The sequence below is a fragment of the Echeneis naucrates genome, chromosome 7 (genome assembly GCF_900963305.1).
Source record: "Echeneis naucrates chromosome 7, fEcheNa1.1, whole genome shotgun sequence".
Lineage (NCBI taxonomy): Eukaryota > Metazoa > Chordata > Actinopteri > Carangiformes > Echeneidae > Echeneis > Echeneis naucrates.
In genome coordinates this window covers 19,510,579-19,728,007 of record NC_042517.1, presented here as the reverse complement: position 1 = coordinate 19,728,007, position 217,429 = coordinate 19,510,579, and the positions used below count along the sequence as shown (strand labels likewise).

At 40.7% G+C, this 217,429-nt stretch overlaps 11 protein-coding genes across 22 annotated transcripts; 4 read left to right on the top strand and 7 right to left on the bottom strand.

Annotated features, from left to right (window-relative positions):
- Positions 1–16,160: 16,160 nt before the first annotated feature.
- c7h5orf22 (chromosome 7 C5orf22 homolog) lies at positions 16,161–24,714 on the bottom strand. Of its 2 annotated transcripts, none has more exons than XM_029506521.1 (10): positions 24,485–24,714; positions 23,663–23,832; positions 22,231–22,380; positions 21,954–22,087; positions 20,966–21,267; positions 20,591–20,653; positions 19,914–20,035; positions 17,077–17,143; positions 16,803–16,942; positions 16,161–16,680 (listed from the first exon to the last, which is right to left on the bottom strand). In XM_029506521.1, the coding sequence occupies exons 2-10, from the start codon at positions 23,746–23,748 to the stop codon at positions 16,524–16,526; spliced, it is 1,221 nt and encodes a 406-aa protein (XP_029362381.1). In that variant the 5' UTR covers positions 23,749–23,832; positions 24,485–24,714; the 3' UTR covers positions 16,161–16,523. The 2 variants fall into 2 exon arrangements, with proteins under 2 accessions (XP_029362381.1, XP_029362380.1); XM_029506520.1 differs by having other exon boundaries at positions 23,663–23,808.
- Positions 24,715–27,001: 2,287 nt separating this feature from the next.
- On the bottom strand, positions 27,002–83,962 carry vps13d (vacuolar protein sorting 13 homolog D). Of its 4 annotated transcripts, none has more exons than XM_029505520.1 (70): positions 83,411–83,962; positions 80,747–80,913; positions 78,697–78,774; positions 78,164–78,354; positions 77,764–77,844; positions 77,245–77,361; positions 76,871–76,975; positions 75,817–75,987; positions 75,435–75,535; positions 74,392–74,560; positions 73,710–73,811; positions 73,273–73,462; positions 72,832–73,014; positions 71,049–71,179; positions 70,870–70,933; positions 70,342–70,521; positions 70,126–70,256; positions 69,907–70,039; positions 67,537–69,807; positions 67,265–67,419; positions 65,688–66,731; positions 65,036–65,126; positions 64,799–64,925; positions 64,531–64,711; positions 64,194–64,418; positions 61,217–61,358; positions 60,679–60,892; positions 59,986–60,157; positions 59,035–59,150; positions 58,476–58,700; positions 58,082–58,371; positions 57,377–57,510; positions 56,898–57,053; positions 56,404–56,584; positions 56,139–56,213; positions 55,326–55,526; positions 54,774–54,863; positions 53,111–53,251; positions 52,809–52,934; positions 49,821–49,895; positions 48,656–48,758; positions 47,618–47,770; positions 47,009–47,144; positions 46,843–46,890; positions 45,988–46,138; positions 45,357–45,573; positions 45,022–45,269; positions 44,744–44,935; positions 44,278–44,404; positions 43,985–44,127; positions 42,913–43,043; positions 41,312–41,487; positions 40,644–40,767; positions 39,153–39,388; positions 38,943–39,045; positions 38,106–38,263; positions 37,875–37,983; positions 37,451–37,621; positions 34,339–34,443; positions 34,103–34,252; positions 33,372–33,521; positions 33,157–33,253; positions 32,905–33,053; positions 31,791–31,925; positions 31,092–31,259; positions 29,608–29,740; positions 29,019–29,214; positions 28,465–28,596; positions 28,131–28,371; positions 27,002–27,841 (listed from the first exon to the last, which is right to left on the bottom strand). In XM_029505520.1, exons 2-70 carry the CDS (start codon positions 80,841–80,843, stop codon positions 27,710–27,712), a joined length of 13,170 nt encoding a protein of 4,389 aa, XP_029361380.1. In that variant the 5' UTR covers positions 80,844–80,913; positions 83,411–83,962; the 3' UTR covers positions 27,002–27,709. The 4 variants fall into 4 exon arrangements, with proteins under 4 accessions (XP_029361380.1, XP_029361381.1, XP_029361382.1 ...); XM_029505521.1 differs by having other exon boundaries at positions 64,236–64,418; XM_029505522.1 differs by lacking the exon at positions 49,821–49,895.
- Positions 83,963–89,238: 5,276 nt separating this feature from the next.
- On the top strand, positions 89,239–94,554 carry LOC115045694 (putative beta-lactamase-like 1). The gene is made up of 6 exons (XM_029505485.1): positions 89,239–89,344; positions 91,052–91,155; positions 91,248–91,405; positions 91,815–92,035; positions 93,325–93,430; positions 93,576–94,554. Exons 1-6 carry the CDS (start codon positions 89,239–89,241, stop codon positions 94,552–94,554), a joined length of 1,674 nt encoding a protein of 557 aa, XP_029361345.1.
- Positions 94,555–101,674: 7,120 nt separating this feature from the next.
- Positions 101,675–107,248, bottom strand: trappc6b (trafficking protein particle complex subunit 6B). 2 transcript variants are annotated; one of them, XM_029506453.1, is made up of 6 exons: positions 107,074–107,248; positions 106,902–106,969; positions 105,349–105,466; positions 105,135–105,218; positions 103,837–103,930; positions 101,682–102,735 (listed from the first exon to the last, which is right to left on the bottom strand). In XM_029506453.1, the coding sequence occupies exons 1-6, from the start codon at positions 107,152–107,154 to the stop codon at positions 102,704–102,706; spliced, it is 477 nt and encodes a 158-aa protein (XP_029362313.1). In that variant the 5' UTR covers positions 107,155–107,248; the 3' UTR covers positions 101,682–102,703. The 2 variants fall into 2 exon arrangements, with proteins under 2 accessions (XP_029362314.1, XP_029362313.1); XM_029506454.1 differs by lacking the exon at positions 105,135–105,218 and having other exon boundaries at positions 101,675–102,735.
- Positions 107,249–108,598: 1,350 nt separating this feature from the next.
- Positions 108,599–131,128, bottom strand: foxp3b (forkhead box P3b). Of its 4 annotated transcripts, none has more exons than XM_029506131.1 (12): positions 131,071–131,128; positions 130,723–130,793; positions 118,915–119,002; positions 118,452–118,626; positions 114,920–115,012; positions 113,419–113,506; positions 112,669–112,743; positions 112,323–112,467; positions 110,962–111,038; positions 110,729–110,830; positions 110,320–110,441; positions 108,599–109,991 (listed from the first exon to the last, which is right to left on the bottom strand). In XM_029506131.1, the coding sequence occupies exons 3-12, from the start codon at positions 118,988–118,990 to the stop codon at positions 109,934–109,936; spliced, it is 1,011 nt and encodes a 336-aa protein (XP_029361991.1). In that variant the 5' UTR covers positions 118,991–119,002; positions 130,723–130,793; positions 131,071–131,128; the 3' UTR covers positions 108,599–109,933. The 4 variants fall into 4 exon arrangements, with proteins under 4 accessions (XP_029361991.1, XP_029361993.1, XP_029361994.1 ...); XM_029506133.1 differs by having other exon boundaries at positions 112,323–112,464; XM_029506134.1 differs by having other exon boundaries at positions 112,323–112,419.
- An 18,292-nt stretch (positions 131,129–149,420) lies between these two features.
- On the top strand, positions 149,421–150,655 carry gpr173 (G protein-coupled receptor 173). Its single transcript, XM_029507088.1, has one exon. The coding sequence runs from the start codon at positions 149,421–149,423 to the stop codon at positions 150,603–150,605; it is 1,185 nt and encodes a 394-aa protein (XP_029362948.1). The 3' UTR covers positions 150,606–150,655.
- Positions 150,656–158,138: 7,483 nt separating this feature from the next.
- Positions 158,139–167,125, bottom strand: LOC115046247 (histone-lysine N-methyltransferase SUV39H1). 3 transcript variants are annotated; one of them, XM_029506494.1, is made up of 6 exons: positions 167,085–167,125; positions 164,805–164,950; positions 163,283–163,942; positions 162,614–162,760; positions 159,989–160,118; positions 158,139–159,219 (listed from the first exon to the last, which is right to left on the bottom strand). In XM_029506494.1, exons 1-6 carry the CDS (start codon positions 167,101–167,103, stop codon positions 159,086–159,088), a joined length of 1,236 nt encoding a protein of 411 aa, XP_029362354.1. In that variant the 5' UTR covers positions 167,104–167,125; the 3' UTR covers positions 158,139–159,085. The 3 variants fall into 3 exon arrangements, with proteins under 3 accessions (XP_029362354.1, XP_029362353.1, XP_029362355.1); XM_029506493.1 differs by lacking the exon at positions 167,085–167,125 and having other exon boundaries at positions 164,805–165,114; XM_029506495.1 differs by lacking the exons at positions 158,139–159,219; positions 159,989–160,118; positions 167,085–167,125 and adding an exon at positions 162,341–162,420 and having other exon boundaries at positions 164,805–165,114.
- A 1,635-nt stretch (positions 167,126–168,760) lies between these two features.
- LOC115045693 (organic solute transporter subunit alpha) lies at positions 168,761–174,895 on the bottom strand. The gene is made up of 8 exons (XM_029505483.1): positions 174,878–174,895; positions 173,682–173,781; positions 172,750–172,901; positions 172,575–172,648; positions 172,317–172,472; positions 171,352–171,463; positions 169,862–170,114; positions 168,761–169,200 (listed from the first exon to the last, which is right to left on the bottom strand). Exons 1-8 carry the CDS (start codon positions 174,893–174,895, stop codon positions 168,761–168,763), a joined length of 1,305 nt encoding a protein of 434 aa, XP_029361343.1.
- Positions 174,896–175,716: 821 nt separating this feature from the next.
- Positions 175,717–189,378, bottom strand: LOC115046182 (protein-serine O-palmitoleoyltransferase porcupine-like). The gene is made up of 13 exons (XM_029506384.1): positions 189,157–189,378; positions 187,578–187,775; positions 187,041–187,233; positions 184,636–184,679; positions 182,982–183,163; positions 182,774–182,904; positions 181,666–181,791; positions 180,803–180,903; positions 180,513–180,589; positions 179,836–179,899; positions 179,617–179,702; positions 178,871–178,981; positions 175,717–176,483 (listed from the first exon to the last, which is right to left on the bottom strand). Exons 2-13 carry the CDS (start codon positions 187,711–187,713, stop codon positions 176,382–176,384), a joined length of 1,353 nt encoding a protein of 450 aa, XP_029362244.1. The 5' UTR covers positions 187,714–187,775; positions 189,157–189,378; the 3' UTR covers positions 175,717–176,381.
- A 1,489-nt stretch (positions 189,379–190,867) lies between these two features.
- ndufb11 (NADH:ubiquinone oxidoreductase subunit B11) lies at positions 190,868–193,918 on the top strand. The gene is made up of 3 exons (XM_029506778.1): positions 190,868–191,088; positions 192,976–193,106; positions 193,693–193,918. Exons 1-3 carry the CDS (start codon positions 190,915–190,917, stop codon positions 193,820–193,822), a joined length of 435 nt encoding a protein of 144 aa, XP_029362638.1. The 5' UTR covers positions 190,868–190,914; the 3' UTR covers positions 193,823–193,918.
- Positions 193,919–195,115: 1,197 nt separating this feature from the next.
- Positions 195,116–217,133, top strand: rtel1 (regulator of telomere elongation helicase 1). Of its 2 annotated transcripts, none has more exons than XM_029507052.1 (34): positions 195,116–195,333; positions 195,776–195,965; positions 199,498–199,591; positions 200,928–201,009; positions 201,175–201,235; positions 201,427–201,502; positions 202,250–202,334; positions 203,556–203,621; positions 204,653–204,803; positions 204,912–204,950; positions 205,033–205,108; positions 206,035–206,132; positions 206,346–206,401; positions 206,759–206,830; positions 206,927–207,008; positions 207,250–207,382; positions 209,129–209,242; positions 209,332–209,372; positions 209,488–209,573; positions 209,654–209,731; positions 210,273–210,350; positions 210,469–210,615; positions 210,697–210,812; positions 211,259–211,382; positions 213,317–213,482; positions 213,567–213,724; positions 213,897–213,992; positions 214,062–214,281; positions 214,785–214,922; positions 215,014–215,124; positions 215,504–215,629; positions 216,084–216,272; positions 216,360–216,485; positions 216,758–217,133. In XM_029507052.1, exons 1-34 carry the CDS (start codon positions 195,232–195,234, stop codon positions 216,823–216,825), a joined length of 3,645 nt encoding a protein of 1,214 aa, XP_029362912.1. In that variant the 5' UTR covers positions 195,116–195,231; the 3' UTR covers positions 216,826–217,133. The 2 variants fall into 2 exon arrangements, with proteins under 2 accessions (XP_029362912.1, XP_029362911.1); XM_029507051.1 differs by having other exon boundaries at positions 206,927–207,017.
- The last annotated feature ends 296 nt before the right edge of the window (positions 217,134–217,429 follow it).

The following is a 217,429-nucleotide window of genomic DNA, read 5'->3' as shown; positions in this document are numbered from 1 at the left end:
TACAAGTTTTGCCTTTTAGACTATACAACCTAACTGTACATTCAGAAATAATAGTTAATGGTGCCACAAGGAGCCTATCATGGACATTGTTCAGAGTAGTGTGAAAATGAAAAATATATAAATATATTATTCATTTTTGTAACAGAACCGAAAAAAATAATATGTGACATAAGACATACCTCCACCCTTAAATATATCTCTGTATGAAAATAGCTTGTATTTATTGCAAATACTCCCAATCCAAACTAAATACACAAACATGCTATTTTTCAGTCTTGCCTGTGTTTTCTTAAAGTTCTGTGTTTACATGTGCGCGCACATGTAAATAATGCAATAAAATAAAATAATGTACAAAACTTCAGTTTTGTACATTATTTGCCAGCCTACTCACCTTGGACACCTATCCCAGCAAGTTGACCATTGTGTACCCCTAAACTAATTAAACGATGTAATTGCATTATAATAATAACCCAATCTCAATTTTGGCATCTGAAAAACACAGCTAGAGACATTGTGTGTTATGAAGACTTGAAAATGTATTCATGTCTGAATATAATCCTGAACCAATTATAACAATCTCCTCACTGGTCACCAACAGACAGCATATTTAGCTGTGGCTGCTTGGGCTCAGGCTACAACTCAGAAAATAGAAATGTGTTACTCCAATTCTTAAGTCTGTACACTGGCTTTGAACAATATATTAAAATGCATCTTTTTTTCTTGATTCAAAATATGATCTGGGCTATGCAGAAGCCAATAATTTAAAACTAAATGAGGTGAATTATCTAGCCACCATGCTGCACCCTGCTAGAAACAACTATGCATTATCTACCAATTATCCTGAGCCAACTCCAGCTGACAGTGGGCAAGTGTACCACAGTGTCAACATATTGACCAGTCCTCACATAGTCCTGACCAAATTAAAACCAGTCTCAATAATGTAATTGTTAAATTACAGTTAAATAAATTTAGCTGTTGTACCAATAATATTCAGCTGCATGTGTCTGTAAAAGCTAATGATCATTCCTAAATCATTTGTCTCCTGTAAAAAGCTCACTGAAGATCTTTGGATCTGGTTCCTCATCTAGTGCTATTTTACACCTTGCTATCATATGTGATTTGTATCCACATACATTAGCCAAACAATAAATTATCTGACTTTTACTATGTCTAATATTTGTGTTAGCCTTTTTCCAGATCACATCTCCACCACCACAAATCATTTGAGGTGGTGGCAAATCAGTTGTAAATTTAATCCACCTGAGGTCCGAACACAATATGCGTCAGTCTGCCACCAGAAGTTGCCACAACAACACATTTACATTAGCATGCAGTTTTTCTAATTCAGACAAGATGTCATACAGATTGTGTTTCTCTCTTCTCTTAGTTCCCGTTTGAGGGTCTGAAGAAATAGCGGTTGCATGACATATGATAGATGGCAATTACATTCAATATTGGTTGCTCTATGACACAATAGTAAAATGTCTATTGTTTTTTGTTTGTTTTCTATTTTGTTTTCTAGTTTGATCAGTGGATGTTGAATGGGATACCCTTATTATTATGAGCATCCTAAAGTCAAATTTAAAATACATTTTATTATAAAAAAAGAAATGCATCTCAGTCAATGTCTAGTTAGTAGGGCTCTACAAGACCCATGAGCCCTATGTGCTCTCTGTGTCTGCTGATTGAAAGGGTGACCATATTGATGATTTTGACATTATTCCTGCTGTTCAACTGGTTTCCGATTACCTGCCTTACCTTGTGGAGGTACTGGATTGTATCTGATCTTGTTGCTTTTTCATGATGACTCCTACCGGCCTGTGGGACACCATGTTTTTTGCAGCTGTCCTGTGCGTTTATTATTTTTTCCCCTTATAACTCCACCTACCATACAACAACAATTGATACAGTTGATACTGTTTACGTGTAGTAGGTGGATTACTTGTAATAGTGTGTGTAAGGGGGGGTGAGTTTGAACAGCATGTTCATTGAAGTACAGCATACCAAGGTCAGTAAAAGAACAGTTCAATTAAACCATTGAACCATTGCAAAGCATATGGCAAGACGACTGACAACAAGGGAGGTGAGTAGTCAGACGAGTCAGGGACAAGCAGCTGATCAGGTTATCTGGGCAGAGACAAGAAAGACGGGTCAGAGACAGGCAGGTTCAAACCAAGAAAGCAGTCCAGACTTGAATGCAAGGGAGCTTTCTGTGACACTAAAGACATCTGGGAGAGAATGAGTGGGACGAGAGGCTAAATGTAGGGCAGGTTGGTGGTGATCAGGTTAAGCTAGTTGAACTGATGAGGTGGGGGTGTAAGGCAAGCAGATCTGGGCATTAGAAATTCAAAGCATTTACTGTATTATTATCACTCCTTTATCTATACTTAACTGATGCTCAGCTAAACATGTTTGTTAACCGTTTATATTCGTTAATGTGACTTAACGTAAGTTACCGTTCCGGGTGAGTTTTCAGGTGCCTGATAAAATTTGAAGTAGTTGATCCAGTGGTCTTAAAATGGCACCAATAGCTGCAGCCATCTTTTATGAAAGTTTTATAACCAAACGTAATTTAAAAGAATAATGTTACAGAAGAAGCTGCAGGTGTGCCGGTCGCCATAGTTACCGTCATCTGAGGTGTGAGCGCTTGATGCGCGCATCCGATGCCTAATGTGGTTATTACCGTGACAAAAAATGTTTCAACGTTTCCTTAATGGTAATACGACAGAAAAAGGAAACATAATGATTGTCCGAGTCGAGTCTGAAGTCTTGTCAGTACGAGTCCGAGTCAAGTCTGAAGTCTCTGAAGTGTGTGACGTAAGTGCACCTCGAGTCCGCATCTATATGTCTAGTTGTTTTGTTCAAAATGTCTGGGCAAGCTGAAACATCAAGATTTCCCTTCACTGGAACTAAGGGGCCTAGGCCAAGCCCAGTAAAACAACCAATTTCCATAATCCCTCCTTAACCATACTATTTGGTACAATGCAGCAAAGTAAGTGGCTCACCCATTGCCACAAGTGTGATTTGTCAATCCCCAGACCAAGTTTCCACTCCATCCAACTTAATGGCACAGGAGGTTTGGACCACTTTGCACCTTAGCACTGGGCAAACCAGCTGTGTAACTTAAGGTAGTCTGACAGTTTGTGGCTGATGTGTTGTGGTTTCCACTTTGTGATGTGATTAACAGTTTAACTGGGAATATCCAGGAGAGAAATAACTTTAACTGAATTATTGCCACAGTGCCACACTCAAATTCACGAGCTATTTAAAATGACCCATTCTTTCGCAAATGTTTGTACAGGCAGACTGCATGACTAAGTGATATATGGTATATCACCTGTTGCAATGGAACTGAATTAAACACCTGAATTTAGTTGGCTTTTGTCCATATCGTGTACCAATACCTTGAAATTGTACAATTTCTACTCACGTCTGTTACTGCCAGCAGCCAGTATGTCCTCATCCTATTGTGTCCAGCAGGAAGAACTTAACAACCACAAATCTTGGCTCTTTTAATTTAGTGCAATTTAAAATAAATAAGATTTTGGCCTTAGAGTGTAAAAACAACACAGTTTAATTTGAATGTTCGAAGCCAGAAAGGATGACAGTAATTCAATCACAGTTTTCCCAGGAACCACAATGCCTGAGTTAAATCACAGCATTTCCCGTTAGTGTGTTATGATGTTATCCACTGCAGCTAAGAAATTCTTATTGGCGGTCACTGTGTTAACACGACAGCTCGTTTGTTACAGCTCCTGGAAGTCCACCAGAATCGTCACCATTGTCGCCATAACAAATGAGCTGCTTCCATCCAAAGATGAGGACCATGTAAATGGGCTTAGCCCCTGAAAGGGCTCATCAGAGAACTGTTTAAGAATTTGAATTGCTCCAAAACTTCACAAAATCACTGTAACAGATGTATCTGGTAAGATGGCAAATAATATGGGTTATTCCCGAAATGTTAACAGGTTCCAGCTTATAAAATGAGTACCGATGAGTAATGTTGTCAACATATCTCCTCTCACAGTAAGTCTGTCTGCTGTGAACTCAGAACTGACCAATGTTCAGGTTTTGTCTTTATTTCCAGCTAAATGCAGTGAGATCAAAGAGGAGACACCAGCAATAATTTTTCAATAATAATAGTAATGAACTCAAAGAGAAAAAGCAAAAGTGTTGACACAAGGGCGTGACACTGAAACTTAAGTTTGGAAAAATTGTGTTAACAACATCCTTATACTCTAATCAAGGGAGGAAACATAATATTGCTGTCCACGGACATTAGAGCAACATATCAGAAGCTTTCTTTTCAGTGAGTGTTTCAACAAGTCAATGCAGAATGATGCAGAATGATAACGTACAGTGTTCCTATAAACAGCTTTGTTCTAGAAACACTATAACTGTATATTAAAATATTTATGCGTTCTCCCTTTGTTTGAAACATCAGGACACATCAGATTTAATCTACAGTTTACCATTGTTCATTCAGAAAGAGTTTGGTCATCCCTTGTCAATACAATTTATCTGTCGCAGGCAGGCTGCAGCTAATCCCAGCTGACGATGGGGTGAGAGTGAATTGCATCATGGACAGGTTGGCAGTTCATCAAAGGGCCCGACATATAAAGCAACAAACATACACTCATGGCTGCGGGCAGTTTAGAGTCACCAGCTAACCTAAACATGCATATGATCGGATTGTGGGAAAACACTGACGAAGACCAAATCCTCCTGAACATGAATAGAGAGAGTTGAAAGTTGGTTGTGTGACTCTTTGCACATGATGATGTTCTAGTATCTAAACAACTCCAGCCAATTGCTGTGGGCATTCACGAGAAAAAGGAATAACAAAATATGTAACTAATTGAAGCCAAACATTAATTTAACTCATCTCACCTCCTTATATAGTAATGTTGACCTGCTGCTTTCCCTGCCCTTCATTATTGATAAGCTAGCATTTTCACCTGTAAGAGTACGATGGCTAGGGTTAGGCTATGGCTTATATATATATATATATATATATAATACCACAACAGTGTTCTGTATTATTGATGTTACACTCGTTTGCTGTATAACCATGAAGACACCTTTACTGTGGAAATCACTGACATCATGCTCTTTTCCTCCACTTAGTAACAAGTCAGCTAACCCTAAGCCATAGCCTAACCCTAGCCATCGTACTCTTACAGGTGAAAATGCTAGTTTATCTATAATGAAGGGCAGGACAAGCAGCAGGTCAACAGCATGAACCTGTAAAGTGCTAAACATAACAGATATTAAACCTTTGACTTATGTGCTGCGTCAGGAGAGCAGAGGGCCATTAACAAGCATGCCTTCGTCATGATGTTGGCTTATTGGAATAATAACCACATGGCAAATAACCAAACTACCTACAGCAGCCAATACGAATTATCAACGCAGCATAATCACATTTAAGACCACCATATGACAGATATTACAGCGAGTTAACCCAACTCTTTTCATTTACACGGAGCCGATGTAATGACACTGCACACTGACAGCTCACGACTCTAAGGACAACTTCAACCACACTGCTTATTATTGCATGATGTCACACTGCAGGCACCTCTCACTGTGGACCGAACAGCTCGAATGAAGGCAATGGATTCACAAGTATGATTTTGTAAACCATCGATATTAACAGTCACTTTGCAGTCTTTTCTTGTGCTAAACATGTTGCAATTTAGTTTTGGTTCAGTCAATCCTCTGTACACCCCGAAGACAATATTTTGGGCATCTTTTCAGCAGTATAAAAACGTTGGAACTGAAATATCACATTGACAGACATATTTAGACACTTATTTACAGCTGTTGAAGGTTCCTCTCTAATTCCATCGCAGAGTGGACACAAACCTGTGTATACACAGTCTCACAGCTAACAATGCATATCAGCAGAAACCATGAGGAAGGAACTGTCTGAAAACCTCAGAGACATGACTGTGTCGAGTCTTGTTGAGAGTTCGACAGGCAGATGTTGAAAGCAACCTGGATTCTTCTCAAGCTCTACCACGACCAATTGAGATCAGGGAGAGATGATATTCAGCTATGACTCTGAGAGGGTCCAGCTTCAGGACAGAACAACTTCTTATTCAGGTTGCTCATTGTTTTACTATCCAGATAATTAGGTAGGATTGGGCTAAAGGAACTCGGTCCAGACATCGGCCAGTGCTGGACGATGAAAACCCTCTGTGCACACTGCCATCACCCAGCACAAGAGCACTTTCAGGGGCAGACTGCTGTTGCTGAGCAGATCAGTAGACAGGTTCAGAAAACATTTTGTCCCCCAAGTCATCAGCCTCTTTAGCTCTTCTGGCAAGGGGAGAGGCCTTAACAATGGGATGGACATGTTAGGGAGGTGAGAGCCTAATTCCATTAGCACGTTAAATTACTATTTGACATATTATCTTCCTCATTCATTTAAATTTTTTGTCTCATATCTATCTCGGTATCTACCTGTCTAAAGACACCAATTTAGCACCAGCAACAGTAGAACTGCACCTAGATGAAATCCTGAAGCAGGGTGTTGTTAGTGGCAGTGGTAAGAGGAAAGCTCATTACAATGTGACTTAAAGATAAGACTCCATGTATTCAACATGTCCTCACTGCCATATAATGTCCTGCAGTCTGGCCATCATGTGATAGGCTTGCTGTTTTTTTTGTGTTTGAATCAGTGAGATCAGCCTCATCTTTATAAATACCAGAAAGAAAAGGGTCTGTGTGAGCAACTTAAAAGTAGCACTCCCCATTTAGTGGGTTCAGTCTATCAATTGGTTTCACTTAATCAATCTTGGTGACTGAGCCATGAAAAGCAATGTCTCTGATGTTCCACAATGCCCTAGTTCACCAACAGCAAAAGTCCCAGAAGTGCAAACAACATGATTTCTACCTCCTCTGGAAACATTTCCATAACAACAGGCCATTACTTACAGCAGAAAACACGTCTGTATTTTTCTATTTATAAAGGATCATAGCTTTTCAATCATTGGAAAAACCCCAACAGAGGTTGTCATCAGAGCCCCCTGTCCCTCTGCTGCTCCTTAGGCAGTGTACCCACGGCCCAAAAATGGATGAGGCCCGGATCTGTGGGACAAGTGTATCAACCTCTGCACTTCTTCCCTCTTCTCCTCCCATTGCCTTTCAATTAGCTGCTGTTGAGCCTCTATATCAAAAAGCATGGAGGTCTCACTTAAACAAGTGAAACACAAATGTTAGCACAAACACTAATCTAATTTCAAATGGAGGGAATTATTTCCATACAATTTCAACATCCATTTTTGAGGTGTGAGGGGCCACTGAATCTTCTGGCCACCATAGCCAAATCTCAGTAATTAAGATTATTACTAGACATTTGATACAGACATAGTGTGTGAGCTGCTAGTTCGCAGTGGCTTTGGGTTTCCACACTGAACCCAAACAAAGTGGCAACAAATAACATCAAAGTCTAGTCTGCTTGTGGCTCAGTTACTAACCTGCACAGCTAAAATGTTACTTTGTTCTGAAAGCCTGAGCAACATGGGTACACAGCTGGGTCATGCTCCTGGGTTATGAGCACCAAAGGAGCCTGAGGTAAACAGTCAACAAACAGTTAAAGTGGGCACCCCTTATTTCACTGTCCCTTAGTGATCAAACTGTATTTAACATTAATGAAAGGAAGAAATCCATCATACTAAGACCAGTAACAAAAAGAAAAATATAAAATTTCATCATTGAAAACCACCTCTGGAGACATAGCCAATTTCTTATGGTTGGGGATTTTTTATTTTTTTATTGTTGGCTGACATGGTACTGCTCCATCGAAAGCATTGCTAAATTGTTTTTCACAGGCAATTACAGCAAGAACAAGCTGGGCTATCAGACAAGCAAAGCATGGGACCTTCATGAGGCTCAGAGCCACCTCCAAGATCAATGTTGCCATTTTGTGGATCAGGGAACTCAGATCTACCATGCAAGATGCATTTCGTTTGCTAAAGAGCTGTGTGAAGTGCCTATTCATGAAGCAATTTTTCACATGAGTAAAAGTGGACTGCATGACGACGGTGGTGATGGTGATGCTCACTTGAATAGCTTGAGCCTGCACGATATCCACGTGGTACATTTGACATAGTGTTTGTATCATATTAATAACAGCAGAATGTGGCTTATACCTCCTTTAATATTATTAATGAAAATAATAGAAATCTGTCATGTTTCATGTGGGACACACAGTGCTGTATAAAAAGGGTTTGTACTTGACGCACAAAGATAACAAAGCAATCCCCACTATCAGAAAGGACTTAGCTCTCTGAGCCCCTGGCACCTCGAAAAAAGGGACTGAACAACATAACTTTGCAAACTGATTAAAATAATGAAATAACACTGATCATGTCAAATATGAATGAATATGATTAATGATTCAAGTGATTGTAAAACTTGTTTTTTGTTTAAACTTTATTTTGCAATAAGAGAGCTAGTAACCAATGAAAGAATAACACGTAATATAGAGCTGGTTGTTTTGTTTTTGGTTTTATCTTTGTCTGCATTTGTTGTGATACTTTAATGCCAAAAAGTGTCTCAACTTTTTTATGTGATAGATGTACTAAATATTGTATTATGTCAGTGCATGTGTGTGACCATCACCAGCCATCCCTGGAAGCTAGTTCGTTGATCTTTATTGGGTGAAATGACCCTTGACTGGCAGGGAATGTATATAGGAACAGAAATGTACCAAGGCACTAAATGCATGTCTTAAGAATAAAGCCGGCCTTTCAGGGGAAAGGACGAGTGCAGAATGATATCTACTTCCTACTTTCTAGAACATGAGCTTCACCAAGAAGCAGCAAAGTCTGGTAGCTCTCAATCGATGGATATTTCTGTGCGGAGAAGAGTTTACTCAAGAGAAGAGCTTCTTTCATTGAAACTGGGCGAATGAAATAAGATATTCCTTTATTTGTCCCACAGTGGGGAAATTTACAGTATTACAAAAGCAAAAGAGGGCATCAGTGAAAAAGAAATAGAATTAGACAATAAATACAATGTATAGTATAGAAATCTGGAGGATACCACCCGATTCCAGCAGAGACAAAGAGGTTTTTTCGTGGTTGCCATGCTGGTGCCAAGGTGAAGGCCAGAAAATGGAGATATAAGCCCTTTCTGCCATCAATCGTCATGGGAAATGTCAACTCTCTGCCCAACAAACATGATGAGATGGAGATATTAGTGAAGACTACCGTGAGTGCAGCCGCATGTGTTTTACTGAAACCTGGTTGAATCAAAACATCTCTGATTCCTGTGTAGAACAACCTGGCTTCACTCTCGTACAGATGGACGGAGACACTAAAGCTAGTCGAAAGAAGAAAGGAGGAAGACTGGCTTTATTACTGTCAAGGAGAAGATGTGCTGTCCAGATATTGAATTATTGGCAGTTGGTATGAGACCATACTATGTACAAGAGAATTCAGTCATATCAAAACAATAGTTGTGCACATTCCACCCATTTTGATGAGCTCCTGACTAGGTGAATTTCCCCTTGGAGATCAATAAAGTTTTATCTATCTATCTATCTATCTATCTACTTACCAAAGTAGCTTTTACAGCCTGGAAAAACAAAAAAGGTCACTCAAGAAGATAAGTAAGGTTGGAGCCACAAAAAATCAAGATAGTGAAGATGCAGGAGTGAAGGTGAGCAATAATTAAGGAGGCATGGTGACCTTGTTATATTCTCTTTGGTAGAAAAGGATCTATCAAAAGAAAAGGACTTGGCTTTGTTGGCCAAGTACTAGAGTGCAATGAAAGATCAAACACAAGAACAGGGTATCAAAGTCAAAGCCAGAAAAGACCACTGAAGAACCATTAGAGTGGACACTGGGGGTTCATCCTGAAGCAAAGTGAGAAACAAGCTGATGAAGTGACAGCAGACCTGGAGAAACTGTTGGAACCAGAGAAGCTTAACCATTTCAGCCTCAGCCACCCTCAAGTAGGCCAAAGTCATAAGAGACAATTATTACTGCGCACGAGCTCTCAAAGAGGACCTTCTCATTTCGAAAGAAGATAAGTTTGAAGGGGGTCAAATGAAAGATGGCTGTACACCAGCATTAATGGCAGAAAATAGCTGAATTAAGGCCATACATGGATCTGATGTTGATGCACCAGAAGGCCCATTCTAAGGAAGTTTAGCCCCAGAAGAACCTGTGGTGAAAGTGGTACAGGCCGTACATGAAGCACTAGGCCATGTGAGTACACTATCCAAATGGAAGGAATTGGAAAAGCAGCATCTTTCGATTCCATAATCTCAAGGCACCCACTGACTGTGTCGTATGTGGCCAGGGCTGAGAGGACAGTGAATGCACGGATGCACCATCAAAAGTACTGTACCCTGGTGGTCAGTATGGACAACAGTGACAGTGAAAAAGAGTGAGAAGCACCTCTTGGTACTCCATGTCAGGGTACGTTTTGATAAAGCCAGGTAAGAAAGCCAATGGCAGTGTGGTCAATATGCTCGAGTTTGTCTGCTGTCTGTTAAGGGATGCCTTAACACTTCAGGACAGACAACTGAATTAATTTCCACAACACCCAAGTGGACCAGTGGTGTCAAAGGCACCGGGGGTTTGTGATCTACTTACCACCATACATACAGATCAATGGTACAGTGGAGTGAATGCCTGGATTGGTAAACATTTGGAGAGGAAAAAATTCTTACCCTAAAGAAAGAATCACTGTCCTGGAAAGTCAGAAGAATTTGAATGGCAGATATTGTGCCAGCAGACCATTATCCACAGAGGAACTGAATCAATGCTCTTTAATGTCTTTAATGTGAAGTGGGGTAGGGAAAAAAAGAGAAGCTCCTGGATGAAAGTGCCATTATATATTGGACACCAGGTCTGCATCAAAGCCAGAAATTATCCAAGCAAACACTGCAATGAAAGCTAAACCAAAAGTTTTAGTCAGGAGTTAGAGCCCATCACAACACAGAAACAGTGCTGGTTAAAGTCTCCAAAGATATTCTAATGGATTCAGAAAATGGATCAACCTCCACACTTCTCCTCTTAGATCTCAGTGCTGCGTTTGACACCATTGATCATAATATTTTATTACAGAGACTGGAACATGAAATTGATATGAAAGGAATTGCACTAAGATGGTTCAAATCCTATTTATTAGATAGACATCAGTTTGTTCATGTTAACAATAACTCCTCCTCACAAACTATAGCCAATGACGGACTCCCACAGGGCTCGGTACTTGGACCAATCATCTTCACTCTTTGTCTGCTTCTATTAGGCAACATTATCAGAAACTCAGCATCAACTTTCACTGCTATGCAGACGACACTCAGCTATATTTATCAATGAAGCCAAATGAAGTTAGTCAGAAAGTCGAACTGCAGAAATGTTTTGAAGACATAAAACTCTGGATGATGTGTAATGTTTTACTTCTAAATTCAGACAAAACTAAAGTTATTGTACTTGGCCCTAAGCACCTCAGAGAAACCTTATCTGATCATCATCAGTTGAATGGCATTATATTGGCTTCCGGGTCCACTGTTAGAAACCTTGGAGTAACTTTTGACCGGGACACGTCCTTTGTCCCTCACATAAAACAAGTCAGTAGGGCAGCTTTCTTCCACCTGAGAAACATTAGGAAAATCAGAAACATCTTCTCTCAGAATGATGCAGAAAAACTAGTCCATGTGTAGTGAGAAATGGGTATGTGCATTGAACGCAGCCCTCAACAGCACATTTCCTGGGTTCCTCCCCCCTCTCATAGCTCCTCCCCTTTAAGTAGAGCCAAGTATAAAAGGCCACAAAATGGATGATTCAGCCTCTTGCTGGTTCCTGCTCCCCTAGTGGTAAGTTGCTCCCTGGGCTCTCCCAGAAGTTTGTCTTACAAGTTTTAAAACTAACTGGTCTCCTTTATGTGTTTTAGGCATCCTGCTGCTATTTGTTTTTCTTTCTGTTTACTCTGTGGACTGGTGTTTTTGGTTGAGTTTTGTGTTCAGTTGACATTTTGTTATTATTTCCTGGTCCATGGTCTGAGTGAATTTTACTTATTTTGTATATTAAGTTTCAGTTGTGGTTTTGTTAACATTTGTTTGCTTTGCTTCTAGGTTTCTTTTGTTTGACAGTGTGGTTCGAGGGTCCAAGTGGGAGGCTAGGCACTGTGGTGGAAACCTCACTCCTATTGCATGCAAGTAGTCACCTGGTCACCGTAGTGCATGCTGTTTGTTTGCTGTGTGGTGTTTCTTTCCAGGTGAGGAGTAGGGGTATTTTTCTACGTAGTCTTCCTCCCCTCGAGGCTCTGGCCACACTGTGGTTTTAGTTATTTTGTTAATTATAGTTTGTTTTGATTAAGTATCTTTTTAAATTGAGTTTAATAAATAACTTTTACTTATGCTTGTGTTTAACTCCTTTTCTTTCTTTGTTATTTCAGCCCCAGTTATAGTGTAATTATAACCTCATTTGATATTTTAAATAAAAATGTTCTTTCTCTATCTACAGTCTCTGCCTCCTCAGTTGCCGAACCTGCGTCCTTGGTTGTGATTCATTTGGTCCTACTTCCTGGGGTGAAATTCCCCAGGGGGCGTTGTTGGTTCTTTGATTTCTTTAATCTCTCCTGTGTTAGCTTCTCTTCATTGGCTGTATAAAATACAGAGTAGAATTTAAAATTCTTCTGTTAACATATAAAGCTCTTAATGGCCAAGCTCCATCATATCTCAGAGTTCATAGTTCCTTACTGTCCTAGTAGACAACTCTGCTCTCTAGGAGAGGCTTACATGTGGTTCCTAGAGTCTCCAAGAGTAGAACTGGAGGCAGATCTTTTGGTTATCAGGCTCCTTCTGTGGAGCCAACTTCCAGTATCAGTCTGGGGGTGGACTCATTAGCAATTTCCAAGACCAGGCTTAAAACTTTTCTGTATGACAGAGTTTATAGTTAGTCAAAGTTCTCTCCATCTCTCTCGCTCTCGCTCTCTCTCTGCATGTGCTGACAATAACCATGCTTCTCCAAAATCCCTGATTCTCCCAGTTCCTCTCCTCTCTCTCCCTGCTTGTTCCTACAATGGCTGCTGCTCCCATATTTCTATGAACTCGTAAAGGAGGTGCATCCCAAAGGATGGCAGGTAAGAAGATGGGGTTTGAGCAATTACTGGAGGAAGAAGCTGCGGCAAGAACAGTTATTGAGTGAGGAGGGATGACGAATTTTGGGGCCATTCACTCCACTGATGTTCGTTATTCTGGAAAAGGTCTTTTGAAAGCCTTTTTCTCAGTCTTTCACAAACTGGAAAAAATCAGCTTTTTCCAGTATATGGACCTTACTCAGAGTTTTCATCAGACTTCTCTCTTGCTTCTGTTTGCATTTCGAAGCTCTACTTGCAAGCTGGGCACGATCCACCAGCATGAAATGCCAATACAGAGAGAGATGAACAAACACTCACACTCAAGAACAATTTAGCGTCTCCAGTTCACCTAAACATGATTTCTTTGGACGGTGGGAGGAAACCCATGCTGGCCCAGGGAGAGCATGCAAGCTCCACACAGAAAGGCCCCAGGCCGGGAACTGAACCTGCAACCTTCTTACAGTGGGGCAACTGTGCTAACTACTATTGTGCCATGCTGCCCCAAACAGATATAATGAATGAAAAAATATTTTAAAAACATTTTCTCTTCAAAGTCTTGTAATTAGCCTGTGTGCATGTGAAGTCATTTGGCTGTAAACTGCAGGAGGAGTTTTAGGAGGAGGACTTTTATTTATGCGATGTGCGTGTGTCTAGTAGGTGGCGCTCTATGTCTGACTCAATATTAATACATGGATGTGTTCAGGGTGTGACTTTCATCATTTGTGATCAATTTACACCGGACTGAACAATGTGTAGTGGGTTTGTGAGGACTTCCTTTTTATGGCAAAACCTGGAGTGGCCTCAAAATCCGCTGCCAAGGCAAGCAGGAAAAGAAAAAGATTTTGATCGTTTTACATCTTCATGGCCTTGAGAAGATACTGAGAGAGTATGAAGTAATTTGGATGAAAATTGTAGGAGGTGTTAAAGTGTTAAAATCAGTGAAATCAGTCTGAAATTGAAATTTCAAATGAAAATGATTGTGTACCAGTTATCATTTATGCACATCAATCCTGAGTGAGGGGCTCAAATTTTTTTTTTTTTTCATTTTGCGATAACTTAGTCCCTGAAAAGACAGTCGAAACAGTGGGAGGATATTGATAACACCAAGGGATACAATAGGGCCAAAAAATGTTGTTTACAGTTATTTACTGTGTATAAGTTGTTGATGGTGCTGCTGGGCTGATTATATACCACACAGACCCTGGTGTTGTCTATCTGTCAATGTGTTTGTGGTGTATGTTTCCACTGCCCATCTCATTGTCCTGACTGCCCTGACTCAAATGATGACGGCTTGACTGTAATTAACTAAAAGTATTGTAGGTTATGCTAATTACATCTAACTCCTAACTAGCTAACAATAACATTACTGTGGTTCAAAATAACAGGTTTACCTCGCCATGGTTGCCTCTCAGCCAAAAATAATCCAGCCACCGCAGGTTCCTCTCCTATTTCTCTAACATGATGTAAATAAAGAAAAATAATACAATTAAAAGCTCTGGTTCCATAACTTTTATCAATCATCAGCTGCAGTATTAATTGCGTGCCTGGTGGGCGGAAGTGATGTGACATAGAGCAAAGGTCAACAGTGGTAGTTGAGGAATCTGTGTAAAATGCACAACATGATGAGCATTGGTAGTGAAAAACCTCAAATTTATGGATACATTGAATTTAAGTAATTTTGAATTCAAGTAAATGTGGATTTGAAATATATAATTTATGTTAGCAGGTAAATAACTATAATATCAAATAAGTAGCAGTATAATAAGCAGTTTTTAATTTTGAAATTAAATTGCACTTAAATGTGTTGGAATGTAATTGTTATGCCTGAAATAGTAATAATTGGGGGGCCGGAATGGAAGCATTACGTGCATATTTAGTTGCTTTATTTTGAAGCAACTCAGAAAATAGTTACTATTAGCCTAAGATTAGCAGAGGCCGTTACACCAGTCACAAAAAAAAAAAAAAAAAAAAAAAAAAAGTTAAACAAAACTCCATAATACAATTTCGGCAGCTTATGTGACTATAAAGTGCGGAAGTGCATAACTGATCAAAGCCTCTATAACAAAATTTAAAAGTTGCGCTCTTAGCAAAGGTAAAAACTAAAGACTTACAGAGACCAAGTTTTACCAAGTAAAACCTTCTGGCAAACCCTGGATTTCTTCCTAAGGGCCACTGTGGGCCTCTGGATCCCCTACTAAACAAATCAAGTAGGATGTATACATTGGTTATCTTGGGTCCATTTGGAACAACTGAAGCCTCTAGAAACCAACCTGAATTGTCTTTTAATTGGCTGTACATTTCTGACCTCTCCGAGCAATCTGGGGCCCACAGAAGTCACTTTCACCCCTGGGTGACAACATATCTAGGAGTTGTGCCCTTAAGGGCCCTTGGTTAGTGTACAATAGTGATAGTTTATTTGTCGAGTGAGAATATGGATTTCTAGGACTACATTAGTGAACCTCTCAGTGAATGGCACAGCACAGAAAGCTTTCTATGTTTTGATTCCAGCAAAGCACTATACAAAAGTTATCATACAAGCCCTCCTCACACCAAATCCTTCTATAGGTTCTGATTTTCAAGTGGCGCGCAGCCGTTTAGTCCATTTAGTCGGAGGGTCTTATATGTGGTCCTTTATCCTAAAGATTCCCAAACCCTGGGACCGTGTCAGGGTCCAAAGCCTTGGCTAGCAATGACCTTGTGAGGCCTTCGTATGTGTTCTTGTCTCTGAATCATAGCCTGGTTCTGGGACCAGATGCAAGTCACTCAAGCTGTCAGAACTGGTGGAGAGCTGATTTATTAGGACTGTTGGTTGTTTTGATGGGTTATTATACTGAATGCATGGGACGGGAATAATTTAGTCATTAAATTTGGCACTTCCCTGTTAGGCTTCATAGAAAAACAGTTCAATAGAAAAAAGAATTTTCCCTGGGGATTAATGAAGTATTTCTGATTCTGAAAGCCTGAGGCAGTTACTGTGAGTGTGCATTAAAAATAAACTGCTAGAGACATAGAGCTGTTAGAAATGAAAAAGACAATAATTCTATTTTTTCTTTATTTAATTTACAAGCAGAGCCCCTTAAGATGGTCCATCTCATTTTCAAGGGTGTCCTTACAAATAATTCAAGGAGAACCAAAACTACTGTATTGAATATCTGAATATCTTTGATACATTGTTGAATTGGCTTGGTTTTAGTCTGTCCATGAGACTGGTTGATTATCAGGAAAAATTAAATCTTATCCTTTTACCTGCTTTTTGAAGTAATCTGATCTCTTCTGTGTACAAATGCAGTGTTTGTGTCTCTTAGAAAGTTCATATGCCAAGAGGTGTGACCTGTTGGACGGACGAAATGCATTTACTGAAAGCATCTGATGTCTTTATTACAGTTAACTGACACATTCAGACCAACAGTACTGATTTCTCAAGAGGACTGTGGCTGGCAGTCCACAGTCTCAGTGCTGTTATTTTCATAGTCTTTGTGTATGTCCAGTGGTCCGTACAGTGCCTCCAGTACAACCAATATTTTGTTCTGGACTGAGTCCACCTGTTCTACGGGGCAGTATTCATCCAGACTGGACCTGTAAGCACACACATTTACACATCACTTTTATTTCTGTACTACTACACTTTTCATGCCAAAGTAAATAAGGCCCAGGTTATACTGCTGTGGATCTTTAAAACATGGGGCCATCTCACTTACCTTGACATAGTAACCAGTGTAGGTTTGGGCAGAGGTGTCAGAAACAGTTGGACAGCTAAAATGAGTCTGTCAATCTCCTCATCAGTGCTGATGTGGTGGGGCAGCTCAGAAGAGTCACAGGTTAAGCCTGCCTGATGGACCTGTGAGAAGCAGAAGGAAGAGTTGAAGGACAGGAGGAGGACACTGCCATGTCTAGAATCACACTACTGGCATGTTGATAAATTCACATTAAGATGTTGCAAATGTCACAGTAGTGCATTAACATTCCTCTTACCATCTCATAGTCAGGGCTTGGGTTTCTTGACTTCAAACTGAAAACGAGTCCTGTTAATGAGGCCATACTGAAAACAAGGGCAGAAAAAAAGTGAGGTACTGTAACACATGTATGTCCAAAGCCACCACCAGTTTACTAAATTCAGAGCTGTTAAAACCACTGTAATTGTTTATTGCACCCTGTAGATAAAGCTAATGCATGTCTTACATCAGAGGTAAGGTCCAAACATAACCTTCCCACTATACACACAATCCAGCCAGAGAGGTGACAGGATAAGGGTTAGGGTTCTACCTGCTCTCAGGATTGCCTGAGTACTGTGAGTACACACTTTGCCTAAATTACCTCTCTAGAATCCTGATGGTCGATATGTTGCAACTATTTTGAGCTAGATATCATTCCCCCTTGTCATGATAATCCAATTAAGCTATTTTCAAAGAACTGGAGCCTGAAATCAATGTCCCCTTTTCTAATTTACTATTTATTTATCTAATTTACATTTTATATGTAACACTAGTAGTTTCTTTTTTACAGAACAGGAAGTGATTTCTCCTGAGTTATTGTCTCACAGAACGGAACAAAATCCTTCTAAGTATTTGTTCTATCCTGCTTTGACACCTGGTAAAAATGTTCTTCTGCACATCCGGGTCACATCAGGTTGTCTACGATTGAGCTTTTCACTTTATACACGCCTTTGTTTCATTGTATTTCTCTCCACTGAAAGCCTCCACTGGACACGTTAAGCTTCCACCTGGGATGCTTGAAGTAGAATGCCTGTTCATCTTCATGTTCTTCAGTGCTATGACATGATTTGATTCCATCAGCCCCTCAATCAAATTTCAAGTGAGCTGACAGTTGACATAACTAATAATTCACAGCACATTTTCCTGTACCAATCCAAGAGAAAATTATGCTTGTTCATTTATTTCAGCTTTTACTGCAACAAAGATAATGAGTGATATATATGTTCACTTCAGGTCCTGCAGTCTTGTGCTTCTCTTTGTGTTGTGTTTTTCTTTAGTTTTTACATCTTCCATGTTTTATTTCCCCAGCTTTGTTCTCAGTCTGCTCATATTTCGTGTTTTTTGTGTCACTCTCCGAGACTGCCTTTACTGTTGCTGGTTTATCATCTGGCTGTTGTGCAAGGGTTCCCCCTGCTGACTGATCAGCTCCACATCTTCTGCTTGTCTGACAATTTGTGTGGCTACATCTGAGATCTTTTATGAGCTGCAATCTCTCTGATAGCTCTTAATCTCTTACCCCCAAAACTATTCTGTCTCTGATGTTTTCATTCGTTTTCAATTCATCACCAATCAAACAATGTCAAAGCCACTCTCACTCTCTCTTCTAATGAATGTCACAGATTTTATTAAATTCTCAGTCTATGGAACTGCAGGAAATGTCTCCAAATCAACCTGACTTTTTAAGATGAAGCTCTCCAGAGGCTTTAAGTTTGGCATTTTCACAACTTTTTTCTCTCTATGGACTGCTTCAAATGACAAAGGTTTGTATCTTTCTTTTGTGGGTTTATTAACACTTTAAACACAAGCAAGCCTGGACACCATGTGCCTACTCGTGTGGTATCCCTGCCAATGAGGAAACTCACCTGATACACTTTTGGACTGAGGACTGAGGACTGAGGACACTTAACATAGCTGCTCTACACAGGCAGATGCACACTGCTACCTACATCATCCTCCCCTGATTACTGTCCCCGCCCTAATGTCATTTACCTTTGTCTCGTTTCCCTTGTGTGTGTGTGTGTGTGTATATACCCAGTGTCTTCCCCCACGTCCTTGTCAGATTGCTTGCATCACTTGTGAGTAGCTTTCTGGCATTCTTTCCTCATGTTTGAAATCCAGTGTTTGACCTTTTTTTTTTTTTTTTTTTGGCCCCTCTCGTGCCTCTGCCTGTGTTTTTTTTTTTATTCCCTGCTTTGGACCATCACCTGCCTTTTGGACTTCTGATCCTGTCTGGTGTTTTTGTACTGCTGCTTATTCTGACTGCCTGCCTATGTACCAAACCTGGACTGATTAATAAACCACTTTCTGCTACTCGCTGTCTCTGGTCTGCTCTGTGGGTCCCAGTTTATCAGTCCGAGCCGGACACCTGACTACCTATGTGCATTGTTGCAGATAACAGAGGGGGGTGTGCCTGATTGGCAAGCTGCTAACCCCCGGCCCAGTGTGCCAGTAATCATGTTCTTCCCTCAGATCCTTAGTGTCCCCCCTGAGCCACCCAATTGGTTTTGTTTGGTCTTTTCTTTCAACTCTGCACCATACAAGACGACGCCTACCCCACTGATGACTCATATTGTGGTTAGCTTAAGTCCTTTTTAGTTGCTTATGTTTAAATACTGTAAACTGTTGCCAAGTTTGCTCAAACTCTTTCATTCTGTGTGCATTCTGCCTGTTTTATGTAATGGCCATGCTGCCCAGTTTGTGAAATTAAGAGTTAGTATAATGTTATGGAATGTTTATTGCAGAATTGACATGATTTCATGTGGAAAATGAGAAACTCAATAATGCATCAGTTTTCAACATGGTTATGGCAGACTAATGGAAAAACCAAGGTGAAGTCTTTATCTTCAGATGAGTGTCAGTGAGGAGTGATGCCTCTCAATTCAGTCCAAAAGCTCCCTTAAGTCTTGTACTGGACTAAGATCTGATGGCTGTAAAGACCAGACCATATGTCAGTTTTATACACATTAAGCCATTCATTGTCCATTATGTCTGACTGTTTTGTCATCCTGTTTCTCCCTTAATTATTCAGGTTTTCCTTTTAATTTTTCACCATCTGTCTGTTATACTGTCAAAATAAAATTAACCTAGGAGCTTTACCCAGGATTGTTGGCCCAGCGTGCAACTGTGTCTTCACTATCGTCCTCGAGAAGATCAGCAAATGCTGCCTCCAGATCCTCTAACTGATGTATACGACGATCAACACATTCATCAAGTTCCTCCTAGACATGCACAAACACATTTAATATTCGTTGTAAAAGCTGAACAAACATCCACCAACTCATCTCTATTATCATTATATGCCTCTAAAAATAGAGCAATCCAACTACAAAACAAAGTTTGTGCTTCTATAGTTTGTGAGTGAGTGTGCAGTGTCCAGGATTGTGTGCCACAGTTGACAGTTCAACCATTGGTCTCATGATTGAGTTTGCCCCTTTCTTTTGAACTTTCAAAGTCTCCCATTTGGATACAGTTTCAGTTTTTTGCAGATAATTGGACCATGAACACTCAATCACTGTTTGGCTGCCAAAGTATAGGTGTTGACCATGTTCAACCCTTCAAATTCAGTTTGGATAAGAATTCCAGAAGGATAAGGCTGCATGTCTTCAACTGCTGTTGTGAAGGTCTGTGAGACATTGCTTTGATATGTCCTACCTAGACACTGTTCATACACACACACTATACTGTATATATCTATGTAGATGGTCTGTAAAGTTACATCCTTATTTTTTTCATATGTTCAACAACAAATCATCTTGTTTTGGAAAAAGTCTGACCTTATCAGCATCAGGACCGGCTCCTCTGAAGGCGTAGAGCTCCTTCAAGATAGCATACTCTTCCTACACAAAGAAAATAAACTATTATATGTCTGCTTCAGTTGCATTAAGTTGTTCAAGTTCGGGATGCAATTTGTCTGTGGAGTGCTGAGTAAAAAAATATGAGTTTAGGCAGAATATGGATGAAATCAAATGAAAAGAGAAATAGACTTTAACAACATATTTAACAATAATTACAAATCAGTGAAGTGGCAGCATTTTGAGACATTTCAGTCCATCCATTATTTACAAGCATTAAAGCAAATCTGCACAAGAAACTGTTACAGAAGTAAAAACTCAGATGTATAGTGTGCAACACAATGCATAGGGCTGTACCTGTGTGTATAATTCCTTGAAGGGGTTCTTACAAGAGAAGAAATCCAAGTCAATGTCCAGGATGTAGGACTCTGTTGCAATTAGAAATTCAGATATTGTCTTAACAATATAATTGGTTGAACCTTCCTCTTCAGCATCAACATCATGGCGCCACTGTTCTTTATTGCCGTCCCTGCCTTCTCCTGGCTGAAGTGAGTCAGTGGTTGTTGAGAGGGCCTGAGAGCAGTTGGCTTTTCCATCTGGGTTAGTCTCTGTTCGACGCCTCTTGGAAAACCAATGCTGTATGTCCTCTGTCTTCTTCTCTGAAATGAAAGAAAGATACAGAAGAAGGAGGAAGGAAAAATGTGAACCAAATGAAAACGCAAAAAGGAAGAAGTGGATCATAATCAAAAGTAGAAAGACTAATTGGAGGAGTTAATATAGTTAGGCGTCACCCTTCCTGATGTTTTTGATGTATAGAAGATGACTGACTGCAAATACAATGCTGGCTGTTAGAAAGTAGATTCCTGCTTTTTTGTGAACAACAAAAAACAATGCCTTATTAGACAAGCCAGAAGTACTTAGCAGCTTGCATGGAGGACTAAAATATTTTATACTTCATTTAAGGAAGCTATATTTCTGAAGTAGACATTATCTGTATGTGTACACACACGTGTACACACACGTGTACAGACACACACACACACCCTCTTTCTATTCCAACAATAATCATATTAATTGATCATATTTAGCAATGGTCATGAATAGTCATGATTAATGCATAGCTACCCTGCGATTAATCAGATTAAAAATCTGGATTGTTTGACAGCCCCACTTGTTATATTTTTATATATTTAATTTCTTCCCTGGTGGATACACTAACACATTGAAACAAAGTGTTAAGGTTGCAGACAAAGTAGCCAACACTATCTCACTGAACACTGGGGAAAAAAAATATGTGAAACCAAATTCAATTGAAATTATATATGTTGGAGAAATATAAAAATACCAGGAGATGATGTATATGTGGGTTTGACAGGATTCACTTTGACAACATTGAGTCGGAGAGGTTTGGAGTTCTCCAGCTGCTCCTCACACACATAAAGACCATCGCTGAGGAAATAGTTGTCTGTACTAGTCACCCTGCCAAAGAAAAGGAAAGAAAAGAAAAGAAACAGAAAAAAGAGAAGTGCAGTATTAAGCACAATTATGACAATTGGGCTTCATATTTCATCATCAACATTAAATGCCTAAATTCTGAATGTTTCTCTTGTAGTTTACTCTACCTGATGGTGGTGGTGGAGGAGTCTCTGCCCACAACCATTCTGTGCTCTCCCTCTCTGATCTGCTGGGACCAGTATGGATGCAGCCATGCCACAGAGGACATGTGGCCAGCATACACCATGGGCATTATCCAGTTTTCTATACTCAGCTCACTGCAGAAAGGAAATACATATACATATACAACATATAGTGATTTGACTTTTCCAACTCCATGCCATCTGTTTATCTGCTATGCATTCCAGAGTTAGGATCTAAAGATGTAGTCAGCTCACAGCCCTGAGAGTTGCTTAAAAAAAAAAAAAAAATGACCCTCCCTTCCCCTCCGTCTCTGTAAATGGTTTCATTGAGCTGCTCTAGACCTTCTTCTTCTTCTTTATTTGTAAAGTGCCTCCAGGAAACTGTTGTTAACTAGGATACAGTCAAGTGCCTAGATATTTGGACAATGACACAGTTTTCAGCATTTCAGCTCTGTGCACCATGATAACAGATTTAAAATGAAACAATCAAGATTTGCTTTAAGTGCTGACTTTCAGCTTTAATTTGAGGCGCTTCACATCAATATCAGGTGAACGGTGTAGCAATTAAAACCCATTTTATATGTGGCCTCCAACTTTTTATGGGACCAAAAGTAATTGGACAATTGGATGCTCAGCTATTCCACAGCCAGGCATGTGCTATTTTTTTCATCTACAAGGAGCATATAAGAGTCTAGAATTCCTTTGCAAATGTTGTTTTTGTGTTTGGAATCTGGTGAGGTCAACTCTCAATATGAAGTACAAAGAGCTGTCAGTATCAGTGAAGCAAGTCATCATTACGCTGAAAAATCTAAACAAATCCATGAGAAAGTAAAACGTCAGGTCTCAAAAAGAAAAACAGCGGTGAGCTGAGCAATGCCAAAAGACAAGAAAAATAAATTTTACAATAAGGTGGGAAACTGGTTATGTTCTACTCCTTTAATTATTATTATTATTATTATTATTATTATTATTTATTTTTTTTTTTTTAATCAGGTCTTCCATTACTGTATTATGGCTTATCCAGTTGTATGGTGCATCTGTGTGAGAGATACGTATAAAACATCTTGCACTTTGTGAAGGGAACAGGTGCAGGCCAGGGTTCTAGAAATGAATGGAAGTTAGTTTGTGTTTCCTTGGATGTGAACCATTTGTCAACAGAGACAGGAGACAGCACAACACAGCTGGTGGAAGTAATTATTCAAATTGATGCAATTCCAGCCAATATCATAGTCCTAGAAGCTCCGAAGAATCACAGAAAGCACTTCTGAAATCACCATATTTTTATGTTTACATCAGTGTCACAATGATCAATCCATCCTGCACACATAGGAGCATTGGGGCAGCGACTCGGGTTTAGCCCACTGCTGTCTAAACTGACTAACTTCCCAAAACAAAGACAAAGAGGGGGAGGACTTACCTGAAAAGTTTCTCCTTATCAAAGACAGTGTCTGCAGACATATTAACAGGGATAAGTAGATCAGGATGAGAGTCCAGATGAACCATCTTAATGTTCTTTGCAGGGAGGTGTCGTGATGCAATGGCACGGTAGATGTGGCACACCACCTGGTTGCGATACAGTTAGACAAGCTAAACAAAGTTATTACACCTGTAATTTCTTCAAGAAACTAAAACAGTGCACAAGCATTTCAATGGTCAAACATACAAATGAAAAATCAACAAACATAAAGGAACAGATCAAGAACCTTCAGCTTTGTATGCTCAAGTGAATTTATAGAATCTGTTTTCTACAGCCCTTATTTTCCTTCAGATATGCATAAAATTAACCTGTTTAAGATATAAAGTATTGTACTGCTGTTGCTTTTTTTTTTTTCATCACAACTGACAGTCAAGGGACATCAGTACAGCTTCAGTGCGGTATAAGGCTTTTGTTTAAGTATGAAGTACAAAAAAGTATATAAACACATTTTCCAGAGAGCGTCGGGAGGAACCAGGAGCCTTTTTCACCATCAGGAAAAAACATCCACTTGGCGTCCCAATTTAACTATACAACTTTGTCAAAAGAACAGCTTTGTTTAACCTTAATTTAGTCTGTCTATCTGGAAGGGTAAAAACATATTTTTATTAGTATTATTAATAATTAATATTATTAGTATTTTTGTCATTATAGGCAACCCGGCTCTATTAACAGCAATTACATGAACGTCCCCCAAAGTGCCTATTACATTTTAGTAGACTATTCTGACAGGCTGACTGATATTTCTGCAGACAGCGGCCTTACGTCATGGTGATCCTCCACTATCCGGACCGGCAGCTCCTCGTACAGCCTCTTCGTCGGGACGCTCATTTCTGCCGCCGGAACTGACGGAGCTCCGCCCGGGAGAAAAACGCTAATGTCGGACTCGACTTCCGCTAGTTCGTGTCGCGTTTTCGCGTCTCCATCTCCAGTAATACAATGCTGAGCGGCTCCGACATACTTTAAGTTTATAGCGAGACAAATCTGATCGGTGCCGGAAGTGAGGCTGACCTTTATTTATGTCCGGGTAGAAACAACGGTCACCTTAACGACCCAGCTGTGCAGCACGATAATGTGGAGGACAAACTATGTTTGTGTGGAGTTAGACAGACAAACAACATAAGTTGTCATTGTAGAAAGGAAAATAATGTGATCATGTCAACACGTAATACAGGGAAGAATGGACAAAGTACCCAGTGGTTCTTCATGAGAGAAAAAACAAAAAAGGAGGCAACTGTGGATAAATGTGTTGTACAACAGTTTCCCCAAAACAAAATCACTGTCGTACCCTGTCCGTCCGCCAATGAAGTGGGAGCCAGTTGTGATAAGCCCAGTTAAGATACCTGTTGCTACCAAGAGGAAAATTGGCACAAACAAATAAGACAACATTTTCAAACCAGTAGAAAATACAAAAAGAGCAAGAATTGCAAGAGCTCTACATAAAGGAGTAAGCTCAGAATAACAGCTTTTGCTGAACTGAACTGATCACATAAAAAGATAATGGAAAGTGACTTTAAATTCCACAAGATGCCTGGGTACATACAATACTTTCAAATTCACCCATTCAATCTACACTGAAACTGGAGTAAGCATAGTTGTGAAACGCCTGAGAAAGAACACCTGACTGACTTTATGCCTAGATGCTACAAATAATGTTGAATCCAAAGTTCTGTCTGGCCTAAAGAGTCGGACTTGGTCAGGAGGCCCCTCCAATCCCAATGTGTGAAATACTGACCAACGAACACTGCAGCTGATCACATTCTTGCTGATGTAGTTCCTATGAAATGGTCACAAGACACAAAACTGAGTATATCAGACTGAAATAGATTACAGGTGGGCTCTACTCAAAAATGATCTTCCATCATTCAACAAGGAGAGCATTGGCAGCTACTTGGACAGATCTCTTGCTATTTGTTCAAAACTGAAGACTTGGGAGGACATCCAAATTCTTACAGTGCTACACATATGCATATGGGAGAAAAACACAAGACAAAGGTTTGAAGGAGTTTGCAACATTTGCATTTGCCTGGTTGCAAACTACTTCAGTGAACACCAGTTACTGTCCTGAGAATCTTGTCATGCAGGACTTATTAAAACAGAGCAAGATTCTGAACATGACAGGAACAATTGAAAAATTAGAAGATAGAAAATTAGAAAATTAGAAGATAGCCCCTTACCTCAGGAGGAGGAGGGTGAAGAAACAAGAAATACCAACGCAGATGTGAGGTTAAGAAGATGTTGGAGGAGTTACACGGTTAGGGTTAGGGTTAGCTGAAAAAAGAGGTTGTTGAGGCCTCCCCTAATAAAGAAAATCCACACTTTTGCACAGGCATTTTTTGAAGCCCTTTTTAAAAACTACTTAGGCACTTATCCCCTTTGGAATGGCCTGCTGTTGTTGAATTTGAAAAGATATGCTATTGAATCTAACAAAGAAAATTACATCTCTGACCATGTAAAACTCCCACATGGAGAGAAGATTTGGAACTGCAAAAAGCAGAGCAAACTTAGGCAAGGGACATTTGTCAGGTTGTATATCAACAGTATGTATAGTGTACATGATGGGTCCTTAAATAATTGTGTCCCAAAATATAAGTATATTTAAGTACATCTTAAATTATTATATTTAATTAACATATTAAATTATATTTAAGTGTGTTTACTTTCCTAGAAAATTATATAATGTGTACTTAAGAATCAACCACTTTAATCAAATTAAATTTTGCACAAGTTAGCAACAGGGTCAGCACCTTGGAGAGCACCCCATCCTGACAATCTTAGTGAAATTATTTAACACTATTTACAACTTTTCAAAGTATTTTATTGAACATGTCCAAATTTTTCAAAACCTTAATGGATTCCTTAATGGATGAGGTGTAGCTCATGTTACACCTTTCCACAAAATTCAAGAAAACTGGCCCAGCAGTTTCTCCGTGATCTTACTAACAGACAGACAGAAAAGTCAAAGGCCAACAAAAACATAGCCTGACTGGCAGAAGTACTTTGGTGATTACTTAAGAAAACAAGCAAACAAACAAAAAAAACGCGTCTAATTTCTTACCAGTCATCTTCTGGCTTGGCTGGGCAGATCAGTGTCCGATGCTGGAGACTGAGTGATCCACTGGGGGAGACTCTGCAGGTGTACTTTTCAACACCTGTTCATTCTCATGCTGAGATTTGTGAGGTAAGATTGTTCGATAAAAATAACCAAAGTCCCATCCCAAGATCCTTTTCTGTCAGATCTGCATGGTTTCATTTGATAAATGAGGGCCATGAGTGCTAAAGTTGAGGTGCTTTGTGCTTTATTAAAGCAGTGTCAGTGTGAATAGTATTTTACAGGCCTCTCCTGAACACCTCTCCACTCCAACACAAATTCAAAAATCTCATCTGACATCAAACCAAAACCTGAAGCTCTCACCACAGCGTTAGGAGAGACTTTAAAGAGAATTCTGGATGAGTAAACATTATCTTTTAGAGAAGTCTGTTAAGAAAAAAACAGCAGCTCATTCAAAATGGCTGCTGAATAATAATAATAATAATAATAATAATAATAAACTCAAACCTGGAGATCTTTGAACATCATACTGTTAATGAAAGACAGTTCCAGTGTGAGTGAGTCAACACACTTCAACAAACACACTTAATAATCTCTTATACATAGAATACAATATAAAGGCAGTCTGTTACATTTGACCATCTGTTGTTACTTTCCTTAGTTCCATATTGCTGACTGCACACAACATCAGTGCTGGTGTGCAGATCTATTTACAAACACATCCAATGCAGGTGTAACACACGTACACATGCTGCCATCAAGAGTCATCAACAGTTTTTACATACATGTATGTACACTGTCAAGCATCCGGCTATGTCATTAAACCACATGCACAGTTGCTTGCAATATTTCTGTTATTGCATCTTGCAAACCCTTAAAAATACTGAAGTCTATGAAAACCGATAAAAGCTTTGAACTGCTCAGGATCTAGACAATGATCAGGACTCCAGCAGTAAATAGTCCTCATTCTCACTGGCAGGCAGCATGAGCTGCTGTTCATAGTACAGGCTCTTAGCATAGTTGATTTCTTGAGAAATTTTGATGGCAAGACTCTCACTCTTCACGTGGACCTGTGGAACAAACAGAAAAACAAAAAGGAGTATTAGTGTTCTTACATTCTTATTTATATTTATTAATTACTGTTGTATTGATTATAAGCTGAAGAAGCTGCAATATCTGCGTTTGATCAATCAGTGACATCGATCAGTCAGTCATGAAAACTCCACTAGCTGGAAAATTTTAGGCTGAAATTCAAAAAACCTGGACAAATAACACCAAAACTCTTTTCAAGGACAGATTCCAGCAGAGAGTAGTAAGGCGATGATGAGCCCGTGTTTCAAAAGTCATTTAGTGTCTCACCATTGGTTTCTGGTGAGAGGGACCAGGAATGGCCACACCACTACCGGTGGTCTCCGCCTTCTTGGTGAGCTGCACATAAACCTTTCCATGATCCTTTGAAACAAGGCAGTGGTAGAGATCGTCATATTTGACCTCCAGGAAGATGGCCTCGCGGTCCACATTGTCTCCTGGTTTCAGGAAGTAGACCACTTTGGAGGAAATGAGGACGCAATAGCTGTCAATGGGCTCTACAGCGATGAAGCTGGTGTGGGAAACAGAGAGTTAACATCTGATGAAAGGGCAGGTGGGAAGGTTGTTAACTATTAACTGGCCCAGTGAAATGAATGGAACTCACAACTCAGAGTGGATGTTGTCAGTGAGGCGGAAGAGCTGCTCTTGACCGTCAGCTTGTGTGGCAGAATACCGAGGCAGCAGGCCCTGGGGTCCTTTACAACAGCGAGGCTTCCTGACCCGCTGCACACTGAGTCTAAACAACACAAAATGAACATAATACACAACCCTTCATACCGTTACCATTACAACAGGAATTTCACAAAATTGCCTCTATGTGTTTAACATCCTTACAGGACGAGTTTCCCATGGAGTCCAGGACTGCCCTGAAATGTATTCAGTGTTACTGCAAAATGATTTCTGATTGTTTAATTCCATCTATACTACCACATGTACCCCACTTTGCTTCTCCATCAGGCTTGCCCGAAGCCTTAACCAAAGTCATGACTCACATGACATTGTAGTGATACAGAATATGACCCAAAACAGTCCATGCCTTAATGATCTCAATAAGATCAATGTATTTTGCAGAAATGTATTTATGTTCTTGTAATATCAAAATGTATCTATGGTCTGGAGGCCAGGCACTCAGAGATTGTGATAATAGACTAAACCTACCTGTGGTTACTGAGACTAGCCATGTCCCGGACTGTCTGTGCTGTCTCTGAGGCAAAGTCCAGAGCTCCAGCCACTGGTTTGGTCACAGTTCCAACCAGACCTTTACCGAGGCCGGAGAAAAAGCCGCTGACACCGCCCTCTGTCTTCACTCCTTCCACTGTAGAGGTGATGATGCTCGTCATGCCCCCAATGATACCTGGGAGAGTGGAAGTTTATTTAATGTGACCCACAGTTATTTAACAGGACATGAAAACTTTTTGATGTGATGACGTCAAAGGCCCATGATGACAAAATAGAATCAAACTTTAATTTTTTTTTTTTTTTTTAAATGAACTTCATAAAAACTGAAATGGGGTGCTGAATATAGACTGATGAGCTACATGACAGGTTCATTTTGATTGTGGCACAAAGCTGAGAGAACTGTATGGAACTAAAACTGGATTTAATAAACATTTAGATCAATTGAAAATGACACTGTACAAGACACAAGACACTGTACATGTTACAAGGTTAGTATTTGGAGACATTCTCTCTATCAGCTAATTTAGAAACTCTCCAATTGCTAAATCAGGCAAAGAAATAGCTGTACCATGAGCCAGTCCATGGATTCCTGCCACCAGGTGCTCTCCACTGGTGGCTCCGTGGTATCTGATGTACTCTCGCTCACTCTGGTGTCGGTTATCCATGGTCTTTCCGAGCCCATCAGACAAAGTTCCTGCAAACTGAAACATTAAGAACAGGAGGATGTTCATACTGCATGACTTCTAATTTTCACATGCTACTTTTACTTTGACAGAAAATGACGGAGCTGTGTTAAAGTTACAATATTGGTCGTCTTAATGTTGCACTTTTCCGACTGGGTGCTGCTCGTTCAAAAATATTTGGTGCAAACATGTTTTTTCATTATTTATTTTAACGTGGGGAGTTTACAAGGGATCGTTTCTTGTTTTTTAAATGTATATTCAAAAAGCACAAAGCAACAAATCTGGCAGCATTTTGGTCAAACCTACTTTCCAAAGAGGAGTGCAAGTTATAGTAGTTATCCTGACAAAGGCAGTCATTGTGTGGCAGAAAAAATGACAAAGATATCCTCTCACTTTGTTTGGCATGACTAAAACCAATGGCCTGGACCACAAAGCAGGAATAAGAAGCCCAGAAACTCTTCCAGTGATCTAGTTTCACTTAACATCTCAACTCACTTGCAATTTTCGTTCTCAAACTGTCCTGTCTGGTTGTCAGCAAGTGCACTTAAAAGTAATGGACTTGTCAGAATGCGACCAATAGAAAACATGGACCAGTATTTGGCAGAGCAGCTTACTTCAGCAATAAATATATTATCATCAACAAGTTTGAAGAATTTAACAACATAATAAAAGCTGAGAGTAAAACAGATTTTACAATTTTTTAGTCTGCAATGTCCAAATGATGGAAGGACTGCTATGCAACTGTGTGTTATAATAGCTAACATACAAGGCTGAAGTTTCTAATATCCAGTTTCAGCTTTCTTTTCTAGTACATGAAAATTTTGAAGTTCAATATCCTCAGCTGAGACTTTAAAGTCTATTTTTGCTTTAAAAAAAAAAAAAATAGAATAAAAAGAAAAAATTGGGGTTAATCTGCTAGTCAAATAATTTTTACATTTTTGGGTAATCTTAAATGAATATAAATGTTTGTGTTAAATCAGCACAAGACATTGTCTCATATTTTCTGGTATTTCTTTTATTGAATACTATTGATAAACATCTAACTTTGTTCACTGAATGGATGTAGTGTTGTATCATGATGAAACTTGCAAATAAAGAACTCTTAAATGAACATAATGTTTTAATTCTCATCTAGATGGTGGAGTATGTTACCAAAGCTACTGCAAGGCTGATAGATACTGCTGCTAAAAAAAACACCTTATTTGATTCAAGTGTTGCTGATCCAAATGATATTGCACTTTTGTGTGTGTGAGATTTTTGTGGTGCACCGGGGTGAATTAGAAAAGCAGGCTGTAAACTGAGCATGCAGTGAAGAAATAAAAAAAATAATAAAAGCAACCACACAATAGGTCAGTTACAGCAGACATACCTTGGCAGCAGAGTTGGACACTCCGTGGGTCACATTACGTATAAGACCACCCACATTGCCGTACTTGATGAGTTCAGACACACCCTCAGTGACATCATTGAGGAGGCCCATTGGATTTCCCAGGAAGTCCACAGAGCCCAAGATCTGAGCTGCCTGACTAATCAGCTCCTTCAGACAAGAAATAGCACACAGATATGTATGTGATACATGTCGATGTAATAGCTCATGGGAAACTTGCATTAGCTTTCCTTTTCAAAAATATGAAGTTGAAACATTAGGACATTTTACTGCTACAATTTAAGATAATGCATTATATCAATACACCTATGGCTTAATTTGTTTTCCCAGGATTCACAAACGAGAAGGTCATTTATTTACCAATAGATAAGTTTCTTCTATTTATATAGTCATGAGCACACAAAAAAGCAAAGACAAAGAAAATTGTAGATACTAGATTTTGTATTCTTCAGAGTAGCAATTTTTTTGCTTTGGTGACAGCTTTGCAAACTCTTGCTCTTCTCTCAATTAACACCACCGTAGCGAAAGCCTTTTCAGGTTTTGAGGGAACTCAGATGTGCACTTGTTTGCTGCTTTTCTTGCAGTATGCAGCTTGACTCATCAATTATCAATCAATTATCTAATTTAAGTTCAAATAATGTAATTGTGGTGGCCAGGTGATGAGGCGCAGCACTCCCTCACCTCTCTGAAGTGCTTCAGGATGTCATTGATGATGATCTCCTGGGTCTCGTAAGGATGCACTCTAGTGAATGGGTACATGTTGATGACAGCATCTTCAAAGCGAACCAGGGGAAAGCCCAGGGTACCTTTCAGAGCCTATAGCAAGCAAAAAATATCAGATTTGCAGATTTTTCTTGTTTTTCTGGGAGCTTGGTATGGGCCAGCAATGCCCCTCTTATACAACAGCCATTATATAGTGTTTCTAGCTGATGAAACTAATGATTTGATACTGCTATTGGAATAACAGATGACAAATAGTCCTTAAGATTTATGAGGCCTTTAGCCTTCTCTCTCCTTCAGTGGTCAGACTACAGAACAAACAATGCACCCAGTAGTTCACAAACCACAGACTTCCTCCACAACTGCCAATTTCCTGTAAATAGCTGTTGGTTGGTTTTATGTACTTCATCTGGCCATTCTAGTTATTCCTATTTCTTTTTGAATACCACCTTCTCCTGCTCTCATCCCCCCCCCCCCCCCCCCCCCCCCCCCCCGAACCTGTTTCTGCCCGAGGTTTCCGCCTCTTAAAAGAAGTTTTTCCTTTCCACTGTTGCCAAGTGCTTGCTCATGGGGGGAACTGTTGGGTCTCTTTAAACATTTTATAAAGTGTTACATATAGAGTCGAGGCCTGCTCTATATGTAAAGTGCCTTGATGTAACTCTGTTATGATTTGGCGCTGTACAAATAAATCTGATTTGATTTGATTTGATCTATGTGATTCTATCTCATATATATCTGCTGTGATGTGCAAATTTCGGATTATCTCATGTTGTCTTTTCTCCTTCTCATCTCATTTTACTTTTTGGTCCATCTCCCTCCACCCACAAGTTGAAGGGACTGGTTTCTAAGCTTTGCGATGTATGAATTCCCAGCTGTCTGAATCTGTTTTTATGGGGTTGTCATCACTTCACTACAGTTCAAGATGGAAACATCTATACTGTTGACTGATCTCACTTATCACATGACTGCATTACTTAAAAACATCATACATTGATTTTCACGAGAATTTATTGCGTTAAACTGAAGCAATAAGAGTGGTTACAAAAGTGAAAAAGAAAAATGGATATGGTGTTACCTTGAGATCAGGAGGCAGCTTGTGAGAGGTTAAGACACTCAGTTTGACCTGAGGGAGGCTGATCTTTAGGTTTTCAAAGTAGTACCGTTTGGAAGATCCTGCATCCTCATTGGGTTTTTCATGGAGGTTTTCATCCAGCTTCTCCAGCTCTGCATTTAAATAATATTTATATTTTTTACCAGGAAGCAAATTTTACCTGCTAACTCACAGTATCACGCATATATGAGCAATGATATTCAACTAATGACATACCAGCTTCTGTCTGACCATATCCAAAGAAGCTCAGCAGCTTGAGCAGCAGTTTCTCCTCAATGATCACTGTGAAGCGTTGGGCTGTCACCATGAGGTGCTGTGAAAATGTAGTTGATATCATAAATTACATCATTTTAGTATAATTCTTCTATATCATTCAGTGACTGCAATACACAGTGATTGAATGCAATGGCAAGGGACACGCACTCACTTACCTTGAAAAGATCAGTGAAGACAAGATTGCTGGGAACCTTGACAGAGTTGACCTGCAGTGCCGGGGAATTATCGCTGGCACTGCTGTCACTGGAACTCGGAGTGACGCATAGCATAACAGGCTGGGTGGTACCCAGCAGTTGGTTGTCCACCTAATGAGAGGAACATGATGGAGTCTGAGTAATTTCACAACATTCCTCAAACTGGATTTATATTACAGTCTTGATTGGATGTACATAAGTTATTTGTATTATTTGCAGTATTGATCTAACTGTATGTTAACAAACATTGACCCACCCTTGTGTGTGTGTGTCTCTCTCTCTCTCTCTCTCTCTCTCTCTCTCTCTCTCTCTCTCTCTCTCTCTCTCTCTCTCTCTCTCTCTCTCTCTCTCTCTCTCTCTCTCTCTCTCTCTCTCTCTCTCTCTCTCTCTCTCTCTCTCTCTCTCCCTCTCTCCCTCCCTCCCTCCCTCCCTCCCTCCCTCTCTCCCTCTCCCTCTCCCTCTCCCTCTCCCTCTCCCTCGCAACAACAAATGTTTTGTGCTGAATGGGATCATGGTGGACCTGCAGAGCTACGAGCGGTCTGAATCTGCATAATCATATTTGTAATCACAGTCCAAACTCAACAAACAAGAAAAAGTATAAGTATGAGGTCCCGCATGGGCCCATTTCCTTTACCCTTTGATACATTCAAAAATTAAGCTATTCCATTTTCTCTTGGCTGTTTTGCACTCACTTGGATATTCTGAATGCTGAGCTCCAACACCTCATTTGCAGTGGTGCGGGTGAAGTGGACACTTATACCAGACAATGTGGTGAACACAAGCTCCTCGGGAACCTTGTTAATGAGAGACACACCCAGGCCTTCATCCAAATTCACAAGTATCTGTGGTGGAATACAAAGAAGAATGGGTTTCACATAAAGCAAATAATGGCACTATGGTTTCATGAAATCATATTAGTCATCTGTACCTCCAGCTCCTGCTCAGGCTCTTTCTTCTTTATGTGCTCTTTGCTCTTATCGTGCTCTGTGCTGGGTGAGCTGCGGTTCATTCTCCTCTGGTTGAAATCACTAATCTTAAACAGGGGCAAATCCAAAAAGAAAAAGTTTCTTTCATCTATGTCAAGGAAGTACACGATATACAAAAAACTGATTCTATTTCACTTTACTAGAATTCTTTTTTTAAAAGACAAACATGATTAAAAAATAATTACTGGCATAGAAGGGATGCAATCATGAATTTTGCACTAAATGGGTGCTGGTGCAGTGGCCAGCTTTTGCAAAGGACACAGCTGGAGTGTGCGCCCCACGAAAACGAGGCAACAGGTAAAGGTCCTCATCAGCAATGCTGTTTCAGTTGAGGGAGGAGTCATTTGGTGCATGTCATGCGCCACACTCTTCCCCATTTCCTTTCACTCTTCAAGCTTCCTAACTTATAAAGCTAGAAAATGTAAAATTTTTAAGAGTGATCTCAATTCAAAGGCACTTAATTTTGTATCACTCAGTGTTGATATTTCACTTATTATTAAGATAAGGGAGAAAACAGTCTTCCTAAACTGAAAATGTTTGTATTACAAACAGAAAATGCATTGATAAAATAAAGCTAAAAAAGTTCAATTGACAAGACCTGTGTATTCTCTGTTAAACTAAAAATACATTTTACATACATTTTTTTTGCATTTGTCCTTATACTTTAAAACAACAAGTGTGTGTCAACTTTTTAAGAGATAGATGCACTTTTTGTCTTGTAGCTAAATATTTTATTATTTAAGAGTATGTGTGTGACGATCACCAACCCTCCCTGGAAGCTAGTTTGGTGATCTTTATTGAGTGAGATGACCTTTGTGAGGAAGGGAGGTCAATACTACACCACAGTGAATCGAAATAGGAGAAACTGTCCCAACAGAAGAACCAAGCCAAAGAAGTACAGACATGCATGTGGGCATTCACTAAATATGTGTGTAACAGAGGGCAGTCATTTATGTTCCAGGAAACCACTGCATGCCAACCCACGCCTGATCCACAGCGGCCACCAAAGCATGGTGCCACAATGGGCCCATTGCCACCAAACACCAGGAGACAAAGCCCTGGCACGGAGCCCCCCAAAAAACCCCAGGAACCTACTCAAACCATCCACTGCAGGGCACCAGGACAGCCACCCCAGGCACCAACCAGCCCAACCAGAGGTTCACTATTGTTGGTTTCCACCAGTCAGAGAAGAGGTCATCAAAGGCATGTCGACCAGACTTTTAAATGTGCTGATTTGGATACATGGAACTTTATGTATATATTCATGAATATACCGTATTTTCCGCACTATAAGGCGCACCTAAGAGCCTTAAATTTTTTCAAAAGCTGACCATGCGCCTTATAATCCGGTGCGCCTTATATATGGATCAATATTGATATTGATCCATATATATATCTGCCAGTGGATCGTAAATGCCTGGGCTGATATATCAGTCTCAACTGTGGTCCGAGCTTTCAGGAAGGCAGGAATTGTCACTGAACTGCCAGACAACAACAGCGACACTGACTCGATTAATGACGACTTTGATGAGACGGAGCCGGGCGTGATGGATGCCGCATTCGCCCAGCTGTTCAATTCGGACACTGAAGAAGAAGAATTCGAGGGATTGGTAGATGAGGAATGAACTGATAAAGTGAGCTTTACGTGTTTCTTTTGTGTGTTTACAGTTGAACAAGGTTGGTCATATTGTGAATATGGACATTAACGCATAACGTAACGTAACGTAGCGTAATCCCAGCCTCTACTGTTGCGCCTTATAATGTGGTGCGCCTTATATATGGAAAAAGTTTTAAAATATGTCATTCATTGAAGGTGCGCCTTATAATGCGGTGTGCCTTATAGTGCTGAAAATACAGTACATGCACTAAATCTGTGATTCTTAACCATGCAGTGCCAACTAATGGGCTGCAAAAAAAACAAAAACAAAAACAAAAAACATTCAGTTCTGCACCCATGGGCCGCTAGGGCCGCAGAACTGCAATGCAGCTTCCCACCACTTGGTGACAGCGAGGCATCAGCCAGTTGTTTAACACACTCCAATTAGCAGTAGCAGCAGAAGCTAGCTGCAAACTTTTGGCTGAAGTTATGGAGAAGTTTTTAAAATAATTAAAATGAGGATGAAAGTGACACCAACCCCTCCAAAGGTTAAATTTAGTACAACCCTTTATTAAGTTCGGCTATATCGTGTATGTCATACACAACATAAATAAATGTCTTTGATTACAGTCCATCATATATCATTTATTTCACAAGGTTTTAGCTTGATAAACTGTAAGTGGATTTGATTTAGTTATTGAATAAAAATCAAAACACCAATTAAAATGAAAATGTTAATATTTGAACAGGCCCTGGTCCACTTTGTACTCGGAAAATTGGGCCAAGAGGTCAAAAAGGTTAGGAACTCCTGCACTACAGTGTCAGTTCACATTCATCTGCATCTTTGTTAATTGGTTATAGTGGTTTAGTGTTTTATACATAATTAGATTCTGTTTCTGGTCTTTACACACACAACAGGTGTGTGTGTCATGACAGGCCAATAAGAGCTGAGCAAATCAATGTAATGGACTTTAGATATCTGTTTAAAAAAAAAAAAAATACAAGAGCAGATTGATCTTTGGTTCACAGTAAAACTGTAGTGGATAAATTAAGGCTTGTTGATGATTGGGAAACAGTTCTTAGTTCAGGTCATTTTACCTTTACCTGACTGTTAATATTGCTAAAACAGCCTACAGAATAGAGCTCTGTGATTTCTACCATTTGCCATCTTTTATTGGGATGAAATTAAATTCCAAAGGCTTTTTTGGCATTTATGAGCAAACAAGTCTGAGTTCCTTTTCCAACGATGTAAGGCTGAAATGGTTTTTCATATTCCTTATGTGTATGAAAATTAAACACTGGTAACATAAAATGATGTTATGATATACTCCTTACATTAATGATGAGCCTGAAGAGGCATTACATGTTTAATCTGTCAAGTGAAGGGTAGAGGAAACAAAGCTGGAAGAAATATTTTCTCTAAAATAGATGATTTATTTTAATACTTGGTTTCTCACCTGCAGGACACGAGTAGGACCTTCCGGCAAAACCTGGACTGACAGCACCCCAGAACCAGGTCTCATCTTTTGGTTGATGAACTGTTGCTCAGGGCCAGGTGCCATCAGTCCTGAATCTGGTCCTAGTACCACCTCGACTCCATCATACAGTCCGGTGACACCACCTTTCACCTTGAAGATATGTCATGGATAGAAAATAGAGCATTTCTCCAATTCATCATTAAAAGACATACATTTACCACAGATCAGTCCTTTTCACTTATCTCACATTTTATTGTTGATGAAAATACCATTTTGGTAAGTAACTGCAGAATAATTGTCAATTAAACTTTAAGCAAAAATTTGTTTTACATTTAAAATGTCAAAGGTCAAGGGACTTGACAAAAAGTCAAGGGACTGTGTCAACATAGCTTGGGGTGCTCACCTGTACCACCAGTCGTGGTAGCCCGCAAGTAAGCATGCCTGAACTGAAGTACCAAGTCTGAGTGGTGCTGCGGCGAGAGTCTGGCCTCCTCAGCATTAAAGGCTCAAAACTGGGCGAGAATAACAGTTAAAGGGATACACTTCTTATGTGCAACAATAGGTTTTCTTTCAGTCCTCGACAAGTATCTGTTAGTTAACCTTATGGCACACAGAAGCTGTACACAGTACAGACCTGTTGTCACTAACAGCTGCAAGGCCTGCAATGTCCATCACCAAGGAGCTGTCCAAAGGACATGGCTGGGCTGGCTTGCTCTGCGGTGGAGACGAGCCCTCATGACACAGCATTCCAGTCCCAGTCATCCTCCAAAGCTGGGAGCGCTTTCCTGGCTCCTGCAGCAAAATAAACATTAACATTTGTACAAATTTATTGATGGCCTTTTATTCTTTGCTAATTAACATTTTTATTTAGCAATTTTAATGTAACAGTGGTGTACACCCCATTTTCTGCATATGCCACGTTTATAAATGAGGCCCCAGAACTGTCATGATTGACATACTCTTTTGTGCAGGGATGGTGACAACAGAGCACCTTCATTAGAGGAACACAGTGGCTGAGAAGGAGCATTATGCATGAGGGAGGCCTGTCAGAACACCAAAAGCTAGGTGGCATGAGTGACGTTATGCCTGAGTTTTCTCATGTAAAAGCAACGTGGCAAAATCAAGAGACAGATATAACAGATAAGGAGACCTGGTCATCAAACATGAAATCAAGGTTTCTCTCTAAGACCTGCTTTAGGTGTATATGTAGTAGGACAGTTACCGTTGAGTCTTGACACTGTTCTCATTGAGAGTGACAAGTGAGAAAATGGACATGTCCTTGGCCCAAGAAGACAGGGCTGGACACGTGGTAAGACTACTACAGCTTGCTTTTTTTTTTAGTTTTTGACAAAATTTGGTTAATTTTCTACATATCGACAATAATTATACAAATTATCAAAATTTTGTGCTACTCTCTCCATTCTTCTCTAAATTTGCATGAACATAATGCTAAAAAGCAAAAAAATTTTACCTTCTTTTTCAAGATGACCCTTTGAGTCTTGGTGTCCACATCAAGAACTAGTTCAGCACAGCTCAGCAGATGCTTCTTTCCAACAGGTCTCTTCTCAGCATTCCTGCATCAACAGAATGATGCTGCTTACATCCACAATTAATAATTTTCTATTTGAGAAACTGTAATGATATAAAATTATTGGTTGTTAATAATGATATGGGCTCATACTGTGAGAATGTGTGTGTGGCTGCGATGTAGATGAAATTCTCATAGTAGAGCTTGTTGTATTCCCTGAAGAAGTTCATATCAGCAGTGACCTCTGAGGATCCAGCTCCCTTTACAGTCAGCGTGAGGTAAGGAGATAATGTGGGCTCATCACAGGCATAATCCAGTACTGAGCCTGCTTTTACCTCAGTGTGCAATCGCATGTCAGCCACACCATGCTGCCAGAACTGGATTGGCACCTGTTGAAGACAATGGTATCTATTATATGCTTTAGGGATCAGTCATTTTTCAAAATTTCAAAGCCCTCAATTATCAAAAGCTGAATGTCAGCTGCCATGAACAACAAACATAGAAAAACACATATCTAGCAGGTATGATATTTATTTTATTTTATTATTTTATTACCATCACTTAGGGCAGTGGTTCTCAAACTTTTTTGGTTATTCCCCACTTTGAAGAAGTTGGGGGGTTTTCAAGCCCCACTTGACCCTGTCACCCCAACAAAAATCTTGAAAATTTTAATTTAATTTTATAAAGCATCAACACCAATTTAAAAAAGAAAATAAGAATGCAGTTGTGTCATCATAACTGATATCTTGAATCAAAAACAAAAAGTACAGTAGTCAAATAATGAAATTGTGTTTCATTTGCAATCTGTGCAAAAAACAAAAACAAGATAACTTACCCTGTATTAGTGGCTGCAATGTGCCTGTTTTACACTGCACATCCTGTCAAGACAGGGTTGCAGGCATGAAACTGCCACTCTCAAGTCATGCTCAATGTTGAGCTGAGGTCTGTTTTTCATTTTCAGAGAAGCAACAGTCTGTCTTGTGTGTGTGTGTGTGTGTGTGTGAAGGTGCTGGCTCTTTTGTGGTCTGCGTCACAGATTTATCCATGTAGCTCATGGTTACCGGTTACCTTGTTGTCCCGCTGCAAATATTGGCCCGCATCAATTATCATCCTGACGTCAATCATTGTTTTTCCACTTTAGTCCCAGGTTAGATTTTTCTCCAGGTCTCCTAATGCTCATTTATCATTTTAGCCATTAATTATTACTTTGTTTGCATGCAAGTGTTTTGTTTAGAGTGAATTATCTTTATTGTCAATAAAGAAAAAAAAATTCAGTAAGATAGGCATGAAATTGAAAACTTCCTCCCGTTTGTCGCGCCCCACCTGTCATGTCTCCGTTCCCCACCAATGGGTTGCAGGGAAGCACTGTCTTAGGGCATGTTCACAATTTATACATGTTTAAAACCGTCAGTATTATTAGTTAGACGGGCATTTATCAACCAATGCAATATCGAAATGTCACACTGTCCAAATTTGCTGAAATCCTAAAAAGCTTGAAAGCTTGTTGAAGTGGCAGAAGGATGGCAGGGCTCAAGCACTTTCGAGTTCAACTCATTCAGTCACAGGTCTCCTTTTTCATGTAATGATGTTGACCCCTTATGATGAGTTCATGTTCATGAAACTGTAACTGTCACAATGACTTACCTCAGACATGTTGTCAATGCGGAAGGGTGGGGGCAGTTGATCAGCGTCAGTGAAGGAGATCTGGTAGGTAGCTCCCTTCAGGGTGATCTCTGTCCGAAGGAAGAAACAGTTCCCAAGTGTGTCCCTGTATTAGACAAAGATCAATTTAAACCCCGTCAAATTCTTAACTTGTATCTCAGTAAAATACAGTCAGTCATTACAAAATGGCATACTTAAACTATTACACAATAAATAACTCCATTCTTAGGTGAACAGGTGTCATAATAAAGCGACCAGGTTATCTAACGATTTATTATTCAAGGAGCGGGTTTGGGGATTGTATTTTTATCAACCACCATCTTCAACAAAAGAAAAGTGAATTGTATAATGACCAATTTGTGATTCTGGAACATAAAATGGATTCTGTAATGTAAATTGTTAAACTTTTGAAATGATGAATATGCTGTATATACAAGAGGCTAAAATTGGGAAAAAGATAAAATATCTGGCACTGCGGGTGCTTAAGTGATTGGTGTGCATGTATATATTTATTTTATTTATTTATTTATTTTTTTTTTTTACATCCATTCTAAGCATACAACTGAAAGGCATCGCAATTTGAAAAGGAAACCAAACATGAACTGAAGGCACGATGTTTAAGCAAATAACAATTGCTGTATGTAGCTCACCTCATGTTCACATGAAAAGACTTTGGTTTGTTGACTTCGAAACCTCCAGACCATGTACAGTTGGGAGTGTCCATGAGGCGTACGCACAGAAGCTGATCATAGTCATTGCGGGGCCAGTGGAAAACAACGCTGGAGCCTGGCAGGGTAGAGATGTAAGCCTCTGGGTTGGCTGTGCCCTTAAGACAAATAACTGAATTAATGACCACTGACATATTGTATTTATTGCTGTCAATTGTAGTCATTCAAGAGATACATTACTCATTTAACCAATAACATGGAAGAAAGGTTTCCAAATGGAGGGTATCAAGTAAGGAGAACTTTTTGCTATGCATATCTTGCCAACTTTTAGTTCGCTTAACTATCCAGAGATTTATATTTTTGTAACCAGGCATGAGCATGAACCTGATTTGATTCAAGTGTTTTTCCTTGCCCACTACAGCTTGGTTACCACCAAAGTTTGATATGAGGTGCAGATATTACCCCACAGTAAGAGACTTTGGGTCTGCTGTACATACTACTGATGGGCCTGCTGATTGCACAAATAAGCATATAAGAAAGCAGCAATTTCAGCCAGAGCATGCAGTATAGCCACAGACAAACAGCTGGGAGCCAGGATGTTACAGGAAGAAGCATGGTGACTCACATCACCAGCTTGTCTCATTGGCATGTCAAAAAATATTCTGAACATGGCTGTTATTCCAGAGATTGTTGTCAACTCTGCTTTGGTGTCCATGCAGCAATGGGGAAAGCCAAGAAAGATGACGACCAAGTGCTCCAGTTATGAATCAGTCAAGAACTTTAAAAGTTCTTTAAAAGGCTGCATGCACACTCCATTCATCGCTTGGCCACATCCTCGGCCCTACTCATCACAGTAGCAGGGAGTTGTTCGGGTTGGCTTGATGAAATTTGTGTGGCTTTCTCCACATGTAGATATAGATAGATAGACATCTAATTCATAATACTAAAAGAACTAGGGTTATGTACATAACCTTAAAATAATTAGATTATTTGTAATTGCATAATCTGTTGACAAGCTCCCCTTGCTCTACCTCTCCCCTGCTTGTCCATCAGGTAGGGTGAGAGATAGGGGTTGAGGTAGAGGTAGGGGGAAGAAAGCAACCAAGAAATAAGTAATAAATATGTGACAGGGCTTCATTGCAAAACAGCTCACACAGTGTTTCACACAGAGAAATACCAATACACAAACACATAATAAACCCTGTAACGATATGGTACGTTATTTCACTGAATGGACCGAGAAGTTCCTAGTAGCAGTTTTACAAATCCTCTCTGTGTGCCTACGTAATACGAGAGTGTGCTGTGTGAGCATTTGCTGGGTTAATGATAACTAATAATGATTATTGCATTTATATTTTCTACCACACAATGTGTATTCCAATAAATTTCAGACCAATGCAATGAAAAACAAAAAATTGCGGTATTAAGTGTAACCAGCATGACATCATCACAGTGCTATGTGAACAATCTACTTTCTTTTTGCCTTTATTAGAAAAGAATAAAAATGCAGATGGGAAACACTTCAAGAACAACAAATTGGTCTGATTTGTGCATGTTGTGATAATATTAAGTTAATTCCTTACCTTTCCCCTGGCAAATTCTCTCTGAGCAAAGGCCAGTTTATGTGTAGAGCGGTTGTCCAGCAGGTAGCGAGGAGCAAAGGTCACAATGTGGGTGTCCCTGTAGCGTCCTTTCCCTTTTCGCACACTGATGCCTGTGTTGATCAGACAAGGAAGAATAAATGTCTGACAAACATCTTCATTAGTTCTTTAAATTTGAAAAAATTAAGAATTTGTGAAAAACAAGATACTATGCATGCTCATGGTACATTGCAGCTCTATAACAACTTAAAGTCTAGTACAATCCATTTTCAAGCTACTTAAGTACTACTAAGCCATCAAACAGTTGTAGACAAGAGTCTGAACAACCACAGGCTGTCTTCTTTGCTTATTCCACTGACATTTGCATCAAGTATTTGCTGATATTTAGTGGAAGCCATTCCTCCCTCTCCATACACATGCTTTCTGTGCCCCTATTCTCAGGTTCTAACTATGCAGATTTATTGACTTTTGTGATGAGGTGGAAGTTGAGATTTCTCTCTGATGACTAATGACAATCTAGTCCCAGTTGTGCATCTACAGTGGAACAGTGCACTAACACTTGTACGTCTGCTAAACCTTCCAGCAGCTCTCTAGCAGCCACATGGATGTTTTTACCTTCTGCCGAGCAGATATTCAGTTTATCTGAACAATTTCTTGGGTTTCAAGATTTTGCCTTCACTTCTTTTACTGTCTTTTTGAAGACAATCTAAAATGTCATTTCCCTCAGAGGGAATACATATATAATTAATACAAATGACCTATATATAATATACATACACAGAGAAGCAAACTGTTGTTGAGAAGCTGGAAAATCTTGACATTTCCATTTTGTAAGGTCATTAAATAAAAAATGAAATAAGAGTACTTTTTGAAAAAGATCACCACAGACTGTTTTACAAAGTCCGTCTCTGTAGAATTCCTTCCTAGAATTCCTAACACCATTACATTAAAATCGTCTTCTCTTTTGCCAACCTGCGGGATCATGGCCAACCCAGAGTCCCAGCGATAAACAAGATTATATCCACTTGCATAGACTCTGAATGTACAAACTTGCCTATGTTATAGATGAGGCCAGGCCTGTTCCCGTGTTGTATAACCTTCACTGCCCTGACTCCACTCCCTCCATCCAGGGAGAACCCCTGGCACCAGCCTGGAACTCCGTCAGGATGGATTCCTTTCCCAATCCGCATAGTACACCTGGAATCAAAGTGGATGGGAAAAATGTGATGCAACAACAAAGGTGATTTAATGACAAACACAAGGAGGAAGTCTGTTGGGGAGAACTGTGCTTATTTTGTGTAATTCAGATCACAAAGTGTAATGGGCTAGTCACTGATGAACACTTACATAGCAGGCTGTTCCTTGTCGGTGTAGCAGAATAGTAATGGACTGAGACTTCGGGCCAACTCGTGCTCCTCAAACTGACCTGCTGCATCAGCTTTGACATTGTCCTGACGGAAAATTAATGGCAGACCTGTTGGAAGAAAGCCGCTTTAGAAAATGATAGCTGTAAAACCTGTAACTATAGAATCCTTCTACTTTAATGTGGTTATTTGGACGTAGCTTGTACATTTTCAGTCAGAGATGCAAATTAGTGTGTATATAAGCCTGAATCTGTGATTTGACTATTGTTTCCCTTTTTAGGGAGGTACCCTGAAGTTAACATTAACATTATTCAATGTAATTTCTTTTATTAATATTAATAATTTGTCAATTTCTTATAGTAATAACATAACCATGTGAAGCTGTGACTGAGTTGGATATTTAAAATGTTTTTAAATATCTTTTTCTTTTTAAACACAAAGAAACATACCAGTCTTGTTGATTAGCTGGTAAGGGGCAGAAATTAGGATTTTCAGTGCCCCTTGTGCTCTTAGGATGATACGGATGGTGAGGCAAAGCAGACGTTTGTTGGTATCATACAGTCGCATTCGTACCACATAATTCTGTGTCCCATGGGGAATCAGCAGCTCTTTGCACACAGGGAAATTCTCAAGCAGGACTCCTAAAGGGCATTGATCATTAGCATGAGTAGTAAAAACAGAAATACGGAAACAGATTCAAGTGATGAATATTTAGCAAAGTCCTGACCAAGTTCCATATTCTGTGAGGTGTCGGCTGCATGAAGTATGGCCTCTTTTCCTGGCTTTAGAGAACCTTTGATGGGCGTTCCTTTGATGTAGTAATTGAGGTCACATGGCAGCAGGTTGGCCAGCACCATCGTGGGTAGGAGGTAAATGGTGTGGCCTGGCTGTCGATAAATCTGCTTCATACTGCCACTAACTCTCTTGGCAGGCTGCTGTTCTGGGTAGTTCTCCTTTTTGATGACAACACAAAATCTGAAAGATGCAGAGAAATGAGATGAATGAGGCCACATGTGAGGAAGACATCATCTAAGAACAAAAAGTCTGAGTGATTGTTTTTACCTGAAGTTATGCTTGTGAGTATCATCAAAATCTGCTGACTGACACTCCCTCTTACTGCTGCTGATCTCGCCCTGCCGCTCTACACTGGTCCAGTGGATAGGAACTTTACAGAAGAACACACCAAGGCCTTTGGGACGAGCTTGCAGCCGCCAGGATGTCAGGTGAAGGGGGACTGCCAATGCTTGGCCAGGCAGGATGGCAGGTAATACCACTGGCTCTGTTAACACAGGTACACAACTGAGTTTGTTGAAATGAAAATAAATAATAATATGATAAAAATGTTTTGAAGATATCAACTGAAAAACCAAATTAGATTTTTTATTTTTAAAATATAACAATTCAATAGGTGTAATAGGGTTAGTATTAGTAGTAGCAGTAATGTAATAGAATCAACTAAATAGAAAAGAAATTTGACAAAATGGAATGTGTAAGTGAAAATGCACAAAATAAATTAATTTCAAGGTAATGCCATTGAAACAATAATTTCAAATTCATACAAATGTTTTAATGATACATATAAGACTAACAATAAAAATAAAAGTATCTAAATATTTAATTAAAATGATTTAATATGTATATAAACTTATAATTAAACAATATCTATGTTAAACAAATAGCATTATTATCTTACTGTCAGGAGCTGAGGGACTGTCTAGTCTGACTTCCATAGGAACATCCAACTGGTTTTTCACCATGAAGGCAGAGCGTACAGTGATGACCTTCCTGGCACTACCCTCCATTTTGATGGAAAACACCACTCTGACTGGAGGTAGGGCAGAGAACTGAAGGGCCAAAGAAATAAATCACAAGCAAAACATGTCACTATTGCATTTAAAGTTTCTTCGTCTAAACCATAAAAGGATACTTTTTATTCCATCCACTCTTCTGTATTAGATCTGATCGATCTCTATTGAGAGGCTATATAGACTTTTAACATTGCCTTTATTTGAAAGGCCATATCAATTGCAGACAATACCCAATGATGCCTTTATTTTCAAAATCGTTCAAAAAGGATTGGCCAATCGACTATCCACATAGGATGGGTTAATTTGAATATTTTCAGTCATGATTTATGGTCCATAAATTTTTAAGGTCTTTTTGTTATCTTCATGCATTCATGCATTGTGTGGGATTGTTGTTGATGCCACAGCTACTGCACTAAATCTTACAGGCCCTCAGGCAGTCAGGCTCCTCCAGACACAGCTGTAGCTTTCTGCTGATACCACCTGAGACAGGGCTGATAAAAGCAGATCTGGCATGGCCAACAACAAGTGGCTCAGTGAGGGGTGGCTATAATCATGTTTCCTGGTTTATGGTTGAGGAAACAGTTTATATTTTCATATGTTTTGCCCCCAAGGATTTTGCAAAAATAGCAAATTTCCCCAATAATGAATACAGCAACTGCTACTGTGGCTACAGACTCTGTTGCAAAAGTTAGCTTTTACTGACAATGGACTAATGTAGAAATATCACTTCACATACTTACATAAACGTGTGGATGGATGATGTTGGTCCTACTAATAGGACTGCCTACCTGTGGGAGGGTCAAGGGGAGGGTACAGTCAAAAAGTTTTGTTTCGTTGCGGTTTTTGTTAGAAACCTTTCAGTTTACTTACATGCATTTTTCTTTTGACTTTTTAACCTCTACTTACGGTGTTGGAAGAGTTGTTTCTATCTGGGGCTGCATAACGAAAGAAAATGCCAACTTTGTCCACAGACACCGGCTTGACTTGCTCCCATCCACACACACGAATCAGCAGCTGGTGCAACTTCAGCTCATGAGTGTGGCTGCAGAGGACAAAGCAGAAAGAAATTGGGAAAACATAATGAGAACTTAAGAATTCACCCCCATTATGTGTACCAGACTGATTTCCTTGTTGCACATATTCAGCTAGTCTAGTTATTGCATTATATTTACTATTTCTATTTAGTACAAATGTATTTAATGAAAATAAATAAGCATAGTGACTAAAAATTACAGAAGTGGTGTGTATACAAATTCTTAACCTTCCAATAAAATTGATATTGGAAGATTAAGATTGACTATATAAAGTATAACAGGAATGGGAGAAATACAGACAATAGAAAAATCTAATGTGATAGAGAAACCTTACACCATTAACCTACAGTGCACCAATTCCTGATGCATATCAAAACAGAGAGCAGGTTAAGAAAGACCACAGGTTCTTAAATTGAATGTTATCAAATATGTCAGAATGATGGTTAAACCAGTCAAAATGATCAGAAACAAAAACAGTTACCGGTGGCGGAGTTTCTCTCGGGCTTCAAACTCAAAGGGAATCTCCTCCCCAGGCAGCACCTCTCTCCACTGGCTAACATTGTGAGTGTCATCAGTTCCTGGACCATGGAAGTCTGAGATGGAGTCTGCACTGCTGCTGTGCGACAGTGCCACCCTATGGAACACATGGAAGCAGCTTTAGCTGAGGTTATTAATTTGAGAAACATCCTCTTGCATGGTCAGCACTGCCTGAGATCACCTGCAGGAATAGTGAAATTTTTCTCATAGATTTGGTTGTAGGAAGACCAATACCACCAAAAGGCAATTGGAATGTTCGGAGATTATGCATAATACTAGATCAAGCAATGCAGCACCATTCAAACCTTTGTGCACAGCTTTCCATTTATAGGTTTTTCTTTAGTATACAATTTTATTTGTATTGTTGATTATTATTATAATTATTTCCATTAATTTTTTTTTCACAATATTTGCATTATTCACTAGCTTCATTAATCTTCAACATCTGGCATGATTCTAAATCAAAAGCTGGGCCCTGTCAAAAGCTCATTGATGGAATTTCTTGTTTCCTTGATGTGTTTGAGACCCTTAGTTGTGTTGTGGTGTGTAGCTCTATTGGATCACTTTACTAATCAATACACTATCAACAACTTCTCAATTAAGTAAAAAGAAATGTGCATCTTTATCAATAATTATTTTAAGAAATTAAGCTCTGTTAATCCAGAAAACTGCAACTTTGACAGAAAGAATTTCTTGGGCCAGGAAACACGAGATAATCAGTGCAATCTGAGTATTTTGGTTCTGTGTCTTTGCGAGATACAGATGCAGGGAATGGAAGGTGTCTACCTGTTTGGTTCAAATGCAGCCTATCTATCTGTCAAACTTGTTATAACTCAAGTTTCAGTGCCACACACTCCCATTCCCTTAGACTATTATTGGCTTAGCTTGGCATTAGGAACAGTTTACTCTGAGGTTCAAACCTACTCCTCAGAAATCTGTGGGTGATGTCCATTTTCATTTGCAGTCTAGGGTTTACACCTACCTTGTTGGCGTTGTAGTCAGAGTGGCAAACCACATGGTACATCCTGTGTGATTGCACAGAGCATATGGCACAAATGGCTGCCTCCGCTTGGACATCTTAGCATCTGGAGAGAGAAAGATTGAAGGCCATCAGAGAGATTATGAGTGTTTCACCATGGGCTGGTAAATGTAGCCAAAACACACGTGCTTTGATGCACATGTAACTAATTACAGTTGGTTTGGTCTTCTTGTACATGTATAATTTTTAACAGATAAATATATATTTACTGAGCACTTTCTTGCATTATGCAATTTCTGCAGATTTCATCACTCATGCTCCCAATCTCCTGTTCTACCACATCCAAAAGGTGTTCTGTTGGATCCAGGTTCGGAGACTGGACAGAAATTACTGTCATGCTGATCAAACTGGTTTGAGGCTATTTGTAACAACTACATCCTTGTAACATGGAGCATTATTACACAGGAAGAAGCTGTTAGAAGATCATGAACTACGGCCCTCAATAGATGAACATGGTACAGTGCTGTTCAGACTGTGGCATTAATGTTGATGCAAAAATTTTACCCCTCTACTGTGTCTGTTCCCTCTGCAGAAATCCAGATCAACCACACCAGGTTTTCAACATTTAAGTGTTTGCAAGATGTAACCACTGTATCCTCAGGTTTCTGTCTTTGGTGACAGAAGACTACAACCAGTTTGTCCATTCTCCCCTGACCTCTTTTATCACCACAGAGCTATTGCTCCCTGGACAATTTTTCTTTCATGGCTCCATTCTCTATCTCTAGAGACGCTTATGTGAGAATATACAGGAGTTCAGCAGTTGCAGAAATAATGCGATGCTGTGAGCACTAACTGAAGCTCCTGACCTGGATCTGCAGAGATATATCCACTGCTGGCACGTGACTGGATGAGAAAGTAGGGATAAGAGGGAACATTGCAAAAATGGCAACAAGGATGGACTGAGTTGTTGTGACTTGTTGTTGTCTTGACTTCTAAACCCACGGGTTTCCCTATACAATACTACTAATATTGATATTTGTTGTGATATACTAATATATGTATTACAAAATGTTTTTTGCCAACAAAGTTTTGATCAACCATTCTATGACTGAATCAGGGTTGATACTGAGTATACTGACTGACTAGATGACTAAACTCTGAACTGTACCTCTGGAGTGAATCTGCTGCTCGAGGCATGCCAAGCTGGCTGCGCTCCTAGTTCTAAGAGGAGCAAGAGGAGAACCTGACAGCAGAGAGAGACAGTTATATCACAGAGACACATGCAGAGGAAACATACAAGAGGGTTAGAGATTCAGCATCCTCACTCAGTACTCTGCATTAGCAATCAGCACACATTAGCAGATCAATACCTGTGTGTAGTGTAATTGATGCTTCATTTCACATCAATTCCCTTCAGTTTACTTGTGTTCAACATTGCAACCAATGTATAACAAAGCCAAGGAGCAGAAGAATTTGGTTAATAAGTAAAAGCTTTTGTGGTTAATTAGATTTTTCTTTCGCACATCTTACTTAATAGGGACAATAAACTTTATAAATGATTGGGACAAATCTGCTCCAACTTCAACAACCAACGGATCAGGTTTTTCTACAGATAGCTTAAGTACAACAGTAATGCCTTAACAATCTCAACAAAACCAACTGCTTTTCTTCTTGTTATTAAATGATTCCATTTAAATATAAAAAACAAACAAATATAATGTGTTAATTGGGCTGAGAAAGTTAACACATATTATCGCATTGACACAGTTATTTGTTTCCTTGAAAACACATACAGACCCAAGCGATAGAACACAGCAATTAGGGGGTTGGGTGTTGTGCACTACTGGCTTGGGATTGATTAAACACAGGTCTAACCAATAAGAACATTTGGGGTGGGCCTAAAACTGCTGTAGCACTCACACAAGCCATAACATGAAAGAACCAGTCAGGTGATGACTAGGAGCAAGAAGCCAAGAACTTACACCAAGCAGGCATAACATTATGACCACTGACAGGTGAAGTGAATAACAAAGATTATTTCTTCATCATGGCACCTGTTAGTGGGTGTGAGGTATTAAGCAGTGTGTGAACATTTTGTCCTCAAAGTTGATGTGTTTGAAGCTGGAAAAATTGGCAAGTGCATGCAGGGAATAAAGGCTGACCCGTGTGGTCCGATCCAAGTGACAGGCTACTGTTGCTAAAATTGCTGAAGAAGTTAATGCTAGTTCTGATAAGAAAAGTGTCAGAATACACAACCCAGTTTGTTGCATATGGGGCTGCATAGCTTCAGACCACTGCACTGCTAAAACAGCCAGCATTGGGCACATGAACTGGACCACAGAGCAATGGAAGAAGGTGGCCTGAATAAATCACTTTTTTACATCACGTGGATGGTGCCATTTCATGATGACTGATATGTCGCCATAGGGACGTTTTTGGTGTAGGGTCATGAGCTTCATCAGGTAGCTACAATGATGTAGCTGCCCAACCTTGTATGAGTACAAACTAAAAGAATGAGCCTTAATACTTCCTGTTGCCAGTAGGTGGCCCTATAACTCCTGTTTAGGGCAGGAGTCTGTTCAAAAGCTGCAAATTTGGGGCATATTGGATAATGTATGCTTGAGTTATACAGATTTCCTGTTTTATGGCAAACCATGGCAAAAATCTCAAAGTCCAATTCACCCCCTAACCAAGGAGGAACAAATAAGTTAACAGATTTTGATAGCTGCTCATTTTCAAGGACTTCAGTTGATACTTATCTACTCAGCTACTGCCTAACCCTAACCCTCTGGATTCACCCCCCCCGCATCCAATTGCAATAACAATGAAAATGTTTAGCCTTGAGAAGTGCAAGTTGAACGGAGACGTAGCTCAGTGGTAGAGTGCATGCTTTGCATGCAGAGGCCCTGGGTTCAAACACCACAAAGCAAACCAGTGATTGGCTTTTGCCAGTCACTAGCCCCAAGAAATGATGTGGCAACCCCAAAGAGTGAAATGCGAAAAAAAAAAAACCAAAGTATGAGTGAAACTTGAGTGAGTGAGTGTCCACCATGTAGCACCAGAGAGCAACCGCATACACATATATAATGGTATATACATTATTATTATTATGTAGTAAAAGATGTGGAGAAAATACCTGAAATTATCATGTAAATTAGAAAATGTTTGCGTTATGAAGATGACTTCATAGGTGGCGCTGCTGAAACTGACATGTTCAGGGCGAGAGTCTGATAATATGTGTAATATTTGGGGCAGATTGGACATGAATGTCCACTATTCAGCTCTGAGTCTAGCCATCAGTCATATGTCATGTCATACCGAATGATGTGGATAACACTCCCTGTAAATATCATGCAAATCGGACGATGTTTGAAAGCTAGCCTCCAGCATCTAGTACTGAATACTAATACAGTTTCCTACCAGGGCAGGAGTCAGATCATGCATGGTGAATTTGGGCCAGAGTGGACAATGTATATTGGAGTAAAATACTTCCTGTTTTAACCTCAAAAACTCACCACATTGCCCCAGTCAGAGGGCATAATGGACAAAGAATTTTTTGATCATTTTTCATCTCTCAGGTCTTGAGATGATACTGAGTGAATGTGACGCCATGCGGATTTAAACCGTAGGAGGAGATTGTTAAAGTACATTATGTGGGAATCACAAAAATCGCAACTTCAAATCAAAATGAATGGAGCAAATGGAGCAAGGGGTGCCTGTAGCGAGGATGGAATTTTCTTGACTTTCAAGGTGGAGCCATTTTGTGACGTGCATTTCTGTGACTAATAAAATAAAATAATACACCAGTGCTGATTTGCTGACTGAATTTGAACAGTTTTGGGTTATGTTAAGGTTCCCCAACAGGTGAAAAGACAGAAAAGTAATAATTAAGAACAACAACGCTGGCAGATGGAATAGGGCTCTTGCACTGTTGAGTACATGTGCCCTAAAAAAGAAATACACCAACAGAAGGTCTAAATATAACTGATCTAAATGTACATACAGCGGCCTGATTCTGTTCTATTTTCATTCATTTTGCTTTTCTGAAATAAATATTCTATCGCTACGATCCACATCTGGTCTCAGTATATATGTAAATTAATTTATTATTTCCCTTCAGTGTAGTTACTTGGCAGTTTATGTAGCTGACACTCACTCAGTCCAAGATTTGGTGGGTCAACTGAGGAGCCCATCCAGGGTATGGAGGGTGAAGACAGGGTGCTCTGTTCCTCTTCATTACAGTAGTCAGCCATCCAAGAGCTCTTAGTTGTCTTGTATTGTTCTGCCAGAACCAGATGATAAAGTTAATTAAACTTAACAAGGACAAGGATTGAAGAGTTAAAACCTCAAATATAGTATAAACACTGTTGACCTCTTAAGACAGACAAAACACTGTTCGATCATCTGTTTAACTCAATTTACTTCAGAGCAGAGTGCCATGTTCAAGCTTGCACTCACCCAACAGGACAGAGGTAATGTTGACATCCAATCTCTGTTTGGCTCGAATCCCCATCTTGAGCCGTGGAGGGTGGAGCCGCCCAGCGGCCTGCTGCTGCCAGGACAGAAAGCAGGGCCAAGGCTCAATGAAGGGCTCCCAGCCTGCAGACAGACAGACAGACAGACAGACAGACACACACACACACACACACACACACACACACACACAAACACAAACACAAACAAATACAGTAAGTTAAGGAAACCTTTGGGGACACTGCACTGACTTCCATTTCTAAACATATTCTAATCAGTATTGGTGAACATCGGAAGAAACCAGCTACTACTTCCCTTATGATCATTGTCAAATGGATGGATGGTTGGGCATCATCATCATTGTCGACAATGACTTTATGTAATGTCCTCTTTGTCTGAAAAGTCACTTACACACTAATTTGCACAACATAATGCTCGCACGGTCGAGACAGCTTAGACTGTGTAGTCTGTCTAACATATTTGTTGATAACACACTGATGGATTAACTGCTAGGCCCTTTCCGTGTTAATGTGGTGGGGGAGTTTGTGTGTCCCAATGACTGTGGGAACTGTGTTATGCAGGCAACAGCTGTTACAACCACAAAGCAAATTGATTCCTGGGGAAGAGCCAGACTAAGGACATTTCATAAAAACCAGAGGAATAGGCAACAGAAAAAGTGGAGCACTTCACCTGAAAAATGAAAACTGGGGCCCTCTACTGGAGCCAGAATTTAGAGGGGAGCTCAGCATTGAGCATCTGGTGCCCAGGCCTTGACCCACTGTACCTGGGTGGGTACAGCCAAATTAAAAGCTTAATGGAGTCTCCACCTCATGCACTCACCACCTGTGGTTGCAGAAGCAAATGCTTGAATGTGGGAGGTACTTCCTGAGATTATGGAGGAGGACTTCTGATAGGCCTCAAAGAAAATCTGGTACAACTTCCAATTTGTGTTGGAAGTACTGGAAATGCTCAAAAGTCCTGAACGCAAATAATAGATTGCCTATGAAAGAGACAGAGTCAGAAAACTTGGAGGAATCCTAATCCATGGTCCTGGCAGTCATTCATTTATCTTCAACTGCTTATCCTTTTCTGGGTCACAGGGGGTGCTGGAGCCAATCCCAGCTTACATTGGGTGAGGGCAGGGTGCACCCCGGACAGGTTACCAGTCCATCTCATTGCCAACGCACAGAGACAGACAGAGATCAACAACCACTCACAGTCACACTCAGAACTACGGACAATTTAGAGCCACCAGTTAACACAAACATGATGTCTTTGGACAGTGAAAGGAAACTTGAAAAACCCAGAGTACCTGGAGGAAACCCATATAGGCACAGAGAGAACATGGAAACTCTGCACAGAAAGGTCCCAGGTCAGGAACCGAACCCACAACCTTCTTATCGTGGGGCAACAGCACTAACCACTATGTCCTGGCAGTCATTACGGAGATAATCAAAGAGGTCCTCGTTGGCAGGTACACCAGCTTGGACACTGTTGGGCCATTATGGCTGACAAGCCTCTTCAATATTGTATGGAGTTTGGAGAGTGTGCCAGTGGAGTAGCAGACACTCAAATATAAAGAAATTTCATCCACCTTTTAATTTATTTTGATCTTAAAACACAATGAAAATGTTCTAAATCTTATTACCTGATAACTCTCTGTTGTAGTAGTCTCCAGACAAAGTGAAGCTGGCATTTCCTTCCTGGGTGGAACCAATGCGTTGTAGCACATAAAGCCCTGTAATAACAAAAAGTCTGCAGGTCACAAACAGGCTGAAATGTTCATTGATTCTAGACTAGAAATATTGGTTAATTTATTTATCTAGACTCCTTAATATCTTATTTTGAAGGACTTGCATAAAAAGCACTGGCATAAAACAGTGATACTGCTTGCTTGTGTTCTTGCTTCGTTTTGTTGGGTTGTTTTTTTTTTTTTTTTTCAGCAAGCAGAATACAACAGCTGTGTTGGAAAAAAAAATCAGGCTGGGACACAGGAGTTATGCTAAGCCTTCCCCAGGTTTAAATAACCAGAGGATCCCAGAATTAGCCAATTTAAAAATTGCCATTATTAAGACAATGACTTCTCATTTCATTTCAAAAGTATTAGTTGCTGAGATCATTAAATATTTGTGTCAGCTTGTGACAACTGAGCTGGCAAATGCTTGATGATGGAGTTACGCCTTAAGTAAAAGGGACTTACTAGAGAAGGTTAACTCAGCCAGTGGTATGTCACAGTCCAGGCAGTCATCGATGAAACAGATGCAAACGCTTTCAGCCCTCACCTCCACCCCAGACAAAGAAGCTGAATGACCACTAGAGCCAGAGCCAACCCTGGTTCTGGAAAGGTCTGCCATGTTCTCAGCATTCTCCAGTAGCCATGTTGCTGCCTGATCCAGGTGACCTGAAAGACATATTTAATTTTTACATAGATTAGGGGTGTTAAACTCAATGACACAAGGGGCCAAAAATAATAGCACTCATTAGGTCACGGGCCAAACAGGGGGAAAAAAAAAGCATTAAGCAGACTAAAACTAACCCTGCTTTGAATAAAAATATGAATTGAAACAGAATACTATATTTTGCCCCATAAAATAAACAGACATAAATATTTTGTTCTCCATGAAAATGTCTAGGGAAAACTTGAAAGCATAAATAAAAATGTTTTAATTCTTACATTAAAGCCACATTAGCTCCACAAACAAGACATATTTTTGGACACAACTGAAAACATCCACAGATGCCTAATCAGTGTGTCATCAGGGAAACTGTAAGGTTCTTGCAGGTAGCCTATTGCTTGGCATGGCAGCTGTTGCACTGCATTATGGGATTTGTCGTGTTTGAGTGTTACAGGTGCCTCATACAGCTGGGCCATTAAAAATTCAACAACTAAAACAATCTTGCAGGCTGGATATGGATGTGGCCCGCAGGCCTTGACATTGAGACGTGACATAGACCTTCAAGATTGAGTTGGCATTACAGCCTTTTTCAGAGGTCTGTCACAGGTCTCACTTGCCTTTGCAGTGGATCAAGGCTCTTTTGCAGTCCTCCTTCCTGAAGCCAAGGCCTTGTAAATGAGTCAACTGGCCCTCTGTGAAGAAAAGAAAAAAAAACAACAACCACATCAATAATTAATATCACAACTGTAATAAAGAAATAGCTATTGTGATTTGGATAGAGAGTCCCTCTCATGGGAAAGAGTATGCGTGATTAGATGAAATTTGAATAATTAAAAAATTAAAACATTGGAATGAATCATGTGCCAAAACAGTTACACCTACCGCTGACACCCCCTGTCTTTTGCCTGACGTAATCTTTGTGTGTAGTGGTGGGCTCAGAGTTTGGTGTAGTGGAGGTGTCAGGTGGTACTGGATCGCTGGAAGTTGGGATAGATTTTGCAATGGCCAGGAAGAGCTGAATGTCATTGTATGACAGACGGATGTCCAGAGCAGGAAATTGAACCTTCCAGAGAATCACATGGACAACAGTCAGATCATTAAAAATGGGGAGCACGTAATTCTTTCTGTAGTTTTGGTATTTTGCTAGAGAGAATCAAACTGTTGATTGAAACACCTGGATGTTAAGAAACTAAATATGGAATCTCCATGCGGGCATAATATTGTCCAGTCAAATTATGAGACATTTAAGATAAATTAAGATAAATTCATCTTCATTATCTTCACAACTTCATGCTGTGAGATGACAGTGTAAACACTGCATGAAATAAGACAGGCATATGTTGTATATCTTATTTGATTGATTGCCAACTCCCTACCTCAAGCAGAGGTGGGATGTCCTCCACATTGAAAGCATCCAGTAGACCTGAGCTACTTTGGTAAGTGGGGCTCCCACATAGCTCCACCTGGACATTCACAGGGTCAATGATGGAAAGCGCTGTCTCTTGCTCACTGCCAAGCCGACACGAGAACACCTGGAGGTGGTATGATACTTCTCACTCAAAGCTAATGAAATTATTATCGTTATTGTTAGGAGTTAGTTGGAATTGCATTTTACACAATTGTGAGCCTACAAGTTAGTGTCACTGTGCATTGAGTTTCACTGGATATTGTTTTGACCATTAAAATTGTGTGGATGGCTTGGGGGTAAAGGTGTTGCAAGTTGTAGCAACTGAGACAAAGATTAGATTGAGACGACATTAAAAAAATTCTGGTGAATGTTGGCAGTGGTACAAGTGGTGGGTTCTGTGGCAATATTTACAAACTAGTGCTAAGACAGTAGAGGAAGTCATTTCACCTCTATTCCTGAGAGGCTGCCCGAAAAGGGTCTATCTAGCAGACGGGGTTTGTAGGTGAGGACAGTGGTGCCTTTAAGAATGACAGCATTTGTATCCAGACAGGATGAGTCCTCCACAACCACAAACTCTGTGCCTGAAGAGCAGATGACAAAGGCAAAGTCAGTAAAGTACAAAGAACAGGTTATTTGAGATTCACCATTTGAGAGCTGATATAAGGCAATTATGCGATTCTGCAATTAAGTATATGTAATTAGTCTCTAATAATATAGTCTAATAGTTATATAGACACAGAAAACTCTCTCTACTTTCAAGATTAGGCTTAAAACCTTCCTCTCTGACAAAGCCGGTAGTAAAAATGACTGCTTAATTGCTGTTAAAATATGTTATGAAGCTCCCCCCAATGTATGTATTCCATATCCTTACATTTCATGACTTTGAAGTTTGTGTTTTTCCCTCTTGTCCTTTCTCTCCCTGCCTTCATCTTACAAGCACTGAATTTTCACCAGTTATTAACCCTCTGTTTTTCCTTGCATTTTTATTGTGCATGCCCCACCCCGACTGATCGAGGCAGAGGGCTGCCCTGAGTCCCTGATCCTGGTTCTACCCAAGGTTTCTGCCTGCCTCCTAAAGTGAGTTTGGTCTAGTGCCTTGACATATAATCTGGACTCATGCAAATAAATTTGATTTGAAAAAGATCCAAGCACCTGTGATATTGATCTTGATCTCCAGACAACGGTCCTGGGTGACCGGGACTGTGGATCTCTTTGTGACCACACCACTTTTAACTGTCTTTGGCATGATGGCCCCACTGGTGGTGAAGCTGATCGTGGCTGAATCAGTACTGTTATTAGTAGGCCAATCACCCTCAGCACTGCTTGTCGCCTTTTCCCCAGGTGTATGTAGGAAGTCTCTCACCAGCTGGAGCCAGTCGAAGATGAGAAAGACCCTAAGGTTGTTGAGGACCACCGTGAAGGACGAGGAATCACGTGTGGACCTGCAGGGAAGTCGACCACAGTTAATGTGCTCAAACACTGCAAGACCTATACATGTATCAACATTGGGAAAAATTCCACGGGATCGAAAATTCTCCAGTGATACCTATAATGCAGTTCCAGTTGCAGTGATGCCCGATTAGTGCCTGTTTTGGAGGGTTGAAGGATGCAGTCAAAGACATTGTGCTTTGCCCCATCAGTTCTACCAGTTTGTTTATTCCGCCCGTTGCATCGAGTGTCATATGCCAGCAGGGAGTGAGAAACCAAGTTTACAGACTTGGAGCCATTAGAAAAACTTTCAAAGAGAAGCTTGGACTTCATAAAGTCAAACCTTTGCAAGAGAAACAAAAACATTATATTAACTTGCCATCTTTTTTAACATCACTGCAGAGACGGTAGAAAAAATGCAACAAGACACATGCGGATTAAACAGCACAGAAAAGTTATTTAATCAACTTGGTCAGAGTTGATGTATGTTAATCTAACCAAATCAGCTGGGCACTTTGAAACTGCAAATAGTTTTAATTTATTTGTTAGTGTAACTGTAAGAAATGCACAGAATGCACTGTCCAGTGACTGATTTTGTTCTTTACAAAAATACAAGAATTACCAGCTCATGCTAGTATGCTTTCACCAACAGATATGTGCATATACTAGAGGCTCACCTTGCTAATGAGTATTTGTCTTCATTTGGTTTTGGGCTGTCCAGGAGCTCCAGGCTGACATTCATCATGTCCACCAGGAATGACAAGTTAGAGTAGACGTCTCCACTTAGAACCGTCTGAAGAGAAATGCAACATCAGTATCAAAAACTAAAACTAGTATTAGTACTATTTCGTTCTTTCTGAATGTGAGAGAAAGGATGGAATGCATAACAGTTATATATACATTCAAGGCATGCATGAACGGTTGAGATTAATACCAACAAAGTCAAGTGTGATATGGGTGACACCATAGGGTTTCGTCACCAAGTAGTCATTTTCTTGCTGAAATCCACAGGTTGAATAAACTGTTGGGGTCAGCTTAGGTCAGTGCTTTTCACCTATACCAGTAGCCTCATGGTGTTCTCCAGAGACTGCAACTAAGACCACATGATATTACCTTTTCAGAGAAGTAGCTATCTCTAAGTTCCCAGCAGAACTACTGTGCTACGGCCAAACATCTTCAAACACTGATGTGTGCTGTATTGTGACCTTCTATCTCTAATCGTATCTCCAGATGAGGCCCTTGAGCAGATGACCATTGCTCATGCATGAAGTCCCCATCAAGCTTTGGGAGTAGTGAATGAGAAAAAAAAGTAATTTGACAGTTTGATGGCCTTAGCCAGGTTTAGATCTCTTTGTTTAATCCTGGGGACACCACCGTTCCGCATCCTACAGCTGGTAGTCATAGTCCCTTGAGAGGAGGACAGTCTTTTCAGAAGTGGTATTCTGACCACAAGTTTCAAATCTAAACTTGTCACAAGCTAACCAATAAGCAATTTAAGTTTAAGTCATATTCATAGGACATTATAAGGTGGGGAAGTCAAGTTGATTTTATGACAGAAATAGCATTTATTACAAATATGTCGACTGACATAGGGTGTTCGGTGTATGTGTGGTTGCATGCGTTCTTACATAGGAGCTGGGGTCCTGCAGGTTGTATGGCCGCAAGAATTCTTCAACAGGCTCTCCCAGGTTGTTCTCCAGCAGTGCTCTGATCAAATGGTAGTGCTCCAGATTCAGACAGCAGTGTACTGATGACAGGGTGCCATGAATGGACATGTCAGGTACTGCATGGCTTAGCTCCCTAATAAGACAGTGAAACAAAACACGAGTTGTTACTGTGAGAATGAGAACATAATCAATGGCTGAGTGAAGTAAATTGTGCCAAAAACAAGAAACATGCCAAAGAGCAATATAATGGATCCCATTTGCCACTCTGTGTTATTGTAACAGATAGGTAGCGAATTAAAGGGAAAACAAGCACATAGAGCCCTAGCTTACACCCAGCACAAACTGTAAGAAAATGATTTTGCCATTTTCATGTTTGATCAAACCTTTCAGTAACTCATCAAGTCTTTCATACTTAATCCACATATAACAAAATGTGACTGGACTGTTTTATGCTTGGGTAAAAGTATTATTGCCATCTGAGAACTAGGTATGACCCATAACTAACTTACATAACCTTACTGAAAACTGATATAGGATGTAAACAGAACTTAAAATATTTCTGTGTAATAAAATGTGTCCAAAAAGGAAAGCCTAAACCGGCTGTATTAGTGTACGATGATCATAACTTTTAATTATTTTAAAAGCAGGACATACTTATCCAGGTTGCGCTCCACTTTAAGCTTCAGGCGGCAGCATTCTTTCAAAAGGTTGTTTCCAGTACGACGCAAAGAAAAGGAAGGAAAGATGAGGTCTGACTCAGGAGGTTTACCACTACTTTCCCAGGGCTGAAAGGGCAGACGCTCAGCAGCGAATATATCCATCTCTTGTAGGTCCAATTCAATGCAGTCCAACAGGCAAATATGGTCCTCTGATGGGGAAACACAACAGTTTGCAGCTACATTTAAGATGACTTTTTCCATGAAGTGTCCAAGTGATAGGTGGACAATAATCAACAGAAATTGGGCTTTTTATGGAGCTTATCAGCTGAAACCACATTTGGTCTTGGGTTTATTTTGTTTAGTGCATTTCTCATGGGGATAGTCAAAATGAAAACCATTTAACAAAGTAATTTCAAAAGAAACTTCAAAGCTTGTTATAATTACTCATTATCATTATCTTGGCTCTACCTCCAAGATACAGTATTGGAAGATACTCTCTCTTTCTTTCTTTCAAACTTTGCATCAATACTAACCTATGCTGTGAAATTCATCTTCCTCAGTGTCTTGGGCCTGGGGTCCAACAAAGGTCAAACCCGTGGAAGAGCCGAAGCTGGATGGGGGAGTTCTTGGCTTCTCCTGCTCACTATGGCTTCTTGCTGCACTTTGAACTTGTTCCTTTAAAATAAAAAAAGAAGAAGAGGAAAAAAAAAAAGGAACTGAAAAAGAATTCAGTTAACTATCAATTCTAATGTGGCCAATACATTTACACAATAGCAAACATTTTCTTTTTAAAGAGGCCAAAGCACAAAATAATCTGTGAGATTTTGATAAATATTAATGATGAGTTTCAATGATTTAATTTTCTGTCTGTTGTGTACAATAATGCACATTTATGTTCCCACTGTTTTACAAAGAGTGATAAAGGCTCCCTTATATTCCCATAAAAACTCAGTAATCCTGTGCCATCATCTCCTTAGCACGCCAAAAAAAAAAAAAAAAAAAAAAAAAACCCACACAGTGACTTTTTAAAAATAATTATATTCTGCCATTGTATCACACTTCTGAAGACTTTGATCCCACTAGATCAATCAGAGTAAAACACAGACTCTCTCAATGACAGCAAAGTAAATTTAGCAAACATTAGTGTGTATTAACACAGTAAACCAACATTTGCCTATAAATGCTCTGATCAGTGTAAAGACAAAATGACCAAAGTCAGGAAAACTTGCTGAGATTCTTAAGCCAATAATAATTCCAGTTTGGTGTGTCATGACTGAGTCATCCAAGATGAAGTGCAGGTCAGTACTGATCCAATTGGTACTATTTGTTTCATTAAGAATGTTTAAAACACGATCGACTTGAAATGGAATCAACATGCATCAGCAGTATTGTGGGAATAAAATAACTTGTGGACCTGTATTTAAAAAAAAAAAAAATAAAAATAAAATAAACTTATCAAATGCATGGAAATACAAAGAAAGAAGAAATATTAAGCAAATATACTAAAGTCAAATAAATGATTAAATATCAAAAAGAAGATATTTTATTTGTAGTTTTTTGGACAGCCGCTGAAAATAGGGATGGTTTTATCCCTGATTTAATAAACAATGTGAATGCTTATACTTGATTGGTTCTGACTCAGAGCCGAGTAAACCTGTCCAAAAAGACCTGAGACATAGATGCTTCCCGTCATACCAATGAATCTGAGATACAGTTAGGCTCTATACTTATAAGGTGTAACGTATTAAAATCCAGTCCAATGATTAAATGACTAATGAGATGACTCTGTAGTGGTTGGATGTATCCGCGGGGGTGATTAGGCTGAGTACAGGGCTGCTGTGGCCAACTTTGTCACATGGTGTGAGCTGAAGCACCTGCAGCTCAATGTGACAAAGACCAAGGAACTGGTTGTGGACCTCAGAAGGACTAAGGTGCCGGTGACCTCTGTTTCCATCCAGGGGGTCAGTGCGGACATTGTTGAGGAGTACAAATATCTTGGAGTACATTTTGACAATAAACTGGACTGTGTTAAAAACACTGATGCCCTCAACAGGAAGGGCCAGAGTCGCCTCTATTTTCTGAGGCGGCTGAGGTCCTTCAACATCTGCAGGACTATGCTCAAGGTAATCTACAAGTCTGTGGTAGTCAGTGCTATCCTGTATGCTGCGGTATGCTGGAGCAGCAGGCTGAGGGCAGCTGACACCAACAGACTGATCCGTAGATCCAGTGACGCTGTGGGAGTGAAGTTGGACCATCTGACGGAGGTGTCCAAGAGGAAGATGCTGTCCAAGCTGCGAGCCATCTTGGACAATGCGTCCCACCCACTGCACGACATGCTGGTCAGTTACAGGAGTACATTCAGTACTAGGCTGATTACACCTTAATGCACCACGGAGCATCACAGGAAATAATTTTTGCCTGTGGCCATCAGACTGCACAACTCCTCACTCTGACTGTCAGACACTGAGTCAGAGTCGGTTAGTTTACTCTGGACTATTAATAATGTGCAGTAACTACTTAATGTGCAATAATCCATCACAATGATCAGCGTACAATAAAGACAGCCAACAATTCCCAATAGCATGCAAACAATACAAACAAACAAAAGAATAATACAATTCTTGGTGTTAGTGAAGACCTAGCGAGGGAATTTCTGGATGTCTGGCTGAAGACTTGTAAGAGACAAGTCCAGCATGTCAAAATAAGTACATGAACAAGTCTTTTCTGCATCCTGTTTAGACTGAAGTCTTTCCTGGGGAATTTTAAGGTTGAACTCCATAACTACAGGAGGGAAGGGCTGTAAATTTTGTAATGAGCCCTCTGTGTTCTGGGTTTTCACTGTCTTTCTGTTTCTCCTTTGTAATCCCTTCCTGCATGTGAGTTGGGGTGCAGCAATTCAACTCACCTGGTTTCTTAGCACACCTGCATCTAACAGCTCACCTTCCTCTTGTCGCCCAGATAGTTCCACCTGTTTTGTGGAATTTAGTCTTGGCTGCTAGGTAGCTTCCTGAATTCTAAGGAAATTCCTAGTAATTTAGACTTCCACTCACCTGCCTGTCAATGTCTCTTTACATCCCCCTCCTTTCTTTACCTAAAATTAACCTTTGAACCTCTTCCCCTGAGTTTGTGTCTGCATTTGGGTCGAGTAAAAACACTGCTGTCACAGATTTGAATGTCATGTATTCAAAGTGAGTACCCTGTTTTTTGTCTTTTCTCTTTCGGGACAACAACTGATACTAGACTTTCTTATATGTTGTAAATATATGTTAAAATGTGGCCAGGTTTTACATAGTTTTGCAATCTCCAGTAAATAATCGGACAATGCTTTATTTCATATTAGATTTGGATAGAAAGAATAATAATAGTAAACGAAACTAGTGTATTAGTAGTAAAAACCAAGCAATGCAAGATTATTCAGAATTTTTTAAATGTTGGTATTTAACTGAATAGTTTCATAAGAGAAGAGTAAAAGAAAGGATGGCAGGTGGATGAATGAGCAACATGACTCACCAGAGAAGGAAAAAAGGCATGTGCCATGGTGAGTTTCTCTACCTTGTCTCTGAGGGAAATGGTTCCATGTGTCCCAACGGGACAAAAGCGATTCTGCACCCTCAGCTGACCAAGGTTAGCGACAATGACCTTTGGTGACCGCGAACTTTCTGGGATGAGAATAACCGGAGCCCCGGCCTCAATATCCAGCAACACCCTGGATGCTCGCTGAGGACGATACCGCACCTGCAGAGAGACAGAAGTCAAAAGAATATACATCAAACATTTTCTACATTTTATTTTAAGTTAGATTGCTTATATGATTACCACGTTAAGAATCTTTGGAGCCAATACTCACAGTCTGGCCCTCCATTGCAGCTCTCTGCCTACCCAGGACATCCTGTAGCTGTGTGAAATGTTGGACAAAAGCCACCACCTCAGCCTGGAAGCGCTGTGTGTGGACATATTGGACTGAGGCCATCTGCAGAAAAACCTTGATGTCACATTCCCGCTCCAGGTTGGGATCAGGCTGGCCAAACCTGAACAGATTCAAAGGTATTGTAAAAGACCAATTCTTCAGTGTTGTTTAGTATTGTGAACAGTAATTGACTATCAAGTGTATATACTTATGTATGTTGAAATTCAAGGCCTCTCCTCCTCGTGTGGTGAAACGCTCTCGATAGAGATCACCATGGGGTGTTAGGTCACTCAGTGACAAACTTCCTAAAGTGCCTTGTAATTCCAGGTTGCCATCTGAAATTTTAGGAATAATGTGAAAGTGATCAAATTGTGCATAAAAAAGAAGCTTAATAAAAACGATTTGTTTTTTCGTAAGGTGAATTTATGCAGTTTTTCATACACACCTAACATTTTGAGATGAGCAGATAATTTGGACACATTAGCCCTAGCAAGCTCATTGAGTTTCTTGTTAAGTACAAGAGACAAAGAATGAACCTATAAATGAAAACAAACAAGTTTAGACAAGGATTCACTTAAAAACAGATTCTTACAGCTACAACTAGACTAACAGTAAAGATTAAAATTTAGAACAATATACTTTGACAGCACTGTTTAGTATTACACCTTAGATTGGACCAAAGTACAAGTCCAAGCTACCTTTTAAATATTGCTCTTAGTTGTGCTATTTTAAGTTTTAAAATAATTGTATGGTTTGAGTATACTGTATATATACACATGTATATATACACACTACAACAATGGTTCACAGATGTGTTGTTGAACAATATGTTTAAGGTGTTGCAAGGCCTCAAGATTCCCCAGCAATTCCTCAGAATTTAAGGATTTAAGGAGAATTTAATGACAGCGCACCTACAGAGTACTGAAGTCCATGCCGTGATAGTCAGGGCTATTTTGCTGCCAAAAGGGGACCTACACAATATTTGGCAAGTAGCCATAATGTCCTGACTAATATAATGTGCAAGAAAATTTAACTATAGCCAGCACCTGTATAATTTAGATAGCCAAGCCTAACTACATGCGGGTCCATTGACCTACCTTTAGGTCCATTTTAGTGTTAACAGAATCTTTTACATCTTCCTCATTAATGTCTCGCTCATACAGTGGCTGTCCTGGCACGGACTGATGTGTGGGGGCCTTCACAGCATGATTATTGGCCGTGGAGCCAATACCAAAGAAGTCCAGAATAACCACCCATGTCTGCAGTGTAATCAAAACATCCAGGCAGTTGAAATCAATATCCACACTTCGCCCCACACTGCCATAGCGCGTTTTGAACTCTGGGTGGTTCTGGTCCACCAGCAGCACATTGACATGAACTAATGAGTCGTCAAAGTTTGGGGGCGGCTGAGATGTAGGTGTGTGATAAGTAGGAGATGGAGGTGGAGTGCTGGGACAGTCCGGATCCCTCTTGGATTTGCGACTGCTAGCCGAAGGGGTGCCGGGATGTCTCTGGTAGAATTGAAAGACGTTCTGGGCCTCTTCCATGTGAGCAGGCAGTGAACGAGGCATTTCTGGGTACAGAACATTAGATGCTGATGGACAGCTCTGAGAAAGGTATTCCTTTGGACTACAGGGCTTGGGAGCTCCATGAGAAACCATTAAATGTTTGTATTTAGACTCGGGGTTCTGCTCCAGGAGGTCTTCCATTAGAAGTGAGCGCAGTACCAGTTGGACTGCCAATAAGTAAGGGTGGTCTCTGGTAAACTCTCCCTCCAGATCTTGGAAGCGCAGACTCACTAAGCCCTGGGAGCCCTGGGTCAGATCAGCACTGAGCTGGACTTGCAATTCTTCCACAAGTAATGTCATCTTTAGCTGAGTGAATGTGGGACTGTGAAGAGCAGGTTTGTGGGACTGTAGAGGCAAAGGAGAGGAAAATGTAGAGTGGGAGAAGCTGATATGGGGTGGGTCCCTTGCAAATAACCCTCCCTGGGGATCTGGAAAACGGTGAGTTCTGGTAGAGGAAGGTGTTGGTGGTGGGGGTGTAGGTGGTCTGCTAGGTGTGATGCGTTGCTCCTCAATGAAGGACAGATTGTCCAGTGTCTGAAGAACTTGCTCATACACAGACTTGCACAGGAACACCTACCACCAGGTTCAAAAATTAGTGAAATTAACAAACACTTTCACTTGCATTTTGATCAACAGTACAGACTGCTTATTTTCAGTCTCTTGGGTCTTTATTTCTACCACACTGAGAACCCAAGTTTGAATGACAGATAAAGCATACTCAACATTTGTGTCATGTGTAGCTCTGAAATATTATTATTATTATAATTTTTTTTTTTATGTATTTATTTTTTACAGAAATCGTGTTCTCACTCACTCAGTTTTATTTTTCCAATTTACGTTCACGTAAATTAATTTCATCACTTCACCATAGGTTAACTGTGATGGAGTTAACAGCAACATGGGAGGTTGGAATGAATGAGGACAGTATTTCTGAAAAAGTGCCTATTGTGATGACACAAACAATAGGTCCATATTTATCACAAAATGTTTATTTGGGACTGAGCTGTCTCTTGGCTTGGTCACAATATTACTGCTAGAGATGCCATTTGGACTGCCAGTTCAGGTGATTTATATTGAAGAATTTTCAGTAATGATATAGTCTCTACCTGTACAGGATTGACGAATTTGCCCTCTATTCTTAGTAACCCTGTGCTCCTGCAAGGCTCATCTGTTGTGAGGAAGGTAAACCGAGTGGTGTCTGCATCGACAGGAACTTTCTCCAAGGTGAACTTCATGGTGGTGTCTTTCAATATGTGGAAAGCTGATAGACAAATTATATGAACTTTTGTTACAATCGGCACAAGTTGTATTTTCATACCCAAATATAACGTACCATTCAGAATACAATTAACCTTAACATTACCAACTTAATTCGTACCTTTTCCCTGGCTGAGGGATTCAAAAAAGTCGTGACGTGTGAACTGTGGTTCATCCCAAATGATACTCCAATTGTGTGACGGTGTCAAAGGAACAGCGGTATCTTCTTTAGCTTGTCTCTTCAAAAGTAGATGACTCATGTTGAGTGAATACAGACGAATATCCTTGACAGATACTTGCAGTCTCTCTCTATCAGAGTCTTGTCCAGCCACAAAATTCTGAATAGTTATGCTTCCCAAATGGCCAACCAATAACTCAGGATGTCCAGGCTTGCGGGGAATGGACACAACTGGCGAATCTATGCTGATATTAAGGGTGAGCTTCACCAAGAATGTGTCTAAGGTAGATTCAGGTTCCTCCATGAGAACATCCTCCTCATCTTCAAATGGGTAAGCCCAGCTATGGCTCTGAGTTCGAGTTCTCCGTGAGGGAGTCTCAAAGAGCGACACCATACCGCTGTACTCTGCTGTCTTCGTGGCCAGAACTGTTGACACTTTGGTAGCAGCACTTTTCAGCATGGAGCGGAAGTTGTCTTCTACTTCATTTGCAGACAGACTCAGCTCCTTCAAGAATTTAGCTGAGTGATTATAGTGCAGGGATGCCATCTGAAGCTGCAAAGAACAGTCTCCTTCGGTTTTCTCCAAAAGACGAAAATTTAAAGCTTCTAAGGGAGAACCCTCTGTGTCAGGATTGAATGTTAGTACACCAAGGGACTTGTCCTCAACACTACCAATACTGACCACAAACTGACTTCGTCCTCCTTCCTGGGTCAGATCCACCAACTGCATGGACCCAAGTGAGCCAGTGATATCCAACCGGCTGCCCATTGACACATTGACCTTAGTGCCAGTGATGCTGGCAGTGGCAATCTTCAGTCCTTTCTTCTCAGCAACAAGGACAGAGCCAACAGACACAGTCCGAAGGAGAAGCAGGTTAAGGCGGTGGATCTCTACAGTCAACTCTTTGTTCTGATCATAAGTGGCTTGATATGTCCCCCCTTCTGGCTCAGGGTGAGGCTGTGCAGTATATTGTGCTGATGATGTCAAAGTGGTATCCTCTTTGGGGAAAGACTTCTGGAGGAACTTGAGTAACTCCACCATGGTCTCAGGGTTGAGAATGATGTCCAGATTGTTGACTTGCATGCTTGTGACCTGAAGGGAACTATCAAGGTTCATGGAAGGGCAGTCTGAGCTCACAAACTGGTACTCTAGCTTAATGAGAGCCTCTTGGTCCTTGAAAAGGTGGGTCAAGGGGGAGATTCGATCCACAGGCATACAAGAGGCTGACTCGCTATGGTGGTCCTGATGTTTAGGAGACCTGCCATCGGGGGACGATACAGGGGATGAAGGTTGGCTCTCTCGGAGGCTGCCCGTGGGTATGTCAAAACTGAGATGCTTATGAGAAGCCAATAGGAGGTCAAAATCTGAACCATAGGTCTGTAAGGTGTCCACTAGCAAAAGTCCATGAACAGTCAGGGAGACTTCAGCATCATAAGGCCGCTTCACAAAATGAGCATTTGTGCCAAATACCTTGAGAACAGATATGTAGCGGCCATCACTCTCTACGCCAAGCTGCATGTAGTTAATGTTGAACTCAGCTAACAGTAGTCTAGATTCCACCAGGACTTCCCGCGTGTGCTGTTCTAAGGTCATCACACTCTGTGTGAGGTTCTTGGCTGAACCCTGCAGTTTCCAGGAGCTGTCTTCCCTCCGAAATATCTTGTCATGGCGAAGGGTAAGAGGGTCAGGAGATCTTATATTGGGGCCTCTTTCTTGACTTTGGTCCCCTTTACTAACAGCTGGACTAGTTAACCTAGCCAAGCAACTCCTAAGGGCAGTCATCTTTTCAAGGTTGATATGGACTTTGAGGTCTGGTAGAGCTCCTGACAGCACTGCCCCAGGGAGCTGGGGGTCTGATGTATAGCGCAGTCTCTGCTCAAGCTGCAGCAGTACATTAAATTTCTCCACTACATGGGTGGGTCCTACCTCACTCTCTTGAAGGTGTTTCCAGCTGTCCTTATAGTGACCAACCATTATCTGCAGGTCCTTGAAGGACAACGAGTATTTTTCGTAAAGCTTTCTACTGTAGGTGTGTGTGATTTCATGAGATATGAGGTTGGGAAGTTCAGGGCTTTTCAGTTGTTCTTTCACAGGGAAGTCATTTAATTCAGGTGGTGGAGACTCTGGCGGAGTGGCAAGAGGTGTTTGATACTCCTCATCACTCATGTCTTCCTTGTTAAGCTGTGTAGTTTTCAAGCTGGCCTTGTTGTCATCTTTTGAGAAAATAAACAGCAATGTTAGAAACATGATTTGCTTAAGGAATGATGATAATTGATGATATCTTTTATTTTATAAATGGTTGATTGTTTTACCTTGAGAGTTTGTTAAGAGAATCCTGCCTAGATCAACAACAACTAGCATTGGATCCCCTGACTGGAAATCATCAGGAAAGATCACCTGAGGTGCACAGATGTCCAGCTTCATGGTCCAACGTTTACTGTTCTCCTACGTAGTAAAAGCATGTAATTCTGCATTAAGAAATTATTTTGCTGGATATTATTACATGTCACAATCCAGTGAATCTGTCTTACAATAAACTCTCCCACGAGTAGCTGATCAATTGTTTGTCGAATCTCAGCCTTGGTCTGAATTTTCAGTTTATTGTACTGCCTTCTGGCAGCCTCTGCAACTCTCAGCTCCAACTCTGACTGATAGCCAAAACCTGTGCTCAAAGGGAGAGGGATTTAAAATACAACTAATTGCACACCCAGAACACTCTTTTTTTATTGATATATATCAGCACTCACCTGAGGTGTGAACTCTGCCTTTATAGAAGAATTCTGCAACTTTTTTAATTGCTTCTGGGTTGTAGATGATGTTTAATGGACTAGTGCTCACTTCCAGTCGTCTCTCAAACTTGCACCTTGGGGGGTTACGCTCATAAATCATCTCAAACACTGGTGAGGATAAGCATTCTGCACTACTTCCTGAGAAGAGAAAAACAAATCACGAGTGGTATTTATTGAAACAAACCTTTTCATCAATGGTGGTGAGAATTTTGCTTCTCTTCTACAAGTGCAGAAAAGAGGCAGGAATTGTTTTTGCACCATAACATATTAAAATGTTAATGATTAGGATTGTCTCCATCCATCCTGAGTTCAGTCAAATCATGAGCCTTTTTTACTTTGTTATTCGCGTTATTATACACAAAGCTACACAGGACAACAGCAAGGAGAGCTCAAAACCATTCCTTAATGGAGTATTTAATCAGTATTTAATTTGTAAAAGTGATGAGATATGAAATCAATTCTTAAAAACAAAAACAGTTGTCTTACCAGTCTTACCAAAAGTAGAACTGCTGGACTGGCCGGGTGGCTGATTAGTATTAACAACATTGTCCTAGAAGTGACAATCAATATATTAGGGGACAAAGCAAAATGAGGTGCTTCAATTTCCTTCCCTAAACCCTTTGTCACCGATTGAAATTTCTGCACATCTATCCATCACTGCTTACCGTTTTGGGAGATACCAAAACAGGGAAGATTGTGTCCTGAGTGGTTAAGTCTCTCAGGAACAAACGACCCAATTTAACGGACAGCAGGGAGGACTCTGAGCGAGGGAGAGAATCCACCATCACTTTCACACCTGTGGACACATGGTCACAGTATATTGAGTCACAAAACGGTGGGGCATGGAAATGAAACTGTAAGGAAAGATGTGGAGTTTACGTGTACACTTAGAAGAGACTACATATATGGACATACATGGAGATACTTATACTATACATGTAAACCTTTGACAACTTTAACTTTAGCTCAAAGAACCAACCCTGATTCTCTGGAACATGAGTGAGGTATTGTATTGTGAGATCACTTTCTTTGCAAATCTGCCTGGAAGCTCTATTACACAATGCCAGTCTCAACTGGCACACAGATATCACTTTGCTGGGGCTTCCCCAGTTTTAGTGTAACCTATGGAACAAACAGCTCCTCTGGATTTTATAATGCTGCGACAGTAAGTGCATTGTGCAAGTGCAACTGTAACTTTAAATCAAAATGGCTGATTTCCTGTTGGACTTGGGTTATAGGTCCAGGAGAGCTTGTGTGTCGATGGGCAAGGGCGGACACTGGACAGGTCGCCAGTCCAGCACAGGGCCAACATACATAGACACAGATAAACAACCAGTCACATTCAGACCTACGGACAATTTAGAGTCACCAATTAACCCAAACATGATGTTTTTGGATCGTGGGAGGAAACCTGAGCACCCAGAAGAGACCAGCACAAGCATGATGAGAACATTCAAACTCAGCACAGAAAGGCCCCAGTCCTGGGAACCAAACCCACAACTTTCTTGTGGCAGCAGTGCTGACCACTATGCAGCTGTGCTGTCGAAATGAAGGGCTTGATATTCTTAATTTTCAATATGGCACTTTTGAGCCACTTTGCATTGTGCATTTACACCAATCTGGCATAATGTTATGGGAAAAATGGTGGCATGGTGGTTAGCGATGTTGCCTAACAGCAAAAAGGTTGTGGTTTTGGTTCCCGGGCCACCTTTCTGTGGGGAGTTCTCCTTGTACCCACATGGATTTTCTCTGGTACTCTGGTTTCTTCCCACCATCCAAAGGCATGCATGAGCAGGTTAATTGGTGACTTTAAATTGCCTGAGTGGGTAGTAGGTCTGGGCGTGAGTTTGAGTGGCTGTTCATCCCTGTCTCTGTGTATTGGCCCTGCGATGGACTGGTGACCTGTTCCAGGGTGTACCCCCACTCTTACACAGAGTGTTGGGTGGGATTGGCTCCAGAACCCTTGTGACCCAGAAATGGATACATGGTAGAAACGAGTGAGTGAGAGGTGTGACATTGTGACCACTTACAGGTGAAGTGAATAACACTGTTATCTCTTCATAATAGCACCTGTTAATGGGTGTGATATACTCACCAGCAAGTGAACATTTTGTGTTAACCACATAAATGTGTTCAGGGTTGGTGTGCCATCATGCATGGTGAATTTGGGCCAGCTTGGACAATGTATATCGAAGTTGGCCACAGCCAACAGGTGTACAAGGACGAAAAATCTATTGATAACTTTTTATCTTCCAGGTCTTGAAATGATCCTCATGTGTTCAGGTGGATTAAAACTTTCAAAAGAGTTTATTTAACTGACATCAGGAAATTAAACCATATACATTGATAGTGTATGCTGGAGTCTTAAGGCGACATATTTTGAGTGCTCGAGCCCTTAGAGTAACGCCAGTAAATGCAACAGGGCTCTGTATCACACCTTCTTTGTACCTGAGAATTCTAACTGGATGACTCCACTCTCATGTAGCACGTCCCCCCTCTTGTCTTGATGATAGAGTGTGACTCCACCCTTCTCTAATAAGAACTCTAGCCGGGCAAACAGGTGATCTCGTCTGGTGAAGGTGTTCAATGTGTGGGAGTCCTCCAATGGGTCAAATAAGTCTTCTGTCTCTGCTGGAAAAGGAAATAATCTTGGTCAGCATTATAGTCATTTCACAAAACTTAATTGGGAATTTAGCTTTTCTTCTTTAGGGTGTTGCCCCGAGGTCAACTTTGACATCAATTAAAGTTATGATTGAAGACAAATCATTGGTTGATTTCTGATTCCCAATCACTAATGAACTAACTATGCCCAAAATCGTGAGGTTGTGATGTCAACTCTCAGTTATAAAGGCACTAAAGATGCATGCCTAGATCCAGACAGTTTCTCACCAAGAATATCCCAGGAAGATGGACTTGGCAGGAGCTCTTCAGGCCTGCTAGGATCTTCGGAATCGCCATACCAGCCTCCCCAGCCTGGGAACCAAGACTGCAGGTACTGTATCATCCCTGAGCTCCGACTCTTAGGGATGGATGTAGTGGGTGATAAGGGCTGCAGACCACTGCTAGGCTCTCTCACAATCTACAATAGAAGGCAACAAAAAGCGCATGCTGATACTACAACAACACTGCATCAGTGTAATGACTTAAGAGAAAGCATTTTTGTGCCATTTGTGAGCATCCAAACAGTTTAAAAATAAGTTGACAGGACTTTAATCTTATCTAGACAGGCATTCTTCTTTCCACTAGGTTCAAACAAACAATTGATACATTGAAATTAAAATTTCCTACATTTATGTACACCTGAATAAGGTGTTGAATCAGGTTACCTCTGCAATCTCTTCCTGTTTTTGAACCCAGTCGAACACAATTTCTCTGAGACTCTGCAGCTCTTCTAATGTCTGCTCCTCCTCCACTCGCTCAAGTTCACTCTAGTTGGCAAAAAAAAGACAAGACAAGTATCAGTTCCCAGGTGATGATGGCAGCGGAAGAAACCAGTCAATTTCAGTTAAGCCTTTCACAGCCAATACCCGTATTGATAATTACTAATATACACCAGGTGTGCAGATTTTAGGAACATCTGTTTAAAAATTGTTGCCTGACTCCAAATTTCTCCAGTAAATCATCCTGCATGAGGATATACTATAATATTTGGTCATGCTATTCAACTGGCACACCACAAGCAACAGCTATGCACTGTACATGGGCATAAAAAAATTCAAACACAACAGGTACTCGTTCATCTAATCAGCAAGGTATCTAAGTGTCCACTAGACGTCTTCTCAGGTCTGATTGAACAATGAATTCTCAAATAAATAAAATTATTACATACTAAGTAAATATTACTATGACTGCAATAAGGTGCCTTCAGTCTCTTCATTGATAATGAAAACTCAAAATTACAGTTTCAAAAATGAAACCCACAGGACAAACAAATTTATTTAAAGATATTCATAATACTGCCATCTAAATATGTAAATACATCTGTTCATCTTTTCTGTTTTACAATACCTCTTCCTGAGCACTCAGAGGGACTGCTCTGAGCCTTCTGAAGTACAGGCTTGTGTAGCTCTGGGCATCTCGGGCTCGCTGCAGGGCAAAATCCCAGTTGCTTCGCTGCCGTTGCTCCCTGATCTCACTTAGATTGGCCTGAATGGCAAACATCCACCACTGCTGGCAGCTGGACAGAAAAGCAATATTGTACACGGACTCAAATGTGTACTAAATAAACAGTATCCGTAATGAGGTGCAATGTGGCAGGTTGCATATAGAAAGTTTAAACAACGATGTCAATGGAATTTATGTATAAAGTGTAGACATGATGTTCAAAGCAGAGAACAAAGCCTTTGTAGGTGCTCTACAGGAGGGACTAACATGCAATACATGTGGATCAGTGTCTTCACGGTGGGATTGGCTCCAGCAACCCCGACAACCCAGAAACAATAGAAGATAGATAAAGGAATGAATGTCTGCTGCCCAGGCAGACCTCTCACAAAGGACATCTTATATGTTATTGACTCTTAACCTCGTTCAGTTAGTGAGCAAAGTTAAAAGATCACGCTCATATTCTGGATTCTTTTGTTTCCGTGAAAGACAAATGTCCTAAACGTAAAACTGAGGCTAAATGACACCACGCAAGCACTCAGCCAAGTTTGTAGAAGAGTTGAACACAAGTGGAAAGAGGACGGACTTCTTAACCAGCTCGATCAGTCACGGTCTGTCTGTCTATGATGGAAAACACAATGAGCTGATAAAAGGTTGCAGCTGGCCTCAGAACTAGCTTGCTTCTCTTCCATGTACCAAGGTACAAGGTACAACTTTGTAACAACATTATAAATATGTTCAGCATATGTTGCCAGCACTACCTTGCCATGGTTGTGGTTGTTTGACTCTGAAGTATAATAGTTACTTCTTGCCTTATCAGTTTTCCTGAGCATCATATATAGAACTACCACTGCAGTTGTACAAGAGACAAAGAACAAATATTTTGATTACACGTCTGAGAAAGTCAGCTGCTTCCCATTATGAAAAGAAGTATGGAAGTGTGAACTTACTTTCCAGAAATTGGAACTTTAGGTCTCCATTTTCGATAAAGCATCTCTCTTTCCCGGCGGTCTAGCTCTTTCAGGAAAGCCATGATCTGCTGGTACTGTACCTAATGGACACCACACACACACACGGTAACTGCTCAGTCTGAATGTTTCTGTTACAGGGTGGGCTAATGATCTGATATTTGCCTGAGAAAACACAGGATTTGGTGTTCAAGCAAGTGAAATGATTTTGTGTTGGTTGATTGTGTTGTAATACCATCTTAACTCTCTGCAAAACTCTATCCCTTTGCAATACCAATACTGCTATGATATAGTATTATATATATGTGGCTGTGTCAGTGTGTAAAAGTGACCAAAATAAAGCGTGTTGGTTGTTAACACAGACCTGTGACAAGCGTAAGGACATGGGTTCTAGCTGAACTTGACCCTCAATCCGTGGGGTGCTTCGAGACCTCAGAGGCTCCTTGGAGGCATTTCTTCTGAGTAGCACTGAGGCACACACTGGTTCAAAGATATATTGATGCTCACGGCTCTGCATACACCCAGTCATTGCATCCTGTACAATTAGAAAACTAATCAGACAAGTAATAGTGAACTTGTACTGGGGAGAATTGAAACCTGGACTATACAGCTTAAGTGTTTCACCAAGCAGCTCATATTTTCTGCCTCATATATCAAATATAATCAGACTAAGTATTAACCTACAGTATGACTTTAAGAATGATTTTATTGAAGTTATGTGGGAAAGTCCATTTTCTTTGGATAAATGGATATCTATTGCTTTAATGTCACGATACCCTTAGCACAAACAACAGATCAAAAAAATTGGATGTCTTGTGAAACTTAAATAATGGTAGTACACCTAAATACTCTATAGCCATCTTCCCACAGAGTGATACAGTTCAGTTCGGAACAGTACGGGAAACAAAGCGTGATTATATGGTACAGTACAATATGTAAATAGTAGTAGTAGAATTTCAATTGTCAGTAGTTAAAAACATTACCAAAACAATCACCACCCATCATAATGGTAGGGTACGGTAAAGGTGGAGCTAGACCCCTTACAGTCCCCTGATTGGCTGACCGTGCTATATGCCAAAATACAGCATTTGTTATTATCCTGTGTTGGGGTGGGAAAAGGGAGCGGGCCGTTTTTTGACCCAGGGAAAAAAAGGAGACTCGTGTCAGCAAACAACAGTCTACCAGGGTCGACCAAGGAGGTCAACCCTGGTATCTCCAGACACAACTATCACCATCCGACACGCCCCCAACCTACCAAGTAAGGGTACTGTTAGCAGTCAAAATGTAAGTCAGTTCAGCGTGTACCATTCCAAATTTCACCATATTGTATGAAACTGTACCACACGACTCAGTGGAAACACTGCTCATATGACCATGTAGCGCTCTCTAAATAGTTGAGGGTTTCTCAGAAGTCAGACCTGGATCTGATTTGTTGGCAGCTGTCCCAGCATTTCACACTCAGTGTCCCAGTAGACACAGAAGTCTTTAATCTCAAGTTGCTTTTGTCGAAGGGACTTCATGACCTGTACGTACAAAGAAACCTCCTGATAAACTTAAAAGCAAAGACCAATGGTTCTCCACAATAGTTTTACAATATCAAGAGCTAACAAACACAATATAAATTCCAGTTTTTAAGGCATCAAAACAGGTATAAAAGAAGTATAAGCCAAACTGAAAGTCATGCTATATGTACTATCATTTCAATTGTCTCAACTCCACTGAAAACTGTAAACCAAAGGAATGAAGTTTAATTTTACCACTTACTTTAAAATTACTTTGATTGTACACTTACAGACTCTTTGGAGGGGTTCTGAGCAGAAATGTTGTTGATGCACACCCCAAAGGAAAAGGGTTTCTCTGGGTTGGAGAAGTCATCCTCAAATCTTAAATGTACATCTTGAATTTTCAGCTACAGATGAGACAGAAAACAGGTCAATCATGTGGACAATTAATAACAACCTGATTACTTTACATAGACCAGGCAAAGTGTCTAGACAGCAATGTGATTCTGATATTGAGAGGTTGTTTACATGTAAAGGTATCTTTCTTTTCTTTTCAATCTTTTTTTGGGGGGCAGGGGCTTTCTTGCTTTATGAGATAGGAAAGTTTTTGTGTGTTTTGTGTCTATGCGTTTTCAGCTGTTCAGCACTTTGTTCAACTTTTGTTTTGTTTTTTGAGTCGACTCATTTAGTTGTCACATTTTGATGAATAACTGTGGCAATTACTGATTTACTATACATACAGCAAGCGGTTGTCTAAACTGATGTGTGAGGTGTACGATATTGTATCCTGGCTATAGTAGATAACTTACCTCAATGTTTTCCACAATCCTGGTGACTACAGAGGCTGTCACAGAGTACCAGTAAGACTCTCCTCTCTGTTCACACTCACTCTGAACAAGCCAAAAACAATCACATACACTGTCAACAACAGCACAGATATAAAGTCACAAAGGTGCAAGTGTGTCTGGCTTTTAAATGGAGTAGATTTATTAAATAGGAAATTACACTCTTGAGTAATTATGTTCAATACAATCTCATGAATAATTAAGAGACTACTATTTAGAGCCATGTCAGGAGTAGTGACAGCTCTTTCCACTGTTAAAAAAGCTAAGGTTATCTGACATGTCCTATATCCATTAGTACCACACACTTGAGACTATGTACATTGCACCAAATAGAGCCTGACATCTCTAGCATTGATCTACCTACTTTGAATTTGTCTTCAAGAGCCTTAAGGAGACGTTTTTTCCGCTGTCTCTCCTCTTCTCTTTCTGTCTCTCCATCATAATCCTGCAGTTGTGTGGGGCCAATGATCAGGTTGAGCTGGGACATGGAGATGACCCATGGATCACTGTGTGGTCGGTAGAAGGGGATCTGAAGAGTAATCTTTCCAATGAAGCCTGGTGAAAACCAAGATGATGCATGGATAATTAAAAAGGAAACACAGATTGAAGCTGAAAAAAATAAATTATTAAACCATTCTACTCATCAAGCAATGATTGCAATAATGCTTAAATAGTAGCAAGGTGCATTTGAGGACATTCTTAAATTTCCCATTCAAATTTCAGTTGCCATTACAAGCAATACTTGGTCGGTTATTATATTATTTAACGCTTAAGCAGACAGCATAATTGTGAGCATCTCCTGAACAAGTAATCAGAGGGAATCATGTGGCCTACTCAGGGAAGATTCCCTTTACGTGTGTGGTACGTTCATGAGATCAGTCAGTCTATGTGCCTCACCTGCTTTGACTTCAAAGGGCAGATCAAACTCTCGCAGGGCATCTTTCCTCAGAGGGAGGTTCTCCAGCTCCACTGCACCTGAAAAATTAGAGGATAAAAAAAAATATTTTGTTGTAGAAGTTTGTCTACCTGTGACTGATTTGTAATTTATATTAATATAACAAACCATAGGACGAGTTTTAAATGTCTTAATATGGTTCCAATAAAACAACACCTATGCTGTAGGTGATGTTTTATAGGAACTTAAAAAAAAAAAAACAGGCCTTTATCCCTCCCTCTGCTTGAATTTCAGGCCTATCTCCAATCTTCCATTTATTTCCAAACTGTTGGAGAAAATTGTTCACATCCAGTTCATACAATTCATAAAATACATAAAATACATACATAATAGTATTAATGAGCTGCTCCAGTCTGGTTTCAAGGCTCTACACAGTGCCGTTTTGTATGTCTCAAAAAACATTCTTTTGATAATATGGCTCTGGGAAGTTTGTTGTCCTGGTGCTTTGAGATTTATCTGCTGCACTGACACTGTTGACCACAGCATTTTAATTTCTTGCCTTGGACACTATCTCGGTATTAAGGGTGTTACCTTTGACTGGTTTCACTCTTGCTTAACTGATGGCAGTTTCTGTATTAAAACTGACAACTTTGTGTCTTCAACAGCTCCTATCCCCCTCAGTGTTCAGTCCTCAGCCATCTTTTATTTGCCCTTTATTTACTCCCCCTTGGTTCTGTTTTTAGGAAACCTATTATCTCATTCCACATTTACACTGATGATTGCCAGATCTATGTTCCTTTGGTCCAAAACGACTTCTATTATTCCAACCACTCACCAATCATCTTAATGACATTAAAACTTGGCTCTCATTAAACTTTCTGAACCTCAAAGAGAACAAGAACGAAGTCATGTTGTTTGGACTGAGTAGTAGTTCTCCCCTCAGTATTGACCATGGTTCTCTGCCACTGTATTTCAAGCATTCTGTCAGTAATTTGGGGGTAAAGTTCAACTTCAACTAGAAGAAAAATAACAAAGGTGAAACCCATTTTATCTAGACCAAATTTCAAGAAATTAATCCATGCTTTTATCACAAATCGCCTTGACTATTGCAATTCTCTTTATGAGGGAATCAGCCAAGCTTCCCTTGCCAGTCTGCAGCTTGTGCAAAACTCTGCTACCTGCATTTTGATACAGAATTGGAGGCGCCAGCACATCTCACAACCATCCTGACTTCCTTTCAATAGCTCCCTGTGCAGTTGATTTTTACATTTTCTTTATTGGTTTTCAAATGTCTAAATGGGCTCTTGCTCCATACCGCTCTGACCTGCTGCAGCCTTACTGCCCTCTTTGATTCGTAAGATCGGGCAATCAGCTGCTGCTGACAGTCCCTGAAACAAGACTGAAATTCAGGGGGAATCGAACGTTTTCTACTGCTGCTCCCAAGCTCTGGAACGAGTAGCCTTTGCACACGAGACAGGTCTCCGCACAGCCTGTCTTTAAATCTCTTTTAAAGAAATACACTTGTACTCCTTGGCTTTTCATTCACTGTGATTTACTGTTCACCTTGCCTGGCTTCCATGTAGTCCACTTGCTGTGAGTTGTCTTGCCCCTGTGCTTTATGTTTTTATGCTTTTGGTGTTATTCTTACCCCTTGTGTTTATGTCTTTACACAGCATCATCTGTTGTAGTTATGTTTTATTGTTAATGTACAGCACCTTTGCTACCTTTGTGGTTTTAAAGAGTGCTTTATAAATAAAAGTTACTTACATACCTACTGAAACTAAAGCCTTACAGATTTAGACACTTATTATAGATAACATTTAAATCAATTTGAAATTCTGACTTTCATTCATTTGAAAGTCAAGGAAGAGCTTACTCCTTTACGCATATGTAATTACCTCATATACAACAGTAAAGCAGAGACTGTATTCCCTTAAATAAATTTTTATCCAGGGAAAAAAGAAGCATGTACACATCCAGAAGACTGCATTCTGCTTTGTAAAATAATAGCAATAATTCTTAGCAATCAGAAAAATGGAGAGGTGCAATTACCTTTCAGAAGGGCAATGGAGAGCTGATCCGTGTTTAGGTTGCTGACATATTTACCAAGATATGTGTTTAGCACCCAGGCAGCAAGGCCTTCCAACATTCTGATAGCTCACGGACAATGAGAGCTACACCACGCTGGAATGCTTTCAAAAACCTTCCTGGTAATAATCCTGAAAGTGGAGATGTACAATGTCAAATAAACACATGAAGCTATTTTTTTTTTTAAACGTTGAAATAGTGCTAATTACATTGATCACACTCTTCATTACGCCAAATGCAGTCTGTGCTCATGCAGAGGAGCTATGTCCTTTTCCAAATTCCATTCTGACTTGTAAAAAGTTCATTTCTTCATAGCCACAAATCAGTAGAAGCCTCAGTGAAACTTTAAAGGCTTTTATGGATTGTTATTCTGTCAATAAATTTAGAACATGGTGGCGAACTAGAAAATTTCCTGAAGAACTGAAATAATGCTAAATAAGCTAAAATAATAGAAAATAATAAAAGAAGAAGTGATGTAAACAATGAAGAAATGCTATAAAAGGTGAAGCGATTTGAAAAATTTTAAGTGACTAAAATAATCTGAAGCTGGGAGTTGAAAGGTGTAAGACGGTAGAAAAACATATAAAGTATATAAACAACGTGGGAAAATCAGCACAGAATTGTTCTACGGCTGCAACGATTAGTTGACATAATCGATTAAGACGACTAAAACAATTTGTTAACTTGAAATTTTTGCGTCGACTTATCATAACACCTTGATGTATGATAATAAGATATTCACATATCGGCTCATTTATAAATGCGATGCGCTGGCAGTTAGTGGGGGCAGTGTAGCGTCCACTGCCTGTACTCTGTATGGCACCACAGAAGAAGAACGCATGAATTACGGCGGAACAGAGAAGGAGAGGCTGGAAAAGCGACACCCAATGTTTCTGAAGTATGGGAGCACTTCTCGGAAAACAGCAACGAAACGGGTTACATGCAAACTGTGCAAAGCCGAGCTGCCACATCATGGCGGAACTACAGCGATGGATGAGCAATTGAAACAACAGCGGCCAGGAGCCGAGGTGTCTAACATGACATCCAGATGGTTCAGACGGGCAAGATTTCTATTAGGATGGAAATGACTGTCATCTAAAAGAAAGCCATTCTTCATTTGTTTTAACTTTATATGCAGTTCCTTCGGGAAATCACCATTTTGAGCTCACAATAAATGACCCAAATTCAAGTAGACTCAGCCTGCATTTTTTCTTAATTTCCTCAATCAAGCATTTTGGACCGCAACAATCACAAAAAACGAAACAAAATTAAACAAATAAACAAACAAACAAACAAAAAAAATAGAGAAACGGGAGCGACTGCTTATAACATCCACAATATGTAATGTTGGTTACCTGTTGCTATTTTGAGCCACTTATTTGTACATATTTTATTTTTGTTTGACTATTTGCACTTTAATGTTGTATTATGTCATGTATTTACTTATATTCATTGTGATCACAATAGTTTTATATTAAGAATAAATTTACTGTCTTACAAATACAAGTTTAAGGGTTTGGCTCATCATTATTTTGAAAATAATTGTGACTAATCCAAAAATATATATCACTGGTTTAATTGACAACTAAAATAATAATTAGTTACAGCCTTAAAGCAACATTTGTAAATTGAAGAATAGTCTTTAAGACTGTGAATAAACTATTTTATAAATCAATACATCTGTGAGGTTTCTTTGTCTCTATGGCAAAACGTGGATTCAGAAGTCAGGTAGAGAAATGGGAGTTTTATGCTTTTCTCCAAAAACATACCTCCTCAAACAGAGGATGCTTGTTTACGTTCTGCAAGTCACTTGAAGAAAACAGAATTTCCTACAGCAAAATTATGTATGTAGAGAAAAACCTGTGGCCACTGGAACGAGTGAGCAAGATTATTTGGATACATTTTAGACCCTTCTTCCACTCCAGCTGTAATGCCACCTACACTAGCCCTGAATGTTCTGTTCATCCGACACACATCTTTAAAATTGAAAACAGTATAAAAGAGAAACAATGAGTCATAAATAGCAATTTGCTAAAGGTGAAATACAAGTTTAATAGATGTCAAAACATTAAACTTTCAAAAAAATCTCGGGCTAAACGTATGCTGAGGTTTTTGGAGAAAAAGGGGTAGACACACACCAATGCCCTGAAAGAGCTGCATGTTTGAGTATTTTTGAACGGGTTTTTCAGCACAGAGTTAGACTGGTGCCCCACCCTCGCCAAACGCAGTTGCAGTTACGCAAGTTATGTACCTGTGATAACATCAATTATGACCAGGTTGAAGTTTTTGAGCGAATGTACATTAGATAAAGTGCAATTACTGTGAAACTGAATTGTTAGTTAGCATTATTTTTAAGTAGACGCGTTTTCTTTCACTGAGATCAAAGTGAAAGTGTTTCAGGCCGTGTCTTCAGTTACACCTAACTATAAAGTCAGTAACAGGTTTAGTTAAAGCAGTGCCAGGTCTAATCAAAGTCTGTGGCATACCAAAGGCTGCCTTCTTATCCGGCCCTGGCAGCGTGTCAGTGACCTGAACACTCAACTAAAGTTAGATGTTAACGAAGCAGTTCGATAACTTCGCGTACCTACAAGTCCTGTTATTACACCAAAAACAGTGCAGTTGACTCACCGATTCAGACGGCAGGTCTGCTTATCGATCCAATTTTGCTGAGTCCATGTCACTACCCGTCTGTGGACACGGTCAGAAGGCGGACATGTCCTGTAGACACACACTCAGGAGAGGACTCACGCCAAAGGCACGATTAGCCTTATACGATCCGCATACTGAAACACCGTGCCGGGCAGTTAATTACAGGCTTATATACACTTTAGGAAATTGGGTAAAAGAAAAAAATAATGATGAACCCGCTGAATATTTGTCACCCTTTGTAAACCGCAAACCTGCCGTGGTTACCGTGACGGACGGGGCAAGGTTGTGATCAAAGTGGGCTAGCCACTTAGCTCAGACGAAGGGTGAAGGCTCACAGCCGTAAAGGAGCAGCTGACGCTATCACACTCAAAAGCAGTACTAAGCGGGTTTTTTTGTTTTTGTTTTTTTTGTTGTTTTTTTTTTTTACAAAAAATAAATGTAATCCTCCCAGAGCAAACGGGTGACTCCTGTGTTTTCAGACAACAGAGCTGTGTGTAGCCGCATTGTAACTAAACACGTCGTAGAGTTGAACTTCTGTACTTCTGGTCACGTGACAAAAACAAATCGTTTCTTCTTCTTCGTTTCTTTTCTCTTTCTTTCGTTTGTTGGCGGCTGATAATCAGCGTTTAACGCGCGTTACCGCCGACCACTAGGTTGGAGTGTAGACTGCACACAGAAGTTGCCCATTAAACAAGGCATTCAAACTAATATAACATAATCGCCCGAGAGGCTTTATTATGTGGTGTAAAAATGCATGCAATTAATATGGCAATAAGTACAAGTTGGAAAACTGCGAGATAAAGATAACTTCTTTGAGGATGCGGTAACTTTAATGCTGTTTATCCTGAGGAGAAAACATAAAAACAATAAAACTTGGTTTGGGATGTAGAAGATTTTGGAAGAAGTCAACTCTGGTGTAATTACTGCAAATAGCTCTTGCTACTGAGGCACAACTATGTCAATCTGAATCAAAGGCATGTTCAAAATTAATATTTTAATTGTCATGTCTACATAATGCCATTATTGAAAACAAACTTTAAATGCTGATTAGTTTTTTGTTGGTGTTGGACAAAATAAACATCCTTACATCTGGAGAATATGATTTCCAGGATGGAGCATTTCATGTGGCCAAATTTCAATTTAATTTACATTTTGATAAATTTTGCAGCCCTAGGTGACATTATGATGGTCTTTCTTGAAGTTTACAAATAAGTTTACAGGTTAAGGGGAAAAAAATGCCCCCAAAACATTACGTCATTCGAGGACCCCAAACCTCAGTCCACATTTTTTACACTATCCATTTTCAAGAAAAGGCCAATCTAAAATATCAAATCTATTACAAAGAAAATGGGTGTTCTGGAAAATCTTGTGCATGGGAACCAATATGGGTGACAGACAAAAGACATGCCCTATAGTTTAGAGCAGGGGTTCCCAAACGTTTCCATGCCATGGCCCCCCAAACAGCATTAGCTTCTGGCCACTGACCCCCTTTGCAAACCCACTGAAACATCAAAGAAACATCAACTTTTAGAATGATTTCCTTAATTTTATTCAATATTCAATAATAATTTCATTTGCTTAGCATAATAATATAATAACATATTCACAACACTGTATTACAGTTCCATTGAATAATAACATTTTCAACAAACTGCTGATAAACAAGAACACAACAAAATAAATCAGACCTCTCTCAACATGTGTGTTTGTGTGAGTGAGTGAGACATACAGAAATTACACTACTGGGAGGGATGGGCTTGGTGGCTCCCGAGTATGTCATCTCCATCAGCTCCTCCTGTGACTTTATTTCCAGACTAGAACCGACACCGGGGGCAAAAGGGTTCCTAACCCAGTTTAAATGTGTGTTTTCAAGATCAGGGAAATAGTAATGAATGAAGTTTTGACTGGCAGGCAATCAGAAAGATGAGCATGGCAAATAACATGTAATTTATATTTTATAATGATGATTTAAAAAGTAATTATTCTTTTTTTTTTATTCTTCCTTTATTATTCTGTAACTCCTTCCAGATGGCAGCAGGGTAAAGAGGTTGTGGCCTGGGTGCGAGTAGTCCTTGATTGTATTTTTAGCACGTTAAAGACATCTGTGCAGCACAGCTGCACAGATGCCAGATTTAGATGCCTAAATTGTAATTTATCAAGGAATAAATTCAGCTATAGAAGAGCTTTATCTGAAGATGCTGTGGCTAAATTTAAAGAGAACATTCGGTCATCATTCCCAACAATACCATATCTAAATTCAAATGAGGACCAAATGACCCTGTGATTAGCATGATGGTCCATCCTGTGTTCAAATCTTGACGATGCTGCCCCTGTCAAAAAGAAAGTAATCAAACAGAGGAAGCTGGCTCCCGGGTGGGAGCCAAGCAGATGTCAAGGAAATTAGAAAGACATTCGCGTTCCAGTAAGTTGGAAGAGTTCTGTACTTGGACCAATCAAGAACATTATCAAGAAACACAGCATCAACTTTCACTGCTATGCAGATGACATTCAGCTGTACTTATCAATGAAACCAAATGAAGTCAGCCAGATAGTCAAACTGCAGACATGTCTTGAAGACATAAAAGTCTGGATGACACAAAATTTTTTACTGCTCAACTCTGACAAAACTGAAGTTATTGTACTCGGTCCTGAGTACCTCAGAGAAATGCTATCTAATCATCTCGTCAGTCTGGACGGCATTACTTTGGCTTCCAGCTCCACTGTAAGAAACCTTGGAGTAATCATTGACCAGGACATGTTCTTTGTCCCTCACATAAAACAAGTCAGTAGGGCAGCTTTCTTCCACCTGAGAAACATTAGGAAAATCAGAAACATCCTCTCACAGGATGATGCAGAAAAACTAGTCAATGCATTTGTAACTTCTAGGCTGGACTACTGTAACTCATTACTATCTGGGTGTCCAAACAAATCTCTGAACGGCCTTTGGTTGATTCAGAATGCTGCTGCACAAATATTAACAGAAACTAGAAAAAGAGATCACATCTCTACTGTGTTTGCTGCTCTTCATTGGCTGCCAGTAAAATACAGAGTAGAATTTAAAATCCTTCTGTTAACATACTGTATAAAGCTCTTAACGGCCAAGCTCCATCTTATCTCAGAGAGCTCATAGTTCCTTACTGTCCTAGCAGGCCACTCCGCTCTCTAGATGGAGGTTTACTTGTGGTTCCTAGAGTCTCCAAGGGTAAATCTGGAGGCAGATCTTTCAGTTATCTCAGCGGGGTCAGCCATCTGACTGGACCGGTTGGGTTGGGAGGGAGAGAGAGAGAGAGTAGGAGGATAGAGAACACAATAAAAGCAAAATGTTCACATTTGAAAAAGTATTATTGACTGATACTACAAAAAGTTCATTGTCAAATATCAGCATTAAGGTAAAATAACAGAAGAATGGTAATAGCAGTGTTAAAATGACAGTAAAAACAGTGATAATAATCAGAACAAGAAAATTCCAGGGAAATTTTGAAGTGCCACGGGGCCCGTCGCTCGTCGCCTGTCGCCCGGACGAGCAACCCACGTACCGTCTTGCTTTCAAAAGCCTTACGGATCGAATTTCGATTCTGAGAACCGATTGCGCTCGATTCAATAGTTGATGTGACTTTGACCTAGATGAATGAGAATATGTGTGTGTGCGTCTGTATATTTGTCCCTGTTTGTGTTTGTGTATATGTGTGAGTGCGTCTGGATATTTGTCTCTGTGTGTGTCTGTGTATATGTGTGAGTGCGTCTGGATTTTTGTCTCTGTGTGTGTCTGTGTATGTGTGAGTGCGTCTGTAAGTTTGTCTTTGTGTGTGTTTGTGTATATGTGTAAGTGCGTCAGAATATTTGTCTCTGTTTGTGTCTGTGTATATATATATATACAGAGTGAGGTGAGACGAGCATGACACTCGATCTGTGAACTCCTTAAAATGAGCGTGTACGGACAGTGCGAAGACAGAGTGAAATTGTTTTGAGGAAAACCTTCATTTACATTACGTTAAATTGGGGCAGAAACAGGTGTTGCTGCCGCTCTGAGCCCCCCGTTTAAATTTGGTGAGGAGCTGACCTCTCAAAACATTTGACATTTTTTGAATCCCAAGACCTGTGTCTACATTTTGCCAAAAAAATAACTTGTCTCCTTTGTACGGGTTGGCCGTGAGCTCGAGTTAAAAATGAAAATGACGGTTACTTTGTGTTACATCTATCTCTCGTGTCATACACGCCTCAAAAGCTGCCTCCATTTGACCTGAGTCACTGCTTGAGTGCGTCCATCTTTCTCTCTCCATCTTGGATTGGAGACTGATCAGAACCTCACCAGCAGCAGCCCATTCCATAATGAGGCTTACCTGTTATAAAAGCCCTGCGTTGCCACTCCAACACTGCCAGATCATACCCTCTGATCAGCTGGTGCACTGCAGCTAGACTTTTGGTATTGCTCCCCATATTTTGAACCTGCTTGTTTGGCCTGTTTTCTCCTTCTCACTGCAATCATGAGAGAGAGCATCACAGTTGAAGAGTGAGAGTGAGTAAGCTAGACAAGACGAGAATAATGATCCGATAATAAGTGCAAAGAAGAAAAAGAAGAAGTTAAGAATAATCTCACATGGTGTGCATAAAAAAGCAATTTATGCTCTTGTGCTCAGAAACTGCGGTGCTTATTAAAGGCGGAAACATGAAGCAACACTTAAAAACAAAGTACAAGGCTCTTGAACAAAAACACCCACACACATCAAAACTCAAGGCACAAAAAACAGTTACATATAGAGTCCAGTATCGAAACACAAACCCAATCATTCACTGCCTAAGGCTGTGCTAACATCCAGAGAGTTGTTGTTTTTTTTTTTTGTTTTTTTGGTGGGTGGGGTGGCATGTGCTGTCCCTGGCAGCTAAGTGTGGAAGTGTAACCACTTAAATCACTTCTGCTGCTATTGCACCTCAAGAAAATGCTTCTGCTGGTTAAAGTGGTGTTTTGTTTCTAAAATCTTAAAACAAAAAACACCACTGATCAACTATTAATTTTTTTATATTAACACTTCACTGAAGGTACTAACTGTACTTTGCAGAAACATTAATAATAAAGCCTCTTATTACTCTGTTACTTAACGAAAGTAAGGCATTACTATATTGTGTTACTCTTGTAATGCATTACAGGCAAAACTGGCTACCATTGTCTGGTAGAACATTTCCAGACTCCTACACACTTTAAAGGATCTGAGCTTCTGGTAGGAAGTCTGCCTCTCCCTCTGCCCTAAAAACCTCATATGATACTTGCAATCCTGGTGATATCCTGACAAAAAGCAGTTAGTAGCAAGAAGTGATGTAAAGTGTGAGATGGTTTGATTGCTGAGGATGAGTGCTTTGGTTTCCATTCAGCAGTCCCTACATTTGGCCCTGTGAATCTCCCAGCAGATTATGATGTCATGGCAGTGTACTGGGAATAGATTCAGCCTTTCTTCTGTAGCCAGGGATCACATCTAGGATTAGTTGCATGTAAGTGGTGGTCTGTGGCCAGTGACTGCTCAGGAGCAGTGTAGATGAGTGCACAGAGCCATGCTGGCTTTTACTTTGTGGACCTTTGTAGGAACTGTAACTGCATGGTCTGGATTTTGCTGGCGGAAGATGAAGACTGACACAGAGACTATGGGAGAACGTTATGATTTGTTTTGCCTTCTTTGGTAAGGCAATCACCTTGTATGTACCTATTGAACCTGAACCTTCTTTTTAATCATCATTTAAGTTGATTTATCATGGTATCAAGGTAAGTTTCTTCATTTTATTTTATTGACATTTTTAGACCTCATCCGTCAAGCAAGATGAAAGTGAAATGGACCACAGTGGGCATGGTTTTCTTCTTTGTCCTCTCCATGGTCATGACCGGCTGTTTTATTTGGCAATATAAGATGACAACACTAAAGACAGGTAAAATTTCTTAGCCTCTTTGCTTTCAGTGTGCATTTCCAGAAACTGCAGCAGGATTGCGCCAAGATGGAAACAGTGATCACAAACGGGGGCTGTATTAAAGCAGACTTCAGCCTGCTGACAGACAAGAAGAGCAGGCAGGGAGGAGCAGAGTAATTATACTTTTGTGATTACCAACAAGAAAAAATCATAAAATCATAATCATAAAAGCAAATTAGAGTGTCAGCTGTTGGATTTTTTGGATTATGTTAGCTGCTATCACATTGTAAATTCACAAGGATGTAGATAAAGAAATATCTGAAATTCCAGAAAGCCCTAGTATTAAAACAGCTTAAATAATGTATTGAATTAATCATGTCATAATGATATATTATTTACTCCCTCCAAGATTTGGCACGTTTTCTGTGTGTGTGTGTGTGTGTGATTGCGGTGGCCTAAAATAACTGATTTTGTGGCAGCTTTCTCCAAACTTGCAATGTTTTGAGGCTTCTTTTTTTTTTTCAATAAAATTGCATCAGCTAGTGACTTCACGAATGTTGCAGATTTTTAACTGTTAATTGTAAAATTTCAACAAATTGACAAAATATGCTTTATTTGTGTATTACAATCAAGTGTTGAGAACATTTTTGAACACTGACAGCAATTCACTTTTATCTGCTGCAGATCAAAGTCATTAATGACATCCCAAACTCTGATTTGCTTTCACGCTAATAAATTAAATATGTAACTGTCTCTCTTACACTCGTTAGCTCCGGTGCACGAAAACACGCGCGCGCGACACACACACAATTTTCGAGTACAGTTTCCGACTTCGGCGACCAATTGCCGGTAAAAGCTCTCTACAAAAATGTCCCCGATTTAAATTGAGGAGGGGACAAAGCTGTGCTCAAACTCTAGTTATTACGGTAGCTGGTTGCCGCGCCACAGACAAGAGTGTTTTGGTTTTTATTTATTTATTTAGTTGGTTGGTTAGTCAGTTATTGCAGCCAGAAGTGACTGTGTGTGGTAGGAACTGTAACTTGGACTGGGACTACCAGTTTTGAAACTTCTTATTGGCTACTCATTTTCTTTAATGCGTATTATCACGCGGGGATGGACTTTCCCTGATTGATCGAATTTGTGGTAAAGTTGGGGTGATTGGATAAAATTGCAAATTTGCAAATGAATTTGCGTTAATTGTTGCAATTACAATCGCGACATTGTGAATTCGCAGTGGGACTGATCAGTGCAGACAGTTGTTAAACAGCCTAATTATGCCACTCTAATTATCCAGCCATCCCAATGGATTGGTAACTGTCCCGCCTGTGGGATCATACTAGTCTCTTACTGTTAAATAATAGTTTTAGAAAAACAGGCTCAGGACAAATATGTTGAAGATTATTAAATGCCTGCATTTTCACATAGGCACTGTTTTACATCAGGACTTAGATATGGGAAGCAAGAGTCGAACCCAATGTACTCGCACTATCAGGTGTTCACTGGATGGAGGAATTTTGAGATAATCTGCAGGGACATGAACATAATTTGTGAGGCTGTTAAGATGTTAGCAAAGCTACCAGATCAACAAGACCCAGCAAACATAAAACACTTGTATATTTCACAACAGAAATTATTAAATGCTTGGAGGAATTAAGAAAACTGCTTCTGAGTTGCACATGAATTTCCTGTATGCTTCCTGCATGGTGAGTGTTTTCCCCTCTTCGACAGAAGTGATTTTAGAAGAAGTGACAGTAGAGGAGATGTGTCCTCGCTTCCCTGAGCCTGTGCTCCTTAGACACCCTATAACATCACTGAAGGTGGCATTAGAGAAGGTGAATCTCAAGTTTTCGAAGTTCATATTACAGTGTTTTTTCATGCAGATATTCTAGATATAGTCAATTATTTTTATTGTTTTTCTGAACAGGTAGATATGCTCCTGAGGTCGAGCGTTCACACCACGAAGCTGCCTGCGATATCAGCCATAGTTGTGTTAAATGACTCGGTTCTGTGGAATGGAAACTTTGGCAAGAAGAACATAAGCGATCCCTCCTCACCTGCACCCAATGAGTACACAGTGTACAGGTGAGATTCACTGCCAACTCTTGTAGCACAAGTTTAAAAGACACACAAAATGTCACATAACAAAAGGAAAGTGGTGATCGGGCTAAAACCCAAATACTTTGTTATTAATATCAAGCCTTGAAAACAGCCCAGCCTCTTCATATTATTAGCAACTCCATCTGATTAATAATCATTGTCAACCTGCAGTGTAATTCTTCTGTCAAATATTACAGGTCTGGAGTCAGTGAAAGGTTTAGGATTATTGATTATAAAGGCTATGTAATCATGAGACTGAACCACTCCCTTAATTAATTAAATCTGTGAAGCTATTGTGAGAATGCTGTGCATTACTAAACCTAGGCTCATTTATTAATTTATAGAACCCTTTCTTAACTGGGACAAATATGTGTTGCATTCATTGTTCTTGCAGAATTGCCAGCTTATCTAAAATTTTCCCAACACTGATGCTATACAAACTATGGGAGGATGGTCTGGTGGACTCTCTAGATGACCCTTTTGATAAATACACAGACAACTTCACCATCAAAAACCCACTGGGGAAGAATGGGGGGCAAGCTTCCTCATCAGTCAGGACCTACAGCAGCCTGACTCCTGCCCTCAGTCTGCGCAGGATGGCCAGCCAGCTCTCAGGTAAGCACATTGTCTGTTTGGACCATCTTCAGCATCCATCAAAGCTGAAACACCATCTCTGAATTGTAGAGTGGCGTTCTCTCAGTCAGCCAACCATACTGCATTTTTGTATGCATGTGATGCTAAAAGTGTCATCGGGGAAATCATGTTGAGGTTGTCATGTCTTTCACTTTCCCTCCAGTGCAATTGTTTTCAGTTATCTTTGCATACTGTGTATTGAAAACCAAACAAACAAACAAAAAAAAAAGGGTTCCACAAAGGTTGTGGGGCAATCACAATGGAGGGAAAGTAGGGAAAAGACACAAAATAAAACAGCAGTGGACACATAAAGTAAAAAATGTCAAACCAAACAGGGAATAAATAATAATAATAATCATCATCATCATCGTCATAAAATAATAAACAATAATTTGAAAAATCCAAATGTGAAGCGCAGACCATGACAGTAATCTTATCAAAATAGTTGTTTAAGTGATAAGTGTTTATGGCCGTTACAGTGTACTAGCTCTTATTGTAGTTTTTTTCATACTGATAAACAGGTAGACTCAAGTTTTTAGGAGGTCTTATATTGCATTTAATGTACTATTTCATTAAATTTCATTCCTTTTAGCCCAGTGAAAGCTGATGTTGTCATTTGATTAGCCTTCCTCTGGGAGCAGCGTATACCCATTATAAAAATGAACATCCATGAAATAATGGATATTGCTTCAGTTCAAATTCATACCCAACTGGCTGGATATGAATAGCTCCACAGAGATATTTCAATTCCGTCAAGGACACACCACATTCCAACAACCCACTATAGTACCTTAGGTAATCTGAGCTCACCTGAGCAGAGAGGAGCTGTGTGTGTGTATATATATATATATATATATACTAAGTTCAACTGCATTCAGAGATAGAGGTAATCAGCTCAGGGCTCTTGGATTAATGGAGGGCAGAAGTGTTCATTTTGGTGCTGTACCTTAGTCATTTGTTTGAAATATTTCTAAACTGAACATTTGATTATCACTGATGTCCACAAAATGCTTCCAGCACGCACACATTGTGCAACCACTCAGCTTCTCACCAGATCAACTGTTTAAGGGTGTTAATATGAATATAAGAAGAAACTGTTACCTCAGATAAAATGATGGTCAAGATAACAGTTCAGTTTAGATCTCTACAAAGAGGATCCACATAATCATTGTGCTGAATACCTTTTTTAAGAAAGTCTATAATTACTTAGTCATTTATAAATAACCCACAAATGTACACACCAGTTATACTCACTAAGAATACTTGTACAGGTTTACCAAGAAGATTAAGGTCAACTAATCTCCTTTGGGGTGGAGACACGCAGGCAGCGCTTAATTTGTTACAAGATGATGTCCTTGTGGCAAATCCAGGCACCAAGTAAGACAGTTTCCTTTCTCAGTTGCACAATCTTTGACAACCTGTTCATGTTTAGAGCGGGTGTATGTCTGTGTATGAAGATGTTAGTGTTTTGATGACAGAAAACTTGCAAACATCTGTGAATTCACTGTCACTTCTCCCACAGGTGCCACTATAGCAATGTTGCTTTTTCCTTATTGGGCAACATTTTGGCCCCAAAGCTTGCTAACACAGACTTTGAGACCTGGGTGTTAGACAATATTCTGGAGAAACTCAGCATGGAGGACACGGGTTTCAACATAACACCAGCTGTTCAGAGGCAGATGGCTCTGGGTGTGTACAGCAGTGGCCAGCCAGCTCCACTCTATGACCTAGGTTGGTACCGGCCTGCAGGTCAGATGTATTCCACAGCAGCTGACATGGCCAAACTCATGATGGCTCTACTTGGAGCGTATGGTGGGACCCTGCTCCACCAGGACACCCTGAACACCATGATGACCCCAGTGGCACGATGTAACAGTGGCTATTTTGCCAACTCCACTGGCACACCATGGGAGATCAATGAACAGTTTGGCTACAATGTAGTGAGGAAGGATGGTGACCTGGATGGTTATACTGCCACCCTTGCCCTAGTGCCAAGGCTCAAGCTTGGAATGGTAGTCTTAATGGCAGGGGTAAGGCCTGCAAACCAGGACCTTGTGAGCCAGGCCTACAGTTCTCTTATCCCTGCAGTGGCGACCGCATTCAAGGAAGCTCAGCGAAAACTCAGATCACCACCCAACCCAACTCCATATGTTGGTTTTTACACTTATAGGAATATGACTTTCTATGACATTAAAGTAGGCTCAGATGGAGTGCTAGTCATGCAGCAGTTTGGACCAAAGGTGGAGACAATTGTGCTGTTCAATTACAAAATAATTCAGCTGGATTACCTTCAGGAAAGGGTTTTCAGGGTGGTGCTTGAGAGCCCCTACCCCTGCAAATTGAAGGTTAACGGTGCATCAGTTTCCCTGGAGGCACAGGATAGACAACTCTTCAACTTTTACCCTTTCAACAAGAAAGGTGTATCACCAGGATTTGATTCCCCTGGGCTCAACACATACAAGGTGACAAGGATAGCTGGCAGACCATATTTTAATAAGTAGTGAGAGGAAGTGTGTAAAAATGTTATTAGGTGTGAAATAAAATTATATATGAAGTGTTTTTATTTTTTGTTTTAAGTGTTTGTTATTTGGTAAAATAACCCAGTTACATCAACATGCATACACATACTGTTATATGCACAGCTGACAGTGAGGTAACTAGAACAATCCAAAGTGAAATCCAGGACACTCACCTCAACTACGCACCATATACATATACTAGGAAGAACATATTAGAATCATTGTTCAATGTAATAGAATAAAATTTATGAATGAGAAAGAGATTGGAGCAGTACTCGCTTCTTTAAAAAGACCTTACCAATTTAAAAGAAACTGAGCGGACTTTTTGGATTTTAGATGCCAGGCATACAATGCAAATTTAAGTTTTTTATCAACAGGATTTTCAATCCAGGGAGGCCAGGGATGGTGGTAACACTTCAATCATTTGTTGTTCTTTTAACTTCAATACATCCACTTCTAAAAAAAAAAATATTTCAGTGGTTTTATTAACGATATCTACAGATTGCAAAACTGATTAAAAACTGTCACTCCAATGTTACAGCCATCACAATATACAAGAACTGTTCTCGCACATGCAAGGGACGATTGTATCGCGTTTTAATTACATATAATTAATCAATCCTGGGAGTACTGTAAAATATGATGGGGGGGGGGGGGGGCACACAATGATTAAAAAAAAAACCCCAGAATCAACAAAGCCAGGAATGCATTCAGAATACTGAACAACATATGGAAGTCTCAGCAATATAGAACCAAGACAAAACTCAAGTTGTATTAGAGCTCCACCCACCCTCCTGCATGGCGCAGAATGCTGGAGAATGGCAGGAAGTGACAAGTGCCAGCTGTCAGTCTTCCACTCAAGGAGTCAGACCTAGAGCGCCACCTACTGGGCACAGGAAGTCAGCCTCCAGGTCCATGGCCAATAAACGAGCTCCTCCTCCAAATTTCATCCAAACTATTGTAACTGTCTGTTATACGTGCTTGTTTGGCGGTGATGCGAACTTCAATACGAAACACGATGTTCTTATAACTCAAATATTTATTAATAAACATTTTGTACAAATGCTGCAGGTCCTACCATGATCATATCTTGATGTGAATACTGACTGACCCCCAAATTCCACTGGATGCGGAACGGCGGCGGAGCTGATACGTTTCAACTCCAGTCAATGTATGTTCTCCCAAAGGCTGCGGTTCCGGAACAGCTCCGGCATCCGGCAGCCGTCCGCAACAGAGATCAGAGCTCTAATTTTGCCGGATGCATAAATTAAGCACAGAGCAGATCGCGCGGGACTGAAAATCGTGCACAGACACAAAATAAAACTTCAAGGTTATTTTCAAAATAAAATACCCCGTGTTGCTGATTCTGGAGGTCTAAAATTATGTCATGTATGACCCGTCAAATCCTTTTCATAAAGATACCCATAAGAAGGATACGGCGTGAAGTACCATAGCAGGAGTGATTGGGGTGGCTGGTAAATCACTGATTTGGTCCAATAAATGTCCTCTGGATGGACACAATAAACTGTTTAAATGGTTGTGCGGTTCTCTTTATAGAAACTACAACCGAATGTATTGCGCGATTATGCGTGAATCCTTGCCACTTCCGCTGTCCGGCAGAGCCGTTACAGTGCGCATCACAGACGGATCCGGTGCTGACAAACGGCGGAGCACGGAGCCGTACCGGAGACGTTCCGCATCCAGTGATATCACGTGGTGAGACACGCACACACGCATACATATATTTAAATAAATATATATACACACACATACATTTATTCATTATTTAGACAAAGAGAGAGAGAAGAAAGATAGAGAGTTTCAATCTACAATATTGTGGCGAGCTCACGTGGAAGAAGATAAACTGAGACTGCGATTTCTTCTTTGAACAATTCCTGTGCCCCTTACACCGCACGACTACAGGAAGTGCTATTTATTAACATCAAAGTCAACAACAACTCTATACATGAATACTGGCCAGAGGTAATTAAACACACCAGGAAACTCAGTCGTGGTGGCTACACTGATAATTAAAGTTAACATTAAACGTAACACTATGCAAAGCCATAGAACCTGGAAACTCACATAACACAATTAAACATTCACACAACATCACTAAAACATGGCTTTCATTACAAACATTAACAGTCCCATGAGCCTTTGCGCTACCCAGCTCAACTGTCCGATCAGAGTGAACACTCCCCCCTCTGATCGCTACATAGCCCCCACCTGAGGGGTCAGCCGTCCTCGGCAACCCCATCACTCAACACAAAGTCTTTCAAATGTCCAGGCTGCCGCCGCTGGCGGGCAGGCCGTTTGGGGCTTGCAGGGGGTGCCACTTGAGGGGAGACACCCTGATCAGCCTGTGGGGGGCTTCCACCGTCCCCCTCTCCAACTGAAGGCGGGGCGAGGGGTTGATAGGGTGAGAGCCTGTCCCGGTGCAGCACCACCTTGCGCCCCTGACCAGGCATGCGCACCCGGTACACCACCTCAGACAATCGATCCAGGACCTCGCCGGGCCCTTGCCAATGGCTGCGGAGCTTGGGGGAAACCCCCTTCTTGCGGACAGGACAATAGATCCATACCTTGTCTCCTGGTATGAAGTCCTGCCCCTGGCATCGCGTATCATAAGCCCTCTTCTGCCGTATCCCAGAGTTAGCCTGGGCCTGGCGGGTGTAGTCGTGGACCACCTGGAGACGATCCTTCAGCCTACGAAAATAGTCCATCTCTTTTCCCCCGGCAATCTCGGGTTCAGGCGGAGCGCCAAACACCAAGTCGACTGGCGTCCGGAGCTCCCGCCCGAACATGAGGGCAGCAGGCGTGCACTGGCTAGACTCCTGGACAGCAGTCCGGTAGGACCACAGGACCAAGGGTAGGTGGCGGTCCCAGTCACGCTGGTGTTGGCTGGTGAGGATGGCGAGCTGAGTGGCCAGGGTGCGGTTGAAACGTTCCACTAGCCCATCGCTTTGAGGATGGAGCGGCGTTGTCCTTGTCTTGTTCACCCCCAGCCGTCGACAGACCTCACCAAAGACTTGGGACTCGAAGTTCCGCCCCTGGTCACTGTGGAGCTCGGCGGGGACTCCGAAACGGGCAAACATCTCCTCCACCAACCTCTCTGCTGTTGTGGTGGCGCTCTGATCTGGCACCGCATATGCCTCAGGCCACTTCGTGAAGTAGTCCATGGCCACAAGGACATATCGGTTTCCGGAGTCGGTGACTGGGAAGGGCCCAAGGATGTCCACTCCAACTCGCTCCATTGGGGCCCCTACCAAGTACTGCTGCAGTGGGGCATGGGAGTGACGAGTTGGTCCTTTCTGGGCGGTGCAGGAGTCGCAGCAGTGCACGTGCAGCTCTACATCTCGTCGACAGCCAGGCCAGTAGAACCTCCCCCTGAGACGTTTGAGGGTTTTGGCGTTTCCGTAGTGCCCTGCCCCCACCGAGCCGTGGACGATCTGGAGGACCTGTGGCCGGAGCGTCCGGGGCACCAATAGCTGTAGGAGGTCGTTTCCCCGTCCAGAGGCGTGCCATCTCCGGTAGACCAACCCATCGTGAAGCTCGAAGTTGCCCCATTGGGAGTAGTAGGCCTTCATTTCAAGCCCTAGTGCTGACACCTCTGTCCATGCAGGGCGCTGCCCCACCTCCAACCAGCCCCGCAGTAGCGCCAGGGTGGTGTCTGCCTCCTGCTGCTGTCTCAGCTGCTGAGTACTCATTGGGGGCCACCCCTCCCCATTGGTGGCTAGGTCAACAGTCGCCACCACTACTGTCGACTGGCCTCGTTCCTCTTGCCGCTGACAGTAACGACACTCCAACGCTGCACAGGGGCGCCTGGAGAGTGCATCGGCGTTGCCATGATGTCGCCCCGCTCGATGCTGGATCTCGAAGTCGTACCCTTGGAGGGCCTCCAACCAGCGGGCCACCTGGCCTTCAGGATGCTTGAAGTTCAGAAGCCAGGTAAGTGAAGCGTGGTCTGTGCGGATGAGGAAGTGACTGCCATGCAGGTACGGGCGGAAGTGCCGCAGCGCCATGACCACCGCCAGCAGCTCGCGTCGGGTGACGCAGTAGTTCTTCTCTGCCCGACTCAGGGCACGACTGAAGTAGGCCACTGCACGCTCTCCATCCCCTCCCTTCTGTGAGAGGACAGCCCCGATCCCCACATTGCTGGCATCAGTGTCCACGATGAAGGGCTGTTGGGGGTCAGGGTAGGCCAAGATCGGGGCTTCAGTGAGGGTCTCCTTGAGTCGGGTGAAAGCTGCAGCACAGGCATCGTCCCAGGCGAATGGTCGGCCCTTGTCGGTCAGGCGGTGGAGTGGGCTGGCGATGGTTGCAAAACTTCTGATGAAGCGGCGGTAATATGACGCCAGGCCCAGGAAGCTTCGCAGTTCACTGATGTTAGCTGGGGTTGGCCAGTCTCGGACGGCAGCCACCTTAGCTGGGTTGGTGGCTACACCATGAGCACTAACGATGTGGCCCAGGAACTCTGTCTCCCTTGTCAGCAGACGACACTTTGCCGGGTTCAGCCGCAGCCCTGCCTGTCGGATGGTAGTGAAGACCTCACACAGGTTAGACAAGGCCCTGTCAAAGTCATTGGCGTGTACTAGCAGGTCATCAAGGTACACGACACAGCGACTCCGGGGTACATCTGCCAGCACCCGCTCCATCAGCCGCTCAAAAGTAGCCGGTGCGTTGCAAAGCCCGAAAGGCATGACGCGGAACTGCCATAGCCCCTGTCCAATGGTGAAGGCAGTCTTTGGTCTTGCGTCAGGGGCCAGCTCCACCTGCCAGTAGCCACTGCGCAAGTCAAGTGAGCTGAACCAGCTGGACCCCAAGAGGTAGTCGAGCGCATCGTCGATGCGTGGGAGCGGGTAAGAGTCCTTCCTTGTGATGGCATTAAGGAGTCGATAGTCCACACAGAAACGCCAGCTACCATCCTTCTTTCTCACCAAGACAACTGGGGCTGCCCATGGGCTGTCGGAGGGCTCAATTACTCCAGCAGCCAACATTTCACGGATCTTATCCTCTGCTACCTGCCGTTTAGCAAGACTCAACCGATGAGGGCGTAGACGGATGGGCTTGGCGGAGCCGGTGTCGATGGCATGCTGGACCAACCCTGTGTGCTTGCAGTCTTCGTCTCTCGCAGCGAAGATGTCCGTGTATTCCTCGAGGAGTTGTTTCAGCTCTTGGCATTGCTGTGGGTTTAGACCATCTTTGCTGCGTTGCCACAAGTCCTCTATGGCCTCCGTTGTCTCAGTAGAGGGAGGGGCAGCAGGCTCTGGACTAGAGGTTGGGGCAGGCTGTAACTGTGCAGGGACGCTGGTGGGTGTGTTGGCGGATGGTGAAACACCGCGGCTTGGTGTCTGCAGGGCAGCCACTGCTTGGCGACTGGCACGTCGATTACTGGGCTGCCTCTTCTTCCGCCGGCCAGACTGGAGTGTCAAGGTCTCTGTGCCAAGGGTGATGGTTGCCTTCGACACATTGACGAGGGCTTTCCAACGTTTCAACAAGTCCAGTCCAATAATACATGGGTCTTGGATGTTGGCGAGCCAGAACTTGTGCACCAGCACATGGCCCCCCGCCTGGACTGTCAGTCCCTTCTTTCCTCTCATGTCCGCTTTTTCTCCTGTCGCTGTCATCAGTTGGGTACTGGTTGGGGACCATGCCTTTGAAAGTGGACCAATGGTGTTTGGGAGGATGCCAGGTCGCACCAGGGAAATGGTAGACCCTGTGTCTACCAGGGCCCGGCAGGGTTGGCCATCAAGTTGGCAAATCAGGTACAGTCCTCTGGCGTGACCCAAGCAGCCGACCAGTGTATACCGGCCTCGGAGGGGGGTTGGAGACTGGAGTGGTGGCCCCCTCGCTAGACCACTCCGCTGTCGTTTCCCGCAGGTTGGTTGGCTCTGGTCTTTGGTGCTGGGGCTGGGCAGTTTCGAGCAAAATGGCCAGGCTCGTCACATCGGTAACAGCGGTCTTTTTGGCGAGGAGGACCGCGCATGGAGGGTGGAGGCCATCGCTGAGACTGTCGTGGTGAAGGCTGAACTTGGTAGACCTCTTCAGCATCCTCCTCTTCCTCATCGTAGTCGAGCATCCTGATGTGTGGTTGCGGTGTGGAAACCTTCTGCTGAGTAGACCGTGTAGAGAGCACCGCCTCGGCCCGTTCAGCTTCACAGAGAGCCTCACTGAGAACCTGGGGCATGGCAAGGCGGACATGCTGGCGCAACCTCTCTGGTGTGAGCCCCCGCAGGAACGCATGGAGGGCCAGCTCCTCTTGGGCAGCTGCGTGGAACTGTGGATAACCCCGTTGGGCATGCAGTTGCACATCTGCGGCGAAGGTGCCCAGGCTCTCTCCTTCTCGGCGGTGACGGCTGGCTAGTTGTTCCCTACTCTGGTCAGTAAAGAGTCTCTGCCCAAACCGCCTCTGTAGTGCCATGGTCAAGGCTTGAAGGTCTTGTTGCTCTGTTGGGGTGATGTCGAGGAGCACCTGCAGCGCCTTTCCCTCCAATGCCAGGGCCAGGTGGGTGGCAGCTTCTTTGCTGCTCCAGCCGCTGTGCCATGCTGCTAGTTGGACTTGAGAGAGGTATGGCTCCAGTGGTGTCACCCCATTGTACTTGGGAAGCTTGGCTGGTGTCTTAGGCATGGCTGCACGGTGCGACGGCTCGGGTGTGGTTACCAATGGTGGCAACTCATTGGCAGCAGTGGCAGCAAGAGATTGTCGACGTCTAGCACCAGTAGCAAGCGGCAGGGTGTCACCAGCAGTAGTCCTCCCGGTCACTAGGGGGCAGTCAGCGGCAGCAGGCTGCAGGAATCCTTCTGCAGTAGCACCCCCAACCTCTACGGGGCGAAGGGGCCGAGGTGCACTGGAACCATCAGGTCGAGCTGGAAATTGTTCATCAGCAGATCTCATCTGTCGTCGTTCCAGGCTTTCCAAAAGCTTCATGTTCTGCTCCATGGCTTGCTCTAATTCTTCAATCTGTCTCTCCATTCTTCTTTTTATCATCCCACTTCTGACACCAATGTGGCGAGCTCACGTGGAAGAAGATAAACTGAGACTGCGATTTCTTCTTTGAACAATTCCTGTGCCCCTTTACACCGCACGACTACAGGAAGTGCTATTTATTAACATCAAAGTCAACAACAACTCTATACATGAATACTGGCCAGAGGTAATTAAACACACCAGGAAACTCAGTCGTGGTGGCTACACTGATAATTAAAGTTAACATTAAACGTAACACTATGCAAAGCCATAGAACCTGGAAACTCACATAACACAATTAAACATTCACACAACATCACTAAAACATGGCTTTCATTACAAACATTAACAGTCCCATGAGCCTTTGCGCTACCCAGCTCAACTGTCCGATCAGAGTGAACACTCCCCCCTCTGATCACTACAATATGTTGATGAATGAATAAGTATAATAGTAAGAATAATTTACGGAGGCAGAGATAAATACTGCAACATGCAACCAAGTAGCTTTGCTCAAAACAGAACTTACCAGAGGAACACCAGAACCAGACCAAACAAACACAGTAAGACAATGAGGCACAGTTCACACTATAATTTATTGGAACTCAATTAACCTGGAGTCCAAATTCAAAGGATGCATAAAAAGCAGAAATAGCATTGTCATGACTCAAGGTGAAGTGTGCTGTTCATCAGTGCTGGTCTGTTTTTAATTTATTTAGGTTTTTTTGTTGTTGTTGTTTTTAAAATGAATAAAAACAGATCACTGAAAAGCACTAACTGCCATTGATTAACCAGTGGATCGTATGAATGTATTAGAATGATTAAATCACTTATTGATAATCATCAATAGTCTTAATTACTCAAGTTAATTGTTTGCTTGTCAATTTAAACTGACACAGGCTACAAATCGCTTTCATAATGACAGTACACAAGTAAGTGAGACATAATACTCTACATATACTAAAAAACAGTACTATGCAATCATTGTCAGGAATAATCAGTGGCAAATGTATATGATTGGAATGAAATGAACGAGTTGGCCAGCTGTAGGACAGGAAGGCTTCATTAACTTTTGCCAATCATGTAGTGCCCAAAGTTAATTAATTTTACTGCTGAGGATAGGTGAAATCTCCCTTTAAAAAGAAAAGGACTCCTAGGCGGCTGCTACATTTTCTGGATCATGACCTGGAACTTACCTGCAGACACAAAGAACAGAAACAGAATATGTTTTAGTCCACAGTTTAATCTTCTTCTAAAGGTGGTTGTGATTCAAATTGAAAATCAGTGGGTTAGATTTCAACTTAAAACTGGGACTAAAACATTTGAAGATTTTTAAAAATAAATAATAAAATAGGAGGTTTCAACAGTCAGCTCTCGATTAAACAAAGGCATGGATTAGAATTTCACAACCAAATACAGCAGTAGAAAGAATAATCCAGGTTTCACAAAGGCGCAGAGGGTCCATACACTGTGTCTGTAGTCTGTTTTGAAGGCCCCCTGTTGTTGTTAAAGGCAACCTGTTCTAAAATGTATGTGCCAGTTTCTTTGTTTAATGCACATGCAGTTTGGCACACACGTGCATGATGCAATATCAATTCTTCTCAATAGTTTCATACACTTTCATCGATCCTCATTTGCAACTAGCAAAATACAGTGCAAAAAAAGCAGGTGCTGCACTAGAATCACAGTGAAAAAGTGACATCATTGGATCTAAATACTATTTAGCTCTGGTGGTAGCTGGCATCAAACATCTCCACTTATCTGCATTTGCAAATTAAACAGGCAGGAAGATGTAGTTTTTGTGGGGTTAGGTTCAGCACTACCTTTAACGATGTTACATTTTAAGACCTTCTGTCTTAACATGTTCGCAGGAGAGAGAATGTTAACAATTGTTGCATATGCGTGTATAAAAAGTGCAGTGGCATACATTTGCAGAACTACTTCCTCAATGTGATGCTTTTGAAGGAAGTCATTAATATAAAGGCTAAACAGGAACGGCCTCCATGTAAATCAGCTGCACACTAAAGTGAAATGGACAGCGCTGGAATCCCCGCCCCGAATGATGTAGAGGCATATGAATGTATGTGACCGTGTATGACCACTTCCACCTCCAGACCACCTTCAATTCAGGCTGACAAATTGGATGTGTTCAGAGCTGAACTTAAACACAGCAGGTTAGGGTTAGCTGATCGGATCAGCTGTGACAGATGTTCATGGCAATCTCAAACAAGACCAGAACGAAACTGATGAAGACTATACAGTCTGTGAGAATGATGGAAAAGTTAGGTGTATCTTACATGCAGGCATGATGGACACCTCAGAAGTCACAATACTCTTCACTCCCAGGTTGGACAGAGCTCCTCGCACCAGACCACAAGTGAAGGCCAGGTACTACAGAAACACAGTCATATCAAAGAGGAATGTCCTCAAAATGTACACTCCTTCAACTGTCTTCTACTGTTCTTCTGAGCTTTTTCGTTTGGGTTTGTTCAACATTATACTGCCAACCAAAATATCTATTTTTCTGATATGTATATAAACTACATCCTCTCTGAAGGTCATTGGTCATAGGTTTTCTCAGAAAGCCTCACTCTGTAACCTCTGGTACAAATAAGCAACCTTTGAAAAGTGGTGTAAAAATATCATGCATTTCTAACAGATGTCTTGGTTGTTGAATATATCAAGAAAAGCGATAACAGCGTAAAGGAGTGTAATAAAAACCACAGGTGCCCCTGTGAAGTCATTGATAGTTACACCATTGCTCATATTGGTAAGATAGTAAGTGTATGAAAATATTTTTTCAAGTTTTTTCTGTTGAGCTGCTGAGGGCTTCTGATCTGCTGGTTTGGGTTATATTTCTGTAGACTGTTGTCAGAGACCTAAACCAGCTGATGCAGAGACAGAGCCCTCTGGATCATGGGAGACTCCATCATAGGAGACTTCCATCAGGCAGGAGATTGTGCAGCATCTGGAAAAAGACCACCAGGCTGAGGAACAGCTTCTTCCTGGATGCTGTAAGACTGCTGAAACGTGTCACTGTACTTTGTCAGATGCTTCTTATGCTGCCATCTAAATGCTGCTGTCTGTAGTGTTTCATCTGGTGGTTGTTGATGTTATTTGATCTGTTTGTGTAATTCTATTCTAGTTGCATAGGTTTTTGTAGATATTTATTATTAAATGTTATTTTAATTTAATGGTCCTGTCTTTTAATGTTATATTTGAAATGGTTTGATTCTGAGACCTGAGTAAGGCCTTTCATTAAAATTTGGTATGTAAAAATCACAATTCAGTGGCGCAGAGAAGGCAGTGTATTTTGTGACAGAAAAAGACGCTTAGAAGAAGTTAAGTTCTTCAATAAATTGAATTAAATGTTTAGTTTGAGAAAAAACTGAACTTAGTTTTATTACTCTGTTGAGTGAAATAAAAACAGAGTTCTTCCTTCTACACTACACTATTTAAAAACATTAAATGAGGGATCAGAAATGATTACGAATCAATAAAAGGATTTAGAGCTCAGTTCAGGAAAAAATAATACAGAGCTTTAAATAATAAAATGACTATAGTCACACAGTTTGAGAGAATCAAGGCAGAGCACCTTGGGCGCATGCTCCAGGTACTGTTTACCAGCTGACAGCTGACTCAGCAGTCGGAACTTGTTGTCCTGGAGAACGTAGATACCCTGAAATACAAACACACAGACATCAGCACAGCACATGACTAGAGGCTGGCAGATGACTAGACAAATTATATTTCTGCAACATTAAGTGTTTTACATGTGTTTAAAACTAAATGAGTGGGCTCAGTGTTACCTGGTGATTAGTTCGGAGGTTGTCTATCTGCTTCTTGAACACACAAGTCCAGAAGTCCTTACAGATGAACTTCATGATGTCAAGCTCGTCTTTAAACCGTACTGTGTCTTTAGTCATTCTGGAGAAAAGGAAAAAGCCAGAGGTCTGACATTGTATTAACACATTATCGGCACAAAGGATTGATACTGAATTAAAATCCTAAAATCAGCAGACAATTTATACACTATAATTTGGCTTCTTGTGAATGATGGTACGAACAGGCTGAAATGCAAACAAAGTCAGCATTTCTGTTTTCTTATTCTTACTTTGTTCTATGGAGTTCCAGAGGCTAACAAGTTCTGGTAGCCATACAAACTTCTCCACCATCTCCTGCCATTAACCACTTGTTTTTCTGCCTCATGAGTTTCACCCGTTCATGACATCTGATCTGATCTCGGTATCATGTGACAACAGGACATGCTACACTGCAGGTGCAAGAGAGAAGGATACAGAGAAGCGAGGCAGCTAAGTAAGTCCAGAGAAAGTAAACTATAGTAGAGCAGTAGTAGATAGTAGTAGTAGTAGAGTAGTAGATACCATAGTAGAGCTACACGTGTCTTCACTCACATGACAGACAGACAAGCAGAAAATAACAAAAACTTGTGCTCTATTCTGGTGAGTGCTTGCAGCAGCAGAACAGTGTGTGTGTGTGTGTGTCTAAGTGGGAATCAGCAGCTCTGCAGCATCTCACCTCTACTATTTGTCTACCCAGTATATATCAATAGCAAATAGCTTAGACTGGCTCGTTTCTGAAAAACTACTTGAAAAGGTAAGCCATTCTACATGAAGACTCTTTTTTACTTTTTCTATTACTTGATGTTGATATTTAGGGTTAGTATTTATTTCTACAAATTTAAACAAGCAGGCATATATAAGGACTTTACTAGTAATGTAATTAGTATTTTTTTATTATAGTATTTTTAGGATTTAAAAATTCTACTTTCATTGAGGTAAAGGATCTGAATACTTCTCACAGCAACACTTGGTATTGAAACAGTCTTTGGACAACAATGGTTCACTGTGTCACAGTGGAAATCACAGTGTGATTAGAAGACAGGTCTGCTGTTGTGTCTGCACATGGGATTCATTTAGATAGCTCAAGTGGTCATTACTAGATTTTTATTATTATTATTATTATGGTTCAAGGATTGACCACCTGTCTGACATTTCATGTGTAGTAAGGCGCATGATTTCAGAATATGACAATATTATAACTGCTTAAACTTCTTGAAAGATTGACTGACCAGATCCCACATTCATCAGGTCCCTCACACAGAAGATCTCCCATACATAAGATCCCTCACACAGCAAATCTCTCATACATAAAATCCCCCATACAGCAGATCCGCCATACATCAGATCCCTCATACATAAGATCTCCCATACAGCACATCCCTCACACAGTAGATCCTCCTTACAGCAGATCCCTTACACAGCACATCCTTCATACTTAACATCCCTCACACAGGAGATCCCTCACATAGCAGATCATACTGCTGCAGTTTGTCTGTTACCTCTCTATCAGTCCTTGGCCGACTCTGAACCCCATGTTCTCCAGTTTGGTAACATTTCTTCCATTTTCCTGAATGAATGACAGAAGAACTGGTGAACAAACGGAGGTACGGACGGCTACAGGTTGCAGTCATGCCGCCGCAGTGGAGGCTGTCTTGGGGAAAAGGTTCTCACCGTCTCCCGGTTCTCAGCGGACTTGAACAAGTATTGGATCACTTCGTTATGGAGGAACTGGAAAGGGGCTTCGTCCGCCATCCTTCTTCCTGTACAGGGCACTTAGAGCAGTGCCGACATAATTACACACAGATAGGCCTATGTACGGCAGATCCACTGAGCACACGCACACAACAACACGTGCCATCAGTGCGTCACAACCCTTGTTGTTTTTATTATGGAGCAGCTGAGGGAGGCCGGAGTTGTCCCTCTACCGCCACCAGCTGGGCAGGAGGTACTAAACTTTCCACAAAAATGTGTAATATGGTGAAATATGCGATGAATTAATGACTATATCCTACAATAATAAATGAAAATGCCGAGTCTAGGTCCTCTTCGCAAGCCTGACACAAGTTTGGCAACTATGATATGATTCATAAGTTAGGTTTACCATGTGCATGGCTTCAGAGGAGAAGGAGAAGGAGAGGAGAACAGTCTATCCAGTATGGGATCTCTTCAATTGCAACGTCATGCATGCAATCAAAATTCTAGGTTTAATATTTGGCTGCCCAGGCCAAATCTCTTTACAAAAAAAAAAAAAAAAAAAAAATAATAATAATGGGCCAAAGGTTTGTTTGGTTTTCATCCCTCTTCAAGCTTCTTCAAGTCATCAGGATGATCCGGATCACTGTTTTGGTTGCGCCATTCCAGCCAGGAAGGCCATTATTCTCAGACCTTCAGCCTATGCAGAGCCAATTAACACAAGTACCACCTCAAGCAGATCTGTTGGCGTTGCAGGGGCAGATTTGCCATCTAAGCCCCCCCACTGCCCTGTGTTTATGGGTCTGGCCTCCATCTCCCAGCAGCTACATGACTGTCAAGGAAATGATGGTAGACATCCATCACCTTGAGCAAACTGCCCTGAGCTTCTTCTTTGCCACACGTCCTTTCTACTATTTCAGTTGGGCCAGTGAATGATGTTTCAGTAAGTATTCCTTAATGTGGCAGTAAATGAAAGGGGGTTTTAGCAATCCGTGTCTATATAACCCACAATCAGCCTTTACAGAGGTTTTATTCCCTAGTTTTAGTCTGGAAAAACAGGGGTTACCCTCTTCTAAACAGCATCTGTCAACTGTCACAGCTGGTTGATGTCATTTGCCATGCTTATGCAGAGCAGGGACTTCCACTTCCAACAGGGAAAAGAGCCCATTAAATTAGACAGTAGCTTATTTCATGCTCCCGTGGGGCACATTTGTACTTCAGCATTATGGTCTTTAACATGTAACTTTGCCAAGTTTTATAGAGCTGATGTGACCTTTCTGACATCAGTTGGTACTGCTGTTCTCATGTCTGTGGCCGAGCAAGGTTCGGTCAAGTATCTTCTCTGGGCCTTACTGTTCCCCCATTGAATATTGAATATTGAAGCACTGAATGATCCCATTTGGATTGTTTTGACAATATGATTGACGTAAAATCATAATCATAAATTGGGAACACAGCTATAGATCTGTGAGACTGAAAGACGATGACCAAATCTTTTGTACACAATCGCATTTTATTTGCTTTTTGCAGTAAATACATGCTTCTGGTAATAGTAGGATCCATAATTAAGAGTCTTTGTGGGTCAGCTTCTGGTGACCTGCACTAGCCGTTTGCTACTGAACACAGTTTTGATGTTAAGTTGATTAAGACGATGAGAGGTGATTAGTCACTTAGTCACAGTTAAATATGAATTCTGTTTGTTAAAATGTTTCCATCATGACCCAGCAAAAGAAGAAATAAGTCAATGGCAGGAAACACAACCTCTGTAGATTAAAGAGTTAACTGTTAAACTAAGTCTATCCTTTCATCAATGGAAGCTGACATAGGAGCAAGAATGGATGTCCATGCTTTCTTGAAAACCAGATGAATGGAATGAAATGCCCCAGTCCATACGCAGGCCATGTGATAGAAACACAGGTGTGACTCCCAATTTCCTTAAAACTCCCAGATTAAGGCTGCAACGAAGGTCCTCAGGTGCCAACACTGTTTGTGCCAATCGTATGAAAAGACAACCATGGTGTAATGGTGAGTGAGTCATGTCATACTTTTGTTTTTATTCAGTCTTACCCACAATGCCTTGCTGCCCTTTACATTCATGAAACCACCATGTGTGAATAATCCACTGCTGAAAAGATAGTGCCCAACCAATGCACCATTCCTTCCTGCTTTAGTCATTTTTGTTAAAAGAAACACATTGACCACATTGTTGTAGATAACCACTGACGCTGTTTAACCCCATTTTAAAATGCAAGTTTAGTAGGACCCAAAGAGTTTGGCACAGAGAGAGTAGGAAAATAAAACAGATCAACACATTTTTGGTATTTTTATGTAATTTGATGACAATGAAAAATAATATAATATCATCAGACTTAGACTTGATAAGACATTTGGAAGATAGTGATGTGTCACTTTTAATGCCACCTTAATATCGAGTGGCCTGTTTTAAAGTTTTCAGATATCTGATATACACGAAGGGGGAGGGGGGGGGGGGGGGAGTTCAGGAGAATTTTCTATTTACTTTTGAAAAAGTCAAGATCATACATCAAAGCGAAGAGTTGCCGAAGTGTGGGAAGATTTTCTCTGTTTACTGTCTACTCGGCTCTGCAGGCAAGGTGTATGTGGGATGATGTGACCCTTGGCCTACACACTCAAGGTTCATGAATGAGTAAAATTCAGCTGAAGACAAGACAACCACATTTGTTAAATTAGGACTGTCAGCAAACTGCCTTCATGTTACAAATAACAGAACCATGTTTAATAAGCCAGTTGAAAATAACATAAAATAAAATCAGGTTTGTCAGTGGGACTCCAGAGGCTCAGTGCTGCTATCCACTGATGTTCAGGGATCTGCTGGACAGTGATTGGAGTAGGATGTAAGCCACTTGACAGAGCAGTCCCTGAAAACACACACAGTTAGTGACAGACAAACACACAAACACCTATACAGACTGACTGCTTCTTTTCTTCTTTTCTTTGGCACACATAGACAGCTACTGAATTCCTAAATCTGAAATGAAATGAAAACTAATTTTCATCTTTTCCTCCTCAGTGGTTTCACCATCTTAACCATTTCTTCTTTACTTTCTTATTGCCCCCCCCCCCCCCCTCGTTAATTTACTTTCCCATCTCTTAGTATTCCTCTCAACTTCACAACACTTGAATCATGAGTGTGTTTGAGGGCAGAGAGGTCAGCTTACAAGATGATTGTTATGAGGATGTTAGTACCTGTGATACTTCTGTCCCTTCCTCCTTTGGTATTCTGTTTCGTCCACTGTCCACACAGCCCCCTTTCCTCCCTCCACTCGTACAAAACACTTGTGTAGGCTGAGATTGTGACGAACAGCATTCTGGGTAGAAGAGGAGAGTTCTGTTGTCAGTATAAATCATATTCTCTTCTACAACATTTTGGATCTCATAAGCACTCTTCTACATTTTGATCATGCTACTTTTAATGTCTGTAGGTACTGTGGGTAGCTTTCTAGCTAACTATCTGTTTAGCAAGTGTACAACCTTATTTTTACTCCCTCTTCAGGTTTCTCTAAGTCAACAACGAGCACTGCACGGGATCCTTAACTCACACGGAGTAATGCATACTACATCGTGAGAGTAACTATGTAAGCCAAGTAGTACTAACCTTCCAGGTGGCGGTGTTGTGTCTGAAGTAGAAGAACATAGTGGTAAACCAGTTGTAAATCTCATTCAGAGTGCGCTGTTTGTCTGGAGATTCCAGGATAGACTGCACACACGTAAACACACAGAAAAATTATGAGTTAAAAGAGCCTGAAAAGGTCATTGTTCCTCAACTACAAAATAGTTTTCACAAATAAGGAAACATATGGAATGTTGCATCCTCTAAATTAAACTCACCCATCTTATCAAGTAGGCGTATGTGTACGGAGGCCTGATGCTGTTGTATTTGTAAAATTCAATGCTGGGCACCAAATCTGTAGAACAATAATATAAGTATAATATATAATATAATAATAAGTCATCAAAAACTGGGGACTGGGTTTGTGGGGTTAACAGTGGAGCCTCTGCAACAGTGTGATGAATGAATGTGATGAATAACAGATGACATTCTCCAGTATAAAGGTGCGAATGACTGGCCATCTTTAACAACAAAATGACAGAGATGCCAATTTTCCATTTGATCAGTTTGTGTTTGAAATTTTTTTCAGTTTTCAGCCATGCCTAATTTCAGTGCACATTCTCATATGAGGATTATCTTAATTTCATGAATGTGATAAGATTTAAAATTCTTATGAAAAAGTTATCCAACTAATTTTGTTATAACAAAAACGAAAAAAAAAAAAAAAATCTAAATGTTCACCTCTGTCCCTAATATATATATATATGTGTGTGTGTGTGTGTGTGTGTGTGTGTGTGTGTGTATTTCAAAAAGTTTTAATTTGGAGATTTAAATGTAATGCTTTTTCCCCATCAGACTGCCAGGACATTAATTATAAATATTAAGGGTACAGAGTAGATAAATTAGGAAAGAGTGAAGATTAAGATACATAGAGTCTCTCCATGCTTATCAGAGTGTACAGAATCATCTCATTGCAATGCTCTCTTGAAAACTGACACTCTCTTGAAACTCTCCAAGTTTTCAGCTGCAAAGTTCTAAAAATATTAGATCCTTCTTGTTTTGTTTTCAAGATATTGTTGTATAATAAAAATTATTTGCTCTCAGTTCTGTCTGCAAAGCAGCTCTCCGTTTTAGATTTAACTGCAACCATCCAATCTGATGTAGTATATAAATGAGCTCTCGTATCTCATTGTTGATAAAAGATTTCATGGTTACTAGATCACCATAGAGGATATAAAGTGATCAGTGTGTTTAATACAAGTCTGGTTTTGTGCTTGAGTCTGACGTGGAGCTGACTGTGCTGTAATTGGCTTGGTCATTGCAAACATTTTCATGTATATAATACAAACATATGTTAATGGTAGTGCACAGTGTAAAATAAACAATGGTTCACAAATTGCTAAAGTTTGAGCCTAAATTTTAACTATGTTCACATTTTCATTGACAAAAATACAGGAAAATAAAAAAAAATTTCCTTTGACTCAGATGCAGTTGACAAACGCTATCTAAGGCCTAATAGCAGACTGAGTGCACATTACTGTCAGCAGGTTCCCTCACACAGGGCTCACATGAAGTAACTCAAGTTGATTTTGCTGCTCTAATAATATTTCTTGCATTGACTCTGATAGATCTGTGTTACCTGTCAGAAGGCCGGCAGAAGCAGCAGTGTTGCAACCATGCTGGGACAACTCCTCCACATGTTTAATACACCATTGCTGCCCGTCTGGCTCCTGAGGCTGTGGCAGGAATAAAGGAAGGTTGTATGGCCACTTTGAAGCAGCCTTCTGAACACAATAAAAATTTGACCGTAAACACACCATTTCATTTGCTTTATTTACAGGGAAACAATGTAACTGTCCGTGACCATGAGGGATAAGCAAGTGAAAATGAAACAATTTAACTGATTCAATTCCTCTGAAAATCATCCAAGCTATGCTAAATCAAACAAATTAAGTCAACAGAACAAGTGAGAGAATGAGACGTACCAGATCCACGTGTTTATGTTCAGACAGCTGCTGGTGCAATTGCATTGCAATGAGTTTCTGTTTCTCCAGGATAAGCTGAAAATAGAGATTTTAATGATAATATTGGGGGCCAAGTGACATAGTTCATGTTAGAAGGAGGCCCAGTTGGAGAACCAGGATTTAGTTAAATGTAATAGGTGGTTCTGCAAGTGATGCAGTCTAAGGTGAAGCAGTGTGAGTTAGGAGCAGGTTCAGATAAAGTTATCTGTGCTGGGAGCTGTGCTGGGAGCTGTGAGGATACAGTGATTTCATCAGTGTTAGGAGGCAATTCACGTGATGCAGTCAGTGTTGGGCAGAGTTTCAGGTTGATGAAAAATTGGCATTGTTTTAAATTTTCCTTGTGTGCATGTAGCAGCATCTGCTATTGGTAATAATTTAAGGTTAAGGTTAAAGTTCAATGACCATGTGATAGTATGAGACAGAATGAACTGCTACTAATTATTTAAAATTGGATGACCCATAAAAACCCGGACTAATACAGTACAGGCCAAAAGTTTGGACACACCTTCTGATTCAAATGAATAGGAAAGTGTGTCCAAACTTTTGGCCTGTACTGTACACACAACATTTTCAGACCCAAAACAACCCTGCATTAAAGAAACTGCACTGGCAGGGAGGTTTACTCCCTGCAAGCTTTGAACTGCAAAAATGAAAAACACTCAGAAGTCATACTAGTGTGAGTAATATGATCCAGGTCTCTCTAATTCCCACCTGATTCTCCATGTACTGAACAATGTCCTGCTGGATCCGCAACTGATCAATGCTTCCATCACCATGACTGTGTTCAGAGTGGAGATGCCTAAAGGACAAAATAGCAGAAAATCATACTGGTGCCACAGGGTCCAGTGCTGGATACAGGACAAAACCTCAGCCCTTGATGGTCAAGCACTCATGCCATTTGTCATCGCTCACTCTGCTTCCACCTGCTCATCGGACAGAGGTATCCTCGAATCAAATCAAATTTATCTTCATAGCACCAAATCATAACAAATTTACGTCAAGGCACTTTGCATACAGCAGGTCCACACCAAACTCTTTATAGAGTTACCAAACAGACTTAACATATTCCTCCATGAGCAAACACTTGGCGAAGGTTGCAAGGCAAAACTTCCTTTAAGAGGCAGAAACCTCAGGCAGAACCAGGGTCGGGGGGGTTGCCTTCTGATCCAACCACTGGGTTGGGAGAAGGAGAGGCAGAGAGAGAAAGAGGGCAGAGGCAGAGTGAGGGAGGAAGAGAAGAGAAGCAAGCAGAGAAGAATAGAGTGAGAGCAGGAGGAGAGAAACTTTAATAAGAATGCATGGAAAACACAGAAATGTAGAGAGGGATTAAGGCATGGCAGCAGTCTATGTACATAAGTAAATATTAGCAGTAAAAAAGTAAAAAAAATTCTTTTTAGCAAAGGACGTGACTAATAGTGTTTAATGAATACTAATGGTATATATATACTATTGCAGCAGCAGGTACTGAGCAGGAACATGGAGCAGAGATGATTCAGCACCTGTAGGACGGGGACAGGAAGAGAGAGGAGGGACAAAACACAGACTGCAGGAAGAGACAAAGTTAGCGACATTTAGCGGTGTTATATACATACATGGGGCGAGAAAGAGTGAGAGAGAGTGGGGGTGGTTATGCTCACTGCATCCACAAGCAGTCCAGGTCTACAGTAGCATAACCAAAGCGCATTTAAACCTTAATTCTAACTTCATAATGGCAGGCTTTGTCATGGAGGCAGGTTTTAAACCTAATGCTGAATTTGTGAGAGAGTCTGCCCCCTTGGATTGATACTGGGAGTTGGATCCAAGGAAGTCCTGTTTTATTGCAAATTGTAACTGTTGCATCTGGACCGTCTGCCATAAAAACCAGATCAGTGTAGCTATAGTAATGCTTCAGTCTACACGAATACCTGAGACCACAAAAGATGATGAACATGACTTTGATTGTTAGCCTGATATTTTTTTTAAATGTTGTATTTTATTGTGATATTTAAGTACAATTCTAAACTACAAAGTCAACATACCTAAATACTTTTAATCACCACCTGGACTGAGTACTGTTCTAATTTTATGGAAATATTACAACTTGAAGTTGTTCCTTTGCAAAGGTATTGTTTATTATTGCACAATATGTTTGATCTCAAGGCAGGAGTAGTTCACTAATAAATTCTATAGATTGATGATGACCTATTCAGTGAATTTTCAGCTAGCAACTTACGTTGAGAAGCTGGGAAGATCTCCAGACACTGCGTCACAGCTAGGCCTGCGACAGATGCCGCTCAAAAACAGAGCACGGGTTCCCTCAGGGATGCTGGAGAGAAGAAAGACATCTGTGATGTAACCTACAAGTCTTTCAAACTTTTCTAAATTTTGGTACACACTGTATTGACTGCAGAGATAGCGCAGAGCAGTTAAGAGGTGTATCATTAATCATCAACTTTAAAGAACTAGCTATTTTAATTTGGAAAAGAAACAGATATCAGCTTTGCACAGGGTCTATTAATAGTAATAAAAACACAGGGAAATAAGCAATGTTAATAATGGCATATGCCTCACCAAACAGGTCTACCTCATCCAACAGGTGTATCTCAGCTAAACGAGCAAACTATATGCTCCATTTTAGGCCTGTGAATGAGATTACAGATGGAAAAAAAATAAGCAGGACCCATATCACCTGTCCTGGAGGGTTACTGGAGCCCCACTCTGGGAGGAAGCCTGGGGAAGGGTTATGATGACAAGTGCCTGATGGCCATCACCCATTGGTGCCTGCTAGGTCACACTTAAAAGGACCGCATAGTTTCGTCCTATCGCAGGTTGAGAAGTGTTGGCTAGATATAGTTGGGCTCACCTCACTGCACATTTCTGGCACTGGCTAGGAAACCAACCTTCTTGAGACGGACTGCACTACCTCTTAAGAAGGAAGCTGCACTGGGTGAGAAGTGGAGGGCAGGAGTGGTCTTACTTGTAGCTCCCCAGCTTTTTGCCAGTGTGTTGAGTTTGTCCCGGTGAATGAGAGGTCACATCCCTGTCGCGGATCAGCAGCAGGTCCAGACTGTGGTTGGCACTTATGTGTTAAACACCAACAGAAGCACCCTGTTGGTGTTTAACACATAAGTGCAACAAATTCATTGCTCACATGAACAATGACAGCATGACCTGGAAGGGTGTGATTGGAAGGAACAGCCTGCCCCAGTCTGAACCTGAGTGGTGTTCAGTTGTAGGACTTCTGTGCTCATCGCAAATTGTCTATAACTAAAAGCATATTTTAAGATCAGGGTGTACATCGATGCACCATAGGTTACAGGCCATAAATCTACTTTCTAGTCATGTCAGCTGATCTGTGGCTGTATGTTCTGGATACTTGGGTGAAGAGAGGAGCTTAACTATCAACTGATTACCGCCTGGTGTTGAGTTGGATCAGGTGGCTGGGGAGAGTGCCAGACAGACCCAAAATACCCACACTAATAGTGAGGCAGATAGACTCAGGTCGTTTAGGTCTTTAACTCCTACCTCCGACAGAGCTTCAACCCTGTCTTGGGTTGGTGGGGGACATAGAACGTGAGTGGCCCACATGCTGTGCTGCCAGGCAGTTATTCAGAGCTGTGATCACAAGACTGTTGGTGCTTGTTGTGGTGGTTACCATCAAACATGCTGGTGGACACCATCAGGTTGAATGAGTCCAATGGTTATATTTGGGGACTCCAGAGGCAGCTGACAGCCAGGTTTGGGTGAAAAAATAACTGGGCAATGGAAAGAATACTTTGGTGATCTTTGATTCCACCAACATGTATTCTGAAGAGAAAACAGCGCTGGGTGCCTCCGAGGTGGACCCACTCATCACTGGAGCCGATGTCAATGCAACATCCTCCTCCTTGGAAAAGTGTACGACAGAGTGCCAGAGAGGCTAGTATGTCCGTTAGTTGAACCTCAGAACCTCAGATTCAGGGGGAACCACATCAGCTCTATACCCTCACAAGTATCCTGGAAGGCGCGGTGGAGTTTGCCTGACCAGTCTACTTGTGTTTTCTGGATCTGGATAAAGCTTACAGCAATGTCCCCAAAGGTATCCTGTGAGGCTCTCCTGGAGTATGGGGTGGATGCCCTGTTGCTACAGACCATTTAATCTTTGTATTGTCTGAGCCAGAGTGTCACCGGTTATGTTTATACATTTTATGGTCAGAATTTGTAGGCGCTGCCTACTGGCAGAGAGGGTCAGCTTGGCAGCCTTAGGATCCCATCACTGCTGCTTGCAGAAGATATGGTCCTACTGGCTTCATCAGGCCACAAAATCGACCAAGTGTGAAGGAGCTGGTATAAGAATCAGCACCTCTAAGACTCAGGCCATGGTCCTCAGATGGAAAAAAAGTTGAGTGCCCAGTCCAGGCCAGGAGAGAGTGGCCGCACCAAGTGGAGGTGTTTGAATATCTTGCGTTCTCTCTCTGTCTAGGTTAATTGGTGTCCCTAAATTTCCAATACATCTGTGTGAATGGTTGCATATCTCTATATGTCAGCCCTGATAGACTGGCAACCTGTTCAGGATTAACTGTGCCCAAATGTAATGAAATGGACTGCCATATCAGGCAGCTAACTTTAGCTAAACTATAACTTAATTCTAAAGTTTAGTCCTATCTACAGCAATCCAATATAAAAAAAGAAGATATTGACCATTAGTACACTATTAAACAATATTGACTTTTGAATCTAGCTACAGTATCTAAATTCTCTTGAGGACTAATGGAGATAATGATGGAGTGAGGTAAATAAGTCTGAAATTGTATTACATGGTTTTTTCCGAGAATAAATATGAGAAAAATAAATTAAGACTCACAATTGCAAAGTGTTGGAGAGTAAGGAAGTAAATTTAATTAAGGACTTTACTTAAGTATGGTTTATGAGGATCTGTACTTTACTTGAGTGATTTATTTTTTGGAAACTTTGTATCCTTTTTCTATGCCATTTCTATGAAGTACTCGTTACATTTGTGTTAAAGATGCCATAAACATTTTCATGTGCATCTCTTGTGCTCAAATGGTTTCGCTGTAGCTGTCTCTTGTTTGTTTGGACAGGAGTGGTTTTCAATGAACAAGACAACTTCAGTGTTTGTTCTTTTGCCAGTTTAAGTGTTTTCTATAGGATTTTCCTCTTATTCAATAATTTTCAGTTCAAGTCAATTCATTCACTGCATTATTTTATAGTTAGATTCTTTGAAAGTACTGCCTTCTTGGTATAGTAGTGAGGATACCCGTTTGGTATTTGGGAGACTGGGGTTCAATTCCCCAACAAGGAACCCCAGCCACAATGCGCCTACTAGTGGTACTCTTGTGCCAGTATCCTAGATAAATAGGAGCATTGCGTCAGGTAGAGCATCCGACATAAAACTGCAGCCAAATCAATCATGCAAGTAACAGGAAGCTGGCTTACTGTGATGACATCAAGAGGGGAAAGCCAAAAGAAGAAACAAATAAATCTTTGAATATACTGTTTCACGCAACATTGTATTGCAATGAAAAGTACTTTGAATACTTGAGTATTTCTATAGCAAGTACTTTTACTCAAGTCATAGTTTAGCTTCACTACTTTCACTTTTGATGAAGTAACATTTGACCAGGAGGATCTTCACTTTGATTCGAGTACTGGAGCTGTGTACTTTGTCTACCGCAATTACAGATAAGAAGGACAGAAGAAAAATGTTGTCAATACCCTGCCAACTTTGTAATTTAACATCACTGTAAACGCAATGTGACAGTCACCCATCATGAAGACTGGCCTTGATGGAGCTCTGCTTTGGACCAGCTCGGATGAAAGGGTACAAGTCAAGGCTCTTCATGAGAGAGGAGCTCATCTGAGGTGAAGAAGATTGGGAACAATGGCCTGCATCCACATCTTTCTTGCAACTGGAGTCTGTTCCACTATTTTCTGGACAAACTAGAGAAAAAAAGCATTTAGTGTAGTTTGGAAATACATGCAACAAAATAGGCTGCCCCTGCTGATGCTCTGCGGTTTCTCATAAACATGTAAACAGTAATCTTAAAAACCCAGTCAGTTTATTTATTCAAGTGATACCATCAAGTACCAATGAGAGAATGTTTGGTTCTAAAAAGCTTTCAAAACATTAAGGCCTTGCCTTTCAGTGCAAAAGATACTAAATTAAACATTGTTATAAAGGTCAGTACATATCAATATATGTGCAGTGCTGATATTCTGGTACCATACCTTGGGGTTTGGAAGCTGTCAGGGAAACTTGTCGCAGCACTGATGGTCTCTGTTGTCTCTGCTTTATGGTTTCCATACTTTACTAATACTGGGGAAAAAAAACACCTTGTTCATTACAGTTTCTGGATGGTATGTAAAATTTCCAGAAAGATGGTTTCGCGTGCGCACACACACACACACACACACACACACACACATATTATGTGCATCCCATCCATTCACTTAGTCACATCACCTTTGTCATCATAATGTCATTCAGCCTAGATAAGCTCGGTCAGATGATATCAAAGATGGGGAAGGTGATCAGAAGTGAAGGGATTGAACTACCAGGAGGCAGCATAACAGATGTTGAGGACAGCTTCTAGTACTTTGGGATGCTCCACCTACAGACCTACATCCTTAATGGAAGCAGGTCTGTTGTAGGTGATTTTCTGGGCCATTTTCTCCACCCACTGCAGCAAAGCAGTTCCCCTTCCCAGTTGTGGGTGGCTGTAATTTTGCTATTTTGTGTTACCTAAATGGAAAAAGTGATGATGATGATGATGATTATTTTCTGAGAGAAGTGTAAGGGTACCAATATTTTTAGCCTTGACTGTATATATTGCACAATTGAAGCTAACCAAGGCTAACGTACATCCACCAGCTATGTTTTAACCCCATAAAGTGGGGCAGATTTGAAACGTTTGGGTTATAAGAAGCTATTTAAAATTTTTTTTAGTAGAGCTGATATAGCCAAATGTATGCAAGACTTGGTTTATATCGCTATTAGGTTAAATGATGAACCATAAACCAGCCAATGGCTGGTAGCCGGGAGATGGCGCCTCTCATCTTACTACCTGTATTCACTTCTCACGTCTTAAAGGCTAATTTTTTCTGTTTGGCAGCTTATACAAACGTAGGTCTGTTAGTAGTGCATCCTACCACACAGCAGCTTTTGGGCATTTGTTTCAGCGAAATTCAGCGATTCCTCGAGGCAGAGGAAATTCCTCAATAATTTTTTGTCATCGAGGTACTCAAATTATTCGAGGAATCGTTTCACCCCTATTGCAGAGTCATATGAAATAAAAGTCTGATCCAGAAGCAAAGCATGGGATGTTGAAGGGCTGATGTAGTTGTAGAGTGTAATAGAGGACCCCATAATGAAAGGGAGTCACGTCTAGTCTGGTGGACTGTAACAAATCAACAAGCGTCCAGTGGAGCAGCATTGAGCAGTCTGCTGGAGCAACAGGATAACTGAGCAGCAAAGATTGTGATGAAGTAAAATTTAGTGTGATGGAGCAACATCAAGTCTGATAGAACAGCATAAAGTGTGTTGAAGCAGCAGTATGATGGATCAACACTAAGTTTGATGGAGGAGTGTCTGATGGAGAAGTGTGTGGGATGGAAAAATATGTAGTCAGGTGGAGTGTGATTGAGCAACAGAATATAATGGAGCAGCAGATATTATAATGTGTTGTGTAAATGTGTAAATAATGTGCAAATATTTTGTAAATAATGTGATTGCAAGAGCAAGACAGTACACAGTAGAGAGCAGCAAAGCGTAATGGAGCAAGATATAGTCTGAAGAAGACCGATTGAGCAGGAGATTGCATGGTGGAGCAATCGCTGGTAATGCGTTTGTAGGACTAGCTGAGAGCAACTGAACTTTCAATTCCAAGTCATTTTTCAAACCACAATTTGACAAATTCAAAATAAGAAAATCCCTGTAGTTCTACCGTGGTAATTTCTGGGGTTTTTTAATAGAATTAATTGAAAAAAATAAATAAATCAGGTATTCATGTTTTGCTTTAAATAAATGTTTTTACATAATCGGACTATGCCCAGGGAAAAGTTGAACACTTCTACCTACACCTCCAACCCAGGAGAATATGTCATGTCTCTCTGTGTGTAGGAAGTGGTACAGTTTGTTCCAGCATGGCTATGTTATGTCATTTGTTGTGTACCTGACTTCCTGAGACAATTGTTGTTTGATTTTGTCACACTGTGGTTGAGCTTGGTGCGATCCACATCTCACACCTTCATTGACTTACATCTCAAAATATCTCACCTTAACTTAGAGGGCAGCACATTTATATAAGTTGCTTTTTGTCAATTTGCTATGCCTTTGATTGGTAGGACAATGAGGAGAGTGGATATAGGATAGAGTGACGAGGAACATACTGCCATGAGAATAAGATAATCATATGTGACCATGAAGTAGTTAAGGCGTGGCCATGAGATAATTATTGTCATTTCCATGCAGAAACTCTTGTAGGGAGTGGGTTATTGCTTTTGCCAACAAACATTAACAATTTTGAAATCATTTCATTTTTATTTTCATCACAGAATGAATTGCAATGAGCTAGCCCACCCAAGCCACTTGCAATTAGACATGGAGTCAGTCAAATAGTACTGAATTTCACCAGAGGGGCTCCATGGCTCTGTAGTCATGACAAGTATGAAACGGTCAAGATTCAAACATTTGTGCCCCCTAGCCACTTAACAGTTGGGTCACCTGCGTGAGCAGGATGAGCTGCTATTTCCAATTGAACAGAGATCATCCTCAGTCTCTACTCTTTAAGTCCAAACACCAGGCTGTGGATTGAGAACTAAAATGTAAAATTGCAGAAGGAAGACTAGATGAAGAATGACAAGAGTAATGCTACAGTGTGTTCATCCTCATCAGGTCTGTCTGTATCTGGTTCACAACACTGCTGCTGGTCCTCAGTAAGACCAGGGAAAATTAATCACATCAGTCAAGTTCTCACATTTTCACTGTTTCCTGTTTTTCAAAGGCAGTCTCACTGTTGCTGTCATGTCATTTTATTCCTGTTACCCATTTGATTCATATTCAACTTACTTTATCTTTCTGTAATTTTTTTTAGAAGGTACATTCATGTTCTTACCGTTTAGATTATTATGAATGTTCTGTTTATGTGTTTTTTATTACCTTGTTATTAATTGCTTTTCAAATACTAATACTTACAAATTTTTGTAAATTCATGCAGTGATCACTCTTTTGAATGTAGATTTTTCACAGGTTTTTTTGTGGAAATGTCACTTAACAGCTAATTTAGTATCTATAATTAAAATAATCCATTTAAATCAAAGTATACATTCATGTCAGATTGTTCAGACTTACAGTCACGATAGATAGATAGATAGATAGATAGATAGATAGATAAATAGATCGACAGATAATAGTTAGTTTATTCTCAGTTGAGTAATTCAAGTTTCAGACTCTATTCTATTTTATGTGGAATGTTCTACTTCACATGTAACCTGGGGTTTTTGCTTTCTCATTAAATAAGTGCTCTTGACTTTCTGCTGTTCTGCAGCATCAACACAATCTCCTGCATGGAGCTGAAGCTGGAGGCTGTCAACTTCCACAGCAGATAATGCACTTATAACATAACATCTGAGCTGTGTGGTTATCTGACAATAACACACCCCAAACGTGACGGCTTTCCTGTACCAGGAGAGGCTGTGGTTGTTCACAGCAGGTGCACTGACATATGTACATAACCACACATACACAAAGACAAACACCCACTACTTTTGTCAGCATGGTAAAATGTGTCACATGTAACTGGGACTAGTGTCAAAGATGAGTGAATGGTATTTCCAGATCAGATTATATCTTTCCCGGAGAGGAACATATTTTATTTGGTTACTCTATCATCTGTCAAGTGATCACACAATTTGTTGAGAACTCCATACTACATGCATTTAAAACTCAGTAGTCCTTTACAAACAAAAACTAGTCAACTTCATTCTTTCGTCATATTCCAATCTACAAATATCCATGGTGGAGCATGGAGGAGAACATTGGCTGCCTGCAGGCTTGCTCACAGCTGTGTGTCACAAGTGTCTGCTTCAAGAACCAAGTGTGAATAAGTTTCATTCATGGCCAGTTCCCATGACACAAAGCTGTTTATTTATTCATCGTGTAAATAATGCTTTCAGTATACAACTCTGCTTGTGATTTTAATAATATATAAAGATGAATACTGCCAACCTCTTCTCAGAAGAGCCTCCATCTTTCAACTGCACTGTTAATGTGTACTATATACTACTTTATTGCTGATTTTGGTTATGATGATTAATTTGGTTACTAATCATAATTCCTCATCAATGGCAATCCATTTGGACAGAATCAATATTGCCTGTAACCATAAAGTTAAAGGGATAACTTAAATTGATTATAGTATTTATGATTTACGATATTGACCATATCGTATCATGTGATCTACGGCAGCTAGGAGGAAATATCTTAATGATCATTTGTATTTAGTCTACTCACACAGCTAATGAATTTTGCCTGGCAAAGTAACGCAATTTCCTACCAATGGGTTATCACAATGACTTCAGTAAATCAGTCCCTATAAAAAGGAAAGACAAAGTCATGATCGACTGCTTTGATTGACATTGGGAGGAACCGGGTCACAGCTGTTCAGACTCCGGCAGAGGGAGGAATTGGAGACCTGCCTTCTACCTTAGTTCAGTCACTAGTTTCTCATTAGTCTGCTCATCGATAGAAACATGAGGGTCTGTCTGTAAACTTGTATGCCTCTTAAAAAAGTTTCTAACTAGTGGCTAAATTAGACTAGGCGCCTTACCAACTTTTTAAAAAGATATGCTTTTGCTGAAGAGGTCAGAACAGGGTAAATGTCGTGCTGATGTTGAAGTAATGTGCCCCTATTGTAATTCATTTAAACATTACCATTTTTCTAGGGCTATCAGCGTTTTTGTATGTTTGTTTGTTTTCTTTCACATCAATCCTCCCTTCCTTAACTTGTGATCTAGGTGTCAGCAGCTTCCTGCTTACTAATGATGCATATAATCTTTGAGGATTTCCACAATGATGAGCTTGTGAATGGCTAATTTTACTCTGAGAAATTTCAAAAAGACTCACTTGACATGTCGGAAGTAATTTGCATTTTTATTAAATTGGAATTAAAATATCTTGGAATTTATATTTAAGGGAAACTATATCTTTATATATACATTTTTGAAGTAGACATTGTATTACTTCAGGCTCAGCGCACTTTTTTTGATTAGAAATAAATCTGAAAGTTTATAAATTAATTTGAGTCCCAGTCAATGAACATCAGTGATGGGGCAGCCTTAAAAGAAGATGTGTTGCTCTTTTCAGTAACAGGTATTCTGACTAATTACTGTTTCCATGGTTAACCCTAACCATTATAAACAATTATATGGGGCACATCACTGTAATTGAGCTGATGAAACCATGTCATCATGGAGAGTTTGTTTTCTTTCTTTTGGGGGGGACAACCGCTTGATAAGTGATGATAAATGGCTAAACTAAATCAAAGTTCATCGTTTGGCAAATCAAAGGCAGAGATGGGTGGGCGTTCATGCAAACCACAGACCCACACACACAAACACATATAAATATGATCTGGGTTTTGTTTTTTTGTTTTTTTTCTGTTGTTGGTGGGTTTTTTTTTTTTTAAGACTTTTTTTCTGGCTTTATTAGATGGGAAACCTGGGGAGGAACAATGACTCAAAATAATCAAGCACAAATAAAATTAAATTTAAATCAGATGTCTGCTGATCTCTTACAACCACGTTTTGGTAATAATGGTTGCAAAGACACTTTTGCAGCAGCTGTTTTCCCAAATGCAAAGGCCCTAAAATATATAATATTGAATTTTTACTTAACTAAATCAAGTGTTGAATTTAAAGTTTCATTAAATAGAAAAATTCTGGTAAATAACTTTCACACAAAATACTCACTTTCCCTGGTAACTAGTTATTTTGATAGCGCTGTAATCGAATAACTTACTTTTTGAGAGAAATAACTGGTAACTATAACTAATAATGTTACCAGAAGTAAGTTGCCCAAAACTGGTGACAACTACATCACGCTGTAAATATGGATTTAAAAAATGTTGAAATGCAAAATAATATGATGTTGAATATGTGATAAAAAAATTATTAATGGTGATAAACCATTGAAATTTTGCAATTAATAGTTATTGTTGGACAGCCCTACTTTTAACTTTTTAATTATTTACTGTGAGTGGATCTAGGTTTCCAATCAATCGTTCATTGGTGAACCTTATCCTGCTAGACAAAATGTATATTTTTGTTTGTCACAGAGCTTATATTTGGGAGAAACAAATTATTGACTTTTTGTCAAGAGAAAAAGGGAAATGATACTCTAAAATGGTTGGTGGTTTTGGCATTCTATAACTCCAACTCCTACAAGACTCTACAAGAAAATAAATGTTGAGAACAGCTACAAGTACTTTGAAAGGAAGTCAGCCACAGTCAAAAACCTGCACAGGACCTGTACCTTTACCAGAGCCTGTAAAAAGTCACTAGATGGGAAGAACAACACAGCTGTGCATGAAAGGTTCCATAACAAGTCCAACACACCAAGACTGTACATAGAGCATGAGCAAGGAGGCCAAGGACCAGTGAGTGTCAGAGTGTACGACTCGGGATAAAATAATACAGATCCATCAGTTCTGGAAGAGGCCCCAAGGAGAAACCCAGTGAGAAAGAGAAGGAAGCACAGTGGAAGGAAAAACTCCTGCACAACATGTACTGCTGACAGACTCCTACCAGGAGTTGGAAAGGCTGGAGTCAAAGAGAGCAGAGGCAATAATCATGGCAGCATAGGAACAGGCCCTGAATACAAACTCAATATAGGTATCAATAGTTGCACAGTCTTCACCTGGGTTCAACCAAATATGGTAGAGAACACCTTGAAGCAATCCATCACATAGTAGCAGGGTGTAAAATGCTAGCAGGCAGGACGCACATGAAAGATGAGTGGTAGATAGAGCATCCAGCAATTGCAGGACCCTCTAGCTCTGAGGCCTCTGCTAGGAGACCCAAACTTGAAGGAAGCAACACAAGACCACCCAGAGGGGCATGTGGGGGATTTTATATACTATATTTTTGAGAAAATTAAGAGATGATCTTATCAATTTAAGAAAATGCATTCTTTACCTTCTGTCCAATTCAAACTTTGTTGTATTAAGGACTGTCCTAGTCTGAAACCACCCCCTAAAATACATTTACAAGATTACAGTATAGGCTCTCTGGCTTTGTCTCATTCAATATTTATCCATCAGATGTATGCATCTGAGCCACAGACTGCATAGAGAATTGTTTCCTGTTTGGATTTAGTAATCGGCAACACTACAGTGTGGAAAGTTACCGATGCCTCATAATACTACTACTACCATTTGTGGGTTTATTATCTATGTATTCCCAGATCTGACATCACACTGATACTCTGAAATCAAATTGTAGCTGCCTCTTCACTCAGCATTCTACTCTAATATAACCTGATGAGGTGTCAAGGGTGAATTATTCAAACAGAAAGATCCACTGTCAGACGTCCTTTTTTTGAAAGCAGATCTCATAACAAACACACACACACATTATCAAGAGTGTTATGTATAGTAGCATTTGGTGGTGTATTATGGTATGATTTAATGTGTTGTTGTGTCATCTGGGAGTGTAGCATGCTACTGTATGTTTTAGCATTGTAGTGTGTGTTGCTTTGTCATGACATTATAGCCACTGACAAGTGAAGTGAATGTCCTGAATGTTTGTGTGTTGGATATATATTAGGCAGCAAGTGAACATTTTATCTTATAAGTTGATGTTAGAAGCAGGAAAATGGACAAGCATAAAGATTTGAGCGAATTTGACAAGGACAAAATTGTGATGGTTAGACAACTGTCTCAGGGCACAGGGCGTGAAGGTTGGCCCATATGGTCCAATCCAATAGAAGAGCTACTGTCACTCAAGTTCCTGAACTGAAGGTTATTGCTTGTTCTCATAAAAAGGTGTCAGAACACACAATGCAGTGTGCTTTGTCAATGCAGACCCTGGTCCACTGCCAATTGCCTGCATTGGCCACATAAGCATTAGAACTGGAGCAACGAAACAAGTTGGGCTGGTCTGATGAATCACAGTTTTCCTTTTACATCCTGTCAGAGAATGCACCCACAAAAGCCACTCACTTGGGCAAGACATGGCCCCAGGATACACCATAGGAAAAATAACAAGGTTGGAGGGGCAGTGTGGTACTATGTTGTGCTGGGAACCTTGTGTCTTGCCATATGTGGACCTGCACAATATTAGATAGTTGGTCATAATTTCATGGCTGATTGCTGTATATTGTCGTAAATTTCACCATGGTGGTATTGCAGGGTGTTATAGTATAGTTGTCAGATTGTTTGTGCATTGTGGTGTATCACAGTATTGTTTTGTGTGTCAGTGTGTCTGTTGAAGTTTGTTCTAATATTGCATTAAGAATAAGGTCAGTGACTGTGTAGGGTTGTTCTGTACAACACAGAAAAAGTTTCCAACACAATTTTGCCCAATTTCAGTTTTGTTTCCTATGACAGCAAATTGTAGATGCCCAACAACTCTCAGTATCACACACACCCAACCAGAAAATATTTTCACATGCGTGAAATGCATGTGAGAGCCACCAAATTACACCACAATACAGAATGCTCCCACCAGATATTCATTCATTTACTTATTTATCCTTTTCAAGGTTGTGGGGTTGCTGGAGCCAATCCTAGCTCACACTGGGTGAAGGCAGGGTCACTCTGGACAGGTCATCAGTCCATCACAGGGCCAACACACAGAGACAGACAGAGACAAATAACCACTCACACTCACACTCAGACCTATGGACAATTTAGAGTCACCAATTTACCCAAATATGATGTCTTTGGACGATGGGAGGAAACCCACAGAAACACAGGGAGAACATACAAACTCCACAGGCCTCAGGCCTGGGAACTGAACCCGTGATAGTCTTGTTGTGGGGCACTATGTTAACCACTATGCCACTTTGCTGTCCTCCCACATTTGCACAATTTTATTAAAAAGTCCCCACATGTCACTGCTGCTACCACTTATGGCGGCTAGTTAATAAAGAGCGCTGGGGCATAGATGTAGATGCCTCATTGTCTTGTCTGATCATATGTCAGCGTCTCCATCATACGGTAGTGGCATTCTGTAAAGCTCCTTCTGTAAAATGCCTCAGTCTTATGCTGCTGTACAAACCACTGCACAGTTCAAACCAGATGAGTTACTTTTCACAGTTAAGGCGGAACAATTATTTCTAGTTGTATTCGGCTGTATAACATCATGTTGAAGGCTTAATTAGCTAATGTGAATATTGTTATAAATTGTTAGTTGATTAGTGGATGTTTCTTACACAGTTTTCCCATAGTTAATAAGTTGAGATCACTCAGTTATCAGTAATCAGCCCAAATATTCTAGAGCAGGCTTCAGTATTAATTTACCTCTTTTTCTTTTTACCTAGGTGGATGAGTTCCATGGATGCAAAGCCTTTTTTTGGCAACCAATTTGTTGCGGTTTTATGTTTTGTTTTGTTTTTTTATCGTATAACTTTACAGTTGTCTTTCATGTTGACACTCACAGGGTAGCACAACTGTAACTCACTTCTGTTGCTAGTTAGTTGACTTTTGGTTTCAGGAAATGGACTTAAAATCGAACCATGGAAATCAATGTAAATTCACTAATTATTTACAAAAGCGCTATTTCACAGGCCATTTGTGGAAAAAAGACAAAAAAATAAAAAGCAACTGACAAATTCAGCAGCAGGTGAATGATGGAGGATGAGCCCAAACCCTAAAGCTGACTCCTTTTGTTAGGACAAAGTTAGACAAAGTAGGATGTCCAGAAAGTAATTCCTTACATGCTTTCCATATTTGTTATTTCAACATGTGGCCAGTGAAATGAGAATGACAAGAACCTAAAACAACTTACAACGCAACAACGTAAACTACAGGAAGGTAGCTACAGCCATCACGACAATCGCATGAAGTGTTTTGGGCAGACTAAGCATTGCTGAAGCATTAATGATAAAGAAGACTACAGTACAAGATTGGTATTGGAAGGCATACCAAAGAAGTGAGCAAAAAGGTATAAAACAATGTTATGGTTAGATACAGGAGAGGGAATAATCCTGATCTTAAATAACACAAACAGTCTGTTAAATTTGTTACTTACAAAACATAGTGTGTTTGGACTGATGTTTTCCTTTATAGCCCCACTTCCTGATTTCTGCTGAGGAAATGGTTGCAGTTCTCACAGAACCTTCTTGTCTTCCAAACATCGCAGACAAGCTCAAAATAACCATAAGATTCTAGAAATATCAACTATCCACATTTGAACTGTCCATATCAACATATTCCATATTGTATTGCTTAGCGGGACACATGAGTCATCTTTTTAAATATAGCTGTGAGGTGTGTATGTGCGTGTGTGTGTGTGTGTATGCGCATCTATATCTCCGCTCTTTCACAATGGAAACTGTGCTTAATCTGACATTTCCCTTCACTGTAGAGCAACAAGAACCTCGTTGGCAGTTTAACATAGATTTTTTGTTAATGAAGTGAAACTCACAAAAATTCATTGTGATGAGCTGAAATAACCAAACTGCTGACATTTCACCAACCGCCTCCATTACTGCTTTCATGTATACATGTTGTTTGGGTGTGTGTGATATATACAGCATATCTTTGACTAAAGACAATGTCACATACATTTTTAAATGTAATTTTAATATTTATAAAATGGCAGTTTTTTAATGTGCAATGATTTGTTGTAAGTATACAAAGGAAATAACAAGGTTTAACAAGACTGGAATTCAAATAAAATGTGGAGAGCTTTAATGAGAAAAGAATATAAAATAATATAATTGTTTGCTAGAATACAATTAAACAGGCATAATCCAGCATATCCAGATCCATGTGTTGTCACATTTTCCATTGCTTCCTAATATTTATGGCTTGGAAGTCCTGAAGTAAAACATGTCTTCCTGCCAATACTCTGCACCAGAGCTTGTTTTAGGTATGATACATAATTATGTAGTAATCCTTAACAACTAAAGCTCAAAGGTAGGTTGGAAAAGACACCCATATATATATATATATATATCTCAGGTTCTCATCATAAGTCTCATTTATCATGTCTTTGAGACAAGTGGGACTTGGTCCTTTCAGTCAGAGGATAAGACATTAAGTTCCTCAGTAGAATATTGTGTTCTTGTAAGAGCACAGAAAATTTCTTGTTTCCGCCATTGAAGATTTTAATTTTATTGCTTTTCATATTTAATGATTTTGGGGCCCCCTGCTCCCCCACCCCATTTTTTTGTAATGTCTCTGACACCACACTTAAAAATCCCTAGACTTCATTTATGTATTGTAAAATATATTGCACAGAATTGGTTGAATTATCAGAGTTTGCTTTGAGAGATGAGTATGTCTGGAACAAAGCCAGAAAGAGGAATAAATAAGCTTTTCAGTGATCAGCTGAACAACCGTTATTAAATATGACTGCAACCCTTTTCTGCTCAATGTTTTACATTATTGGACATTCATTGATTTTCCAGATGAAGAAAACTTTTTTGGCTCACTTCACTGCCCTGAGCATGTAGATCCATCTTTATGATTTAAACTAAATAAAAAAGTGTTACCATGTATATCATTCTTGGAATCTATCATAAAACACACAAATATAGTTTCAGATTAAAAAAAATCATCATCAAAGAGATGAGTTCATTCACCCGACAATCCTTTGCTCTCTCATCTACTCTTAAAGTTGTTGTGTGTCTTGTGAACATAGTTCACATAAAATTGGATCATATGTCCACTTCACACAGATAATCTCCACAGACAGTGTGATGCAAACCCAGACTGAGCTTTAGGCTTTTCCATGTGATTTGAGCTGATCTCTGTCATAATCCCAGGTAGAGGATTCAAACTTCTGATGTTAAACAGTGAGACTGGTTCTTACCGTGTCACCTGCGTACAAAGCCTGCTGTTTGCCTCTGCCTTCCTTCTCTAGCGTTCTTCAACGGAGATATTCTGAAATCATTGAGGGGAGTTATTCCACAGGAAATATGGTTTTTGAGAGTAAGTCTGACAGACATCAGAGTCTGAAGAAGGCTGCAAGATTCTGCTTATTTTGGTTGGAAGCTCAAAGAAAAGCGAACAGAGCTGCTGTGCTTCATAGTAAAATCTAGAAGACAACTTTAGAATTTTTGATTTAGATTTATTTGTAGATCAGTTCAAATTTATTTATCTAAAATAGCTTGTTTTGGTCCAGAAATATAGTAATATTGGAGTAAAGGTGTATGCTCACCTGACAGCAGTCTCAGAGGAAGAGAACATCAGAGCTGTGAGAAATCCACTCAGAATTTATATGCAGCAGGAGAAAGTGAAGCTGACAACATGGCTCTGATAACCTTAAAAAAATAGGTCTGTTGGAAAGTACAGAGGAAAAACAGCTAATGTGTATCTCCAATAGGTCTAAAAAGAAGTTATTTCTTTGCTCTGCTTCCCAGAAAAATGGCCTGTGTATGTGACATGGATGTTAAAATATATATTTGATAAATATAAGATTAGGTTACCACAACTCTTCTCTTCCTTTCAGTCTTGTGTTCACATGAATTGAGTCAGATTATGCAGTATGCAGTGCTCGCATTCACATGGTTTATAACGCACACATTTATAAATTTGCTACCTACTGCAACTACTGTTAAATGTAATTTTCCAGAGACTGGAACTCGTCACAATAATAAGAGGAGTAAGTGGCGCCTTCTGAAAAATGCAGATTATATTTCATCATTTATTTTTTCTTTTTTTCTTCATCCTTAACCAGGATATTCACATTAAGTTTAATCTATTTTTCCTTCAAAGTTTCCTAAAAAGGTTAATACTCATGAGAGTTACAAGCTTCAGAAAGGTTCCAGGGTGAAGGAGCAGCACAGCGGAAAGTGTTTTCAAATTCAGTAAGGAGGAACATGACATAAAATATAATTTTTGATCTCAAATTAAAGTGCCTACCTACAGATTTAGTGGGTAGAGAGAGTTAATATGATGGCAGCGGCCCCAAAATGGCTTTGTTAACAAACAGATATCAGTGTTAATGTCTTTTCATGGACATATGTCCACAGTGATGCGTGTACTATATGATACAGTTATTCAGGAGAGCCCAGAGACTCCTCCATGATGTTTTCTGATGTAGATAATGAGATGTTCTTCCCTTCTGTGACAACATGCTGGCTGTCATAGCTGAGCAAAAATTACATTTAACAATGAAGTGGAACATGTTAACTTGAAAAATAATGCAAGCAAAATGCAAACGAAAAAACTATAAAGCAGGCTTAAAGTGAGATCTTAAAAATTACTTAGTTTCTAGGTTTACAATAGTAAAATTTATATTTATATTTAAAATGTGTTCCCTAAAGACATTTGCATATTGTTATGTGTATAAACTAAAATTTTGCAAAAGACAAAGTAATAAAAGTTTTGTGGGAGGCTGCTCTCTTGTGATCATGTCCAATAAAGAAACATTGTCCACCTTTCTATGTTTGTCCTGAGTCTCTGATTTCTGGTGTTTCAGGTTGTTTCTTTGTGTCATCAGATGAAAGCCACTATAAATGAAGTTGAGCCAAAGTTCGGTCAGGAAGATTTCTTCATGCCACCTATGTCTTCTAAATCACCAGCACTAAGTCCCACAATTTAGAAGCATGAATGGCTCATCTTGCCTATATCCAATCACAACATGATATTCATTTATTATTAATTTAGCACCGCAATTAATCTGTGTTCCACCTCCATCCCTTCACTCAATCAAATATGTTCACCAAATCATCTCTAGTCAAAGGTTCCCCATCTTCAAGCTCCATTACACATCAAGCCCCCTGAACTGTAGGTTTGTGTGGAAGTTTTTCAAACCAACAGCACCTTTAGTCTGCTGCTGACTATGGTGACACTGATATGAGGTCTAAGTCCTAAAGACTATTCCCTCTGTAAAAAAAAAAACAACAACATAATTTTGCAATTTCTGAAAGGCTTGTTCCTCATATTAGCCTCTCTTGATTAAACTGCCCTGTGGACTAAACTACAACCACACCAGAGGCCTCTCTCAAAGCAGGCAGTTTGAGAGAGTATTAAAACTAGTATTTATACGAAGCAATGCTCAGTTGCTTGAGTTTGGCTTGATTTTAATCAATTGTCAGACAGATGCCTTAAAATAGCGTATCATGTGTACATATGCAGATGGCCTGCAGAGGACAGTCAGTGCCATGTCTGACTGTGTGAACCATGTTCTCACCTCATTTAAGTTTTCATCACATCAACTTTATGATCCATCAGCACGCAGTGATGAACTGACTCGTGTATGAATCTTGCTGATGGTGAAACTTGTCTGTACTGTAAATGAAGTGTGCCTACCTTCTCACTTTGCATGATTCAGAATGAAAATCATATTGACGATATCCCATGATTCATGCCTTCCTTCACAGAAGTGCAGAATGCAATCGCTTAGTCAGCTGATTCAGCCCAATGTTGGGGCGGGTATTTGTTTCAATAGAGGTAAAATTCCTCTGGTGCCAGTGACATTTTATAGTGAAAGTCCTAAATTTTGAATTTCAAAGTACATAGGCATTCTAATCTTTCTGTAACCTCCAGCCGTGAGTGCTTTGAAAAGCTTAATTGATTTACAGAACTGACTGAAACTCTTCAGACATCGCTGAGTAGCACTTTTTAAATATACCTGACGTTGCTGTATTTAGACCTGCACCGGATATGTGACAACTTCTTTTTGTCTGTGAGAACACATCTATTTTTTATTTATTTTTATAAATAATTTGCTGTAAAAATATTGGCGTCAAAATTTTAAATAATACAAATTCCCACACTTAACTTTGCTTAAATGCCTTTAAGCATATGTTTATTAAACATCTTATCAGATTTGCAACATGTTAAAAGTTTTTTTTTTTTTATCTTAGACAATAGACCTCTTTTTTTTTTTTTTCTAACAGAAAGGACAGGGAGCTCCCAGGCCCAGCAGCATGTCTTATAAGGTTAAATGAAAACTTAAACTAATAAATAGCTCCCTCAGGTTTTCAACAGTAAATGAAGTTTTCCAAAATTTCGATATAACTGATGTGGAAGATCTGGGTATTTTTATGCCCGCCATGACACCCGGAAAAAAACCCTTTTTGGCATCATGCGCCATTGAGTAACGTTCATAGGAATGAATGGGTCCTGCCTCCGATGCTGTATCCAGTTCTCTTTAAACATGTTAAAAAAATAACTGTTCCCTGGATCTTCTCCGCCATGTGCGTGAGCACTGGGCATGCACAGTTTTCACTGCTGATTGGCTGATCTCTGTGTGCAACCAATCATGGTGCTATGGGTAGGACAATAATCAGCATGGCTAATAACCAGTTGATCACTAATAAATATATCAGCAACATGGAGATGCAAACACACAAAGTCCTTTTTTTACTTTCAGGCAAACATGAACCGTGCAACATAGTATATAACTACCAACCTTTTACTAAGAAAAGTGCATGTTAAAGACTAGTACACAGCTGATGTCCACTACAGTTTGAGATCGCTTGTCGGTTTGTTCCTAACCTTTGTAATTGTGATTAATCATGAGGATTCTGATCTCAGAAATTCAGCCGAGTGAGGTAGGAAAGTTAATGGGCCAGAAAAAGGCTCTACTTGTCAAGATCTTTTGCAGCTTTCTAAAATTTTTATCAGTGCTATTATTAACATTAACACTTTGACTCACGGGTTGGAGTTGAAGAAACTTTGCTCAACAGCATGGCTGTTAGCAAAAGCAGGATTTGCAAAATACTTTCATAATATTTGTTACAGTAAAGCAAGTATTAGTTTGCCTGCTGTAGCTGGTCTAATGAAAACACTTGTGCAGTTATGAAGACATTAAGTCATGTGCACACAGTGAAGAAAAATATAAGATAAGTTGAATAAGATATTCAACCTTGGACTTAAACCTTGAACTGTTGGAACTACACACAATAACACTAACAAACTTGCACATAAACACTAATGAAGCAGGTAAAGATACTGACAGAGTCTGTAAAACAAATTTTCTGAAGATTTTCAGATTACACTGCCCAACCTGGAGTTGCGCCAGAACTCCTTGAGGCAAGTTTCTCTTTACTCAAGTCTCATCTCTTTCTCAGTTGAAGACATTTTCTTCAGTGAAGAAATTATTTAAGGCCACTTGTGTGTGGATTATGCTAACAACAAAGCTACCAAAACAGAGTACAGAAAAAACTCCAATAACAACATACAGGATGCCATGATTCCACCATATATTTACATATAAAATATTCTTTAAAATCTTGTATATGAACTTTCAAAACCTGACTTCTTTAGAGTGAGGCCACCACATTCACATGTCTGTAATTACCATGATGATACATCGATTTATCAGAGCTTCATCATCTGTCTGTGCACTACAAATAATAAATATTTAAAATGAGGGTTTGTAGTCAACACGAAGAACTTTCTTTGAGGCCTTTGGTGCTTAGAACGTCCGCAAAACAACCACTTTTTCTGTAAAGAATTTGTTTTGACCAATGATTTTCTATAATAAATGTCACATTACTGAATGTCCTCGGAAATATTATTTTTTGATAATTGAATGCTTGTTCTTTGTAAACTCACTAAGCCATTCTCAGTATCAACAACCTCAAATGGTACACCAATATATTTCTGAGGAGGAAACATTGGGGAAAGCCCAGTTACATGCTGTATGACATTCTAACACGTGTAAACAGCTTGTTCTGAGGTAATTTTCTGTGTTTTCAAAGGTCATCTAACCTAACAGAATGCCAATGAGGCACAGCGGAAGTCTGAGGCCTTAAAAACTCAATTTCCTCCTAAAGGTTTCGCCTTTATTATTAACCATATTAGGCAATTTTTGTTTTTGAGACTTAAGCTGATGATGGCTGCACTTTCTTTGCACCATTTTTATTGTCTGTAAGATGCTTGACTGAACATTTAATCGTGCCAACTACTACTTGCTAGTTCATATACATAATTTGTTCATTCAGTATGTAAAACCGCACAGATTTTACAATGAAGCATGCAGCCAAATGTCTCATTCAAAAACAAAAGCATTCATATTAGTGAAGTCTCAGTGCTTCTTACTAAATATGCAAGTGTGTCAAGCAATGCAGCAATGCAACATGTCTATAAACATTTTCACTCCTCCCTTTACTGAGCAGGATACAAGATAATTACTCCTGCTTCCCATTGTTTTGATTGCATGACAGTACATCACTGCACACAGTTTGTGATAATGAACAAAACTTAAACTAAAAACCAACAAGATATGCTCAGAGTCTGTTACCAGCCTTCTGTATAAAACAAGCCCCTGGATGTAGCATCTTATTGTGACCTAAAGTTATATTCTGAGGCGACCTCTTGTGGCTGTAGTAATTATGAATGGAACAATTGAGAAAGTCAGGTGAATAATAAAATGAAAAATTGCAGCTTAGTGCTGTAGTGAACAGATAGGTTTACACAACAACAACAACATAAAATATGTTGTAATTCCAACACTGTTTACCTGATTTTGGTGTAAAATGGCCCCAGATTAAAGCCAAAAGTCTGCACTTAAAGCACATCTTGATTGTTTCGTTTCAAATCCATTGTGGTGGTACGCAGAGCTGAAATGCTGAAAAGTGTGTTCATGTCCAAATATTTATGCACCTGGGAGGATGTGCTAATTAGTGGAAAAACATATTTTAATAACCTGGTAGTTATTATAACTGGAGTTATAGCTCAGAGAGGTTTAAATATGAAAAGGATTTTGGATTAAAAAGAAAACAGGCACTGCAGTTGATTCAAAAACTGAGTGTGAGTCCGTCTCTGTGTGTTGGCCCTATACCTCCAGCACCTACTGCAACCCAGAAATGGATAAGCGGTTGAAGATGAATGAATGAATAGCCATTATTTATTCACATTATTATCTAAAACCCATAGGGAGCCACTGCAGAAGGATGAAAGAGCCGGAGCCCTGAGCTAAAGCAGTCAATGGTTGAACTGAGCTATGACTCTCTCTCAGCCTGGTTACAGTGCTAATGAGAAACCAAGGGTTGCTCCTGTTTACGTCTATCAATGCTGAATAGTAGAAGCTCCTAGCATTGCAAAGACCTTTGTTTTGTTAGATTAATTTATATTATTTGACCTCAATTTCCTTTCCAATATCCAAGATGCCTGCTTTATGGCACAAATTTGACAACTATAGCACGAAGTCAGCCTCTTCTGTTTCATTACTTACTTTTTCAGAGGGGCACAGCAAGGCCATAGTTCTTTTTACTAGGTCATCCAACTCTGTAGGGGGGAAGTCCTCTGTTGAATTTAGGCATGGCATTGCTGCAAACGACTAAATTGTTTTCTTATATTTAGCCATTGCATTCAGATAGTTCACATGCTATCCACGTGCTTAAATGGGTTTCTTCTGGGTACTCCAGTTTCTTTATTTTTTTCTTTTTCTTTTTTTTTTTTGAGGCTCTGGAGCAAATTTTTAATACTGCTGCTCAAAAGAATGAGCTCATAATCAGATAAAAAGATGAAGAAGAACAAAAAGGTAATTCAGTAACTGAGAGCTATTTCCTAATCATTGTCATGTCATTCTCAATATTTTCAGTATTCTTGGATTATGGGTTTTTGTATAGATTGTAATAAATTACATAATCCCTCTCGACTGCAGGCTGTGAAACCCCAGGGTATATTTTCTTCTTCTTTTTTTTTTTTAGCAGATTTTTATTGGTAAAACAATCCCTCTGCATTTATTGTCTCTGGTTCCAGTCAGCATTAGTAAACACAAAGTTTTTTTGCCTCTTTTTGCATTCTGTTAAATCTTTCAGACCATGTAGACAGACCTATCGCCTGACGGCCTGGTGCTGTTCTTCGGTTTGTTTGTTTTTGTTTTGTTTTTTTTTACCTGTCCTGTTCATCAGCTGGGGCAGGCAGTGTGAATGTTCCTGTTGCCCCAGGCCACCCCCTGCCAGGAGACAACCTCAGGTCCCACCCATGCAAAGACATGCAGGAAAACATGGGAGCTGCAACCCCCATGGAGGCAGCCCGCAGAGAAAGAAGGGAACCAAAGGACCCCAGGTCCGTCAGGCACACCACACACAGCACGGGCTAAGCCTAGGGGCACAGACCCCCCACACACTGGTGAGGCCGACACTTACTATACCCCACAGCCAGATGGGGCGACCACAGCCCACCACAGCAACCCTCCTACCCACCCCCCAAAAAACACCCCCCTCCTCCTCCACCCAAGAAGGGACAAGCTCTCCTAAGGCATGGACATGGTTCAGGGTAACCCAGGCCCAATATGACCACCAGCCAGGGACCCACTGCACAAGGCAAGGCCCGTGACCAACCCCAGCCCAACCACCATGTTGGGAGGCAGACCCCCCCCATTCCGCCAGTCCTCAGAGCCCCAGTCCAACACTGGCTGACAAAACTCTTGTGTCAGTCAGTGTTTGTTCAAGTATCTTATTCAATTGCAGATTTTCAGACTCAAGAGTTGGGATGTCATCGGCTTGAGTGAAAAGCTCGTCTGAAAAAAAATTTAATGATAATCAAGTTGTCCTGATAGACACATACTTTGTGTGAGACGCATTTTTTCAAAGTAGTGAGATTTTTGTCCTGCTTCAGACACTTTAACTAAAGTACCCAACCTTTTTTGCGCCATTAACTGGTTTCATGTGTATTTTCACGGACCGGCATAGAAACAAAAAAAAAACTAAGTGTGTAAAAACACAACTAACCATTAAGCTGAATTTTTGAAGTGTTTACAGAGTGTATATTTAAATGTGCTGGAGCAGTGTTGAAGGTTTGGCTAACATGTGGCATCATATGATGCAGAACAGGCTTGGTGCGGGAGCATCACCTGTAGCAATAAATCCTTATTTTAAAGTAGGACTGTTGATATAGTCTTTCAAATGCAGCTTTTTCTTTTTCTTGGAAGGCCCTTCTTTTTCTCTCCTCATTGGGCCATCTCCCCTTTCTAAAGAAGCTCTCCTAAGATGTTTGTTTTTGTTCATTTTCGCATTCACACTGCCTGCACCAGCTTGTAGTGATGTGTCAACGATACGGCTCTAAGAGCCGGCTCTTTGAAATGTATGACGGGAACCGGATCCTGCCTGGCTCGGACTTGCTCCATTTTTTTTTTTTTTCTGCTGAAGCTGCACGTGTTTGGTCAGCTACATGAGCACTGAGGGGGAGGGGGCGGGACAGGGGCTACACACAGCACAGAGAGAGTCACCAGCAGTCACCAGCACACCCACACAGAGACACTGGAAACAGGTGGGAATTGAAAATGAGTGGCAGGAAGAAAGCAAAAGTTTGATGCATTTCAGTTTCACTCACCATGTGTATCTGGGTCACAGAGCTGCTGGAGCTAATCCCTGCACACATCAGACAAGGGGCGGGGGCACACCCAGGTCACCAGTCCATTGCAAGGACACACAAGGACAAACAACCACTCACATTCACACCTACAGTCAATTTAACATCAGCAGTTAACCTACATATGCATGCAGAGTACCCAGAGGAAACATACACAGACACAAGGAGAACTCTGCACAGAAAGGACCCAGGGCAGGAACTGAACCCACAACCTTCTTATTGTGGGGCAAAGGCATAATGGGTGACCAAGGCTTCAGTCTGCCCTCGCCTTGCACATGTGATGGCACGGAGACTGTTAATTGTGGCCACATCCATCCCACTGAGCGAATCTTCTAAAAAAACAGGGCAAATAATTACAGAGAGAAAGAACAGAAGCAGCCCCTCCTAACTGAGGCCTCTCTCAATACCAATCTTCTCTATAGACTGAAACGGTTACCTGCTTTTCTGTTTGTTTTACATATTTTTATTTATTGTTATTGTTTTAATTTTGTTCTTTTTGATGGGTGGAAGTATCTGGTAATTTTTTTCATTTAGAGAAACACAAGAAACTTGTGCGACAAAAAAATAAAAAAATAAATAAAAATGGACCAGACTCAGTGAACACCCTCCTAGCAACTAATTTTCACACTGCTCTATGCTCCCTACAGATGATATCCAACTAGGCCAGTGAGCGGTGATAGCTATCATGTCTTCGGGGTCATCAGGTGGGAACCTCCTCTCACCGGTGTTTCGTCTAGTTAGGCCCACAACACCTCCAGAAGGCTAGACCGTGAACACTGGCGTCCCAGCGTCACCCCCCTAATGCCAGCCATCACCACTCCTCACACAAAGACAACTATCTCAAACAGCACTACTATCACCTACTCTGACCTCTCACCAACTGCACCAGTGAAAGCGGGGTGGGGATACAGACCCTGGTTCGGGTAGGGGGGGAGAAATAGAAGAGGTGGAGATAAAAGTAGGGATGGCATACAGACCCTGGTTCGGGTAGGGGGCATGAAAGTATAGAGGGTGCAGGAGGTGGAGGCAATACAAGCTGCATTAATAGATTCAGCAACTAAACTCACCTAAATGGTCCTATACTCAAACAACACTCCAACACAGGCCAGCTCACCTGTACTAACTGCATGGTGTCAAAGAGGCACAAACACAAATCTCAAACACCACTGTCAACTACTCTAACCTCTCACCAATTGCACCAGTGAAAGCGGGGTGGGGAAACAGACCCTGGTTTGGGTAGGGGGGAGAAATAGAGGAGAGAGAAAAGTAGGGATGGGATACAGACCCTGGTTCGGGTAGGGGGCATGAGAGTATAGAGTGTGCAGGAAGTGTAGGCACTACAAGCTACGCTAGCACACCAGCAGATTCAGCAACCAAACTCACTTGAACAGCCAAAGCCAACACTCCAACACAGGCCAATTCTCCTAGGCTAACCGCATGGTGTCGAAAGGCACCAACACACAGCACTATTTCAAACACCACTGTCAACTACTCTAACCTCTCACCGATTGCACCAGTGAAAGCGGGGTGGGGATACAGACCCTGGTTCGGGTAGGGGGGAGAAATAGAAGAGGTGGAGATAAAAGTAGGGATGGGATACAGACCCTGGTTCGGGTAGGGGGCATGAAAGTATAGAGGGTGCAGGAGGTGGAGGCAGTACAAGCTACAAGCTACAAGCTACACTAGCAGATCTTTCGGACTCTGATAATCAAAATAAATAAATAAATTCCATATTGCCATCCATATCTGCCTTTGCTCCTATACAATTTCCCATAAAAAGAGCAAGACTGCCTTTTGTTTTAGATTGCTGTCTTGTCAACACTGCTCTAGACACACTAAGAGACAGATTCAGAAATTCCAAGTGATCACTGTCTGATCACTTTTCTGACAGGACTTACTGTTTTTGTCTAAGATAACTCTATTATCAGGATTCTGTCAAACCAAAAATGGGCCATGGACACCCCTGAGCCTATTTAACACTTTTTTAACTGTGTGAAGCAGTGCATCTGACTGTGTCTATGATTGTTTTTATCAAGTTAATTGGTTCACATCAAGGTACCAGGTTCCCATTCATTCTTAGCTATGGTTCATATCATAACAGCCCTTTGATACAGATTAGTAAAATAAAAAGTAGACTAGGATCCTTCCTCAAATCAGGGTTTAAGGTAAAGCTTCCTTTATTATCATTTAAAACATGCTGTTGCATGGAAACGAACAAAATTTGTTACTGAGGTCCAGAAGCATGATCAGAATGATATCAATGTCAAAGTGAATTTCTGAGAGAAGAATAACTTCATAATCAAAATTAGAATAAATACAAAAACTTCAAGTCGAATAATAGAGGCACAGAGGAGGCAGAGAGTTCTGTGAGGCTGGGAGTTAACCAGTCTTGCGGACTGTGTTTCTGAGTTGTGTTTCAGCCTCACTGATGCTCTGCAGTTTTCTGCCTGAGGGAAGGGGGGTCAACAGTCCATGTGTTGGGTCACTGGGGTCTCTCATATTGCAGGAAGCCATGGACCTGCACTTTTTGGTGTAAATGTCCTAATAAATCAATTTAATGATCCTGAAGTCAGTGCAGGTGGAGTTTGGAATGGAGCCCCAAGCTGGAAAAACGAGATGATGTTGTTCAGAGCAAGGAAACATGCTCCGACTATCAGCAAAGGTTGGGCAGAAAACCCTGATTACTTTATTCCAGAGAAGAGGAGCTGTGGTTAGCATTTTACAGAGTTCAGCCTCCAGCAGAGCAGACAGCTGTTGAGGTATAAATCTCAACAACATAAAAACACAACTGGCCACGATGGTGGCAGAAGTCCAGGTCACAGTGGGAGGCTTTTCATACCTCATGATCCAGTGACCTCTGCTTACTCCAGCCCAGTGGCCTGTAGGGACACATGCGACGATGCTGCAGTACTGCCATTAGAGTAAATGGAGCCCTTCTGCAGCTGCATCATTAGAAATACCGTTAGTCATCATCACCATCAACAACAAGACCAAAATAAAATACTGAAGTACGATTAGCAGAGTTGGACACGTAGATTAAATTACATTCTCTTTAAAAATGTTGTCATATAGTGCAGGTAGATGCATGCCATGTTAATGCAGCGTCAGGTCATTCACCTTTCTCTTTTATGCTTTCTGTTGGCCTCTCTGCCACTTACTGTCAATAATAAAGATTTAAAAAGTAAACTTTGTTTGTATCGGATTGATAAAAAGTGTTTGGGTTTAAGAACTAGAAACAGAAAATAGCCATTACAACTCTACACTGAACTCTTTAAATGCATGTGGAGAACTATACTTATAGATTCTAATAAAAATGGACACAATTTGACTTCTTTGTAGAGCTGATGATGTCACTACCCCATGACCATTAGATCGAATGAAGGTTTTTAAGTCTGAGCTTCACTTCTAAACCCTGGAGTTTATGCCCATTGTTATGGCCATGCCTTAAATGTGAGGCGTGTATGTAAACACTAGTTTCTGTTTTTGTACAAGCAGTTGGTATTTATTCCCGCGAAATTTCCTACAAAAACATGACAATGTTGAAAGTTAAGCTTCATATTTTTCCTATCTAATGGTGGCTGGTCTGTGAATTCTATGTAGAATAAGACAATCCTGGTCAAGAAGTGGGGGCTGGGAGGGGGTGCCCGCATCCCAAAGAAAGCCGCGGGCCGCACCTGTCACTCTGACATTTGGACATTCGCACGGGATTGATATCAGTCCTGCTGTTAGCAGCAGGAGTTACCTGCTACCACCTCTGGATGTAGCTCTTACGCCCGGCCGTCACCAACTTTTCCGCCTCGGACACGCACACACTTCCACTTGAGGGGCACGGCGGTGCGTTCAGGGTGTTTCCGTCCCCGGCATCCTCCTGTTGGTGAGACGGCTGGCCGCTCACACGCTGCGCAACACAATGGGGACCCAAACCCGCTTGCCGTGGGGGTGGGGTGGGGGAGCTTCCCGGCCTTAACGTGTTAGCTAGCGGGCAAACTTGTTTCTGACCAGAGGGCCCGTCGGATCACTCGGACATGGCAAAGGATTTCACCGACATCCAACGTGAGGCTTTCCTCGGACTGAAAGGAACGATGCAAACTGAAGAGCGGCGGCAGCGGCGGCTCGACGGGGCTTCGGAACACTGTGAGCAGGAGATGCTCCACAGGGCGTCAGCTGACGGCCGCAAACTCCCAGACACAAAGAGTTTAATAATGCTGCTACAGGATGGAGCTGCCTGCCGTCTGTAGACGAGATGGACTCTCAATAGACCGCTGTGGACAGAAACTAACCCGTCATTGTCACCGGGGCTGTTGATCAGAGACATGACATGCTCAAGAAAATCATTTGTGCTTTCGTTAAAAGATTTTTATTCTAAATAAATCAGATCAAATCAAATAAAAAAGTAGCCCACGGCAGGCTCCCTGACACCATACACACAGACCTGGACCTGGACCTGGACACAGGTGGATGCCGCTCCTTTTAATTACCAGCTGTGTGTAGCTGATCATTTAGTGGAGACAGCAACAGACGGCTGCCTGCCTGCCTGCCACAGTCTGGAGGACCAGCAGCCCACAGCAGGTGAGCAGCATAACTAGACTACCATTTTGTATTGTGCACACAATGTCACGGTACCTGCCCTGCCTCCCTGCATGCAGTTTATCTCGGGCTCCGGTGCCTTTTGTCTGCTCCAGCCTCCACAGGCTGAGCAGAAGCCGCAGTGTGCAGAGTGTTGTCTTGGTGTGTGTTGCAGTGTGTCAGTGTGACTTCGTGTTGTGTTTGTGTTTGGTGCAGGAATCCCAGTAGCTGAGGCCTTTCTCCACAGCCAAAGCACATTTAAAAACATTATGTGGCCTGCTGTCTTTATAAGCATAGCGCCACCTCTGGAGTATAGGCTGTGTGTGTGTGTGTTCTTTCTTTTTTTTTTCCAGCTGTCCAGGTTCTTGAATGCATGCTAAACTGCAGCATCTGGAGGCTCTTCAGTCCTCATTAGTGCTATTCTTCATGTAAGGAGGCCTGATGCTGGGCCCCTGCTGTCAGAGACCAACTCTGTCTTGTCTGCATTTCGTCCAGTGAGCTTTGTTGCCTCCTCCCATCGACATCGAGCCAGAGGTATTGGGCTGCTGTTGCTACCCGGTTCCTGACAGTGACTCTGCCCTCCACCACCAACCAACTTCCAGCATCGCAGAGCCCCTCCTCCAAGACAACAGCTTCCCAGCTCCCCCCCAGCTCCCAGGATGGAGAGTTTTACAATGGCCTGATTTAAAAAAAAAAAAAAAAAAAAACCCTCAATGATGAGGATCCCGCAAGGTGTGTTTCTCACACCTTGCTATCTGGCCTTCATTCAGTTTTTCACTGGTCTTTTAAAGCACAGAGCAACTTGTGCAGCAGAGGTGTGCAAAAGTGATTCACATGGGAATTGATCTCTACACATTCCAAAAAGTCCATAACAGCAGTGGTTTTGTTTTATTAATTTTTTGGATATGAGTTTAGCTGGATAGTTGGCACCATGTCAGCCCCCTCCAATTCTTGTCTTTGATATGAATAAGAAGTCCTGTGTGTGTCTGAGTTCAAGCAATGGATGTAAATGTAGTGAAAAAAAGACATTCCACCTGCCCCATCTTTCACTTGAGGAAAATTTTGCATTTTATAACCTGGAGAGGAAGACAATACTCAAAGAGACTCATGTTATCTATAGATTTATACTTTTTAAGATTTGGTCATCACCAAAACTTACGTTCTAAGCTTTTAAAAACTAATGAAAAGGCAATGAATTTGTATTAATTGATTAATCAATTGTCAGTCATGTGAAAATGTTCTGTAGGATTAAAGGAAATTAGATGGGAATGGAACAAAAAGAATCATCTTTTGATTCATCATTCACTCTTCTGACAGTTTATTTGTGGTGCATTGCACAGAAACATGATGAGTCAGCAACAAGTCAGGTCTTGCTGCTTTCACAGAGCTCCTGGAGATGAAACCTAGCTTGTCTACATTTTCATAGCCAAGCCTGTTAGCTGAACTTTTCCTCCTTTTCCAGTGAAGCCTGGCTTTCTTGACAAGAGTGAATTACTGAACTAATTCACCTCAAAAAATACTTTGTGTCCATTCACTTGCTGTGTAGCGCCACATTGGACCACAACCATGTTAATCCAAGGTATTAACATTAGTGAGCTGGATGTTTGCCTGATATTTTCTCAAATTCTTAACATAAGACGTTAATGGAATAAGTCCAACATTTGATCATGTGATCATAGCTGAGGGATCGATGTAAACATGTCACCAATGTTAGCATGACCTTCAAATACATAACTTGCATGTGCATGCTTGTGTTCACATTACAGGTGCACAACAAACAATTAGCACAACACTTCTCTCAATCACTTCCATGACATTTATAGAATGTACACTGTGACCTATTGGCACCATATTCTCTTCAGGGATCCCATCTGTACCATTTATCCAATCAAACCACTGAGAAACTTGCAGTCACTCATTTGTGGAAACACCCACTCAGTCAGAGGGAGATGGGAAGATGGTTCTGCCGGTTGTGTGAACCAGCCTTTTAAGGTTGCGCCCCGTTTTTATTTCCAGCTTTTTGACTAAATCTAAATGAACTTTGTCAATTTGATCCTTAGCTACTGACCTGTAGATGCTCAAATTAGAATTACTGTCATGCGTTTTCTGGCTATTCCAGCCAAACTTAAAAACAAATTTGGAAAACCTTGGCAATGTTTCAAAACATGGGCTTTATTATGAATATAATTCCAGACAGGTTGTTGGCCATAATGCAATAACCTACAGGAGAGAACCAGTACCTCAGCAAGAACTGCAACTCCAAATGGATGCATTTTATTGCATTCTGGTCCATATTATACTTAATTTCCTTTGTGTCACACTTTGTGACTGATGGAACAGGAATTATATCAGAAATCCAATGCGTTCATTACTAATAAGATTTGAAAGCCGTGCGGTCAGCAAAGAGCAGCGCCAATACTCCCATGTGAGTTAGTGAAAAGTGTGTAATAGTAAATGATTATCAGATGCTTCCTGTTATTTTCAGGCCAGGGCACAATGTTATATTGTGTTTAATTTTACCATCATGTTCAGTAATCTCAAGGTATAAAATTTATTCCTGTCAGAAACATGCACACTTTTTCAGCTGAAACAGGGACACTTTTCTTTGTGCACAACTCCAGAGGTCAGTCATGATACAGCCTGAGGCAGATTGGTGACAGCCAGTTCCTGTTTCATTCTACATGAAACTTAAGCTTTAATTGTGTTTGTCAATCTATACTCAATACTTCACAATGACAATACAAATGGATTAAAAAACAAAATTTAAATTGTTGTATTCAGACCTCGCTCAGACCTGTCAGGTGATTTATATTTGCATTTGTGGGGTGCTGTCGTAGCAGCAGCAGTGAGTGCCAGTCAAAACTATAAAGAGAGCAATACTGATGTGAAGTGATTTCTGTCCTCATATCTGATCTAAGAACAGTGTTCAGTATCATAAATGGTTTGAAGCCTGTTTTCACTTCAAATTTACTGCCATCTCATGGTGGCAGCAGGTTATTTTCCTTGTAAGTAAGCTTAACTTCCATTCACTGTGCCCATCATTTCTGCCATTTTCCTGGGAGTGACCGTGTCCAGAGCTTGTCGAATAGGAGGGCACATTATTTTTAAGCATTGACTATAATCCTGGGCTCTTTGACTTGCTGTTAAGTAGCAGCCTCTACCCTTCTGAGACCAGTTATTATATTGCAGCACCATACACAAAGATGTGCACTGGACTACACATGCACATTAGAATATTACTTTTTGCATTTTCTCCCTGAGCAATAAGAGGCAAAAGGAAGTAAATGAACAAAATACATGGCTTTATCAGCTTTGTGCAAGATCTGGGGGAAGTGTGAGAGTGAGCAGTGGTGCTACTGACTGGAGAACCGAATTAACTAAATAAAATAGCAGTTTAGGGTTGGAATTGGTGTACAGCTCTGGTTGTTTCTCTATAGAAATTGCTACAGACTTGATATGTGCACAGGACTTGATTTATCTATGTTTATAAGGCTCTCTAATTCACAGCGCAGGTCAGCAAATAACTCAACGATGAATTTAAGTGTAAACTTCTGATCAAACTGTGTATTAAACATAAAAACATTTCTAAACTTCTGAGTGTTTCAAAGAGAACAAAGACCTTAGTAACCAGGAAGCTATGAAGAAGTTTGGAGGATTGCAGGATTCCTCTAGTCTGGCTCAAATGAAAAACCCAGTTTGAAGGTAATTATGAACTGATGTCCGTCAAGACGAAGAACATTTTCAGCAGTCAATCAAACTGGTCCTTATGGGAGAGACCAGACAGGGGCACTTTGAGCTAATGACATAAGATAGTCCGCTGTAGTGCAACATCTGTATCTGGATAACACCATCCCCACAATGAAGCATGAGAGCAGACTCTTTGGGGTGGACTAGTCAGAACTGATGCTATCATTTATTTTGTTTTCAGTGGCTTAAATCAAGGAGCTAATCTGTTTTTTGTCAAAACATCTCAGGTGTAAACACCTACAGGACACTTCAATAGTTCATCGCTGGATTTTTAGTCGCATAGTGTTGTGTTTACATTTTTTTTTTCTATCAAATTAAAAATGATCTTTACTAAAATGCACACTGATGTATGGACTCATGTATAGGCTACTATACATGAGCCACATTTTATAATATATGGAAATTTAGAATGTTAAGTTGGATTGCTGCCAAGCCCCATTTCGTTGTGTATGAATATGGAATGAAAATAAAGATCTGTTTATCGATCTATCTGTAAGAGTGTGATAAACTCCCAGCCTGTCCCCATACTCTGCTTACCGGATCCTTAGCATTTCAGGTTCAACACAGTGAGGGACAACTACAATAGAATGGCTGGTATGATTATATTTACAGGTAAAGGTGGGGCTGACGAGGATTCGGGGGTGAATGCTCTGTACTATCCTGTCAGGCAGGTCCCCCTTTGTGTTAGAGTCTGTCAAGCAATGGGATAGCCACGCCTTAATCCATACCCTACTGTAGGGTGTGGTTTCATTAGAATGGGAGCAACATCATGCTTTATTTGGTGACTTTAAACAAGAAACTGTGTCAATCAATTTATTTGGGAAAAGTTTACTGATGTAATTTATTTTAGATATGAAGTATTCATTTTTGAATAGTTTTCTCACAGATTCTACATAAATAGACTACTTGCTCTGGGGTTGAGTGGAAAGGATTAAGGCACCTCTACATTGGCTTTGCTTTACTTTACCCAGAGCCTACTTCTCCAGGGTGGAGCCTGACATAATGAAGCTCACATCTCTGAATGTCACCAGCCATAATGTAGGTGCATAGTAATAGCTAATACATTTTAATTGTAAGCGTACAGTCAGTAAAGAACATCCAATGTCTTCTGCTCTTTCAGAAAAGATAGAGTAGGGGCACAGCAACAATCCACCTAGCTTGGTTTCACAGACATTGCAATTAATGATCATTCAGCTTTTGAATATCATTCTTTTACTGTTGCACATCTGTATTGGATACCACACAAACAATTACCAATTTTTTTAATGACTTTAAATTCTCTTCACCAACCATGGCAGGATTATTGTGTTTTTGATTCCATTGCCAAATCTGCTGTAAAAACCTTCTACAGTTGTTTTAATTCAAATAAATGTTTTTCCAGCTACTCTTAAAATATTTCAAGAGCAACCATTTAGATGAAATTTTAGAGAAACTTGTATTAAACCAGTGAAATACTGTATATTTGAAAAATGCCAAGCTGGTTTTCACAGTACAGCGATAGCACTGGTGAAAATTATCAATGAATCCCCCACAGTTTTACCACGTCAGCATTCTGTTCTGCAGTGTGTCCATTCTGTTCTGTGTCAGTCCCTCATAATCAAACCACTCCACTGTTGTAAAGTTTTGATTTATTTTTGTTTTGTGTGATATTTTTGTTGTTTTGATTTCTTAGTATGGCTTTGTTTAGGGCAGATTGTTATTTTGCTGAGTTTTTTTTTTTTGTGTGTGTATATGTTTTCCAGGAACCCTGGTGGGATCAGGAGGCAAGACGAGAACCCTGCTAGAAATGGGGCAATGTGGATTAAGGTATTCCTGTTCTTTGTGAACTGCAAAAGAGGAAGCAACCACGAGGACGACAGAACAACCAACAGAGGGTGGTGGTGGTGGGGAAGTGGTGGCTTTGGTGCTTGAGGGAAAGGTGGTATGGGGGGCGGGGCATTCAGGATGGCGAATGGAAATGAAAGCAGTGAGGCACCTACCGGGCCTATGGCAGCTGTGGCAGCTACTGTCGGAGATATGGTAGCAGAAAGTCCTTCCTCAGCCGTCTCCACCTACATCAAACTGGTGATACTGGGACTGATCATCTGCATCAGCCTCACCGGCAACCTGGTGGTGTCTCTGCTTGTACTGCGGGACCAGGCCCTTCACAAAGCGCCATATTACTTCCTGTTGGACCTCTGCCTGGCAGACACCATCCGTTCAGCCATCTGCTTCCCTTTTGTGCTGGTGTCTATAAAAAACGGCTCGGCTTGGACTTACAGTGTGCTTAGCTGCAAGGTGGTGGCCTTCATGGCAGTGCTCTTCTGCTTCCATGCTGCCTTCATGCTTTTCTGCATCAGCATAACACGCTACATGGCCATTGCACACCACCGCTTTTACTCAAAACGCATGACATTCTGGACATGTGTGGCAGTGGTGTGCATGGTGTGGACACTTTCTGTGGCCATGGCTTTTCCACCTGTTTTTGATGTGGGCACCTACAAATTCATTCGCGAGGAGGACCAGTGCATATTTGAGCATCGCTACTTTAAGGCTAATGACACACTGGGCTTCATGTTAATGCTTGCTGTACTCATTCTAGCCACGCATGTGGTCTACATGAAGTTACTGCTGTTTGAATATAAGCACCGCAAAATGAAGCCAGTCCAGATGGTACCAGCCATCAGTCAGAACTGGACCTTCCACGGGCCGGGGGCTACTGGTCAAGCAGCAGCTAACTGGATTGCAGGCTTTGGCAGGGGCCCAATGCCGCCCACTTTACTGGGAATCCGACAGAACTTGCACAATCAGAACCGACGCCTGTTGGGCATGGAGGAGTTCAAAGCTGAGAAAAAACTTGGCAGGATGTTCTATGTGATCACCCTGCTGTTCCTGGTGCTCTGGTCTCCCTACATAGTGGCTTGCTATTGGAGGGTGTTTGTCAAGGCTTGCACAATACCACATCGGTACCTCTCCACCACAGTGTGGATGAGTTTCGCTCAAGCTGGGGTCAACCCCATTGTTTGTTTCTTCCTTAACAAAGACTTGAAGAAAGGGCTCCTTTCCCATCTACCAGCCTGCTGCAGGACTAAACCTCATCTGCCACGAGAGCCTTATTGCGTCATGTAAGCAGAGATGACGAACTAAAAGTGGAGAAAAGGAATGGCCGGTCTACAGAAGTGTAATGAGTGTTTTCTTGAGTTGTGGTGTTTGATTCTATGTAAGTTACTTTGAAGCAGTGGACGTTAACTAGTGAATGTAATGGTAAATGCGGTAATGGTAAGCATGAATCTCCATCCATCAACCCATTTTCATTTAAATGAATAGAACATGTGGACCAAGATGTTGACTTAAGAAAAATACTACATCAGCAGAACATTCAAATAATAATACGCTCATTGTGGAAACCAAGCCAGACAGATGACCACCCACAAATTATGTGAGCTGCTTTATAAGAAGTGGATTGGTGAGGCTGTTCTTTTGTAAGATCATAAAGAATGCTGTAGGAGACAAAGAAGTTTGAATTTTCCTAATGTCCCTAAAGTTTCCTAAGATCATGTTGTTTGTACGGTGAGACAAAAGTGAATGAGGTAGAGAAATGCAACGAAGATTAAACTTGAGACACTGCCATCATGATTACCATTTTAATGCTCATTCAAAACAGTGTTTAGTTTTTGTTTTTTGGCATTTGGCATTACATGATTCCAAGGACTGTAAGTAATTATATTCACAGTGGAAATAATAAAAAAAATTCTCACATTAGGTTTAAAATCAAAGTGATTTAAAGAAAGTGGCAGATGGTCCTGGTACAGGTCCTGTCACTCAGGGACCAGTGAGATGGTTTACAATAGTGATTATGTTTGTAATGAAGCAACCAAGGAAGATGATGCCGCTGTTTGCCTTCTGAAGTGAACATGTCATCAGCAGTCTTTGTTCATGCTTTTCTCCTTCTGATCAGTTGTCAGTGTCCATTGTTTCTTGACAGAAACAGAAACATTACCACTGTTTATGTTGTTCATCTGAAGATGTTTAAAATCAGCCCAGATCAGCTCAGCTCACAGTGAGTGGAGGTCTTGTTATATCCAGCAGTGTGAATCAGACAGACACATTGTCGTGGCCTGACTATTGGAACTCCAGATGATGCAGAAGGTCCCAGACTGAGGACAACCTCCAATTAGACTAAAACATGCACATATGTTTGCATTTACACAAACTGTTGTGAAAGCAGTTGCAGGAGGGTCACAACATATCATTGTTCTCCAAATCCATTTCACCCCGAAACACTTTATAACACACCAACAAACTAACTGAACAAATAAATCAGTTGCATATTAAACAAGTTAAACAAAGGACCAGCCTATGGAGGGTGAACAGTTGGGCATTTTACCATGAAGATGAAATAAGAGTGTTGTTCGAGCACTGGCAAACAAAACTGTGTTTAAAATAGTGTTAAGCGTTAAGTTGTATTTCTTCATCCCTCTGAAGATATTAGGAGCTACTCCCTTGTTACTGGTAGTTTAATTCCACTGTACCATTACTACATCAGTGTTTTATCAGAATCTTGTTCTCCCACTACCTGTATTGGTTCTTTTTGGTACTCCAGGATTTGCATGTTTAGTTAAATTGGAGAGTCTCAATTGCCTGTAGGCATGAATGTAAGCCTGAGTGTGGTTGTGTGTCTGTTTATGACGGTGCTGTAATAGACTGGCAATCTGTCAAAGCTCTACTCCGCCCCCTAGCCCAGTGTCTTGGTTCTATTGGCCCTGTGACCTTTGAAAGCTAATTGGCACAGACAGTGGATAGGAGATAGGATTTCTCCTCAAGGATAAATCAGAGTTAAAACTGTAATGTCATTTACTGGAGAGAAGTCGAGTAAAAGACAGAAATTCGTTCACAGTCACATGACAAAATCTGCCCTGATCACAGCACACACAGACAGACACAAACAGAAAATATGAATATCGTTTACCGCTATAAAATGAGCTTCATCTGTCATTGATGTAAAATTTGATTTCTGTCTGTGTCAACTTTCTCTGACCCCCCAAAAAAACAAAAACAAAAATAACCTAATGCTGTAAAATCCAAACTTTCATTAATCATAAAGAGGTTGAGGTTTGAAATTAACAGGACAATGTCAAATGATCAGATCATTGTGGAGCCAGCTTAGCTCCAACCGAGGTTGAGTTCAATAAATCATCATGGAAGCTGAGTGACGAGACCTGAGTACTTACAGTGGGATGAACATCTGCTGCTTCATGCTTGCACAAATCCACAGTTGATGAATGGGTTAACTGTGCTTATCTCTTGTTTTGTCTTTGAAGATTTTATACTCAAAGTGTTCAGGTGAAGGGGATGACACAGACATTCTAATCCAGTCCCGAAGTCTGGGGGGGGGCCCTTGTATCTTTATTGTGCGACCCTAAGAAGCAGCATCATGACACGGAGAATCAATAGTTGTTTTTATTTTACGAATTATGGCCTTACTCTTTAATACGTCCAACCAATGCAACAGACCAGAGCAAAGTGTCTCTGCTGAAATCATTCGACCCGAGGAAACAACACTGTGTTGAGACGTGTGGGTGAGCTGCCATTCCCATCTGCACCTGCAGGGACTGAGGTCATGGATTACAATGTGAACAAGAAAACTTTAACAATGGTAAAAGAGACTTTTCTAATACAAGCAGAGTCGCACTGGATCTTTGTGCGATTGTTTTTTCTCTGTGAAGTCATCCTGGATCAACTCTGACACAAAGCCAGAGATGTATGCATCTACAATTGAGTTAAGAGGGGCCTGAGATGCTTTTTTAGTTGCCTTGGGCAAATGATCTTTTGTAAATTTACTGTGACCTCTGTACTATTTAGTGTGTATTATATTAACAGCAAACTAACTTTGAAATGCAATGGAAGAGTTCCTGATCATTGTATCTCTACTGTGACACTGACTACTGTGTGTGCGTCTGCTGTGTGTTCAATGGATGCCCAGGGGGAAAGTAATGAACAGATATATAATTTCATGCAGCCTCAGTGTTTCTCATTTTCATTACTTTGTTCTGATTCAAAGACCTGAATGTTTTCAAAACAATGACAAAAATCCTCCTTTTAAAACATGATATGACAATGAAAGTGAAGAACTTGAGATAGAGGACAGACAAATGTCAGTTAACTGGTAATATTTGAGCTAAATGTTTCAAGAAAGAATAAAGAAAATATAGCATGTTAAACTGCAACTCTCATGGTGAATCAAGTAAAAACGAATAACTGACACTTGCAAAAAACTGTTGTAAACATTGACCTACTTCCATCTTCAGCAGTGACTCAAACAGAGATTGAATGAGCTACCTTCACTTCGACCTCGACATTCAGTGATTCAGATAAATTGTTGGTCTTTTGTTTGGTTCAACATCAAGACATGACCAATAAACAAAACTCGATTACAAAGTAATAAATTATGATTAGTTCAAATTATCTAGACCTATGTCTACCTTCAGTCTAATCCTGATCAGAACTTTAAAAGCTACGATCATTCAGGACTCTTGAAGCCTGGTGAGGAAGCTCCTTGCTTGTTGTATTCTGTCACCTTCTTTAGGAGAAATGGAGAGAACAAAGTTAAATCTAACATTTTAAACAATTGAACTTTTAATTTAAAAGCAGCCAGTGAAGAGTTTGCTGTTGTGTAAGGCAGTAAATGTGTCAGTAAGTGTGACTGACAATCAGTGTCACAGTTGTAGAAATGACAGCAGTTGTGCACAGTGTGTCTTAAGTTCATGCAGAAAGTAAGAGAAGGAGAAAGGATCTCCAGTGTCTCCTGTCATCAGAGCTGTTACTTCTCACACTGACGGTCAGTGAGGCAGTTCAGACACGCCTCTCTGCTCTGTATTCTTTTGAAACATGGTCAAGCTATATCTGGCAATTTATGTTTTGTTGTTTTGTAATGAAAATAAATTTTATTTGAAATGATGCCAAGTTTATTATGGTTGTGACTGAGCCTACCAGGATTCCTGGATGCACTGTGCATGATGATGGTGTGATTTTTTTTTTTTTTTCATACATTCAGTATAGAAGAAATTAACTGACATTTAAGTACTTTCAGTTATTATAGTAACTGGGCTAAAGTAATTCCTACATGGACTGGACTGAAAGCAACCACAGATGGGTGAGCAGTTAGCACACATGCCATGTTATTGCAGTGTTACAGGTTTGATTCCAGCGAGGGACCTCTGCTGCAGGCAATTCCCCTCTCTGTCCTTTACTTTTAAGGCAAAAATAAAGTCCCCACCCATTTTTTTCCCAAAAGCATCATATAGTAAATAAGGGCAGACCTATGAAAAATGTTAATACTGTAACCATATTTTCATACTAAACAATAATTTATTTGGCAGCATAATTAATGTCTACAAGACCTAACCTTTCAAAATAAACACGTTATTGTGACTTTTTCAGAGCAACAGGTTCACTGTTTTTAAAGGTAAGACTACACTTTAACAAATTCCCTGTAAAATTTACACTAAATACCACAAAAAAATGCCAATATAGTGCTGTAAAAATGTTAATTACTGTAAATATAATTGCAGTATATTATACTGGATACTTCTTGCTTGTTTTGGCTGTATATAAATTACAGCAATGTATTGTTTTATACTAGAAACAACCATTAATTGTATTTCAATTTACAACATTATCTTGTATTCCATTCAAATTACATGGGCTACCTGGCAATAATGTTGCCAGTAAGTAGGTGTTACTTATTCATGATTCAATATCTTATTGTAGAATGTTTTTACTGTTAATATTTTTTGTTTGTTGTAAGCAAATTTAGCACACTGTGATAGTGATAATCCAAAAAGTATTAACACTACATTAGATTATCTTCAGCTAATGAAACAAGAGTCAGTGCTGCAACAAAATAAAACATTTATTAAGACTTAATACAGTGTATACCAGATGTGTTTACACGTGATTTAGAGTAATAAAGGTAAACATGATCCTCCACTCTGCAGTAAACGGAAGTCATTTCCGGTATCCTGCTCCCTCTTTCAGCCAATCAGGAGGGAGAACGCCACACATTTCTTTTCCATTTATTGCAGAGCAGAGGGACTGGGAGACCCAGGTTAATGACCAAACACTCTACAACTATCCCACTTCTTGGACTGATCCACTTTGTCGTCTTTGTGCCAGAGGTTGAGTTGATCTTGAAGCATCTGAAGTCAGAAAATCTTAGAAAAAGTCAACGAAATACATTGATTACAATGGACCCATCAAGTTGTGGACACAAGCTTATCAGTTTTCCAAATATGCAAAAAAATAAAAAAAATTAAGAAAAAATTGCAGTCCATGCAAGCTGGAGCAAAAAGTGACTTTGCAATGCAATACAATGGAGGGAGTTATAAAAATAACATCATGTTAATGTTATTCATAATGGAAAATGTAACAAATTAATGATCCATCCCCATCAAGCACATACTTTTGAATGAATTCTAGTGTGCTTGACGCCTCTTCTTGGTAGACCAGACTGAAGACACAGTAGCCAAAAAAAAAAAAACAAAAACGCTTCCCTCCCAGCCACAATGTTCTTGTGTGGACCCACAACCACCTTGCCCTCAATGCTCAGCATCCAACCCGAACCCATGAGAACATTAACTATTAACTAAACATAAACAAACATATGGCTTGCTATTAGATTGTGGGCAGTATCAGAGGCATTTCCATCACTAGTGTCGGATTCGGAACAACTCTACGGGGCTAATGCACGCAGCTAGCGTTAGCTTAGCTTAACCAGTTTTTCACGAGTTAACATATGCAGAAACGATACCGTCTGAGTCCCACACCCTGTATATCCCGTATAAAACACGACTAAGATAAATTAAAATAATGTGAAATATAATCACACAAATAAACATTACTCTTACCAAAATGCTAGTTTCGCAGCTTTCTATTTGATCTCAATTTCCCTGCTTCGTTGCTGTTGGCAACACGTCTACATTACACGAGTTAAAATTAACGTCTACAAGGTCAAATTAAATTGCACGAAGTTACGAAATTAACCACATTAACCACGTTTCAATGTTGTAGGTTAATAACGTCTTACTTACACCTTACTGAGTGGATGGGCGTCGGATTCGTCCCCCTGAGTCCGCCACCCAATGTCCTCTTTCAAACCGCCTTCTGTTAACACTGTTCAACTGCAATATGTATCATTTACAGCCAGAACCAAGCGGAAACACAACCATCCTATCCCATTTTACAATGTGATACTGTGAACAAATGCTTGAAGTTACTGTAATTATTTTTTACCCATAATGCATTGCAATATAGTCAACCCTTGTTAAATGTTAGAACAGGAAGTTACTGTGATTTTCACTGTAGAATTTACAGATATTTGTGAGTGTAACACATTTTTAAGATCTATAATTTTTGTGTTGTGCAATGGCCCTTCAGGATTTTAGTTCTTTTTCTGAGTCCATCCTCTTACTATTACTTACAGGTTCAGGGTCATGAGTCTATTGCAGGGTTGGCATATAGAAACAAGCATTCATGCGTACAGGCAACTGAAGGGTCAACAAATGATCCTATCACCTCCGCCTTGGACTTTGAAAGGCTGGAGTGTCCATAGACTGCCCTACTGCTTGGGTCTCAAACCCAGAAACCTCTTGCTGATAAGCAAAAGTACTAACCACTGTACCATGGTGGCACAGTGCACCCAAGTTAGTATGTGTCATATGCAGTCTTGATTTAGATTCAGTTATGTTTACAAAATGATTCTTCAACATATTCAGTCAGGATAGAAGCTCTCCAAACCAAACTGTCTTTCAAAGTACAGTTAAGCTTCCATTGACCCAGACACCAGCCACCTGCCTAATCTGTTTTACCCATCTCTCAGCACCTGTGTTTCTTTACCTGGAGAACATTAAGTCCGGAGTTAATCCAAAGCAATCCCTGGTATAGAGATTGAGGTAGACACTCAAATTAAGATGTTTGGCTTTTAGAGAGAACACACCCAACACCCTTCTGGTGTCATAACCCCTGCTGAGGAACACCCACTTCTATAGTGAAAATTTAACTGGACAGTGTAGAAGCAGTAGTAGAGAGGAGGGTCACAAGAAAGTGGAAATCCACCATGTGCAACCCCTTCTCATGACCTTTAAACTGAAACATTCAGCCAGACTCATTCAGTCACATGCCTCTAAGCATGTGGGAGGCTCCATCAGACTACACAACACCAAAGCATCCAATTTAAAATTCAATCCCAACATTTTATGACCATTTCAAACACATACAAAATAATGGGAAACTTATTTTTAGATTCCACGCGTCCATAACAGATCACATTCCTTTATATATTGTTATTGTAAATAGCATTTCTATATTTCATCTTATTTCACATTCTGTTGATATTCTTCACAGCTATCCCTTGTGCTGTTATTGTGTTGCTGCTTGCTGTGGAATTAAAGTGTCTCTGAAGGGATTGCCAATAAGATGGCAAGGTAAGCTTCAGTGTCCCTGTGCCCACTCAGTTTTAAAGGAGACATAAATCAGTTACTGAGTGGTAGAACCACCATTTAGTGGTCATATGTATAACTTACAGGCAAGGATTAAAAAAAAAACCAAACAAACACTCAGCTCAAAATAAAACTAAAAGTGAGGACAAGATCTGTTGACTGTATAAGCATTTATTTACATTGTTTTTCCTCACAGCCTAAAGACACCAATAAAAGGAGTACTGAAAGCTAAAATGTTAAGATATATACAATATGAATTCAAAAGCAATTTGAATATGAGAAAAAGGGCCACTTAAGGTACAGTGATCTGATTTTAGAAATGAGCTCTGAACTGGGCGGAAACCCCCATACGCACACACACACATGCACACTATTCACCATTCATTTCTACTGGCAAACAGTGACAACATTATAGAACCAGACATACTAGATCAACCTTGCATACTCATAAAATTAAGAAAGGTACAGTGGGGTCAAAGCTAAAGTAGGAAGTAAACTGATGGTTTGTTTCTTTTCACTTTCATCCTCACTTCCTGAGCTTTGTCTGTAGGGTTCACAGTGATTTTAGTGATATGGCTCAGGGGCTCGCAGAAGTTCTTAAGTCTTCAGCAGCCTCAGATGTGAGGTGACATTTCAGGTCTAAAGTGGGGTCACTGGAGAAATTGTGGAGAAGCTAAGACCCACATTTTTAAAGCTGCAGTTATCAGTGAACATGTAACGTGTAGGACACACTCCCGGCATACACTTCACCACAGCCTGTTTTAGTCTCAAAGCACTGGATGCTTGTTCTTCATTTGTACTTGGAGGGAAAAGGTGATACAGACCTCAGTATTCACCTGTTCATCATGGATGGAGAGAGATATTTAAAAATCACTCAGTACAGAATGAACACACTGTATTCAATTTAACAGAACTCTACACAGTGTTCCGTTACAGATGACACTGGCCAGTTTTTGTTTTTGTTGTGGTGTTTTTAAACCCTTGTTGTAAATGCAGGCTGATGGTATGTAGATGGTAGAGTTCAGCTTTCATGAACAATAAGAAAATAATACATTTAAAACCTGTAAAATTGTCCAAATCTTTACATGATAGTACTATGTCCACAGCAAGTTGTCAGAACAGGTACTTTCGACAAAATTCTGACCCACAGCGACACTCCACTCGAATCCTCTTCTTGGGAGAACTGGGGAGCCCTGCTAAACTGAAACTGGAGTCCATTTTGGTGCTTTCTGTGTCAACTGGGTTAACTGGAAGCAAACAAAAGTTTGATTCAGAGTTCAGTGTAAAATCTCTTCATGACTTTTAAAATGCAATTGCCCTCTTCATAATATATAGCAAATGATCGCATGATTGTGAGGCATCATTTAAAACTACAAGCAGTAATCTTTGCCTCTATAAGCATAAAGCATTGTGCTTTAATGAAAACAAAAATTCATCATGATTAGAAAGTCAAGAAATCTACTGGATCCTTTGAACGCTTTTCTTAATCAAATCCTGGGTTAGTGCCAGCCTAGTATCAGTGCTATGACTTAAGGTAACTAGCTTCTGTACAACTGATTCCAGCTCCATCTTCTTTCTGATGAGAGAATATTTGGCATTTTTGCTACAAGAGTAATCACTTATCAAAGAATCATTTTCTATTGATCTATGAATCAGTGCATCATTTTAAGTGGCAGGATGTACTTTGTAGCACCACTGGCACTCGTCTGTATGTTTATGTACAAATCGCCAGGGAATGTAAAAATAAAAAAAATTAAAAAAAGAGGTTTGGCCTGAGCTGGTAATTACTGAAATCAAAATTCCATGCTTTTCTGAACTGCTGGAAAAGGAAACCTGACATTCACATAGGAATTTCCAATCATAGAGCAGTATGGTGCTGCACTGTAGGAAGCAGCTATAAGCACTAGAATTTAATATGACAAAATAAAGAACATGGTGTGAGGCTCTCACACCAGCCTTCAGGATCCAGTTTATGTCGTAGTATGTGGGACTTCCTTGTGAACTAACCGCACTTACTTTGCATCTTGTAGTCGAAAGTGAGCTCCTCTCCTGGTCGAATTGCCCGTGTTGAAAATAAAGCAATTCTCGGGAGTCTCTCATCAATGTTGTCAATGAACACATTGAAAACCTGAAGGTTGGGGTTACACTGCAAGAACAAGACAATATGAGTCAGGAGCTTTTCAACCGAATTGACTATAAGATACAAGCCAAACCGCACAACACGAACTACATTCTACATGCGCCCACACAACAGATGAGGCCACAACATAAACAATGAAATGGACTTTCCACTTTACTGGAGTCAGTACTAACTACAATACAAAAAAATTTTATTATCCACTTGGGGAAAACTGTCTGGGACTCAAAGTGCTTCATATACCTTCAGAGTTACAACAACATCAGTAGCCCAGAATTCAAAAATACTTGCGCATGTTACTTGTTATCTCAAACCATACAAGAATTCTCCACCTAATGGGTGAAGAGGGCCACAAGTAGGGCTACACAATATGTCCAAAATATACATCAGAATATATTTTCTTAATTTCAGTTGACACAATATCATTCCGAAAGATATGAACATTATAAGAGTCACTGAAAAACTTTCAAAAATGCGCCCAACATAAGACAATTTAATACTTTAGATATAAAAACAGTACAAGTAAAGCAATTTTTACCTTTTATTTGTATTTCATTCATATACAACCAAGAAACATGATATCACTGTCAAATAAACAAAAACCTTAGCATTGTCAATATTAATATCTCTAACTTCGAACTACAAAAAAGGGTGATTGTCATATTTTTGGGAAAAGAGATTGTAAGAAAAGTGCTCTCGCCCCAATAAAAAAAATTGGATAGAATAGCTACAGAAAAATTAGTTAGCAACAACAAAAACACATGTGGGTAATGCTGTCTTAAACTTCTTACTTAGTTCCTCCTATTCCAGACAGAGATGGCATCCCCGCCCTTCTCATCTCTCAACACATCACCTCCTCATTGGTGATGTGTTCCTTCCAGCAGATCCTCAAGATGAATCTGAAGCAATGTCGGTGGAAGACATCCAGCTTGTTGGTGATGCTGGCTGTCTTCATCCATGTCTCACAGGCGTAGGCCACTGTTGGGATAACCACTGACATATAAAGGCGCAGCTTGGTGGTTGTAGTGATGGCTTTAGACATCCATATGTTCCGGAGCCGTTGGAACACTCCTGCAGCTTTGCCAATCCTGATTTGTACATCTTTCTCCATGTCTCCCTGCCACAGTGATTCCCGGTGGATGCTGTCAAAAGCTTTCTTGAAACTGACGTAGTTGATTGTGAGGAGGGTCTTCAGTTCTTGACACTGCTCTAGGGCGTTGCAAAGTGTGAAGCTCTGTTTGGACCAGGACCTTCCTTCCAGAAGCCAGCTTGCTCCTCCCTTAAGTTGTTATCCACCTTGTCCTTTAGGCGTTGGAACAGCATACTGCAGAATACCTTGCCAGAGGTAGACAGCAGCGTGATGCCCCGCCAGTTGTTAGTCTGTGAGGTTTCCCTTTTTAGGCAGCGTCACAATGACCCCTCATCTCCAATGGGCACTTCTTTAGCATGCCAAATCCTGTTGAACAAGTGGGTAAGGCTCTCCACAACAACCTCCTGGCCGTGCTTCAACAACTCCTGGTGCCTTGTTGTTTTTCAGGCTCTTGATTGCTCTGGCAACCTTGGTCCCAATTATCTCAGCTGTAGTAATGTTCAAAGTTAGAGATGGTGTTTCCCGGTCAAAACTGAAGAGCATGGGTGGCGGTGGCGGATTAAGAACACCCCTTAAGCGTTCTATCCACCTTGCCTCCTGCTCTTCGTCGCTCAAAAGTACCCTGCCATCCCTGCTCTTGATTGGAACACCGGAGCTGCTAATGGAGCTGGTTTGCACCCACATGATCCTGTACAGGGTTTTCATGTTTTTGTTCTTTGCCGTCTCTTGTGCCTCTCTTGCTTCAGCCACCTTCTTTTGTCATTTCTGCAGCTCTTCTTCGCTTCCCTGTCCAGGCACCTGGACTCCTCATCTTTCACCTTCCAATTTAAACTTCTATGGAGCTTAATCTCCAGAGGACAATCAGATTGATTATCCTCTGGAGGTGAACTGCTTCAGATAGTAGGCAGATTTTTAATGCGTTCATGCTGTTAATCGACTCCTCGCCACATTTAGCACACTGGCACTTTAAGTTTATAGGATCTTTAATAGCCAAACCTCTTCCACACCACGAACTTAGTCTTTCCTCACTTATCAACCATTCCATCAGTTTTAAAATGAAAATAATGTATATTAAAATATCAGAAATGTGTTTAAAAACCATATCATCGTACGTTGAAATTGAAATATTGTCCAGCCCTGGGCATGAGTGTGATGTAAATTTCACCAGCTGACCAAGTGCCATGGTTCTGCACAGCCCTCTGAAGGCAGCCAAAATCTGGACTGTCAGAAGAGAGACAGGATCACTGACCAGAACCTGTCTAAGCAGAAATCCCACTATTTTTGGTGGTGTGAGTTGCAAAGGTTGCAATATGAAGGAAATTATTCTTAAGCCTTTATGAATGAACTGATGTGTAGTCATTAAATTTGAACCAAGCTGCATACTGTCTGTTTAATACAGATAGAGGACACTCACACTGTGGTTGACAAAGTGGGAGATGTTGCCCTGGTGTGTAGCATCCACGGTGTACACGTCCTCCACATAATCAAGGTCAAAAAGGTATGTCGATCCTTGGCGGTCGTATATATGACCCCTCCTCTCTGCCTCATCTGTTGTGATGATCTGAAGGAAATGACACAGGACATTATGGATAGAGCTAATTTTACTTCTACATTCAATATAAGTATACAGAAGCTTATCAGCAAACTATTTTATTTTTGATTCATAATTGATTCATTGGATATTTTTAAGGAATTTTTGATTTATTTCATAAAGTAGAGCACGCAAAGACAGGCTGAAATTAAAGGAAGAGAAGTGACCCCCTCCCCTGAGAAAAAAAAAGCTCCCAAAATGGTTTAACAAACCTTTTATGAAGTTATAAATAAAGACTGAAAACCACTGGGTGCACAACTTTTCCTAAGTATGTTTTCTAGAGCATTCAGTCATCTGTGATTTGACTTTATTCCAGTTTGTTTTGTCATGTGTTCTTCAGAAAAAATATGGAGATTATTTGATGTCCTGACATGCTAGCAACATCAGATTTAAGTGAACCTTTTCACAATATTTCATAGATCTATGTGTGTAATAATGTATATGAAAGATCTATTTAGCTGACAACAAAAAGTGTCTTGCACTGGGTGTTACCTCTCCAACATATTCCATGACGAATGTGTTCTTCTTGATATGTTGCAGAGTGCGGACCCCCCAGCCCCGGCCATTGTCTGTTTTAAAAATGCACAGATCGAACTGGATACCCTTCTGCACCACTCTGTTGGGACAATCTGGGCCACAGTTACACCGAGAGTTGCATTCGTAAATTGGCTGTCCAGCCCGGACCCTAACCTGCCCCCTGTCATTGTAGGCCATACGGTGCAAGGAGGCCCCAGGGCAACAGCCATTCATTGGCTCCCTTAAACAGTCTTTACATTCACAACCCACAGCCATCTCATCTAAAACTATTCCTGGGCCTACTTTGTAGTTGTTGATGTAGGAGAAGTTTTTTGGAGGGGCCTCAAGGTCCACTTCATTTGTGACAAGAATGCGACCTGGATGGTTGCGAGTGCTATTCAAGTGGGCCTCCCAACGTAGCAGAATCAGACGTAGTTTGGCTTTCTGGATGAGAAGTGACCTCAGTTCCTTATCTAACTTTTTAGGGATGAAACGCCTCTTGTGGCGCCTCAGCTCCTGATCAAGGTCCAGATGAAATTGCTTCATCAGTTTGGGGCATCTGAGGTTCCTTTTGGGTTCCCAGGTATTGTCTGACTCTGGGAAACCTTTCCACTTCACAAAGTAGAACTCCTCCACCTGAAATACATATCTTTCATTAAGAGAAAATGCAAGATTTTTCCAGCCTCGTCAGCCAGGTCAATACAAACAAGACTTAATAATTATTCATAATTATTCCAAGTCAGCTCTTTTCAGTACCCAGTTTCTTGTTCTCTCTGTTGAGCAGCTAGTTTTCCTCAGCTTGTCTTACAGTGTTACACAACGGAAACACAAAGTTTCCACATTACACATGAATTTCAATAAGCACCATCAACCTAAATTTCATGACATAATTACAGTAGAGTTCATGCAATAGCAACATGTGGTTTATAATGAAAATATATTAGGTCTGGGGTCAGAAATTTGAAAAACTTACATAATTTTGTATCAAAAATTTCTATTGCAACAGGAACATTTAAAAATCATTTCAAAATGAGGAATGAGGTTTGAATATAGTAGTCAGCACAGCGGCAGAGTGGTTAGTCAGACTTTCATTCAATAAATATTCAAGCTTCATTCCACATATTCAGAATTTCATTCCATGAAATTCACACAGTATATATTTTCCTAATCCGCTTGCTATGATATACACCCACGCACGCACACATGCATGCATGCAGGCAAGTGCACAAGCAGACACAAACATCCAGGAAGACAGCAAAGACACATTAACAACAGCTGGACGATCTTACACAGTGGACCAGTAAACTGATATAACCTCTTTTTGGAATCATACTGTGGTTCTAACAAGGATGACACAAAGAACAGGATTAATGCCTCAACATAACTGTGTCCTTATCTGTCAGTGTAGAGATAATTTAAGGTGTACTTCCCAATCCAGCACAGATGAGTAGAGATGTTATGAGCACTAAAGAGTCGTGTTAAGATAGTGACACCTTACCTTAGTCTTCTTGTAGTCACAGAGGAACTCCACTTCATACTCATTGAACTTGGCCCTTTTCACTCCAAGCGCTTTACAGTGAAGCCTCTCTCTGTTACACAGGGCTTCCAGCTTCTCCCAGGACATTTTGCAAGGCACACTGCAATCTGACACAGCGAGTTCATTTAACTCTGTTAGGGTCAATTGCAAACACATTCGCTTTTTATACATCCTCATTGCTGGAGATGCATCGAAGGGTAAGACGACTTGTACTTCACCAGGTACTTTACTGGATGCATCAAAGAGAAGCAACTAACCCAAATGATTTTTTTTAAATGTGTGAATATCCAAATCAGCCCACTGAACTGCCTGTAGTTGGTTCGGTGCTTTGAAAAGGTTTCATCTCACCATCACAGACATGACAACATTTCTCACCTGTAGATCCCTCTGAGTTAACTTCCTCAATTTCTTAATCCAAACCGTTAATTTGTCTTCTAGACTATGTTTCAATAAGGACATTCAATAATAATTTTGTTTTAATCTTTTATAATTGATCTGATGTGAAAATTTGTACTATCTCGTTTTAATATAGTAAAAGGTGAAAAAACATAAAGGTTCTGAACACTTTCTGAATGCCCTGTATATTATTTAAGCAATATTTTGAAGAACCACCAGATAAAACACCTACTGTTCACATCAATCCCACTGTATTTATCAATTAATTAGATCATCAAACTTCAGGCATTTCTCAAAGACATATATCCCTGACTAACCACCATTTTCCCCTGAATTCAGACAAAATTAGTTATTCTACGTAAACACCTCAGAATGACATTACCTTGGTACAGTCACAAACCCTGGGGTCATTTTTTATGACGTGGACTTGACTTACATGACACATAAAACAAGTTGTTCAGACAGCCTTCTTCTCCCTGTACAGCATTGTGCTTCTCTTCCTTGTTCTATTCTTATTCTACTTCTATACCTGTGGTTGCTGATGTAACGTCCGAATTTCCCATCTGTGGTATAAATAAAATCCTATCTTGCAAAAATAAGAAGCATCTGGTCTAAAAAGGATGCTGAAAAACTGGTCCATGTATTTGTTACCTGTAGACTGGAATACTACAATTCTTTATTATGAGGATAACCTAGTAACTAATAACTGCTGCAACTAGTGACAAGAGGCTGGAAAAGAGATCACATCTCTCCCAAGTTAGCATTTCTGTTTATACTCTGCATATACCGCATTTACAAGATACAGAAAATAATTCAACAGTCCATCCTCCTCAGATGCTTACCTTCAGAGCTGTTAATGGCTAAGCAATGCTATGTCATAAACAATTCATTGTTTCCTTTTTTCCTAACAGGACACTCCAACCGCTCTGCGCAGGTCTACTCGTTTTTCCTTTCCCGAGTTTGTAAGTAGAAGTAGAGTAGAATATGAAGTAGGTCCTTCACCTATCAGACTCCTCTTTGTGGAGCCAACTGTGTCTATGCTCAGGAATTAAGCCACCTCTTCATATTTAATATCAGGTTTCAATCAGCACTGTTTTATAGTAAGGGCTGGCTCAAATGAGACCTGAACCATTCCCTTAATTATGCTGATACAGACCAAGACTGCTGTAAACACTTATAATGTACCAAGCTCTCAATAAAATTTACTACGTATAGCGATTCACCTCTCTCCTCAGCTTGGGGGCAGATCCCACTCAGCACCGAGTGTGATTGTGTTGGACGTTTCTTCCTGTTAAAGGGGAGTTTCCCCCCGTTCTCCGCTGTTATCATGTACCGCTCATGGTTTAACTTTTTTCCTCTATCATGCTGGACGTGGCTTCGTAAGGTACCTCGATATTGTGTGTTGTAATTTCGATCCATAGGAATCAAAGTGACTTTGTATAGCCACACTGATCAATTTAAATGTTTCGTGGCGCTATATGGCGCGAGTAGCTTATGGTCAATTTTGCCAACTAAAACCCAGCAGCCTCCACGACACTCTGATGCACAAATAGCCCTGCCGTTTCAGTCTCCTACGGCAAACAGAAACCCTTTAGCCGCTGTCTCCGGATCACACGGGGGGACGTCAGGTCAGTAAAAAGGTTTTGCTAAGCTAACGATACTTTGGACAACTTCTGTAGCTTCACCACGACACACAGTCGACCGCTGTCTCAAAACTGTTTAAACTCGACCACAGATCCGCGAGCATATTCGATGTCTCTTAGACTCGCACCGAGAGTGAACCACAATAACAGTAAACAAACGTGCAATATAATATTAAGCCATATTACAGCTCTTCTTAGTTACCTTTCAAATTTTCCGCCATGTTTTCTGCACAGCCGCCAAAATAGAAGAATTTACGGCGGTAGGAAGATCCTCCTGCAGAACACACTGAGACGGCTGCTGATTGGACGAGCGTTCTTGATCTGCGCTGTCATTGGCTCAGAAGTTGTATAGTTCTTCTTCGTCGCCCAAACGTAGATTTCTTCTTCTTCTTGGCTCAGATGCAATCAATGAGCACGACCGGAATATAACGGGTCGTAAGCAGCTAACCAATTCACACACACACACACACACACACACACACACACATATATATATATATATATATATATATTTTTTTTTTTTTTTTTTCTTATTTTTCCAATCCTTCTGTATTTAGTCTATTGGTATATTTGAACTGGTGCCGTGTGACGCCTAAAGGCCGTTATTATACATGAATAGGGTGACCATATTTTGATTTCCAAAAAAGAGGACACTGGGCCCGGCCAAGAGATAGCCTACAAAATAATACTCGCAGCTTACTCAAAGATTCCTTTGTTTTAATATATTTAAGGTTTATATGCATGGATAGAATATTTTGTTATAGTACAAAATAATATCTCTCAAAGACAGAAATTCAAATAGGCTTCTCAGAGGTTACTTAACATTCTTTGTTATGCCTCAATTGTAAAAATAAATAAATGTGTGTGTGTCTGGGTAAAATCTCTGCAAAAATTTGAAGTATTAAATTTTGATCAGTAATAAAGTGAGTTGTAATTTGCAGCAATGTACATTAAGGTTGAAGGCAATATAACCAAAGTCAAAATATGAGAGTCTGTCAGAGAGGAGCAGTCTTTTGCCTGTCTGATTTTTTTTTTTTTTTTTTAATGACACCTCAATCCAAAGTTGTATGTGTGAACATCCTGCAGTCTAAGCCTCAACAGATCAGGTGGTAGGTATTAACAGTAAAGTGATGCAGCTATCAATTGTGGCGCAGGATTCTTGTTTTCACTAAGTTTTTCCACAAATGTCACAATTATTGACTAGGTGGTATAAACAACTGTAAAACAAAGTAGACATTTAAATGCATACGTTACATATACATACACACATCAGCCTGCCATAACATGAAGGCCACCTGCCTAATATCACATAGGCATCCCTTTTTGCCAACAAAAAGGTTCCTGACTTAACAGACATGGTCTCCACTAGACCTCCACGAAATGGACTTGCTTGTTTAGTACATGTCACAGATGGTGGATTAGAATGACATCTGGGAAGTTTTGAGGCCAAGTGAATACCTTAAACTCATTGTTCTACTACAAACGTTCCCTAAGATTTTTTATCATGAATGGGTGAATTACATCCACATGAATAGCAGGACCCAAGAGCATAAAATTGTGTGACCATAAAACCATGCCACCTTCCTCTATGGCTCTGTGGTTCTGTTCTGATGCTCACATGCCCACTGGAGGTGTCTTTGGAAAGAGATCAGTATGGTGTGCTCAGCAGCTACAAACCTGCATGCCAGTATAGTACAATCCATCTTCCTTCCTGGGACAACCTTTGGCACTGACCACTGCAGACCAGGTACCACCCTGGTGAACTGTTAATCACTGCACAGTTCTCCAGACTGAAACAAATAAGCCAGGATCAGCAGCAAGGATGCTGGTTTAATAGCTCTGTCTAATGTTGTGTTTTGCATGTTCTCCCAAAGGTGGTCACACCACTGTTACATCCTTACAGTCCTGACAGTTGATATCAGCTCGGACAGTGATGTGGTTTAGCTCCAAACCTGGGCCCTCTGCAGACGTGGGACTCACTGTATCTGGTCTGTCTGACTCTGGGGCTCCCACCTTAAAGAAGGAGAATCTATCCAAAGGAGCATGCTCTATCTTGCACAGACTTTCCTCATTGTTGCTATCACGAGGACTGGAGGCACTGACGAGGCAGCAGCTGCACTGAGTGTCCTCTGAGAGCAGTGGGCCTCCCTTCTGATGCACAGGCCGAACATCATCTGTTTGAGTGCTTTTCTCCATCTGCAACACACCAGTAGGGCACTCCACCTTCTCCACCATGCTGGGCTCTACCTTACGGAAAGTGTGGCGGGCATACAAGCCGATGCAAAACATCTCCACAATCACGCAGTAGTGGTAGATTACTGAAGTTGGACAGATAAAAAGGAATCAGTGATGACTGTGAGTGTAGGTAAAGAGAAAATCTCTTTGATATCTTGGCAGTGTACACACAAGCAGTTCAGTCATATAGGAAAACATTAGCTTAATTTCAGCTCTCATTCATTAAATATAGATTTAGTCTTGGCTCAGTCACTCCAGAAGCAACTTTAGTACTTGAGCATTTGATGAATTTCTTTTATTGTCCGACTGAAACCTGAAACATATGTAATGAAGGACAATTTATTTTGACTAAAGAACTAATGTTCTGCTCATCAGGTTTTCAGAAACAGTGTGCCGAGTTGGCATTCACTGTTTGCTATGTCACGTGATTAATGTTTTTCAGGTGATCTGGATTATTTAGCAGCACCTCTTTTTATTTTTACAAATAACAAAGCAGGATCCTTAAGATAAAGGATAAAGACAACAGCAGGATTTTACTGCTGAAGTGACGACATTGTATGTCTTACTTTTTTTAATTCTGTAATTATCTTTGTTCAATATTTGAGGACACTAAGTGTGTTAATGTGAAATAAAATGTGAGGAAATTCCAGTTTCTCTAGAATTGAGAAGTTGTTTTCCTGAACTCCAGATAGAGTGCTTAGCATATGACTGAGACTGGAACATGCCAGATGTTCTATGACTTACACTGGGACCGAGCCAGGACGGAGAAGGGTGGTGTGCAGGGGATCACTTGCAGAGCACCCATGGTTTCTAGGATGCCACTCTGCAGGCCACACAGCACCAACACCAGGATTATACAGATGAACTTGGCTCTGAGTCCATAGCCAGGTAGAGCTTTCTTAGTGGCTTTGTAGAACAGGAGGTGGCCATAGAAGGACACTAAGGTTGACACACATATGATGGCGTTCACGTACAGGTTGGGGTTGAGTGGATCCCGCTGGAGAGCAAGAAGCTTGTTACTTATTACATCCTTCAACTAATTCAAGGCTGCTTTCAGAAGTCAGGAAATCACCTCATCAATTAAGCTCACAAACCAGGAGCCTCTATCACAAAGCTGGATTAACATGTCTGGCTTCACTTACCCAGACATCCACAGTCCTATTAAGTGGTCTCATGAAGAGGGTTATCAACTCGTTGATTGAGCCCAGATGTTTTACATCTAGATCAGTGTGCGTTCACATAAAAGGATTGGGATTCACTGCACACGAGCTACATATTTCACAATGGAGGAGTAAACTATAATATTAAGAAAATATGGAGACTATAAATCAATAATTCAGACTAAAATTAAGAGTCCAAGCTGCCAGAAGCCACAAAGAATGCTGTCAAATATAGCTTACTCTATCAATGTGCTCTTAATCCTGAATTGAACCTGCTCTGGGGCAGGTTAGGCATTCCAGGTAATTTACCATGGCAACGTACCTTGATAGAACATAAACTGCCTTCGTTAGAGTGAAAACCCAGGGTTAACCCTGAGGTTACCCCTCTGAACTGAAATCCAGCTTTGTCATACAGGCCTCTGGATTCTCAACGATAGCTCATCCCCAATCAACCTTGTATATACACTCCATTGGTTCACTCACTCTTTCCCAGATCATCTAGTGAGTATGCCTAGGTTTCCAGCATTTTTTGATTGTGTTTTATCTGCCAGTTCCTTTCCTGTTTGGGCTTTTGCCTGCCTGTTTCTTGGACTTTGGACTCTGTGTGCCCCTATGTGGATTTCAGTTCAGTTCAATTCAGTTTCAGTAAACTTAGCTTTGTGCAGTTGCTTGTCTCAGTATTGTGCATTTGGGTCCAGTCACTGCCATGCCCTGGACAGGTCACCAGCCCATCGCTAGGCCAACATACAGAGACAGACAAGCACTCACACTCAAACCTACGGACATTTAGAGTCACCAGTTAACCCAAACATGATGTCATTGGATGGTGGGAGGAGACAGAAGTACCCAGAGGAAACCCACGCAGGCACAAGGAGAACATACAAGCTTGAACCCATGACCTTCTTGCTATGAGGCAACATGGCTCACCACTAGGCTGCAGTGCTGCCTTACCTTAGCTTACCTTATCTTTAACAGTAAGGGCAAGGCAAAACCTCACAGCTGTACAATATAACTTGGATACATAATGCCTAATGGGAGAATGAGTAATGATTGAGATCTGATTAAATGACTCACATCACCGTAGGCATAACGCTCATCTGTCCACAGGACCAGAGTGACAAAGAACAGGATGCTGCGGACCACAGAGAGCTGCAGTACGGCCACCATCATCCAGCCACGGCTGCTGCTGCACAAGGAGAAAAACTTTAGTGTCTCAGCAGCACCTAAGTTTACAGTCCACACACACACTGCATTTATGTAATGACATTTATACACAAAACAGAAAATAGTATCTTTTATTCATGGTGATATTGCCATTGTCAACATTTCTGAAATGCTCCATGCAGGAAGGGGCAGGTCTATACAGTAGACCTATTCAGCAGGTGGACAGAGGATCCTGTGAAATCCAGGTCTGTCAATGAAGCCTAACTGCCTAACAGATCAATTGCTTAGTTACAAATCATGTAAAAGGATTTTAAGTAATGAAATAATTTGAATAACATATTTCATGAGCATAATGAATCCTCTAAACTAGAGAGAGTGAGATTGCCTTTAAGAAGCAAAGCACCAGCTTATCCAGTGAAAGTCTGCCTCTTTCAGGTAGAGAAATATACAGACCGACTACCTTTTAGTTTACTCTCCTAATCCCAGCATGTTTCCAGCAAAGAGGCAACCTTCATTGAACATTCCTGGATTATTTGCCAAAGGTCACATTTTTGTACCAAAGTTGCATATCTTTGCAACAAGACAAATATCTTTTGAATCTTGATATAATTCATAATCTTGACATTATTTTGAGGACGTTCTGGAGAGCTTTTAGAGAAAGCCCCCCCAGATGTTTTTTTTCCATGAACACAACCTTTCAGAAACATTCCAGGAACAAAAGGAAATGTTGCAAAAGTTAAAGGATGCAAGAGTTGTCCTGACAAAGATGGGTGAATTGCTGCCACCACCACACCGTAAACTACTTTGAAGTTGCCACGATTTTCAATAATACTGTCTGTGTAGTCTGAGCCAGTGTGATGTGTATGGAGGTCCACCTGTTGATTGTCACCATTGGGAGACAGCAGCAGCAGCAGCAGGGGAAAGGGTCTGGGGACACCTGCTGTCCAAACAGAGCCTCCAGCATACGAGCTTTCCCTCCAAAGAAGTCTGTGATTAGGCCCATGAACTTCAGCAAGGTCACAGAGTGATACCTGTGCACACACACACACGCATTCAGCAGATCTATGTACCAGTGTACATTTGACTACTGTATCTCATCTTATCATTATTCATGCCAGGACAGTTACACTTACACTGAGGCCACAAAATTACACAGCGAGGAGGAACGTGGCACGTACAGAGCTATCAGGGAGGTCAAGGCAAACACCTGAGTCAAACAGAACATTCAGAGCCTAAGACCAAGAACAAGTGGTTACACTGTAAAGTTTAAGAGGAGCAGTTGGCTGGGACAGAGAGGCTTCACGTTACCGGGTACATGCCCAATATCCACATGTAGAGCCGTTTCTGTCTGGTGGAGTGGACGTGACGCAGAAAGAAGCCCACTTCCTCAAGAAACACAGCCAGCAGGATGACGGCCAGGGCAGCCGGGATGAGGAAGAGCCACAGATCATCCTGAATGGCTGAAAAAAGACAGTATGATCAATATGATCAACACACTGGGGACCTGGCCAGAATATTTAGAGCTGGTAGGTAGCAGATGCCTACTTCCACCAGAATCTTTCGAAGGTTACAAAGATTCTCAGCCTGACAGACATCCTCAAACCAAATACACCTATAGAAGTGTAAATTAGGTCATACCTGGACCTGCACAGCACATCTGGACCTGGACTTGTTTCACTGTGTTTCACATTAACATTTCTTTTCTGCCTCCAGTTTTTGAGAAGTACTCTCATTCTCAACATTTCAAGTAAATTTCCATCATTGTAATCCACTTTTTTAAAAATTTAATTTAGTGAAGTAATTTTTTTCATCTCTTCCTGTGTGGACTGAGTATCAGGATGCAGTTTTCATCCAGTACTCCATGTGATAAAACACAGTAGCAATCTGTCCCTGTCTACCTCTGACTTAACACTTTCCACCATTTCCTGAACTTTGAGAAAATTGCTGAAGGATGAATGTGATTGTGGTTGTTTTAATTTAGGAGAAACAGCAGGCACAGAATCTCATTTAGAGACTTAAAATAATCTAATAATTTCAAGTTGTTTAAAATTAACACATTTACTTTCAAGTGATACCCAACAGAAAAACACAATTTTCAAGTATTGAAGAGCATATTAGCATATTATTTACAAACAGCTCCAGTTAGATGGAAGTACTCTCAACTCAGAAAAAAAAACCAAACATCAACACTCAGTGAAACTTAATCAAATTCTCTTCGCCACATTCAGCTAATGACTTACCGCTAAAGATTTGTGAGGACAGAGGAATCTCTGGCCTGATCCAGCTACAGTTGGGCCCTCTCCCACTTGTCATTGTAATGTTTCTCTGCTCACCTTCCACCTGTCACACAGACACTAAGAAATGTGTCACAGTTGGCTACAAGTAGCTTTGTTTTGGCACCAACAAATGAACACTGTCACATCCCTGAGTCAGGAGTGATCCAGAGGCCGTGGTCCAATGAGCCGCGCAGACTTGTGTGGTTTCCGTGTTGGTTGGAGCACCAGAGACATTAATGATTTACTAGAAACAGGTGCGAAGACAGGCTGGGTCCAAGTCCATCCAAGAGGCCAGGAATCCATGTGAGAAGGCGAGTTCATTAAAACACAAACACACAGACAACGTAAATATTTTGATGCAGCAGATGATTATAGCCCAACTAAAAACACCACATTAACAGTGAATAGTTCATGCCTCTGCTCTCTAAGAACCAAATTTTTTCCCTGCTGTGGATCCACCAGAAGGTAAAACTTCTTTCACTGTATGTAATTGCGAGAATGTGTCCCATTATCTACCATCCACATATGTGTTGATCAGCTGACTGAGTAGGTAAATGAGCCTATTTGTGACTTTGTTTTTGTTACAGTCAAGAGTCATTTGATTTCTAAAATATAAAAATTTTAAATGCCAAGCTGCTTATGCAGAATATGCTAAATCTGTATGAGGATCTTAACTCTTTTGAATGTAAGTTTAGTCATGCACTGGCTGCTGAGTTGATTCTGGTATTATTGCTTAAAACAAAACCTTTACCAGTGTTCAGCAGCGTACTGAGTTACTACATGACTGGTGTGATTAAAGTCAGTCCCACTATCCACCACTTTTTAACTTGTATCTGCTACTAGACACTTCAAAATAGAAATGCCTTTCCTCCTGTTCCCTTCTAAACTAGGACATGGTCACATGTATTCCTTTTCAATATGTATTTCCGTCTTATAAAAACATTCAACATTGTACTGACATTTGTCATTATAGGGACAAAAGTTTAAAATACTAATTTTTTCACAACTTCCCACACTTCTACCCATTCATATTTTCTGCTAAAAGCCCAATATGTAGCCAATGACTTCATTAAAGAAGTTGGCCTGCTTAAATGTGCAAAGCTAAATGACATTGGCCTTATTTATTTATTTATTTATTTTTTTTTAGCTTTGACGGTTACCATCTCCATGGAAACCATTAAGTGCCCCAGGGCACACACATATGATCCAGACAATTTGATAAGAGCACAGATGCACACACAAGTCACCTCAGTTACGCTCTATATCGGGGTCAACAACTCCGGTCCTGGAGGGCTACTGCTCTGCATGTTTTAGATGTTTCCCTTTCTATTTGATTCTATTTGATTGATTCAATTGACCCCTGTTCTAGTTGTTTCTAAAACTACACACAATAGTACCCAAAAATATAGCCACCCTTACATTTTTGTGAGCTAATGCATCACCAGTTTGACCAGAAAATCCGTGCAATATTTAGGTATTCACAAATTTATTTCTTGTTTGCATTGAAGTAATACAAAAAGGAAGCGGGACAAGCTACATTGGCTCTTATTCAAAACAAACCTGTAAAAATGTATTTAAAGAAAGATAACTGAAATTAATTGCTCCATGTAACCATACTCCAGGTCAGCATTTACACAAAACAAAATAAGACCCTCAGAGAAAAGACCACAGTTCACACAGTCAAGCATGATGGAAGTGGAAGAAGGTTGCTTTGCGGCTTCAAGCACCAGATGCTTTGAGTGTGAATGGTATCATGCAATCCAATTACCATCGAAACAGAAGTTCATAGGTCTATATCTGGTCCGGGTTGAGGTTGGTTTTATTGTTAATTAAGTGTTTCTCTACAGCATGGGTTTGCCTTCCACCACACCATTAACTGGTCTGCATGAAAACAAGTTATGTATGCAGCAGTAACCAAGACACCCTTAAATTGAGTTTGTGAATTGGGATTTAGAGTACAGGCATTCATGAGGCAGTGCAGCTGCTTATGAGTACTACACTCAATCAGAGATTTGAAACATCAAAGCCTTTTTTTTTTTTTTTACACTTCTTCCACTAGTTCCTTTATTGCCTTTTCAGTTTTTGATATCTTAGGTCTTCATGCCAGACAGACATGTTGTCCATAGTTCCTCATCATATCTGATTATTAGGGACTTCAGAAAATTTGATATTGATCCTTATGTTTGTGAAACTCTACTCTACAAACGTATGTTATTACTGCTTGATTCAGTAAAATTATCATTTGGACAAATTATAATTCTAAAATGGATAATAACACCCTACTAAATGAATTTACCAACTGGAGATGTACCAATGTCAATAGATAAATTGCCCGTCTCTCGTGGCAGAAAGACATGCAGCCACTGATGGTCTGGTGCGTTTCATTAGGTTACCACATTCCTATCAGGAGACTGTTCATGTCAGTGCGCTGTGGAATGATCTGGTAATAAACTGTAGCACAATGTGGTTTTCTCCCTCCTGTCAATCCTTCTGGTGGTGACTGCTTGGAGATGAGCTGTCGATTCCTCAGCAGAAATCCGCCTGTCTCACAAGGTCCTCATTGGAAAAATGCTAATTTTTCAGTCCCATCATATCCAGAGTCATCATGACACACCCACTGTGCTATGAAATCCTGTGTCTTCCTATCTTTTCATCTTCTCCATGTCACAGAATCAAACGGTAGAAGACCCAGCAGCCAAACACAAGCCAGTGGCTGGCCCAGTTCAGTTCGGACCACCTCTGGATGGTGTGGACTGCCGCATAACCCTGCAAAAGGGAGAAAGAGAGAAACGTATACACCTGCATAAAATATGTAACAAGAGGAGTTTCCTGTGATTGCGTCACGAAACCTTTGTCCAGCTCACACTGCACTGGGTCTGCAGTGGGTCTTGGAAATCTCCATTAGCCTGTCCTCCACTTCCCACCAACAGATCAAAGAGTTTGTTTGAAAAGGTTGCGCGAATGACAGGTGTCATACATCGGTCACCATGGTCCTTCAGAGACAGGGACATGATTCCAGCTGACACTTCAGAGTTAATGAGGTATTGTTTTACTGTGTTGGTATTTGTGCCATTGATATTACCTATTCCTTCCTCAGTTAAGTCTCATTCAGTGAGGAAAAAGAGGACAAATGCGGAAGAGTCCTTAATATAGCTTTGGACTTAAGATCTAAGTACATCACATTAAATCATGTGGGTCAGCCACACTTTCAAAAATGTTTTCCCCATTTTTAAACTCTACAAATCAGATTGACGATATTTCAAATATCATCGATTGCCTGATGAGAACAAATAAGAATCAGGTCGGGTAAGAAAATTCAGGGCCCTCGACAAAAGTTCCCACTGCACTACCAGGCTACAGGAATGATTTATGATTATGGGAGAAATTAATAATAATTTGTGTATACTGTGTAGGTTGATGTTGCGCCACGACTGTTGTCTCCAGCAACCAATCACAGGAACGGTAGTCACAGTCTAGTGCAAAATGACATTTGACCTCTGATAAACAAATTGCAATTAGTTCATTGTTCATTGTAAATATACAAATATATGATATTTATATTTATATTTATGATATAAATATATGATGGAAGATCTGTGTCGATCTCCCGGGAGGAGGTCACTGAGGTAGGTGAACAGCTCCACAGTGGCAAAGCCCCGGGGGATTGATGAGATCCGTCCAGAAATGTTGAAGGCTCGAGGTGTTGAGGGGCTGTCGTGGTTGACACGCTGTTTCAATACTGCATGGAAGTCTGGAACAATACCAAAGGAGTGGCAGACTGGGGCCGTGGTTCCCGTGTTTAAAAAAGGGGACCAGAGGATGTGTGCCAATTACCAGGGCATCACACTCCTCAGCCTCCCTTGGAAAGTCTACTCCAAGGTGCTAGAAAGGAGGGTCCAGCCAATTGTCCAACCTCAGATTGAAGAGGAGCGATGCAAATTCCATCCTGGTTGTGGAACGGACCAGATCTTTACTCTTGCATGTATCCTGGAGGGGGCCTGGGAGTATGCCTATCCAGTCTACATGTGTTTTGTGGACTTGGAAAAGGCATATGATCGGGTTCCCCAGGATATATTGTGGGAGATGCTGCAAGAGTATGGGGTGAGGGGGTCTCTGTTGAGGGCCATCCAATCCCTGTTTCCAAGTGCTCAGCAATAAGTCGGACTTGTTTCAGATGGGGGTTGGCCTCCGCCAGGGTTGTGCTTTGTCACCAATCCTGTTTGTGATTTTCATGGACAGGATATTGAGGCGTAGTCGTGGGGTAGGAGGGCTGCAGTTCGGGGAGCTGAAGGTTACATCTCTGCTTGTTGCGAATGATGTGGTCCTATTGGCTTCATTGGCCTGTGACCTCCAGTGCTCACTGAACAGGTTTGCAGCCGAGTGTGAAACGGCTGGGATGAGGATCAGCACCTCTAAATCTGAGCCCATGGTTCTCAGTAGGAAAGCGGTGGCATGCATACTCCGGGTAGGAAATGAGTCCCAAGTGAAGGAGTTTAAGTATCTCTGGGTCTTGTTCACGAGTGAGGGTAAGATGGAGCATGAGATTGGCTGGAGAATCAGAGCAGCAGGTCTCTACTGGTTGGTATTTGTTCCTACCCTCACCTATGGTCATGAGCAATGGGCCATGACTGAAAGAACAAGGTCACGGGTACAAGCAGCCGAAATGGATTTCCTCAGGAGGGTGGCCGGAGTCCATCTTAGAAATAGGGTGAGAAGTTCGGCCATCCGGGAGGGACTCGGCGTAGAGCCGCTGCTCCTTCGCGCGGAAAGGAGCCAGTTGAGGTGGTTCAGGCATCTGATAAGGATGCCACCGGGACGCGTTCCTGGCATGTCCAGCTGGGAGGAGGCCACGGGCAGGCCGAGGACCAGGTGGGGAGATTATATCTCCACACTGGCCTGGGAACGCCTTGGGATCCCCCAGTCAGAGCTGGCCATTGTGGCCGGGGAAAAGGAAGTGTGGGGTCGTCTGCTTGAGCTGCTGCCTCCGCGACCCGGCCCCGGATAAGCGGATGAAGATGAATGAATGAATGTTCTAAACTTGAGAGGGTTCTTGAGACAAGACATCGATGGCAATTCACACCTTTCTCAAACAATCTCACACTGGTATCCTGCATTTTGTATTTAAAATATTAGTTTTGTTCCTTTGCTCTTACCTCTTCCACTTCCTGTTCATCAACTCCAGGATCGAACATGGAGCCTAGGTAGGTGAGGTGGAAGATGGCCAGGAAGCTGAAAACCAGGTTCAGCAGCAGCACCCAATATTCCTTACAGACCAAAGCATAAAGAACAAACTGAAACAGCCATCAAGAGATGTTTAATCAAATCAAAGTATACCTTCCTCCTGTCACTGACTATCAAAATCACTTGTGTTTCTGCTCTTAAATTGATTAAACACACTTATGAATGTTTGATTCTTTCCACCTTTGGCACAAACAGCTGAGTCTGTGAGTGTGTCACACACTACAAATGTGTTATTCAGAAACGGAGTTTAGTGCCTGTCATGAATCAGAGCAGTGAAAACTTCTCCAGCTGACTCTATTTGACATTTGTTGAGAGGGAAACAAGTGTAACTTTGGTAATGCATGAAATTCACCTGTAATGTCACAGTGTAATTTGAGGCACATGATTGGCTGATGTCTCTGCGTTTGAATAAACACTAACATTCAAGCAGCCTTGATTACTGAGAATGAAACTAGAAGCATAAAATGTCAAATATGGATTGTTGGTTGAGATTAATAACCAACAGCAAGAACAGCCTGCCTTGTACAGTCGCGCTCCTTATCCAGAACTCTGGCTTTAAAAGCTAAGCTCATGGCAGCAATGCTCCTTTTTAATATGATGATCTAAAAATGTGTTTGCATGTTTTGCTTCACACAGCTGACTAGAGGTGGAGTTTTACCTTCCTGTACTGATGGTTACAGTCTGAGTTACAGGGCCTTGAGAGGATACAGGCACTGAAGATGGATGCAAGCCTCTTCCTCAGGACTTAGGACAGAAAAACAAATTTAAAAATACTTTGACCATTCAATAAACTAAACCTTTACTAAGATCATCACAGTATTAGGCCTTGTGTTGATAGTAAAATGTTCTTATGTAAAAGCTGAAATAAAATTCATACCATGCTCGACAAATGTGATGAATCCCAGAGAAAGCAGAACAGCCCCAAGGTGAAAACTCAGACCCTGAACAAAAACACTGTATATTTAGATCAACTTGCGACAAATGGATCTAGCCTGTCTTATTCAGAGTGAGATCCTGTTCAGCAACCTGTATGAATGTGTGGAAATAAAATCATACACAGCACCACCCTAACCTCTTCTTCAGAAGTGGATGTAGCTGTTTGATCTGTTCTTAATGCCCCATCTGTACTGTTATTTTACTGAGGGGTCAGTATTTAACAAAAAAAACCCCCAAAAAAAACAAGACCCAAAGCTATATTTAGAATCATGCACTGACTTCATCTTGTCTATGGAGGATAATTCCGGTAATGCTTCCTCTGTGAACCAACCCTCCTTTGTGCACCTGAGTATAATAAGGTAAATTATTTCACTGTCCCTCCATTGGCTACTTCTGTTTCTGCCGTGTTTGGTTTTGTTTAGTCACTCCCAACTGCACACAATTATGATGATGATTCAGGCCACTTTGCCTGCTATGTGAACATATAACACCTGTATCCATGAAATATAATATGAACAAACTGACAAACGGTGTATGACTGATGCTTGACTGAATCTGAAATTAAGTAAAACTAAATAATTTGCTACAATGGACAAAGGAGAGTATCATCTCACTGACGTGCAATAAGGCGCTGGCAGTGTACGTCACCAGGATGGCGGGAAACGTCCCCAGTTTCATGGAGTTTTTAAATACATCTGGAGATCATGAAGAGGACAGAGCAAAATAAACAAAATATAATGGCAACATACTTTACAGAAGCCTTTGTGTGTAACCTATGAGCAAAAGCCCTTTGAAAATTATGTTTAGGAGCTGCATCTTGTAAGACCAAGTGTTAATGGCTTACTGATTGGCAAACAACTCTCCATGTTTTGTATGCACTGTGTCTCAGCAGTGCTTATCAAACTCACAGATTTTAAGCCATCGGGACATAGGGATGTTCCAAGATGTCACCACCAGCACCATGGAACGAGGCATCTCCACATCAAGAGGCTTCACTACACTCATATCCCTGTGCAGTAGACACAAACCAGTGTTAATTTTGACAACAAAATTTGATTTAGTGATACTTATTTTACTTTTTACTTCACTTTACTATGATCAGGACAAACCATTAAATATATGATAATCCCTCAGTTGATTGAAAAGGCTGTTTCAGGAGTACTAACTGGAACAAGACATCACTTTTCTCCTATAATAGCTTCTCTTCATTGACTCTTTGTAAAATTCAGAATAGAAAAAAGACAAAATCCTTCACATCATTAAGAACATAGTTAATAATGATGAAGGGCCATTGCATCTCAAGAGAGAGAATAGTCCTATTTTTCCCAGTATTTACTTGACTTTCTAAATCAAATATCAGAAAACTTTACTGTCATTGAACAAAGCTGTCAGCTCAGTGATCAGCTCTGAGAAGGAAGCTGTTTTTCATTCTGGATGTTTGGGCTTTAATGGCCCTGTAACTCATTCCAGATGGTAAATTCCTAGAGTCTCCAAGAGTATAGTGGGGGGCAAAGCCTATTTTCTCACTCTAATAATCAATAATTATTGGTTATCATTAATTTTACTGTCATTATTAACTGTTCTTTATATCAGAATGTTTTGCTTTACTTATTCCACTGTGCTCTCTTTTGCTCTCAGGAGAAAAGACATGCTCTATATATAAAGTGCCTGGATTTGATTTCATTTAATTTTGCATACATCTGTCAGCAAACATGAATTCCCATGATAAGAGTATTATAGCAAAGCTGCGGTCCGCTGGAACTGAACATACCATTTGGTGTGTTCCTTCTCATCTGTGAAGCCGGCTCCGGCCAGCATGCTGGTGCCTTCGCTGAGGTGACCCACAAAGTAATTACTGAAGTGGAAGGACACTGCATTTTCATAGGCACGAAGCCACCTGTGCAACACAACACGTAAAAATTTAAAACACACATCATCTAGTCTTTTAAAGCCACAACCTTGTACCTTCTGTTGAGGTTACCTCTTCTGCACCAGATTAGTTACAGAATATCAAGTTATCTGATTACGCTCACTTCCTATGTTGGCATAATCATTTCACACAGAGAGGAAAGCATTGTCAAATGATTTCCACCCATATACAGTCACGTTGCCAAGGGACCATACCAGTGGCTTTGTTTCAGATATATATAACTATGAGCTGCTTCCAGATACGTGTCGTGAAAAATAGCCTTTGAAGATTGCTCATCAAAAGAGTCAAATTGTTTTAATATCTGATAATCATCTCCTTTCATTGCTTTGTATGTATTTGTATGAAGTACTGAAGAACATGAAGGATTTTTGTTGCTCCTCAACACATATTGTTCAAACTTGAAATTCACCTTGTTTTAGGTGAAAATGAAATGGTAATTCACCATTTTTCTACTAGTACTCAGCCATCTTTAAACAAGCTCTAAAAGCAAACAAAGCAAAACCCAAAAAAACAAAAACTGGTCTACCAATCTCTGTGATGGTTGTTCAGTTGTTCGTCATCAGGTGGAGGCAGGAAATATAACAATTAACAGAGCAGAGCTACGGCCCTTTGAGCCCTTAGTCATCAGTTAGACCAAACATGATGCCTTTGGACAGTACCCAGAGTAAACCCACGCAGGCACGGGGAGAATGTGCAAACTCCACAAAGAAAGGGCTCAGGCCCGAACCCGCAACCTTCCTATTGTGGTGCAACAGCACTAACCACTATGCCGCCATGCCACCCATCAGATTGGTAATTTTTTGGTCCCTACCATGATAAACATATCCGTGGCTGGCACTGCAGCATGCAGTAAATGTATCTTGGAAGCAAGGAAAGAAAACAGTCTGTTCTCAGATCAGTGGTAGGTAAAATGTGCAATGAGACAGATCACAAAGAAAATTTGTCTTACTTGTCTGTGACTGTGTTCCCGTAGATGGGGATGAACAGAGGAAAGAGGTAAGGGGCAATGCAGGTTGAGACCAACAGACAGAACTGACTCTTGAGGAGGCAGATGCAGGAGCAGCACAGCCACAACCAACTCTGAAGAAGAGGCCACATCATTACCAACAAAACACCACACAGGAAGACAGAGGAGTTCAGAAATATTGAGTGCTCACCAGTTTCCTGCCCTCAATAGCATTCTTATAGCTCAGGAAGCTGATCCAAGGACCAAAGATGACAGTGCCCACAAAGAAGACATAGCCGAGGAACTCAGCTGGAGAGGGAAGGCCAACCACTGCCCCTCTGTCCAGGTCAAACGCCAAAGAGATCGCCTTCATCGCCACCACCATCTGAGAACCTGGCATCATGCATGGACGTGCGCAACACGCACGCACGCACGCACGCACGCACACGCACACACACACTTGGGGTTTCCATTGGACATCTCTGTGCAAACATATAATTTACTTCGCCAAGCACTGCTCTCAGTGTACTGTGTTTCTTGAGTGATGTTATGGGAATTTAGCTTTGCCCTCTCATGATATCGTCCAAATTTTTCAGCAATTACCTCTTGTTTCTAAATTACTCCTTAGGGCTTGATACAGCAGGACTGAATTTGTTGCCATTTCAATTTAGTTTTTTGTTAAATATTGCTTTGCGGACTGGTAGAAAATATCAAAGAAATTTGATTTTTATTTTTTTATTCTTTCTTTTCTATAAAATCAAAAAATAACTGATCGTCACCTAAATTTTTTTTTTAATTGTTTCTGGGGGATTATTGTCACACATAAAAGAGATTTAGAAAAAATGTCTTTAGTAAATTATTCTTTTTCCTTCAAGATTGAAAATAAAAACCTAAAAGCCTATTATATCAATACACACACAAAATATGAACTCGATTGGCCCAGAATAATGTCCAACATTAATCACTTCTCCTTTCACTTAACACTTGTGTGAGTTTTGTTTCCTGTAATACTGTCTCACCTGACATTCAAAAGGGTTTCTGTGAGAAAGCCTATGCTTTTTTTTCTAGCCAAGAAAAAGAAAGCTAAAATTGCATAAGTTGCGTTATTAATGCTACCGAGATAGAAATAAATCACTTGCCTCTCAGCTACTGTTTATCCAAAAAACTTAATGAAAACCATGTCATGCATATATTTACATTTTAATATGACATTTATCTCAATTCTAATTTAATTACATACAACATGTTAGCTATCATGCCATCCCTAACAGTAACCTGACTTCTATCTTGTTGCGGGCCACAGGGTTCACTATTTCGTCCAATTTTATTTACTCTTTATTTGCTTCCCTGGAAAGTATTATTAGTTTATGGATTTCATACCACTGCCATTCAGATATGCATGTTTTAAGACAGGATTTTTATTAGCCACTTTGTCACTGTATTCTTATTTCAACCTGTGAAGCACTTTGTGACTGTCAGATAGTTGCTATATAAATAAAGCTTGCTTTGCTCTAAAACCAAGAGCCAATGAGCAGCCTCTTAGTGAGGAATCGTGAATAACAGAAATACCCAGTCTTGATATTGAGACAGGTAAAATTCCACAATCCTGATACTGGATTTTACACCAAACAAAAAACGACTGATAACACCAGAGGATGCTGCTACACAGTATACTAACATACTCACACAACAGTGTGCAACAATAGTTTAAACTGATTAATAAGGTGACAAACTCATGATGTGAAAACATTCATTCAAAAAACTCCAGTGTTGTATTCTGAAAGATGATTGCTGTAGAATTGAGCAAGTAACAAGAAAAACCACATATGATGAAAACTTGCACAAATGTATGATGGAAATTGTACCTCTTATTTTATGCCAGGTGACCATGTCAATTAAATGCAACTCCCTGAAAATAAGAGGTACAGAAATTATCTTACAAGACTTAAACTCCATACCAACCACAAATATTTACTGACAAAGGGGTGAAATTACTCAAGGAAATTTAAACAACAATCAGTTGGCAATCACTGTACACTCAAATATAGTGAGTACTTAGGTCATAAGCCTCAAAACTGATATCTACAGACAGTCCCTGATTCAAATCAGGAGATGAAGGAAAATGGTTTGTGCTATGTGCCAAACAAGATGTGATATGAATGATATTGTGGGTACAGAAAATGAATACTGAACAGGGTTACTATAGCTGGGGCCAAAAGTTTTGAGATTGACAAGTATTGGTTTTGCTGCTTCACTGATGTTAGATCTTTTTGTCAGATGTTACTATAGTGAAGTTAAGATTATACTGAGGTAATAATTACAGTAATTATAATCACAAGGATTTCATAAGTGTCAAAGGCATTTTATTGAAAATTACATTATTGCATTTTACGTGTATTGTTTTACATTATTACATTTGTCCAAAGAGTCAATATTTGCAGTGTTGACTCTCCAGGTGTGCTGAGCAATGGTGGTGCCTTCACTCTGGAACCTTTTAGCATGTTTGCATGCTTGCATAATATGGGGCCCTGTGTGTATGTGTAGGGTTGTCTGGGTCCTGTATGTATATACGTATCTCAAGAGTGTAAATGTAATTTTGTTGTGTGTGCATTACGTTCAGTGTGTGTATAATGACACAATGTACAATGAAAACTTCTTTTTCAAGACCTCTGCAATTAACTTCTGGGCCACAATTTGACTGATGGCAGCCCATTCTTGCATAATCAATGCTTGGAGTTCATTAGAATTTGTTGCCGTTTGTTTGTCCACTGCCCTCTTGAGGATTGACCACAAATTCTCAATGGGATTAAGGTCTGGGGAGTTTCCTGGCCATGGACTTTCAATGTTTTGTTCCCCGAGCTACTTAGTTATTACATTTTCCTCATTGCAAGGTACTCAATCATGCTGGAAAAGGCATTGTTTGTACCAAACTGTTCTTGGGTGTTTGGGAGAAGTTGCTCTTGGAGGATGCTTTGGTACAATTCTTTACTCATATCTGTGTGGCAAAATTGTGAGTGAGCCCATTCCCTTGGCTGAGAAGGAACCCCACACATGAATGGTCTCAGGATTCTTTACTGTTGGCATGACACAGGACTGATGGTAGTGCTCACCTTTAATTCCCTGGACAAGCCTTTCTCCAGATGCCCCCCCCCCAAAAAAAAAAAAAATCTGAAAAGGGGATCCATCAGGGAAAATGACTTTACCCCAGTCCTCAGCAGTCCAATCCCTGTCCCTTTTGCAGACTATCAGTCTGTCCCTGATGGTTTTCCTGGAGAGAAGTGGCTTCTTTGCTGACTTTCTTGACACCAGGCTATCCTCCATACGTCTTTGCCTCACTGTACGTGCAGATGAACTCACACCTGCCTGCTGCCGTGGTGCCTCGATACTGCATCTGAATCAACATTAAGAGATGGTCCTGGCGCTAGCTGGACTTTCTTGGGTGCCCTGAAAGCCTTCTTCACAACAACTTCTCCTTGACGTTCTTCATGATCCGATAAATGGCTGATTTAGGTGCAATCTTACTACAATATCCTTGCCTGTGAAGCCCTTTTTGTGCAAAGCAATAATGATTGCACGTAAACATGGTTAACAGAGGAAGAACAACGATTTCAAGCACCACCCTCCTTTTAAAGCTTCCAGTCTGTTATTCTAACTCAATCAGCATGACAGCGTGCTCTCCAGCCTTGTACTCGTCAACACTCTCACCTGTGTTAACAAGAAAAATCACTGACATGATGTCAGCTGGTCCTTTTGTGGCAGTGGAATGCAGTGGAAATGGTTTCTTGGGAATTAAGTTCATTTTCATGGCGAAGAGGGACTTTGCAATTCATCTGATCACTCTTGATAATATTGTGGAGTATATGCAAATTGCCATCATAAAAATTGAGGCAGCAGACTTTGTGAAAATTAATATTTGTTTCATTCTCAAAACTTTTGGCCATGGCTGTAGAAAGCATGTCAGTAGCATGACTAAGTTGTTGCATGTTGCAACTCTTATGGTGTGCTCATGAAAACTGATATAGGCAGCAAGCAGTGAGTAAAGTTGATATAGTTGATCTAGTTATTCAGCTGCTAAGCCAGGTCACCTTTATCTTGCACAATAGTGGCCACTGTGCCAGATGTTTAAAACCACATGTGTGGAGGTATGGGTAGAGCACATGATTGGGGAGGGACCTTTAGTCACCACTGTCTGGATGCATGTCTACTGACAGAAGAGTTGTTTGATTTCGTACTGCAGTTTCCCAGAAACTGTCTTTTTGCTTTTTCTCACCCAAAGAGGAGGTAGACGACAATGACTCCCGAGAGGAAGAGGCCTCTGTTGCTGGAGTCTCGACCAAGCAGCAAAACAAGGTAACAGAGGCCACTAAGTGACAGCACCCATAGCATCTGCAACTCAAAGAACAGGTAGAGGCTCCACATTCCAGCCAACACTGACACTGCATGTTTCAGGGTGGACACACTGCCTGCAGAACACAAGCAGCAAAAAAACGATTTATTGACCAGAAGTAATCAAGATCCACCAGCAATCATCAGTATCCAAAGCAATCATTACTATTCATCAGCATCCACCAGCTTCCATCAACAAACATTGTCTTCTCTTTCCTGCTCAAAGTGGTTGGATCTCAATTTATTCTATACAGGCATCATGAATGTGAAAGGTTTTTGAAAAGGAACGCTAATTCAGTGTGCCAATAAACACATAATCCAAATTTTCCTCCAGTCATGTTTTTAAATCAGTGAGCGTTCAAATGTGTCCTCCTGTGAAGGCTCCTATAGGCTGACATGCAGATGCTGCGGTCTGGCTCACCCAGTCTGAAGCAGAGTCGACAGATAAGGCAGAGAAGCAGCAGACTCCAGACCTGTTGTAGACCCTGTTGGATTGTAATGAGGCCACAGCTGTGAGCCAGCTCCTGCCAGACCTCAAACCTGCTTGACATGTCCATCCGTCAGCTGCACCCCCACCAAAAGAAGGACTATACTGAAAGGTATGACACCTTTCATTAACCTGTCAAAATGAAATAGAAAAGGATAGCGAGTCACCACACACCACTCTCAAAAACTGCTGATCAGGGAACCTTCGTGGAAAAATTATTTAATTTCATTGCAGTTGTGAATTGGCCCAATTATTTCTGATAGGAAAGCCAATTATTTTGATCATTTATTAAATACATGATCATGTTGTCAGAGTTAAATTGAGGGCAATTAATTCCTGAAGACCCCCCCAACTGGAACAGGTGGGAATCCTCCATTTAAATTGTTGTATTCTGTATAGCATGGTGCACCATTTACAAAAAAAAAAAAAAGGAAAACTGTACTTAAAAATATAGTGGGAATTCAGTGAAGGGCTTAATGTATCATCAACAGTGGATGGATGAGTTGGCAAAACTGACTGGCTTTGACAGGGTGTGCTCCTCATACTTGCTGTATTCTGTCAGATGACAGATTTTTAAATGTCTAATGAGGTTGGTTTAATTACAAAATGTTCATGATTTCCACCATTGTCCTGTCCAGGGTCCTGTCCCCGCCCTCCCTAAGTGTGAGGTGGGATTGGCACCAGCAACCCCCGTGACCTGGAAATGGATAAGCGGTTGAGGATGGACAGATTGATGGACTTCCACCATGAGGAATTTCAGTGTTGCATACATTGCATATAGCAAGCTTACTGTCTTTATCAAATATCTTGAAAAGCTGCCTGCTGTGAGAAATTATTGTTGCCAGCTGGTTTCATCACTCAGGGATTTGGTGTCACATTATTATTATTATTATTATTTTACATATATATGTTTTGTTTGTTGTTTGTCAACAAGTTGGAGCAGCTCTTATATTTAGCCATGGATTATTAACAAGGCCATTGATACCACATTGTCTGTTGGTGCTCCTGGTTGTTGTGACATCTATCTATGAGTGATTGGGCCATGTTTATGGATATGGACACAGACAGTCTGTTTTCCAAACAGCAACTAAACAAATGCATGCGTCAACAGATGGCCAACTAAAAAATACACTCAAGTGCTTTCTTAGACCTAAATGACAAGGATGAGGAAGACAGGTGAGATGTCTTCAATGATGACCAAGCAAGTTCACCCACCCTAGTTTTAACTTTATTTCTCTTTACAGACCATTGTTGATTTAAATAAAATATGAAAATACAGACCCCAAATGAATAATTACTGTCACAAATCTCTGTGCAGTCGGTATGTGTTATTTTTCCACCCAGTAACAACCACATATATCTTCTACTATCATACTAAGCTACACAATTAGCCTGTTTAAATTCAACTGACTGGCTTTAGTCTTGTAAGCTGCATTAACTGAGCTAACCTCGACTTGCCGGATTTGGAAACATCGAAACATGGACTGAGTTACCAAAAATTAAATAACCTTACCGTTAACTTCTGTAACTAGTGCTGTGAGGCGGTTCTGACTCTTTATCAACCGGAGCCGGTCTGGGACCCCCGGGATACTGGTCCAGCTGTCTGGAGGTTTGGTTGAACCACTAATAACTAACTTGCTGTGAGAGGGATCAGCGGAGGGCAGGTCGCAACATTAAAAGACCGCCGTAAGTCTAAACTTCAGGATAAACTTTTAAATAGCTTTTTCTTCTTCGTGTCTTCTTCTTCTTCTGCCGCTTCTTCTTCTTCTTAAATGGCGGTCGGCAACCAGTTTGCAGCTCAATGGTTCTTTACCGTCACCTTCTGGTCTGGAATGTGGATCAAACACCAACTCAGTATTTGGCAGCTATGTGTCCTGCACCCCCGATTTCTTCATTTCAAATCAGATTTATCTATGTAGCACCAAATCATAACAGAGTTACATCAAACCACTGGAAATCAGTAAGATTCGGAAAAAATCTAAAGCTCCAAATCAAAATGGTCAACTGCCTTTTGAAGTTATGAGTTATTGAGGTATGGGTCCATGAGACTTTTTCATGTGTCTGGCCATGATACATGTATGCACAATTTTTCGTTCATCTGCTTCAGTCTGGAGTGAGGGGCTTGATTTTTCCAAAATTTTGAAGGCAGCGTCATTGAGTCATTTTGTGACGTGCATATATGAGCAGATGAAATATAAATAATATGGCAGGACTTGCAGCAGGGGTAAAAAAAATGATGGTGACACCTCAAAATTTGCAGCACTGCCATGCCCAGCAGGTATAATGGATGAACAAGATTTTCATAACTTTTATCCTTTCAAGATTTTGAGATTATACTGAATTAATATGAAGTTATTTCCATTTAACTGTTGGAGGAGTTTGTTTAAGAATAACACTTTAAATCAAATCAAAACTTTATTTCAAGATGGCTGACTTCCTGTCAAAGTTGGGATATGGGTCCCTGGACTTTTTCTGTGAATCTCTCCATGATACATATATGTACTCATTTGTTACATTGAATGTGTTAGTATTTTTTGGCAAACAATTCAGTTTCAACATGAGTTGCAGCTGCAACACAAAAACAATGTCATGATGCATTGGAGTCGCATTGCAGAGATGTGCCCGCCTCCCGAAAGACCATTTCATCCCAAGCAGCCAATGAATAAACAAATGGGTCAACTATGGGATCAACAGGAAATAAAATGAATAATTTTACCCACAATTCAGTATCCCCGATACCCACAATGCATTAAAACTTGACCGTTTTGGTCCAATTTGTTTTCGGTTGCTTTCACACCAGAGGAACTGCTCCAAAGTTAGGGAGATGGGGAGGTCTTGGACCGGCTGATTTGGTGTGCACCAAAGTGTGGTGGTTGAATTCACACCAACTCAAACGAACCGAACCAAGGGACCAAACTCATTTAGTATGCACTAAATGCTGTCGGTGTGAAAGCACCCTGAAACTCATTTACTGAACCCTCAGGAAGTAATTGGAAGCCTGATCACGGTCTAGAGTGTACTTATACACTGTTATATGTAGGTTAATTTTCAGTGGGATAATGGGGACTCCATTTCACAAACTCAGAACACTTGAAGGACCCAGGAGAGCCCAGGAACCTGCAGGACCGCTCCTCATATCAGTGCTGCATTACCGCCAATGACCAGCGGTAGCGGTAACGTCCAATTTAACATCTAGTACATGACGTCGAAGGGCGGTCAGGGGGATCAGTTTCCGATTCCGGGTTCACTGTATCCTTCAGAAACAGTAGAAATGTTTACCCGACTTTCACGATTCAGGTCTGCGTTTCCCCGGTTATATTCCCGTCAGCCGGTTCGGTTCGTCTCCCAGTCCAAGCCGACAGGTGCCGCCGGTTCGACTGCGGTGACGGAGCTGCACCCCGCCGCGGACAAGGCTGGACACGGCGAGGTCAGCCAGTATGTCAAGGTGAGTTCGAGTCTCCGATCCAGTACCGTTAGTCCTGACTGTTTGATTGACTTGGAGACACACTGTGTGACAAGTGCAGGCGATGGAGACTTAAATGTAAACACACCTGCCCATAATTACCGGAACAAGACAGATCATCAAAATGGAGCTCGTGTCATCATGTGACAGAGGATTTTGATTGCAAATGCAGTAAAAATCAGGGTTGTAAAGAGAGGGAACATTTCTATAGACTTTCAGTGTGAAGTAAAAGCGGGGAATTAAATGAGTGTTAAAAATTAAAGACTTCCCACGGAATTATCTAGACTTTAGGAGTACTTTAAATAAACTATCATATCCAAACTACGGCTGTCAAACATTTAATATGTTTAATCTGATTGATCACAGGGTGGCTGTGCTTTAATCACCATTCTTTTAATTGGCATTATACACAGAAAATTCTTGCAAAATAAGGCAAAAAACATGAAATTTCAACAGATTTGAGAGTAGAATTTGATCAAATTTCAATTCTTGTATTGGACAATCTGTAGGATGCACAGTGCAAAGGACTTAGTGTGCTTTCTGCTGTGTGTGATGACCCCCCCTGCCCATCTCATTCTGTGTTATGTTGCAGCCTCTGAGATTTTGTTGGGAGGAGGACTTTGAGAATGTCTTTGTTTCACCTGCCCAACAGGGTTGGATTTTCAAAGTGCATTCAGAAGACCAAAAGTCAAAGTATTTTTATGCAGGACGATCTTGTGGCCTTGTGTGTGTCCGTTACCAACCCCAGCCGGAAGTCATGGAGTGGTAATGCAAATCAGGGCCAATGACGTATTGAAAAATAATCAAAATTAATGCAATAAATGACTAATCCAGTAGGTGGTGGTAGGAAGAAAACAAAGGCCATACAAAAATCACAGTATTTTGCGGACCATAAGGTGCACCGGGTTATAAGGCGCATGATAAAATATATAAAGCAAAGCACAGTACGTACCGGTATTACAAAAAGTGGCAGAGGTAAGTGTGCTGTGTACTGTTCTCTGATTAGCAAACACCTGAAGTTAGTGTGACGTTGGAACAACGTTGTATCCCAACATTTGATCATAATTGAATTATGATATGGATTTGAAATTTGGGTTTACGTTAAAAACTTAATGTTGGATGATGGTTGCTTGCCAGCACTACATAATTAGCTATCTAACGTTGTCTGACGTTGCAAACCATATCCAACCAAGGATGTTAATATAACGTCTGTGTCAGCTGGGAATGCTCCGAAAATCCATCAAGCAGATTGGCTTTGTCGCTTACCAAAGTCGCACTAAAACATTTTGACATATTTGAGCTCAGTGTACCACAGAAAATTGCTTCGGAGTCAGTAAGCACAACAAGAATTCATACATAAGGCGCACCGAATTAGAAGGTGCATTGCCAATTTTTAAGAAAATTTAAGGATTTTAAATGCGCCTTATACTGCGAAAAATACGGTAATATCTTTTTCAGTATTAGTGTTGTTTAAAGTTAAGAATCCTTTGCTGGTTTTAAATAAAAAGTGGCCAGTATCAACCAATCAGAAGTCTTCAGCACTGCCCTCCACAAAGTTCCTGGGCCATTGGCAAGTTTCCCACCCCAAGCAGGAACTTTTTCAGGGGTAAATCAACAGTGCAGGTTTTATTTATTTATTATTATTTGCACTCAAATGGTTCCTGATTCCTGCAGAAAGGTCCTGAAGTAGGAAAATGCAAGAGATTGCATTTGTGAAAATTATTATTTTCCTTCTGCATCAGGTGGTTTTACATTTTAATGAGTCTGTCCCACCTCCAACAGAGACTGAAGCGGCTTAGGAGAGAGGGCTGTTAGTTCTTTATTTTTTCATCAATGGGACTACACATGTCCTGTGCCTTCTTCTGTTAGAATCCAGACTACCATGGCTTCTCCAGTGATCCTGTTGTGGATGAGTGGAACATGAGGGTGGGCTTCTTCTTTGGTATCTCAGTGGCTCTTGTTCTCGGAGCAACATTTATCCACTACTTACCAGACCATGGGTGAGCTCCCATTTTCATCTTTTTCAATTGTGCTGTTAAGTATGGAATGACAATGGTCAGGACCTTTTTCTGAAGTCTCAGTAAATGTTCTGCTGAGTCACGGTTTGATCTAAAAGAAATGAAATAAAACAGGAAATATCAATCTTGTGGCAAAGCTTAATTTTTATATCAATAAGGACAAAGATGTAATAATAACTGCCAACATCTAAAACTGTTTCTCAAACAGTTCAAAGACAATTCAAAGCCGTTTTCATGTCAATTTGACTATGATTTTAATTCTTCTGTACTTCCAATAACAAGGTTTGGTAGCCATTTTAAAACCCTGACTATATGATGTTTGACAATCTTAGACTGCACGATTTTTTCCAGACCAAAGACAGGCTGCTGTCTTGACACAAAATTGGACTGTCACAGATGTACTTTCACAGCTTGAGGTTATTTCAGTCAGTTCTGAACTTTCTGAAGCAAAAAAAGCTTTGGACCTGAGTCAAAGAGTTAAATGTTCAGAAATTAGTTTTCCTCATTCCTCCTACTCTTCTCTCTCTGACTATATATCTTCTGTTGTCCTTTTGTTTTTTTTCCCCAGAATGCGGCAGTGGGCCAGAAGGGAAGCAGAGTGTGTGATCCAGCAGAGAGAAAAGGAGGGTCTTCCTCTCATAGAGGAGAACTACTACGACCCAAGCAAGATTGTTCTACCCTCAGCTAGAAATGAATAGGATGTTTATGATCCACTGACTGTATTTCATGATTATTGTATTCAAATATAATTAAAAGAAAACATGTTCTTGTTGAATTTTGTAATAATGTATGAACCATGACCACACCACACGACATTGAAGCACAACACATTTGAGAAGGATTAGTTAGATAAGCAAGACAAATATGCTACTTGATGCAAACACAAAATCAAGATGAGAATTCCCTTTTTTTAAATGTTTAAAATATAATGATGCAAAAATGGAAAAATTACAGTCAGTACTAGATAACCAAATTGACCTCCGTTCCCCAAGGTGCAAGGTGTTTTCCTTGTTTCCCACTGTTACAGAATGCGGAATGATAGTAATGCCAACAGATCCAATAGGATTCTCACACTGTTGGGTGCTCGGATCTTTAACATGGCATTATAGAGTGGATAAATGAAATTAAACCTGTGAGGGTATTTAGTGTGTATAAATTCTCTTACAGCTTTGAAAAGTTTCCAAACTTGTTCTTCAAATGGGACACAAAATCTTTTATGTGAAACATTAATGATGGTTGAACTCAGTAGGAATATGTGTAAAATTCATTTTGATTCCTATCTATGTGGGATTGTAAGCCAATGAATTGAAATATGCTAAACAAGTTCTAAGATCTAATATTTTATCAGTTCAACAAATTTGGACAAGAGAGAAGCTCAAGCGATACTAAAAAAGGATCTCAAGAAGGATTGGCAAAGCTTTGTAAAGTTCACATTGTGCAAATAAAAGATGACTGTTGTTCGTTGGTTAGAGATTTAACACAACGGGGAACGGGGGAGAAGGCTATTCCAACCGTGATGAATGAAGACAGGATTAAACAAAACACTACACATTATGGAATTTCATCAGTGAAAAATGTGAACGTTTCAGAGAAGGAGACACTTTAGTACATATACACAGGAAATGTAAACCACATGAAAAGGAAAGAAGAAAACTGAAAAGAAAAAGTTTTGTTTTTAAAGAACAGAACTCATCGCAAGATATCACAAATTATGTTTTAGAATTTTTAAGAGCAACAGGATTAGAAAAAATAATTTGAGGTAGATTGCTCATTGATTTAATTTTTTTTTAAAATCTAAATTCATGTATCATTTTATTATAAGATTTATTTTGTATGTCATGTATTTGTTTGAACTAGACTATAAACCGTTGCAGTATTAACCGGAGTCCTAAGGGCGGCGGCCATTCTCCATTACGGTCCGTCACAAGCTAGAAGGGAAGAAGGCGAATCCGCTCAGTGCGCACGTGCACAGGAAGTAGAAACATGGCGCCGTTTGTAAACAGGGCTAAGTTAGCGGTGAGAGCTGAAAGTTAACATAACGGAGCGCGGCGTCAGACGGCGGACACAGAGCTGGTTTCCAGACACTGCGGTAGTTCAGGCTCACAAAATGACTTCACTGAGTTTGCGAGGAGTGACAGTTCACTTTCCTTTTCCTCCATATGACTGTCAGAGGGAGTACATGGGCAAAGTGATAGAGTGTCTGCAGACGGTGAGTACAGAGCAGAGGAGGCTGTCAGTTAATGTAATGGATGCTGCTGTACAGATGCCTGCATCCTTGAGGTCCTTCATGCTCTCAGAGAAACAGCAGATTAGGCTTCAGTCAGTCAGCAGCCATCAGCAGTGGGTGTTTTAATGTTTGTTTACTGCCACTCTAATCTGCGATAACAGCACCTGAGTGGAGTGAGGTGTAAAGACAGCCGGTGCCTTTCCCCTGATCGGCTCACTGAGTGCTCCAGAAAGAAACCTGAGAGAGCAGATTTAAAGCTAAACTCAGATCTTTGTTGGGTCCTAATAACAGAGATACACCCTCTTATGGATAGCCACGCTGGGACCTTTAATGTGGTCCAATAGTAGCTGAATAAAGAAGTGGAAAACCTTCCTTGTCCTGAAGATCTCAGATGTGTCAATGAACACGTGTTTGTTTGTTCCAGGAAGTGAATGGGGTTCTGGAGAGTCCAACGGGCACAGGGAAAACCTTGTGCCTGCTGTGTGCCACCTTGGCCTGGAGGGAGCATTTTAAGGACACTATTTCTGCACACAAGATCACAGAGAGGTTGGGCGGGGACCATATGTTTCCAAACTCATCCTGGGGAACGACTGCTGCTGACGACAACACACCAAGTATGTTCAAATCATATAGCCACACTGCCCAGGGTAGGGGCTCAAACATGTCTGTGGCTCTATTGTTCACTTTTGTGAAAAACAGACATGTTGAAGATTTTGGTATTTAAGAGTCTTCAAAAAGAAAAAACTTATGGGTATGGGTATGTTTATAGATATATACACTATTTTGTATCAGAGTAAAGGCTTTAGACTTCGTTCCAAGCTGTCTGCCGGAATGAAGAAACTCACTGAAGCTCATCAGTAGCTATAAGCCTATGTCTGTTCCTTTTCATTTACATCTTCATCTTTGTCTCAATCTGATCACAGCAATATAAATGTATTTGAACTTGTAAGCAAACAGATTACTACTGCTCTCTGCATCCATTCAGGACATAAAAGTCTGACAATAATGTCACATGTCACAAGGTAAATGTTCAGCATGTTAGTGTTTGTTTATATCAATTCCAAATATCTCATTATAGTGAAATAACTCACTGTCTCAAATATGCTCCTGTCAAAACCCAGAATCTTGAATTAAAAATTTTAAGACTTAAAACAAAAAAGCAGAGGCAGAGTTATATCTTCCTGCCCTTTGTTACTCCTCCCCGGAAAACCATCACCTTATTGTGGTGGTGAGGTTCGTGTGCCCCAATGAACCTGGAGGCTGTGTTGTCTGGGGCCTAGTGCCCCTGGTAGGGTCTCCTGGGGCAAATTGGTTCTAGGTGAGGGGCCAGACAAAGAGTGGTTCAAAAGATCTCATGAAACAACGAGGGAAAAAAATAGTGACCCTGCCTGGAGGAAGCCCGGGGCCCCCTTCTGGAGCCAGGCCTGGAAGGAGGGCCCATCAGCGAGCGCCTGGTGGTCGGGCACACCACGGAGCCTGGCCGGGCATAGCCCGAAAAAGCAACGTGGCACTTTCTTCACCCCGTGGGCCCACCACCTGCGAGGATAACCGATGGGGTTGGGTGGGTGGCAGTGAAGGCGGGCAGCCTCGACGACCCTGACCTGGGCGGCAGAGGCTGGCTCTGAGGACATGGAATGTCACCTCGCTGGGGGGAAGGAGCCAGACCTAATGCGGGAGGTGGAGTGGTAGCAGTTGGATCTGGTGGGGCTTACTTCTGCGTACAGCCTTGGGTCTAGAGCCCTACTCCTGGAGAGGGGTTGGACTCTATTCTTCTCTGGAGTTGCTCATGGGGTGAGGTTCCAGGCGGGTGTGGGAATACTCAGAAGCCCTCAGCTGCACGCCACCACGTTGGAGTTTTCCCGGGTGGACGAAAGGGTCGCCTCCCTATGCTTTATGGTTGTGGGGGGGGGAAACTCTGATTGTTGTTTGTGCGTTTGCACTAAACAGCAGTCGGAGTGTTTGGCCTTCTTGGAGACCCTGAATTGGGTCCTGCATGGAGCGCCGGTAGGGGACTCCATAGTCCTATTGGGGGACTTCAACGCGCACATGGGCAATGATGGAGACAACTGGAGGGGCGTGATTGGAAGGAATGGCCTTCCTGATCTGAACCCGAGCAGTGGTGGTTAAGGTATCGACAGGCCCAAAGGGCTGCTGCCTCAGCGGTGAGGGAGGCAAAGCAGTGGGTGTTGGAGTTTGGAGAACGCAAGGAGAAGGACTTTCAGGAGGCACCAAGGTGTTTCTGGAAAACCGTTCGGCATCTCAGGAGGGGAAAGCGGGGGAACATCCAAGCCATCTGAAGGCTCTAGGTGTTGAGGGGCTGTCGTGGTTTTTCAATATTGCATGGAAGTCTGGAACAGTACCAAAGGAGTGGTAGACTGTGGGTGGTGGTTCCCTTATTTAAAAAGGGGGACCAGAGGATGTGTGCCAATTACTGGGGCATCACACTCCTCAGCCTCCCTCGGAAAGTCTACTCCAAGGTGCTGGAAAGGAGGGTCCGGCCGATTGTCAAACCTCAGATTGAAGAGGAGCAATGCGGAGTCCTTCCTGGTTGTGGAACATCGGACCAGATCTTTACTCTTGCATGTATCCTGGAGGAGTGGGAGTATGCCTATCCAGTCTACATGTGTTTTGTGGATTTGGAGAAGGCGTATGACCGGGTTCCCCGGGATATGTTGTGGGACGTGCTGCGGGTGTATGGGTTGAGGGGGCGGATGATGTGGTCCTATTGGCTCCATCGGTCTGTGACCTCCAGTGCTCACTGGACAGGTTCGCAGCCGAGTGCGAAGCGGCTGGGATGAGGATCAGCACCTCTAAATCTGAGGGTAAGATGGAGCATGAGATTGGCCGAAGAATCATAGCAGCAGGGGTGGTGTTGCGTTCGCTCTACCGCACTGTTGTGATGAAGAGGCAGCTGAGCCAGAAGGCAAAGCTCTCTATTTACTGGTCAGTCTTTGTTCCTACCCTCACCTTTGGTCATGACCTAAAGAACGAGATCGCGGGTACAAGCAGCCGAAATGGGTTTCCTCAGGAGGGTGGCTGGATTCTCCCTTAGAGATAGGGTAAGAAGTTCGGCCATCCGGGAGGGACTTGATATAGAGCCGCTGCTCCTTCACGTGGAAAGGAGCCAGTTGAGGTGGTTCAGGCATCTGATAAGGATGCCACTGGGATGCCTCTCAAGGGAGGTGTTCCTGGTATGTCCAGCTGGGAGGAGGCCATGGCGCAGGCCAAAGACCAGGTGGGGAGATTATATCTCTACATTGGCCTGGGAGCGCCTTGGGATTCCCCAGTTAGAGCTGGCCAATGTGGCTGGGGAAAAAGGAATTTTGGGGTTGTCTGCTGGAGCTGCTACCTCTGTGACCCGGCCCTGGATAAGCAGATGAAGATTTTGCGGTTTCAGTTCCCGGGCCTCGGGGACATGCATTACATTACTTTGATTGGGTTAGGTGTAGTGTAGGTTAGTGTAGGGTAGGTCAGAGTGTGAGTGTGAGTGGCTGTTGGTCTCTGTCTGTCTCTGTCTGTCTCTGTGTTTTGGCCCTATTATGGACTGGTGACCTGTCCAGGGTGTACCCCGTCCTCGCCAGATGTGAGCTGGGATTGGCTCCAGCACCCCCCGCGACCCGAAATGGAAAAGCTGTAGAAGATGAATGAATGAATGAGCAGTGGTTCCTGACCTGTGGTCTTTGACCCACTAGTCGGGAACCACAATGGTAATGAACGTGGACAAACAGTTTACAAAACTGAACAATTTTGTAAACATCATATTTTAAATGTTAATATATGAAATGATCTCTAAAAATGTATAAAACTAATTTTCTTCCCTTATTTCCCACTCTTCTATTCTACTTTTTTTTAACTATTTTTACCATTAAAATAAAAACCTCTGAAAAAGCATTAACCCTGACGTATTCTTACAGCTGCCAACATCTTTGAGATTTTAAAGTGGCCATGAGTTGAAACAGCTTGTGAACATATGAATTCCTGTGTATGTTTTAAGATCAGATTAAAGAGGGTCTGTAGAAATGAAAGGTAAAGGCCTGCAACCCACTCCACTTTCACAGGAACAGAGCTAATGAGCCATATAATCTCTAACAACACTCTGCTGTTCCATTAATGATTATATTATTGTGCATTCTTACTGTGTTCCAGCCCATTACACTGATGTCCCTAAGATCATATATGCATCCAGGACACATTCTCAGCTGGCGCAGGTGATCAGTGAGTTGAAGAACACTTCATACAGGTAAACTATGTTTTTCTCAGTACAACACATCCTAATGGGATGAAGGGGTTCTATTCATAAAGCAGCATCTCATGATGTCATGGATGACAGGGTTAGGGTCATTTTTAAATTAGTGTAGTCTAATCTGGTCTGGTGTTATTAGTTGTATTAGCTTGATAATTCTTTTAATATTCCAAGTCTTATTTCACAAAATAGTGATGCGTGATAATAAGTTTGGAATTTAAAACACTAAGGCCTTATTGTAAAATTTAAATAATCTAGTATCTGTTGAATGTTTAATTTGGGGTTTTTCCATCACTAAATAAGGTTGCATGTCTGATGCTACAAATACCCCTGTAGCAAGTTATTGTTTTGGTGTGAGCTGAGTACTGTGTGAGTTGTTATTGATGTTGATTGACGTTGATGATGTTTTCATTGTTAGAGCTAAGTCTTTATGATGCCTGTGGAGTTGTCCCTGCCAAATTTGTTGCTTGCAGATTATGTTACATACATGTAACAAAGCTTACAAAATGTAGTTTCCACATGATTGATTTTAGGAGCTGGTTCGACCTGAGTTCATGTGTCCTCTGTATCAGCAGCTGTCATTTTATCTTTTAACTGCTTGTAGATTCAAGATAGAGGAGGTAATGTTGACTCGCTGCACATCAGCATGTTTCTTTTCGCTCTTCACACAGCCACAGGACTTCACCCTAACCCTAACCCATAGCTACTTTCTTGATTCCACAGTTGATTTCAACAGTCAAAATTGTGATGTAACTTTGATTGATATCTCATTTACAATGGAGACTGTGACATCCCTAGTCAACAGAGCCCTATTTCTTGTACTCAGCAGATTAGTAGGTACTGATATTCCATTCATCAGGAGGACAAGTCATCCAGAGGGTATTCTGCATTTGTCTTTGGTGAACCATTAGAATTTCAAGACGCTCTCCTCCAAACATCTTCTGTTCCTCAGCAACACACTTGCCCAGTTCAGAGGGTCAGCCATTAAAGACAGACTGTCTGTCTTTAAGGAAGATCAGACTCATTTCACAGCCTGAGGAGAGAACCTCCTTCAGGTCTGGTGGTCTGACAGAGAAGACTTATGTATGGCAACAGGTTGAACAGATTCTGGCTGTTCACAAAGTCCTTTTGGCTCCTTACTGGTATGATGTTACTTGATACATGGATACCCATGATGCTGTGGGCAATGACCTGTTGTGTATATTCAATGTCAGATCTCATATCAGATGTCAGAGATTATTGTTGTTGTTGTTACACTCTATCATTGCAAATATATCCCCCTGAATTTACTGTATTTGGGCTCAATGTGACCTTCAAGTCTCTAATTGTTCAGGCCCAAAGTTTGTGTGCTGGGGTCAAGAGAGCAACTCTGCATCAACCAGGAAGTGATGCGTCAGGAGAGCAACCACGTCAAGGTAAGCAAACTAACAAACTAGTTTGTTCATGCCAGGCTCCTGGAGAAGATGGTCCACAAAAGAATTTCAATGGGCTAACAAATCATTTAAAACAACAGAAGTTTTGGTGACAAATGGTGTAAAAAATTAGCTGTATTTGCGCATTTATGTGATTCACTGTTTCAGGTACACATGTGCAGAGCTAAAGTGTCCACCAGGTCGTGTGTCTTCTACAATAATGTTGAAGGTAATGGTTTAAATCTACTCACAGTAAGGCAGCAATAAGACTGACTTTAAAGTCACTCAGTCAGATGTCAACGCACTGTAGCTTTTTAACATCAGTAAATGAAGTGCAAAAAAAGTCTTGACTTGGCTGAGCTCTTCTATTGTTTTGCTTCTGAACCTGTTTATAGGGGTTAATCTTGTTCTCTTTTGTAGAGAGGAGCACTGACAGAGATTTGGTGAACTCCATCCTAGATGTGGAAGACTTGGTCAAATTTGGCAACAAACAGAGGTGGTTATACTGATCAAGCCAGAAGGAGCTGGAGCCTCAGCAAGAGCTGAAAAACTGTCTGACATGGTTATGAATGCAAAATTTATTTTGATTAAGATTAGGAAATTTAAATGTTTTTATTTTAGTTTTAAGTTTCAAATGGAGGAGTATTTCCATGATGATGTGTCTGTATGACTCGTTCCTTCCAACATAACATCTCAATAACGTTTTTGAGGAAGTCCTTCAATTTTGGCACAAATTGAGTATGAACTTATTAAATTCTGAGGGTCGTGGTCAGTACACTGTCAATACACGATTAACCTTTAATGGTGACTAAACTTCACATAAATAGATACTTTACGTGACTAGAGGAACCTGTAATTAGTCTGAGGGATGGAGGCGGACAACTGCAAGGCAGTAAATGCAGTTTTAACTCAGATAGTTAAGATCAGATCAAAGTTGATATCTTGAAAAATCCAGTTCACATACAGTGCATTTTAAAGAGGTCCTCCTTTGTATGAGGGCTGATAGGTTATGAACAAGTTCCAAGGAAGGCTGATTGTATGTAGCAGAATTGTTACATACATCCTTAAATTTTGCAGCTTTCAGTCAAGCAAAAGAGAAAAAAAAAACAGGATGGAGGACATACCTGGTTTTGAATATTAGTCAGTGTTCAGTCAGCAGGATGTTGGGTGTCTGTAGATTTGAAAAATGTTTCCAGCGTCGATTTCCCTTTGCAATTAATGAGATGAGACTTTTTCTTCTCAGGGCCTGTCCTTACTACCTCTCTCGTTCCTTAAAGCAGCAAGCAGACATCATTTTTATGCCGTACAATTACCTGCTGGATCCAAAGGTGTGTTATCTCCCTTTGATCTCCTGCCTTAATTAGTCTACCGGTCCCTGATCGGTGGATTTTCTTAGAAGGGTCATACTCAGTTCAAAACAAAATCACACTGATAAGTCATAGCAAAATGTCCACGTCCAGGAAATGGAACTGACGTGTCTCTGCTGTATCCCATCCACATCCAGGTTGGACGTTTTATTGACCCTCTTGCTTCTTTGCTCAGCACAGTTGTACAGAAGGGTTATCTGAGTCACTTTTGCACCCGTCAGTCCGTCTAGTCTCCTCTCAGCTCTTTCATCAACGCAGAGCAGATAGTCGCTTGATGTTTTTTTTTTTTTTTTTATAGGCTCCACTCTGAACAAACAGCCCAGAGACTGTTCTGAAACAATAATACCAATAATAATGATTTCACAGTGGAGCACATATTTTTCCTCAGTCTGATGTGTAAACGTTAAACTGAAACACTTGGCTGCAGTAAGATAAGTTAGTGTAAATGAATCTATGGCCCCTACTCATATGAATCTTTTCACATTCCTTGTAACAAAGAAAGAGGGGTAGCTACAATATTGCACTCCAGTTTATTAATCAACCCAAATCAGAGCTTAATTATCTGTCTTTTGTAAGCCTTACTCTTAGTCTCTAACTGGAAAATACAAGAACCAGTTCTGCTAGTTACAGTGTATCGTCCACTTGGTCTTCAGTTAGTACTCACTAATTATTAAATTATTAATCATTATTGCCTGTGATTTTAATATAAATGTGGATGTTGCCAGTGACAGCCTTGGTTCTGCATTTAAATCATGACTGGACTCAAGTTAGCTTTTCTCAGGATATGAATGAACCTACTCACTGTTTCAATCATACTCTTGGTCTTGTTCCAACACATGGCATTGAAATTGACCAGTTATTTGTAAATCCTGAAAACGCTCTTCTTTCTGAGCACAACTTTATAACATCTGAGTTTATAAATTCAGATGCTTATCTGAAAGAGAATATTCAGTCAGCATTTGACATCAATTGACTTTGGTGACTTTGTGAATAGCACTATTGTTTTGACCCACTAAAAAAAAAATAAATAAAAAAAGAATGTTTCTGTCTGAGAGAGAGAGAGAGAGAGAGGGGGGATTTGACATGGATCTAGACAATTGCTTGAATTAGCAGGTGGACAGAAGTGCATTAACATAGCCTTTGGTTATCAGATATCTCTTCTCGTCTACCCCTTTGTTCTAGAGCTGCAGGGCCCATAACATTGAGCTGAAGGGAGCTGTGGTCATTTTTGATGAAGCTCATAACGTGGTAAGAGTGTCCTCCCTTGCTGTCATTGTGATTGCTGTAGGTGTCCCACACAAATTATTTAAACAGACAGCCGTTGAACCAGCACAAGGTGTCTCAGTCATATTGCAAGGAGGCTGTCTCTGGATCCCCAGGGCTTGATACAACAGGAGGCATGGTTGAGATGCTTGTTAAGTGTTTCCATTTGATTTTTACTTTCTCAAAATGCCTGAAATTCCACCTTATTCTTGTAGCAACATTTTAATTCCTTGTTGATTCACCTGTTAGGTCATCTATTTCAGGCAGATGAACAGAAAAGAAATCTAAATCAAATCGGTGACCACACTGCCTTCAATCTAGCATTAATTCATCTGTACACTTGCACAAAGTCAGAATTTTTTTGGATTATAGTCAGATAATTGACATCATTAACCGGTGCTACTGAGCATCGTTTTGGTCTGTCGATTGGCACACCGTCATTAAATAAAACAGAAATTGGGTGAAAAACAGCCAAACACTGCTACCAAAATTATGTTTTGGTATATAGTTTAATGCCACAGGTGATACACCATGGTAAGACTGATCCCAGCCATAAAACACAAGATAGTTGTACTGCATCAGGTAGATCTCCTTATTTTGGATTAACACTGGGTCAAAATTAAAAACACAAGGTCAAAACTATACATACAGGTCAGCTAGTATCTGGTTAAATGTCTTAGCCAGTTTCACCTTGACCACAAGCTTTTGGCAGCCATTCACAAGCTTCTGGCATTTTTCTGGCTGAATATTTGACTGTTCCTCTAGGCACAATTGCTGGAGTTTCCCGGCATTGACCTGACTTTTAAATAGAGGTACCCTTTCTTAAAAAACCAACGTCATCTTACTGACTATTCAACTATCTTACAAAATAAAATTGACTAAACTTGACTAACTGTACCTACAATAATTGATGCAGCTTTGAAGGGTAATTCTTAGTTTACAACATTTTTTCATATCTGCCTAAAATCTTTGCACAACATTTGTAGACTAGTTGATGATGTTTTCGTTGTCTGCAGGAGAAGGTGTGTGAAGAGTCCACATCCTTTGACCTGACTCCCTATGATTTGGCCTCAGCCATCACTGCTGTGGACAAGCTGCTGTTGGAGCAGGCTAAAGAAGTCCATCACAGTGACTCTGAGGCCTTTAACTCAGAGTCCCTCAGTTCTGGTTAGAAGCTTTCTTTGTCTCAACTATTGACAAGGAGTTAAAGCACTTGAATGTGAAAATGCATATCAATGAAAGTTTTAAGTTTCAGCTGACCTTGTTTTCTTTCAGATCTGAAGATAAACATAACCAACGTTGCAAAAATTAAACGTTAGTACACAATTAATACGCTTTTTTAGTGTTCACCTGGATTATCTTGTCAAGTAGACTCATTAATCGTTTGCTCTGACAGAGATTCTGCTGGATCTAGAAGCTGCCATTGATTCGTATGATGTTCCCAGTGACAAAGGAATAACAAAACCTGGAATGTAGGTGAACATCTAATTTCAGTCTTTTCCTCTACAGACAGTTTTGTCACAGTCTGACAGTCTCTATACAGTTTTATCATGAAGCACATGTATAGATTTATATAGTATTTTTTTGCTTTTAGTATGGAAAATTGGGTCTTTCAAGTCTGAAGGGAGAGTGGAGAGTCACAGAATCCAAATGAGAAGTTCCTCCAGCTGGCAGTTGGTGCCATGTCATCTACTGGTTCTGGTCAACAGTTTTATCAAGTCTAAAGTCAAACTAGACCTCTTCTAGGACATTTTAAAATGCATCATATTTCAATCTGCTGACATAACACCTTCGCACAGTGCCAAAATGATTACTGAAATCCGACGTGAAGTCCGCAGAGAATCCATTGGGTATTTTCAAGAGTAAAATAAGAAACACCTGACTTAACAATACATACAAGCTGCAGGTCGCCATTAAAGCAGCCTTGAGCTTCAGCAATACCCTAGCAGTGCATTGGCTGATTACCTGGATGCCATGCTGCATCGAGGCAGTAATTTGTGCCTAATATGCCCTGACCAAGTATTGAATACAATGACATACCTTTCAGTACCAGAACATTTCTGTATTGTTAACCCTTTTTTCTTTTTTGGTTGATTTCAGTATAGATTTTAATAGTTTTCTTTTTACTTTAGGTCATATTTTAATATGATTTTAATATCAAAGTAAAATGCTTGGACTTTTGTGGTTGTAAAGTGTAGTCATATAAATGAATAATGTCTTTTCTATTTCTGTCTTATCTATTTTTTCAAAATTCTATTTCTTGATGTTACTTACTTTTAAGATGTAAAGCACACATTTAAAAGCATGATAAACGTGATATTTATGTGTGGAGCGTGCCATATAGATCAATTTTTTTCTTACTCATGAAATTAATGAAGATGAATTTCTTTTGTCCTAGCTTCATTTATGAATTGCTGGAGAGAGCCAACCTGACCTACAGCAGCAAGACAGCAGTCAGTGAAGCCCTGGACCAGATCAGTGGACACTTAGCAGGACGTCAGTTTAACTCCCTTTCAAAATGCTATTGTTTATAAAGCTGAGAAGCACCCCCTCATACCCAGATTTAAGTAGAACCTTTAAACCTCTGTTATGCTTCAGTTGCACAGTGACTTGTCTCCTGGGCTCAGCACACAGATACATTTAATACAAAGTCATACGTGTATTAATAGATGTAGTGGTGTAATAAGTTATGTGATGTTTGTGGTTTAGAGACGGGCGTGTTCCTGAACACCAGTGGTCTGCAGAAGCTGGCTAACATCCTACAGGTATGCTAAAAACAAATGTAATTATTACAAAGCATGAAATAGTCAGCATTGCTTAGTTTTGAGTTCATAAATAAATTAATTCACCATCTGACTGTAAGTGGTCGCCTGGACCAGCACCATAGATGCCAGATACAATGGTGTCTTTGCCTTCATAGCTCCAGCAGGTAATTCCTCCTCAAAGTACAGGGCTTTTATTTTATCAGATTAATATTAATCAGATCACCTCACTGTATAAGTGGAAGGCACATCTTATCTCCATGTTTGCTGTTACCATTCATTGTATCTGACAGATAGAACACATAACAGCTCCATTAATTGTGTGTTCACAAATTTTTCCTTTGATCCCTGGTCTTGTAGCTGGTGTTCTGTGGGGAGCCATCAGAAAAAGACAGACAGCAGCAAATGAAGTCCAACACGGCTTACTTCAAGGTGTGTGTTTGTCAGAGGCCGTGATCAGCAATACGGAATCAACTTGTTTTTATCTGTATGGGGACCTCTGCTTTCACATCCATGTGTTTGGCTCAGGTTCATATCCACAAAGATACAAGCTCCAACAGAAAGAAACAAAGCAGTGACATGTGGACTTCATCTTCATCAAAGAAACAAGGTGACAATGGTTTGTGCCGGATTTTGTCTTTTCTTAAAAGCTGAAATTGAAGACAACATTGTGTGACACTAAACAGTGTTGTTTTTCTCTCTTTTTTTTTTTTTATTTTTTTTTTTTAGTAATTAAATGGTCAGACTGAGATGAAATGATGTTTGTACATACATGCCCCTGCCGAGTGGTTTGGCTTTCTTGTGCTCTTTGTCAACAGCCTTCTGTTTCTTCTTTTTTTGGCACCTTTTAGGCAATGTGCTGAGTTACTGGTGCTTCTCTCCAGGCTTCAGCATGCAGGATCTGGTAAATCAAGGTGTCCGCTGTATCATTCTGACCAGTGGAACCCTCTCTCCCCTGACCTCTTTCACCTCTGAAATGAGAATGTAAGTTACCTTTTACCTGCTGCTCCTAACAGCTACTTTTACACAGAGGTCAGTGAATACTTGAGAGGACAACTATAGTTGCGTTCATAAAGAGATCACATGCATCATTTACTAATGTCACATAGAAGAGTTAGTGTAAAGATGCATCATACAGATCAGTTTAGTGGTCTAGATGGAACCACATAAAATACAGGCTACAGGCTAGAACACAGCATGTGCTGTTTGTTAAAAAGGCAAGTGGCTGTGTTTAAGTTAAAAAACAAAGTAATGAAACTGGCCTGGACAAAATTACAAGCTTGAAAACCTGACCTGAGAGGCTAATTGTGGGACACACCTTAGTTTACCATGTCACCATGGAGAAATTATTTTCAGTCTTTTCTAGGGGTACCATCATTTTTGCCCAGGCCAGTTTCACTAGTTTGTGTTTTAAAATAGTTCTGTTGAACCACAATTCAAAGCAGTGTCTGCTTTTTATTAGTTCATCTTCAGTAAAGTTTTATTTATTATTACATTTGTCAGTTTAAATTATTTCAGTGACTATTGTGGATCTTTCTTCTTCTTCTTCTTCTCCATGCTTTTGGGGTAGGAGTCTATCAGCATGGCACAACTTGGCTTGGAAATCTTTGCCCAATCCAAATCTGTCAGATAGTGAGGGCTTCTCCGGTGCACAGCCCTATTCTAAACACTGGACAGGTTTTCAATCAGATTGAGGTCTGGGCTGGAGCTAAGCCGTCCCAAAACGTCTTCATCTTCTTTTGGTGAATTCATTCTATTAAAATCAGATGGTGTTCTTTCAGTCAAACCTAATTTTAAAATTTAGGTTTAGAAATTCATCCATGGTTTCACCATAACACATGCATTTGCGAGCTATCACATATGCTTTTGCAAAATCTCTCCAGACTTGGATGTTCATCTTGGTAAGAAAAGGCTCCTGTCTTGCCACCATACCCCAGAGCCCAGATATATGAAGAATCTACAAGATGGTCTTTACATGTAGTAAACACCCCATCCTTGCTAGAAATTCCTGAAGCACCTTTAATGTCGCTGTAGGCCTCTCAGAGGCCTGATCACTTTTCTGTCTTATCTTTTCATCAGTGGACATCCAGTTCTTGTCAATATCACTGTTGTACCATATTTTCTCATGCTGAATGGCTGTCTTCTCTCTGTTCCATGGTATAGCTACGGCCTTAGATTTTTTCTTTTTTGTATCCATCATCCCTGAATGATATATATCAATATCAACAAAGAGATCCAGTGATGCCGAAGCTCCACAGACCGTGTCATTTTCAGGAAAATGCAAAAAGGAAGTATCAGGAAAATCTTAGTCAAACAACCAAACTTTATTTGGTGTTAAGCAAAGTCCTTTTAGAGTGTGTGCACACTTCAATCCACCCCCTCCTGCCAAAAAAAAAAAATAAATAAACTAATTCTAATAATATAGTAATTTGTTTTTCAATTGAGTTGTACAGGTTATAGGTCAAATTAAAGGTGGAATAAGTTATAAAATGATTTATCTTGATTTCATGTTTTCACCAAAATCTGCCATTATAGCCTCTGTAGGCCCCAAGTTCTAGGCTCAAGCTTAGAGTAGCAAACCCATTATCAAAATAACCAGGATGTGAGGATCTGTTGTTCTTAATGTCAAAATTCTAAACGTAATTTGTGTTGAATTTTTGTTTTAGTCTGTTTTCAGACCAGATAAACACTGATCAAAGTCGAAAAGTTTTCTTCTGTTCCATTGTATAGAAAATTCCCAGTGTGTCTGGAGAACAGTCACGTGATCGAGCGAGACCAAATCTTTGTTAGCATCATTGACCAAGGTCCGGATGGAGTTGGGCTGAGTTCGGCTTTCGATAGAAGGTCAGGTGTATATATATATGATGTGTTTTTGTTGCAGTTTGATAATTAAACAGTTGAACAATAATTTGTTCTGATTTTCTTTCTCCCAGGTTTGTTCCTGAAAACATGGCATCTTTAGGTAACACTGTGGGTAAGATATATCCCAGCTGACATGAACACCATCATTTTTTGCACATGATATATTGTACTTAATAAGATGTTTGTGACATTGTCCAACAAATGTGTCTATTGTGTGCTCTCCTCAGCCAACCTAAGCCGTGTGGTTCCTTATGGTCTTCTCGTGTTCTTTCCCTCCTTCTCTGTAATGGAGAAAACATTGGACTTCTGGAGAGTAAGAAAAAATATAGCAACAAAAAACTATTTACTGTGAATATTCCAAATGACTGAAGGAAAGGTGTGCTCTCTTGTCAGACAAATGGACACGCAGATCGTATTGAAAAAATAAAGCCCATGTTTGTTGAGCCTAAAGGAAAGGGCACCTTCAATGAGGTGAGTGTGGTTTTATTGAATATCTGTATGTTTGGCATTTACAGGTTACTTTAATGGTTTTGTAAGCTATTGTCACTGTCACCAAATGTTGTACTCAATCAAGATCTGATGAAACCAATAAAGACACAAAAGTAAAGATGCTGTTGACGTTGGTAAAGGAGTCCGTAAAGACACTGACATGGTTGGTAAAAATACTGATGACACCTGTAAAAGAATTGGTAAAGAAACTAAAGGAGGCAGTAAAGACATTGATAGATCTTTTAGAGGAGCTGGTGAACACACTGGACAAAGGAACCAGTAGTAGAAGTCATTGAACAAGCTAGTATAGACCTTGAAGAAGCTGGTAAAGATGCTGAAGAAGCCTCTAAAAACAGCAATGGAGCCATTAGAATAGGTATTAACATAGAAGGAGGTGGTGAAGAAGCCAGAGGTCAGTCTGTAAGGAGTTACACAATTTTATGAAAAGGGAATTCTGAGACTTGGGCACATTTCCTTAAATGACTTGTGTTATAGCAACAACTGATCTTTTCTTTGTTCTTAGGTTATGGATGGATATTACGACAAAGTCAATGATCCAGTAATCAAAGGAGGAAGCTTTTTTGCAGTGTGTCGGGGGAAGGTAAGCTATTTTTCATTGCGAGTCTGAAAAATTCAGACCTGTGGCTTTACGTGGAACTGTAGTTTCTTTCATATCATATATATTATTAAACAAATGCCTTACTCTGTCTTCCTGTCAGGCCAGTGAGGGTTTGGATTTTGCAAACACCTTTGGCCGTGGTGTCATTATCACTGGTCTTCCCTTCCCTCCAAAGATGGACCCTCGAGTCATCCTAAAAATGCAGTTCTTGGATGAAATGAGCCGAAAAAAAACTGATGGAGTTAAGGTTGGGAGCCCTGTTTACTGAGTTTTGCTGAAGGCTCGATGTCCAAGTTGTCTTATTGTGTGTGTGTATGGGGGGGGGCAGTATCTCTCTGGACAGGAGTGGTACAGACAGCAGGCTTTCAGAGCTGTGAATCAGGCCATCGGGAGAGTCATCCGCCATAAGGAGGACTATGGAGCCATCTTCCTGTGTGATCAGAGGTCAGACATGTCACTGTTAATGAGACACTCTTTGAGAGCAAATGCATTGTTCCCGAAACAGAACATATGGTTGGCTGAGGCGGTACGGCTGAACAGTTTGTGGATCATTAGCTGTAAACTCCTTGATAACTATTGAATTATGTTAGCCACCCTCCTAACTCTACCTAATCTACACACCTGTAAATTTATGACAGCATTGCACTGGTCTGTGAGTTCTGACAGACACACCTGAGACATTCCTCATAAACCAGCTGTTAGGTAGGACATGACACTGAAGTTGGTATCTCAGTTTTTGTTTTTTTTTTTCTTTGATAACACAGACTCGCAAGATGAAAATTTAAGTTGTCACACTGTGGCTACTAATCACTTGAGCCATGACTTCATGGAAATCTTTCACTTACTTTGTTCATTGACTGGGCTAAAATAATGTCTGGCTTGGCCAACAGGTTTAAGAACTCTGATGCCCGGGCTCAGCTTCCATCCTGGGTCAGGCCTTATGTGCGTCTATATGATGGCTTTGGGAACATAATCCGTGATGTCTCTCAGTTTTTCAGGGTTTCACAGAAGTTGGTAGGTCCTCTCTCACACACTGTTCACAACAACACTATGGTTGCATGTCATGATGTTGATATTGTCATCCTCAGACTACAAACTGCAACTGATAGCTGTCTCACGATTACAAGATTCAAGAATATTTATATGCCACAGGCAAATGCACAAGTAAGCTGGCAGTGAAATGAGTGGCTGGATCTGAAAGAAGAATATAAAATGTACATGAAGGAGGGAGAGTCATATACATAATTATCTAAATTGAGATGGTATAAAATATTAACAAAACTACTTTATAAAAACGGCTGCTCTACCAATTGTTAAATAGCTAAAATGCAATTTTACTTGGATACAAATTTCATTTTGCCTCACATTATTTTCCAGTGTCCTGGAAATTTTCAGATATAACTACACTACACAAATATGGCTTTTATGATCATCTTAAGAACTATTACCCAGTCTACAAGCTTCCATATTTGGCTGAAGTGCTAGAATCCATAGTTAACAATTAACTCAAATCATATATCATTCAATCCTGAACCCTTTGCAATCTGGTTTTAGGCCTAACTGTAGCAAGATCACTTGTCACCAAAGTCACAAATGCCATCATAAATGCCCTAGATAAAAACCGAAATTGTGCTGTCCTGTTTTTGTCCTGTGGTTGACCCTAACTTGCTCCTGCATACAGTATACTTTGTGATATTGGCATAGACCATATAACCAATCTCTAATTGTTTACCACAGGGGTCAATTTTGCGTCCATGGCATTCAAATGGAAACATTAAGTCTGCACTGAAACGCTCTTAATCACATTTTTATGCTAATCATACAATTATTTATTGCACAACAGATTCCGTACAATTACCTGCTGACGGACTGCAGGTTGCATTTTTTTTTCTCTTTGTGCCTGCATTTGTCCTCCATAATTTAACACACAAGGTGTCAATTTTTTTGAGATTGATGCACTTTTTGTCTTGTAGCTAAATATTTTATTATTTCAGTGCGTGTGTGTGACCATCACCAGCCCTAGTAAGCTAGTTTGTTGATCTTTTATTGAGTGAAATGAAATTACCTTTGAGTGGCAGGCAGTGCTACACCTCAGTGAATATAGAGGGGAAAAAAGGACGGACAAGATGCAGCAGGATGAACGGGAAGGGAAGCAGGTGTTTTGGGAGGAACTGGTGCAGTGAAGGATCCTGTGATTTTCCTGTTACCTCACTCAGGATTATGAGAATCCAGAGAATTTGTGAGTTGATCTTTGGTAGAAGTAAGAGTCCAGATAGGAAAAGTGTCCCAACATAGAAACCAAGTCAAGGAAGTGTAGTCAGTGGATATAGTGATAGGTTGAGAGAAAAGCCCGTTTTTGCAGTACGTTAAAATAAATTTTTGCACCATCCTTTAACCAGTTTAATGCCCAGCTATGGGAACGCTTATGTTTTAACTTATTGTTTTTTTTATTTGTTTATTTATTTTAAATTAGGCTTTCCTTCAACAGGTTTTAAATAAAGATTTGATGATCATGAACGTTAAAGCTTAATTACTATGTTGTTATATTACTGAAGACCAAGACAGCTAGCAGATGCAATGAGCACATCTCTCTCTCTCTCTCTCTCTCCCTCCCTCCCCCCATGCATATATGTACTTATCCTGCAGATGCTGTATTTTTACTTGTTCATATTTACTAAGGTACATTGAGTGCTACCAATCATTATTCCTCTGCACATCTATTTGTTTTTGCTTGCATTTTTATTTTGTTCTTTTACCTACTGTGCTAATTTTTTCCATCCTTTCCCTCCCTCATGGAGGGATTTTTTGGGCCTCTTTAAATAATTCTATACAGTTAGGTCTAGGCCTGCTCAGTATCTAAAATGTCTTCAGGTAACTGTTATGATTTGGTGCTTTATAAACAAATTTGACTTCTGTTAATTGATTGTGATTTTTGTTGCTTGAACTAGAGGCCTGTGGTAATGAAGGAGAATCATGCTGAGCGCTGCGATACAGTGTGTTTACCAGACTCTCAGTCCTCAGGCTTCACTCATTGCTCATCCACCCAAAGGTCCTCAACTCAGCAAGCCAAGATGTTGGACACCCACCTTCCCAGCCTAAAGAGGAGGAGGCTCAGTGAGTATGAATCTAAAGGGAGGTTTGCCATAGCTCTTTAAAGTCCTGAAGTCTGGTTATCTGTTATCTGGTCTGCTCTCTCAGATGAAAACACTGGGGCCAATGGAATGGCCAGAATCTGTATTGAATATGACTGTGAAGTGCAGGAAAGTCAGAGGAGACCACACAACCTCCTGGATGCTTTGGAGCGAGGCGAATACTGCAGAGCAGATGATAATGATGCTGTTGAGGGAGAGGAGAAGGTAACATGTTTGTGAGACACCTTAGCTTGTCCCTAAGTACCAAAACAAGTCTCTGCCATGGAGTAGTGTATTGTGCTGCAAGTTTTCAGTAGAGCTGGTATTGATTAGGCCATAAAACAACACTGATGATGGGGGACTACACTTTTATTCATTTGTGCTTTTTTCCTTGCAGACAAAGCATTTCTCCACTTCCTCTCTTGTGTACGACAAAAGGATGGATGATGAGCTGCGGGGAGGAAAGCGTAAAATCAAACTGGTCCAAGAGCAGGTATGTGTCACGCTGGACTGTCAGTATTTCAGATGCCCCAGCTCACTGACAATGGCTCTTTCTTCCCAGCGGCCGAAGACAACCAGTGTATCGGACAATGTGTCTGAGGATGGTAAAGCCAGCAAGATAAAGATGTTTCTGGCAGAGATGAAGAAGTCACTGAGCCAGGTAAACTTTGACCGCATCATTCAGGCTCTGCAGAGCTACAAGAAGACTGACGACGTGGACCTCCTGCTAACTGAGACCACTGTGTTAACAGAGGACAGAAACACTCACAGTCTGCTCCGTGGTGAGTCCACTGATTGGTTGAGCCCATTACTGTTTCCTAAAGGTTGCTGTCTTCCTTTACCTCAACATCAGTGTCTGTTTTACTGTTCAAAATGAAAAAAACATTCTGTATATTGAACAGGTATTATTCCAGTTCATTGTAAGACCTGATCATCTCATGTTTCCACCTAGAACTCCAATGAACACATGATAGTCCCGCAATAATAGATTTGTAAAGCCTGGGATTCATATGTCTAAATTAACCTGAGACCTAATCAGTACAGAGAGCCAGAATTAGTTTAAGCACAGCCACTGCCACAAGCTAACACACTGTATAAACAAATAAAAGATTGTATGCTAGCTCCCCAAACCACCTTTATTCTCTTTCATCTGTCAACCTGGGACAAGCACATAGCAGCTGGAGAATCAAGACAGGTTCCTCAGCCAAGAAGTCAGAAGAGATGAAGTTGGAGGAGAAGCAAATTTTTCCTTTTTCATTTTTATTACATTGACTTTGTGTTGCAGGTCTCTACCAGTTTGTGCGTCCACATCACAAGAAGAGATTTGATGAGAGATGCCAGGAGCTGACTGGGCAGGGTTGTGGATACAAACCAAGTCACTCACTGTCCAAGGATGAAATGAAAGCCTTGATGATTCAGACTGGTATGAAACACCAACCTCCTCTGTTGTCATCAACAGATACAAGTAGCAGAGGGAGGAGGACTTTTGCTCCTTGTATTATCTTGTGTTAAAGGTCCAGACAGAGGGCCTGCTTTGACCTCCAGTGGGATGACTGTGGCTACACAGGAGCTCAACAAAGGGGCACCCCACCTAAACCAGCACGGACTGAGGGAGAATCAGACTGGTAGGAGGCACAGAAAAGAGCCATAGTCGGAATCAATTTCAATGCCATCCAGTGATTTATTTATTTTTATTTTTCTTCAGATGTAATAAACATATACACATTAAAAAACATATGTAGATCCATTATGACCAGTCTGTGTCTGATTTGACTTATTGGACATCTGTAAATTGTAGTTGTGTAATGTAGAGTTGTTTCACTGGAGAGGAGAAATAGTTTCAGAGGGTTGTTTTAAGTTTTCTTTTTTCCACTTAAAAATTATTTGGTTTTGGAAATATTTTTTGTCCTCACAGGATTAGGAAGCATTTAGTTTGGTCAAAGCTTGTGGGAGGTGCTTATATTTCCTGTTGATAGAGAGTCAAAATCCTATCTTGTCTTAAAGCTCCACATCATCAGCCTGCTCTGACCTCCTCCAGTGGGACAACTGTCTGCGGTCAGCTGGATACTCAGCATCTCAACAAAGGGGGACCACATCTCAACCAGAAGGGTCTGAGAGAGGCTCAGGCTGGTAAGGGTTACTGAAAACAGCACTATCCTCATGATATTAGGGCAGATTCAGCACTAGTGCTGTGAAGGGATTTTGAAAAATAACATGAACATTTGTAGTCTAAAATAAACAGTTTCATGACAGGAGTAAGTCAAATCTCATGTGGTCAGGTATTGAGGTCCCAGCAGGTGTTGAGCGGAACAACCTGCTGGGACAGTGATGTTTCAGTACCTCCAGTATGAGGACGGGAAGAGCGAGGACAGGAAGAAAAAACACAAAGTGCAAAAAGAAACAAAGTAACATGCAATGCTGTGACATATATACATTTGGGGGGGCAGAGGTGCTTAGTACCTCCCCCAGTGGTCTAGAGTGGAAGATGCACTGCACTGTACAACAGACACAAATTACTGACTAGTCTGGCTAGTTAGTTCCTCTTGTGCATCCATAGGAGACTCTTTCTTTGTGTGTTAACCAGGTCCTGCTCCAAAAAGCGAGGCCATCGCTATATTTGTGTCCGACGTGAAAAAAGCTCTTGGAGCAGAGAGGTCTGCTCAGCTCTTTGAGACCATTCAGAGCTACAAGAAGACAAACAACTATGAAAATCTGGTCACTACAGTGGTGAGCATGTTCACTGAGAGACATGATGACTTCCAGTTCCTACACAGTGAGTTCTTAACATTTTTCTGCACAGATGTTCACACTTGTGTGTTAGTTTCAGCACTTAAGTCCTCTTCATGTTTGTCTCCCAAAGGGTTTGGCGTGTTTATTCGCCCTCAGCATAAGAAGCAATACAAAGAGATGTTGGATGGACTGACCGGCCAATCAGTGTCCACTGCTCTTGATGTTACCACTACATGTGAAGACCAGTGGGCGAAAGGTGAGTAACAGCCCCATTGGGTCAGAGGGACCAGTGAGTCCAGGGCACTGTTGGTCTTGTAGACAGTACTTTCTGAGGTATCTACTCTAACTGTGGCTCAAACACAAACATCAATGATACATTTCTTCAAAACACTACACTACTACACATTACTGCTTGAAAAACAAATGATTTGTCACATAAAACCTGACAGCTCACTGTTTATTTATTATTATTATTATTATTATTATTATTATTATTATTATTTTATTTTTATTTTTTTATTTTTTTAGATTTGTCACCTCCTCTGAGGACACAAAGCAAGATTTTAAGTTTTTTCTCAAGCAGCCAGAAGAAGTAAAACCTGAACTGGAGGAGCCTGCGAGTTCAGACACTTACCAGCTGTTAAACAGACCACATTCATGTCTGTTCGGGGTTCTGAACTCAGACTTGGATACTTTCAGACTATCCTAATGACATGCAGTGGACACTGACTGATAAGTGCTTTGGTACAAAGGCTGCATTTGTAATGTTTGTAATGTTTCTGCAAGAAAGTCTGTGTAGATCAGTGTGGTCTGTCATACATCAATTTCCATTCCAATTAAAAAGTGATTAAATAAAACATTGTATATTTTTTATCTAATTAAATTCACAATATATCCTAATGAGTCAAGCTTTCTAGTGATTCTGCAGCTGTTTTGCCTTCAAAATACGACTGGTCAGATTTTTACCGTTTAACTTGACACCTGCTGTTTGTTCATTCCCATAGACCTGATGAACCTCTACCTCTTACTGTTAGATCAGTGAAAAAAACGTGGCTGAACAAAAAAATTGGATGGAATCTGGTGTAACATTATGAGATCACCTCAACTTCCCTTTCCTTTTTCTTTACATATGTGGAAAAAATCCCACATTGTTGATTATCTTCCAAGATGTGTCTGTGTCTCAGGAACAGAGTTAAGCAG

Bases quoted from the DNA above. Each gene is read 5' to 3' on its own strand.
- foxp3b (XM_029506131.1), bottom strand. From the start codon at position 118,990: ATGGAAACCATAAAGCAGAGACAACAGAGACCATCAGTGCTGCGACAA. The intron at 118,627-118,914 runs GTATGGTACCAG...TTTTTTCTCTAG, and splicing joins GACAGCTTCCAAACCCCAAG to TTTGTCCAGAAAATAGTGGA. The intron at 109,992-110,319 runs GTACTAACATCC...GTGTGTTTTCAG, and splicing joins AAGGGACAGAAGTATCACAG to GGACTGCTCTGTCAAGTGGC.
- rtel1 (XM_029507051.1), top strand. From the start codon at position 195,232: ATGACTTCACTGAGTTTGCGAGGAGTGACAGTTCACTTTCCTTTTCCT. The intron at 206,402-206,758 runs GTATGCTAAAAA...CTGGTCTTGTAG, and splicing joins AGCTGGCTAACATCCTACAG to CTGGTGTTCTGTGGGGAGCC. The intron at 215,125-215,503 runs GTAGGAGGCACA...CTTGTCTTAAAG, and splicing joins ACTGAGGGAGAATCAGACTG to CTCCACATCATCAGCCTGCT.
- LOC115045694 (XM_029505485.1), top strand. From the start codon at position 89,239: ATGAAAGTGAAATGGACCACAGTGGGCATGGTTTTCTTCTTTGTCCTC. The intron at 89,345-91,051 runs GTAAAATTTCTT...CCTCTTCGACAG, and splicing joins GATGACAACACTAAAGACAG to AAGTGATTTTAGAAGAAGTG. The intron at 91,156-91,247 runs GTGAATCTCAAG...TTTTCTGAACAG, and splicing joins TGAAGGTGGCATTAGAGAAG to GTAGATATGCTCCTGAGGTC.
- trappc6b (XM_029506453.1), bottom strand. From the start codon at position 107,154: ATGGCGGACGAAGCCCCTTTCCAGTTCCTCCATAACGAAGTGATCCAA. The intron at 105,219-105,348 runs GTAACACTGAGC...TTTGTATTTCAG, and splicing joins ACCTCCGAACTAATCACCAG to GGTATCTACGTTCTCCAGGA. The intron at 102,736-103,836 runs GTAAGATACACC...TTGTGTCTGCAG, and splicing joins GGTGTCCATCATGCCTGCAT to GTAAGTTCCAGGTCATGATC.
- ndufb11 (XM_029506778.1), top strand. From the start codon at position 190,915: ATGTTTACCCGACTTTCACGATTCAGGTCTGCGTTTCCCCGGTTATAT. The intron at 191,089-192,975 runs GTGAGTTCGAGT...TTCTTCTGTTAG, and splicing joins AGGTCAGCCAGTATGTCAAG to AATCCAGACTACCATGGCTT. The intron at 193,107-193,692 runs GTGAGCTCCCAT...TTTTTTCCCCAG, and splicing joins CACTACTTACCAGACCATGG to AATGCGGCAGTGGGCCAGAA.
- gpr173 (XM_029507088.1), top strand. From the start codon at position 149,421: ATGGGGGGCGGGGCATTCAGGATGGCGAATGGAAATGAAAGCAGTGAG.
- LOC115046182 (XM_029506384.1), bottom strand. From the start codon at position 187,713: ATGGACATGTCAAGCAGGTTTGAGGTCTGGCAGGAGCTGGCTCACAGC. The intron at 180,590-180,802 runs GTGAGTTTGATA...CATGATCTCCAG, and splicing joins GTCCCGATGGCTTAAAATCT to ATGTATTTAAAAACTCCATG. The intron at 179,900-180,512 runs GTCAGTGAGATG...GTTTTTGTTCAG, and splicing joins CTGCCAGCGCCTTATTGCAC to GGTCTGAGTTTTCACCTTGG.
- LOC115046247 (XM_029506493.1), bottom strand. From the start codon at position 165,020: ATGAGGATGTATAAAAAGCGAATGTGTTTGCAATTGACCCTAACAGAG. The intron at 163,943-164,804 runs GTAAGGTGTCAC...TATGTATTTCAG, and splicing joins GTGACTACAAGAAGACTAAG to GTGGAGGAGTTCTACTTTGT. The intron at 162,761-163,282 runs GTAACACCCAGT...CATTTCCTTCAG, and splicing joins TCATGGAATATGTTGGAGAG to ATCATCACAACAGATGAGGC.
- vps13d (XM_029505520.1), bottom strand. From the start codon at position 80,843: ATGTTGGAAGGCCTTGCTGCCTGGGTGCTAAACACATATCTTGGTAAA. The intron at 70,934-71,048 runs GTAAGCAGTGAT...TGTCACTTCTAG, and splicing joins TTTTGGTATCTCCCAAAACG to GACAATGTTGTTAATACTAA. The intron at 64,419-64,530 runs GTGAGTATTGGC...GTCTCTCTGCAG, and splicing joins CTGCAATGGAGGGCCAGACT to GTGCGGTATCGTCCTCAGCG.
- c7h5orf22 (XM_029506520.1), bottom strand. From the start codon at position 24,550: ATGAGCGTCCCGACGAAGAGGCTGTACGAGGAGCTGCCGGTCCGGATA. The intron at 23,809-24,484 runs GTAAGGCCGCTG...TATCGCAACCAG, and splicing joins TAGTGGAGGATCACCATGAC to GTGGTGTGCCACATCTACCG. The intron at 20,654-20,965 runs GTACAGCCCTAT...TTCTTTGTGTAG, and splicing joins TCAAGGAATTATACACACAG to GAAGAGTATGCTATCTTGAA.
- LOC115045693 (XM_029505483.1), bottom strand. The intron at 172,473-172,574 runs GTAAGTGTAACT...GTGTGTGCACAG, and splicing joins TGTAATTTTGTGGCCTCAGT to GTATCACTCTGTGACCTTGC. The intron at 169,201-169,861 runs GTAAGTCATAGA...GTCCAACTTCAG, and splicing joins CGTCCTGGCTCGGTCCCAGT to TAATCTACCACTACTGCGTG.